General features: G+C 42.7%; 10 protein-coding genes across 16 annotated transcripts in view; 6 read left to right on the top strand and 4 right to left on the bottom strand.

Moving 5' to 3' along the window:
- arap3 (ArfGAP with RhoGAP domain, ankyrin repeat and PH domain 3) overlaps nucleotides 1–23,821 on the bottom strand; it is a 39,235-nt gene extending 15,414 nt beyond the window's left edge. For 2 of the 4 annotated variants that reach the window (XR_014622561.1, XM_084352452.1), the window contains exons 1-15: nucleotides 23,636–23,821; nucleotides 16,776–16,938; nucleotides 15,553–16,497; nucleotides 14,761–14,801; nucleotides 14,504–14,586; nucleotides 14,265–14,308; nucleotides 13,434–13,673; nucleotides 12,736–12,864; nucleotides 12,375–12,444; nucleotides 12,090–12,210; nucleotides 10,760–10,944; nucleotides 10,256–10,362; nucleotides 9,482–9,681; nucleotides 8,776–8,861; nucleotides 7,747–7,929 (exon numbers count right to left, since the gene is read on the bottom strand). Coding sequence is in view for 3 of the 4 variants with exons in the window: in XM_084352452.1 (XP_084208578.1) it covers nucleotides 7,747–7,929; nucleotides 8,776–8,861; nucleotides 9,482–9,681; nucleotides 10,256–10,362; nucleotides 10,760–10,944; nucleotides 12,090–12,210; nucleotides 12,375–12,444; nucleotides 12,736–12,864; nucleotides 13,434–13,673; nucleotides 14,265–14,308; nucleotides 14,504–14,586; nucleotides 14,761–14,801; nucleotides 15,553–16,497; nucleotides 16,776–16,849 (2,508 nt within the window). In the remaining variant the exon portion in view is untranslated. Of the gene's footprint in view, nucleotides 1–7,746; nucleotides 7,930–8,775; nucleotides 8,862–9,481; nucleotides 9,682–10,255; nucleotides 10,363–10,759; nucleotides 10,945–12,089; nucleotides 12,211–12,374; nucleotides 12,445–12,735; nucleotides 12,865–13,433; nucleotides 13,674–14,264; nucleotides 14,309–14,503; nucleotides 14,587–14,760; nucleotides 14,802–15,552; nucleotides 16,498–16,775; nucleotides 16,939–17,317; nucleotides 17,501–23,635 lie in introns of all 4 variants that reach the window. The other 2 variants (XM_084352453.1, XM_084352454.1) reach the window with 2 other exon arrangements.
- Nucleotides 23,822–28,132: 4,311 nt separating this feature from the next.
- On the bottom strand, nucleotides 28,133–38,542 carry stard15 (StAR-related lipid transfer (START) domain containing 15). The gene is made up of 6 exons (XM_084352202.1): nucleotides 38,052–38,542; nucleotides 29,713–29,860; nucleotides 29,459–29,562; nucleotides 28,974–29,091; nucleotides 28,759–28,811; nucleotides 28,133–28,671 (listed from the first exon to the last, which is right to left on the bottom strand). The coding sequence occupies exons 1-6, from the start codon at nucleotides 38,196–38,198 to the stop codon at nucleotides 28,456–28,458; spliced, it is 786 nt and encodes a 261-aa protein (XP_084208328.1). The 5' UTR covers nucleotides 38,199–38,542; the 3' UTR covers nucleotides 28,133–28,455.
- Nucleotides 38,543–56,101: 17,559 nt separating this feature from the next.
- Nucleotides 56,102–109,056, top strand: LOC311257498 (NLR family CARD domain-containing protein 3-like; the record flags this gene model as incomplete). The annotated part of the gene is made up of 10 exons (XM_084353142.1): nucleotides 56,102–56,209; nucleotides 56,339–56,476; nucleotides 57,691–57,825; nucleotides 71,241–71,319; nucleotides 73,618–73,846; nucleotides 74,025–75,828; nucleotides 75,928–76,101; nucleotides 77,070–77,243; nucleotides 108,270–108,316; nucleotides 108,470–109,056. Exons 1-10 carry the CDS (start codon nucleotides 56,133–56,135, stop codon nucleotides 109,054–109,056), a joined length of 3,444 nt encoding a protein of 1,147 aa, XP_084209268.1. The 5' UTR covers nucleotides 56,102–56,132.
- Nucleotides 109,057–112,700: 3,644 nt separating this feature from the next.
- Nucleotides 112,701–147,621, top strand: LOC311256832 (protein NLRC3-like). Its single transcript, XM_084352198.1, has 11 exons — nucleotides 112,701–112,755; nucleotides 120,396–120,498; nucleotides 120,584–120,709; nucleotides 122,300–122,437; nucleotides 124,919–124,997; nucleotides 132,010–132,238; nucleotides 132,408–134,205; nucleotides 134,305–134,478; nucleotides 141,040–141,213; nucleotides 144,690–144,736; nucleotides 144,872–147,621. The coding sequence occupies exons 2-11, from the start codon at nucleotides 120,422–120,424 to the stop codon at nucleotides 145,453–145,455; spliced, it is 3,426 nt and encodes a 1,141-aa protein (XP_084208324.1). The 5' UTR covers nucleotides 112,701–112,755; nucleotides 120,396–120,421; the 3' UTR covers nucleotides 145,456–147,621.
- Nucleotides 147,622–163,575: 15,954 nt separating this feature from the next.
- LOC311256833 (NLR family CARD domain-containing protein 3-like) lies at nucleotides 163,576–183,645 on the top strand. Of its 2 annotated transcripts, XM_084352199.1 has the most exons (12): nucleotides 163,576–163,626; nucleotides 165,388–165,531; nucleotides 165,815–165,917; nucleotides 166,005–166,142; nucleotides 171,868–171,996; nucleotides 173,308–173,386; nucleotides 175,729–175,957; nucleotides 177,850–179,626; nucleotides 179,724–179,897; nucleotides 181,257–181,430; nucleotides 182,274–182,320; nucleotides 182,495–183,645. In XM_084352199.1, the coding sequence occupies exons 3-12, from the start codon at nucleotides 165,841–165,843 to the stop codon at nucleotides 183,028–183,030; spliced, it is 3,360 nt and encodes a 1,119-aa protein (XP_084208325.1). In that variant the 5' UTR covers nucleotides 163,576–163,626; nucleotides 165,388–165,531; nucleotides 165,815–165,840; the 3' UTR covers nucleotides 183,031–183,645. The 2 variants fall into 2 exon arrangements, with proteins under 2 accessions (XP_084208325.1, XP_084208326.1); XM_084352200.1 differs by lacking the exon at nucleotides 165,388–165,531 and having other exon boundaries at nucleotides 163,586–163,626.
- Nucleotides 183,646–228,648: 45,003 nt separating this feature from the next.
- On the top strand, nucleotides 228,649–246,365 carry tgfbi (transforming growth factor, beta-induced). The gene is made up of 17 exons (XM_084353955.1): nucleotides 228,649–228,877; nucleotides 229,545–229,643; nucleotides 237,685–237,749; nucleotides 237,900–238,057; nucleotides 238,221–238,385; nucleotides 238,534–238,680; nucleotides 238,764–238,905; nucleotides 238,993–239,205; nucleotides 239,395–239,532; nucleotides 239,620–239,762; nucleotides 241,655–241,791; nucleotides 242,538–242,668; nucleotides 243,336–243,460; nucleotides 243,549–243,651; nucleotides 243,767–243,834; nucleotides 245,540–245,564; nucleotides 245,657–246,365. The coding sequence occupies exons 1-17, from the start codon at nucleotides 228,765–228,767 to the stop codon at nucleotides 245,716–245,718; spliced, it is 2,034 nt and encodes a 677-aa protein (XP_084210081.1). The 5' UTR covers nucleotides 228,649–228,764; the 3' UTR covers nucleotides 245,719–246,365.
- A 2,334-nt stretch (nucleotides 246,366–248,699) lies between these two features.
- On the top strand, nucleotides 248,700–251,041 carry LOC311257934 (exosome complex component RRP40-like). Its single transcript, XM_084353911.1, has 4 exons — nucleotides 248,700–249,030; nucleotides 249,673–249,822; nucleotides 250,176–250,327; nucleotides 250,409–251,041. Exons 1-4 carry the CDS (start codon nucleotides 248,806–248,808, stop codon nucleotides 250,614–250,616), a joined length of 735 nt encoding a protein of 244 aa, XP_084210037.1. The 5' UTR covers nucleotides 248,700–248,805; the 3' UTR covers nucleotides 250,617–251,041.
- A 928-nt stretch (nucleotides 251,042–251,969) lies between these two features.
- Nucleotides 251,970–255,241, bottom strand: LOC311257935 (polyadenylate-binding protein-interacting protein 2-like). 2 transcript variants are annotated; one of them, XM_084353913.1, is made up of 4 exons: nucleotides 255,131–255,241; nucleotides 254,679–254,868; nucleotides 252,757–252,948; nucleotides 251,970–252,662 (listed from the first exon to the last, which is right to left on the bottom strand). In XM_084353913.1, exons 2-4 carry the CDS (start codon nucleotides 254,817–254,819, stop codon nucleotides 252,597–252,599), a joined length of 399 nt encoding a protein of 132 aa, XP_084210039.1. In that variant the 5' UTR covers nucleotides 254,820–254,868; nucleotides 255,131–255,241; the 3' UTR covers nucleotides 251,970–252,596. The 2 variants fall into 2 exon arrangements, with proteins under 2 accessions (XP_084210039.1, XP_084210038.1); XM_084353912.1 differs by having other exon boundaries at nucleotides 255,139–255,235.
- A 1,256-nt stretch (nucleotides 255,242–256,497) lies between these two features.
- Nucleotides 256,498–268,548, top strand: matr3l1.2 (matrin 3-like 1.2). 2 transcript variants are annotated; one of them, XM_084353910.1, is made up of 22 exons: nucleotides 256,498–256,616; nucleotides 257,565–258,509; nucleotides 259,243–259,304; nucleotides 259,413–259,451; nucleotides 259,611–259,708; nucleotides 259,905–259,957; nucleotides 260,071–260,187; nucleotides 260,313–260,438; nucleotides 260,518–260,793; nucleotides 261,026–261,150; nucleotides 261,677–262,046; nucleotides 262,929–263,123; nucleotides 263,319–263,415; nucleotides 263,567–263,583; nucleotides 263,760–263,882; nucleotides 264,051–264,179; nucleotides 265,072–265,200; nucleotides 265,290–265,420; nucleotides 265,503–265,827; nucleotides 266,184–266,319; nucleotides 266,709–266,824; nucleotides 267,480–268,548. In XM_084353910.1, exons 2-22 carry the CDS (start codon nucleotides 257,721–257,723, stop codon nucleotides 267,540–267,542), a joined length of 3,516 nt encoding a protein of 1,171 aa, XP_084210036.1. In that variant the 5' UTR covers nucleotides 256,498–256,616; nucleotides 257,565–257,720; the 3' UTR covers nucleotides 267,543–268,548. The 2 variants fall into 2 exon arrangements, with proteins under 2 accessions (XP_084210036.1, XP_084210035.1); XM_084353909.1 differs by having other exon boundaries at nucleotides 257,562–258,509.
- Nucleotides 268,549–270,617: 2,069 nt separating this feature from the next.
- Nucleotides 270,618–285,516, bottom strand: LOC311257644 (uncharacterized protein). The gene is made up of 22 exons (XM_084353387.1): nucleotides 285,354–285,516; nucleotides 282,636–283,603; nucleotides 282,354–282,415; nucleotides 280,149–280,187; nucleotides 279,942–280,018; nucleotides 279,821–279,852; nucleotides 279,618–279,740; nucleotides 279,330–279,455; nucleotides 278,669–278,785; nucleotides 277,432–277,556; nucleotides 276,487–277,352; nucleotides 276,020–276,110; nucleotides 275,700–275,854; nucleotides 273,828–274,315; nucleotides 273,468–273,546; nucleotides 273,353–273,378; nucleotides 273,141–273,266; nucleotides 272,442–272,572; nucleotides 271,384–272,347; nucleotides 271,226–271,307; nucleotides 271,010–271,131; nucleotides 270,618–270,934 (listed from the first exon to the last, which is right to left on the bottom strand). Exons 2-22 carry the CDS (start codon nucleotides 283,572–283,574, stop codon nucleotides 270,902–270,904), a joined length of 4,803 nt encoding a protein of 1,600 aa, XP_084209513.1. The 5' UTR covers nucleotides 283,575–283,603; nucleotides 285,354–285,516; the 3' UTR covers nucleotides 270,618–270,901.
- Between the last annotated feature and the right edge of the window lie 2,842 nt (nucleotides 285,517–288,358).

Here is a 288,358-nt window from a genome sequence, read left to right as displayed (position 1 = left end):
TACGATCTGGTTACATCAGTGTATTTGGAAAATATGTGTGCTGTTAAAATTGGAGACAAACAAACTGAATTCTTCACCCAGAGAAGAGGTGAACGCCAGGGCTGCAATTTAAGTCTGACTTTATTGAACGTGTATATAAATGAACTTGCTGTTGAGTTGGATCAATGTCCTGCTCCTGGCCTCTCCCTCCTGGATAGAGAGGTGAAGTCTCTGTTTTATGCTGATGACCTTCTTCTACTGTCTCCTACTGAACAAGGACTACAGCAACAGCTGGACAAAGTAGGAAAGTACTGTCAGAACTGGGCCCTGGCAGTAAATATGAAGAAATCTAATGTCATGATCTTTCAAAAACGCCCCAGATGATTACAAAAGCTTGAAAAAGGGGGGCGCTCGTGAGCAAGACATGGCGTAAGAAGCATTTTTCAGAGCTCCTGCAGAATTAACAAGATTTTTTCCAAAAACAGCTAAAAAATACGTGAAGCTCAGCCCAAACGTTTACGAAAGACAACATAGGGAGGCAAACGGCCGAACTGCACGCAGAGCGTCGATTTGAATGGCGGAAAAGCTTCAACAATACAAGTACGGCGGCCAAGCTAATGCTAACAGCCAACGGTCTACTAGAACCACGAGGCAGCATACACCAGCTGTGCCAAATCAACCCTCGCCCACCCGGCCTGGAAACTTAACCATGACTGCCGAAGATATTAAAAAAGAGGTCTTATCCTCCTTGAGGGGAGAGATTTCTAAAATCATAAGGGACGAACTCAAAAGTGCGCTGACGGATGACTTCAACGCACTTAAATCGGAATTACAAGGAATGAGGTCTGAAGTCGCCCACAATATGAAAGCAATGCGGGCAGAAGTCGACCACATCAAAACAGACATACAGGATATGAAGGGTGGATTATCAACATGGTCCGACGAAGTGACTTCGCTACAAGCCACGGTATCCAGCCTTAAAAACCAGGTGGCAACTCTCAAAGATCGATGTGAGGACATGGAGGGAAGAATGAGACGGGGCAACATCAGGATTGTAGGCATAGAAGAGCAACCGAACTCCAGCTCCCCAAAAGCGGTCGCTAAAATCATCAGAGAAGTCCTACAGCTGGACCGGGATATAAAGGTGGACCGCTCACACCGTGCACTGGCCACCAGGAACCTAGGAGACCGAGAGAAGCCACGGGTGATAATCGCTAAATTACACTACGACGGAGATGCCATGGAGATCTTACGAAAAGCCCGGGACGGAGCTCCACTGTCTTATAATGGACACCGCATTGCCATATTTCCCGACTACACCGCCAGTGTTGCCAAAGCTTGAGCTGCATTCACGGATGTACGGAAAGCACTTCGAGGTCGGAAGGAGATCCGCTACGGCTTACTCTTTCCAGCCAGACTTCGAATCACACACCGGGACAAGGACAAGGAGTTCGTGGACCCGCAGAAGGCCATGGACTATGTGAAGAAAATCCTCCCAGCAACCGAGATAGAAGGCTGAGTGTATCCTCAACATGTGACACTGACAGTAAGAACCGGTTATGATAATGACGGGTGACTCTCATATTACGAGCGATGTTTTTTGTTGTTGTTTCTTTCTTTTCCCCTCTCTGTTATCATACCGGTTCACTTGTGAAATTTCACATGGGGTCATTAACAGTGTAATCTATATCTCATTTAACATGCATCAGCATGCCCCATGAGCAATATAAGGTTATAGTAGTCCTCATTATTATCATTTATCCTAAGTTTTTTAAAGTAAGAGCAGACTACTTCCAACTCTTTTTCAGAGCTTGATTATACAAATAATTTCTGTTTACAAAGCTGCAAAGAGCTGTTTAACTTGATATATTCACATTATGCAGGAGCCTGAATGAATGAATGATGATCATTTTCTTTTTACTTTCTTCTTTCTTTGTCTTAGCGCACCTGAAGCACAGTTCAATCCAACCTAGACTGTGCACACTTGCTGCTTACTTAGCAGTTAGGGACAAGGTCCCAAGTATCATTATATCTTCTAACTATAGTTATAACTGGCTCTGTGTTCTCGTTCTGGTCCCTCTGTTCCCCAGGGATCCTGAGTTAAATATAATAACAATGTCTTTCCCTCTATTCATCTACAGCACTATCCTACTTGTTGAAGTCAAAAAACCCTTACGCAGCTGCAGCATCTGCCTTTGCTTTGTCCACTCTTTTTGGTTGTATTACTTGATCACACTCCATAAAACTCATATATTAAGACATGGCATACATTATGTTCTCCGCCGCCTTCCGTTCCTCCTCAGAATCGAAGCAAAAATTAAAACTCTGTGAATGATGGATAAATTAAAAATCATAAGCTATAATGTGAAGGGTCTTCATGGTCCAATTAAGAAAAAGAAAATATTAAACCAGCTAAGACAAATGAACTGCCAAATAGCATTTCTACAAGAAACGCACCTGTCTGACGTGGAACACGAGAAGTTAAAGTCATGGGCAGATAAAGTATACTACTCTTCTCACCGCTCAGGGAGAAAGAAGGGAGTTTCCATCCTTATACACAGACAAATTAATTTTACAAAAACCTTGATGCATAAGGATACAGAGGGGAGATATATCTCAGTTAATGGAGTAATTGACGGTGTAGAGGTATCCTTAATAAATGTGTATGCACCCAATGAAGATGAGCCCGGATTTATTAAAACATTGTTTAATACAATATTAAAGTATAGCACTGGCTTACTGCTACTGGGAGGGGATTTTAATTGTGTAATGTCTCAGCTAATGGATCGGCAACCGCCTTCTAAAGCCCCCCTGCCCAGAATGAGTAAAATGCTTAAATATCAAATTACAGAAGCAGGTCTGGTCGATATATGGAGAAGTAAGTTTTCGAGAGGTAGGGACTTCACCTTCTATTCAAACAGACATGCATCTTATTCTAGGATAGACTATTTCTTCACCCCAAGAGCAGATCTGCATAGGATAACAGACATTGAGTTATTGCCTATCACTATTTCTGACCATGCACCTGTTTTATTGAAATGGGATATAGGACACAGACCAACAACTAAACAATGGAGGCTCAACACTTCTCTCCTTAATGATAAAGAATTTATTTCCTTTATTTCAGAAGAATTCAAAATATATCTAGATACCAATGCCTCACCAGAAACTAACCCTCTAATATTATGGGATTGTGCCAAAGCATATATCAGGGGCCGTATCATCTCGTTCACATCTGCGAGGAAAAGAGAGAGGGAGGCAAGACAGCGAGAATTGGAAGATAAAATAAAAAAGTTAGAGCATAAACATAAACAATCTGCAACAACTAGTGTCACCAATGACCTAAATGCAACTCGCAGACAACTTAATAGCCTCTTATCAGACAAGATTGAGGGATGCTTAAGATTTACAAATCAAAAATATTATGAATATGGAAACGGGGCAAGCAAATTATTAGCTTTTAGATTGAGAAAGCAGCAATCTTCAAATGTCGTACATAGAATAAAATCACAAGCAAATATGGCCACAAAACCGAACGAAATAGCAGGGGCATTTGCAGAATTCTACAAATCATTATATAAGAATACAGATACATGCGATGACGATGCAAAACTATCGGAGTACCTAAAACATATAAAATTAACTGAATTAACAAACTCAACAGCTGAGGAACTAGATCAGCTAATACAGGAATTGGAGATAAGACAGGTGATTTCGACACTTAAGAATAGCAAAAGTCCAGGTCCGGACGGATTTGTCAATGAATTTTATAAAACCTTTAAAGACATGCTGGCACCCCTGTTATTAAAAGCATATAGACATGCCCTAGAGTCCAAAACTATGGCGCCATCTTGGAATGAGGCAACCATAGTAGTAATTCATAAAGAGGGTAAAGACCCCACCGATTGTCAGTCTCACAGGCCAATATCTCTGCTGAATGCAGATGTGCGTATACTAACAGCAATCTTAGCCAGACGTGTTAACAAGATAATTACTCAAATCATACACCCTGATCAAACGGGGTTCATCTCCGGAAGATATTATGGCAATAACATAAGACGTTTACTAAACATAATATCCCATCAGAAAGATAAGAAATTAGAGTCAGTAATCCTATCCTTAGATGCGCAAAAGGCATTTGATCGTGTGTCTTGGCGATATCTACTTCAAACACTAAAACGATTCAAATTTGGCCCCAATTTTATAGATTGGATACAAACACTTTATTCATCCCCACAAGCGGCTGTTAGGGTTAATGGATACAGATCAGAGAGATTCACACTACAACGAGGATGCAGACAGGGCTGCTCTTTATCACCCTTGCTATTTGCTATTAGCATTGAGCCACTAGCCCAGCTCATTAGAGATGATAATAACATAAAAGGGATTATAATAAATAGAGAAGAACACAAAATATCACTCTATGCAGATGATGTCTTACTGTATTTAAGAGAACCCATATCCACTATACCATATCTTAAGGAGCTCATCTCTAGGTATGGGTACTACTCTGGATATAAAGTTAATGTAGACAAAACGGAGGCTATGGATGTGAACGGTCTTGTTTCAGAAAATGTTAAGTTACAAAGTGGTTTTAAGTGGCCTAGAGAAGGCATTAAATACCTTGGTATTTATATACCCCAATCCCTGCACAATTTGTATGATGTCAATTACAATAAAATAATTCGGCACATTAGCAATGACTTAGAACGATGGTCCTCACTTCCGCTCTCCCTACTGGGTCGTGTGGAAAGTATCCGTATGAACGTCTTGCCTAGACTATTGTATTTATTTCAGATGCTACCAGTGGAAATTCCTAAAAGAACCCTTGATGACCTTGACAAAATGATATCAAAATTTATATGGCAAAAAAAACGCCCCAGAATTAGACTTAAAACTCTACAGTCACCAAAATCAGATGGAGGTCTCAAACTTCCAAACTTAAGATATTATTTCTGGGCTGCACAGATGAAGCCACTTATAGTATGGATTCAGAATGATACCTCTACACGTTGGCTTAATATTGAGAAAAGTATGTGCCCAGAGCATCTGGAAAACTTAGCCTTTTTAGACACTCCTACAAAAGAAATGGCGGACTGGACCAAAACCACTTTAAAAATCTGGAATAAAATACGGTCAGCCTTTGGGTTGCCAAAGATACTCTCATCATTAACAAACATTGGACTTATGAAGACCTTCACTCCTAATAATTTAGATTCTGGTTTTAGGAAGTGGTCAGACCATGGCCTAAACTATCTGCACCAGCTAGTCAAGGATGACAATTTGAAAACCTTCGCACAGTTGAAAAATTAATTTGATCTCCCCAGGACAGACTTCTTCAGATATCTGCAGCTGAGATCTTTTCTGATGACACACAAAGACTGGGGAAAACTTATAAGACCTACCCCTATAGAAAAGTTTCTCATTTCACAAATAAGTCATGGAGATAAGAAAATAATTAGTAAATTATATAATATATTCTTATTAACAAATGTATATAACTCTGAACATATAAGACTGAGATGGGAGGCGGAGATGAACAAAAACATGTCACTCGACACTTGGAAGGAGATATGTACTGAAGCACACCTTGCTACAAACTCGAACACATGGAAGGAATTTAAGTGGAAAGTAGTTACCAGGTTCTTCAGAACACCAGCAATAACATCTAAGATGGGACCAGCACATGGTAGCTCATGTTGGAGGAATTGCGGCACTGAGAATGCCAATCACACCCATATATTCTGGCTGTGTCCCAAATTGAGCCTATTCTGGAAGGATGTTTTTGATGCTCTCAGAGAGGTTTTCAAGCGGGATATTCCACACACCCCTATAATAACATTATTGGGAGCAATTCCTGAGGGTATAGAAGGAAGGGATGTGAAATATCTCTTAAACATTTTGCTCACAGCAGCATTAAAATGCATAACCATCAGGTGGTTAAAGCCAGATCCTCCTACCTACAATGTATGGATCCAGAAAATATGGGACATTTACCAGATGGAGCAAATTACATATTCATTAAGACTTCAAAAACCTATTTTTATTAAACGATGGAAACCTGTCATAGCTCTGCTAATACAATAAGTTTGTAGCATTAGACCCTTGATCAAGTACACACATCACCATCACATCATGTAATTTGATATCTAGAGTGGATTTCTCTCCCTTTTATTTATTGATTTATTTTATTTATGAATTCCTTTAAATTATTATTAACTATATTGCCATTCTTTGCATTATATTCCATAATTTATCTTCCTCTACTTTTTTTTTTTCTTGTCTTTCTCTCACTTTGGATGTGTGTAATTGATTTTATGTTTTATTTGTGGTTTTGTCACGCTGCTTTAAAAAAAAAAATGTACATAAAGGGAAATGAATATGTCGTGTTGTCAAAATAAATAAAAATTAAGTTCTAAAAAAAAAAAAAAAACGCCCCAGATGTCAGGAGAACAAACACCAATTTACCATAAATAATCATATCATTGTTAAACATGAGTTATGCCTACCTTGGTATAACCATTACAGCATCAGGGAGTTTCAACACGGCACTAAAAGAAAAAGCTGGAAGAGCCCTACATGCAATTAAGAGAAAATTTTATAATTTCCAAATTCCAGTCAAAATCTGTCTTAAAATATTTGATAGTGTCATCCAGCCCATTGCGTTGTACGGTAGTGAAGTATGGGGTCCACTCAGTCATCAGAGCTATACCCGTTGGGACAAACATCCAACAGAGTCTTTACATGCAGAATTCTGCAGACGCATTTTACACATACACAGAAACACACCAACAAATGCATGTAGAGCAGAATTAGGCAGATACCCACTGATAATTAACATTCAAAAGAGAACGCTCAACTTTTTTAACCAGCTGAAATCCAGCCCCCGAGACACCCTCCACTCCATACCCTCCAAACTCAAGAGCTGAGCCCAGAAAAGAGTCCCCTATGTCAGCTGGTACTGAGGCTGACTGCCCCCTCTCAGACACAGTCTGACCAGCCTCACAACAATACTGCTCTCCAAACACCAATCAGAGTAAAGCAAACTATAACACAATGTAAAGAAACCTACCTGGAACATTGGAAAGAAGAAACTAAAAGCCAAAGTAGATCAGAATGTTATCTAGCCCTAAAAAGAGATGATGAATGAGCAGAACATCTCTCTACTGTCAGAGATAGGAAGCAGAGACAGATCCTCACCAAGTACAGGCTCAGTGACCACAAACTGACAATCCAAACAGGAAGACACAAACAATCATGGCAACCAAAAGAAAACAGAACATGTGGTCACTGCTCGACAGGTGAGGCTGAGACAGAGATGCACTTTCTCCTACAATGTAAAATATTCACTGAAACGAGGAACATTTATTTTAACAAATTCAATTCTGTAATATCAGAGTTCAAAGAGCTGAATGACATCTCAAATTAAAAATACTCCTGGGAGAGGGAGATAGGGCATATCTGCTGCCCAATATGTATCAACATGCCACAACCTGAGGGACAGTGAATGACCGACACACACGCACACGCATGCACACGCACACACACACACACACACACACACACACACACACACACACACACACACACACACACACACTGTGTCCTGGTCTGGAGTCAGTTTAGTGGTTTGGAGTCAGTGTGCTGGTCTGGAGTCAGTTTAGTGGTTTGGAGTCAGTGTGCTGGTCTGGGGTCAGTTTAGTGTTTTGGAGTCAGCCTGCTGGTCTGGAGTCAGAGTGCTGGTCTGGGATGTGTGAAGGTTTGGACCTTTAGCAGCTCCTCCTGGCTGCTGAACGCAGGATGAGGGAGACGCCATCGACCCTCTCTGTACTTCTGAGTGATGAAGTCTCGCCTCTGCTCCGGTGAGGAGTCACAGTCCACCTCCTCCGATACAGAGAGACGGGACGCCCAGAAATCATTGGACCGGTCGTTCCCCAGCATGATGAACAGCTGACGCACACAAACAAACACACAAATAAATCAACACAAAATCACAAGATTCAGGTCAACAGGTTAGAACATGGATACCAAACTGAACGGGTCCAGACAGGTTCCAACGGGTCCCAACAGGTCCCAACAGGTCCTAGCTGCGGTTGAGCTCGTGGTCTCTAACACTTTTAGCTCCAGAGCTACAGTGAAGACTTCAGTTTGATAAAAGGTGTAAATAACTACGAAACTTCACCTGACTTTCATCAGCATGGACGGAGGGGATGATGACTGAGTTTACTTTTTGGGTGAACTGTTCCTTTAACAGTGTCAGGCTCATGTCAGGTGCAGACGTGATAAACAGAACACCTGTCGAGGTCGGGTCGAGCTCTGTTCCGAGTCTCTCGTACTCAATGGGATTATCTCTTGCAAGTATAATGACGGCCATGTGCCAGACACATGATGATGTCACAGTCTTAACTGACAAGATCTAATCAGTTCATCCTTCAGTGCAGGTGGACTGATGTGGACTGATGTGGACTGGTGTGGACTGATGTGGACTGATGTGGACTGGTGTGGACTGATGTGGACTGGTGTGGACTGATGTGGACTGGTGTCTGATGTGGTCTGATGTGGACTTATGTGGACTGGTATGGACTGATGTGGAATGGTGTGGACTGATAACCCTGAAACCTGACCCTCATGTCGGGACCGTCATCGGCACAGAGCACTACTACAGGTCCACACACAGGACACATCGTGGTTGATGTCTCCTGAGCAGAGTGATGTATGTAACAGCAGTGAAAAGGTGTTCAGGTGATAGACTGGTCCTGGTCCAGGTTCAAGTTTTGGTTTTGGTTCTGGACCCACCTGGACGATCTCGTTGCTCCACACGCTGGTGTCCAGTTTCAGACTCTGAACCTTTGAGACCATCGTCCCCAGACCTCTGTGCTGCCCTGCAGGTGAGACACATACACACAAACACGTCAGACTTCATTTATCACAACCTGTTGGATGAGCTCCTGTCTTTTTAATCCCACCCACAAAACTCTGATTGGTCGGTTGTTTTTCAGGTCTGACTCTGCTGTGAAATGTGTCAATCAAACTCTGGTGACGACTCAACAGCCGGACAGAGAGTGGGCCTGAAACAGACCATGTGATGTCACTTCCTGTTTCAACCTCTTTGTTTCTTTCAGCAGCTTTTTGTTCCTGAAACAGAAACTTTGATCCTGAACAAGAAGAGTTCAGTTTCAGGTGTAACACACACACACACACACACACACACACACACACACACACACACACACACACACTTTCTACAATGTGGTTGAACCAGCACAGTGACAGTTTCACCTGTACTGATTCATGTCTGCACAGGTGTTCTCAGGTGTAACACAAACACACACACTGACACACACATTGACACACAAACTGAAACACACTGGTGTTTAACAACAGAATACAGACGGTTTAATCTGATGGATCAGAACTGATCAGAACTGATCAGAACTGTATTAATCTGTATGACTGCAGATTATATAATCTAGTCTACACCACTGATTTGAGCGTCAGGTACCTGCACAGTTCTTGCAGATGACCACACACAGGTTGATGGAGGCCCAGTCGGGGTTCAGGGCCTTGCAGTCGGCACACATCCGGTTGGATCGGTTGGACCAGATCTTCTCGGCCACCTCGTAATCTGACAGAGTCTCTGCAATGGCCTCCTGCAGCGCCTCCATCCAGTCCCGTTTGTCCCGGTCCGACTCGGCCGTGAAGCTGAGGAGGCGGAGCAGAGGTGAGATCAGACTTCAGTGTTCAAACAAGACCAGAAACCAGCAGGCTGAAGTGAGTCTGCTTCAGTTTGAGCTGCAGGGATTTAACTGCCAGGAGCTTTTTCCCCCTCAGTGCTTTTCAGCAGCAGAAACATGTTGATGCAAGTTTCATCTGCAGAACGTCACACGACTACATACGTCCAGTTTTTACAGGTTTTAAAGCAGGAAACAGTTCAAATATGTTTGTTTTGATTGTTAAAGGTGCACTATGTAGAGAAAAATCTCCACTTATTGATTTTCATTACTGAATAAACAAACACACAACACAAGTTCATCTGTTGTTCTGTGTTTATGGCAGCAGGACCATCGTATGAAGCCAGCGTTCAGCTTCAAACTGTCCTGAGACCTTTTGCCTGTGGTCTTATGATTACGTTATAAATATTGTTAATATGAACTTTCTGAGTTAAATTAGATTTTTCTGAATCTACATAGTACACCTTTAAACTTCAAGAACCAATAGTCAAATCAATAAACCTGGTCCGGTCTACTTCCTGGACAGCTGTATGCTGCATTGATACCTGAAGGTTTTGTATGGCGTGATGAGGTCGAAGCTCTTGTGCTTTCCATCTCTGATTGTTGCTCCTCGAGCTTCGATCAGCGTGATGCCGATCCCATTACGGAAACACTGCACACACACACACACACACACACACACACACACACACACACACACGTTAGAGACACACATGAACATGAACACATGAATAAAAACATGTTGGGACAAAGTTACAGCACGAAAAAGACGTTTGTCTGCGTTTGTCAGCAAGAACTGCTTCAGCTCAAATAAAATATAAAATCATCTGATCACAGAACAAGTAATCAATACATGAAGAAGTCCTTCATGTCTCTGCTACATGACCAGACAAGCCTGTGAACAGAGACTCTGATTGTGTTGAAGGAGAAAAAACGTGCCACAAGATCCCAGAAAACTCCTGAAACAGCTGAATTTTCATTAGAAACGGTTTCAACTCAACAGATTTTGCTCAAAGCGTGAAGAGCAGAGCAGAAAACAAACATCTCACCTGTTCGCTCTTGTAGAGCCAGATCTGCTCCGTGTTGATGGCGGCGTACACTTTGGATTTGGTTCCTTTGAGCTCGAGGACGCCGTGTTTCTGACAGTGTGACCCGGGACCGAAGCGCCGCCGACCGAACACCAGCTGATCTCTGACGTGTTCCTGCAGTGTGCCGACCCAACGCCGCCTCAGCACTGAGGTACAGCAGACACATCATCATCATCATCATCCCCATCATCATCCCCATCATCATCCCCATCATCATCATCACCATCATCACCATCACCATCGTCACCATCATCACCATCACCATCATCATCACCATCATGACCATCGTCATCATCACCATCACCATCATGACCATCATCACATCACCATCATGACCATCATGACCATCGTCATCATCACCATCATCACCATCAGCCTTGTTTAACATGATTCTCTCACTGTGCTCTCATGACTTTCCTCCTGACAGTTATCTCACTGTTCTCAGTTCTGTCTCTTTGTAAAGTTTAATAAAGTTTCACCGTCAGTCTTCATATCAACCTCTGAAGAAGAAATGCAGGAACTTCTAGAAACCTCACCTGCACTCTGACTGAAGGAACCAGGAACTACATTTACTTCCTGTCCCCTGAAGTGTTTTCTGATGGTTCAGAGTTCAGAGTGCTGACACGTCGAACACCTAGGTTGCCACAGACCACTGTTCAGGACTGTGTTTCAACATCTGTCAGAGTGAAACCACTGGATATTTTAAGGAGACATTGGGACATTTTACAGATGTGTTTGTGGAAAAAGAACCAGGAGTTTAAAGACAAACGTGATGTTTTCCTAAAACTAACCAAGTAGTTTTTGACCCTGAACCTAACCAGAGCAGAAACACAGAGACGTCACAACATGAAACTGAAGATAAGAAACGTAAAGTTTCATCACATCCGTGTTTTACAGAAGCATTTCCAACATTAATTCTGATGATTGTGTGCGCTCTCTGTCTCCTCCTCTCTTCTTCTTCTTACTTCCTGCCTCACCCCGCAGAATTAAAACTCTCCTCTATTAACCATTATATTTGTACAGAGTTGGTTGAGAGCTGCAGCAGCAGAGTCGAGTCACATGACCTACTGAGCTTCATACACTGTTGCACATCACTATGTCTGACATTATTATTATTATTGTCTCTGTATGTAACAGGTGAATTAATTCAAAACTATTTAGCGTAACTTCTGGTATGTTTTAACTGTGACTATGTTTTATTTATTTCATATATTTAATATTTTTCTGTCAAATTAAAATGTCATCAAAGGATCTTCTTTGAACCTAAAAAGCTGTTAGTGTGAGTTTTTACCTTCATTATCAGCCCTGAACACAAAGATCCTCTGACTTGTCACAATTTCAAATTTATTGTCTTTGGCTAGGCGGGCCATCTGGATGGCAGCCAATGGGATCACTCCTTTAGGGTAGACGTCCTGGAACAGAGATGGGAAACAATTCAAACATTTTTAATGATCACTGACGTGTCTCATTCAGGCTGAGGAGGACTTTGTTATAGACAATATTCACTGTTAGTTTCTGTTCCAGCAAACAAACAGTTTTGTAGAGACATTAGAGACATTAAACACGTTGTTTGTACCTTGTCGCTGCCGAAGTACATCAGGTTTTTGCCGTCAAACTTGACGTAGCGCTTCTGGAAAACATAGTTCCTAAAAAGAAAAACACTCGTCAGATCCAGAGACATCGTCACAGACACCAAGACAGAAAGACACACCAGACTGTGTTCAAGACCAGTCCTCTGTGTCACACTTGTACAATTTGGTTTCTTTCTGCTCTGAAACTAAAAGTTTTGGATGATGTCGAAATATTCAAGCTCTATAGATATAAAACATCGGCAGAAATAGAAACATCTGTATCTGGATCAAGTTTAATGTAGTCATATTGCTGAAACACCAAAGAGAAGCAGAAGGAAGAAAAGAAGGAAGAAAAGACAAACACACCGAGTGGAGGATGAAGAAGAGGAGGAGGAAGATAGGAAGGTGACAAGGCAGCTTCTGAGGAGGGAGGAGATACAGGGAGGAGCAGAGAGGAGGAGACGCAGCATGACAGCCAGCGCTGACCTGTGACCCCTGACAAACACACACACACACACACACACACACACACACACACACACACTCTGTACATGAATAACATCAGACAGAACAGGAAGGTGTGTGTCGCTTCTTTATCTTGAACATTTGACTGCTGTGATTGGCCAGTCTCCTTAAAAATCTCTTAAGAACTCCCTAAAAGCCTCTGGAACTTCGTCAAAGCCCCTACAGTCTCCTTAAAATCTCTGGAACTTCCCTAGAAACATCTGGAATCTCCTTAAAATTCTCTGAAACTCTTATGAACCTCAGGAACTTACTCAAGGAAAACTGGAAATTCCTCAAGGCCTCTACAACCTTCTTACAATCTCAGGAAACCCTTAAAAACATCTATGATGTCTTTAAGAACCTAAGGAACTTTGCTTGATGACTACTGGAAACTCCTCAAGGACGTCTACAACCTCCTCAAAAACCTCTAGAACTTGCTCGAGGACACCTAGGAGGACTTCCAGGACCTCAGATAACTCCTCTTCAATCACTCTTTCATTTTTTAACACCAGCCATATAGAACCCTCCCCGGTCTAACCAGCTGTGCAAATCAAACGCACCCCTGTGGAGACAACTTGTCAAGCCAGCCGCTGATGATGGGTGGGGCTCTCTCGGTCAGGGAGGTGTAGCTGGCGTAGGGGGAGATGGTCAGGTCCTCATCGGCCTCTGAGGGGAAGGTGTGGGGGGGCAGGGAGAGGTAGCGCAGGGGGGGTGGAGGTTCTCCAACGGTGCTGTAACCCTGAGAGTCGCCAGAGTGAAGCGCATGAGACAAACGTCTCGTCCAGGAGAACTTCTGACTCCTGAGGGTACAAACACAACTTAATTAACACCGTTTAGAGAAGATTACAGCTTATAATCGAAATTGTTCTTGAACTTATTTATATCAGTTGAGTAAACAGTCTCAGCACACTGTTCTGTAGCTTCTTTTCATTGTTGAGAACAAACTCTGAACCGAAACATTAACTAAGTTTTGTCTGCATTCAATACATAATAAGTTAAACCATCTGGCACTGCAAAATCTTGAAACAGACTTTAGTTCATGAAGTCTAAAGAGAAGATCTACAAAATAAAAGTGAGTCCAGTACCCTGGGCCACTCCAGAGTGTTGTCAATATGCAGATGATACTGTTTTAAATATCTGTCAGACTGCCTTTAATATTTCAGCTAATTTAACTTCAGCGTGTGATGAACATAGTATTATCTGCATATTGACTGAACTCTGGAGTCCCCCAGGGTTCAGTACTCAGCCCAATGTTATAGTGTAAATGTTCTTAATCCTTTTTTTGTTTGTGTGAATTCCTGGATTTATGTGATGTCAAGATATTATTATGTATATATACAGTATTCAATATTTGACCACACTAAGCTAAAAACAGAGTTGCGATGTCTTACCCATGATCCTCTGCATGTTTCTCTTCCAGTCTGCTTCTTTCACTCTGCAGGACAAAATATCAAATTAGCACATTTGTATTGTCAATGTAAACAAACGCCGGAAATTAAACCAAATCTGGGACATTTGTGATCATTTAGGAGCTGATCTCTCTCCATGCTGAGTTCACCAACCAGGGAGAGGCAGAAGAAAAGAAGGAGCTTTACAAAGTTCTCTTTTTCGCTGTGTGCTGCTCTCTCACCTCAATGATGAGTGGATTTCTTCTGGTTTGGAAAACAGTTTCACAGTACGGGCTAATCTCCTCCTCAGGGTCATCTGTTGAAGCTGTTGAACAGAAAACTCAAAGTTAATTGAGTACTGTAGTGTGGATGGTAATGTGCCACATAAACACAACTTAACATAAACACAACGTGGTGCCAAATTCAGGTCAGATGTTTAGTAAAAAGTGTTATTGTGCACTTACATCATGTTTTCATTCACAGTCACACCTGTACTTACCTCTGGCTGATCCTGAAGAGTTGTTACTTAAAGTGCTGCCACTGAAAACAAAAATACAGACACAATCAACAGATCAGCTATCAATAACTGATTTAAAGAAACACTCCAGTGACTTAACATATCCTAACCTTACTGGTCAAGCTACAGAAACACTGGACCCACTGGATTATATATCCCATCCAGCCTGAGAACATTTTAAGATCCTGATGAAATCTTCAAACTGAAAAGTTGTTCTTGATAAAACATGTGTGGATGCAGTTTTGACCGTTTAAACCTCTGGTCCAGCAGAAACCCAGTGCAGATATATATCTCTCTCTGCTGTCGACACGCCCTTCTGTCTGTTTCAGAAAGTTCAGAAACTGTCCAACGCAGCCCTACAAATTTCAGCGTCACTATGATGAGGAAAGGTGAGTTTTGAGAAGCTCTTTTAAGATCTGAGAAGCACTTAATCTGATAACATACTGACCTCAGACAATTAATTTCGCATCTGCGTAAAAGGAGATCTCTCTCCATACCAGCAGGTGGCAGTAGTCTATATTCATCAGCCAAAAAGAAAAACCAGAAGACTGCAGATATACAAACTGATGTTTTTTCACTCCACTCTCACTGATATAGTCACTCTGACAGAGAAACTACACTGCTATGGCAACAGGCTCATGAAGCTTTCACTGTTGGCCTGGTGTGTCAGGCCTGGAGGCTAATAATGGATGTTTTTCGGAGAACAACTGAAGACACAAATTAACCTCCTTATGTGGACTCTGATCTGGAAACAAGTCCATCAAATTGACCTACCTGTTCCTCTCGGGCTTCCTGTCAGGTGTTTGTCTGGGTGGAGTCGGAGGAGCTGACTGCTGGTTGCAGTAACTTTTCCCTCCACTGGGAGCAGTGTAACCCGGTAAAGTGCCCCAGTAGATCTCATTAGAGACCATCTCCATCCCTCCAGCTCTGGGTGAACCGGATGGTGAGGATCCAGAGAGCCTGTTGTCAAGACTACCAGGACAGGAAGTGACAGGAAGTGTCTGGTTCTGTTCTGTCCGCACAGGTGAAGAAGAAGTGGGCGGGGACCCCTGGAACGTAGCGGGGGTGACCCCGCGGTTCAGCCTAGGAGGAACAGGAGGTAACGACCCCCCTGCATCTGAGAGAGACAAGCTTCGACTCGGCCTCCTCCTCTCTGCCTGGCTCAGTCTGCGGCTCGGCGTGGCCGACTTGTCGTTGAGGTCAGAGGTCAACCTGTCCTCAGGTGTGGGCATGTCCCCTGAGGTCAAACCCTCTAACAGAGTAAAACAGATCGACTCCTGGGAGAGCCTCCTGGGTGGGGGAAGGTCAGGGGTTGGACAGAAGTGGACGGGGGTGGTTCTGCGCCGGTTGAAGACGGTTCTGGGTTTAGGAACTGGCTTCACCAGTGGTCTGCTGCTGTCAGAGTTGGTCAGCATGGCGGCGAGGTTTGGAGCAGAGCTGTTCCTGAACGCCTCAAAGTTAACGGGTCCCGACGGCGACGCAGCGCTGCGACCTCGCACTGATGAAGAAATGTCTGTCACAGACTGACAACGATCACGTGGGAGATCAGTTTTCTGATTGGCTCTCTGAGCCTCTGTCCTCTGAATGTGACCGACCAATCGTAGGATTCTCTTCCTGTGTCCTGTGGCGGTTATACCCAGACTGACCAGCGCATCATGATCCAGGTGTGTGAAGTCTCTAGCCAATAAGAGCCCACCTCTACGGAAGTCGTCCAGGTACCTGCAGTGGAAACAAGCAATTAAGTTTAAACAATGACGATGATGAAGATGTTACCACCTGAGTGTCGACTAAAAACAAGAACACAACTTAAACTCAGCACCATAAAATCGATACAGACTCTGTGTTTGGTGCTCTGACGGATTCTTCTTCCTCTGAATCTGTCAGTATGAATTTGACCCTGTAGAAAGCTGATGCTTCTGTTAGTCTGACTTTAGTTGAACTAAAAGAAAACTAAATGTGTATGCTATGCTAAGTGTTAGCAGGTTATTGACTCTGACCTCTCCAGATGGATCGCTACCAGCAGCGTCTCAACCGGCGTGCTTCCATCCAGCGAGGCCATGTTGACCAACATGGAGTCTGGATGTGACGTGGTCTCCTCCACATTCAGGAAACACGGCTGCCATCACTGACCTACAGCAGGGACAGACAACTGCTGTCCATCTGGAGGAGACAAGAGACGGGACAAGAGTTCAACCAACAACTGATCCAAACAACACAATGTTCTTCAGTATCTGTCTGTGTTCACACATTTAGACTTCAAACGCCATGCTGGAGCTGATTTCAGGACTGTTTCTGCTAAATGCTGAAACTTTAAATTATCTGCTCCCCTTCTCAACACTCAAATCTTCACTGGAGTTGTGAAGATAAAAGCGTTGTGTAATAAAGGGTGTAAATATGGTCTCCTCAGATCAGGTTGTGATGTATGGAGACATCTGATGTTTTAAATCAAGTCTCCAGCTACTTCAGTTGTTTAGCAGAATGCTGCAACTCTGTTTTACTGTGAAGCTCCAGAAATGTTTTATGAACTACGAGACTTCACCTGACTTTCATCAGCATGGAGGGAGGAGATGATGACTGAGTTTTGGGTGAACTGTTCCTTTAAAGGTGAAACCAGGTTCCAGGTGTATCAGCAGCAGAGGAGCCGTGTGTCTGTTTTACTGCACTGTGATGGCATCACCGTGACCTTTGACCCCCCAGAGGTCACAACACCCCTCCCAGCCAACTAAAACCACAGAAACAAAACATGATGTCATCGGCCGGACACAGCAGCAGTATTGTCTCTGAGCGTCTGCAGCAGGATGACCTTTGACCTGTGGACAGACCGGGGGGGGGGGGGGTCTGCTGAGATGCTGAGAGACAGAGAGGCTCGGTTTGGAAACACGGGCGGCCATTTAATGAAGGAGGAGCACACCACATCACAATAACACACACACACACACACACACACACACACACACACACACTGTCATATGAGCGGTGTGAGGATTATTTTAGAAACTGAACAAACAGGACACAGAGACAGAGACAGAGACAAAGACGAAGACAGAGACAAAGACAATGACAGACACAGAGACAAACACTATCTCATCAGTCTGTAACAACAGCGGGACGATCCATCGATCCTCTCAGTCTGAGGGGACATACTCCTGTCTCAGTGTCTGTCTCAATGTTTGACATTCCATCAGCTGTTCAGAGAATATTAATAAATAAAACCAAACAAAGAACAAAACTCACTACGATCATTAACACTGTGATCAGAGTTCATACTGAGAGAGGAGGACACATCACACACACACACACACACACACACACAGGATACAGGGAGTGCCTGCAGCTGAGGCGAGGCATGTAACCTCAAGCTGAAGGGTGGAGGGCTTTCAAAGAACACACTGTGTGTGTGTGTGTGTGTGTGTGTGTGTGTATGTGACCTTGGTCAGCAGTGATTGTGTATCTCTGTGTTTCCTGAAAAAGGTTGGAATGTGTTACGTTTTACCTCACTGACTTCTGTTTGTGTGTGTTGTGTGTGTGTGTGTGTGTTACAGTGAGTGTGTGTGTGTTGTGTGTTACAGTGTGTGTGTGTGTTCGGCAGCAGTCACTCTCATGTTTAGTGATCTGATGTGAAATCAAACATGTTTAAATATTTGAGATAAATGAATAACCATATTTAAACAGTGAAGACGTTATAAATGATTTGGTTCCAGTTCTCTGTGGACGACTGAAGACGTTTCTCTCACAATAACTACTTTTAATATTTGTAGGTGTTGAAGAAGGTTCACTGAAATATAATCATCATCTCATATACAGTCTCTCATTGTGTTCACATGTGGTGGTCAGAGTCATGGGAGGTGAGTCTCTCTGTGACCAACAACACTTCAAACTGATCTATGTGACTGACTGACTGACTGACTGACTGATTGATTGATTGATTGATTGATTGTCCTGCAGTGTGAAGCTCCATATGGACGAGAAGACGCTGGGCGACATCAGAGTCAATAAGTGTGAAATACAAGTGAACTGGATGAATCATGAAGTTCTGAATATGTTGACAAACTGACCATTAAAGAAACGAGAAGTGGTGAACTTTATTGTGAAATATCTTGTTGCATAATCACAGACAACAGCAGGACGTCACTGTCAGTCCTGATTCACTTCATGTTACATCATCTGAACCAACGTCTGTCTGTCTGCCTGTCTCTGTCTCTGTGTCTGGCTGTCTGTCTGTCTGTCTGTCTGAGGGACAAAACTAAAAACAGCAGTGTTTCCTTTTTCTGCCTTCACAATAAGAGCACTAATATCATCAGTGTTGATCATGTCACAGGTAAAAGTATATTTTGTTTGTCGCAGTAAGAAGGAAACACTGAACACTGTCCATCACACACACACACACACATACACACAAGATGACACCAAACTGAATGTACCCGCATGATAAAAATAACTGCTGGACACACACACACACACACACACACACACACACACACACACACACACACACACACACACACAAAGGTCAGCAGCGTCCAGTTTGAAGACAAAGGAGGAGGAGGAAGTGAGTCACTGCAGCTTCCTCCTGTCGACCTCTTTCCTCTAAACATGAAACCAGCGTCTGTTCTCAGATCAGCCAACGACGTCTGGATCCATAAAAACTTTACTGAATTATGTGACGAACACGTGAACAGACAGAAACATTCAGCGCCTCAAACACACAAATCATTTAAACTTTTGTCTCAACAGAAGACGACAGCTGAGAAAAAACCTGTCCACTGAGACTGACAGTGAAAACTGTCCAGATGTGTGACAGAACTCAAGAGATTTAAGACTGATGAAGAGTTTCAGTCACTGTGAGTCATCGTCAGCTCACACGATGACGCTGAGTCAATAAATCTCTTCACATCACTCGTTTGAACAGGAAATTACAACAGTTTGATGATGATGAGGTTCATCTGAATGTAGACACACAGACACACAAAACAAAAAGACAGAGAGACACAACAACAACATGTGAGATATCAGGTGTGCAGAGAAAGAGAGGAAGAGGAGCCTCAGAGGGGGAAGAAGGTTCATGGTAGGAAGCTGCTGAAGGCTGCAGATAAAGGACGAGGACACACACACTATCACACACACACTCCCATCACACACACACTCCATCACACACACACTCCCATCACACATACACTCCAATCACGCACACACTCCATCACACACACACACTCCATCACACACACACACACTCCATCACACACTCCCATCACACACTCCATCACGCACACACTCCATCACGCACACACTCCATCACACACACACTCCCATCACACACACACTCCATCAAACACACACTCCATCACACACTCCCATCACACACACACTCCATCACGCACACACTCCATCACACACACACTCCATCACATACACACTCCCATCACACACACACTCCATCACACACACACTCCCATCACACACACACACTCCATCACACACACACTCCCATCACACATTCCCATCACACACACACTCCCATCACACACACACTCCCATCACACACTGCAGACAAACAGACAGCAGCAGCAGTCAGTGTGACCTGAGCTGTGTCTGACAGGCTGTGAGGCTATGCTTCACATGACACAACACAACACAACTCTGTCTCTGGAGTCGTGACATGACTGATCAGTGACAGGAAGTCATAGAGGGAGACGAGGATGGATCAGGATGTGTCCGACTGGTTCCTGACCTCTGACCCTTCAGGGACACCCTCAGTGTGAGCTTGCTACCTCACAGCTGATGTACAGCACAGTCATCTGGATGATCTGTGAGAATAATGACTGGAGACGATCTTCTCTGTGTTCGCTGTGAACACATCACGACACTCTGAACACAACTCTACAGATGATGCAGACAGACGGACGGACAGAGAGAGAGACAGACAGACAGAGAGACAAGTGGGGATGTTAGTGATCTCGATCAGGCCTGGACTCATTCTATACTGATCCGCTGGGACGAGTCTGAAGCAGGGCTTAGGTGTGATCTGCTCACCTGGATCTGTCCTGCTGCCTGACAGACAGACAGTCCTCATCGGATCTGAACCGACCGACACCCCAGAATCTGCAAACTTCCACTTTACTGCAGCAGAGACGCTGAAGTGAAAAGTTCTTCTGAGTCAGACAGTCTGACATGAACAATGGGTCGGTTCATCCGTCAGGTCGGGCCAACAGAAAGTGTCAGAATAAAAGAAGGACGTCAGGCTTCAGAGGACGGAGAGACGACACACAGAAACTAAACTGGTAACCTGTCAACACGAGGAAGGAGAAGAAATGTGCAGTCAGCACAACTGTAGGTGGACTCAGTGACACTCAGACACTCAGCATGTCGTTTCAGTGACCTGGAATCAGCTGATAGTACGGCTGTCATGAGTCTGTTTGATGTGTGATGTAAAGTGAGCCCGTCACATCTGGATCAGTACCAATCAGCAGATCGTTTTTCGTTTTTCTCTTTACAAAGATATTTTACAACAACAGCTCGACTTTGTCCTGCTGTCTCTATATTCAGCAAAAATACACAACAGACAGCAGCCGTCAGTGATTCAACAAGAAACTACAGAAGTTCCTCTAATCTGTCCAGAGTGAACTCTATTCACAAACAAGTCAATAAAGGATCTCTGAAACATGTCCGGCACTGTCAGTTTCCTCCAGTCAGCTGATTGTCTTTATCACACAGGAGAAGAGTCAGGAAGCAGCGCTTCAGGCTAATTCCAAGCTAGCTGCAGGCTAATGCTAAGCTAGCTGTGACGAGCCTTTTTGATGTGTTTTCTTTCTTTTGTACACACGAGCTGAAGCACACAGGAGGGGCTGGACCTGAAACGTGATCTCAATATATTTTTGATTTCAGATCTAGGGGAGCATCAGGAAGGAATCATTCAATCAATCAATCAATCAGCAGAAGATGAAACAAACGCTGGTTTTCTGTTTTTGTTCATCAGTGAGCTGCAGAGACGCTGGACAGAGCCAGGCTAACAGTTTCCCTCTGCTTCCAGTCTTTATGCTAAGCTAGGCTAACCTCAGGCTGATGACTCTGTGTTTACTTCAGCAACCTCATCTGTTACTGTCCAAACAGGAAGTTAGGGAGAGACAGAGCCTGATTGGATGACAGACCTGTCAATCAAAGTGCTAAACAAAGCTGACTGTGAGTGGACGAGCAGAGAGAGAGAGGAAGAGAGGAAGGAAGGAAGGAGGGTGAGGGGGAGGGGGGGAGTAAAGTGAGAACAAGAGAGAGAGAGTGAGAGCAAGGGTGGGCGAGTGAGCAGTACAATAACAGAGAGTCTGTATTGTGAGGAACAGAGGGCTGATTGTTCAGAGCTGTGACTGGAACCACATACTGAGACCCACTGAGACACACTGGGAACACACTGGGAACACACTGGGGACACACTGGGGACACACTGGGAACACACTGGGAGACAGTAATCAGTTACTTTCAGTAATAAACTACTTTAATCCTCCACACGTCTCATCTTTGAAATCAATCACAGTCAGACAGAAGCCGTCATTCTGAAGGGATTCAGTCAGCTGTTAGCTTAGCTTTAGCATCAAAGTGAAGCTGCAGCTGATTGTTGAGTGGACTAATTATCAATCAATCAATCAATCAATCAATCAATAACATAGTGATGACCTGCAGCTGCAGACAGTACAGGTGAGAGGTGTTCAGAAGAGTCATGAGTGTTTTGAGGACCAGGAAACACTGAAACATACGTAATGCTCCTTTAAGACTGAATCATGTACAGAGGCAGAGGTGATGTCACAGCACACGTGATGACATCACAGTGACATCACAGCACAGAGTACTGAGAATTAAAACATGAAAGGAGCTCAACGCACCCAACTTCAATGACACCAATCAATTGATTGATTGATTGAGAAGAAGAAGAGTTGGAGTTGGAGAAGGAGAGCGGGGAGCGAGGAAATAAGATTGTTGGGACGTCCCCTCAGTTTTATTGTGAAGCTCCGGCTCAAACAGGAAGTGGAGTTTCCTCTTTACAGGATGTTTGTGCTGCATGTGAACGCCCTCACTCTTCATCATCATCATCAATAATCTGATGACAGAAACAATATGTACATGGAGACGATGAAATCATTTGCTGTCTCTGGACCGATCAGATTATTGACCGATGATCAGAAGTATAATAAACCTGTCAGTTACTCCTCTGATCAACTGATCAATAACTCAGTCAATACACTACTGATTGATGATCAGACACTGGAACGTGCTGTCAGTCCCAGAGGAGATACTCTACTTTATACTATGTTTACTCAATTACTTTAGTTACTTTACAGATTCAGATAATTCAAACAAACTATGATCAATAAGTAAATGCTGATGTGCTGTTATTGGTTCGGATTAAACTTTATTGATCTTTGGAGGTGAACTCACAAACTATCAGCAGGTTATAAAATGAGCTGATCGCTCATCAATAATCCGAAATCAATAATATATCAGGAAACAGTACTTTTACTCTAGTATTGATACTTTTACTTCAGTATTTCCTCCAACCACCTGTTGTGTTTATCATCATGTATGACATCATCATCATCACCATCATCATCAGATATGATGGTGGTGCCTGTCTGTCTCTCAGCCTGTCTGTCTCTCAATAACTCCTTCACATAAAAAGCCTCTGAGATTCACTTTGCGCCAAAACTCGCTCCGTGCGTCACTGAGCCCGGAGACAGAGACCAGGACCAGGACTCAGAGACCAGGACCAGGACCAGGACCACAGTCAGTGAGGACAGACGGACAGCAGGACGAGCCGCTTCCTGCGGAACTCAAATCCACCACATCTGACACCCAAACATCTCAAGAGTCTCACCTCTGATCCGGTCTGGATTCTGGTCTGTATCCCGGTCTGGATCCCTGTCTGGTTTCTGGTCTAGTTTCCGGTCTGGATTCTGGTCTGGACCCCTGTCTGGTTTCTGGTCTGTGTTCCGTACCGTGCAGGTCTCTGTCCCGGTGTATAAGGCAGCAGAGTCCGGAGCGTGTCTCGGTCGGACTGGAACTTCTGGGAGGAGACACTCCGCTCTGCTCTGAATGACGTCAAGTTACACACAACAACGACTGATGACGCTTCCTGCTGTGACCGTCAAAATAAAAGCAACAAGCCAGGACAGTTTCCGCCCAAATAAGATCCGTGTTGATGAGCGCGTGCTTATTTTATATGATGCAGATTCAAATCAGTGATCATTAATAGATAGAAATAATAAAAGATACGAAAAAATATTTGGTGGACTATTATTGTTATTATTATCATTATAATAATAATAATAATAATAATAATAATAATAATAGTAATAATAATAAATGATAAGACAGAACTTCATTAATCCAAAAGGACATTGTTGTGCTCAAAATGACAGAAACAGAAGAATAAAAACAAAAACAACAGACTGATAATCAAACAGTTTGAAAGGAGCTAATGCTAACAGCCAAATAACATAACAATAAAATAAGATATTTCAAATAAACAGAAATATACAAATATTTATCGCTATGTGTATTAATAAATGCATAATATTATCATACTGATTGAAAACAATAATAAAACGAAAATAAAAACAAAATCATTAAAATGTTTAAATGTATGATAATAATTTCAGTATGTATGTTTTAATGTAAAAGTCTGAGTGTGACCACGTTCAGACAGGTTTGTCTTTAGATAATGAAGTGAACTGAAAAATCAACAAACAAACAAAATGTAAATAACAATATATTTAATTATAATCAATCAATGTGATTTTAACTTCTTCAGTAAGAGACAGAAGCTTTATTGATCTCAAGAGTTTTTATAGTTATTAAATAGTAATAATAATGATTTATTTTTAGAGATGATTTTCATACTTTTCTGAAGATTTTATGTAAAAGAAAATGTAGTTTTATTTTGAAGTTTATGTGTTGTGGGTGCAGTTTCCTGTGGCCCCGCCCTCTGTGCTCAGCTCTCATTGGATAATTGACACAGGTTCAGCCATACTGTGAAGTCCTGGTGAAACTAAACATGTTGCTTTAATAAGTTCACACTCATCAGTCTGTGGATGGTTAGCTAGTCTGCAGCAGCTGCTTCCTGTCCTGATCCTCCATCACTGAGTCTGATCCACTCAGACGACTTCAGCTCGCCCCGAACTTCAAATCCCTCAAACTGACATACAGCCAAGACTGTGCCTCCTCCTCCTCCTCCACCTCCTCCTCCTCTTCCTCCTCCTCTTCCTTCTCCTCCTCCTCCTGCTCCTCCTTCTCCTCCCCCTCCACCTCCTCCTCCTCCTCCTCTTCCTCCCCCTCCTCCTCCTGCTCTTCCTCCTCCTCTTCCTGCTCCTCCTGCTCTGCCTCCTCCTCTTCCTACTCCTCCACCTGCTCCTCCACCCCCCCTTCTGCTCCTCCTCCTACTGCTCCTCCTTCTCCTCTGCCTCCTCCTCCTGCTCCTCCTCCTCGTCTTCCTCCTGTTCTTCCTCCCCCCTCCTCCTACTGCTCTTCCTCCTCATCTTCCCCCTCCTCCTCCTCCTGCTCCTCTTCCTCCTCCTCTTCCTCCTGCTCTTCCATGAGACACTTGACTTGCATGAGACAACAGTGCTGAGTCTTCTCTGAACAGTCACAGTCTGAAACTCTGACTGACAGTGAACTCATGGACTGTTTCTACAGACTGTCCCTTTAATGGACCAGTTCACCCACTGGACCGGCCTGCAGATCCAGACTGATCTGAAAAGACTATTTCACCCTCGATGTTCAGTCGAGCTTGTGTATGCTAACACTGTTAGCTCAGCAGAACTACCTGATGCCAACACTGTTAGCTCAGCAGCTCCAGTGAAGATACATATGGTCTCAGATCAGGTTGTGATCTCTTCTGTCCTGCAGACTGTGATCACAGCAGACGAGCTGTATGGAGACATCTGATGTTTTAAACCAAGTCTCCAGCTACTTCAGTTGTTTAGCAGAATGCTACAACTCTGTTTTACTGTGAAGCTCCAGAAATGTTTTGTGGACTACGAGACTCCACCTGACTTTATATCCACAGGAGGAGGAGATGATGACTGAGGCTACAGTTTTAGGTGAACTGTTCCTTTAATGCCTGGAGCGTCAGGACTGGCTCTGGTGTGTCCCTCCTGTTCTCGGTGGACAGCAGCAGTAAAGTGAGGAAGTCCTCAGTGAACACTGCGTCCTGTCCTCAGTGAGCAGTAAGAAGTCGGACAGTGGTGGAGTTTCCTCCTCGCTGCCCAAACAACAATCAGAGCTGTGCAGACAGGAAACAGGAAGTGCCTGAGACAATACAGCGTGGAGAGGATCCGGAGCCCAGCTGCATTTTTCAGGCACGAAACAAGGATGCAGTCACACATAAAGTTTTCCTCCTGACTGCAGGAAGAGCCGAGCAGCAGGAACTCAACACACTCAGGCTGTGATCGCTGATCTGACCCAACACACCCTTCACTTCACTGGATACATTTACACATGTATGTACTAACATGTGTTTTATACATTCAGTTATGACTCACATTAGTGTTCTCACTGGACGTCCTGCAGCACTCACACACAAAATCACAGAAATAAATAGGAACAATAAATAAAGTGCAGCTTTCTGTTTCCCTCAGATCACTGAAAGACGTTTCCACAGAGAGAAATAATAAACATAAAGCTCTTTAATATTTCACATATTCAGCTGAAGGAGTCACATTCAAACATAAGAGCACCATCTTGTGGTCTGATTGAGATGTCTATTTGACAACCTGCAGGAACATAAAACTGATCTTCACACTTTGATCCTGTAACGCAGCTTTAAACACTCAGATCAAGATGAAATCATCTGAATCAGAGTTTAAATCAATTAAAGTTCTCTGTTTTCAGATTGTGGGTTAATGTTGTGTTATAGCAAAGTTATTTTTAGGGCCTTTTGTCAGTTAGCAGAGGTAGAAGAAGTGCTCAGATCCTTTACTCTAGTGAAAGTACTGTGAAAATACTCCACTACAAGTAAAAGTACTGCATTCAAACCTAGAGTTGAACAGATATTGATTACTGATTATTGATTATTATCATCGAGATAATAACTGTTTGGAAACCTAAACATTTTAAGTGAAAATGAACATTTGGAATAATCACTGATGGAATGTAACTAAGTACAATTTAGAGGTACTTGTACTTTACTTGAGTATTTATACTACTTTATACTTCAACTCCACTACATTTATTTGATTACTTTAGTTACCAGATACTTTACAGATTCAGATTATTCATACTTTATTATAATTTGGCATAAGTAGAGCCAAAGTATGAAACATGAATTTATTTAATCTGCAACCTGACAACAAAATATTCAAACTAACAGTAACAGTACTGAAGTATTATTAGTATAATGTACTCAAAGTACTTCAGTAAAAGTAATAAAACGTTTACCGTCTGTGTTTTTACGGTTTATGTTGCCAGAAAAACAAAAACAGCAGTTTTCAGCTTGTGTCAATGAATTAATCCTGCAGAGTTTATTTAACTTGTGTGTCTGCTCACAACTACTCCCTGTGCCTTTAACTCCCCCCCAGGGACAAATAACAAAGTTTTTTGAATTGATTTGAACATGAGAAAAACGTCATTCTTCACTTCATCACAACACTCGGGACAAGTTTTCACCTGGACATACAGGGTTCACCTGGACATACAGGGTTTTGCCTGGACATAAGGGGTTTTGGGATGTTTCAGGACATTTCAGGATGTTTCAAGACATTTTGGGACGTTTCAGGTTGTTTCAGGATGTTTCAGGACGTTTCAGGACATTTCAGGACGTTTTGGGACATTTTGGGACGTTTCAGGTTGTTTCAGGAAGTTTCAGGATGTTTCAGGACATTTCAGGTTGTTTCAGGACGTTTCAGGACATTTCAGGTTGTTTCAGGACGTTTTGGGATGTTTCAGGACATTTCAGGATGTTTCAGGTTGTTTCAGGATGGTTCAGGACGTCTCAGGTTGTTTCAGGATGTTTCAGGACGTTTGAGGACGTTTAGGGACATTTCGGGATGTTTTGGGACATTTTGGGACGTTTCAGGACGTTTCAGGATGTTTCAGGATGTTTCAGGAAATTTTTGATGAAGTTACAGCTTCTGAAAACTGTTTGGTGCTCATCGTTAGTTCAGTGTTTTCTGGGTCCATCAGTTTGAAAAGAAACGCTCTTTCTACAGTTCTGGTCACATGACCACACCGTTGGCTCAGGTGTTGTCACTGATGTCACCTGATCAGAGCTCTTTCTCAGACTGGGGACAGGTAGGTCGTCCTTATCAGACACTACGTGAAGTCCTCTGACAGACAGAACAGACGCCAACAAACAAACTTTAAAATACACAAGACGTTCTCACAATGTTTGACTTTAATGTTTGGGACATTTCAGACAGACAGTTTTTCTTCTATAGTAGATTAATTAATCAGTTGATTGACTCCACCCACCTCTAACCTGAGCAGAGGAGCAGAAGACTCACCTGGACCAGGTGACTCATCTGTAACACACTGAACACTGACAGACTTCACTGAGCTCACAGTTGATGAAAAAGTGAAGAGAACGGTGACAGAAGATAAAATCAGTCAGAAGTTAGCTGTAGTTTGGTGTGGCTCTCGTCAGTCTGACAAACAAACAAACCAACAAACAGACACTCGTGTTTCAGTCTGTGAGGACGTTTAAGTCTCCTCGTCGTCGCTGTGCTGCGTCTTCTCCTCACTCAGGCTGCTCTCGTCGATGTTCTCCAGAGAGTCTGCGCGCTGCACCGTCAGCTCCGACACGTTGATGCACGGCAGCACGTTCTGCTCCGGATACATCCACGGCTTCAGGTTGGGGTTGTGCTTCCTCTTCCACTCCGGATACTTCAGGGACGCCTTGTAGATCTTCCTCATGGCCTGAGAGGACAGAGACGCGGTGAGATGGGTGTTTCTCTGAGAGGAAATCTATTAATTTCTCTGTGATTTACAGCAGAAGACTTTTACCTTCGGAGCAACAAAATGAGAGACCCGGTTCACCACCCACTTCGGTAACGACCCTGCAGACAGAGAGGACAGACGGGACGTCACTGAGCGTCTGGACTTTTATACAGGACAGATGCAGAGACACTACAGACGACAATTAAACGTGACCCTGATCACAGCGTTGGTATCAGTGTGTGTGTGTGTGTGTGTGTGTGTGTGTGTGTGTCTTGTCTCACCTCTGGGGTCCACCTGGGTCAGGTAGTACAGGGTGGAGCAGTTGGCTCCGTTGGACTGGATCAGGTACCCGGTCAGCAGAGACACGGCCCGGACGTAGTCCTTCTTAGGAGGATGTTGCTATGGAGACAAAGACAAGCTGTGACGTTACAACATTTTAAAGGATTAGTTCACAGTTTTCATCTTTTATATAAATGAGCTCATTTTACAGATTTGACTTTGATCTTCAGACATCAGAAGAATCTCTGCAACATCAATCAGTTTTTATTTATTTAGTATTTACATTAAAGTTTGTTTAATGTAAATGTGTATTAAACCCTCAGCCTCGAGGCCTCACTGACACATTTAATGACTTTATTCTGTTAACAGAGCTGACAGAGAGGCTTCATCTCGGTCAGAGTCAGAACTCTTTATGTTTCAGACATATGTTTAGTTCTGATGACTATCATCTTTAATCTGGACCCAGGACGCTGCAGATGAAGCTCACCGGGTGTTTGACGGAGTAGTTGATGATCAGGTAGTCGCTGCCGAGAGGAAGCCAGGATCTCATGGTGACGAAGTCTCTGTTCTTCAGAGGACTCGGACATTTCCCTTTAAACGACACACACACACACACACACACACACACACACACACACACACACACACACACACACACACACACACACACACATTAAAGCCCGTCTACACTTCATAATGAATGTATGCAGACTGTAACTGTGGAGCCAGCAGAGGACTGACAGGAGTAATATCCGATGTCGGCGTTGGCAGTCAGCCTGGCGATGTCATACGTGTCGATCATGTTGGTGTCCCACTTCTTGCGGTAGCTTGTGTCATGGAGGACGTCGTACAGCGTCTCTGCCGTCACGTCCTTACACGCTATCCTCATCTGAAACACACACAGAAACAAGCAGCACTCACTCAGGGCTGCAGAGCTTTCAGCTGCATGGTCTTCATCAGCAGGTCGTCATCAGTAGGTCAGACGGTACAGAGTCAGATATTGATTGATTGGCTCCTGCTCACTGATAATCAATCACATCAGCAGAAGTTTGTTCACTGACAGTTTACTTTTCATTCACTTCAATACAGTCAGTTTGATCACAGCAGCATCCAGTGGATGTCAGAGGAGCTGCAGCTCTGACAGCAGCACAGAGCCCATAAAGACTCATCATGAGCTGCAGTCAGAGAGTGAAGCTGCTGCACTCTGTGATCCATCCACAGAGAGAGGAGATACAGAGTCTTCATCAAACACAGAGAAGTTCAGTTTACTCTGTTTACTGGTTAATGATGATGACTGTGATGATTAAGTGTGTGGTGATGATGATGAGTGTGATGATGATGATGATGATGATGATGAGTGTGATGATGAAGAGGAGCATTTGATAAAGAGGAGGCTGTGATGAAGAGGAGTGTGATGATGATGATGACTGTGGTGATGATGATGATGATGAGTGTGATGATGAAGAGGAGTGTGTGGTGATGATGATGAGTGTGATGATGATGATGATGAGTGTGATGATGAAGAGGAGCTTTTGAGAGGATTTTAAAAGAGGATGGTGTGATAAAGAGGAGGCTGTGATGAAGAGGAGTGTGATGATGATGATGTCGTGCAGCTGGAGGTCGTCATCCTTCAGGCTGAGACAACCTGACGCTGCTGCTCTTCCCTCCATAATAAAAGATCATATAGAAGAAAAGACGAAGAAAACATTGGAGACAGACTCTGCAGTCTGTGTCGTTCCCCACCTGTCCACCAGAGGTCCCCAGCAAACCTGCTGCTCACACCTGAACCTTTAAAGCAGCTTCTGTCTGTCATCGATCTGTTTGGACGTCAGTGACATGAAGCTCTGTTTTGCTCTGAGCTGCAGCTGATTGGACGGCTTTAACCTGACACAGGATTGGTAGTTTCTCTGTTCTCTGTGATTTAACAACAGCTGTGTCATTGACTGACGGAGTGATGCCTTGCTCAGAGGCTCCTCCTAAGCAGTTAACCAGGACAGCAGAGCTTCACTGTCACAGTCTGAGATCTCAGTGTCCAACCTTCAGGTCAGACTGACCTCGAACAACATATCCCATGAGTCTTAGCTCAGTGGAGACCACAGCAGTCCTCTCCTGATGTGGGTCAGTGGGGATGTTTAAGCTACAGCCAGCTGAATGCAGCGATACCACCTGAAGCCCCAGCAGAGTAATCCATCTGACCAACAACCTGAGGCCCTGGAGTTTATCTGGACTGAGACCTCAAATCACAGACACAGTTCACCACATACAACCAGAGTCAGCAGCCTCCAGTGAAGATGTGTGGACAGACCGGGACTGAACTCAACCTCTGAGAGAGATGGAGGTCTGTCTGAACACAGGGGACACAGTACAAAGGTGATTTACAGCCGCTCTGACCAGGACTATGACTCTAGGGATGAGAAGACATGTGGAGACAAACCAACACTGTTCTAGTGACTGTGATTCAGTTTGTGTCCAGTCTGAATGAAGTGTGTTTGACGATGAGTTAACGAGGCGATTCAGCTCGTCTGAGTTCAGTCACAGATTGAAACTTGAGTTCAGACGGTGGACTGTTGTATTTTTCTGTTTAGAAGGAAAATAGGTGTCAAAATATTTCCTTTCTTCACATTTAGTTAGTTTATGTTGTTGACTTATTAGACTCAGTAGTGAACTGGCTGCTTTTACATCTCCAGCTGAAACTACAGGCTGTCAGACTATCATCTCTGAGCTACAGAGTGCTGTTAGGAGGCTAGCTGGTTAGCATGCTAATTTCAGTAGAACACAGAACAGATGTCTCTGATGTCAACACTGTTGTTTCTTCACTCCTTCCACATCTTACAGACTGTTTCTTTAAGCGCTGAACAGCTCGCTGAATCCTTCTGTTCAGTCCTCCGAACTCTGATAACCTCTTAAAATCTGTAAATTATTTTATAAACAGCTTGAAATCTTTGTTTTCTCCTGTTTTCTCCTCTTAAACTTTAAATTCCGTGGAGGAAGTCATCTGTGTTTTTCCTTCTTCCTTAAGAAAATAAATAAGAAGCAACTGTGGAATAAGAGAAAAACAAGACCTCAGAGATAATATTAGACGTTTGTTCAGTTCTGTGTCTGCAACAGAAATTTGTGTTGAAACTTTTGCCAGAGAATAAAAAATAGGTATTTTTTTCTCGTCTATATTTTCTCTCATGTTCACCAGATTTTAACAATATATTTTTTTGTTTTTTGAGAGCAGAGGTTGAACACAGAGCATCTGTCTCTGGAGTTTTGGACGTCATGTGAGACGGCGGCTTACTGTAGGACGTCATGTTTTTCCACTGCTGTAATCTCACAGGAGCGTCGGGCTCGGCTGCGTCGAGTCATCAGATATTGTGAGGGTCAACGCTGTAAAACGCTCCATGTAACTCAATCAGCACGGCTCTGCTGCAGCGTTAATCATTCATAAAGTCCTCAGCTTCATGTCTTTGTGTGTCCGTCACTCAGCAGCCGGTGCTACGTCTCCTCCTCCGTCTGTCTCATCTGTGTGAGATGCTTCCTCCGGCAGTTAGCATCGAGCTCAAGTTGCCAACTGTTCAAGTCACACAGTCATATTGAGTTTATATATCAGAACATACCATCAAAGAATATGAAACTGAATTAATTACCATTCACAAAACACGTTTTCATCCATGATGAGGACTGGGACAGACATTTTAAGCCTAGCTTAGCACAAAGACTGGAAGCAGGAGGAAACTGTTAGCGTAGCTCCAACAAAAGAGAAAAAAGACACCGTCTATCGACTCCTCGTCGGTCTGATTGAAATGTTTTATTGTCATCTAACGAGCTGATCATCAGGTCATCCTGTAGTCAGCTGGTTTAGCTAACGGCTAACTGCTGCTAACACCACAACAAAGAATCGTCACCTCAGAATGAGTCTCAGTCAGCCATGTTTCTACAGGAGCCCAGAGTGGACAAACCAAACACTGACTCAACAGACGGACTTTGATCTTTTTATCGTTTTTAGCGCCCGCAGTGGGGAGGACAGGACGAGGGGTATTCAGGTGGTCACAACCTCAACACTAGATGTCACTAAATCCTTCACAGTGGACCTTTGAGCGACCGGCTGTCTCTCATCTCTGCTTGAGCTTACATATTTCATTGCTAATGCTAGCTCTGCTAGTTTCAGATTCAATTTAGCATCACCTTTGTGTCAGTGACTTGTACAAGTCTACAGTTCTACAGGTCTACAGGTTTACAGGTCTGCAGGTCTGCAGGTCTACAGGTCTACTGGTTTACAGGTCTACAGGTCTACAGGTCATGCCACAGGACTGTTTGAGCTGTACTCCTGTGGTTAATTTCCTGTGGTTTACTTCCTATGGTTTACTTCCTGTGGTTGGGGACAGCCTTCCATTCCGAAACACCCCCACTCTGAAACACTGCTGTTCCGACCCTCCCCCCAAAAACACCGCTGTTCCGACCCCGACCCCGGGGGAGAAAACAGACATTCCTTTGCTCAGAACCCATAACAGGCTGTGTGATTTTGCACGAAAATCGGTGTAATGCATTGGAGCAATTTCATACAATTTCGGACATTTAGCTTGATAAAGTAATTTCAATTCAACATAGCCATTTGCTTAGAGGATTCAGCTGAAGCATAATGAGCGTTATATGTCATTAATATGAAGTAGGCTATTTGCTTGTTTTGCGGTTAATTAGCCTACGCACATGATCCGTTTGAACCCAAAAAGGAGAAAGGGATAAATGCGCAGCCTCCGTTTCCTTTCTGATTGTGTCCGTTCGGAGTGGGGGAGTTTCGGAATGGAGGGGTCTTTAGAAAAAATGGAAGAATGGAAGTCTATCTTCGGAACAGCGGGGTTCCGGAAGGCGGGGTGTAACCCCTGTGGTTCACTTCCCGTGGTTAATTTCCCGTGGTTCACTTCCTGTGGTTCACTTGCCATGGTTTCCTTCCTGTGGTTTTCTTCCTGTGGCTCACTTCCCGTGGTTTACTTGCTGTGGTTTACTTCCTGTGGTTAACTTCCTGTGGTTTACTTCCCGTGGTTCACTTCCTGTGGTTCACTTCCGGTGGTTAACTTCCTGTGGTTTACTTCCTGTGGTTCAGTTCCCGTGGTTCAGTTCCCGTGGTTTACTTCCCGTGGTTTACTTCCTGTGGTTAACTTCCTGTGATCAGCCTCAGCTCAGAGTCTTGAATTATAAAATACTCTCTCAGATGATCTCTTCTCATTTGGGCATTAATTAACCTCTGCTGACAGATTATTATTATTATTATTATTATTATTATTATTGTTATTATTATGGACACATTATTCTCTTCTGTCAGGATCACTAGAATATTTGTTCTTTTACATTTTTGCAAAAGGTTCACAAACCTGCTCCAAAGTGCAGAAATATCTCTAAACTGTCTGTTAGTGAATAATGTTTTATATTAGATTCAACTGTGTCATTTTACTTTGAAAGTGTTGCGACATGAGGTTTAAGACACTATAATGAGAGGTCACAGTCGATAATTACAGCGGATCAAAATGTCACAACAATCATCCGTATTCATCACATCAACAACTACAACACAACAATCTACCCCAGAACACGGTTTCATCTGTCAGAGGATGTTTCTATTTTTAAGAACGTTTTTAACGAACAATGCTTCATAATTAAGGTCATTATGCTACAAGACTGAAAAATGAAAGTTCTGTTTGTAATTCCCTAAAGCACATAAAGTCTATCAAAAATGAAAGGGTATATGGACTAATAAATGAATAATAATCATGTCAGAGTGTTGAGGAGTGAAGCTGCTCTGTAGTGGATACTCTGTGGAGATAATGAGCACAAACACCGCAGAGCTTTGACACAACTACTGAAGACCAACGAGTCCTGACCGTCCCTGAGCTCAACACCATCCAACATGTGGGAGCACCTGGACACTGAAAGGACAAACTCTCTGTGATGTCACAAGAAGCTTTGTGGACACTATCACATCATGCTGGATAACATGAGTCAGCAGGTTTTACATTCACTTGTGGAGTCCATGCAGCTCAGTGCATGAAGGAGGACAAACCTGAGGTACTGAGATATTCTGCTGTGTGAGTCAGAGATTTCCTAGACAGTGTGTGTGTGTGTGTGTGTGTGTGTGTGTGTGTGTGTGTGTGTGTGTGTGTAAACAGAGCAGCAGGTTTGAGGGCAGTGTGACACAGCTGTCGTCTCGTCTTTCAGCTCTAAATCCTCCAAAATACTCAGTTAGTGTGTTAGCCTCAGCTAACTGAGCAGAAGTCTCATGCCGCAAACACACAGAAGCTTTCCAGAGCTGCAGTTCCTATAAGGTCCACTAGATGATGCTGTGATAAACAGAGGTCAGACTAATGAGGTACAATTACTTAGTTACTGTACTTGAGTAGATGTTTCAGGTATCTGTACTGTACTTGAGTATCTCTTTGACTTTCCTCTCTACATCTGAACACAAAGATCTGAACTTTCTCCTCCTCACAGCTTCAAAACAGGCTCGTTACTTTAGTTTGATGCATTTGAGGTGAATTATGGATTATTTTTATTTGGCGTCATCGCATGCCGCCTTCCCAACATTACAAGATTGATGTCAACCTATCAGTGCACATCACGCACGGCAGATGCAGCGAGACGAAACAAAGACGTAAGAAGACGTAAACAGACAGAGAGGGAGACTGGAATGTGGAGAAAAGGCGTGTTAGTGTCTCGTATCTGCAGAGATTTTCTTATTTTCTGTCTTTGTTGCTGCTTGGGATGCTTTATCAACCCAAAAGGTGGCTATTTGACGTCCTGGGAATGAGACTCAACAATCAACTATCTTTGTGGTGCTTTCAGGAACAGCTGGAACAAATCCAACTGATTCTACCTTTAACTTTAATAGTCTTTGAATTATATTAATATGACGTGAGCTTCAGTTAGCTTTGACCACAAATGTCCTTCAGAGGGAGACTTTTTACTCTGATACTCTGAGTACATTTCAGAGCCTGTACTACTTTTACTGGAGTAAAGAAGTTGAATCAGTACTTCTACTTTTACACAAGTATCTGAACGTCTCCTGGAGGACAGGATGAGGACTGTTGACTCCTCTGCTGATAAAACTGACTAAGCTGCAGCTAACGATTATTTTCATTTTCCATTAATCATCAGATCAGTTCAGATCAGATCAGTTCAGATCAGTTCAGATCACTTCAGATAATTTCAGATCAGTTCAGATCAGATCAGATCACTTCAGATCAGTTCAGTTCAGATCAGATCACTTCAGATCAGATCACTTCAGATCAGTTCAGTTCAGATCAGATCACTTCAGATCAGATCACTTCAGATCACTTCAGATCACTTCAGATCAGATCACTTCAGATCAGATCAGTTCAGTTCAGATCAGATCAGATCAGTGCAGTTCAAGATCAGATCAGTGCAGTTCAGATCAGATCAGATCAGATCAGTTCAGATCAGAACAGTGCAGTTCAAAATCAGTTCAGATCAGAACAATGCAGTTCAGATCAGTTCAGATCAGATCAGTGCAGTTCAAGATCAGATCAGATCAAAACAGGGCAGTTCAAGATCAGTTCAGATCAGATCAGTTCAGCTCAGAACAGTGCAGTTCAAGATCAATTCAGCTGAGAACAGTGCAGTTCAAGATCAGTTCAGATCAGATCAGTGCAGTTCAGATCAGTTCAGATCAGTTCAGTTCAGATCACTTCAGATCAGATCAGATCACTTCAGATCAGATCAGTGCAGTTCAGATCACTTCAGATCAGATCACTTCAGATCAGATCAGATCAGTTCAAGATCAGTTCAGCTCAGAACAGTGCAGTTCAAGATCAGATCAGTGCAGTTCAGATCAGTGCAGTTCAGATCACTTCAGATCAGATCAGTGCAGTTCAGATCACTTCAGATCAGATCAGATCAGATCACTTCAGATCACTTCAGATCAGCTGACAGGTTGAAGGTGAGGAGGAAACAGAAGCAGTAAACGTCTCTCTGTCCTCTCCGTCGCGCTGCAGTGTCGTCGGCTGAACGCCTCTCCACCTCGCCCTCCTCGGGTTTCCAGCCGTTACGTTTTCCTTTCCGCTCTGAATTTTTCAGCAGCAGCGGTTTGTCTTTCCTTTGCAGGAGGCTGCAGGACTCCCATCAGCTGATCCACATCAAGGTCGCAGGAGCGAGCTGCCGAGGAGCCACTGAGCAACAACCTCACATGAACTCTGCAGTAACCTGCTGCACTGAGGCATTGATAACTGTTGCCATGGTGACAGGCAGAGCAGTCCAAACAAAAGAGCATCAGTGAAGACAGAACTGGAGCCAATACTACAATCTCCACTGAAGCTAAACTGCTAATGTTTGGCTCATAAAACATCAGACATGAGTGACAGCTGTCGTCATAACACCAGAGTGACGTCATCAACAGAAGTACTCAGATTACTTCAGATTACTGCGACAGACGAGCAGGGAACATATATGAGTGTTTTTACTGTTGTTATGACTTATTAGATGGTTTCAGGACTCATTGTGCTGACTGATGCTGCGGAGACGGACTTTAACTCAAGTCTTTGTGTTTCATTACATAGCATATTTTATCTCTGGACAATAATTATATCTTCATTATATATTGTTTTAATTATCGTGGTGTCATTACGAGGCCACAGGAGTGCTTCAGTTTATCTTTATGGTTCTTTACTGGAAAGTTCTTCTGTCTTGAGCTGCAACTGAAAATCATTTTATTATCGATGAATCTTACAATCACACTGCTGATAAAATATAAAAGAACATTTTGAGAAATGCCAACGATATGATTTGAAATTTCTGGACCAAAAGTCGAAGATCTTCAGTTTTCTCTCATATAAACAGAGAAAATCAGACTGAAGACAAAAACAGAATTTAGATTTTTGCATTTTGCAAATCTGAGCAAAATAGTTTTGTATTTGTTTTCTTTCGATCAACTTATTGATTAATAGACTGATCGTTTTAGTTATTTCCCTCCCTGAGTTCACCTGAGAGTTGTGAGTTACTGTGAGACTTTACATCCACGAAGAGCTCAGTATGAGCCTGGTCTGACAGCAGGCTCTTCTCTGATGGTCTGTGGATGTTGGACTCCTCACCTTGAGTTTCTGGACGCTCTTGCTCTCCTCCTCGCGGCACCACACCGTCACTCCTCCTTTGTTGTAGCGGCTGATCCATCCGTCAGAGCTCAGACACTGATCTTTGAACGAGGAGAAGTCTGAGTCGTCCGGGATCTGGACCTGCATCTCCACCCAACAACGGTTCAAAATGAAAAAGAGAAGAGAAGACCTGCAGTTCAGTTTGACATCAGTGTGTGTTCCCGTCCACAGCTGCTGGTTAAACTGGTCAAACTGGTCAAACTGCTTCAACAGAAGCCTTTGAATGAAGGGTCAGTAAAGTGGTGACTGAAGCAACTCAGTGATGCTGACAGCAGCAGCTCGTCTTCACTCTGGAGTCTCTTCTGTCCGTCAGCCAGGATCTCTGATCACTGCGCACATCTGACAGAAGACAGAGCTCTCACTCTCACTCCACTTTCAGGAAACCAAACTGAAGCAAACCTGTTTCCTCCCTCAGAGACATTAGGCTCCATGATTAAACTGTTTGTTAGCTGTTGTTATATATTTGTACATATCAGAGAAATGACACAGAAAGAAAAGTTCTGGACTTTATATTTCTGGTGTTTAGTCCAACAACCTTCATCAAGACGGAGTCAAACACTGTGTGACTGAAGAAATATCACAAACATGATGACTCACTTCTGAAAGAGAAACGTATTTTCACTGATACGTCTCAGGTCGACATGAAGATTCAACATTCATTCAATTGTCATTGTGACATTTCTGTTGTAGTTTCCTCAGATACACATTCAGATAAAAAACTAACTATTCTGACTAATCAACAAATAATAAACAAGTCATGTAGTCCGCTGGTCTGGATCTCCTGCCACGTGGCAGCAGGGTGAACAGGCTGTGGCTGCTGTCATTACAGCTTTTCTCACTGAGCTTCACCCCCGGCTAAAGGAGCGGTTAGCCCCAGGCTAAGGGAGGAGTTCGTAGACATCTGAACTCACTGATGTCACTGATGCTCTGTAGATGGTACCAGTGATGTTCAGATCTAGTAAGGACAGATTTGCTGATGTTAGCTTATACTCTGATAACATCCAGGATCAGCCATCGTGAATGGAGTTTTTTCTAATGTCTAATTTGAGAATACATTAGCAGGGAGCTGTTATGCTGCCTTCATCATCACACAATGACGTTAACGTGGCCCATCTGACCAGTAAAATGTTCATGTAGCCTGTCAACATATTTAATTAGTTTTCCACCAGAATAACTCATTTTCTGACACTGATCTGTTTCTGTTGAGACTCACAACTTTGATTATTATTTCTGAAATACATGTGTCACTGTGGGAACACTGCTGTGACTGTAGATATTGGCAGAGTGACTCATCTTCTCAATAGAACATCTCTGGTAACAGGCTGCATTTGAGGAATGCTACCTTCAGGTGCTCCTGTAAATATAATAACTGTAAGCTGCTGTGAACAACACAGACGATGCATTTTCATATCAGACTTTTAACATTAAACTGTGGTTTCATCTGTGTTTGACTGAACCTCACTGATCACCACAGTGACATGCCTCATTCAGTTTTTGAAGATATCCAACAGTTTTAATTCAGAGCACGTCTGAGCTGAGAGACAGGATTTCAGACGGCCCCTGAATGCATCAGTAACTGATACCTGTTGTCCAGGTGGAGCAGTAGGTGGAGTGAGGTGTGTTGAGTCAGACTGGGTCAACAGATCAGGTGTCAGCAGCTTTCTGTTTCCATCACTGACGAAGAGATGAAGCTTCCAGAAAGACAAACTGTTCAAAGGAAAGAAACAAAAAAGTTTCAGATTATTTTTATTTATTAATATTTGATGGATTTTGGTGATTGATTTTTAAAGAGACTAGGTTTAATTAGGATGAGGTTCATCTCTTGATAGTCTACAGCATTAATTCAAGTAGAGTTAAAGGAGCTCAGTGTGCAAAGTGACACTTTGAATATTTACAATACTAATGAGCTAATAATACAAAGTGTTTCCATCAGTGAATAAACCAGCTGTTCTCAGAGGAAAATAAGGTCCCACAACACTGTTTGAAGCTAGAAAGGTGGCAGGGTCCGCCACATATAAACACAGTAAAGCTCCTTTAAGGTCAGTGTGTTAATTCAGTTTATTCAGTCATGGAAACAAAGAGAGTTTGATTATTCAGTTTGTTTTAAGATCTTTCTCTTCTCGTGAACATTTCTACAGACTGCTCCTTTAATTCAAAGTATCAGACTACAGTAAAATATTTTTAGTCTCTTTAAAACAGTTCAATATAAATATAATAACAAGATTGTTTCACGTGTTGTTTGATAAAGACTCATTGACACCTCAGTTACCATGGTTACTAACAGTTAAAGTGCTGTAGGTTATTAACAGTGAACCAGAGGAAGTCCTGATGATGAGGATGTCTTTTATTTTGATATGACACAGATCACAGACGTCACTTCCTGTCTCAGGTATGAAAACACCTGGCTCCTCTCCAGCTGTCACCTCCGGTGTCATGTTTCTTTTGACTTTGTGTGCTCGGTATGTTGCAGACTGACAGTTGTGTCCGTGTGAAGCTCCAGCTGAAGGTAATGAAGACATTTGAAATGTTTGACTCACTAACACAAAGTGTGCTCAGTTTAGTGACAGTAGAAACAGAACAATGTGCCTCCATCTTCATTTCTACTAACTCACTGTAACTTTAAACACAGCCGCCATTACAAGTGTCCGCCATGTTGAGTCCAGAGGTGGCAGGTGAAGCGGGTCACTTGCAGAGTTGTCAGATGGACGGTGATTATCGTACTTGTGTAATAATTGTATCCTCTGTATAATGTACGATCAGTAATGGCTAAAATGCTGTAATGTCCGATGATTTTAACATGTTGTGACGCCTCAGTTAGCTGCTAGTTGTTTTAGTTCATTTCCTGATAATCAAGATGGAGAAATATTTAGAAAGAGGAGCTTGAACTTTCTCACATTAGTCTCATTAAAAAGTGTTTTTTTGTTTTTGTGGGTGAAATTAATTTGCTGCTTGTCCATCAATATTTCTCATTATTTATTAAAGTTGTTCCAGTCGTGTTGAAAAGTTTCCATCACTCATAAAGAACATGTTCATCATGTCAGTGTTCAGTTGATTCCTACAGCTCTCATGTTTCTGTGATCAATGAGTGCAACACAAACTACTTTATCACAAAAACATTCATGAAGTTTGGTTCAATCATTCATTTAATGCTCTCAGTTGCATTTTGCCAGTAAGCCCTGCGATGACTCAGAGCAAAATATTTTCAACTCACATGCTTTTAAATGCAGAAAGGGCTTCGGTTTGATACATTTAAATATCAGAAGTCTGCGTAATCAATCTAAATTAGATGAATTGAAAATTCTCCTATCACAGACTGATCCCGATATCTTGGTTCTGACAGAAACCTGGCTCAAGCAGAGCATTCTTGATTCAGCTTCTCTACTGTACAGAACAGACAGAGCTGGAAGAGGTTCATGTTCTGTTTATGTTTAATCAGGTTCATCTGTCACTGTTTTAAATGCTGTCACTATACCTCATTCATTTGAATGTATTGCTCTGAAAATTAACATATCTTGTAATATTGCAATCGTGGTTGTGGGTATACACAGACCACCATCAGCTATCTCCAGTGCAACTGATAACTTAGCAGACTTACTTGCTCGGTACTGTAACTCAGAAATGCTGGTTCCAGGTGATTTTAACCTAAACTGGTTAACAAATGATTCAAACCGTTGAAAAGAGATATGTGACAATCTCAATCTGGCACATCTGATTGATGAGCCGACCAGACCTGATTTGAAAGATTCCTCAAAGTCAACACTAATAGCTCTGATTCTGTGTAATAGGAGGGAGTAAATGACTGCCTCTGGAGTCTTTGCACTTGGTCTAAGTGACCACTGTCCTGTAGTCTGTATTAGAAGTGCTGGATTGGCAAAACCAACGTCAAGAATTTGTATCAAAACAGGCTTTTTTAACCGACATTGCTGACAGTAATATACAGTATACCACTGAAATACTGGATATAGAACAGGATCTTGAACATTTCACCAACTCTTTAGTTACCATTACTGATAAACATGCATCCTTCATAAAGCTCAGGGTTAAAGATAGATCAAACCCCTGGTTCAGCTCAGAACTATCAATGATGCTCAATACAAGGGACAAAGCCTAGGCTTTAGCAAGGCATGCTGGTGAGGAAGCCCACTGGTTAATCTTTTAGACAACTCAGAAATAAATGCACATCTTCATTGAGAAAAGCAAAGGCCAACAGAATTAATCTCTAGCTCCTGTACAAACCCATCCACATTTTGGAAAGCAGTAAATGTAAATAAAAACAAATCCTCTATGTCTATACCTTCTAGTATAACATTTAATAATTGCCAAATAGATAAACTATCAGATATTTGTGATGCTTTTATCAAATATTTTGCTGCTGCTGGAGATCATTTTAATAATAAGATAGAGATAATATAATGAGTTAAAATCCAAACATAAGATAAAAACATGATAAAATAATTTAAATCGTTACAACAATTACCATCAATTAAGAAAAGGCCTTAAGGTAAAAGTGAGTCTTAAGAAGGGATTTAAAAGAGATACAGAGTTTGCCTGCCTGAGATATCCAGGCAGGGAGGTCCTTAGCTGAGGGGCCCAAACAGCAAAGGCCCGGTCACCTTTAGTGACAAGTCCAGATTTTGGAACCGTTAGGAGGGCCCTGCTGGAGGATCTCAGGTGGCGATCAGGCTCATAAGGAGTCAGCTTGCGGATATAGGCAGGAGCCTGACCATTCAAGGCTTTTAAAACAAGCAGTAAAATCATAAAATCAATTCTAAAACTCATAGGTAACCAGGCAGCAAGGATTGGTGTAATGTGGTCACATCTCTTAGTACATGTTAAAAACCTAGCAGCAGCGTTTTGTATCAGCTGCAGTCTTTGGATGTTTCGCCTGCTGATACCAGAATAAAGTGCGTTGCAGTAGTCCAGTCTGGAGGAGATAAAAGCATGGATGACCTTTTCTAAGTCTGCAGAGGACAGGAATGACCTGATCTTGGTTAGCTGTCTCAGTTGGGCAAAGCAGGACTGCACCACTTTAGTCAACTGAGTATCAAAAGATAACTCTGAATCAAAAATTACACCAAGATTGCGGGCCTCTTTTCGAACATTGTTAGATAAGGCGCCCAGACTAGAGGAGAGATTGTTAATGCTAGTAGTGCTGGGCCGAAGGGGGTAATTATAACAATGTCTGATTTGGAGTCATTCAACTGCAGAAAATTTTCAGACATCCAATGTTTGATCTCAGCAAGGCAGGACATAACACAAGAAACATCAGTCTTACCAGGCTGTAGTGGGACATACAACTGTGTGTCATCTGCATAGCAATGGAAATCAATGTTGTGTCTATGCATGATTTGCCCCAGGGGTAGCATGTAAACAGTGAATAGGAGGGGACCCAAGATAGACCCCTGAGGGACCCCACAGAAGAGAGAAGCACAAGAAGAGGAGGCTTCTTCAAGCATTACAGAGAATGACCTGTTGGACAGATAGGAGATGAACCAATTCAGAGCCACATCACTGATACCAACATAATTCTTCAGACGGCTGATTAAGACATTATGGTTCACTGTGTCAAAAGCTGAGCTGAGGTCAAGGAGAATTAATATTGAATCCAGGCCTGTGTTGGCTGCAAGCAGTAAGTCATTGGAAACCTTGACCAGCGCAGTCTCAGTGCTGTAAAGGGAACGGAAACCTGATTGAAATTTTTCAAAAATATGATTGTCGTTCATAAAAGAAATCAATTGAGTGGAGACGATTTTTTCTAAAATCTTGGATAAAAAAGGCAGCTTTGAGATAGGTCTAAAATTACTTTAAAGAGAGGGATCTAGAGAGGGTTTCTTTAAAAGAGGGTAAGCAGTGGCATGTTTACAATAGGAGGGGAAATTACCAGTAGACAGAGAGCAGTTGATAATGGCTAAGATGTCTGGACCAACCGTCTGAAATACAGCTTTTAAAAACCAAGTGGGAATGCAGTCTGAAAGGCAGGTGGATGATTTTGAAATCGTATGAATAGTATGTTCCAGGGTAGACAGAGAGATTTCACTGAAGTGGGTTAACGTTGAGAGTGGGCAGGAGTCAACTACCATCTCTCTGAAATCAGTGTTAAAATGCTGCCGAATCTCCACTATTTTGTTAAAAAAGTGATGAGAGAAATTCTTCACATTTGTCTGGGGAGGATTCAACTGGCTGGCTAGGAGGGGGACCAACCATATAATTTACAGTTTCAAAAAGAATTCTGGGATTATGACCCTGTTTGGCAATCAACTCAGAAAAATAGTTGTTTCTTGCTTCTCTGATTGTACACTGATAAGTGAACATCAGCTCTTTTAGAGAAGCAAGGGAGACACTGAGTTGATCCTTTTAAGTGTGTGCCCTTTGTCATGGCTGCTTCACATACTGGGTCAAATTAAAAGAATCTAAAAGTTTCATAAAATCAGAGGTAAACGAGGAGGAAGAAGGGCAACAGACATGGATATTAAAATCACCAAGAATGACATATTGTAACATGATGACTGGTAAAAGGTCTGAAAATTCCTGAATAAAACCAGAAATGAGTTTAGGGTGTCGGTAAATTAAAACACATAAAATAGGCAATTTATTCTTTAAAATACAGCTAAGACTCTCAAAGGTGGAGAAGCAGCCAAGCGGGACTTGACTGTTCCATTTCTTTTTCATTTCTACTATGATTATGCTTTTAACTTCAACTGTCATATTTACTTCTACTTTTTTTGTTGCAAATTTTGTATATTTGTCTGCCATTTCATTTCCGTCTACACCTAGTATATGTGCTGGAATCCAAGTGAACTTCACATTTACTCCTGCTTTGGTAATTCTGCACACAGTTTGAGCTATTTCCACCAGAAAATCTCGTCTTGTTTCTGATTGCATGTTTTTGAGACTGGTTAATGCACTGCTTGAATCTGAACCTATTAGTACTTTGTTTGGTTTATTGCTTTCCACCCACTCAAGTACTAAAAGAAAAGCTACCATTTCTCCTGTAAATACCGATAGTTTGTTACTGATTCTTTTATTTGACATCATATTTAAATCTGGGATGGTGAACGCAACTCCTACTCTGTTGTTAGTTGTCTTTGATGCATCAGTATATACTTAAGTAAATGTTGAATAATGTTCCTCTATATATCTATTAACCTGATTCCTATTTATACTTTTCCCTTTCTAACAGGTGTATGTCTACCTCTATCTCCCCTAATAGCCAAGGTGGGACAATGGAGAACAGTACAGTGGGGCTTAACACTAAATCCCCTATCCCTATTTCTTTTACTGCATCCCCCATCATTCAACCAAAGCTCCTCATCTGTCTTCTTTTCCTTCTCTTGACACAGCTGTAACACCTTCAGAGTGGGATGACTCTCCTTATGGCCCTTTAGGTTTGCCCAGTATGTTAGTGAAATCTGATTTCACCTTATATCTAATGGCATTTCATTCATCTCCACTTGTAAGGCTGACACTGGGGTTGTTTTAATAGCACCACAGCAGAGTCTCAAGGCCTGGTACTGTATTGAAGTGTATCCAATTATTTTAGTAAAGTTTTTGAAGCAGCCATAGTAAAGAACTGCCCTGATTAGCCCAGTACTTTTTACATTTTTTTTTTTACATTTTTCAACTATTTCCCTATATGAATTTTCCAAGTTAGATTCTTGTTGAACCAGATATCTAGATATTTAAAACACTCTACTCTCTCAAAATTTTCTCCATACATTTTAAGTTGAATCTGATCCTGAACTTTCCCTTTTGTGAAACAGACTACCTTTGTCTGTGCCACTGAAAATCTAAAGCCCCGCTACAGTACCCAACACTCTATTCTCCCTATTGCCTCTTGCATTTTTCTAACCATATACTCTATATTCCTTCCCCTTTTCAACATGGCTCCATCATCTGCAAATAACGCAACACCAATAGACCGATCTACACTGCTAAACACTTCATTAATCATAACTGAAAACAGCACTGGACTAACTATACTTCCTTGAGGAGTTTTCCACTACATACTTGTTACTATACTCTTTCCTATTCTTACTGCTATCAACCTAACCGTTAAAAAGTTTTTAATCCAATTATACATTTTCCCTTTTATTCCCATCTGATATAATTTGATCATTAGTCCTTGTTTCCACAACATGTCATATGCCTTCTCAACATAGAAAATACAGCAATTAAACTTTCTTTATTAATCTGGGCTTTTCTAATTTCATTTTCTAAACATGATGCCAGATCTATTGTTCTTCTTCCCTTTCTGAATCCACTCTGGTAATCCTTCAGTAGCTCATTGGTCTCTAGATAATACCTTAATCTTTCATTTATTATTTTTTCCATAGTCTTCCCTACATGTGAAGTTAAAGCAATAGGTCTATAACTTTCTGCTAAACTCGGCTCTTTACCTGGTTTACATATAGGGACAATAACTGATTCTTTCCATTGTTTTGGCAGATACCCCACTTCCCATATCTTATTATATAATCTTAATAATATTTCTTTACTCCTTTCGCATAAGTTTTTAGCATGCAATAATTTATTTTGTCTTTCCCTGGTGTCTTCCCAGATTTCCTTAAAACACTACTTAGCTCTCCTATTGTAAATTTCATATTTATGGTACTTCCATCCTCCCTAACATCCTGCAGTGCCTCTACATTTTCCCCTATTGTTCTCTCCCTCTGTCTCTTTTCCTCATTTCCTTGTTAGTAATTCTGCTTATCCTTACTTTCTATTATTATTTTCCCTCCATCTTTTATTATAAGATAACCATACTCTTTCCTATTGCAAGAGCTTCTCTTAATCATACCCCATACTCGGTCTAATGGTGTAGTTCTGCCTAGTGAATCACAATACTTCCTCCAAAAGTTCCTTTTAACTTCCTTTATTGTCTTTCTAACTACCGCCTGCTTCCTTCTATATTCAATTAAATGTGTTTTTTCCAAAACTTTAAACACCTTCTTTCTATTTTTAATTGCTTAAGTGCTTCCTTGCGTCCGCCATGGAACTATCTTTTTCCTTTTATTCCTACTTGTTTTTGGTATTGACTCTTTTGCTGCTCCTAGAATAATAAAGCTTATTTCTGCATTGAGATCTTCAATTTTCTGGTTTATATTAGATAGACTTTTTTTTATTAGACTCCAGTTCCATTCAAAAAAGACAAACAAACACACACATAAAAATTTAAAGGAGACAGTCATACCAGTGTTTCAACATGGCTGACTGGTACCTCACAACACTGAGACCAGGATTGGACAACAGCATTAAGACAGAATTTTGTGTCATTCAATCGACAGATGAATTAATACATCAATTTCCGCAACAAAGCATGACATGTATTTACTCGCACTTGACAAAATAACTCACTCGCACTGCACCACCTAGGTTTTCCCATCAAAATTCGTAGGCAATCATTATAGGCAACCTGAAGTTTGCGAATACTTGCCTTTTTGAACTTAACCCACAAGGGGGCAGTATAGAGAGGGGTACAGTAAGCTCTGAAGAAATTAATTTTAACATCATCTGAACACCAGAAGAATTTGCGTTTTAGCACATTGGCTTGTGTATATAAAATACGCTGTTGCCTGTACATGTCCTCATCATCAGACAAATCATCAGTGATGATGTGTCCCAAACATTATGACAAAAAGGTAACACTGTCCCTGACAAATTAAATAATGGGAACATCAGGTCCTTAACACCTTTAGGTCGACAAACCATAACAGAGCTCTTTTTGGCATTATAACTAACATTAAATTCTACCCCATATTCTGAACATATGTTGAGCAGCTCCTGAAACCCAGCACTAGAAGGAGAAATGATTGCCAAATCATCAGCATACATAAGATGATTAACAATAGTATTTCCTACCACACATCCTGTTTTACATCTTCTCAGCTGGCCTGATAGATCATCCATATAAACATTAAATAGGCAAGGTGACAGTAACCCACCCTGATGGACTCCATTACTCACCCCAAATGGAGCAGAGACTACATTCCCCCATTTTATTTGCATGCACTGATTAGCATACCAATAAACTAGAATCCTTAGGACACTGTCAGGCACACCCCTCTGACTCAAAACAATTTATGATCGTTTATACAATAAAATGCCTTAGATGCATCTATAAAACCAATTAAAACGAATTCTGTCTTCTATATCTATCAACAATTTCCTTTAAAGCATAAATACACAAATCAGTACTATGTTTAGCCTTAAAGCCAAACTGGTTATCAGAGGTGCGTACATAAGCAGGCACTCTATTTAATAAGATGCTCTCTAGCACTTTGGACAGCACACTGGCTAAAGCAATTGGTTGATAGTTGTCCATGCAGCCCACCTTGCCTGCTTTGTCCTTAATGACAGGCACCAGAGTTCCAGATAACATAGAGTCTGGTAACACTCCATGAGTCATAAAACTAGTAAAACAAATGGCTAGAAGAATTGCTGCTCTTGGGCTAGCATATTTAAGATGTTCTGCTGAGATTTTATCTGAGCCACATGCCTTGTTATCAGCTAACTGTGCAATAGCTTGTAGTACTTCTTTGGCTGTGATTTGCACAGTATCACTGCTGGAAATCTTGCCTACGATGTAGGGGTCACTCTTAACACAATTAAAAAGCTCTGAGTAGTGCTGCCTCCACAGTTCAGCTATATTGTCACCACCAGAAACCCCCTCTATGGTACAAGGTAATGATGTATTGTCCCTGTTTAGAGCTTTCACCTATTTCCAAAAAACAGTAACATCATTACCAAGGAGCTTTTCAGCCATGGAATCTGCTCTCATTTCTTGCTTATGTTTGTTAAAATAACGAACTAGATATTTATATCTAGCAGTAGTGGCTTTTTTGAGATCAAGAACAGGTCCTTCTCTTGGTCTGCCTGCCTGAACCCAAGCCCCAAATGCACTCTTAGCTTCTGCATGATGGTGAGACACATGTTTATTCCACCCTGGCTTAATATTGTGTCTTCTCTCAGAGTTGGTACAGTACGTTCTGCTGGCCTCATATACAGATCCCACAATACAATCATACAAAGCATAGAGATCCTCACAATGAGATTTTAGGTTACAATTTACATCAGTGCACAGGACAGCATATTTGGGTAGACAGAGGCTACTCAAGAGAACATCAGTGTTTCCATAATATGAGAGCCTATCTTCATTTGTGAGTTTAGACCAATCAATTTTGTTTTTAGAGGAATTTTTCACCTGCTGAGTCAACTCAGGGAGACTATCACAATCCAATGTCATGACAAAAGGAATATGATCAGAGGTGAATGCCTCATAGACAATCTCTATAGTATATCATGTGCATCAGCAGTGCTAATGCAATGGTCAAGCCATGATGTGGTATGCCAGGCCTCACTTATGTAAGAGAAACTATCTGCAGGCAAAAACATTTGAGTGGATACAGTTAGATTACGTTCATCACAGAACTGTAACATATGGTTTGCAAACAAAGAGCTTTTATCTGATAAGTTAGCATTCATGTCACCCACTACAAAAGCACTTGTGGCTTGGTTCTCAGAGATAAAAGAATTTATAGAAGCAAGTCGATTTAGATATTCATCCTCATTCTCCAATGCTTCATATGGTGTTTATAAGTTAAGGATGCTAAATTCCTTGTTATTAATTTTTATGAGGACAGCAATACACCAGTCAGCTTCAAGCCTGATAACATTTATCACGGAGTCCAACTTGTTGTGCCAGAGGATGGCCACACCCCCTGCTGTCCTTCCTCTCACTATTCCCAGGGAAAGATCCGTTGCGGATTCACCAGCCCCTTGAAAATTGTCATTAAGAGTTCAGTTTCCCCAAGTCTTGCTTTGGTAACAGAGTTTCTTGGAGGCATAGAATATCACATTTTTGCAGCATGCTGTCCACTACTGAGCGCCGGCACTTATCTCCTGCGCTGTTGCCCAGGCCCAGCCCGCGACAGTTATATGATCCAACCTGCATAAATATTAGCTGGGCAACACTGCCGTAGCCCCATTTGGAGCATTTGGACCAACAATAAGCCTAGCTCTGCCAACATCCATTTGCCCTGCTTTGCGTGGTTTATAGTAGCATCTCACCACGCAACCTTCAGGCCAGAGCTCTGGGTTATACATCTCCATAACATCATTACACTCAGCCCAGACTTTTAACGAGCTGTATCGGTTGCTCACAGTGTCAATACGCTCACATTTAACGTCATGGCCAAGTTGTTTAGTCAAGTAGTTAGAGTTTCTGCATCGAGATCTGGTGTGAATTTGGTAGCTAAAACACTCACCAACTTTGTACGAACCACTTTTATACTCCCTTGTGCAGCGGTGCCAATAACAGGTTTAGACGCCATCCGGTCAGTTTTACCAACACAGGGAAACAGGTTGTTCCTCGTTGGTCTTTTTCTGAGGTTACCCTGTTTCACAACCCGGCTCCATTTCGGCGTGATGACTACAGATCCTCCTGGGCTCACGCCGCCATTCATGGTCCCTGACTAGGCAGACAGGCCTGCACTGGTGGAGTCACCTGCTACAGCAGGGCCAGGGATGTGCGCGTCCTTCGCCAACACCGTGCCATCCTCTCCAGCTGGGCCATTATGCACAGCGCTGGTGCAGGCTGGTTCAGTGTCGCTCAGCGCCAACAGCCTTCCATTATGACTCAGCTCCAGTCTACGCTCTACGGTGGCAACTTTGCTGTCTATGGTCGCAACCACCATGCGTAGGTCCTCGCCGACATCTGCCTGAAGTTTCACTGTGTGCCTTAGCGCGCAAACTTCACTGTGCAGTCGCTCCATTTTGCTCAGCAGGTTGGACACGTCCAGATTGTTAAAAGACACAGGTGGTAACTCATCAAGGTAGTGGGAGACGAATCAAGGAATATTATCTCCACATTCATTCAATACTTTCAGGCAACATTTGATATTATTAGCATCTTTTTGGTTGCCTTTGTAGGTCACGCACCTTTGCTTAGTGTCAGGACAGAGTTCAAACAACACCTTCTTTGAGGACTCGATCCACTCAGAGTCGAAGGCATTCGAGGCTAGAAGGACTTTTTCATCCTGGGTCATCGTTTTAATTTTGACCGCAAGAAAGTTGAGAAACTCGTCTTCTACAATAACTTGATCATCAGTCCTGTAGATTGTCGGTTTTAATCGGGGCTGCTGGCTCAAACCAGGAGCTGCTGACCCACGATGCACGCCATCCGCCATCTTATCTTCCTTGTGTTGGCAAGAAGATGAAAGAAGCGGTTTAGCGTCTACAAAGGGGGCACAGGCCTTCAACTGTATCCAAATTCCCTGTATTTAGCGAGCTAAATGTTTCGTCTTCTGAGCTGGCTACCTGAGGTTTGGTCAAATATTGATCTCTTTTAATTTCCCTTCAGCTAATACTATATAACTCTATACTTGTTCCAGTTTGCTTCTTCAAATTTCCATCTTCCTTCTCTCTCGTCCTGTTTCATCTCCCTTTCAACTCCAACACCTATGAATATTGGATAGTGATCACTCCCTGTAGTGCTTCCTTTAAATACTTCCCAACAACTCTTCCCGACCAGTGACTGTGATACCAAAGTATGGTCTACTGCTGACTCTGTATCCTTCCCCAAATAAACCCTTGTGCCTGCTCCATCATTTAAACACACCAATTCCTTCTCATCTATTAGTTCCTCTAAAATCTCTCCATTTAAATCATCTTTCCCCCCACACTCTACTATGTGCATTAAAATCCCCACACTGTGCTATGTGCATTAAAATCCCCACACCAGATGATATTATATCTCCAGTGTTCCAATATTCACTCTAGTTTTCCTTTTTCTAACTTTTTGCATGGGTTATAAAAAAATACTATTTTCATACTACCATTCTTACTCCATATTTCAATAACTATTACCTCTAACTCTTGTAATGTATCTAACTGTCTATAATTTATACCTTCTTTAATAAATATCGCACACCCTCCTCCATTACCATTGTTTCTATCTTTGCGTATAACAGTATACCTGTCACGGTCTGACCACGGCAGTCGGGGTTATGTGTTTTCGTTTTGTTTTTCCCCCTCGTCTGTCTTCCCCCTCCCTTTCTCCTCACCTGCTCCTGTTTGCCTATGTGTCTGGACAGGTGGGCGTGGCGGCAGTGTCGGCAAGCAGCGGAGAGGCGCACCTGCAGATCATCCCATTCATCACCCTCTGCTATATAACCCGGTCTCATCTCCACTCCGGCGCCAGATTGTTCCGCTAGTTACGGTGACTATTATTGACGGCCGCTAAGACCTTAGTGTTGAAGCTTTACTACTATTTTCCACGTTCCACGGACATCCTAGTGTTTTTTCTCTTTGAGACCCGTCTCATTAGATTTGTTTGTTCTTCCGCGTGGCAGGTGACTCCAGTGCCTCTTCGCCCCGGCTTCCTGAGTTCCCACCTGCCTGCCTGCCCGCCTGCCGACCAGCCAGACTCAGCCCACTGTGTTCCTCCCAAAGAACCCTCCGAGGTCTAATAAACTGTTTGTTTCACTTCTACTGCTGCCTCCGCTCTCCCTCTCTCTGCATTTTGGTCCAAACAAAAGACTCGACATAACAATACCCCTTAATAATGAAATCCAGAGTTGATTTGAGCCATGTTTCCTGAATGCATATGATGTCTGGTTTCCTTTCTAACTTATCAATATATCCTTTAAACCCCTGTCCATTCACTATCAGACTCCTGGCGTTCCATTGAAGTATCATCATTATGTTATGATTTGCGAAGCTGCCTCCGAGGTCCCTTCGCCATGGCTAAGGTCAGCATGTATCTTTTCCCATGATAAATCTTTCATGTTAGGGAATTTAGCTGCTGCATTAACTATGACTTTGATTTTCTCTGTCTTGTTTTTTTCTTGCTCTGAACAGTTGATGACGTAAACTAAGAATAGCACTAATCTGTCCATTGGCATTCCTGTATTGTCCTTATGTGCCTGCCCTGAAGCCACGCTTGTTTCATGTTTGCTTTGGTTGACTCCTTCTTCTCTTCTTTCATTGTTACATATCTGACAGCCTCTTTCCGCTCTGATTTTACTTGTTGAATTTCTGCTGCCTGCTTCCTGACAACGCATCTGCCATATGCTGCTGTGTGGTTCCCTCCACAGTTACAGCACTTAACTGCATCCTTGCTGCCACACTGTCCATACGCATGCTCTCCTCCACATCTTCCACATCTCTGTTTCCCTTTGCATACATTAGCAGTATGACCACATCGCTGACATTATCTTAGTGCAGGAGGAACATATTCTCTTAAGCTAAAACTCCTCCTGTACCCTACCATCATTTTCCCAGGAACCCCCCTTATCCTTGAACTGTAGTAGAACAGATTCACTATTAACTTTTTCCACATTTCTAAAGGCCTAAATGCCGTCTAATTCCTGTGACCGTTCCTCCTTTCAGCACTTTCCTGAGCTCCTCCAGGTTTTCTCCAACAGGGATTCCAGTTATCACTCCTAGTTTCTCTCCTCTCCCCAACTATCCTTTTATCCACTATTTCTTTTTTACATACTGATTGCAGTTTATTTGTTTTATTTCTCTGCTCAGTATTCTTGCATTTACCAACAGACTGCCATCACGTAATATCTTCACCATCTCTATTTCTCCAATCGCCTTTCTCAATCCAGCTGTTAGAGTGATTGGACTAACCGATGTTATCTCACTGCCCACTTTAAATTTAAGAATGATCTTAAATTCTTCGATCATTATCCTTTTCCTGACATCTCTTCCTTCCTCATCCTCCTCTTTTTTTTTGTTGTCTGACTGTGGCTGTGTCCAAATTCAGGGGCTGCATCCTTCGAAGGGCGCATTTGAAGGCCAATTACGTCACAACGCTGGGCGAAGGCTGTCCAAATTCGAAGGCTCCTTCAAATGCAGCCCACAAATGCAGCCTTCTTTTCCCTGTTTTCGGAGGACGCACCGCTACTATCCTTCGCGGCCTCTCATATCCCAAGATCCTTTGCGCGCCGCTCCTCAGTCCCGAAAAAGAAGAGGGAAAGCAAGAAAAATGGCGACATCAAGTAGTGCAGACTTAGTACTGAGTTTATACTTGGTTTTTACTCATTTGAACATCCATTGGCAGATATGTTAAACTTCAGCGGACTTTCAGTTAAAATATGTGACGCTGGTAATGCATTAGCATTAAGCATAAATTAGCATTATGCCGTTGGAAGTAAAGCTTTAAAAGCCTTCACTTTCAAAATGTTAGACGTTCAGAAAATCATAAAATCCATTCAGTCAACTCTCTTTCGCGGGCCTAGGCGGCATCAATCGTGACGTAACGGTAAGGGCGGGAACATCTGGTGACGCAACCAGGAAATACTCCGAAGGCTAGACCGTCCCATTTAACAACGCGGCCGTCAAAGGACTCTCCGAAGGACCCGGCCTTCGGAGTCCACAAAGGCCGGGTCCTTCGAAGAATGCAGCCCCTGAATTTGGACACAGCTTATTTCTGCTATCCCTCTCCCTCCTCCATCTTTCCTGCTCGCACTCTTTTCCCACTCCGTCTCCTCATCCTCCAACAATCCACTACAATTTCCCATTCTGATCCAGTCACAAAAACATCCGAATCACCCGCTTTCCACCTTCCTGGAAATCGTTGCCTCCTACCAAACTCAATCTGGAGTGGTCCATCTGATTAAGTAGAGGGGTTCCCAGAGGAGGAGACCAAGTGTGGTAGAGTGGGAGGGGTGTTTTGTTTCTGTTTAGGGTTTAGGTTGTTAAAACGCCTGTTTTTAAAGATACACATTTTAAAACGAACTAAAATGTATTTCTAGTGAGCCAGACCAGCGAGGAGAGAACCACACACACAGCTAGAGACCACAGCTCCTGCCTTGGGTCCATTTGAGGCATAGCCAAAAGTGTAGTTAGAGTTCTTTTTTTCTGAAGTAATTCATTTGTATTCTTTCTTTTGTATTTTCCTATTTTGGTAAAATAGTTAATTTAGTGTCCCTTGTTTGTTTTTCATCATTTTGGCCTATTTTCACTGTAAATAACTGCACGGGACTCCACTGCTGTAAAGAAAATACACTTTGACTGCTGAACTTTGCCTGCCCATGTGTCTGGCTACTCGGCCAACCCTTACCCTTGATTTCAAACTACTCAGCATTTGAATGCAACTGATTTTAACTACATGCTGTCCTGTATGGTTGTCTGCAATTTATCTTTTATGCAACTGTTTAATTTGTTTTGTTGTGTTTGTTTGCTGCAGTTTATCATTTTTCAAGCACTTTTTTCAATTTTATTTGTGTTCTGTCATATTGCTTCTTATCTGTTATCATTTTTACGTACCCATTCTGTTTATTCGCTCTGTGATTATGTTTGTTGTTTCTATTTGTTACATATTTTTGCACCTATTCTGTTTTTTATATGTGCTCTCGACATCATCTAAAATGAGGGCCTGCCCTCAATGATTTTTCTTGATTTAAATAAAGGATGAATGAATGAATCAAAAATCAGTTTTCTCTCAGCAGCAGGTGATAGTTGGTTGTACAGTTGATCTTGGGACCTGTAACTGCTTTGAAATGGCTCCAAGTGACTTTCCTGACTTGTTCAAATGAATAATGAGCTCTTTCAGATCAATGCTGAGCTCTGTAGACTTTCCCATTGTAGTGTTTGTGTCTGAGTCTAATGGCTGTATCAAACAAGTCCTATAAAAATTATCAGCTGTTATTAATCAGTATCAGTCAGAAGAAGTTAAGATGCTACAAAGAACATTTGATTCAACTTTCTATAATCACCTGAACTGATTGTTCAACTTACTGTATGTATATTTATGATCACATGTTCAGAAGACCTATAATAAATGAAATGATTGAACCAAACTTCATGAATGTTTTTGTGACAAAGTAGTTTGTGTTGCACTCATTGATCACAAAAACACAAGAGCTGTAGGAATCAACTGAACACTGACATGATGAACATGTTCTTTATGAGTGATGGAAACTTTTGACCGTGACTGTATCTAATATTGAGTTGATGTGCAGATGAATGATCTGTGTTTCCTCTGCAGACGACAGTGTGTGTGAGCTGAGCAGCATGAATCAGTGTGAGGACAGAGAGGAGAGAGTCCCTCCCTCTAAAACCAGTCTGTGTGGGGAGCATGAAGCTCAGAGGTGAGACCACTATCTCTACCTGTCCACCACTCACATCACTCGACCGTCATTATTTACACTCAAAGCTCTGTGTGTGTTGTGTTAAAGCCCAGAACAGCAGAGACCAGACTCCTGTGGACCTGGACCTAGACGTGGACGTGGACGTGGAAGTGGACGTCGATGTGGACCTGGACCTGGACCTGAGCCCAGCTGTGTGTCCTTTAAGAGTGACTGGTCAAAGAAGCGCCTCACTGATTTTAAAGGAGAACAGCCCTCTGCTGCAAAGAGGTAAGCTGTTAATATCATTAAAATGTGACTGATTCAAGTTTTAACTGTTAATAATCCAGAGAAGTTTTTTAAAGCTGTCAGTTTGTTTTCAGCATCGTTCTTCTTCACTCACATTTTTATTGTCACATCTGAAAGCTGCCCAGTATAACCAGTCTGCAGCTCTGCTCTCCAGTTTAACTTTCCCTCCACGCACTCCTTGTGACTGTTGTCTGATGACTGCATGAGTATAAAACACATTTCACCGAGGCTAAGAGATGCTATCTGCTAATATCTCCACACCCACATTCAACCATAGATGGTTGATGATTATCATGATTATCATATATATCACCAACATCAACACACACACACACACACACACACACACACACACTTTCCTTTCTTCTTTTTATTTTTATTTATTTATTTTTTAATTATTATTAATTATTAATTATCTATGTATTCTTTTTTCTGTAATCCTTTGCTTTGGCAATATTGTATAACACATTCGTGCCAATAAAGCCTGTTGAATTGAATTGAATTGAATTGGTCGATGCAAAGCGCCTGATGAATGTTAATGGATGAAATGAGCCGCTGATCAGTGTAGATCAACTGAGAAGAAGACGATAATAAAGGAGTGTTTCTGCCACGGAACAACAAGGTGTTTGAGGATGAGGTGGAGGTTACAAAGCACATGTTAAGTCTTTCAGTCAAGTCGTCCTCCAGCAGTGTGAGGACAGATAAAGTCTGTGCATGCAGCGTTACACATGAGTGTCACAACAAAACAAAATGTGTGTAGGCATGGGTCAGAGTTAACTTACAGTTTAGTTCACTCAGCTCTTCCTTCAACTTTGTTTTTACACATCTGAAGTTTTGTGTAGAAAGTGGCGTACGCCTTTTTCAGGCCCTGTGACGTAAGTATGCAACTTTTATAAACGAGACCCAGATTCTGCTGAACTGGAACTAGAACCTGGTTCTGAACCCAGCTCTGTGTCTTGAAGGACTGTTTTTTTACCTCTTGTTTGACAGGATTCAGTAAATCAGTGGCTTTGTTTTGGTTTGGTTCAATATTTGCTGAGAAAATGAAGCGATGATCCACAGACTGAAATCATTCAGCTTCATTTGTTTTTTTGAACTCTGGTGTGTTGATAGCTGCTAGTTTCTCCAGATGCTTCTGTGTCTGAAGAATAAAAAGAGAATTTCAATCTCTGGTGGTCTTTCTCTCTGTCTAACAGGATCTGTAGGAGACCAGACTCTGCTGGACCTGAACCTGGACCTGGACCTGAGCCCAGCTGTGTGTCCTTTAAGAGTGACTGGTCAAAATATCGCCTCATTGAATTTAAAGGAGAACAGCCCTCTGCTGCACAGAGGTAAGCTTTTAATATCATTAAAATGTGACTGATTCATGTTTTAACTGTTAATTATCCAGAGAAGTTTTTTAAAGCTGTCAGTTTTTTTTCAGCATCGTTCTTCTTCACTCACATTTATATTGTCACATCTGAAAGCTGCCCAGTATAACCAGTCTGCAGCTCTGCTCTCCAGTTTAACTTTTCCTCCACACACTCTTTCTGAGTGTTGTCTGATGACTGCATGAGTATAAAACAGATTTCACCGAGGCTAACAGATGCTATCTGCTAACGAAGGCTAACCCTGATTCCACAGAGTTCCTCCATCAATTCATCATTTTCTACTGTTGATTTGAAAGAGTCTGTCAATGCAGAGAAGAATGTTGTTAAGTAATCTGATTACTGTGGCAGAAGAAAACCAACACCAAAAACTAATCTCTAACTCTAAACATTGAATCTGAACTTTTGATGAGGCAAATTTAATATAACTTGCGGTCAATTGGGGACACGACCTTTTGTTCCACACTGCTATGACCACAACCTTACAAAGGAGGTTGTAAAAGAGTGTCTTGCCTAGAATCAAGTGAGCTGTTGTGGTTTTAATGTATTTTGCGTTTTCCAAAGTGCTGCAATTGTAACACTTGTTCAAAACACAAGCTGTTGGAAAAAGAGGGAGATGTGCAGAGGAAGTCTGGAGTCTGCTTTTTTGAGATGGATGTTCTTTCTTTAAATTGAACTTGTAACCTTTAGAGACGTCATGGAAATGAACTTGTGAACCTTTTTTTGTGAATTAAAGTATAAAAAGAATGACAGTGAGGAAGTCAGGAGGTATTTTGGAACGTTTTTGAAGAGGCTGTTCGGTCTTTGCTATTTGCTCTGACTTGACATCTTTGATTGATTTTGACTTTGTTCATTTGTGACTTTTGTATTTTCCTGAATTGAAGACAAGAAGAAAGCTGTAAAACTTTTATTTAACTGGGTTGTATTTTGTACATCCCAATCTAAGTTCTTTTGTTGGCTCCTCTCTCAATGGTCGTCTGACAGGAACTCTGACTCAAACTAAATTAAACTCAATTCAGAGTGAGGATTTAAATTGATTAAAAATTGAACTGATGAAAGTTAAAGTTGTGATTTGACACTGATGAACTAATGTGGTTTATTGTTGTGGTTTAGAACTTGAGTTCATGAATGAAACTCATTTGGTTTGGTTGTGGTTTCACATACTGTATTGATGGTTTCACTCTGGTAGTGATCGATGTGTTATGTGGATGAATCTCAAGTTAGGGTTAAAAATGGGGTAATGAATTTACTCCTTTCAGACCCAGAGAATCCCTCAAGGACAGAGTGGGGTTCCCTTAGGAGTTGGTTTTATAATTACTCACTGTATGGTACGATAAGTCTCACACCACCTATACACACACACACACACACACACACACACACACACACACACATATTTTGTTGTTAACCAGATAGTTACAAGAGTAACCTAAATAAATCCTGAAATAGAGTGCCTATAAAAAGTATTCACCCCTTTAATTGTTTTCCCATGTTATTGCTTTTATAATTGGAATCGTGGCCAATATACAAGAAATATGCAAAACAAAACATTTACAAAGAAAGCTGAAAACAGATTTCTACAAAGTACTGTCAATTATTTAAAAATATATAATGTAAAATAGGTGATTACATAAGTATTCACCCCCTTTAAATTAACAGACCTAATTCAACAGAGGTCCAGCCAATTATGCTAGTAGTCTCACAATTGGTGAAATGGAGTGCAGTGAATGTGTCTCAAGTGATTGTTGTATGAAGACACCTGTGTCTGAAGGTCCAGTCACTGCTTAATCAGTATTCATGGCTACAATTACACCATGAAGACAAAAGAACACTCCAAGCACCTCTTTGAAATGGTTATTGAAAAGTATAAGTATGTGTAAATCTGCCTAGAGCAGGCCGTCCTCACAAACTGAGAAACCGTGCAAGAAGGAGACTAGTGAGGGAGGCCACCAAGACACCTGTGACCAGGGCCGCCCCTGGCCAAATTGGGGCCCTAAGCAGAATTTTATTTTGAGGCCCCCCCCAATTACAAAATGACTCTTTCAACAATGGAAGAAGCCTTTTACAGATGCACACGTCTGCATTTTCTGGATGCAAAGTCATCAATGAGGTCATCATATGACAGCTGCTGTGCCACTTCTGAGTTGATGCTTATGATAGCCAGGCCACTCAAGCGTTCTTGCGCCATTGATGAGCTTCAGTTTTTGCTCAGCAAAGGCAACTGTAACAGGGAGAGTTACTGCAATGGTGCTAGACTCCTCACAAAGATTAAAATGCAATTAATGCAAAAAAGACTACACCTAATAATAATATTCATTATGATTTGATGATATTTCTATATTGAAATATTTTTATATACTTATTTATACATTCAGTACTTAGGTTCTATATTCCTCCAGTCCACATCTAGACAGAATTATCCTCTCTTCTGTCTCATGATTAGCAGGCTAGCAGCTGGGGTGTAACATACCCACCTTCAAGTGAAGCACGAGCCTCCTCTTGTTTTGACTGTTTCTTTCTTTTGCTTGCTCCCGATTCCTATTGCCGTTTGGAGGCCATCTCTCCACCTGCATACAACTGCCTGTCGGCACATCTGACCGCTGATTGGTCAGATGCTGCGTGCTGTCAATCATTGTGGCAACATGTGCGGTGTCAGATTACTCGTCTCTTTTTTTTTTCTGTCCTGCCTCGGGCTGACTTGGTGCTCTACGCGCGCCTCACGGCAGGGATGCGCATCCTTTGCACATTTGCAGATAATGCGTCCCCTTGTGCAAAATGGGGCCCCCCGCGGATCGTGGGGCCCTACGCACAGCGCGTGTTCTGCGTTTTAGGTAGGGGCGGCGCTGCCTGTGACTACTCTGAAGGAGTTAAAAGCTTCAGCAGCTGAGCTGGGAGAGACTCTGTATACAAGAACTGTTGCCCGGGTTCTTCACGAGTCAAAGCTTGATGGGAGAGTGGACAAGAGAAAGCCACTGTTGAAGAAAGCTCATTAGATCTCCACTAGAGTTCACCCAAAGGCATGTGGGAGAGACTCCAAGGTCAACTGGAAGAAGGTTCTTTGGTCTGATGAATTTTTTTGGCCATCAGACTAGACGCTATGTTTGGTGGGCACATCATCACAAACGCACCATCTCCACCGTGAAGCATGGTGGTGGCAGCATCATGCTGTTGGGATGCTTCTCAGCAGCAGGCCCTGGAAGGCTTGTAAAGGTAGAGGGTAAAATGAATGCAGCAAATTATAGGGAAATCCTGGAAGACAATCTGATTCAGTCTGCAAGAGAACTATGACTTGGGAGAAGATTTATTTTCCAGCAAGACAATGACCGAAAGCATACAGCGAAAGCTACATGGTTTAAAGACAACAAGGTGAATGTTCTAGAGTGGCCAAGTCAAAGCCAAATAGAGAATTTGTGGCTGGACTTGAAAAAGGGCTGTTCACACCCAATCCCTGTGCAACCTGACAGGGCTTGAGCAGTTTTACAGAGAAGAATGGAATAAAATTGAGTCCAGATGTGCAGGCCCGATTGAGACCAATCCACACAGACTCAGTGCTGTGAATGAGGCCAAAGATGCATCTACTAAATACTGACTTGAAGGGGGTGAATACTTATGCAATCACTTCTTTTACAGAAGTGTTTGACCGGTCATTTCATTTATCTAATCAGGGGATTATTTTAATGCAATACCATTTCAATGCTACGGATAACTATTTCCAGCCCGAGCTCAAAGAGGGGACAGTGCACACCTTTACCTCAGCTCAAAAATGTGTGGCGTGTCAAACAAGCTAAAAAATAAAAATGCATTTTATTGTGTAAAAGAAACAACCAGACTGGGACTTCCGGTATGGTACAGGAGCAAGTGGCAGCATAAATAGGAGGTTCCCAGATGGTCTTATTTCCCCCCACAAAAAGTACCAGATAAACTACTAGAAAAGTTGATAGTGTAACATGAAAGGGAGGAACAAAAGGCAGACCAAAGGAAAACTGCAACAAAAACTTCAAAAACAATTCTCCTGACGAAAAGTGAAGAAATGCGTGCTAGTGCTAACTCGCTAACACTAACTGAATACGGGGCTATGGAAGCTATTCAACATCACTGCTGAGATACAGGTGGTTCGTTTGGGTGTGAAGAAAGAAATCAACAAAACAATTGGGACACTCAAGAGCGAGATGGCGGACTTCCAAGGAGAAATAAACCAAAAACTAAATGGTATTGTTTCAGAATTTAAAGAAATAACAGAAAGAGTGGAGGAGATGGAGCAGAGGGTGGCCAATGTGGAAGAGCATAACACGGACGTTAATGAGATGCATACCTACACACTTGAACTTCAGAAATCCATCCAAGACCAGCTAACGGACCTGGAGGCACGTTCACGCAGTAATAACATCCGCATCCATGGTATTCCCGAGGGGGCCGAGGGGGATAATATGAAAGCATTCCTGGAAGAGTTTTTAAAAAAGAGCTGACCCTCCCCGACACCCCTCTTGGCATTCAACGCAGCCACCGGTCACTGGGATCCAGACCGCCACAAGGCTCTAACCCAAGGTCAGTGGTTGTCTACTTTCTTGGAGTTCACAACTAAAGAGCTAGTGCTCCGCTCTGCCTGGAAAAAGAAAGAGATTCACGTCAACGGAGGAAGAGTGTTTTTTGAGCATCAGACTCAAAAATCAGACTGAAATTCTCTCGAAAAGAAAGTCGTACACTCCTATCAGGAGAGTGCTTAGGGAGAGGGAAATCCGCTTCTAGACCCTCTACCTGGTGAAACTTGAAATGTTCCTCGATGCCGGCCCAACTGTCTACAACTGCGCACAGGAGGCGAAAGACGACCTGCGGAAAAGAGGATTAATCCCGGAGGACGGTGAGGCGCCGGCCCCTGCACGAAACACATCTACAGCGAGACAGAGGTACTGTACAATAAGGCAAGTTTTCCTATGGCTAACATGCTTCAATTAAACTGACTGTATGTTTGGGAACTGATGCTTAGTTTTCTATGTGCACTGCTCTGATGTGAACACCTGTCAGAGATACCAAGTGGCACAGAGAGGGGCTCCTTCTTTGTCAATGGACTCCCCTCTCATCCTAGAAGTTAAGTTCACACTTCAAAGATGGAAGTCATTAATGTTCAATAAGTATGCTATGTTCACAGGTTGTGTTTTATTTTGTTACACAGACAGATGTTCTTCTGTTCAGGTCATCTATGGACGTTTGAGTGCCTGGTCAAACTTCTCATTTGAACACTGATTGAAATGCTTCATCAGGGATATTAAGTCGTCATTCTTAATGTTAATGGGCTAAATAACCCCATAAAGAGAAGTAAAGCTATGGCTTAAATGAAAAGAGAGAAACGACATAATCTTCTGGCAGGAGACGCACCTTATAAGCGCAGAGCATGAAAAACTACGCAAAATGGGTTTTAAAAACTCATATTATATATAGGAATAATTGTAATAATACAAGAGGTGTGGCAATACTAATTTCAAATAGGATTAACTTCCAGTTTTCCTCACAAATTACAGATAAAGGATGTTACTTGCTAGTCAAAGGGTCTATTGATAATAGAGAAATCACGTTACTGAATGTATATAGCCCACCAGGAAATGATAAACAGCTGATTAAAAAGGTATTAAATTTGATGAGTACAGAAACATCAGGAGTGCTGATATGTGGAGGGGACTTTAACATGCATCTACATCCTTCTCTAGACTCCACAAGCAGAACAAAAAACATGAAACTTGAAGCATTATACACAGGAAAACTGCTCAGTGAAATAGGTATGATGGATGTGTGGAGGGAATTGCACCCGACTGATAAACGGTTCACCTTTTTCTCTTAATCACACTCAATGTACTTGAGAATTGATTACTTTTTTATGTTCAAAGTTGACAGACACAGAATTACTAAATGTGACATGGGAGTAAAAGACATTTCTGACCATGCTGGGGTATACTTGACATTACATTTAGATGACAGACCTAAGGAGACCTCATGGAGATTGAATACTAGCCTCTTAAATGATCCTCAATGTCAAAAATATATAACAAATGAAGTAAAAGATTACATGTCGTATAATAATAATGGGACGGTATCACCTAGTACTCTGTGGGACGCATGCAGCTAAGGCTGTTCTAATGTGGTCAGCCAGGAAGAAGAAGGTAAAAGAAAAAGAAATTAAAGATCTGACTGCAAAACTAAAATGTTTGGAGATTAGACATATGAAATATACTGAAAATGTTGTTTTAAATTGTATTCAGGAGACAAAACAAACCCTAAATAACATATTTGAAAGCCAATTGAAAAAAAAAGCTAAATTAATTAAGCACAATTTTTGTGAAAATGGTCCAAAATCTAGAAAGTTGCTTGCATGGAGGATACGTAAACAATTGGCAGAGAGATTTATACACAACATTAAAGACCCCCAGACTAATAAAATGTATTACAAATTGGAGGACATCCAAGGCTCCTTTGAAACTTACTATAAGAACTTAAACACTCAACCACAGGCAGCTGGGCTGGAAATTGTATCAGATTTTCTAGAATCCCTGGATTTACCACCTCTAGGGACAGAACAGAATAAAATAATGACCCAGGAGATAACAGAGGAAGAAATAAATAAAGCCGTATCAAGACTGAAAGCAAACAAAATGCCAGGAGCCAATGGTTATCTATCAGAATGGTATAAAACCTTCAGGGAGGCCTTGGTACCAATACTTAAAGAATGTTTTAACTACGTTCTTAGAGGTGGAGAGACACCACTTTCATGGAGACAAGCAATTATTTCATTAATCCCCAAAGCAGGTAAAGACAAGACAGAATGTAGTTCTTACATACCTATATCAGTGCTAAACATGGATTATAGATTATATGCATCAATATTAGCAAAAAGAATGGAAAATATCATACCAGACCTGATAGATCCGGACCAGACAGGTTTTGTGAAAAACAGACAAACCCAGGATAATGTGTGGCGGGCTCTCTGCCTCATTGATCATGCGAGAAATAATAACATGGAATCTGTAGTTATTAGTCTTGACGCCAAAAAGGCTTTTGATTCAGTCCGTTAGGATTATCTATATTTGAAACATCTGAAACATTTTGGATTTAATGATCAAGTAATAAAGGTTTTGAACTCCCTCTATTGCTCACCCACAGCCAGAATTAAAATAAACAGATCTTTATCTAAGACAGTGTCCCTGAAAAGGGGTTGTCGTCAGGGATGCCCCCTTAGTCCGACTCTTTTTGCCTTGTTTATTAAGCCGTTGGCACAGGCAATAAGAGAGGACGAAAATATATCTGCCATTCTGATTGGAAACACAGAACATAAAATCAGTTTATACGCAGATGATATTCTTATGACCCTTACTAACCCCAAAATAAGTCTGCCTAAATTACTATTACTTCTTAAAGAATTTGGCTCATATTCTGGTTACAAATTAAATTTAAACAAAACCCAAACCTTGATCTTTAATCAGGGACCGCATGAGAACATCTATAGGACATGTTAACTTAAGAACACAGGTAATACAATTAAATATCTAGGAGTACAAATACCAAAAGATTTAACTACTATTTATGACCATAATTGTACAAACATTACAACAGTTATCAAAACAGACCTAAGTCGCTGGTCGTTACTACCAATGAATATGTATAACCAAATAGAAATAATAAAGATGAATATACTACCCAGGCTCTTATTCCTCTTTCAGTCCCTGCCAGTTGACGTACCTCCCAAGCAGTTTAACGAATGGAATAGGATATCGTCATTTATTGGGGGGAAACAGAAACCACGGATTAGATTTCAGAGTTTACAGTTACCTAAAGATAAAGGTGGAATGGCCTTGCCCTGTTTGGAAGATTACTACAAGACGGCTCAGCTGCGTTTTCTGGTCTGTTGGTGTGATCTGGAATGTGACGCAAAATGGAAGGATTTGGAACAGAATTTAATAAATGCTTAGAGCTAAAGCTTAGAGGCTCAAAATTTGAGAGAAATGTTCGAACACTATGCTGGGTAGCATATGATACGGACTTCACACCAGCTGAACTGGACAGCAGATTCAAACACTGGTTGGCTCTGGGTATCACCTCATACTGCAACCATACCTTCCTCTGACACTGGATTAGAGTTGTTTCAACAACTTTCAGAAACCTATGGTCTAGAGAAAAAAGATTTCAGATATCTCCAACTGAGACATTATTATGAAAAAAACATTAAAACCCATGGAGAGGAGGGAATGAGCCTAATCAGGATATTTACTAATGCATGTAAAAATAACTCTAAAAGAAAGCTGATTTCCAGGATTTATTCCGCTCTACAACTAGACAGGGGTCTTTCTACAACCTATATTAAAGCAAGATGGGAGAAAGAAGTTAACATACAGTTATCTGAAGATGATTGGCTTAATATTTGCAGGACACAGTCCACCACCTCTAATTCAGATCTGTGGAGGGAATTCACCTGGAAAAACGTTTTAAGGTACTTCATAACTCCAAATATTAAAAGCTTACAGACCAACAACCCAGAACAAGTGTGTCCGAACATCACTTCATACTGGGTAGATGTAATAACAGTGATTACATCTACTATTAACTTACAGCTTGACCTTAATTTCAGCGTTATATATCTAGGAAACATACCAGTTGGAGTGAATAAACAAGACAGATATCTATAACAAATATTACTAGCAAGTAGCAAAAAAGCAATAACCAGGAAATGGCTGAGCACTGAGTGTCCGACTATCCTGGACTGGATAGAAATAGTAAAAGAAATTCACAATATGGAAAGATTAACATTTTCCCTGAGATATGATACAGAGAAGGGCAACAGATATTGGAAGAAATGGAAATGTTACTTGGATGCAAGATGACTGTATTATAATATGTTTGCTCTGGATGGACTTCTCACTGGGACTTTTAAAATGGACCTCCTGCATAAACAGAGGAATGCTCCCCCCTGAGCATTTTCATGATGTTTCACTCACTTCACCTGCTACAAGTTTATTGTGACTCACCAGATAGTGCTGAACAAGTAGCATCATATTAGCTCATGTGAGCTGTGCATTGCTGTCCACAGTATTACAGAGATCAATAAGAGCTGAACGGCCCAAACCAGACAAGCTGCTGAACCAACACAGTAAACTGAAATCTGTACAGAAATTCAGACTGAACTGTTGATTCACAGTGGGATCAGCAGTACCATCAACACGTTAATGTCAGGGGAAAACATCTGATTCAATGTTGTCAGCAACACTTTGACTTATGGTGACTTATTGAATATGTTTGATATATTCAAGTATCATATCCCAATATGTCAGATTACCATACCACCATATTTGAGTTTTCAGTGTTTCCACTGGTCACAGCTCAGAATCACTATTTTAATTGGATAATTATCCTGACTTGTAGCTGCTAACCAGCTTTTCACAGTGTGAAACAACAAGAAACAGAGAACAAGAAGATCGTCGTAGTAACGTAACATTAACAGAGACTTTTAATTAATTTCTCTGGCAGCAGCTCTCTTTCTTCATCTTCTCTCAGACAGCGAGATAACCTTCAAAGACCTGGAACAGTTTCTGGGGTGCCTGACTCTCCTGTATTTATCTTATTTTTCCTCCCCCACTCTATCAGTCAGCATCAAGTGTCATACATCACTATTCAGTAGAACCTGAAGTTTCACTTTGCCTCTGGTAAATGGTAAATGGACTTGCATTTCTATTGTGTTTTTCCAGTCTACTGACAGCTCAAAGTGCTTTGCAACACTTGTCACATTCACCCATTCACACACACATTCACACACTGATGGCAGAGGGCTGCCATGTGAGGTGCCGACTGCTCATCAGGAGCAATTTGGGGTTCAGTATCTTGCTCAAGGACACTTCAACATGGTGTTTTTGAGTGATTAACAATTTAATTTTCTGATCATGTAGATATGCCCAAAAAATTTCAGTAAATATGAAATGTTTTAAATCATAACAGATACAGCTCTGGAAACAAATTAAGAGACCACTGCAAATCTACATGTATGACAGCCATTCCATTCCAGTGTCTGCTGAATTCCAACACAGGCACATCACATTCTACTAAATGAGGTACTGATTAGGTGATCACCTGAACCAAATCTTATTTAACGAGGAAAAGTATAAAAAACACTGCTGTGGTCATCACTATCCTCTTGCAATAGGACCAGCTGGATGAGAAAAACAGTGCTAGTAGTACCTCAAAAGTAATTGGAATCAAAAAATAACTATTGACCATGCCAAAAGAGTTGAAAAGAAAAGTTTTGAGTGAGGAAAAGAAGGGTTCAGTTCTGGCTTGACTGGCAGAGGGATACAGTGACCGTCAGGTTGCTTCCATCCTTAAAATTTCTAAGACGGTGGTTCATAAGAACAAGGTCAAGCAGCAGACATTGGGGACAACAAAGCTACAGACCGGTAGAGGGCGAAAATGACTCTCCACTGACCGGGATGAGCAACCATAGGATGACATCAAGAGACCTACAAAAAGAATGGCAAATGGCAGCTGGGGTGAAGTGCACGGCGAGAACGGTTCAAAACAGGCTCCTAGGGGCAGGGCTCAAGTCATGTAAAGCTAGAAATAAGCCCTTCATCAATGAGAAGCAAAGAAGAGCCAGGCTGAGGTTTGCAGAAGACCATAAGGATTGGACCATAGAGGACTGGAGTAAGGTCATCTTCTCTGATGAGTCCAATTTTCAGCTTGGCCCAACACCTGGTCGTCTAATGGTTAGACGGAGACCTGGAGAGACCTATAAGCCACAGTGTCTCGCACCCACTGTGAAATTTGGTGGAGGATCGGTGATGATCTGGGGGAGCTTCAGCAAGGCTGGAATCGGGCAGATTCGTCTTTGCAAAGGACGCATGAATCAAGCCACGTACAAGTCTATCCTGGAAGAAAACTTGCTTCCTTCTGCTCTAACAATGTTCCCCAACTCTGAAGATTGGTTTTTCCAGCAGGACAATGCTCCATGCTACACAGCTAAGTCAATCAAGGTGTGGATGAAGGACCACCAGATCAAGACCCTGTCATGGCCAGCCCAATCTCCAGACCTGAACCCCATTGAAACCTCTGGAATGTGATCAAGAGGAAGATGGATGGTCACAAGCCATCAAACAAAGCTGAGCTGCTTGAATTTTTGTGGCAGGAGTGGCATAAAGTCACCCAACAGCAATGTGAAAGACAGGTGGAGAGCATGCCAAGAGGCATGAAAGCTGTGATTAACAATCAGGGTTATTCCACCAAATATCGATTTCTGAACTCTTCCTAAGTTAAAACATTAGTATTGTGTTGTTTATAAGCAAATATGAACTTGTTTTCTTTTCTTTATTTGAGGTCTGAAAACACTGCATCTTTTCTGTTATTTCAACCATTTGTCATTTTCTGCAAATAAATGCTCTGAATGACAATATTTTTATTTAGAATTTGGGAGAAATGTTGTCAGTAGTTGATAGAATAAAACAAAACAGTTCATATTACTCAAACACATACCTATAAATATTATCATCAGAGAAACTAGGGGTGTGCAGAGAAGCCGATATTTGTATCTGTATTTGTATTTGTTGAGGGGGGAAAAGTATTTGTATTTGTATTTGTAATCGAGTAAAATTCAAAATAGGCATACATTTTTTTTTTTTTGAGTTACACTTCTAATTTTCGTTATAGTGTAAGTATTCTTTAATTATCCATTATAATAATTATGGATATGCAATATTGGTTGATGTTTTTCCATAAATCCAGCAATGAACATGTAACAAGGAATGTCATTGAAAAGAAAATAACATAACATCCATTACCTCATCCATGGTTAAACCAACAACTAATAAAATATCATTGTGAACATTATGAACCCCACCACCACCCGTCCTTGTTGGAGGACGTTGAACAGACAGAATAAAAACAATTATTACACGGCTCTATTGAATGCTGCTCTCTGATTGGTCCATCGCTGCGTTCTACGGTCTATGATTTCTGTATAATGACCGTCGTCAAGTATAACAGACCCTTGCTAGGGACGGAGCTCTGATCCGCCCCTGCAACATGTAGCAACATAAGCAAGACAGCACCGCTGTCCAGCTCCTCTCTCAGGCCGGCCTCGAAAGTCGTCAGATCATGTCTGTGACTGGACACATGAGAGCAGCTAGGGACGGCGCTCTGATCCGCCCTGGCAACATATAGCAACATAAGCAAGACAGCTGGACTTTCAACGCGTTACACCAACCACAGCACGCTGTCCAGCTCCTCTCTCAGGCCCCGAAAGTGAAAGTGAAAGTTAAAACTTTACAGAGCGATCCTTGTCGCTGCTGAATCATTGTGGGTAATTATTTATTATTTATTTCAGTCGTAAGGCCATGTAATAAGCGGGATAATGTATAGTTAGTCAGTTGTTATGGAGAAATAAACCCCTTTTCTCGGGGTTTATTTCTCCATAACAACCTCCGAACTATACATTATCCCTTACATAATACTTAAAAGAACTGTTCTTTCTCATGCACAGAATTCCAAGAACTAAACTTGATCTGTAAATAATATGACATAATAGCCTATAGCTAACGGTCATTATGCTTCTGGCCTCTACCTGGTCTTTTTACTAAACTTGACCAACTCCTTTCTTCATTGCCTAAAACTCAACCAAAGCACGGTCTGCTGTCAGCAGGGTCACCGGCTGCAGCAGCCTCGCGCCTGTGAAGTGGGCTCAAGCCGCGTTCAGCCGTGCTCGAGCGGAGCAGGGGAGAGAAACAATGTGTATTTCTTTTACTCTGTGGAAGATCTCCCAACGGAGTGAGGGACAAAGCAAGTGGGACAGATCTGCCCAGTCCCTGAGCAGCGCGCGTTTCACAGACAAGCCACAACGCAGAGTGTAAACAACGTCACCTGGTTCAGCAGCACCATGGACAGCTGCGGGGGCGGGGGGGTCGGAACAGCGGTGTTTCGACTCCCCCGCCCCCGACTCCTGAACGTCACTCACTCACTCATCCGGGCATGTACTGCGGTCTCATGAGGAAACGTTGCTTTTTGATATGATGTTTTTCTTGTTCCCGAATACAAATATTTTTTAAAGTATTTGTTAGAAATAAGTATTTGTAAAAAACACGTTATTTGTGCCTTTCCGAATACCGTATTTGGGTTCGGCTCCACCCCTAAGAGAAACTGATAATTTTGCATTGGTCTCTTAATTTTTTCCAGAACTGCATATATTTTATCCATTGAACATGAGGCATGTGTGTAAATGTGACCAGTACAGAATCAGATATATCTGACACTGATCGACCGGCCACCGGTCATAGCCTGTCATGATAAACACTGGCTGATTCTGGTCCTTGGCTGTTCAATCGGTGCATCTCTAGTATTTCTTCATGATTCCTCCACAGAGTCGAGCAGGAGAGCTCAGATGTTTCCAGTGGTCAATCAGCTCAGCAACATCAAACACACCTGGACTCAATATGTATGGTATGTACATGTACAACCCTGATTCTAGACAAAAATAGACACATTTGATTTTGGTTACTCCCGCAGTACTCCTCACAGTACAGGGGACGCGGTCGTGGACCTGTTGGTCAGGTCCTCAAAGTGCTCTTTCCATTGCCCGATGAAATGCCCAGTCCAGGTGAGCAGTTCTCCTCCTCGACTGAACACAACTGGGACTAAGCCCTGCTCTACCTCTCTGAGCCGCTAGATGGTTTATCAGAACTTTCTTCAGGACAACTGAAAGTCCTTCTCCATAGCCTGCCCCAACTCCTCCCTCACCCGAGTTTTTGCCCAGGTCTGTCTGCTGCTTCAGGAGAGGCCTCCTACTGTAGTTTGACAGCCTCCCTCACCACTGGTGTCCACCAGTGGGTTCTGAGGTTGCTACCACGACAGGGACCAATGACCTTCTGACCAAAGAAGCTGGGAGTTAAAGACCGGATGGACCGGGGCCTCAAATCAAGGCCCGGCCACCAGATGCTCGCTGGCAAGTTCCCCTCCCAGGTCTTGCTCCAGGAGGAGTCTCCAGTGTCCCCATACTGGGCAAAGTACTCTGTCCCTATGTTCACCGTAATAGGGTCGACTTAAATTGCTCTTAGTGTCCCTCCCCTGAGACCAGGTTGCCTTGGGAGACCCTTCCAGGAGCTATTACCCCCAACAACAAAGCTCCCAGGATCACTGGGACACACAAACCTCTCAGTAGTAGCAGCAGCAGGTAGAGTCAGATTGTGTGAGAGAGCGAGCGTGTGGGCAGCGGCGTGGATCTGTGGCATGAAGCCGACAGACAGAGCTTGACGTGTCCGCGGCCGCCGATCTGGGTTGACTGGGTGACTGCATGCTTGAGTGAACAGCGGAATTGGCCAGGTTTTCCTGAGACATTGATGGCGAGCTAGCGACCAGAAGGATCCAGAAGCAATGTGTCTGCCTGAGTGGTGGGACACCAACAATAGCACTGTGTGCTCTTCTCCATTCATCCCTCACACACACTTTCACACACTCAATCACCAGCCCAATCCCCTTTTCTCCCCCCCTCCTGGACAATTCATACCCACACATCTCACACAGACTCTCTCACTCTTTTGGGATGGACAAGATCGGACTAGTGGGACAATTCGTTGCAGTGTTTTTGATGCTGAGTGTGGTCTACTATTTGTGTGTGTGACTGATTGGTGATATTTTAATACAAATACAAATTGAAACGTGGACTCATCGACCACAGCTTGGGCTAAAACTCAGTGAGGTTTCTGATGTTATTGATGAATGGTCAACTGTACTTACTGACGACAGTGTTCATTAGCCTGTGTAATAATATCCTTTATACAATCATGTCAGTTTTTAATGTAGTGCTGTCTAGTGGGTCAAAGGTCACGGACATTCATAGTTGGTTTTTCAGCCTCCCCCCTTACATCCAGAGATTTCTACACATTCTCTGAATCTTGTAATGATATTATGGATTGTAGATGGTGAAATCCATAAATTCCTGCAGTTGCGAGTTCACATTCTTGGACTGTTAGTTCACGCAGTTTGAAGTGGTGAACCTCGCCCCATCATTGCTTGTAAAAAACTGAGCCTCTCAAGGATGCTACTGACTTATACCCAGTCATGATACTGTAACCTTTTACTAGTTAGCCTGTTTACCTGTGGAATGACCCAAACAGGTGCATTTTGCAGCAACTTTCCCAGTCTTTAGTTGCCCCTGTCATAACTTGTTTCCTGTTGCTGCCATCAAATTCAAAATAAGCATACATTGCAAAAGTCAATTAGGTTGATGAGACTCCTGCTCAACATTAAATACATTGTCTCTGAAATCAATGCATTCTGTTTTATATATGTTTAACAAAATGTCGTAACTGTCCGGCTGTAGCTCAGTGGGTAGAGCAGCAGGCTCCCCTGGGCGGAACTGAGCTACATGCCGAAGTATCCTTGAGCAAGATACTGAACCCCAAAACTGCTCCTGGCGTGCAGCTGGCACCCTGTGGGGCAGCCTCTGCCACCAGAAGGACCCTGCGATGAACTGGCAACTTGTCCAGGGATATACCCTAGCCTCCGCCCATAAGAAAGGGGGGGGGGGGGTAAAGCGGCAACATCTCCCGCGACCCTCACGGATAAGCAGCAAAAAGAAAATGAGATGAGACAATGTCCTATCTCATTGTTTCATTGTGTTCATAATAATCTCCATTCTGCTTAATACATGAGTGGGTTGTCAGTCTGTCCAACGTGGACCTGATGCTTGGTTCCATGATTTTAGTTTAATTGTCTCATTTATATAATATTCTGTTCCAGCTGCTGGAGGACAACATTGTCACTTTTGTGAAGAACGAGCTGAAGAAGATACAGAAGGCTCTGAGTTCAGATTACCCAGAATGCTTAGAGAGTCAGAGTGATGATGAGGAGATGTTGGATGGTGAAGATGAGGAGCAGAAGAGGAGCAGCAGAGAGGCATTTCTGAAGATCACACTCAACTTCCTGAGGAGAATGAAGCAGGACGATCTGGCTGACTGTCTGCAGAGCAGTAAGAGGATTTCTCTAAAGATTTAACATGTTGGATCAATGAGACGTTTACTGAAGTCTAAACAGATGGACGGAAATATATTCATATACTGATTCTTTGAGGTAGTGAAATGTTGAAATATTTAATCTATAATTTATATAATATATTTATGAATCTTATTTGTCTGTTGTTCAATCAGGACTTCTTGCTCCAGTTTGTCGACGTAAACTTAAATCTAACCTTCAGAAGAAGTTCCAGTGTGTGTTTGAGGGGATCGCTAAAGCAGGAAACCCAACCCTTCTGAATCAGATCTATACAGAGCTCTACATCTCAGAGGGAGCGACTGCAGAGGTCAATGATGAACATGAGGTCAGACAGATTGAAACAGCATCCAGGAAACCAGACAGACCAGAAACAACAATCAGACAAGAAGATGTCTTTAAAGCCTCACCTGGAAGAAATGAACCAATCAGAACAGTGATAACAAAGGGAGTGGCTGGCATTGGGAAAACAGTGTTAACACAGAAGTTCACTCTGGACTGGGCTGAAGACAAAGCCAACAAGGACATACAGTTCACATTTCCATTCACTTTCAGAGAGCTGAATGTGCTGAAGGAGAAAAAGTTCAGCTTGGTGGAACTTGTTCATCACTTCTTCACTGAAACCAAAGAAGCAGGAATCTGCAGGTTTGAAGAGTTCGAGGTTGTGTTCATCTTTGACGGTCTGGATGAGTGTCGACTTCCTCTGGACTTCCGCAACACTGAAATTCTGACTGATGCCACAAAATCCACCTCAGTGGCTGTGCTGCTGACAAACCTCATCAGTGGAAACCTGCTTCCCTCTGCTCGCCTCTGGATAACCACACGACCTGCAGCAGCCAATCAGATCCCTCCTGAGTGTGTTGACATGGTGACAGAGGTCAGAGGGTTCACTGACCTACAGAAGGAGGAGTACTTCAGGAAGAGATTCAGAGATGAGGAGCAGGCCAGCAGAATCATCTCCCACATCAAGACATCACGAAGCCTCCACATCATGTGTCACATCCCTGTCTTCTGCTGGATCACTGCTACAGTTCTGGAGGATGTGTTGAAGACCAGAGAGGGAGGCAAGCTGCCCAAGACCCTGACTGAGATGTACATCCACTTCCTGGTGGTTCAGTCCAAAGTGAAGAATGTCAAGTATGATGGAGGAGCTGAGACGGATCCACACTGGACCCCAGAGAGCAGGAAGATGATTGAGTCTCTGGGAAAACTGGCTTTTGAGCACCTGCAGAAAGGAAACCTGATCTTCTATGAATCAGACCTGACAGAGTGTGGCATCGATATCAGAGCAGCCTCAGTGTGCTCAGGAGTGTTCACACAGATCTTTAAAGAGGAGAGAGGACTGTACCAGGACAAGGTGTTCTGCTTTGTCCATCTGAGTGTTCAGGAGTTTCTGGCTGCTCTTCATATCCATCTTACGTTCATCAACTCTGGAGTCAATCTGCTGGCAGAAGAACAAACAAGATCCAAGACGTCTGAAACAAGAACAGAAGAATCTGCAGAGACATGGCTCTACCAGAGTGCTGTGGACGAGGCCTTACAGAGTCCAAATGGACACCTGGACTTGTTCCTCCGCTTCTTCCTGGGTCTTTCTCTGCAGACCAATCAGAATCTCCTACGAGGTCTACTGACAGTGAAAGGAAGTATCTCACAAACCAACCAGGAAACAGTCCAGTTCATCAAGAAGAAGATCGAAGAGACTCCGTCAGCAGAGAGAAGCATCAATCTGTTCCACTGTCTGAATGAACTGAATGATCGTTCTCTAGTGGAGGAGATCCAACAGAACCTGAGTTCAGGACGTCTCTCCTCAGATAAACTGTCTCCTGCTCAGTGGTCAGCACTGGCCTTCATCTTACTGTCATCAGAAGAAGATCTGGATGTGTTTGACCTGAAGAAATACTCTTCTTCAGAGGAGGCTCTTCTGAGGCTGCTGCCAGTGGTCAAAGCCTCCAACAAAGCTCTGTAAGTAGAATTTATTGATGAATAAATACTATCTGCTGTCTTTCAGCAGGAGTTACGAATGAAAATGTATCATTTGTTTCCTTGCTGTTGTCTCTCTAGACTTAGTGGCTGTAACCTCTCAGAGAGAAGCTGTGAAGCTCTGTCATCAGTTCTCAGCTCTCAGTCCTCCAGTCTGAGAGAGCTGGACCTGAGTAACAACGGCCTGCAGGATTCAGGAGCAAAGCTGCTGTCTGTTGGTTTGAAGAGTTCTCACTGTACACTGGAGAGTCTCAGGTCAGGATTCATTAACCCATTCAACTGATGACCATTTAAAATCTGATTTATATAAGTAGACAGCCAGCTAACCTGTTGTAATGTGTCTGATCATTCAATTTGTCAAAAGATGTATGCCTTTACTGGGGAGGTAGTGTCCAGACTCAGAGAATTACTTTCCAAAATAATTTTTCATCATTTTCTCTTGTTTTTGCTTTTGTTGTTAAATTATTATTATCAAGGACAGTTTTAAATATTTTCTTAATATGTATCTGGACCAAAATGCATCTCAAGAAAAACAAACATAACATACAGCAAAGAAGGGCTGTGTGATATGGCAAAAAATAAGATCTAGATCACTGTTTTATTTATTGATCAATATCAGGATCTATTATGATGTAATATTTGATAATTCTGCAAATCTGAATAGCCTGAAGAGTATCCTGAAGCCTGAAGAAGCCAGAGGGTTCAGTGTTAAAACTTTAGATTGTAGTTCATTAAAATAAAATAGAAATAATAACATAAAGATCCAACTGTAAATATAGTTCGGTTTAGAATATATTTTGTAATTAAAGAATGAACTGAATAACATCTGAATTTAAACTTTTCAATTGTGCTTTACCTGCCTAAACAAAACCATCTACTTTGTATTGTAACTTATTAAAATAATGTAAATAAAAGTAAAAGCTGTGGCTAATTTTAAGACTAACGTGGGAAAGCATTTTCATTCTCAGAGTGGTCACTGGGATGGAACCTTTTCAGGGGATGGAGAAGATTGTTTGGTGTTTTGTTGAAGCACAAAACTTCACAAATGTTTAGTGTTATTATGAGAAGTGAAACATATACTTATCAGCCTCAGCTGGAGTCTGTTTACTGATGATTAGTTAATGAGGAGAAGTGTTCATTTATTTGGAGATGGTCTGTTCTTGTATTTGACTCATCAGTCTCCTCAGATGATCTGCCATGTGTGTTGTTCTGTGTGTCTGCAGGCTGTCAGGTTGTCTGATCACAGAGGAAGGCTGTGCTTCTCTGGCCTCAGCTCTGAGCTCCAACCCCTCCCATCTGAGAGAGCTGGACCTGAGCTACAATCATCCAGGAGACTCGGGAGCGAAGCTGCTGTCGGCTGGACTGAAGGATCCGGACTGGAGACTGGACATTCTCAGGTATGAAGAGTCCTGCTGCAGCCACAGACAGCCAGTGTGATGGAGGAGGAAGAGTCTGATGAGTATGAGTGTGATATGAACAGTGACACGTGTAAGAAGCCTTTTATCAGAACATGAACACTGGTTCAACATCAAGAGGAGATACTTGTGTAGGAGGAGAATATCTCCAGGAACAAACATGATAATTGTTTCCTTGTGTAGCCCTCCCAACCAACTCTATTTTATTACAGCATTGTCATGGTAAAACCCCTTATACCTGATGACACCTCGACCCTGGGAACTGAATTGGAGGGAGTCCACGAAAATATCAACCGTTTAATGTGTTTACTTAAACTAGAGCGTATGACTCTGCCTAGGGTGCATAGAGGCCTGGTTAGCTTATTTTATAGCTACATTGTTATTGTGAACTTTAATACTCCCATGCATGTACCTTTAACACACTATAGCCCTAATAACACCACATTCAAATAAACATTTGTGACTGCAAATACACGTTGCAACAGGAAGAAGTGTTTATTACACAGAAAGAAAACATAGGCAATCACCCTTTACTTTTGACCTGGTGACCTTTGAGTTCAGAAAATAAAATAAAAAATAAATAAATACCCGGGTTTTGTAAGTCAGTTATGGTACCATATCGTTGGCGCGCATGTCGAGTTGGAGCTCATGTATCCTTGTGAAAGTGTTTCTCAGTACTCACGGATAACCACAGTTTCCTCAAACCCTCGCTCAGAGGAGTGAGGTGACAAGAGATGAAGAAAACTAGTCCTGCTGACACGTCCTCGTGCAGCAGCAGTCTCTCTGGCGACAGCGGGGATCCTGAGCACCCTCTACAGCAGCAGCAGATCAGCGGCAGGCAGGCATGTAGGTCGGAGATACACTGAGCATAATTCAAAACACTAATAAACTCACTGTTCGTTCTCATACATTTCCATATTGTTACCAGCTCAAATAGTGCTCATACTCACTCAGGAAACTCGGCGCAAAATATTTCTCCCTCACACACACGCGGTCTCCTTCCAGCTAGCAGAGACGAGGCTAACTCTAGCTCTATACACAACGATAATGGCGTCTCGGACACTCAGTACAATTCCCGGCTGAAACAGCTCTGAACTCGGCTTACTTCCACATTTGGTACCGGTAACACACAAACTGACCTTCCGGTTTAAGGTTTTAGTAACAACAGTAACTTTATAGGGTCTCAAATAGCTTACAACTACTTTTCCATGGTGTTGTCACTCTTTTTCCTCGTCTCTCCCCGTTACTAGCCCGAGCCTCGTCTCCTCTCTTTTTTTTTTAGTCCCACCCCCTTCCGAATCCGGTAGGTAGTTGACACTCATCTCTGACAGGCACGGATTGGCTAATAACAGATTGATACCTGGTTACTCAAATAAACAAAAGAAACGTCATGAGACATTCACAAACCATGAAAAAACATGGGACATTTTAGTACCTTCCCCAAATGAAGTGCACTTATTAATTTCTCTGTATTACTTCAAGGTTATTTCACCATAGAACTAATTTAACAGGCAATATTGCAAAATATACTGAATATTTGTAAACCCAAACACATGAAATAACATATCATTTATAGCAGGGCGCTACACTTGTAATAACTGAGTTTGAACAGACCTCTGCATGTTAAAGGAGCTGTCTGTCATTTTGAAAAAAATCCCTTTTTGTCCTCTTCACCAGGATAGAATCAACTGTCAACTGGACAGTAACTGTCAGCCTCTCTACCTTCCTGTTAACACCTGAGGCAAAGGGAACTACCCCTCGGGTTAATAGAAAAAAATAATTTATTTAAGGCTGCACCAATACAAAAACATGAACCAAGGAAGGAGTGACACGGCACCCAAAGGGCTGGCGGGGAATAACTCAACCCTGCACTAACCAAAAGAAAAGTAAGAAACTAAACAGACTCGGTACAAACCGGAGCTAACGCTAAAACAGGAAATCAGGATGCAGCTAAAGAAACTAGTAACAAAAAGCGCTGTCTGGTTGCTACATACATCTTGTGATGCAGTTTCTTGGACACATCCTCAGTGATAGTACCTGGGGTCACGGGGGGTTTCAGGTCTTTCAACTTCAGACCCCCTCACCCAGGCGACCCGACCAGAAGTGATCAGTTCCCGGCCTGTGTCCAAGAAGCTGTTGCCCACTGCTTGTCCCTCCTGATCCACAGCCATCGTGAGACTCTCTCTGCAGCCTCGGATGCTGCACTGATGGCTTTTCTCTTGCGTGCTCCGGTGATGCCCAGGAGGCTGTAGGCCTTACAGAGTGACTTTCCTGCAAAGCCCCTTCCTCCAACTTCAACGGTAAAGCACCTCGCACACCACCCCCGTCTGCGGCACTCCTCCACCAGCTCCGCGTATTTCTCTCTCTTCCTCTCACTGGCTTCCTCCATCCTCTCCTCCCAGGGCACCGTTAGCTCCAACAAAATGACCTGCTTGGATGACTCTGAGAGCAGGACGATGTCTGGTCTAAGGCTGGTTTCCATGATGTTTTCAGGGAATCGAAGCTGTTTTCCCAGGTCCACCCTTAGCTGCCAGTCCTTCGCTGCTCCCAGGAGGCCTGTTTGGGCTTTCGGTCGGGAGGGAAGTTGTTCTCCAGCTCGCACGAAGGAAATTTCATGCCTTGGTGGTTGCAAGCACTTATTCTGGTCGATGGCAGTGTTGATGGACTCGGCAACCACCTTCAGCACCTGGTCATGGCGCCAGCGATAGCAACCATCTCCAAGTGCTTTAGGACAGCTGCTGTGGATGTGCTCCAGAGTTCCTCTTCCTTGGCACAAGGGACTTGCTGGAGTATCGACTTTGCCCCAACAGAAGAGGTTCGACGGGCTGGGCAGGACATCATAGACAGACTGAATGAGGAATTTGATGCGGTAGGGTTCTGCCTTCCACAACTCCGGCCACAAGATCTTCCTATTCATGGCTTCTTCCCATCTGGTCCATGCGCCCTGTTGTCTCAATCCCACCGTCTGGCTTGCACGCTGTTCCTCGACCCCAGCCCTCACTTCACGTTGAACCAGGTCCCGCCTTTCCTTGCCATCAAGTTTGTTGTAGTGGATTGTCGGAATTGTTCCCAGACCTGCACGGCCAGTTGCCACAGATCCCACAAGCTCTTTGTGACGCAGCCGTGATTCTGCCTGGTCCACGGCCTCCTGTGCTCTCCACTTTCTGCCAGTCCTCACCTCAATGCCCGCTTGAGATACTTTCAGGTCCTTGGATTCCCTGTATTGGAGCACCTCCCTTGCTCTGGTAACCATGAACTCCTCAGTAAGGCTGTTGATGGGGAGCGTCAGCTTGTTCTTGTTACCGTAGAGGGCGATGCTGCTTAGGCTTCGAGGTAAAAACAAAAAACTAGACAGGAACGGGATTTTACTACTACCAGACGGGACCAGAGATAGTGGGCTGGGCTGCGTCTGCATGCGGGGCTGGAGGGGGGAAGGCAGGCGCAAGATGACGCGGTGTGGCCAGGTGGAGATGCGGTGGCCAGGTGGAGATGCGTTGGACAGGTGCAGCTTTCCAGGGGAGAGCGGGTGTGTGGATCAGGAGAGCTGGGTGAAGCCTCGGTGGAGGAAACGGGAGAACAGGCGGGTCCAGGAGTGCAGGCGAGAGGGGGAAACTGGAGACAGAGCCAGAGACAGGAGTCAAAAATGGTTTCACAAGGAAAACACGGCTAGAGCTGAGCAACATCAATGAACTAACTGTATATTGAGTTACGGACCAGCGTCAGGTTGTGGAGAGCGTCTGGTCTTTATGGTGGCAGGTGAATGAATGAGATCGCTCCCCTCCCCACCGCACGGATCAATCCACTGATTGATGATTGGCTGCACCTGTCCGTTCTGCACCCACATCATGCTCCAGCCTGCCAGAGAGAGACGGAGAAGAGAGATAAAGGGAGAGAGGGAAAAAAAAGGAAAGAGAGGCTGCCACTACCTGGCCCTTGAAGTGGAGGGCATGACAGATTTGAACTCCAAATGCCATGAGCCGAACTTTCCTTGTGGCAAAATCATCTATGATGTCTTTAAAGTCCAGTTTCTTGGCAAGTTGACGCTCTATGGAGAGCATTGCCAAACTATGAGCCTCTCCTGGGACATGTTAGAGTGCAAGTAGTTTTTTATTATCTTCATTTTACTGAAGGCCCGCTCACCTCCAGCCACAGTCACAGGCAGAGACAGGAAAATACGCAGCAGGACACACAGGTCTCCATAAATGCTCTGTAGTCCCATTGTGTATATGGCATTAAGTAGGTCGAGAGGTCCAAGACCGTCATCAAAAGTTGAATTTGGTCTTCAAGGGACTCTGTGAGGTCATTCTTATATTTCTCAGAGAGCTTTGAGCATGATGCACTGATGCCGTCCTGTGGCATATCTCTGAATTTCCACAGGACGCAGAACTCATCACATATCTGCTGCATTGATGAGAACCGTACATGTAGTTGAGAGATTATCTAAAAAAATATTAAATCTAAATAATGTGTGTGAATCTAAATGTTAAATCTAAATGTTAAATGTTAAATATAAATATAAATGCTAAACATTAAATCTCAATGTTAAATCTAAATGCTAAACGTTAAGTCTAAATGCTAAATGTTAAATCTAAATCTAAGTCTAAATGTTAAATCTAAATGCTAAATGTTAAATCTAAATGTCACGGTGAAACTAAAGATTTAGCTAATATGCAAATTCACACTGCCTGTCACCGGAAGTACCAAAATAAAAACTCATTGACGCGAACAAGCGCTATCCGTGGTCTTCTTCGGGTAGTCAGGTGAGTGATTGCGCTGCACTGTTAGTCACGTCTCCTTGCTCTCATGTTGCCTGCCACCATGTCCTTAGCTGGAAACATTGGTAGGGCCGTTTTGTCGGCAATACAGAGGTTCAGCAATGCGTCTGCAACGACAGCGACAGTAGCCCTTTTCACAGAGTCGCCGCATTATCGTCGTAGCGGCAGTTCGCCAATTCTCCGTCGTTGTTTGCTCACACAGAGCCAAGCAGCTTGATGTTTGGTGGGTCAGGATCTCAATGCCAACACATTATAACAGCATCCATATGATTATAAACAGTCAGCGGGTACATGTTTAGATTGACAGGACTCCTGTCAACGGAGGACACCTGGGGAAACACCTTGAAAAAAACACACAGATGTCATCAACATGACGTGTACTGCCACACCTCTTTAGGAGCCTCAGCGCCGGCTTTCTGTGTGAATTACACAGCAGTTCGTCTTTACGCCAGCGCTGCTTGGCTCTGTGGGAACAACCAACAGCGGAGAATTGGCGAACTGCCGCTCCGGCGATAATGCGGCTTCTCTGTGTGAAAAGGGCTAGCAACAGCTACAGCATTCACCACAGTAGAGCCACCACAGCACTCGGTAGCTTTTATTTTGGTACAATGTGCGGGACGCAGCAGAGGACATGAAAGCAAGGGGATTGATTGTGGACGTGTCCAGTGGAGACTTGGGGCTTGTGGAGGAGTGGACCCGGGCGTGGGGATTGCAACGAGCAGGAGGTGGCAGGTCCAGGAAGGATGCCGTGGCATAGCTGGCAAAGAGAAAAGTTGCAAGGATATCAGAGGAGACCCAACAACTGACGCCATGATAGTGAAAGAACTAACAACGCTGCAAGATAATACAGACGGCTTCATTTATTTGACTTCAACATATATAAAACACCAACAAGGTTGGACAGGTCTAGGCTGGGGTTGACACCGTTATATGGACATGGCTCTGGGTCTAGGGATGGGCCCTCACAGAAGAGGATTTCCCATCCACCCACCAACAGTGACTTGGGGAGAAGAGAAGAATAACCCCCATAAGGAAGTCCCATATAGTTCACAGTGTTCTTAATTTTGTTTCTGTTCACTGCTTGGGAAAAGATTCACACACATTATTGAAGCAAAATGGTAAGTAACGATCTAAAGATAATGTCCTTAAGTGTAAATGGTCTAAATACACCTAAGAAAGAATGGTCTTAACAAAACTGAAAAAAGAAAAACAGCATGTCATATTGTTACAGGAAACCCACCTGTCCCAAACAGAACGCGAAAAATGTAAGAAGTTTGATTTTAAAAATTTATATTACGGTTCATAAACAAGGACGTAAAAGAGGAGTTATGATACTAATTCCAAATACAACTGCATTTGTTAGTGAAAAGGAAATTAACGATAAAGAGGGAAGATATGTACTAGTCAAGGGAAAACTAGAGACTGAACCTGTCACATTGATAAATGTATATGCACCTCCAGAAAACAATAAGCACTTTTTCAAATCCTTATTGTTATAGCAACAGAAACACAAGGTATTTTAATTTGTGGGGGGGACTTCAACATAGTCATGAACCACTGTCTAGATACAACCAGTTTAACAGGAAATAAAAAACACAAGTCAAAATTAAAGTAAAGCTATCCTTAGAAGAAATGGGAATGATAGACATATGGAGGAATCTCAACCCCCTTGAAAAAGATTTCACACATTATTTGGCAACACACAATGTACACACAAGAATTAATTACTTCTTTCTAAATATAGGCGATAGATACAGAGTGTCCGAGTATAAAATTGGAGGGGCAGATATATCAGATCATAACAGCCTGTTTTTTTTTTAAACATATATTTATTGGTTTTTATATTTATACATTTACATCCAACACTGAACACTGAACATCTTGAACATATGGCAGAAATGAAAAAAATAATGATAATAATAATACTTAAGAGGATTAAATAAAAACACATAAAGTTAAAAAATAAGAAAGAGAAAAAAAAATACATAAACACAGTATTCATAGTATAGGGTACAGCATACATTCCCCACGATAAATAAAAAAAATATGTATATATATACAGTAGGCGATTTGAGGGGGGATGAGGGGGGATGTCGTCCTCCTTGTTAGCAAAATTACCAAAAAGCATCCCCCTTGTTAACCTGCCATCACTCTCCATCCGCTAGTAGCAGATAGTGTGTTACAAACCACAGGCGGTCGCCATCAGCTCCGGCGCACAGTTAAGTCAAGCCGTGCACGGCTGCTTTGTGTTCTGGCTGCCTGGTCTATATTTAACGGAAGCCGCAACAAGCTGCACAGAGCAGATCGCGCCGGCAGGAAGTCAGAGACACAGGAACGGCATAGAGCATCCGGCAAATCTTCAAAATAAAACACCCTGTGCAGACTCCCGATTGTATAAAACCGAAAAATTACCAGATCAACAAAAGTTTGCAATTTATGTTAGTGTGTCATTTCAGAACATGGTGGCTATGTTATGTTGGCAATTGTCATTATTTTGCTGGTTTATAGTTTAAACGTTAGTGAGGTAGCTGTAACATTTCCTGACACCAGCTGTTTTATCCCCCGTCGAAGCACACTCTGCTGGACAAACTATTTCATTACACCAATTTTAAATTACCCCAAGCATGTTTTCTGCATTATAGTTTTTAAATATAAGGTTTCATATCGGTGCATATCGAACAATATATATGCCGATATCAATATATCTGTGATAGGCTAATATCAGCCGATAAAATCAGCCTACCTATACATCGGACGGGCTCTACTATTTTGCACAATGTTCAATGTGTGTCCTTCAAGGAATTTAGATGGTAAAGAATTCCAAGGGGTCATGTAACTTAAAATTACGCTGCTCGTAGTGTATTGTGAGAAACATGAGAAAACCCTGCCTGAATAAACTCAGTATATATATAAAGATATACACACACATATATACATATATATTGTTCTGTCCTCGCTGCGGTGTGGTAACTCCAACTAGACAGTGAGTTAAACTCTCATGAAGTATTCTGCAGTTTTGTTTGTAGATTTATTTTCACTCTTCGCATTGTACTGAATCCATACAAAAGAGATGGGATAAGAGAGAGTGAAACTAGGAAAAAGACAGAAAATATTGCAATTAGGTAAGTTACCTAGTTTCATAAACATTACTTAAAGCTGTGCAAATTACTCAACAGCTTAACCAACTGGTAATGCTAACATGTCCATGAGCTAATAAAAGCGTCCATAGTTTTAATAATGCCACAACTTATAACTTCGTTTTTACAATATGAAATTAACATACTTATGAGTTAACTTATCTTGAACAAAAATGTAATACATACAAGCAATGCCTATACTAGGGAATCAACAGGTGAGATACATTTTTTCTGGTGTAATAAACTGCATTGATCACCAGCCTGCTGTTTTTAACATGTTTTCTAGCGATCTTTCTTCCTACTTCCTGTTTCAGCGCAGAAAACAACTTCAAAATAAGAGTCTGCATTCAACTTCAAAATAAGAGTCTGCATTAAACATCAAAATAAGGTTCTGCATAAAACTGCAAGTATACACTGTTAATTGCATAAAAATTCAGCTTAAACGCCTCACAGGCAGAACACTCCCCGTCTGACCTTAAAGGTCACTATAGACTATCAAATGTCTCTGAACCTTAAACATCAGTCTTTAGACAGAAGAAGAACTACTTCTGACACCGGTCTTAGGAACGCCTTCACAGAACCTTGATCCGATGTCCTGAGCTCCACCTTCCTCACTTTGCTGTCTATCCCTGGGAACACAGCTGTAATCCTTGCCATTGGCCACGCTTGCGTGCAGCTTGATTCTCCTTCAGGAGCACAATGTCCCCTTCATTCAGGTCCTGTTGGGAATCCCTCCATTTCCGGCAGGCTTGTAGCGTGAGGAGGAACTCTTGTCGCCAGCGACGCCACAACCTGTCATCGAGGGCTTGCACTTGTCTCCATTGTCTGCTGAGGAGATCCTTGTCTGTGAAGTCTCCATGTGGTGGGGGTAACCCCAACCTTCTGGGTAAGTATCATTGCGGGAGACAATATGAAGGGTGACTCTCGGTCAGTGGGGACTGGGACGAGAGGTCTGGCATTGATTATCGCAGCCACTTCCGTCATGAGTGTGCACAGGATGTCGTGGGTAAGTTGAATGTTCTCTTGTAGCAGGATTGCATCCAGGATCCTTCTTGACAGGCCTATCATGCGTTCCCATGATCCTCCCATAGGGGACGCATGAGGAGGATTGAACACCCATGAGCACCCCTGCTTGCTTAAGAAGTTCTGAACTGTCACATCAGGTTGTCGTTGGCTTATTCCCAGTTCCTTTGCAGTGGCTACGAAGTTTGTTCCACAGTCCTATCGGATCTGCTTCGCAGGTCCCCGTATGGCAAAGAGACGTCTTAATGCATTAATGCAACTGGACGTGTCTAAGGAGTCTATGATCTCGATGTGCATGGCTCGGGAGCTCATGCAGCAGAAGAGCATTGCCCATCTCTTGCTTTGAGCTTGTCCACCTTGTGTACACCTGGAGACAACTGGCCAGGGTCCGAACACATCCACACCAACATAGGTGAAGGGTGGGCATGTGTGTAAACGTTCTGGAGGTAAGTCGGCCATAAGTTATTCCTCTGTTTTTCGGTGTAACTATTGGCACACAACACATTTGTGCAGGACTGAGGCAATAAGCCTTTTTCCGCCTATGACCCAGAAGCCCGCTGCTCTGAGGGCCCTTCTGTGAAGTGGCGGCCTTGATGCTTGACCTCTTCATGGTACTTTCGCACCAACATCAAAGAAACGTGACTGTTCTTGGACAAGATGACGGGGTTCTTTTCCTGTATGCTCAAGTCAGCATGTTTTAATCTGCCACCGACACAAATCAGGTCAGCTTCAAGAACAGGTCTGAGCTTCTGAAGGGAACTGTCTTTGGTTACAGCCTGTCCGAGCTTGAGAGCTGTGAGCTCTTTTGCAAAGACTTCTTCCTGAGCGGCTCTGATGATGTCGTGTCTCGCCTGAGACGACCCATCCTCTGCATTCACTGGGCTTTTTGTTGTATCTATAAGCTCTAGCTATATGAATGAGTAGTGCAAAAGCCCTGATGAGGGAGCGCATGGACGAAAAGCGCTGGAAGCGTGCAGCGGCAAGGCCTCTTCCTTGAGTCTGAGTCAGGAAACTACTCACTTCAGGGCGAATTACCATGTCTGATTCTGGGTTTAGAAGTTCAAATGATTGGCTTGCATCTTCGTCACGTAGACTTGGTTTATACAAAAAAGCTGATCCAGTAAACCATGTTGTCTGGGTCAGTTGGGATGCAGGAACTGACCTGGATGCATCGTCGGCTGGGTTGTTCTCTGTGTGGACGTAGAACCATTGGTCAGGTCTTGTGGACTGCCGAATTCGCCAGACTCGATTATGAACATAGACCTTGCTGTCACAATAGAACCTGATCACATCCAGCTTCGTGTCCAGTTCATCTTGGATGAGTTTGGCGACTTCCACGGCTAATGCCGCGGCACACAATTCCAGCCGAGGGATGGTAGGTTCGGACTGTTGGGCTAGCTTAGTCTTTCCTAAGACGAATCCTACTTCGACTTTTCCCTCAGGTTGAATGGTCCTAAAATATGCCACCACTCCAAGGGCCTTTGTGGATGCGTCGGAGAACACACATAGCTCTGTGTGTACAGCACTGGAAAGTGACGTTGCAGTGTATGCACGTGGGATGTGCAGCTTGCTTAAGTCATCAAATCAAATCAAAACAAAATGTATTTATAAAGCACATTTAAAAACAACAACAGTTGACCAAAGTGCTGTACAATAATATCACAAAGACCAGACAGACACAAGGACAGACAGGGGCCACTCTCACTGATTTAAAAGCTAAAGAATAAAAATGAGTTTTGAGGCGAGATTTAAAAACAGACAGTGTGGGGGCCCGCCGAACATCTAGAGGCAGCTCGTTCCAGAGTTTGGGGCCCACAGATGCAAAAGCACGATCTCCCCTGTGCTTCGGCTTTGACCTTGGGACAACCAAGGTCAGCTGGTCGGCGGACCTGAGTGACCTTGATGGGACATAAAGTTTTAAAAGGTCAGTAATGGGAGCTAGCCCGTTTAGTGCTTTATAGGCAAACAATAAAATCTTAAAATCAATCCTAAACATACAGGGAGCCAGTGAATGGAGGCCAATATGGGTGAGATGTGCTCTTGCTTGCGTATTCCAGTTAAAAAACGAGCTGCAGCATTTTGCACCAACTGCAAGTGAGAGAGGGAAGCCTGGCTAACACTGACATAAAGGGCATTACAATAGTCAAGCCGGGAAGAGATAAAAGCATGTATAACCCTTTCCAAGTCTTGAAAAGATAAAAATGGCTTGACCTTAGTTAAAAGCCTCAGCTGGAAAAAGCTAGATTTAACCACTGCGTTAATCTGCTTGTCCAACTTAAAATCACTGTCTATTATTACACCCAGATTTTTCATAGCAGGTCTAACATATGGATTCAGGGAACACAAGTGCATAAGAGGGGCATCACGGGCACCACTAGGTCCCAAAATCAGAACTTCAGTTTTGCTTTCATTGAAGTTAAGAAAATTTAAGGCCATCCAAGCTTTGATGTCTGTAAGACAATCAAACAATAATTTGATAGAGTTTTCATCCTTCCGTTTCAAGGGCAGGTAGATTTGAGTGTCATCTGCATAACAATGAAACGAGATGCCATATTTTCTGAAGATGGACCCTAGGGGAAGAAGGTAGAGGGAAAACAAAATAGGTCCGAGAATAGATCCCTAAGGGACTCCACAAGGAAGAGGTGCTGAGGAAGAGACATATTCACCAAAGTTGACAGAAAAGCTTCTGTCAGACAGGTAAGACCTGAACCGGTCCAGAGCAGTGCCTTTAATGCCAACACATTGCTCTAGGCGAGAGATGAGGATCCTATCGAAAGCAGCCGTAAGATCTAAAAGTACAAGAATGGCAGAATCGCCTGAGTCAGCGGTTAATAAAAGATTGTTTAAAACCTTTAAAAGTACAGACTCAGTGCTGTGCAGGGGTTTAAAACCAGACTGAAACACTTCAAGGCTACCATGTATGACTAAATAAGACTGCAATTGCATGAGTACAACTTTTTCCAAGATTTTTGAAAGAAACGGGAGTTTGGAGATTGGTCGGAAATTGGAGAGAACTGACCAGTGTCCAGATTGGGTTTTTTGATCAGAGGTTGTACTGTTGCATGCTTAAAGGTTGCTGGCACAACACCTGCAGACAGACTGCTATTTATAATCATTAGGATGTTTGGACCTATAGTCTCACAAGTATCTTTTACCAAACGAGAGGGGACAACATCTGTGGGACAAGCTGAAGGTTTCATATGACCAATGGTTTCCTTTAAAAGAGACTGAGACACAGGCTCAAACTGGTTATGCAGTGACTCTTGCCATGCTTCCTATTGCTTCAGCTTTTGTTCTGGAAGGGGAGCATCCCAGTCACATGTGTCGACACTGATATCCCGCAAGAGACTTTTGCCTTCGATGGTTACTGGTGCGACCATGCCTAAAGGGTCGAAGACGCTATTTACCGTTGACAGAACTCCCTTGCGAGTGAAGGCTTTTCTGTGCTCTGAGACTGTGAATATGAAAGTGTCTGCCATTGTCTCCCACAGCAGTCCCAAACTGCATTGCACTGGTGTAGCTTCACCGCTAAGGTCAATGTCTTTTAGGACTGCTCTGTCTTCTGGTGCAAATGCCTGTAGGACAGCTTCACTATTTGAGGCAAACTTGTGCAGCCTAAGGTTAGATTCACTGAGAGGTCTGCGTCCTCTGCAGGAGGCTGATGGCTTCTGCTTCGGTGGGCACACTGATGAGCCCATCGTCTACATAGAAATGACGCTCGACAAACTGGACTGTGTCCTCTCCATGTTTGTGTGCGCCTTTGTGGATGGCTCTCCTCAGTCCATAGATGGCCACGGATGGGGATGGACTGTTGCCGAAAACGTGGACCCTCATCCTGTAATCAAGGATATCCTTGGACATGTCATTATCTCTGTACCACAAAAACCTCAGGAAATTCTGGTGGTCTCTGCAGGCGAGGAAGCAGTGAAACATCTGCTGTATGTCGGCGATCACTGCAACCTGCTCCTTGCGAAAGCGAATCAGCACCCCAATGAGTGAGTTATTGAGGTCTAGGCCTGAGAGAAGAACATCATTTAGTGACAAGCCAAAGTACTTTGCACTAGAGTGAAACACCACGCGGATGCTTCCAGGCTTTTGCAGATGGTAGACTCCAGACTTGGCAGGTACCAACACTCTTCATTCTCCTCTCGTGGTGGAGCCACTTCTGCATGTCTGTTGTTGAATATTTTCTTCATGAATTCCAGGAACTGATCTCTCATCTCTTGTTTCCTCTGCAGTGTTTTCTCCAGGGATGTGAAGTGAGTAAACACCTGTTCACGGTTGTTGGATAAATGTTGTCGGGGAACTCTAAAGGGGAGAGGAGCGACCCAGTTGTTTAATGTGTCTCTGTACATTTCTCGTTCCATGATTTCCAAAAAGACTGTGTCCTCAATGGACGAAACAGGTTTGTTGTCAGAATCCGTCTCATTGAAGACCCTTCATCCGAGGGTTTCCAATGATGCATGGCGTGGTCGGTTCTTCTGCTCCCCGCCATGGGACACATCCTCAGTCAGCTTCATGAAGCCTTTACAGGGTTTGAGAATAGAGGGTCGGCCATTCTCCAGCACATTTGTTTTGAACATGCCAACAGCTGGGTTATGCGCGTTCCCTAAGCACACGTCCTGTAGTGGAAATTCTCCTTTGTGAGGTTGAGAGTTTCTAAATCTCAGAAGAATTGTAGACTCAGCGTGATGAATTACATCTCTTTAATACATGCAGCATGGAGAGAAGACCTGAAGTGTTCTCTCCCGTCTTCCAAATGTTTCTGACTTAAATACAAAACAGAGTGGGGGGTTACAACATTTCTTTCCAGAACAATGACCCTTTGATGTTTGGTGGATCGTCTCTTTCCCAAGACAGTGACCCTTTTGCTACTTCATTAGAATGTAAATGTCATCTACCATCTATCTTCCTGTAACACCTCCGACGAGAGGCAATTGTCTCTCGTCTGACTCTATGACACTTACAACAAAAGGAGTTTCTCATATCCTGATATGGTGTTTACAGTATATTTCTTACTGAATGGAAAACTATTTAATTTCTCACAGTCCCCTACCAGGACCCATCCTAAATCCATTTTTTGTGCAAAGGGGGCATTGTGAGGTCCACTCACTTGCTGTCGGACTTTATGGACCCTCACAATGTCTCTGTCTAGCAAGATGAGTATTTCTGCCTTGGGGTCGAGCTCTGGTATGTATGGCGCTAAGTTTTGCAGGTGTGGGTGATGACGAGCCGCACCAGGCGTTGGTATTTCAGAGCGGTCATTGTTCCTCTCCTCCCCGCCATTGTCTGGTGGGGGTGTAAACCTCTTGGAGACTTGAGGCAGTGGACCTGGATGAATAGCAGCATGATGACGGATGCATGCACTCCATGCATTTTACGGTTGCCTTACAGTCTCTTGCAAGATGACCGGCAGACGTGCAGCACTTGAAACAAAGCTCATTCTCCTTAAGAATGCTCTTTTGTTCTTCTAGAGTCTTCCTCAGTGCATGTGGTTAGTTATGAATGGGACAGTTTTTCTCTGGCCCACCAGGCTTTTTCTCCAGTGAGTTTGCAGGAGGGGGGTTTACCTGAAGAGATGTCCGTTTTGTGAACAGATATTTTCCTTCCATAGTTCCTTGGGCCTACATTGTCAGACTTTAAACTGTGGGTCCAATGCCCCTGGCAGTGTCAAGGTAGGTCAATCCTGTGAGGTAATCTTCTTCTCTAGCACCCTGGAGGTCCATGAGAAGATCACCTAGGTCCCTCAGTTTCCCAATCTTTGACTGATATTCTTAGGAATTCATCCAGTCTTTTAAACAGAGACTTTGTAGTGCTACATCTGGGTTTCTGACATGCACAGAGCGAATCCTTTTGATGTGCTTGACAGACTGTAGTCCGAGCCACTTTATCAGCAAATCTAACATTTCAGTGGATGTAAGTCCTAAGCCTGTTGTAGCATTACTGAACGATGACTGCCATGCCAAATAATTTTTGGGTTTATCACCGAATTGGTAGACTTGTACTCACTAAATCACGACGAGCCAGGTATCGTGCCAGGTGTTCTGTTTCGGGTGCCACGCTTTGGTTGGATGGTGCATACACAGATACATATGATGAGCTGTTGCCTTAAGCGGTGATTCGCGAGGATGATGTCGTGTCTTGGGCTTTGTGGGGTTTCCGCTGTCTCTATCAGGTGTTGTGTGATGTCCATCACGTCTTCCTGGACCTGTATGACCTCCATTGATGGGTGCGCTGATGTGGGTTACATCCCTGAATTTAGTGTGGTTGCTGGAAAAATGGCTGTCTCGGTGTATTATAGTCAGATGGTTATGGTTATGGGTCTCCTCCTCTTCTTGCTTTTCTTGCAACTCTGAGTTGTGCCCTGATGGAAGACACCATGTGATGTAGCTCATCTCTGACAATGCTGCCTCAGGTAAAGTGGCACGGACAGATGCCTGAGTCTGTGATCCGTGAAGTCCAGAACATATATATATTTATACATATATATATACACACATATACACACATTCATTTTCCTTCCCACTACCCCACTCTCCCAGTGCCTCTTCAACATCACCATTCTTTATCAGTTCCATAAACAACTTCCAAATGTTATAACATTCAGAAGCCTTCTTTCTAACAATATAGGTCATTTTCTTAAGAGCCACACTTGATGTTAAGTTTTTTAACCAGTGGTCAAGAGAGGGGCAACCAACATTCTTCCAACATAAAGTAATAGAACGTTTGGCCTGGAGTAAACAAAGGTCAACCATTTTTCTTTCCTTACAAGATAAAGAACAGTCATCTGGATAAATGCCTAAAAGACATAACTTAGGACATAAAGGTACAGAGGAAGATGTGATCTGAGAGATATATTTTAACACTGAGCTCCAAAATTTTGGAATCTCTTCACACTTCCACAAACAGTGATATAGTAAACCCTAGTGACTGTTACACTTATAACATAGGTCAAGTATATTAGGATCGAATTTACTTAATTGTACAGGGGAGATATATACGTTCGCATTATCCAGTTAAATTGTATTATTCTCAATCGGGTGTTGATGGTTTGAGTGTGTGTCTTTAAATATATTTTACTCCACTCATTGAGTGAAATGTCTTCTTGTAAGTCTCGTATCCACTCCTGTCTCTTACTTTCAGTGTTATCCTTATGGTGTTCAACCAGCATGTTATAAAACTGGGAGACCAGTCTTTTGCTTAAACAATTTTTTGTAAAAGATGTTCATATTACTGAATTCTTTAAGTGTGCCAGAATAAAGCTTCTAAGTTGTACATATTTGAAGAAGTGTTTCAGCGGTACATTAAACTTTGCCTTTAACTCATTGAAAGTCATTAGATTATAATCCTCATATACATTCTGCAGTTTTACTATGCCCTTGTTCGACCATGCTTTAAAACCCATGTTGTTTCTTGCCGGGGTAAAGTGATCATTACCCCAGATTGGGTGACCTGGGGAGTCACCCAAAATTTTTTTTACTACATACCAGACAACAATAGTGTTTTTTACAAAAGGATTAGCAGTACTTTTCCTTTATTTCTTAAAAGATGCTGAGCATAAATAGCTATTCAGTGACAAACCCTTTGAGGAAAGTTTTTCAATTTCTAACCAGGGCAAGAGAACATCCTTAGAAAACCAAAACATTGTGGCTCTCAACTGGGCCGCCCAGTAATACCATTCTAAATTTGGCAACTGTAACCCTCCCCTATCATAAGGTAAATATAAGAGAGAGAGTCTGAGTCTTGGCTTCCTATTGTTCCAAATGAAATTAGATAGAAGCTTTCTGGCCTTAGCGCCAGTAAAGGAGGACGTCACACATGAATCACACAACGCAGAAGGTATAGTGTGGCAGCAGCCGTTTAGTGTAAACAGGAAAACAGGACAATACAGCGGGGCACAAACCGGAGGTGACGCACGGTTACCATGACAACTATAAACAATACTGGCGTCACCCCTTTTTCTTTCAAACAAAAAGCCCCCCTCCCCAAAGCCCAACAGCACAGCAACATCACCCTAGAACAGCATGTACCAAGGTCACACAACAGACCCGCATGGCGAGATAAAACATCAGTTCACTGATAAACTTCAAAGTCCTCCAGATACTGCGGCGCGCGCCGCTGACGCCCAGAGCGTCGAGGCGCAGCAGCCGATGCACACGTAGGCACGCCCACGCCTGAGGGGCCGTCCTCAGACCCACTGCCATCATCATGACGTGAGCGTAGAGCAGGCAGGGGCACGGCAATGTCATCAATGCGAGGAGGGAAAGGAGCAGGCGGGGGCTCAGCAATAGCCGGTGGGGTATCAGGGCATTGCGGAGCATGGCTGCCCACCTCCTCATCAGACGCAAGGTCCTCCATGAGAGCTCCAGAGGCCAACTCAGGACCCACCACCTTGTAACAGTCACTCAACCTGACCCTGTAGGAGGTACGACGGAGTTGAGTCCCCGTGAACTTCTGGATATTGCACCATGAACCGTCCACGCTTGAGACAAGGTACCTGTCACGTGCTCTCGACTTGTTCCTATCGCTGTACAGGTACACCAGGTCACCGGGCCGGACGGCGAGAGGCATGGCCACACGACCAGAGGGCACCTTCGACTTCATGCTGTACAGATGGTTGGCGACACGCCCCGAGTGTTGACTCAAGATGAGGTCCTGATCAACCACAGGTAGCTGCCTATGGGAGAACTGGTCTCGCTGAAGCAGCATCTCCTGCGACGACAATCTACGTGACCTAACACGACTGTTCAGGTGGGCTGTGGCGACAGAGAGTAACAGGGGAGTAACAGCCCTACAGTTAGGCTCGAGACGCAGAATCTCCCCCTGGATCTCTTGAATGGCTTTCTCCGCCACCGGGTTCTTGTTGACATTCTTGGCATTCCCCACCTCAACAACCAACCTGTGAGCGGCGAGGCCCGTGTCCCCCGCCAAAGCAGCAAAACCAGGGGCAGGGTCCGTCCTGACCACAGCAAAGGGGCCGTCGAGAGGGCACAGACCCACGCATAAGCGGGTCAGGGCATCCCTGAGAGTCTCTTTACTTTCGTCGTCAATGAGGCAAGACAGTGTGAACGATGTGACACACTCCCGGACAACCATAATGAGCTGGCGGTCCCGCCTGAACACATCAGCCGCAAACGAGGAGCCGACAACCTCCGGCGGGTCACACGTAGACTGGTCAGCCACAAACACAGGGGCCTTCCGCAGCGCCGCACACTGGTGGCAGCCGCCGGAGACACGTTGTACGGCGGCGTCCATATCCAGTTCGTGAAGGGCAACTTAGCAGTCCCACGCACCACATCCTCAGCTGTGACCTGGCGCACAACGGAGTTGGAGCTCGAACAGACAAAGGCACACACCTGACAGGTGGGGCTCTCACACTCAGGTGCGTTGCGGCTGGCAAAATCAGATGGTAAGATAGCTGCTCCCGCCACATGCCGGATGAGCACTTGGAACCGACTAGCGGTGGACAGGAAGGAAGTGACGCGAGGGCTTGCAGAGAATTCCCCCCTGCACAGTTTCTCAAAAGCTTGCACACATGGCTTGCTGTCTGTCAAAACACAAGCCTTCTGGGATGACTGGGTTATGTAAGGGGCAAAGTGTTTCACCGCCGCAGCTATGGACAAGGCCTCAACCTCACAAGGCAGCCAGGAGCTCTGGTTCTGGCGCAATTTTGCGCTGAAGTAGCCCGCAACCCTCACCGTGTCCTTGCAGGTGATATACAGCGTAGCACCTAGGCCCGGTTCCCTGACAGCACCATCAGTTACAATCCATAGCTGGTCAGCAGGCCGTGGAAGTGTAATAGCACGCGCTGAGGATAGCGCTTTCTGCGCAGACTTGAAGGCGCTATGTAGCTCGTCTGACCACAAAATCACGTCCTTCGACTCCCGCCCGGCCACCGCGTCGTCCAATGGGGCCAGCACTGTGGTGCAGTTCCTCAGTACACGAGCCAACACCTTGTATGCACCAATGAATGACCGCAAGCCCATCACAGTCTTAGGTGGGGGGCACGCAGCCAGGGCAGAGATGCGGTGAGGGCTGGCCCGGATCATTCCCTGGCGCCAGACCCAGCCCAGGATAGAAGTCTGTACAGGGGCAACAGTGGTCTTGGTTGCGGATAGGTTCAGATCACAGCGTTGCAGGGAAGAAAGAACCCGCCTCCAGACAGTTAGCAGGTCCTCGAGAGTGTCCGCGCCGCAATACAGGTCATCTGCCACCTTGGCCACATGGCCCTGTTCAAGGAGGTCTCCAAAGACCCTGCATGTCAACTCCTCAAGCGCCGTCTCGGACCCAGGCATGCCCATAGCACTCCGCACGTACACACGGACACCCTTGAAGGGCGTGACAACCCCACAGTACTTCCATGAGTCTCTGGACAAAGGGATCTGATAAAAGGCTTTGGTTAGGTCTGTGGCGATGATGTACTTCCATTGGGCTATGAGGCGCAAGGTGGAGTCAGCATCAGGGAGGGTTGGGTTTTACTGTACCGACCGACATGTGCGAATGCTGTGACAAGGCGAAAACCACCACCAGGCTTCTTGATGAGGAATGAAGGATTGACATATTCCACAGTGATATCGACGTCCTCGGGCTTCCTGAAAACACCCATGCCCTCCAACACGTCAAACTGAGCCTGGAGCTCCTGCAGCTGACCCCTGGAGTACTGTGGGACCCTCCCCTTGCGTTGTGGGGGTAGGACAGGTCCCATGTTCACCCTAGCCTGGAATGGGCCCATGGCGCCATTGTATCCTTTAAAGTGGGGATCGAACACGCTGTCAAACTCTCTGTGTATGGCGCGGAACTTATCCCTGATGTCCGGTGGCATGACGTCATCGGGGTCAAGAGTGACAGGGCCAGAGGACAAGGCTGATTTGGGTGTCACGGCCAGCTTGTGGCTCGCCAGTGAGATTTGGGACACGGATCTTCCCTGATACACCCTGCAGCAAGGTAGGAGTAGGCCACTGGCATGTGTCTGACTGGTTACACGAGAGGTCCACGTGAGGTTCAATAGCCAGTTCACAGTCCACATCACACAGTTCAGGCGGCAGCTGGAGCTCGATAAACTCCCCTGGCCAAACAGTATATTTATCCGGAGCATGGAGTACGTGTGCGCATCGCACAGCATGCCTGTCCATTGGTGTCTGGAGGGTGCCATAGCTGTAGGTATCCTCACCCAAGCATATTTGGTGTTTGGCTGGTCTGATGGAGACGTCATTCTTTTCCATGAAGGGAATTCCAGCCAGGATGTCAGAGTCGAGATTCTCGGCGACGAGACCCTCGAAGTAGAGGCTGTGGCTGCCTCTATGGAAGTGGGTCTGTGTCTCTCCCACAACTTTCAAAAGGGATGACCCATCTGCTTGGAACGCAGACTGCATACTTCCTGTGACGGTAACGCCCAGCCTAGTTGCACATGAGGCCTTCATCATCTTGCCTGTAGCCCCACTGTCAACGGTGAGACGTACAGGACAATGCCCATGGAATGCATCCAAGTAGGGGGACTGTTTGATAAGTACACGTTTCACGCCACTAGATGGTGCTGTCTCCTCACTAGTGCAACCAACCACCTCTTCATCAGTCTCAACCTGCTCACCCATTACTTGGCGCGTTTTAGCCATGAACATCCTGTCTTGGGGGGGCAGGAACGTGCACTTGCTAAGGAAGTGATTATCAGGCCTGCCAGCACATTTGCACAGGGGACATGACCTCCTCGGACGGGCAGGTGGGGTTTGCTTTGACCTGGGGAGCTCAGACACGGCTGCACGCATAGCTCGGGCATCCTCTGAGGCCTGCAACTCATCCAGTAGAGAATCAAGGGCTTGTGAGATTTCTGGTTTAATGGATGCCAACGTGCGGGACCGCAGTTCGGTGCCATACCTTTGTTTGACGAGCTTCGGCAGGTCAGCGTGTATGAGGCGAAGCCACGTGAGGACAACAAAGTTCTCAAGTGAGGGCGTTAACTCCTCATCCTCAGTCACAGCGTCTCCCATGTGACTGATGCCGGAATCCTTACGCAGTAAGTTGTCGTCAGTAAAGGCCATCAGACGTTGATATAAATCCTCTGGTCTCTCATCGGGTTCCCGTTTGATAGCTGCAAAGTCAATGAAGTGGGCCCCAGTGCACTGAAAGCCGTAATGTAGGCGCATAGCTTGCCATATGCTGTCAATGGACGTGGAGTGTCTGACAATGCTGTGACGAGAGATGACAGGACAGTAATTGGCGATTTGTCCCAGCATGAGTTCTAGCATGGCCGCCTTACGTTCTTTAGTGCGACGTTGGGCAGCTGGGACTGGGTCGGCGTCATCTGTAAATCCACGACAAGGGGATGTCTTGGATTTCTTCTCCCATTCTGCACCGTTGAGCAGGAACGGGGGAAACTCACTGTCAAGCGACAGTGTGTACAGCAGGTTCTGGCGCCAATTTTCAAAAGAGTTCACAGTTTCAATCTTGGATAAACACCATTGCTTCGGTGCTCTGTGTGAATTAGCCATGCTGCCCACTTAGCCAATGTTAGCTCAACTGCGTCTGGTTGTAGATGTTACTACACTGTGATTCCCCCGACGGGGTAGTATGACGTCGGCAGTTGATAATATCCTCGGGTCGTACGTCCGTGAAGCGCTGCCACCATGCCAGTAAAGGAGGACGTCACACATGAATCACACAACGCAGAAGGTATAGTGTGGCAGCAGCCGTTTAGTGTAAACAGGAAAACAGGACAATACAACGGGGCACAAACCGGAGGTGACGCACGGTTACCATGACAACTAAAAACAATACTGGCGTAGGGAAAAATTAAGGAGGAGGAGCTAGTGGAATTGATTGAAAAACATATAGAAATTTAGGTAGTATAGTCATCTTTATTGTGTTTATTCTTCCCTAATATAGATAGAGGCGATGTTGTCCATCTGGTGATCTCTTCCAACAATTCTACTAGCATTGGCTCAAAATTGACTGAACTAAGATTACGTATCTTTGGGGTTATTCTGATACCCAAGTACTTAAATCCTCCTGTGACGTTCACAAATGGGTGAGATACTACTGGTTTCTTCCTCTCGTTTTCATTTAGAAACATAATAGATGATTTTTCTTTGTTCACTTTGAAACCAGAGATGCTACCAAATTGATTAATCAACTCTAAGAGGGATGGTATTGATTCTGCAAGATGTGATAGAAACACAGTAGTATCATCAGCATACAATGCTTTACTGTGTTCCACGTCCCCGATCTTAATACCATGGATTTAGGGGTGTGATCAAATCGCTATTGCCAATGGTTCCATGGCTATTACAAAAAGTAAAGGTGAAATTGGTGACCCTTGAGAGGTGAGGTTATTTGTAGACACCAATGCAGAAGAATCAACAAGTATAATTTCAACCAATCTACGAAAATAATCACCAAATCCAAAACGTTTAAGCACCTCAAGGAGATAGGGCCACTCGGCTCGGTCGAATGCCTTTTCTGCATCGAGTGATAAGATTGCGGTGTCAGGGGACTCTTTGCAAGCATGGATTATATTGAGAACTCTCCTCACGTTGTGAAACCCCTGGCGATTTTGCACAAAGCCATTCTGGTCCCCATGTATAATGGCTGGTAGGACCCTCTCTAGTCTCACAGCAAGAACTTTAGCTATAATCTTTGCATCAGAATTCAAGAGTGATATGGGTCTGTAAGAACCCTGTTTGGTTGGCGCTTTACCTGGTTTTAGAATAAGAGTGATCAGAGCACTTCTTAATGAAGCGGGGAGGCAACTCGGTTTAAAGGATTCCAAATAAACATCTAACAATGGGGCTATTAATTTCTCTTTAAATAATTTATAAATATCTATTGGAAGCCCGTCTGGACCTGATGCCTTACCTCCTTTCATGCTTGTAATGGTGTTAGAAATATCATCCAAATCTAATTCCTTCTCCAATTAAATTTTTGTATCTTCAGGAATACACGGAATGTCCAGTCCATCAAGGAAGCTGTTTTGGTTTACCAGGTCTAGTGGGCAGTCAGAGTTATAAAGGGTTTTATAGTATGAGACAAAAGTGTTATTAATTTCTGTGGGATCTGTAGATAATTCTCCCTGTTTGTTCCTAATTGTATTAATGGCTCTGTCAGACTCAAGCTTCTTTATTTGCCAGGCTAACAATTTACCAGGCTTTTCACCCTAGTCATAAAAAGTTTGTTTCGGTCTTAAAGCTCTGGTCTACGATCTGAGAAAGGTTTGAAAAAAGCATCCCCCCACACACAACCCTCCCCTCTGTGCTCCTTAATCCCTCCCCTCCGAGCTCGTATCGCTCTCCCCTCGGAGCCTCCCGCGACACACCCCCTCCCGCAACAAGCAACAAGAGCAACAAGCCGGCAGAAACCAAACACAGCCCAGCTCTGAATGCGGAGTAACGATGTCGGATTCACAGCTAATCTCTAATTTTGGAGTCTAATTCATTCATTTACTATTTGAATTTATTAGATTTAGAGCTGGTGAAGCTTATCATTTGTCCTCTAATAACAAAAACAAAACTGACGGGACATTTGTGACATTTGTGTCCCCTGGCAAAAGTACATATTCTACATGAACAAGCATTTATGAAATGTTCAACATAGTCCTTCTGGCAGCTTAATTCTCTTCCCGGAAAGCCGACGGTATAGTGAATATCCACTTCTCCAGTAACTAGAAGTAAGTCCCTTTAAAAAGGGTGCATGGCAGTCTCCTTTCTTTTTTAACTAAATGAAAATCCCACTACTGTTACAGAAGGATAATCATGTATTCAGCAGTTCGCTTTAGTTAATCTGTGTGCCATTTGTGTTATTTAAACCTTGGATAAACTTGTCACTATCTGCTGGGGTTTCAAACTCACGTGTTTGTCCGTCAGACGACACTCGAGGTTGGCAGGGTAAATTATTCCGTAGCGAATATTCAGAGATCTCAGCTGATGTTTTACCCCGTCAAAACACCTCCCTAGCCGGTGGAGCTCCGTCGATAGATCCGGGAAAAACATGATCTCTTGACCGCCACACATTACTTTGCCTTTGGCCCTGGCTGCTCACATCACTCGAACTTTATCTTGGAAGTTTAAAAACTTCACAGTGAGGACCTTCGGTGTGGTGGATTGATTAGGCTGTGTCCGGCCGGGCAGCTTGTGCGCTCTTTCGATGAAAAGTGGTGTTGGGAATGTAGCAGGTCCCAGTGCTTCAGGTAGCCACTTCTCCAGGAAAGCAACCGCATCATTCCCTTCCATTTTCTCAGGCACGTTAACTAGTCGCAGGTTGGATTGGCAAGAGTGGTTTTCGAGCTCATCAAGTTTGTGCGTGAGGAGAGCCACTTGTTTAACTAGCGCATCACACTTGCCTTTCTCTGAGTTAACTGTCCTCCACGTTGCTAATGCGCACTTCTGCTTCATCCATGCGTGCCGAGAAGTCCTGCACATCCCTCTTAATGTCTTGAATTGCTTTCAAGACCACATCAATCTTCGTGGCAAAGTCCTTTCTGATCCTGTCGAGTTTCTGAATAACATCCATGTTATGGGCCATTCCCGTATCCACGTCCTCTGCTTGAAGCACGTGGTTAGCATTGCCTGTTGAGTTAGCTAGGCTGTTAGCATCTGAGACGTCGTCCTCCTCAGTCGGAGAAGAGTTTGCTTTAAGCTTGTTTTGTACTTTCTTCGTCGGCATATTGTTGCTGGTATACTCTCATAAGTCGCCACCAATGTTTAGTATCAATGTTCGTGAGGTTGAAGGATAATTTACAGGATTTTACTCCGATATTGCCAGTAGCTTACAAAAAGACGTCTGCCTAGTCAAGCGCCATAACCACGCCCCCCCATAACAGCCTGCTTTTAAAAATACATCTAAATGCTAGAAAAGGCAAACAATCTGGAGACTTAATGTAGACATACTAAATAATACAATATATGGAGAACAATAGCAATAGAGAAGTCGACCCGTATATTGTTTGGACTTTAATAAAAAGACTTAGAAGAGAAGCATACCAGAACCACTCTATAAGATTGAGAGAATTAGAGCAACAATATCATGAGACAAACGACCCAAAAATATATAAACAAATTAAGGATACTAAAATGAAGAAAAATTAGATATTGTTGAATGAATATGGAAAGATCATATTTTTGAGGCAAAATTATTATGAAACTGGTCTCAGAGCAACAAAAATAATACGAAAACAGCAAGCAATAAATAGCATACATAAAATTAAGGATCCAAACACCAACGAGACGATACATGAACAAGAAGATATAGAAAGAGTATTCCAGAGGTTCTATGAAAAACTATATACACAACCAACTGCTGCAAATGAAAAAGAAATGAGAACCTTCTTAAATCAACTAGATCTTCTGTCAATTGCACTTAACAAAATGAAAGACTAACAGCAGACATTACATGGGAAGACATAAATAAAACTCCCTGCAGTATACCCTGCAGAATGGTATAAGATTTTTAAGGAGGAACTGTGAACCAGCCCTCCAGACCTCTTTTAACTGGACCCTCAAGGAAAACAAAATAACAGAAGCAATCATTTCAATCATTCCAAAGCCAGGAAAAGAGAGGGATAGATGTTTAAGCTACAGACCTCAATACTAAATAAAGATTAAAAAAACATATACGTCAATTATCTCTAAAAGAATAAACACCTTCATCGCAGAATTAATAGATGAAGATCAAACAGGATTCATATCGGGCTGTCAAACCCAAGACAGTATCAGACAAACTTTACACGTAACTAGCAAAGACAAAGAGAAAAACAAAATATTGTGTTGGTTAGCATTGATGCTGAAAAGGCATTCGATTGTGTTATTTGGAAGTTTCTTTATCAGATATTAGAATGATTCGGATTCAATAATAAATCAATACAATTGATTAAAACACTCTACCGAAAACCTTCTGCTAGAATTCAAATTGATGGAAATTTGACTGAGAAAATATATCTAATATATCTGCAGAGATCAACCAGACAGGGATGCTGTTTGTCACCAACCTTGTTTGCGTTTTTTTTATTGAGCCCTTAGCTCAAGCAGTATGAGAAAACAAAGAACTTAAGGGGTCACAATTGGGTAGAGCATAAAATTGGGCTTTTCGCTGATGACGTAATTGCTGTCCTCTGACAACCAGATACAACGCTTCCTAATTTGATGAAGCTTCTTAGAAACATATGGCGATCTGTCAGAGTAAAACATAAATGTTTACAAAACCCAGATTTTATCACTCAATTATACTCCAAAAAAAGCAACCAGAGAATCATATAACCTGGAATCTAAAGCCAATTTTTTATTTGGGTGTGAAGATCACTAAAAGCATCTCTGACCTGTATACAGCAAATTATAACAACTTGGACCAAGAAATTAAAAAAAAGATATAACAAGATGGTCTACCTTTGTCACTGGACTTAAACTCAAGAATTGAGATAGTTAAAATAAATATATTACCCAGATTTCTCTATCTATTCCAATCTTTACCAGTAGAGGTCCCCCAAGTTCAATTTACAAACCGTGACAGAACGATATCTAGATTTGTTTGCGGGGGTGGACCTAGAGTCAGGTACAGAGCTCTTCAGCTACCCAAAGAGAGAGACAGGCGGTATGAGCCTCCAAAAATTAAAGGAATACTATTATGCTGCTCAACTGAGACCTGTGTACTGTTGGTGTAAGTCAGAATTCAGAGCCAAATGGAAAGTGAAGAAAGAGAAGTGAACCAAATTCCAATTCAAAATATGATCGGAGACAATAAACTATACAGGGAACTCAAAATTAATATGGATCCAATAACAGTACACACATTAGACCTGTGGTTTAAAGTATTGAAAATATCTATGATACAGAAAGATGTGAATATAATAAAATGGGGAGCATACGAAAGAAATTTCATGCCTGCGAAGTATGATCAAGGATTTAAGCAATGGTTAAAAAAGCAATAACAGCTTGGTGTGTTTTGGTGAAGGAAGGGAGGCTGGAGAGTTTTGAAAACCTGAGAAGAAAGTATGAATCGGGAGCTCATGAATTCTATAGATATCTTCAACTAAAGGAATATTACAAAGAGGAAATCCAGCAGATTCTTCCAAAGAGATGAATGGTGTCATCCAAATCATAATGAAAGCAAACCAAGAAAGTAACATAAGAATAATTTCAGCATTATATCAAGGATGAGCACTAACGACAATCATTCAACTGAATATATCAAAGGTGAAATGGGAAAAAGAATTCAATGTAGAAACTTCAGAAGAAAGTTGGCATGATATGTGGAAGACTCACTATTCATCCACCAATTCATGGATTTGGAGAGAATTCTCATGGAAGAATCTGATCTGGTTCTTTATTACAGTGAAAATTAAAAGCAAGCAGCTACACAGTCATCAGAAGTGTTGGAGAGAATGTGGGTCTTACCATGTTGATCATTCTCAAGTTTTTTGGAGATGTAAATATTAGGATCAAGTCAAGTCAAGTAATTTTATTTGTCCCAGCTTGGGCAATTTGATTGCAGTAGGTGTAAGAAAACTAAAACATTACTGTACATGAAACCGTCACACATACAACAGATCACAGCCATCACATAAAAACAACAGGCAGTTCAAGTGAGTCTCAGCCACAGTGAGGAATCACCAACATCAACATCATCTTCAACATCACCATCAACATCATCATCACCATCACCACCACCACAACATCATCGACCCTGTCCCAACAGGTTGAGTACCCTAATAGAGGAGGGGATGAATGAATGTTTGAACCTGTTCTTTTTCCCCTTAGGGGCACATAGACGCACACCAGATGGGAGCCAGACATACTCAGGGCTAAGAGGATGGGTACTATCCAGACAAATACTCATGGCTTTCCTCTGTACTTGCGTATTAAACAGACAATTCAAATCAACAAACCGAGTCCCCACAATTTTACTAGCAGCCTTCACGATGCCCTGTAGGGCATTTATCTGTTTCGTACCAAGGTTGCCATACCAGCAAGTTATAGAAAAGGAAACAACAGATTCAAAAAAAGATCTGTAGAACAGAGTCATCAAAGTCTTGTCCACGTGAAATTTGGCCAATTTTCTTAAGCAGAAAAGACGCTGCTGACCTTTCTTACACAGCGCTTCTGTATTGAGGTCAAATTTCAATTTATCATCAAACATGGTGCCGAGATACTTATAGCTGCTGACTACTTCCACTACTTGGCCATTTATGACACAGCCCTGGGGGACAGCTGGAGCATCCTGTCGAAAGTCAACACACATATCTTTGGTCTTAGCAACATTTAGTTGAAGGAAAGCATCTTTACACCAAGAAACAAAATAATTTACAATAGGACCATGGCTGTCCTCTGTGTCTTCAAGAAGACTCACAATCACTGAATCATCTGCAAATTTAATGATATGTCTATTAGCATGGTGGCTGCGACAATCATCAGTGTATAGAATATACAAAAGAGGGGAAAGAACGCAGCCCTGAGGAGAGCCGGTGGATGTAGTCAACTCCCCTGACAGAGTTGCGTTCACCCTCACTTTCTGGGATCTGCCCGTAAGAAAATCGAGCACCCATCCCACAAGGCCCAGATCTACACCAAAATTATCAATCAATTTCTCTACCAACACGTGTGGCTGGATCGTGTTGAAGGCCGAGGAAAAATCGACAAATAGTAGCCTGGCGTGGGTCTTATTGTTTTCTAGATGTTTCAGTACATGGTTCAGCAAGGTGAGTGAAGCATCCTGAACACCCCTCTTGGCCCTATAGGCAAACTGAAGAGGGTCTAAAAGATGCTCTAGCTAGTAGCTCCTTTTTGATCAGTAGCTCAAAAGATTTCATAATTAAAGAAGTTAAGGCCACGGGCCTGAAGTCTTTTAAAACCTTGGGGTGAGTACCTTTGGCCACAGGCACTACCGTGGACTGTTTCCACCACAGTGGCACCTTCTGCTGAATGACAGACTGCTGAAAAATATAATAAAAAATAAGGCCTAATTGTTCTGCGCAAACAGTAAGCAGGCGGCTGCAGATTCTGTCTGGGCCTGGACTCTTCCTTGGCTTACAGCTTTTAAAACATTTTACCACACTCCTCATCAAAGGAGGGGGAAAAGAAGGTGCGGTCATGAGACTTTTTCTAATCTCAGCATGTTTATTATAAAATACCTGTGTGTCAAACCTTACATAAAATTTATTTAATTCCTGGGCCAACTGCAGGTCTGAAGAGTAGCCATTTAACTCTATACACTTCGGCTTATCATCTTTGAGACCTACAATGGTCTTCATGCTGTCCCAGGCAGAGCCCAGGTTGTTCATTTTGAGCTGAGCCTCAATCTTAGCCTTGTACCTCATTTTGCCAGCCCTGACCTCCCGTTTGATTTCTTTCTGCAGGCTGCGAAGTACCTCTGAGTTCCCTTCCCTAAATGCTCTGTTCTTTTGGTGTAGTAGCATTTTAAGGTACTTGGACACCCAGGGCTTATTATTCGGATAGATTTTCACAATCTTGTCAGGAATTACATGATCTTTACAATAGACAACCCAGCTGCTAATCACATCAGTCAGTTCATTAATATCAGAGCAAGACTCTGTGAACATGTCCCAGTCAGAGCTTTCAATACATCCCTGAAGAGTTAAGCAGGCTTCCTCTGACCAATCCTTAACTCGGATGTGCTGCACCTTGCCCCTCTTCAAGACAGAGCGATATTCAGGAATTAAATGCACACAGTTATGATCTGACAGACCAAGGGGCGGGAGGGGGATGGATTTATATGCCCCTTTAATATTTCCATAACAAAGATCAATTGTCTTATCTCGTCTTGTGGGGCATGTTACATACTGGTGGAAGTCTCTTAGTGTTTTGGACAAAGTACAATGATTCATGTCGCCCAGAATAAAGTTAGGCGCTTCAGGGGAGATCATTTGAAGCTTCTGCGTTACCTGATTAATAAGTTCACATGCGTTTCCTTCATTCGCCTTCGGATAAATGTAAACCAGCGTGACGAATAACTGAGGAAATTCCCTGGGCAAGTAACGAGGGCGCAGTGAGATCGAAAGCAGTTCCAGATCAGCTGTGTAGAGCCGCTCTCTGATGATGACAGATTTTGCATCACAGTAGCGCTCATTAAGAAAAAGGCATAATCCCCCACCGGATGATTTGCCTGTGACCACAGCATCTCTGTCCAGCCGGATTGGTTTCCCAAATCCGTCAATTTTCACATCATTGTCCAAGTCTTTGTGAGACAACCATGTCTCAGTCAGAGCCAGAATACAGGCGTCTCTGAATTCATGTCTGTAGCGGGCCTGCGCCTGCAGCTCCTCAGTTTTATTCCGTAATGACTGGACATTTGAGAGAACGATGGAGGGTAAAGGTAAATGAGATAGAGACATACCCCTCATTTTAAGGCGAATCCCACCTCTCCTCCCTCGCTTCCTTTTCCTTGATCCCCGTTGCATTCCGCCGGTGGATGAGGGAGCCGATCCTCGTAATCCATGTGACCGGATCCCGTCAAAAGTGGGAGAACCAAAAGTAGTTTGGTGCTCTACTTATGTAAATTGTCGAAGGAACATTATGGCACATGATGTATGTCTGACTACAATACTGCTAGTAGCAAGCAAAAAAGCAGGCACCAGGCAAGGAGGTAAGGAAGCACCGCCAATGGAGAGCCAATGGCTGGCAGCTGTCGAGGAGATCTTTTTGATGGAGAAATTGACATAAACTGAGACTCCAAGAAGCACAACTTGACAGAAAAATGGACGCTTTACAAGACTCAAAACAAGGACATCGGACTGGAATGATAATTAATAGACAAACACATTTTTGACAGTGCTTAATACAAGACACTTCCCAAGCAGTGAATGTTTCTGCTGGTTCTGTTTGTTGGTTGTTACTATGTGACAATATGCAATAAAGATTTATGTGAAGAAAAGAGAACTGCCCCTCATATGAGTTCTGTTCTGACCCTGACACCTCCCCACAGCTCAGGTGAAGAGGCTCCGCCCTCCTGATATGTTCTGAACCAAACACTGATGTGTGTGTGTGTGTGTGTGCGTGTGTGCGTGTGTGCGTGTGCGTGTGTGTGTCCATGCTGCTCTGACCACCTCCTCCTCCTCGCCCTCCTCCTCGTCCTTTTAGGGTGGAGCCTGCTGGAGTCCAATGGTTGTCACCAGGTCTGAGGAAGTGTGAGTGTGTTTTTACTTTGATTCATGAAAACAAAGCAGCTTCACACTCATTCACATCTGTGTTGTCATCACTCATTCAGATGTGGGATGTCATCATCAGACTGATGACAGACTAATAACTGCAGCTGTGTTGTGTCTTTTTCTCTCCATCAGATTCCTGTGAGCTCACAGTCGACACAAACACAGTCAACAGAAACATCAGACTGTCTGACGACAACAGGAAGATGAGACGTGTGTTCATGAATCAGTCGTATCCTGATCATCCAGAGAGGTTTGACTGTCCTCAGCTGCTGTGTAGAACTGGTCTGACTGGTCGCTGTTACTGGGAGGTCGAGTGGAGAGGAGATGTTAATATATCAGTGAGTTACAAAGGAATCAGCAGGAGAGGAAACAGAAAGGACTGTGAGTTTGGAGCGAATGATCAGTCGTGGAGTCTGAGCTGCTCTGATGCTGATGGTTACTCTGTCAGTCACAATAACAGATCAACATCCATCATCTCCGGCTCCTTCCTCTCTGCCCTCCGCTCCAGTCTCTACCAATCTGTCTCTAACAGAGTAGCAGTGTATGTGGACTGTCCTGCTGGCACTTTGTCCTTCTACAGAATCTCCTCTGACACACTGATCCACCTCCACACCTTTAACACCACCTTCACTGAACCTCTTTATCCTGGGTTTGGGTTCTGGTTCAGGTCCAGCTCCTGGTTCTTGTCTGCTTCCTCAGTGTCTCTGTGTCGTCTGTAGGATGGAGAGTCTCCTCCTGAACAGACTCAACCGTTGACAGTTACAGGAACCTTCAGGTTACTGTCATCAGTTCATTAGATGATTGTGACTCAGTCATTAATGTGTAAACATGATTTTCCCGTTGTAGTTGTTGAGGTGGAGCTCATTTTGAACTGTTTTGTACAGGACTGACACTGATGATTCATTCAGACCTGCTCTGATGACACTGAGCTCCACAGTCTGGTTAAACTCCACTGGAGTCACTGTGGATGATGCTCGAAGCCACAAGTGCAACAAGTCTTCTGCATGTACGAGTGGAAACACGAGCCATCTTTACAAACACCTAGTGAGAGTTCATCACACACATCCAGGAGCAGAAATGCACAGACTGCTGAGCTCGTAGTTCATCTCTTGTTTCCTCATCCACCTCAGCTGTGCTACAGAGTCAACTACAGGCTACATACATGATTCATGAAGAAAAGAGAGCATTAGTCTGCTGATTGCTTACATCTAAACATGGTGCAGTTTCAGAGCTCACACTGTCCTCTGGATGGAAGATATTTTGGCTCATAATTCAAATGAAAAGTCCAAAAAGAAAATTAAAAAGATAATTTTACTGCCCTACTAGGAAGAATTAGGCCTGAATTAAACTTTAAAACTGAAAAGTGAAAACTGAAAACTGAAAAGGAAAATTAAAATGTAAATGATAATGTGAAAATGAAAAGTGAGGACATGAGAAAAGGGAAATTTAAAATGGAAATACTGGAACTGAAAGCTGAAACTAAAGCTGAAATTAAAAATGGTGATGAAATAAGACAAAGGACATCACATCAACATCAAATATGAAACTCAAAATGGGCAAGAGAAAAGCTTGAATGGAAAAAACTAAATGTTGTTTTGCATTTTCATGTCAAGTCATTAATGAAATGAAACCTCAGCTGTCATTTGAATGAACTTTGGTGAGAGATTTGAATCAGCTGATGGCTGTCATAGTAAAGAGTCAAATCACAAAGAAAAAAGCATTCAGCTCCTGATTTGAACACAAACTGTATCCATTACTACATTTTTGTGGAATCCATGAAATGATCTTCTTATCATTTATTATTTCATGAAACATATCTGTAAATGACAAACTGAATCTTTAGTGATGATCTTTTCTTTGTACAAACGGTTTCAAACTGATGCTCATGTTCATTATTAACTTCTTCCACTGCCTGTCCTGGACACATGTAGAGTTATGATCATCACAGTGTAATGTGTCATTACAGCTCGTCCAAAACGCTGTTGCCTGGTTACTAATGAGGTCCAAGAAACGAGACCACGTCGCTCCTAATGTTGCTTCCCTACACTGGCTCCCCGTTCATTTCAGGATCAACTTCAAAATGCTTTGGTTTCCAAATGTCTGCGGGGTCCGGCCCAAACATACGTGTCAGAACCGATCCCAGCTCACAGCCCAACCAGACGCCTTAGCTCCTCCCACCGTGACGTGCTGGCTGCGCCCCGTTAGAAGACAAAGAAATCTCTCCAGGAATAACCTGCCAGAGGCCGTTACACAGGCCGAGTGTGTTGATGCTTTTAAGATGCATCTCAACACCCACTTCTACTTTCTGGTTTTTAACTCTGTTGAATTAGTTTTTATTTTGTCAGATTCACTGGTTTTATAAGTTGGTTCAATATTATAAATGATATTTAAACATGAAATTATAATGAAATGTTTTTAACTGGCTGTATTTCCTGGATCATTTGATATGCAGCTGCTTTTTTAATGTTTGCCTGAACACACACACACACACACACACACACACACACACACACACACACACACACAAACGTCTTAATGCCTGTATGTACATATGTATGTTTGTGAAGCAGCTGTTTGATTGTAAAGTACTATACAAAATAAATAAAGATGAATGATGAGCTGTCCACATACTTTTGTCCACATAGTGTAGGACTAAATCCCAGAGCACAGACTGAGACAGACCTGCTCTCTTTACATTTACTGAATGTGTTTAAATGTTAATGAAGCTGCAGCTGGTTGAATTCTTGTGTGTGAACTCTAATAAAACTCCAGCACATGATAACTGATAGAACAACACTCTGTACTTTGATCTACACCTGTTGTATTAGACTGAAGTCAGAGTGAAGCCAGTGACTCAGAGCAGCCTGCAGGGGGCAGCGTCTCTGCTCTGCTCCAATCAAACCCACATGATTACCAGGTAAGTTCCCCCAACAGGTGGAGCTGGAATGTGGCCGTCCAATCAGAGCAGCTACGCGGGAGGAAAACACGGAGGCCTACGGGAAAACGTTTGTCCCTGTGGCCTTCAAACATGTTTATCAGAGGATGTAAGGACGGACACCTTCTGCAGTCATGCCTGATTCACTACCTGCTCCTGCTGTTCTCCTTTAATGTGTTTAAATGTGTCCTGTGTGACTGATGTGAAGACTTTCTTTACCTGCTTTAATGAAATATTTCTGCACAAACAAAGTGACAAAGTGTTTTATATTCTTTGTATCTGAGACAAAAAGTCTGCTTTCATCTTAAAATGTCTCGTATGATCTGATTCTGCATTAGTTTTAATGAACACCTTAAAGCAGCTCTATGTAGTTTTATAGAAAAAATTCAAAGTGGCACTTTGAATATTTACAATATTAATGAGCTAATAATACAAAGTGTTTCCATCAGTGAATAAACCAGCTGTTCTCAGAGGAAAATAAGGTCCCACAACACTGTTTTATGCTAGAGAGCTGGCAGGGCCCGCCACATATGAACACAGTAAAGCTCCTTTAAGGTCAGTGTGTTAATTCACTTTATTCAGTCATGGAAACAAAGGTCACTTCTGGTCTCAGGTATGAAAACAGGCTCGTTCCAGTTGAGCCGGTCCTGCACATAATCGATCAGCAGCGATTGAAGCACAATGAATGCTGGTTAGATTTGAGTCCAACTTGGTCACGACGGCGCTGCAGCTGCTCTCCACAGACTGCAGGACCCCATGGCATGATGGGAAACACCTGGCTGTCTCCTGATCTAACAGCTGATTGGTTCAGACGTTGACTCAACTATATGACGTTTTATAGAAACTTTGTTTTTCTGCTGAGTTGGAGAGATTTTGATGTTATGTGTGTAATGTTGAAGGTTTATTGTGTCAACAGAAGACTTAATATCTCACATTCATATTATAAACAGAACAATAAATAATTATTAACATGTGACTTGTTTAAATCGGCCTGTAAAAGATTTAACAGCAGTCAAACGTGTGGTCAGTGGGATGTGAGGATTCAGATGAGAACCCCCAACAGTATCAATATGTGACAGATCAATAATGAAAAGTATTGTGTTTTATGTTTGACTTTGAATGTATTGATGTATTAATGTAGTGTGAGAGGGACTGGTCTGCTCACATGATTATAAACAACAGCAAACTGAGATGAAGCTGATTTATGTGAGAAGTGATGTAAAATGATCTAACAGGAAGTGAGTGTTTTCAAATTCATTCATTCAGTCTGTCAATAATGAATCAATGTGAAAACATGTTCACCACAACATCGCTTTTATTTTGAAATTGGTTCCTCGTCGCTCGTACCGTAATGCCTAGCATACACGCGCACCGCAAAACAAAGTGTCGTCTAGCTTTACATCCGGTGTCTAGTTAACTTTCACTTTGTGTGCTCGGTGTGTCGCAGACTGACAGTTGTGTCCGTGTGAAGCTCCAGCTGAAGGTAATGAAGACATTTGAAATGTTTAACTCGTTAACACAAAGTGTGCTCAGTTTAGTGACAGTAGAAACAGAACAATGTGCCTCCATCTTCATTTCTACTAAACACAGCCGCCATTACAAGTGTCCGCCATGTTGAGTCCAGAGGTGGCAGGTGAAACGGGTCACTTGCAGAGTTGTCAGATGGACGGTGATTATCGTACTTGTGTAATAATTGTATCCTCTGTATAATGTACGATCAATATTGTCTAAAATGCTGTAATGTACGATGATTTGAACATGTTGTGACACCTCAGTTAGCTGCTAGTTGTTTTAGTTCATTTCCTGATAATCAAGATGGAGAAATATTTAGAGAGAGGATCTTGAACTTTCTCACTTTATTCTCATTTTCCTCATTAAAAAGTGATTTTTTGTTTTTGTGGGTGAAATTAATTTGCTGCTCAGGGTTTTCTCCAGCATGTTTTTAAACCGTGGGGGAGGTCTGCCCAGGTGGAAGAGGGGGGGTAACGACGACGACGAAGACATGAATTTTGAAATGTGAAATTATGACTATGTCAAACTGAATGATTTTCTAAATACATTATTTATTATAGGGTTTCCGGTACATGAATTGAAAATAATAATTGAAAAAATGATCTTGCAGTATCACTGGGCCAAAACAACAAACACAACAACAACAAATTAAAGATATATATTTATTAATTATTTATATATTTATATTTTTTAAGTTAAATAACTAAACTAGTCTATACTGAAATGTTAGGAATATTTAAATATTTAAATATTACACTTATCACGGTACAAATCATTATCATTTCTATTGACTTGAGGGAATAACATCATGATAATAAATCAAGAACATTGAGCCTCTCCTTTATGTAACGTTACCTGACTCTCTTCCTCTGGAACCTTTCTCTTCTTTTGAAAATAGTTTAATATACTCATCTGAAAATGTAACCAGAAAAGAGTCATGGCAGAAAATTACCTGGGCATTACCTAAGCTAACGTTATGTCGTGCTGTTCAAAACGTGTATCTGAAACGTAACGGGTTTCCTCTATCAATAGGAAATTAAGTTTTACAGTTAAAAATTAATCTACAACAAAATAATATCTCTCTACTGTATAACCAAAGACTCGACATGCTTTATTAGGCCTAAAGTAATCTCTCTTTAACAAGTATCAATGGTACAAAAATAAAATACAAATAAGAATCTCTATGAAATAATGATAGAAATAATGCGTATCCTGTATTAACCAATCAATAGCACATTTATCCCGACTCAGGATGTTTTCTGTTGCCTTATCCATCTATAACGTTAGGGCAGTGATGCCAGTAACGTGTTACTCTAATCGGACCACTTTTTTCAGTAACGAGTAATCTAATGCATTAATATTTCCAAACCAGTAATCAGATTAAAGTTACTTATTCAAGTCACCGTGCGTTACTATTATTTTTGTCATTTTCCTTAGTAAAAATATATATTTTTGCTTTCTTCTTGCGTCTCGGGGAGTGATGTCACATATGCGACAAGTCATGTTTTCAGCATGAGGACAACTCACGTGTAACACCACGCAGCAACACAAACACATCAACAATGGAGGGAGGTGAGAGATGCGCGCTTTTGAGCTGGAAATACAGTCATTATTTTGAGTTTGTGTCAGCTAAAGATGAGAATATTAAGGTTAGTTGTACACTCTTACTTGCGACAAAGTACTATCAAGCTTCAAAAACACGACGTCAAATTTGAAGAAACATTTGGAGTCGCAGCACAGCACAGTTAAATTTAGTAAGTTGAGTAATCAGATTACTTTTTCAAGGTAACTGTGGCAACACTGCATTAGGGTTGTTTTCACGGGTTTGAACAAAACTATCAAATATAACCTAGTTTAGGTACCTTTCTTTCACCCTTTTCTCTCCCTCCACGTCAGACTGTCGTCTCTATTCTCTTCGTCTTTCGCGCGGCAGACAGGCAGGTGGTGACTCCGGTGTTGGTTTTTCAAAATAAGGGTATTTGCAGCGTAGCGTCACATTTCATGAAAAACACCATGTTTTTTGCCAAAATTCACATTTCATACAATAATTATATTAACATAAACATTAAACAACATAAAAACAAGGTTAAAACAAAACAAAAAAAACCCAACATTATTCTGAAGGTGTGGCGGCTTTTATTTTGCCGTGGCGGTGCGCCACAATCAATTACATGTAGAGGAAACCCTGCTGCTTGTCCAATAATATTTCTAATTATTCATTAAAGGTGTTCCAGTCATGTTGAAAAGTTTCATCACTCATAAAGAACATGTTCATCATGTCAGTGTTCAGTTGATTCCTACAGCTCTCATGTTTAGTGATCAATGAGTGCAACACAAATTACTTTGTCACAAAAACATTCATGAAGTTTGGTTCAATCATTTCATCATCATTTCATTTATTATAGGTCTTCTGAACATGTGATCATAAATATACAGACAGTAATTCTAATATTTGGTTACAAGTCTCTCAGCAATTTTCACCTCAGTCAGGTGCTTTTGATCTCCATCCACAAGCTTCTGGTCGTCCTCCGGATGAGTTTTTAACTGCTTCTCTTGACAGAATCGGTGAAGTTGAAATAAATTAGTTGTCTTCCTGGCACGGACTTGTTTGTTCAGCACAGTCCACATGTTCTCAATGGGGTTCAAGTCAGTTTTCTCTCAGCAGCAGGTGATAGTTTGTTGTACAGTTGATCTTGGGACCTGTAACTGCTTTGAAATGGCTCCAAGTGACTTTCCTTACTTGTTCAGATCAATAATGTGCTCTTTCAGATCAATGCTGAGCTCCTTACACTTTCCCATTGTAGTGTTTGTTTCTGAGTCTAATGGCTGTATCAAACAAGTCCTATTAAAGTGATCAGCTGTTAACAATCAGAATCAGTCAGAAGAAGTTAAGATGCTACAAAGAACATTTGATACAACACAACTTTCTATAATCACCTGAACTGATTGTTCAACTTACTGTCTGTATATGTATGATCACATGTTCAGAAGACCTATAATAAATGAAATGGTTGAACCAAACTTCATGAATGTTTTTGTGACAAAGTAGTTTGTGTTGCACTCATTGATCACAAATCAAATCAAATCAAATTAAATCAAATCAAATCAATTTTATTTATATAGCCCAAAATCACAATCATATTGCCTCAGTGGGCTTTACAATCTGTACAGTGAACGACATCCTCTGTCCTTAGATCCTCAATTCAAGTGAGGAAAAACTTGACATGTTGATGAAAAAAAAAACCTTTTAACAGTCTAAAAAAAAAAAGATGATGGAAGAAACCTCAGGAAGAGCCACAGAGGAGGGATCCCTCTCCCAGGACCGACAGACATGCAATAGATGTCGCATGTACAGAAAAGAAACACAAAATCACAGTTTACAAGTTGCATTGACAGAATATCTGATACAAATTATAATATATGTCAAGTGTGTGGATCCAGGAGACGACTGAGCAGGCCAAGGCATCGCCAAGTGGTGCCCCAGCCACACGACCTCCTGTCCACCGTGGTGACCTGGAAGAGGCCACACAGACAGAGAGATCAGAGTGAAGAGGTATCAAACTTTACAGAAATACAGATATAAGGATAGTGAAACAGAGGAGAGCAATGATCCAGTGGAGCCCAGGGTGTGACAATCCAGATCCGACAGTATGTGAGGCTGCAGGAGCCAGGAGAGGTAGTTGGTCCCAGGGGCCCGAGGTCCATCACAAGGGAGCCTGAATGAAAAGAGAGGAGGAGGAGGAGGAAGCTTTTGAGAGTGAGAGAGCGACACAGCTTGCAGCTTGTGGGGAAAGAAACAAAACAAAAGTTAGAGAAATGTAATGTTAATCAGAATAAACAGATTGTTTCTCATCAGCAGGACAATGTAAATTCTTATACTATAGGTAACTCATTGAGACTGAGACTCAAGAAGCTACTCCACTGAAGAAGCTAGCAATCGAAGTCAAGGACTAATTAAAGGCTAAGTCAAAGAAATTACTTTTGAGTTTAGATTTAAAGGCGTCAATAGAGCCAGATTGTTTGATGTCAGCTGGGAGGTTTTTCCAGAGGAAGGGGGCTCAATAGGAAAAAGCCTTGCAGCCAGCTGATTTCTTCTTAACCCTGGGAACCATCAAGAGCTCTGAATTTTGAGAGTGTAATGCACTAGTTGGAATATCTGGTATAATGAGATCTGACATGTACGACAGGGCGAGGCCGTGTAGTGTTGTATGTCATCAGCAGCACCTTGAAGTCTGATCTTTTATGTATTGGGAGCAAGTGCAGTGAGGCTAGGATTGGTGTAATATGATCACATTTTCTTGGAAGACCTTTGATGTGCTGATCGAAAGAGAGGGTAGAATCACAAGTAACACCAAGGTTCTTGACAGTTGAACATCTCAGTTTTATCAGAATTCAGGAGCAGGAAGTATTCTGACATCCATTTCTTCACTGCACACAGGCAGGTCTCTAATTTCGTGATGTGAGATTTATCATCAGTTTTTATGTCCGCATAGCTGTGGAAATGTATTCCATAACTCTGAATTATTTGGCCGAGAGGAGAAATATATAAAGAGAAGAGCAAAGGGCCCAGAACAGAGCCCTGGGGAACTCCATACTTAGCATCAGTAAATATTGATGTAGTACTATTGTAAGAAACACATTGTGTTCTTTTGGACAGGTAAGATTTTAGCCAAGCGAGAGCCAGGCCAGAGATGCCAAATTGACTATCAAGTCGGTCTAACAATATGCCATGGTCTATGGTATCAAATGTAGCGCTGAAATCCAGTAACAGAAGCAGCGAGATAGAGTTTGAGTCCAAAGTAAGTAGAATGTCATTTACCAGTTCAGTTTCGGTGGAATGACGGGCTCTGAAAGCTGATTGAAAAGGTTCCAGGAGATTAAGAAGGTAGCCTGAAAGTTGCTGGGACACAACTCTTTCTAAGACTTTAGAGAAAAAGGGAAGGTTGGATACTGGCCTATAATTATTTAGAGATCCTGGGTCGAGGTGTGGTTTCTTAAGTAGAGACTTAACCACAGCAGACTTAAAACTAGCAGGGACAGCACCGGTCATGAGTGATAAATTAACAATATTTAACATTGTAGGTCCCAGTGCTGGCCATAGATCCTCCATAGTTTTGCCAGAAAGGGGGTCCAGGATGCAGGTAGTTGGTTTTGAGGATGAAACCATTTAAGATAATATCTCAAGGGAAATATTTAGGCTTAACTGTTAAGAGCTGAGACTAACTGAGAATCAGCAGAATGATGTTTTATAATCAACTTTGATGAGGAAGCCAGAGATGATGAGTTAATTTTGGCTCTAATCTCGTCAATTTTATTGCAAAAGAAATCTAAGAAATCATTCGCATTAAAGGATGTACAGCTCACAGATAGGGATGTAACGGTATGAAAATTTCACACCGCAGTTATAGTGACCAAAATTATCATGGTTATCGGTAAACCGCGGTATTTTTAAAAAATGTCTTCAAAATGTTGAAAAAAACACTGATACACTGATAAATTGAAATAATTTCACCAAGATTTATATTTAAATAGATTTATTATATATATTAAAAGGGTTAGGGTACAAGCAGCCTGTTTTTGAAATGCGTCCTGTAATGTCTGCGTTACAGAGGAAGAATGAGATACTGGCAGTAGCACTCGATTGGCCAGTAGACCCTCTCTGTGAAAAAAATTTATAGAAAATGTCATTATTAATTATTACTGTCATTGTTACTTAATACTAAGGGTGCAACCAACAGATCACAAAACTCACAATTTAGATCATATCACTTTTGTGAGAAACAGGTTGGATAATTTTTTTGATCAAAACAAAAAGGATTATTGTTAAATTAATTATGAACACTCTATTTTGGCTCTTATCTCTATTTAGACACTTGTTATATTCACCATTTTATATTATTCTTAATATATAGTCTATTCTACAAATAATCCACAAGTGTTATATATTTCTGATATTACTTATATCGGCTGTCTGCTTGCTCGTCTGTTGTCAATGGACTCGGTCAATCTGATTGGTCAAATGGCTGCTGAGCCACAGGTAGACGCTGCTCCGGTGAACGGAGCTGAGATGAAAGTCAGTCATCTCAGTCAGTTTGCATTCACTAACTCAGTCCACCCAGTACGTGTTTGTCTCAAATCCTCTTCCCTGCAGCTCTGCATCAATATTTGGGGAATTATTAGGTCGACTTTAAAAAGTGAAATCTACAATTAATAAGCGGTTCAGATAACATGCCAAATCACGGATCAACTTCGTTCAGTTATACCACTATCTGGTCAGTTTACATTAGTGACAAGCAAATTAGATACACAGCAAATACACACACATCATGCACCCGAGCTTAAGGTTAATTTACCTTGCATTTTCTGAACAGTTGAGGGTGATGGCCGCGCAAATGAGTAAGTAAATTGGATGTGTTGCCGCCCCGCGCAACAACTTTCTTCTTGCAGCTCCTGCAGATAGGGCTGCCATACTCGACCAGCTGTCGCTGAGCATTCTTATAATAACCAAAATACGCCCAGACTTCAGATTTGATTCTCTTTGAAGGTGGAAAAATGCCTTGAGGGCCGCTACTATCACGTCCTCCCTCCGCCATGTCTTCTTCACTACATAACAAGCGCACGTTGCACGCTGCGCCTGCGCAGGGAGACTTGGATAAAGTATCTTGGAGTTTTCCACAAAACTTTTTTTAATTAAATCTTAAATGGTAACCTTCACCGTCGGGAATTTTACCGTGGTTTACTGTGACACCGGTAACCGTTACATCCCTACTCACAGACTGTGGTTTCTGAGTAAGTTTAGCCACAGTGTCGAAGAGAAATCAGGGGTTGTGTTTATTATTGTTTATTGGGCCAGAGAATATGCTGTTCTAGTAGCATTAAGAGCACGCTTGTAATTAAGTACACTATCACGCCATGCAAGTTAAAAAACGTCCAATTTAGATTTTCACCATGCACGTTCAATTTTCCTGCAGGCTTGCTTTAGATCTCAGGTTTCATCAGTAAACCAGGGAGTAGATTTCTTTGGTCGTCTTGTCTTGGTAGAGATCGGTGCCACAGAATCGAGGAGAGATACAGGTACTGAGTTAACTTCTTTAGTGAATTTTTCCACAGGTTTTGTCACAATCACAAAAGGGGCCAGGACCCCAGGCAATTTTTCACTGAGTGTTGCTATGATTGCCGGGCTGATATGACAAGAAGTAAAAACATTTGTGTCATCGATACAAGGACAGGCTAATGAAGCTTCAAATGTAATAAGAGAGTGGTCCGACACAGCAGAGGAGACGGAAGCAACATTCAGGGCTGACACATCTAATCCATGGGAAAGGATCAAATCAAATCAAAAAAAGAGTGTTACCACTGGAATGAGTATGTTCATGAACAAGCTGAATAAAGCTAGAAATATCAAGAAGTCCCAAAAAAGCTTTACTTAGAGGGTCAGAAGGCTTATTTAAGTGGATATTGAAATCGACAACACAGAAACATAAGAGCTGTAGGAATCAACTGAACACTGACATGATGAACATGTTCTTTATGAGTGATGGAAACTTTTGACCGTGACTGTATCTAATATTGAGTTGATGTGCAGATGAATGATCTGTGTTTCCTCTGCAGACGACAGTGTGTGTGAGCTGAGCAGCATGAATCAGTGTGAGGACAGAGAGGAGAGAGTCCCTCCCTCTAAAACCAGTCTGTGTGTGGAGCATGAAGCTCAGAGGTAAGACCACTATCTCTACCTGTCCACCACTCACATCACTCCACCATCATTATTTACACTCAAAGCTCTGTGTGTTGCGTTAAAGCCCAGAACAGCAGAGACCAGACTCTGCTGGACCTGGACCTGAGCCCAGCTGTGTGTCCTTTAAGAGTGACAAGTCAAAGAAGCGCCCCATTGAATCTAAAGGAGAACAGCCCTCTGCTGCAAAGAGGTAAGCTGCTGTTAATATCATTAAAATGTGACTGATTCATGTTTTAACTGTTAATTATCCAGAGAAGTTTTTTAGAGGTGTCAGTTTTTTTTCAGCATCGTTCTTCTTCAGTTACATTTATATTGTCACATCTGAAAGCTGCCCAGTATAACCAGTCTGCAGCTCTGCTCTCCAGTTTAACTTTCCCTCCACACACTCGTTGTGACTGTTGTTTGATGAGTGCATGAGTATAAAACACATTTCACCGAGGCTAAGAGATGCTATCTGCTAATATCTCTAATATGTCTTCTAAGAAGAAGACGATAATAAAGGAATGTTTCTGGCACAGAACAACAAGGTGTTTGAGGATGAGGTGGAGGTGACAAAGCACTTGTTAAAGGATAAGTACCGTTTTTTACAACCTGGACCTTATTTCTGGCAAAATATATGGTCATTTACTCACCCAGATAACTTTGGTGTCATTCGGCGTCGTTCGGACGAAATTAGATCCAGTGTAGCGGCGATATATCCATATAATGGGAGAGACGGGGCAGCGACACACAGCCTCTATATAACGCATTATCTGCCACGAAACTAGTTAATTTCATCAATATTTTGTTATGAAATGCTAGCGCTATTAGCCTCTGAGTCCGGGCTCGTCTATTGTCAACATCCGGGGTCTGTAGGCTGATCTACTACCTCTGACCTGGAAGATGTCGTCTCTGAGCTGCGCGCGCACCCGCGACAGCGCGCCTTGTTTACCTGTAGCTGCTGTTGCTCGTTTGACCCCGGATGTTGATAACGGACGAGCCCGGACTCGGAGGCTAATAGCGCTAGCATTTCATAACAAAATATTGATGAAATTAACTAGTTTCGTGGCAGATAATGCGTGATATAGAGGCTGTGTGTCGCTGCCCCGTCTCTCCCATTATATGGATATATCGCCGCTACACTGGATCTAATTTCGTCCGAACGACGCCGAATGACACCAAAGTTATCTGGGTGAGTAAATGACCATATATTTTGCCAGAAATAAGGTCCAGGTTGTAAAAAACGGTACTTATCCTTTAAGTCTTTCAGTCAAGTCGTCCTCCAGCAGTGTGAGGACAGATAAAGTCTGTGCATACAGCGTTACACACGAGTGTCACAACAAAACAAAATGTGTGTAGGCATGGGTCAGAGTTAACTTACAGTTTAGTTCACTCAGCTCTTCCTTCAACTTTGTTTTTACACATCACAAGTTTTGTGTAGAAAGTGGCGTACGCCTTTTTCAGGCCCCGTGACGTAAGTATGCAACTTTTATAACGAGACCCAGATTCTGCTGAACTGGAACTAGAACCTGGTTCTGAACCCAGCTCTGTGTCTTGACTGTTTTTTTGACAGGATTCAGTAAATCAGTGACTTTGTTTTGGTTTGGTTCAATATTTGCTGAGAAAATGAAGCGATGATCCACAGACTGAAATCATTCAGCTTCATGTTTTATTGAACTCTGGTGTGTTGATCCTTTTCTTGTTGATAGCTGCTAGTTTCTCCAGATGTTTCTGTGTCTGAAGAATAAAAAGAGAATTTCAGTCCCTGGTGGTCTTTCTCTCTGTCTAACTGGATCTGTAGGAGACCAGACTCTGCTGGACCTGAACCTGGACCTGGACCTGGACCTGGACCTGAGCCCAGCTGTGTGTCCTTTAAGAGTGACTGGTCAAAATATCGCCTCATTGATTTTAAAGGAGAACAGCCCTCTGCTGCACGGAGGTAAGCTGTTAATATCATTAAAATGTGACTGATTCATGTTTTAACTTATCCAGAGAAGTTTTTTAAAGCTGTCAATTTGTTTTCAGCATCGTTCTTCTTCACTCACATTTATATTGTCACGTCTGAAAGCTGCCCAGTATAACCAGTCTGCAGCTCTGCTCTCCAGTTTAACTTTCCCTCCACACACTCGTTCTGACTGTTGTCTGATGACTGTATGAGTATAAAACACATTTCACCGAGGCTAACAGATGCTATCTGCTAACGAGGCTAACCCTGATTCCACAGAGTTCCTCCATCAAATCATCATTTTCTAGTGGTGATTTGAAGGAGTCTGTCAATGCAGAGAAGAATGTTGTGGATCACTATTTCCTGCCCGAGCTCAAAGAGGAGACACTGCACACCTTTACCTCAGCTCAAAAACGTGTGGCATGTCAAACAAGCTAAAAGGGGGGCGGAGCAAGCCAGCAATGGAGTAGGACGTGTTTGCTGAGGCTCCCGCTGAACTTCTACATTACAGTTTAAAAATAGTGTTTTTCAACCTACATAGACATGCTTTGACAGAACAGCGTAAACTAAGAACCTAGGGGCATATTTAATGTAATTTCGGTTTTTGAAAGGGCTTCCAATCTGAGAAAATATAAGTTCAACGGACCACCCACGGCTAGGCCCAGGACCTCCTCGACCCAGAGTGCTAACATTGCTGACGACTTTAACTTCATTAAGACCGAACTGCAGGCGGTAAGGAATGAAATCACTAACAACATGGCAACGACTCGCACTGAGATTGACCAAATGAAAGACACGGTCAAAGAGGTTGAGAGCGGGCTGTCAACATGGACAGATGAAGTAGTCACCCTGCAAACTACGTTAGCGAGCCTGCAGAAAGAGCTGACTGACCTGAGAGGTAAATGTGAAGATATGGAAGGGAGAATGCGGAGGTGCAACATCCGCATCCTGGGGGTCACAGAGGAACCGAACTCGAGCACCACGGCGTCTGTGTCTAAATTACTTAAAGAAGTGCTGGAATTGGATAAAGATGTCCTAGTCGACGTTCACACAGAAGCCTTATGCCAAAAAAGACTGGACGGAAAGCGACGCGCCATTGTTGCTAAGCTCCATTACTACCAGGACTGTGTTGAGATCCTACGCCTAGCCCAGACCCGAGCCCCTCTTCGGCTCAATGAGAAACCTATTGCCATTTTCCCGGATTACATAGCGGCTGTGACCAGGGCACGGGCAGCATTTACGGAGGTCCGGAGACTTCTACATAACCAACAAGGGGACCGCTTTGGTATCCTGTTCCCTGCGCGGCTCTGCATCTTGTACAAAGGGGAGGACAAGGAGTTTCTGGATCCGGTACATGGACTTTGTGAAACGGCACATCATCAAGACAGTGGAAGATGGGACATGATTTGAAACGCTCTGTTTGATCCACTTCTCTCTGGGTTTCTCTCTGGTTTTCATGATGTTTTACTCACTTCACCTGATACAAGTTTATTGTGACACACCAGTTTGTGAGATCAGCAGTACAATCAACACATTAATGTCAGGGGAAACCATCTGATTCAATGTTGTCAGCAACACTTTGACTTATGGTGATTTATTGAATATGTTTGATATATTCAAGTATCATAGCCCAATATGTCAGATTACCATACCTTCATATTTGAGTTTTCAGTGTTTCCACTGGTCACTTCCAGCTTCACAGTTCAGAATCACTATTTTAATTGGATGATTATCCTGACTCGTAGCTGCTAACCAGCTTTTCACAGTGTGGAACAACTCTTCTGTGAAGAGAACAAGAGATGGTCGTAGTAACGTAGCATTAACAGAGACTTTTAATTAATTTCTCTGGCAGCAGCTTTCTTTCTCCGTCTTCTCTCAGACAGCGAGATAACCTTCAAAGACCTGGAACAGTTTCTGGGGCGCCTGACTTGCCTGTATTTATCTTATTTTTCCTCCCCCACTCTATCAGTCAGCATCAAGTGTCATACATAATTTTATTCAGGAGAACCTGAAGTTTCACTTGGCCTTTGGTAAATGGTATAGTGTTTTTCCAGTCTACTGACAGCTCAAAGTGCTTTACAACACTTGTCACATTCACACACACGTTCACACACTGATGTCAGAAGCTACCATGAGAGGTGCCGACTGCTCATCAGGAGCAATTTGGGGTTCAGTATCTTGCTCAAGAATACTTCAACATGCTGTTTTAGAGTGATTAACTATTTAATTTACTGACCATGTAGATCTGACCAAAAAAGTTCAGTAAATATAAAATGTTTTAAATTATAACAGAGAAATATATATGATCCATTGAACATGAGGCATGTGTGTAAATGTGACCGGGAGAGAATCAGATATATCTGACGCTGATCGACCGGTCACCGGTCATAGCCTGTCATGATAAACACTGGCTGATTCTGGTCCCTGGCTGTTCAATCGGTGCATCTTTAGTAATTCTTCATGATTTCTCCACAGAGTCGAGCAGGAGAGCTCAGAGGTTCCCAGTGGTCAATCTTCTCAGCAACATCAAACACACCTGGACTCAATATTTATGGTATGTACATGTACAACCCTGATTCCAGAAAGTTGACAATGTGTAAAATGTACAGTACCAGTCAAAAGTTTGGACACACCTTCTTATTCAATGGTTTTTCTTCATTTTTATTATTTTCAACATTGTAGATTATTACTGAAGACATCCAAACTATGAAGGAACACACATGGAATTATGTAGTAAACAAAAAAGTGTTAAACAAACCAGAATATGTCTAATATTTTATATTATTCAAAGTAGCCACCTTTTGCTTTGATGACAGCTTTGCACACTTCTGACATTCTTTCAGTCAGATTCATGAGGTAGTCACCTGGAATGGTTTCTTATTAACAGCTGCGCCTATTCAACAGTTAATTTGTGGAATTTCTTGCCTTCTTAATGTGTTTGAGACCATCGGTTGTGTTGTGCAGCGGTAGGGTTGGTACACAGTTCTATACAGTGAATAGTCCTATTCGACTACTGTTCTAATCCACATTATGTAGGGGTGTAACGATACACAAAAATCACGGTTCGATATGTACCTCAGTTTTGAGGTCACGGTTCGGTTCATTTTCAGTACAGCATGGGAACAAAATGCAAAACATAAATTTGCTTGTTGTTTATTCGGAACTTTTGTAAACCAACAATTTATTGTAACATTATACAAAATATGAAAATAAAATAAAAAAATAGAATACTGTTGTAAAGTGCTGCCTGGTAATAAGTTAAATTAATTATTCTCACTGTCTCTTTAAGTCCCTCTGCCAGGTTTGCGCTGTTGTTTTGTTCATACATGGGCCGAGTTTGCAGAACATGGCTCACCATGTTCCACTCAAGGGTGATGTGATGGGCAGTCACAGTTATGTAGCTCTCATTAGCTCTGGATGTCCATCCGTCAGTCGTTAGTGCTACTGCACATGCCTTTGACAAGTCTTGGACAACAGCAGATTTAGCTTGTTCATAAAGGCCTGGTATTATCTTCTGACTGAAGTGTGGACGAGTGGGTACTTCGTACCGGGGCTCAATCACCTTTAGCATGTGTTTAAAACAAGCGTTTTCAACAACTGAATATGGTCTTATCCGCTCCTATAAAAACTCTGATGGCAGTTGTTATAGCTTTGGCCCGATCTGAATTGCTAGGGAGAGGCTGCTTGAATGCCGAAGTCAGCTGCGTTTGTACTAAGGTCGTTTTTTTTTATTCTTGTAGCAGTGATATTCACACTCGGGTGGTACCGTTTCAATTGAGTTAGCATGTTTGTCGTGTTGCCGGAAACATACCCGATCTCAGCTGAACAATGTCGGCACACTGCCCTCGTTTTATCCACTTGTCTTTCTCCGTTGCAATATTTAACCAGGAAGCCGAAGTGTTCCCAAGCAGGAGACTTTAGCGACAAAGGAGGGTCTTCAAGCTCTGGTTTCTCGCTAGCGTTAGCCATGACGTAAACGGGCTGCACGTGTAGCTGCAGGCGGAAAATAAACACACGCAACTTCTGTTCCGGGAACACACCGTGCACAGCCCTGTACCAAACCAAACGTCCTGTACCGAAAAGCTTCAATACAAATACATGTATCGTTACACCCGTAATATTATGGCAAACACCACTCAGCTAAGTAAAGAGAAACGACAGTCCATCATTACTTTAAGACATGAAATTCAGTCAGTCTGGAAAATTTCAAGAACTTTGAATGTATCCTCAAGTGCAGTCGTGAAATCCATCAAACACATGATGACACTGACTCTCATGAGTACCGCCCCAGGACAGGAAGACCAAGAGCGACCTCTGCTGCAGAGGATAAGTTCATTAGAGTTACCAGACTCAGAAACCGCAAATTAACAGCACCTCAAATTAGAGCCCACACAAATGCTTCACAGAGTTCAAGAAGCAGACACATCTCAACATCAACTGTTCAGAGGAGACTGTGTGAATCAGGCCTTCATGGTCGAATTGCTGCAAAGAAGCCACTACTGTGGAAGAACAAGAAGAAGAAGAGAATTGCTTGGGTCAAGATACACAAGGAATGGACATTAGACCAGTGGAAATCTGTACTTTGGTCTGATGAGTCCAAATTTGAGATTTTTGGTTCCACCTGTTCGTTGTGAGAAGCAAAAAAGGTAAGCGGATGGTTTCTACATGCCCGCATGGGCCGCAGAGTTGAGGCAAAGCAGCCAGCAAGTGCTCAGCACCTCTGGGAAGTCCTTCAAGACTGTTGGAAAACCATTCCAGGTGACTACCTCATGAATCTGATTGAGAGAATGCCAAGAGTGTGCAAAGCTGTCATCAAAGCAAAATGTGGCTACTTTGAAGAATGTAAAATATTCAACATATTCTGGTTTGTTTAACACTTTTTTGTTAATTCCGTATGTGTCCTTCATAGTTTTGATGTTTTCAGTATTGATCTACAATGTAGAAAATAATAAAAATGAAGAAAAATCCATTGAATGGGAAGGTGTGTCCCAACTTTAACTGCTTGGTACTGTAGATAAAAACCAAATGCATCCATCCATCTGCGCCCGCTTTTCCAGTGTCATGTGGAAGCAGGCTAAGTAGGGTATTCCTGCTTAGTCCTTCTCCCAGTAACTCTTTCCAGCTCTTCCTGGGGATCCTGAGTCATTCCCAGGCCAGATGAGCTATATTATCCCGCCAGCGAGTTCTGGGTCGTTCCTTGGGTCTCCTCCCAGTTTGGTGTGCCTGGAAAACTTTCAGAGGGAGGCACGCAGGATGATCCTGATCAGATGCTTGAACCACCTGAGCTGGCTCCTTTTGAGGTGAAGGAGCAGCGGCTCCTCTCTGAGCTCCCCTCAGATGTCCGAGCTCCTCACCCTAACTCCAAGGCTGAGCCCAGCCAGTCTACAGAGGAAAGTCATTGGCCACTTCTATCTGTGATCTTATTCTCTCAGCCACCACCCACAACTCATGACCATAGGTGATGGACGAAAGAAGCCAGCAAGAACCACATCATGTTCAAAAAGCAGAGACGCAATTCATACAAAGTGCTCATTGCACCGCCCGATGACATCCCCAGTCTGGGTCAGCAGCTGTCCTTCCCAAGTGAGCACAGCAGGGACTAAGCCCCGTTTTAGCTCTCTGAGTCGCCAGATGGTTTTTGAGATCTTCCTTGGGGCCAACTGAAAGTCCTTCTGAACTCCTCCCACACCTGAGTTTTTGCCCGGGCCTGTCTGCTGCTTCAGGAGACCCTTGGGCCAACCAAGCCCGAAAAGGCCTCCTCCTCCAGTTTGACACCACTGGTGTCCACAAGCGGGTACAATGGATTGTAGAAGACTGTTTGTCCACGCAGTTTGAAGTGGTGGACCTTGCCCTGTCATTTCTTGTGAACGACTGAGCCTTTCGTGGATGCCCTTTTTATACCCAGATATCCCCCATTATACCCAAATAATGGGGGAAATCAGGGAGACCAAAGAAGACAATATAATACATACTCAAGTAATATAGCTTATCACACTATAACTCTGCATCTTTTTCCCAGGCCAGGTCCACAAGCCCTGACCTCATCCTACGAGATGTGGTGGCACCTAGGTAGTCAAGAAATGGATCCCAGGTCCGGTAGAATACAAAGGGTTTGTCCTTCAATGCTGTAGAGAAAGCCTCAAACGGAATGATACCAGTCACAGTTTGTTTCCACTGATTGAGATTGGGGGTTTTGTCAGTGATCCATAAGGCCAAGATACATTTTCGGGCACAGTGCAGTAGAATGTGTAGAAGGTCTCTGTGGCGAAAATCAACAGGCAGTTCATCCTCTAGTCCTAACAGGCAAGTCCTTGCACTCATATGTAGATGCCGCTTGAATATCAGATTTAACTGTTGAATAATTATACTCCAAAACTGTTGGATATGAGAACAGCTCCATAAACAATGAATAAATGAACCAACATCAGATTGACATTTATTACAGAGCTCTGACAGGTTAGGATTAAATCTGTGTCTGTCTACAGGAGTGATAAAAAGCCTATGCAAAATCTTGAATTGCCTCTCCCATGCAGAGTTAGACACCAGAACCCTGGAGTGCTGGCTGCACAGAGCATCCCAGTCCCCAGCCTCTACTGTACCCAAATCAGATTCCCATTTGCCTTTTACTTTACCAGAATTATCTACATTAAGATTACAGAGGATCATATACAATTTCTTAGTGAAAGATTTAAGTTGCATATTATTTACCAATAGGGATTATATGGGAGATATAGCAAGACCACCAGTGAAATCTTTTAAATTACACAAAATGAAGTTCCGAACTTGCAGAAATTTGATAAAATCCTTATTGGTGATCCCATATTTACTTTTCACTTGTTGAAATGTGAGGATTGAGCCTCCCTGAATCATGTCCGCAACAGCCCTGATGCCCTTGTACTTCCAGTCAGCAAGGCCGCCCCGTAATCCAGGTTGAAAGTCAGGTTTCTCGTGAATAGGAGTCAACAAAGAGAAGCGATTACTGTACCCCTCCAATTTCCTGACTTTATGCCAAATGTTTAACATATTCTTTAAAAGCACATTATCTTTTACTAATGTTGCCACCCTGGCAGGAGAGATATATAATAAATTCAGTAAAGGGATTTTATCTAGAGAGGCGGATTCGCAACTGAGCCACACAGAATCAGGGTCACCTATAAACCATTACAAAAGAAACTTGAGCTGTGCCGCGCACAGATAATATAAAAGAGAGGGAGCTGCTAAGCCACCATTCTTAATAGGTAGGCAAAGAAAACTATATCTCAACCTGGGTCTTTTTTTACGCCAAATAAATGATATAATAGCACTATTAAATTTTGCAAGAACTTTCTTTGACAACATAATCGGCAGCATCTGAAAGTAATACAGGAGGCGTGGGAGAATGTTCATTTTAATCAAATGAATTCGACCCAGAAGGGACAGAGGCAGGCCACACCATCTATCAAGGTCCTGTTTTATAGTTTGTAAGAGAGGGGCAATATTTAATTTATACAAATCTTTCAAGCACGGTGAGACTTTTATACCCAGATATAGGAAACCTGCTGGAGACCAGCGAAACGGCTGTGAGATATTTGGGTCTAACGTTTGAGAGCAGCAAAGAGGCATGGCTTCACTTTTAGAAAAATTTATTTTATAACCAGAAAAAGAGCCATAATTATTAACTAGTTGGGTCAATTTAGGGATAGAATGTGTAGGGGAGCTTAAAAAAATCAATATGTCATCAGCATACAGCGAGATTTTATGCTCATGATTATTCAAAGAGATTCCTCTAATACTAGTGTCTTGTCTTATGGTGGTAGCTGAAGGTTCCATAGCTAACGCAAATAGCAAGGGGCTCGGGGGACAGCCCTGCCTTGTACCCCGTTCAATAATAGTCCATTTGTGATTACAGCTGAAAGGGGCTATGTGTACAAAATCCGAATCCATTTAATAAAGTCCTCACCTAGGCCGAATTCCTTGAGTGTGAAAAATAAGTAAGGCCACTCTAACCTGTCAAACGCCTTTTCCGCGTCGAGAGAAATAACTAGAGCTGTATTGTATATGGAAGATGTTGAATAATGTTAAGCAGGCGTCTTACATTATGTGATGAAAACCTTCCCCGAATGAAACCAGTCTGGTCATTCCTAATGACAGAGAGGAGAACATTTTCCAAGCGTGAGGCTAGAATCTTTGCAAGCAGCTTCAGATCTAAATTTAGGACCGATATAGGCCTATATGAAGAGCACTCTTCAGGTGCTTTCCCCCTTTTCAGTACTAAAGAAATATTAGCCTCCATAAGAGATGGGGGGAGAGCCCCGGCTGCAAATGAGGACTGCAACATTTCAAGTAGGGGATCGACTAGAACAACATTAAACTTTTTATAAATTCTGCATTGAATCCGTAGGGGCCTGGGGCTGTTGTTGGGGAGTTGCTGGATACAATTCTTAATTTCACTCAGAGTTAGTGGTTTGCACAGGTCGTTACTCTGTTCATCTGTAATTTTTGGTAAATCCACCTTTGCGAAAAAATTAAACATATCCTGCTCTGAGAGTGGATTCAACTCAGAAGAATATAACTGCTTGTAAAACTTTTGAAAAGTGTCGTTGATTATTTTGTTATCATAGTTATGAACACCAGTTGAATCTCTGATATATGAAATATTCTGGGCCGAAGCCCTATTTCGAAGAAGGTTGGCTAAATATTGATTAGGTTTGTTAGCAAACTCATACATCCTTTGCCTCATGAAGAACATCGATTTTTCAGCCTTTTTTGTAAGTAGACTCTCTAAAGCTGCTTTAACCACTTCTATGTCATTTCTTAGCTCTTCTGATGGAGATAAGTTGTATTTAGTCTGAAGTTCATGCAGTTCAAGCTCAGGTTTCCTTTGCTCCTTTCTATTGTTCTTTTTAAGTCTAGCAGTATAAGATATGATCAGACCACGAACATAGGCTTTCATGGTATCCCATAGCAGGCCAGGGGAAACATCAGGACTCTTGTTCTCTTTAAAAAAATAGTCCAATTGCACTTTTAAAAATTTGTCAAAGTTAGGGTCATGGTTCAAGAACGTGCTATATCTCCATGGTCGGCTTTGACATGTAGGATTCACATTATTTAAGCTTATGTAGATGGGAGCATGATCTGATACAATAATGTCACCAATAGTGCTACGGTAGCCTGTTACCAATTAACCTGTTTACCTGTGGAATGATCCAATCAAGTGTTTTTAGGAGCATTTTGCAGCAACTTTCCAGTCTTTAATTGCCCCTGTCATAACTTGTTACCTGTTGCTGCTACCAAATTCAGAATGAGCCTACATTTGCAAAAATCAATTAGGCTGATGAGACTCCTACTCAACATTAAATACATTGTCTCTGGAAATCGTTGCATTCTGTTATATACTGTATGTTTAACACAATGTCCCAACTTTTTTGTGGTTGGGGTTCAACTACTACTTTTACATCTGTTGTGTTCATAATAATCTCCATTCTGCTTAATACGTGAGTGGGTTGTCAGTCTGTCCAACATGGATCTGATGTTTGGTTCCATGATTTTTAGTTTGATCGTCTCATTTATATAATATTCTGTTCCAGCTGCTGGAGATCAACATTGTCAGTTTTGTGAAGAACGAGCTGAAGAAGATCCAGAAGGCTCTGTGTTCAGATTACCCAGAATGCTCAGAGAGTCAGAGTGAGGATGATGAGGTGTTAGATGGTGAAGATGAAGAGCAGAGGAGTAGCAGCAGAGAGGCATTTCTGAAGATCACACTGAACTTCCTGAGGAGAATGAAGCAGGAGGATCTGGCTGACTGTCTGCAGAGCAGTAAGAGGATTTCTCTAAAGATTTAATATGTTGGATCAATGAGACGTTTACTGAAGTCTCAACAGATGGACGGAAATATATTCATATACTGATTCTTTGAGGAAGTAAAATGTTGAAATATTTGATTTATAATTTATTAATTAATCTTATTTGTCTTTTGCTCAATCAGGACATCTTGCTCCAGTTTGTCGACGTAAACTCAAATCTAACCTTCAGAAGAAGTTCCAGTGTGTGTTTGAGGGGATCGCTAAAGCAGGAAACCCAACCCTTCTGAATCAGATCTATACAGAGCTCTACATCACAGAGGGAGGGACTGCAGAGGTCAATGATGAACATGAGGTCAGACAGATTGAAACTGCATCCAGGAAACCAGACAGACCAGAAACAACAATCAGACAAGAAGAGGTCTTTAAAGCCTCACCTGGAAGAAATGAACCAATCAGGACAGTGATGACAAAGGGAGTGGCTGGCATCGGGAAAACACTCTTAACACAGAAGTTCACTCTGGACTGGGCTGAAGACAAAGCCAACAAGGACATACAGTTCACATTTCCATTCACTTTCAGAGAGCTGAATGTGCTGAAAGAGAAAAAGTTCAGCTTGGTGGAGCTTGTTCATTACTTCTTCACTGAAACCAAAGAAATCTGCAGCTTTGAAGAGTTCGAGGTTGTGTTCATCTTTGACGGTCTGGATGAGTGTCGACTTCCTCTGGACTTCCGCAACACGAAAATCCTGACTGATGTTAGAGAGTCCACCTCAGTGGCTGTGCTGCTGACAAACCTCATCAGGGGGAAGCTGCTTCCCTCTGCTCGCCTCTGGATAACCACACGACCTGCAGCAGCCAATCAGATCCCTCCTGGATGTGTTGACATGGTGACAGAGGTCAGGGGGTTCACTGACCCACAGAAGGAGGAGTACTTCAGGAAGAGATTCAGAGATGAGGAGCAGGCCAGCAGAATCATCTCCCACATCAAGACATCACGAAGCCTCCACATCATGTGCCACATCCCTGTCTTCTGCTGGATCACTGCTACAGTTCTGGAGGATGTGTTGAAGACCAGAGAGGGAGGAGAGCTGCCCAAGACCCTGACTGAGATGTACATCCACTTCCTGGTGGTTCAGTCCAAAGTGAAGAACGTCAAGTATGATGGAGGAGCTGAGACAGATCCACACTGGACCAAAGAGAGCAGGAAGATGATTGAGTCTCTGGGAAAACTGGCTTTTGATCAGCTGCAGAAAGGAAACCTGATCTTCTATGAATCAGACCTGACAGAGTGTGGCATCGATATCAGAGCAGCCTCAGTGTGCTCAGGAGTGTTCACACAGATCTTTAAAGAGGAGAGAGGACTGTACCAGGACAAGGTGTTCTGCTTCGTCCATCTGAGTGTTCAGGAATATCTGGCTGCTCTTCATGTCCATCTGACATTCATCAACTCGCGAGTCAATCTGCTGGCAGAAGAACAACCAAGATCCAAGATGTCTGAAACAAGAACAGAAGAATCTGCAGAGACACACCTCTACCTGAGTGCTGTGGACAAGGCCTTACAGTGTCCAAATGGACACCTGGACTTGTTCCTCCGCTTCCTCCTGGGTCTTTCTCTGCAGACCAATCAGATTCTCCTGCGAGGTCTGATGACGCAGACAGGAAGTAGCTCAAAGACCAGTCAGGAAACAGTCAAGTACATTAAGGAGAAAATCAGTGAGAATCTGTCTCCCGAGAGAAGCATCAATCTGTTCCACTGTTTGAATGAACTGAATGATCGTTCTCTAGTGGAGCAGATCCAACAGTCCCTGAGTTCAGGACGTCTCTCCACAGATAAACTGTCTCCTGCTCAGTGGTCAGCTCTGGTCTTCATCTTACTGTCATCAGAAAAAGATGTGGATGTGTTTGACCTTAAGAAATACTCTGCTTCGGAGGAGGCTCTTCTGAGGCTGCTGCCAGTGGTCAAAGCCTCCAACAAAGCTCTGTAAGTAGAAGCTATTGATTAATAAATACTATCTGCTGTCTTTCAGCAGGAGTTACGAATGAAAATGTTTTCTTTGTTTCCTTGCTGTTGTCTCTCCAGACTGAGTGGCTGTAACCTGTCAGAGAGAAGCTGTGATGCTCTGTCCTCAGTTCTCAGCTCTCAGTCCTCCAGTCTGAGAGAGCTGGACCTGAGTAACAACAACCTGAAGGATTCAGGAGTGAAGCTGCTGTCTGTTGGTGTGAAGAGTTCTCACTGTATACTGGAGAGTCTCAGGTCAGGATTCATTAATCTGTTCAACTGATGACCATTTAAAATCTGATTTATATAAGTAGACAACCAGCTAACCTGTAGTAATGTGTCCGCTCATTTAATTTGTCAAAAGACGTTTAAATTTTGGAGATAATGTCCAGACTCAGAGAATTACTTTCCACAAGAATTTTTCATCATTTCCTCCTGTTGTTGCTTTTGTTGTTAAATTATTATTATCAAGGACAGTTTCAAATATTCTTAATATGTATCTGGACCAAAAGTCAAACATAACATACAGTAAAGAAGGGCTGTGAGATATGGCAAAAAATATGATCTAAATTAGTGTTTATTGATCTCTATCAATATCTATCATGATATATAATTTGATGATTCTGCCAATCTGAAGAGTATCCTGAAGCCTGAAGAAGCCAGAGGGTTTTTAAATAAAAATGGAAAGACTAACATAAAGATCCAACTGTGTAAATATAGTTTGGTTTAGAATATCTCATCTCATCTCATTTTCTTTTGCCGCTTAATCCGTGAGGGTTGCGGAGATGTTGCCGCTTTATCGGCCCTTTCAGGGGGTTGTGGGGTTGCTGGAGCCAATCCCAGTTTCATAGGGGCGGAGGCTAGGGTATATCCCTGGATGAGTCGCCAGTTCATCGCAGGGCCCTTCTGGCGGCAGAGGCTGCCGCACAGGGTGCCAACTGCACGCCAGGAGCAATTTAGGGGTACAGTATCTTGCTCAAGGATACTTCGGCATGTAGCTCAGTTCCGCCCAGGGGAGCCAGGGTTCGAACCAGCGACCTTCTGGTAGTCTGCTGCTCTACCCACTGAGCTACAGCCGCCCCAGGTTTAGAATATATTTTGTAATTATAGAATATTCTGAATAACCTCTACATTTATCCTTTTCAATCATGTTTTAGCTGCCTAAACCAGGTGGGGGTCAGTAACCTTTACTATCAAAAGAGCCATTTTTGCCCCTGTCCCTCAGCAAAAAAATCTGTGCTGTCTCCAGTGTGCTTTGTGCACCTGACAGCACAGTTGTGTCCATTGCAGCGATTTCACACACAGACTACATGAAAACTAAAATCGTATTTGGTGAAACATGGACAGCAGGCTATTCATTCTTTAATGCTTTTTGATTTAATCTCGGATTTCTACCATCGATTATGATTACTGGATCAGTTAGTTACCAAAGAGTCCGGCCCTCTCTGCTGTGCTCCAGGGCGAGGAATGTGATGATGGCACAGCGCTCAGTGGGGAAATATTGATTTAAGGTTTGTGTTGGCTGATATTTTTACAACTGAAAGGTATTCATGGAATAAGTATTACACTTAAGTATAAGCGCAAATACGGAAGTGCAAGTACGCAAGTAACACTGCTGGTTTCAATGTTTATGAAAACACTCACGTTTGCTCGACGTGCTTCAATATCAATATTTCCCCACTGAGCGCTGTGCCATCATCACATTCCCTGTCCTGGAGCGCAGCAGAGACGGCCGTAAAAAACAGTAAGAAAAATAAATGAATAAATAAAAACACAGTACAATTTTAAATTGTATTTTAGTGTGAGTTAATCCTTCTTTATTTATCCCCATACAGCAGTCAACCTAGGGCTGGGCGATATGGCCAAAACTGTTATCATGATATGTTTTTTTATATTGATCAATGTCAATAATTATCACGATATACAGTATATTTAACAATAATAATGTTGAATTGACAGTTTAATACACTTTAATGCCTCTTGTTCTGTAAGACCTGACGTGGTTCGGACGTGCAACCAGACCACACGTCAGCGATGACATCTCTGAGCTGCTCTAACTTTACCCTTCAACCGGGCTTATAGGCATCATATCTTTAGCGATACAGTACGTAACTGCGCTGGTTCTGTCTTTGTGTCGCTTCGGTTTCTGCTCATATGGGGTAATGGCTGAAAAAGCAGCGGCAACTGTTGGTTGTCGACCTGAAGTTTGACTAGTAGAAGCAGTGGGGCTGGGCTGTTGGCTACTTGAGGGGAGGCTGATTCTAGCATGATGGCGCTAACTCATGCTTTCGGAGTACTGTTTGGGACGGTACCTTTTGAGATGATGGAAGAGGTTGGTGGTGTTTCCAGTTCTGCTGAGGACTGGTTGCTGACACATTTTGCACCTAATGGTGGTCTGTGCTTTGTCAGACTATAGTTAGCCGAACTATTTCCAAATAACCAAAGTGGTATGACTTTTCTTGAGTACAATTTCTCCGTCTTTCGCAGTTTCCTCACACTCGGTTTCGAGTGGACACACAGGTGGTGAGTAGTTGTGAGAGGGTCCGGAGACATGTATCAACCACATGCATCTGTTTCTCTGCTGTATGATTGGCTGTTGATGTAGTGTTTTCCAGGTAAAGGAAAATGGACTCAAAAATAACAATCGAAAATAAATGTCAAAAATGTATCATCGTTATCGTTATCGAGAATTTTATCATGAAAATGATCAAGATCATTTTATCGCCCAGCCCTAAATCAACTCTCGGACTTGAGCATAAAACACAATGATGACACAACTCAGGAACATTGAAATAATCACAACTTGATTGAACAGATACAATTCTGTGTAGGCTGCGCATTTTTACTGTCGGAGAAGTAAGTTCCCGGCAAACCCATAATACTGATGCAAAGGACACAATACGAGAAATGGAAAGAGCCAAAATGTGTAAGTCCACGACTGACAAATTAACAAATGCACTGGCGAAATTGATTGCAGTGGACTGTCGGCCATTCTCGGTGGTAGAAGATCAGGGGCTAGAAGCGGTGCTACAGACAGCGTCGTCTGACCTAACTTATGAACTGCCATGCAGAAAGACAATTTCAAACAAAATTCATCAGCTTTATGACACTGAAAAGCAAACGTAAGCTCATTTATGTGTCTATTCATTGATTCAGTCATATACCAAAATCCATTTAAATTGAAAAATGTTACTTCTCGTGTCAAATATTGATATGCGATTAATTGAGATTAATTAATTACAAAGCCTCTAATTATTTGGATTACATTTTTTTAATCGAGTCCCACCACTAGTAAATAAATGAGCACTGCGGCTTATTGTAACAACTGTTTGAAGCCTCACTTGTGCCGCTAACAGCAGAAATACCACAGGAACAAAACTCTTTAGCAGACTAACGTGGGAAAGCATTTTCATTCTCAGAGTGGTCACTGGGATGGAACCTTTTTAGTGGATGGAGAAGATTATTTGGTGTTTTGCTGAAGCACAAAACCTTACAGATGCAGACCTGCCAACATGTACGCATTTCTCGTACATGACCCTTAAGTACGCTTGTACGAATTGCTGCTCTCCAGGTACGCATTTTGTTGCATCTCACAGTTCGCCGGTTTTAGTTTCTATGCAAGTTCGATCTATGAAGTTGATTCTGCCGCTGAGCCACAACAATCTGCGTGTAAGTAGAGTTAAAAGCTTTTGGCCAATCAGAGCGCTACATTTTAACACCCTTGCCCACCTGCCCCTCCTAGCGAAATGCTTCGCACGTTCAATTCATTTCAGTGCCTAAAGCAAGCCAGGGTGGACGGATAACCAATCCCTCTTCGCCCGCTTGCTGTCACTGCTAATCGCCTGCATCCCTATAGTTCTCAGCCAATGCAAACAGCATTGAAAAGGTAAAATTAAGACGTTGAGTTTACCGGACGGTGTTGTTAACCACTCGTCAAAGTTACTGTGTGTGTGTTGCAAATAGTAGTGTAGCGCCAGTTAAAATTAATGAAGCTTTTACTGGTGGTGGTCTGAAGTATTTTATTCCTCGAAGCAATTCTTTATGACCAACAACAACAAACCATGTAAGAGCTAAAATAAAAACAAATAAAAAGCCATTAGTTCATAGATCTATAATTAGCTTGTGGCATTTAGCTTTACTTTACATAAAACAAACTTAAATTTCAACACAAACATAAATTCCTTTATCCGTAATTTTCCTTATATCCATGTGATGCTTGTTTACCTTCCTCATCAATTTACCGTCCATTCGCATCTTTTCCGTTTACCAAACCCTTTCAAAATAAAACACATCCGTTTAACAGGAAGTGTCAAAATAAAATATTTAAAATAATACATAGTGAAAAAAAACTAACATGCACTATGTTGATGTCCTTTACAAGTAGGCTAACCGCAACGTTTCACCGAATCCATTACTGCTACAGACAAAACCGAAAAAACAATATACTGAATATACTGAACTGCCTCAAAAAAAGGTTTGGTATATTGTATATTATGTATTATGGTGTTAGGTATCTCACTGGTAGGTGGGCAACGGTGGAGCGCACATGGTTGGTTGGTTGGTTGGTTGGTTTACTTTATTAATCCCTCTGAAGGGAAACTGATTGTCACTCTGTACGTACAACATCCAGCACACAATACTACAACATGACAAGCATTGACAACTCAGGCAGTACAATAAGTGCAATGCAATGCATTACTTAGCATAGCACACAACAGAAAAACAACAACAATCAACAACAATGTTCATTAAAAAACTTCACTGCACCAGGTACAAAAGACCTCCTGAATCTATCTGAGGAACATCTTGGCATCACCAGTCTGTTGCTAAAAGAACTCTTCAGTTCATGGAAAAAAACATAGAGTGGGTGGTCCTTATTGTGCAGAATGCACCAGAGTTTCCTACCCACCCTCTTCTCCATGACCACCTCTAAGGAGTCAGGAGGCAAACCAATGATAGAACCTGCCTTTTTTATCACTTTGTTAATCCTGTGTCTGTCCTCAGACTTCAACCCCCACCCCCAGCAGACAACAGCATAAAAAGGCACACTAGCTAAAATACTATGAAAAAACACATTCAAGAGTGGCCTGCTAACATCAGATGATCTTAGCTTCCTGAGGAAAAACAGCCTGGACTGGGCCTTTGTGAAAATAGCACGGGTGTTCTCTTTCCAGTCCAGCCTATTATCCACAAGGATGCCGAGGTATCTGTAGTGGGGGACAACCTCGATAGCCACATTCTTGATAACTACCGGAGTGACTGGTGTCTTTTTCCTTCTAAAATCAATAACAAGTTCTTTTGTCTTGTTTATGTTTAAAATAAGGTGGTTATCGTCACACCATTTAACGAAGCTGTCTATTTCTCTTAAGTAGGATGTGTGGTTGTCTCCAGTGATGTAACCTACAAGAGTCATCAGAACATTTTTGTAGATGACAGTCAGACAACAAGCTTGACCTACAGTCTGATGTGTACAAAGTAAATAAAAATGGAGACAAAACAGTACCTTGTGGTGCCCCTGTATTTGTTAAAATAGTTTTAGATACCCCATTACCCATTTTCACAAACTGGGGTCTACAAGTGAGGTAGTCCATAACCCATTGGGCAGTACAGCTATTTATATTCCAATCGAGTAATTTCTTAACTAAAGTGTGTGGCTGGATAGTATTAAAAGCATTTGAGAAATCAAAAAATAAAATTCTTACAGATGCACCAGCTTTCTCCAGGTGACTGTACACTTTGTGTAGCATATAAAGTAAGGCATCATCCACACCGACTCCTTTCTTATACGCAAACTGTAATGGATCCTGGTATGCAGAAACCTGCTTACTAAAATGCCCAAGGACCACTCTTTCAAAACATGAGAGGTCAGTGCTATTGGTCTAAAATCCTGTATGTCATGAGCATTTGCTTTTTTAGGCACTGGCACAATACATGAAGTTTTCCAAATCACAGGGATCTTAGACTGAGTGAGGGAAAGAGAGAAAATAAACTGTAGGACATCACAGAGTTGTTCTGCACATATTTTCAGGGCTCGTGGCGAGACCCCGTCTGGGCCCGGAGCCTTATTTATCCTGAGCCTCTTCAGCGCAGAGCAGACCTCATCAGATGTAATAGCAATAGGGGGGCTAAGATGACTATCAAATCCCCTTTGAGAGATAGTGGCGCACACTGCATTCCGTTCGGCAGAGAAGTCAGTATTGTCAAACCTAGTAAAAAAGCAGTTTGCCTCATCAGCACACAACCCTCCAACCAGTAACTTAGCAGAGGTAGGGCCATAACCTGTAATTAATTTCATGCCCTTCCATAAACCTTTTGAGTCTCCCTGCTGGAGTTTGCTCTCCACTCTGTCCTTTTACTTCCTCTTCCCCTGCCTGATGGCCCGTTTTAGGTTTTTCTGTGCTAGTTTGAGCTCATTCTTGTCGCCCTTAAGAAAGGCTCTTTTCTTATGACCATCAGCCCACATTGGCGGTGGGCTGATCGTGTTGTCCTCTCTCTCGTCCACATGAGTACCAGTTAGGATTAAATGTTGTTCAGACATTAATGTTCCCCTCAGGATGAACTGTAATAACTCTGCTGATCCTCTGACTTTTCATCTAGCACCACCATCAGCTCAATGTGTTAATGTGTTCAATACTTTAGTTTATGACCAAACACCTGCAGAACCTATGACATCACATCAGCCTCAGCTGGACTCTGTTTACTGATGTGTAGTTAATGAGGAGATTTGTTAATTTATTTGGAGATGGTGTGTTCTTATATCTGACTCATCAGTCTCCTCAGATGATCTGCCATGTGTGTTGTTGTGTGTATCTGCAGGCTGTCAGGCTGTCTGATCACAGAGGAAGGCTGTGCTTCTCTGGCCTCAGCTCTGAGCTCCAACCCCTCCCATCTGAGAGAGCTGGACCTGAGCTACAATCATCCAGGAGACTCGGGAGTGAAGCTGCTGTCGGCTGGACTGATGGATCCGGACTGGAGACTGGACACTCTCAGGTATGAAGAGTCCTGCTGCAGCCACAGACAGTCAGTGTGATGGAAGAGGAAGAGTCTGATGAGTATGAGTGTGATATGAACAGTGACACATGTGAGAAGCCTTTTTCCTTTTATCAGAACATGAACAGTGGTTCAACATGAAGAATCGCAAGAATCTCGCAAAACTTTTGCAAATCCCGCAAAACTTTTGCAAATCCCGCAAAACTTTTGCGAGATCCCACAAAAATGTTATAATTTAGGTCAATGTATTTCCGGGTCAGGGAAACCGAAAACAAACCAAACAAATACAGAAATGGAGCGCGCACACCCATGGGAGAGGTTTATAAAGTTTTATTTTGAGATTGGCCTCAAATATAAAAACATTAAATCATTGCTTCGCAGTAGACACGGTTTTCTCATGAGTGAGAGACATCTGAAGAGGCTACTTAACGCAAGGGGACTCTTTCGTCGCAAAGTGTACTCTGACCTTGTATTAGTCACTATCCCAGGCTCTGTGTTGTTACGTCAATTTATTGAATGTATTTTATGCCCACCTTGTCTCTTTGCATACGTATAATGTCCTCTTTTGAGACCTCTCTTGACCGCAGGAAATGCTCCAAATCCTCCTCCATGACTCATACTTTTTGCTGATTCCCTAATGGCCGAGCGACAGCAAGCGACCAGCAAAGTGTTGCAGCTTCCAAAAATGTTTGCGAGATCTCGCAAAAAGGACATCTTTTTTTTTTTTTTTACCCATCAATTTTTTCCCCCCATGTCCCTTACGGGGCTCCATAGGAAACCCACCTGTCCCAAACAGAACATGAAAAATTTGACAAGTTTGGTCTTAAAAAATTCATATTACAGTTCATGTAAACAAGGACGTAAAAGAGGAGTTATGATACTAATTCCAAATACAACTACATTTGTTAGTGAAAGGAAATTAAGGATGAAGAGGGAAGATATGTACTAGTCAAGGGAAAACTAGAGACTGAACCTGTCACATTGATAAATGTATATGCACCTCCAGAAGGCAATAAGCACTTCTTCAAATCCAGCATATTGTTTGGGATGCCCTAAAAGTGGTTGTCCGGGGAAAATTAATAGCTAAAACCACTTTAATAAAAAGACTTAGAAGAGAAGCATACCAGAACCACTCTATAAGATTGAGAGAATTAGCAACAATATCATAAGACAAACGACCCAAAAATATATAAACAAATTAAGGATACTAAAATGAAGATAAATGAGATGTTGGATGAATATGGAAAGAAGAACATATTTTTGAAGCAAAATTATTATAAAACTGGTCCCAGAGCAACAAAACTCAGAGCAAAACAAATATGAAAACAGCAAGCAATAAATAGCATACATAAAATTAAGGATCCAAACACCAACGAGACAATACATGAACCAGAAGATATAGAAAGAGTATTCCAGAGGTTCTTTGAAAAACTATATACACAACCAAGTGCTGCAAATTAAGAAGAAATGAGAACCTTCTTAAATCAACTAGATCTTCCGTCGATTGGCACTAACCAAGATGAAAGACTAACAGCAGACATTACAAGGGAAGACATTATCCAAGCAATAAATTCACTGAAGAACAATAAATCACCAGGGAGCGATGGCTATCCTGCAGAATGGTACAAGATTTTTAAGGAGGAGCTGTTACCAGCCCTCATGACCTCTTTTAACTGGACCCTCAAAGAAAACAAAATAGCATTGTTGGTTAGCATTGACGCTGAAAAGGCATTCGATTGTGTTAATTGGAATTTTCTCTATCAGATATTAGAACGATTCAGATTCAATAATAAATCAATAGTTTATTAAAACACTATCAAAAACCTTCTGCTAGAATTAAAATGACTGGAGATTTGACTGAGAAAATATATCTACAGAGATCGACCAGACAGGGATGCTGTTTGTCACCGACCTTGTTTGTGATTTTCATTGAGCCCTAAGCTCAAGCAGTACGAGAAAATGAAGAACTTAAAGGGGTACAGAGCTCTTCAGCTACCCAAAGAGAGAGAGAGGTGGTATGAGCCTCCCAAAATTAAGGGAATAATATTGTGCTGCTCAACTGAGACCTGTGTACTGTTGGTGTAACAGACATAATTCATAGAAAGAGAAGTAAAACAAATTCCAACTCAAAATATGATCGGAGACAATAAACTATACAAGGAACTCCATTAATATGGATCCAATAACAGTGCACACATTAGACCTGTGGTTTAAAGTATCAAAAATATCTATGATACAGAAAGATGTGAATATATTAAAATAGGGAGCATACGAAAGAAATTTCATGCCTGCGAAGTATGATCAAGGATTTAAGCAATGGTTAAAAAAGCAATAACAGCTTGGTGTGTTTTGGTGAAGGAAGGGAGGCTGGAGAGTTTTGAAAACCTGAGAAGAAAGTATGAATCGGGAGCTCATGAATTCTATAGATATCTTCAACTAAAGGAATATTACAAAGAGGAAATCCAGCAGATTCTTCCAAAGAGATGAATGGTGTCATCCAAATCATAATGAAAGCAAACCAAGAAAGTAACATAAGAATAATTTCAGCATTATATCAAGGATGAGCACTAACGACAATCATTCAACTGAATATATCAAAGGTGAAATGGGAAAAAGAATTCAATGTAGAAACTTAGGAAGAAAGTTGGCATGATATGTGGAAGACTCACCATTCATCCACCAATTCATGAATCTGGAGGGAATTCTCATGGAAGAATCTGATCTGGTTCTTTATTACAGTGAAAATTAAAAGCAAGCAGCTTCACATCAGAAGTGTTGGAGAGAATGTGGGTCTTACCATGTCGATCATTCTCAAGTTTTTTGGAGATGTAAAAAAATAACTGTATTTTGGGAAATGGTATGTCAGGTCACCAAAAGTAGTTTGGTGCTCTACTTATGTAAATTTTCGAAGGAAAATGTTATGGCACATGATGTATATCTGATTAAAATACTGCTAGTAGCAAGCAAAAAAGCAATCACCAGGCAAGGAGGTAAGGAAGCACCGCCAATGGAGATCCAATGGCTGGCAGCTGTCGAGGAGATCTTTTTGATGGAGAAATTCACACATAAACTGAGACTCCAAGAAGCACAACTTGACAGAAAAATGGACGCTTTACAAGACTCAAAACAAGGACATCGGACTGGAATGATAATTAATAGACAAACACATATTTGACAGTGCTTAATACAAGACACTTCCCAAGCAGTGAATGTTTCTGCTGGTTCTGTTTGTTGGTTGTTACTATGTGACAATATGCAATAAAGATTAAAGTGAATAAAAGAGAACTGCCCCTCATATGAGTTCTGTTCTGACCCTGACACCTCCCCACAGCTCAGGTGAAGAGGCTCCGCCCTCCTGATATGTTCTGAACCAAACACTGATGTGTGTGTGTGTGTGTGTGTGTGTGTGTGTGTTTCTGTGTGTCGATGCTGCTCTGACCACCTCCTCCTCCTCACCCTCCTCCTCGTCCTTTCAGGGTGGAGCCTGCTGGAGTCCCATGGTTGTCACCAGGTCTGAGGAAGTGTGAGTGTGTTTTTACTTTGATTCATGAAAACAAAGCAGCTTCACACTCATTCACATCTGTGTTGTCATCATCGGACTGTGACATCACTCAGACTAATAACTGCAGCTGTGTTGTGTCTTTTTCTCTCCCATCAGATTCCTGTGAGCTCACAGTCGACACAAACACAGTCAACAGAAACATCAGACTGTCTGACGACAACAGGAAGATGAGACGTGTGTTAAATGATCAGTCATATCCTGATCATCCAGAGAGGTTTGACTTTCCTCAGCTGCTGTGTAGAACTGGTCTGACTGGTCGCTGTTACTGGGAGGTCGAGTGGAGAGGAGAGGTTTCTATATCAGTGAGTTACAGAGGAATCAGCAGGAGAGGAGACAGAGAGGACTGTGAGTTTGGAGCGAATGATCAGTCGTGGACTCTGAGCTGCTCTGATGGTGGTTACTATGTCTGGCACAATAACAGATCAACATCCATCATCTCCCGCTCCATCATCTCCTCCTCCTCCTTCTCTGCCATCTTCTCTGGCCTCCGATCTGTCTCTGACAGAGTAGCAGTGTATGTGGACTGTCCTGCTGGCACTCTGTCCTTCTACAGAGTCTCCTCTGACACACTGATCCACCTCCACACCTTCAACACAACCTTCACTGAACCTCTTTATCCTGGGTTTGGGTTCGGGTTCAGGCCCTGGTCTGGTTCCTCAGTGTCTCTGTGTCGGCTGTAGAACAGAGAGTCTCCTCCTAAACAGACTCAACTGTTGACAGTTACAGGAACCTTCAGGCTACTGTAATCAGTTCATTAGATAATTGTTACTCAGTCATTAATGTGAAAACATGATTTTCCTGTTGTAGTTGTTGAGGTGGAGCTCATTTTGAACTGTTTTGTACAGGACTGACACTGATGATTCATTCAGACCTGCTCTGATGACACTGAGCTCCACAGTCTGGTTAAACTCCACTGGAGTCGCTGTGGATGATGCTCGGAGCCAACAAGTGCAACAAGTCTTCTGCATGTACGAGTGGAAACACGAGCCATCTTTACAAACACCTAGTGAGAGTTCATCACACACATCCAGGAGCAGAAATGCACAGACTGCTGAGCTCGTAGTTCATCTCGTTTCCTCATCCACCTCAGCTGTGCTACAGAGTCAACTACAGGGCTACATACATGGTTCATGAAGAAAAGGAAGCATTAGTCCGCTGATTGTTTACATCTAAACATGGTGCAGTTTCAGAGCTCACACTGTCCTCTGGATGGAAGATATTTTGGCTCATAATTCAAATGAAAAGTCCAAAAAGAAAATTAAAAAGATAATTTTACTGCCCTACTAGGAAGAATTAGGCCTGAATTAAACTTTAAAACTGAAAACTTAAAGGGAAATTTAAAATGTAAATGATGATGTGAAAATGTAAAGTGAGGACATGAGAAAAGGGAAAATTGATTTATTGATTGATTGATTGATTGAATGAATCCTTTATTTATTCAGGGAAGGTCAATTGGGAGCAAGCTCTCTTTTCCAATGACGCCCTGATTACAAAACACATGAATAAACATACACAATATGATCATAATTCACAGTTACATTTAGACTGCAGATCATTGAACAATAGGCATTTTAAACTATCTAGAGAAATAAGACGATCTAGCTCAAGAACTCGCTGCAAGTCACTCCACTTCTGAGGGGCATAGACCTGAAAAGCAGTCTTCCCCAATTCGGTCCTTACATTGGGAAGGTTTAAAATCAAGGTCTCTTGTGAACGAGCGTGCAAGTTACAGGTTCTGAATGACATTAGACTGGTAAGATAGACAGGTAAAATTGCAGCAAGGCCTTGTAGATAAAAATCATGCAGTGCTGTTCCCTCCTTACAAATAAAAATCCAACTTTGTCATAAAGAACACAGTGATGAATTCTAAACCCATCACCTGTAATAAAACGGAGTGCAGAATGAAACCAATGTGGCAAAACGAAAAACAAGTCAATATTTCGTTTTTCTGTATGCACCAAACATTGAAAACTGGTGTTTGTTTTCCTATTTTCAGCCCAAAACAGAAAACATAATAAACAAGGAAACCAAAACGAAATAATAAATCTAATTTACATTTTCTGTTATTGTTATACTACAGTATTTCCCATGGTACATTTCTGCTGTGTGGCCACGCTTTGCGCATGCACAATGTATAGTGGCTTGGTATCCATGGTGAGCAACAACACACCAGTCTGAGTGCCAAAAGTCCCATGGTCCAGTCCATTGACTGTGTACAATCTATGGTCCAGTCCCAGTAGACCACTGGACTCCCACGTTCTAATGGCCTCACTCGAGCCATACATGTCTCTAATTAATGACATGTTTATGAATGGAGTGACATATCATGAGATCTCAGAAAAGTTGCGAGAAATGGGTGTCCAGCGGGGAAACTCTGAAATCACACAGACGCCGCATTATCCCCATTCACACTGCTGTTTGTCATTATTTCGTGCGTACAGAAAAACAGAAAAACGAAATATTGACTCGTTTTTTTGTTTTTCGTTTGCCACATTAAATGGAATAATTGAATGATCAGATGATACACGGACTGGCTTCAATGTTGAGAGAGCAGCATGCATGTAAATCACATCCCCATAATCTAGAGCAGGTAAAAAAGTGGACTGAACAAGTTGTTTTCTACAATTTAAAGTAAAACAAGCTCTGTTACGATAAAAGAATGAAAATTTACTCTATAGTTTTTTAGTTAGTTCGGAGATATGAATTTTAAAAGACAGCTTATCATCTATCCAGATGCCCAGATATTTTGTAGTTGGAAACCCTTTCAATAGGAGTCCAATTCAATATAGATATTCTACTGTCTATAAGCACGAAAGTGACAATCTTGTGAATAATATGTATTTTGTCTTTTTGGGATTAAAGGTCTCATATTATGAAAAACACGTTTCCTCTGGTCTCTACATATATAAACTGGTCCTCCCTGAGCCTACCAACTCCCAGAATGAGGAAAGCAAACCAGTCCTGCATGGTCTCTGCAGCCCACCCACTGGTAAAACGGGGCTCCTACAGGCTGTTCAGATTCAGCTCCTGTCGTTACGTAACGACAGAGTGATTTGCATAGGCCGTGCTCCGCTGCGCGAAAACCCCCTCTCCCTGGTGGAGATATCCGAGAGGGGGTGTTCATCCCCGAGGTGAAGTTCGGTGTGTCCAGCGGTAAGATAGCAGCGGCTACGGTTATTTGTAAGTTTGTGTGTGCTAACCACTTCACATCAGACTGCTTCAGTAACGAGGGTCAGTCCCAACCATACGGGACCCAGCAACTGCACCCGTGCCACAGGTAAGTGTCGCCGCGTTTTGATAGTATTTACAGTTGCCTACAAGTATGGTGAAGTCAGCTTGAAATTGGCTAACTAGTTAGCTCTGCTTCGGTCTGTTATGCAATGGCGGCGTTTGGAGCGAGTTTAAAGCAACACTAGGTAGCTTTTCGACCTTAAAATAATGTTTCTAAACTCAGTTAAGTGGTAAACGGTTAATAGGATGAATGGTGATGTCTCTGCAGCCTGAGGGGGGTCGCACCGGCAGAAACCGCACTGTATTACTTCTCAGAGCGGGCCGGAATCTATCTGACGTAAAGGCATCTAGTGCAACCTGCTGTACGGCATACGTCACATGTTTATTCGTCAGTGGATTTAGCCAGCAGCTACTTGGATTTTTCGTAAACCAACGCCATGGCCGAGCCAGCTAAAAAAGCCAAGAAGGTATTGTCTGAGGAGGCGAAGAAAAGAAAAAGAGAAAGTGATAGAACACGAGCCCAGACACAGATAAATATTTGGAAGTAACTTAGTCGGTGCAATCACTATGACCAACTCGGTATGAGAATAATTCTAGCATGCTAATGTGCTGTGCAGCCTATATGCTAACAAACTACCAACTGCTATCTCTGAATCTAGCTTGTTGTTGGCACTCGAGGACAACTTTGTGATTCGCCGGCTCCGTCAACCCATTCGTGTATTCATTTTCTCCAGGGATGCTCGTACAGCGACAGTATTTACGACACTGGTAACTAGGGATGCAACATGTTATGACCCCAGGGGTCATAATTTGTATGTTCTGTTCTGTTTGTATTTGTCTGTGATGTTGTCTCCCTCCCTGTCAAGAAGAGGTGCTGTGTTTCTATTTGTGTCCCAGAACGTCCTTACAGGTGGAGGCTGCGGATTGGGGAAAGCTGGAAGGTTGCTGATTGGTCGGATCCAGACACTGGGACAATTTAAAAGTGGAGCCTGGAGCAGACCTCGTTGCCTTGCTCTCTCTCTCTCGATTGCATCTTTGGCCTGATCATTTTGACTCCCATTGTGACAGAAACATTCGATATTCGTGTTTTCGCAGAGATTTCATATCTCATTTGTACATATTGTAAATAGATTTGATAACACTATTATTCAGTCCAGGTTTTTAGTAGGGGTGAGTAGCCTTTTTTTCTTTGTGCACTTTTTCTCCTGTTTATCGTTAGGGAGTGAGGTAAGAAAACCTGTCTTTTTGTTGACTTTTGTTTTTGGTTAGGAAAGTGAGTTTGAAAACCCAGATCGTTTTGTTTGTTGTTTTAGGTAATGCTCACCCTGAAGTTGATTTTTCGTTTGGGTAAATAAATTCCCTTATTTTTGGACTGCATCCTTAGTTTTTTGGTGTGTTATTCTTGGGAGTGGGAGAAAGAGAGGGAAGCTATATGTTATGTTCTGGTAGACCCTAGGCCGGGGCATAACATAATTGGGGGCTCGTCCGGGATATTGTTCCCTCGTGTTTTTTTGGATAAATTCAGTTTGTTTCTTTGTTCGTTTCTTTCGCATATTTCAGGCGGACACTGTTTCATTTAGTGGCACAATGGAATTTGATTTAGATGGTTTTGTTAGACAGCCTACGCTGGAGCAAATTATTAAGTGCAGAAAGGTGGATTTGATGCTCATTTCAAATGTGTATAATGTGCAAGTGCCTCCCAGCGTTAAAAAGGAGGAGCTGAGGCGGCTCGTGGTGGAGACGTTGTCGGAGAGGCAATTGTTTCCTGTTCTGTCTGCGGTAGAATCTGCGGGGAAAGGTGGCGTGGAGTTTCGAGAGCCTGTTCCACCTGTCACGCCTGTTCGCTCAGATCCTCCCCTTACGTCGGGTTTGTCAGCGGAAGAGCTGACACTCCGTATTAGGGAGATGGAGATGAGGAATAGGGAGATGGAGATGAGGAATAGGCAGCTGGAGGTGGAGGCTATGCACCTGAGGGTGAAAGCATTAGAGCTGGAACGCCAGCCTAATGTCGCTCCCTGACAGGGGGACGGGGAGAAAAAAGGAAAAAACAATCAATTCAAAACAACATTTCATGGAGAATAGTACGGCATGGAATGTAGGATTAAGAAGCAATGCGTATTAAGCATACATTATGCTACAGTAAAGTTATTACCGTTCTTTTTTTCTCACACGATTTTCCCACAGATAAGCACCAACTACAGCAATCTCTAGTCTAAAACAATATAGGAAACCTTTCATTATTTGTTATCCTTATTTTTTCAAGTACAAAGTTAAAATGCCTTTGTTAATATATTTATATGAGTGAAATAATAGTTGTTTTTTTTCCATTACTACAAGGAACTTAAAAACAGTCATTGTCAAGACGTGTTTATTTCTCTTCCAATCAAATATACTTTTTCTTGATTAGATAAAATTTGTAGCACCATCAGAAACACCTACAATCCCTCTTTTTAAAGTCTTAAAAAAGGAAACAAGCATAAAACAAAAACACCACTCTCTCCAACAGAGTTTAGACATGAGCCGGCTCATTGCACTGGTGCCTCCGTTCAGAGAGTCCGAGGTGGACTCCTACTTTAGGGCATTTGAGCGCATCGCAGCCACATTAAACTGGCCTAAGGATGTCTGGACTTTGTTGCTCCAGTGTAAGCTGGTAGGGAAAGCTCAGGAGGTGTGTGCCGCCCTCACTGTTGAACAGAGCTTAGACTATGACATTGTTAAAGCTAGTGTACTACGTGCCTATGAATTAGTCCCCGAAGCATATAGACAAAAGTTTAGGAACTGTGTGAAAAGTGCTGGCCAGACATATATGGAGTTTGCGCGCGACAAAGGCGTGCTTTTTGATAAGTGGTGTCATGCCAACAAGACCAAAGATTTTGCGCAGCTGAGAGAGGGGAACAGCCTGACATTCCGAAACACCTCCATTCCGAAACCCCTCCATCCCAACACACCCCACTCCGACACACCGCTGTTCCGAATCCGACTTTCAACTTCCAATTACTTCCAAATATGGTTAGGGTTAGGGGTTAGGGTCAGGGGTACCACAATAGCCTTTTCGGAATAGCGGGGTCTTTAGAAAAAATGAGAAACCACGCCATTACGATGAATGGAAGTCTATTTTCGGAACAGCAGGGTTTCGGAAAGGCGGGGTATAACCCTGAGAGAGCTTGTGCTTCTGGAGGAGTTTAAAAAGTGCCTGCCAGAGCGCATCGTTGTGTACCTAAATGAGCAAAAAGTTGTGTCTCTCTCTCAAGCTGCTGTTTTCGCGGATGAGTTTGCTCTAACTCACAAGAGCGCGTTTCTGGCACCTGTCCGAGAAACGCTGAGGTCTGCGGTGACTAATAAACCTCGGTCTTCTAAAAACTCCCGGCGTAACTTCTCTACCGCGGGTGAAAATCGTGAGTGTTATTATTGTCATGAAACTGGCCACCTCATTTCAGTCTGTCCTGTGTTAAAATCAAAAGAACAATCCAAGAGTAAAAATCCCTCTGCTGTGGGTCTGATCAACTCAGAGCCTACTATAAGCCAGCAGGGAAATCTGACAGAGGTTGATGATTCTTTTAAGCCATTTACAACACAAGGGTTTGTCTCTCTGACTGGAAATGAGGCGTCCAGGGTTCCGATCACTATTCTGAGGGATACTGGTGCAACACATTCTGTGGCCCGTCGTGGTATGTTGCCTTTTTCGGATAAGTCATACTGTGGTTCTGATTTGCTGCTGTGGGGAATTAAACTGAGCATGATCCGTGCGCCACGTCACAGCGTTTGTCTTTCCTCCAACTTAGTGTCCGGTACAGTACAAGTAGCGGTGCGTGATCAGCTGCCGATGGCCGGAGTTGATCTCATTTTGGGGAATGATTTGGCTGGGAACAAAGTTTTTCCGTCTGCTCCGGAGGTAATTGAAAATCCCACCTGTGCTGACCTGTGTGTTACCTCCGCTGCCCCTGACGCGCCGTCAGTTTTTTCGGCGTGCGTCGTAACCCGTGCCCAAGCTCGTAAGCTTGGTGAAATAGTCGATCTGTCTGACTCGTTTTTGAACTCATCTGAGGTATCCGTCAGCCCCTCCTCCGAAACAGAAAAACGAACCTCTTTCTGTTGAGGTGGAAACAGAAGACAAAGAGTTGTGTTTGGCAGTAAATAAAGAGCAGTTAATTAAAGCGCAGCAGTCTGACAGCACGCTGGCTGCCTGTCTATCTGCTGCCCAAGGGCAGAAAAACAAAAAACTGCCTATGACTTACCTTTTTGATGAAGGTGTGTTGGTGCGTAAATGGTCCCCGATGTCCGGTTTGGAGTGTGATGTGGTTACGCAGGTTGTTGTGCCAAAAGAGTTCTGTCTCCAAGTGCTGAGTCTAGCCCACGATCACACCTTGTCCGGTCATCTTGGCGTTAAAAAGACATATCACCATGTGCTCCAGTATTTCTTTTGGGCAGGGTTAAAGTCTGATGTTGCCCGGTTTTGTCGTTCTTGCCATATCTGCCAGACTACCGGCAAACCAAACCAGGGTATTCGTCTGGCTCCATTACGCCCAATTCCAGCGATCGGTGAGCCCTTTGAGTATGTCATCACTGACTGTGTTGGTCCCTTGCCAAAAACAAAGACCGGATATCAGTACATGCTGACCATGATGTGCGCAGCCACACGTTTTCCTGAGGCCGTCCCGTTGCGCTCGCTCCGAGTTAAAGTGGTGGTGAAAGCTCTGGTCAAGTTTTTTTCCACCTTTGGTTTGCCAAAACACATTCAAACTGATCAGGGATCTAACTTCATGTTGAGGGTTTTTGCACAGGTGATGTCGGAGCTGTCCATTAAGCACCAGGTGTCCAGCGCGTATCATCCACAGAGCCAGGGCGCACTGGAGAGATTCCACCAAACATTAGTTTGACAAGTCCATGCTTCGTAAATACTGTGCCGAGTCTAACAGGGAGTGGGATGAGGGTCTGCCACTGCTCCTGTTCGCCATTCAGGAAACCATGCAGGAATCTCTTGGTTTCAGTCCAGCTGATTTAGTTTTCGGGCACACTGTGCGTGGTCCGCTGCGTCTCCTGCGAGAGAGGTGGCTTGCAGACCGGCCCGGTCCCGCGCACAATGTCCTCGACTTTGTGAGTTCATTCAGGGAGAGGTTACACACTGCATGTGAGCTGGCGCGGAGTTCCCTCTCTGCTGCCCAGTCTAAAATGAAGAAACAGTACGATAATAACACACTCATTCGCAACTTTCACCCAGGTGACCGTGTGTTAGTTTTGCTACCTGTTGCTGGGTCTTGTCTTCAGGCCAAGTTCTGTGGTCCTTATGAGGTGGAGCGGAAATTGAGCGACACAGACTATGTGGTCAAGACGCCAGATAGGAAAAAAAGGTCCTGAGTGTGTCATGTCAACATGCTGAAACAATATGTTGACCGCAGATGCGCTGATGCGTCGTCCGTGCCGCCTGAGCCATGTGCATCACCTGTCGTCTCTGTGGTGTCACCACCTTACAGTCCGAAAGAGGACGGGCTGCGTGAGCGGTCTATTTCAGTTCCTTCTGCCCGTTTGGAGAACTCAAAAATCCTGGAAAATTTGGAGGGACATTTGTCATATTTGTGCGATTCGGCTAAAAGTGACATTTGCCGCCTCATTCGTGATCATGCTGCACTGTTCGGTGATAACCCCACACAGACCACAGTCCTCATGCACGACATAGATGTGGGGGATCACAAGCCAATTAAGCAGCATGCATACTGCGTTAATCCAGTGAAGCGGGCGGTAATGCAGACAGAGGTCACATACCTCTTAGAAAATGGTTTCGCTGTGCCGAGCTCCAGCCCGTGGAGCGCACCTTCGCTCCTGGTGCCAAAGTCTGACCAAACTCCTCGGTTTTGTAATGATTACCGCAAGCTGAACGCTATTACCAAGCCCGACTCATTTCCTCTGCCCCGCATGGATGACTGTGTAGATAGAGTAGGATCCGCCCAGTACGTCACGAAACTGGACCTACTGAAGGGTTACTGGCAGGTGCCTCTTTCACCTCGGGCATCTGAAATTTCCGCCTTTGTCACTCCAGATCACTTTCTCCAGTACACCGTCATGCCTTTTGGGTTGAGAAACGCTCCTGCCACCTTCCAAAGGCTGATGAATACTGTCCTGTCAGGTGTGAAAAACTGTGAGGTGTACCTGGATGATATAGTAGCATATTCTTCCACCTGGTCTGACCATTTAGCCACACTGCAGGAAATATTCAGCCGCTTAAAGGGTGCCTCTCTGACGTTGAATCTGGCAAAATGTGAATTTGGTAAAGCTGTGGTAACATATTTGGGAAAGCAGGTAGGACAGGGACAAGTGCGCCCCCTGTCAGCTAAAGTTTGCGCCGGTTTCTGGGGATGTGTGGGTATTATCGTTCTGTAGGAACTTTGCTAGTGTCGTTGCGCCACTGACCAGCTTAGTGAGTCCTTCCCGCCAGGTCTTGTGGACAGTTGAATGTCAGAACTCATTTGACTCTGCCAAAGCCCTCCTTTGCAGTGCACCAGTACTAGCTGCACCTGATTTTGTGCATCCCTTTAAGGTGGAGGTAGATGCGAGCACTCATGGTGCAGGTGCTGTGCTGCTGCAGGAGGATGGTAATGGTATTGAGCAATCCAGTTTCTTTTCAAAAAAGTTCAACAAACACCAGGTTAACTACAGCACCATTGAAAAAGAATGTCTGGCCTTGCTGTTAGCTCTACAACAGTTTGAAGTATATGTAGGTTCGAGCTCTTTCCCAGTTGTGGTGTATACCGACCACAATCCTCTGGTGTTCCTATCCTGCATGCGCAACAACAATCAGCGTCTCATGCGCTGGTCACTGTTGCTGCAGGATTTCAATGTGGAAGTAAAACACATTAAAGGTAGCAACAATGTTGTGGCTGATGCTCTGTCACATGCAGGATTTTAGGTCAAATATATCTTAAGGGGAAGACATGTTTGATCTTAGGTGGGGGGCTGTTATGTTTCTGTTTGTATGTTCTGTTCTGTTTGTATTTGTCTGTGATGTTGTCTCCCTCCCTGTCAAGAGGAGGTGCTGTGTTTCTATTTGTGTCCCAGAACGTCCTTACAGGTGGAGGCTGCGGATTGGGGAAAGCTGGAAGGCTGCTGATTGGTCGGATCCAGACACTGGGACAATTTAAAAGTGGAGCCTGGAGCAGACCTCGTTGCCTCGCTCTCTCTCTCTCTCGATTGCATCTTTGGCCTGATCATTTTGACTCCCATTGTGACAGAAACATTCGATGTTCATGTTTTCGCAGAGATTTCATATCTCATTTGTACATATTGTAAATAGATTTGATAACACTATTATTCAGTCCAGGTTTTTTGTAGGGGTGAGTAGCCTTTTTTTCTTTGTGCACTTTTTCTCCTGTTTATTGTTAGGGAGTGAGGTAAGAAAACCTGTCTTTTTGTTGACTTTTGTTTTTGGTTAGGAAAGTGAGTTTGAAAACCCAGATCGTTTTGTTTGTTGTTTTAGGTAATGCTCACCCTGAAGTTGATTTTTCGTTTGGGTAAATAAATTCCCTTATTTTTGGACCGCATTCTTAGTTTTTTGATGTGTTATCCTTGGGAGTGGGAGAAAGAGAGGGAAGCTATATGTTATGTTCTGGTAGACCCTAGGCCGGGGCATAACAAACAATATTCGGTATTTTACCGAACCGTTCAATACACAACAGCAAACAACGGTATTTTGGTACGTTTCGGCCCGTCACAAAACTTTATCAAAACTTTGTGCAGCCGCACATGCTGTGTAGAGTTCTCAACGGGCCTGAAAATTACAACCCGACCCGACCCGGCCTGTGGCTTTTAAAGCCCGGACCCGATGTAACCCGACACATCAACATGAATTATCTGCCCGAACCCGGCCCGCGGCCCGACGCCGCCGATCACCCCCCCACACCTTTTTTTTCTTCTCATACACGTATTATCATGACCAGCAGACGGGAATTCAAATCAACCTTTAATGTTCACGCCTTTTAACAATACAAACATGATGCACGTTGCACACAGCTGCCAGACTTTCTTTACGGTGAACAGCAGCGATGATTAATAAATGTTTTGTTTTTTTGTTTTTTTCACTGAGCGGAAAAAATTAAGCCCGAGGTCCGACCCGACCCGAGTCACTTGCTTATATTTTCGACCCGAACCCGGTCCGAACCCGCAGGTCCCGTCGGGTTTGTCGGGCCGACCCGACCCGTTGAGAACTCTAATGCTGTGTGATCCCCTCAGGAGCAGAGGCATGAGAGCAGCACATTGTTCAGGCTCAGTGCCATGCACTGCTCATGCCGCCTTCAGAGCCAATCAGAACGTCCCTGAACTTCCTAGGAGCCAATCAGCGCTCCGCATGCAAATGTTGAACTCTGAGGAGCACTGATTGGCTCCTGGGAAACTCAGGGACGTTCTGATTGGCTCTGAAGCCGGCATGAGCAGAGCATGGCACTGAGCCCGAACAGTGCAGAAACAATGGTGAGTGAAATAGACTCCGAAAAAAGAAAGTTTGACGAGGCACCGTCTTCGTATAGGTCTGCGGTGTGGGATCATTTTGGATTCAGCATTGACTACGACGAGAATGGGAAAAGGACTGAACAAACAAACCACAGTGTGCAAGCATTGCTTTGCAAGCATCGGATATTCAGCAGGTAACGACCAATATGTCCTCTCACTTACGTCGCCATCACCCGTCTCTTTCACTTGGAGCAGCACGGAGCAGGTCAGTGTCAGCTTCGACGGCTAATAGAGCGCAACCGACAATTACTGCAGCCTTCCAACAGCTGTTTGCGACAAACTCCGAAAAACACAAAACGATAACGAAAGCAGTGGGCGTCTTCATAGCGAAAGACATGCACACCGGATTTCGTCAAATAATGAAAACAGTTGAACCTCGTTATCTTGTACCCTCCCACACCCATTTTAGTAGTAAAGTGATCCCAGAACTTTATGAAGTATGCCAGGGGGATATTGAAATTGAACTGAGACAAGCACCCTACCTTGCTCTCTCCACCGATAGCTGGACCTCCCGAGCAACAGTAAGCTACCTGACAGTGACTGTACACTACATACTTGATTCGGAAATGAGGGGCTTTGTGCTGCAGAATCATCCACTGTATGAGAGCCACACAAGTGAACACCTGGCTGAAGAACTAGTGCATGCAGTTACTGAATGGAAGCTAGAAAGAGCAAATATCCCCATTCCTGTAACCACAGACAATGCACAAAACATTGTGAATGCCATCCATAATGCAGATGCCTTTGGACCATTGGCTGTTTTGCACACAGCCACTGCTCACAAAGTTCTGGCTGACAAACAGCTGATGTTAAACATACCACAACACAGATTGATCCATGATGTCACAACCCGCTGGAATACAGTACATGACATGCTTGAACGGTATGTGGAGCAACAACCAGCCATTTACTCTGCCATACTTGACAAAGCTGTGAAAAAGTCTGTGAGAGACATATCCATGCTGACTGACAGTGAGCTGAAGCTGGCAGAGGAACTCATTCAGCTGCTTAACCCTCTCAAGAAAATGACAACTCTGATGAGCAGTGAATCAACTCCCACTTCATCCATGATTCTCCCGCTCAAAACAATGACACTAAAATCCATGGCACCAGATCCTCAGGACAGTCCAACCATCCGGGAGGCCAAGTTAGCAGTCACCCGGGATTTGGAGAAGAGATACACTGATCCAGATCTTCTAGACTACCTGCACAGGGCCACAGTCCTTGACCCAAGGTTCAAGTCTTTACCCATCCTTGATGAAGCCATCTGTGTGTGAAGTGAAATAAGTGAAAGTGAAATTATGGAGCATCAGGTATTTGATTTTTTATATATATATATATATATATTGTTCTTATCTTGCTTTCTTGCTTTCATAATGTGAATTAAAATGACATAACCGATTTGATTTTTTTTTTTTTTTTTTTTTTTTTTTTCAGTTTCAAGCAGTGCAAGAAGGCCCAAGCAACGAGCAAGACCAGGCATCATCAGACTGCCATGTCAGAGTTATTTGGGGATCTTTTCAAAGCAGAGCAGCAGACCAAAGCATTTCCCCAAAAGATTGAGGAGGAGGTTTCCTCATACAAAGCAGCTGGTGGCCTTCATGTGGATGCTTTCCGTTGGTGGAAAGAACATCAGGTCACATTCCCCCACATTTCAAAGACTGCACAACGGTACCTCTGTGTCCCTGGCACCTCTGTAGCAAGCGAAAGAGTCTTCTCCACTGCAGGTGACATTGTGAGTGCCAGCCGTTCTCGCCTTGATCCAGAGCATGTTGATATGCTCATCTTTTTGCAGAAGAACCTCAACATAAAGAAATAGATCTTTAACTGACTTGATGTTGCACTTTGTGTAATGTTTACATTTTATATGTTACCTATTTATAACTCAGGGATAGCAGTTCCCTTTAAGTGTGCAGGTTGTGTTAAGCCCTCTTGTTCAATTATTTTGGATGCTGCACTTTACATTATTGTTAACATTTTATATTTTTCATAACGGGTCAAGGCAAGTACTGTCTTTCAGGTTGTAATAAGCCCTCTTGTTCAAATTATTTTGGATGCTGCACTTTAAATTGTTGTTTACATTTTGTATTATTCATAACAAGAGGCCTAGGCAAGTACTGCCTTCAAGTGTGCAGGTTGTAATAAGGTTTGTTCAAGTATTTTGAAAGGATGCTGCACTTTGTCACGTTCACATTTAATTGTATTTGTAGTTGTAGTGTTAAGTATAGTACTAAACTTTATATTTCATTTGTGTGGTTTTATGTTTGCTGTTTAATTTGATCTGAAAGTCCACTGTTTTTTAATAAAGTTTGTGGTTTGATTATATCTGTGCTTTTAATTATTTTTACAATGCAATATTGCCTTTGCTAGTCTGAATAGTTTTGTATTAAGATATCGAAACCGTACCGTTACCGTGGCCCAAAAACCGTGATGCACACTGAACCGTGGGAAAACTGTACCGTTGCATCCCTACTGGTAACATAATTTTGCTTCTTAACCAGCTGGTGGTAGTAATGAGTCCAAACTACCTAGTGTTGCATTAATGCTAATAATATTACGAGGGAGCTTGGTTGTCACAGTAAAATGTCTGGAATCATGTGCAGACTGGAGACAGAGACTATGCGAACAGTGACCAAGAGTTTGGAGACTGTGTTGGAGACAAACACAGCTTTCGCTAGCTGTTTTTAGAATTACCTGTTGCAGGTCAGTGGGGGATGGGAGCCAGGTGCTTGTGTTGGGGAGTGGGGAGTCTCTCATGTAATGGTGGACAACACAAATTCCTGAGTGTTGGCATATTAAGCTTATACAACCAGTTGAACGACAGCATCTCGGCGAGCCATAGCAATACATCCACCGTAAACATTAGCGCATGCTACCGCTAGCGTAAGCGGCATCCTCTCCCTGAGAGGGGCGTGTAGCAGGCAAGGCAGGCGTTGACAGTAGGAGCTCATAAGCATTTAAAGGTGCAGGCACAGAAACAGCCTGCTCTGAGTAGAGCTCAGTAGAGCTCACTTGAGCGACTTTTAGACAGCTGAAATTCAGGACCACGGATGGGTTTGGGGCAATACATTTCGAATACAGTGTTGTTAGACCTCTGACAGCTGTGTGAAATTGATGAAAAACAGTATAATATGGGACCTTTGCGTAGTAATTTGAGATCAGTCAGAGCTTGCTCTATAATATGAAAGTCAGACTAGGTTTTCAAGAGCTAGATCAAGAGAGGGGGCGACTGAATAGATGATAGTGTCATCGGCATACTGATGAATTGTACTATTTGCTGTGCCAATACTAAAATCATTAATATAAAGAGTAAATAAAATAGGGCCTAAGATGGATCCTTGAGGAACCCCTTTTAAAATACTTAAAAAATTAGATTGATAACCATCGGCTAGCATGGCTTGAAATCTATCTGATAAATAGTTTTTGAACCAATTAAGGGATTTCCTGTCAAAACCAATGTTTTCAAGGTGCTGTAATGAGTGAACTTCTGTGTCAAATGCCTCAGATAGGTCAACAAAAAGAGCAGCACAGACCAGTTTATTATCTAAAGTATGGACAATATCGTTGACAACTTTAGTTGTTGCTGTCAAAGTGTTGTGTGCAGATCTGTAGCCAGACTGATGAAGATTTAAAATATTAAAAGTAGATAAAAACATTTTCAATTGACTAATAACAAGCCGCTCTAATATTTTAGCCAAACAAGGTAGCTTAGAGATTGGGCGATAATTATTTAAGTCGTCCACAGGGACCACCTTTGTGCAGTGGAGAAACAAAAGCAGTTTTCCACACAGTTGGAATACTTCCAGTTATGAAAGTTAAATAAAATACGTGACTAGAAAAGGGCCTAAACGAGAAACTACAGGGCCTAGAGCTAACTGAGATGGTAGGATCATCACACACTGAGTCAATAGCTGTTAAACCAGATTTCTCAAAGAGATTGCCTGCGGCAACAAAGTGCTTGTTAAAGGCATCACACTGTTGTTGTTTGTCAGAAATTTTGGAAGAGTCACTTATTACTTGGTTTCATAATATTGAAGTGTGACAATTTGATAAGGTCTTAAGTCTTACAAAATTTTGCAGGATTTCCACTACAATCGGATAGGGATGAGAGATAAAAAGATGCTTTGGCCTTACAAATCATGGCAAGATACTGATTGCGCAGTCGGTGAAAATCCTGCCAATCAGATCTCAAGCCAGAGGCACATGCTTTGCTCCAGGCAGTATCTCTGACCCTTAGCATCTTCGAGATATCTGAGGTGAACCAGGAATTGCTTCTATTTTTTACTCTAAGTTTCTTAAAAGGGGCATGCTTGTCTGCGACAGAATTAAAGGCTCTAATCAATTGATCTAGAGCAATATGAGGGTCAGGGATAGAAGCAGAGCACGACATGTCACTGAGATATAAATTATGCAAGAAGGCTTGATCTACAAAATGTTTAAAATTTCTTTTAACAATTATTCGAGCTTGAGATTTCAGTAGTCTAGTGTCCCTAATGCATGGGACAGTGGTCACTGAAATCAAGAGGAAGAACACCACTAGCTTTAAGCTTATGATGCCTATTAATTAAAATAAGGTCTAAAAGAGAACCACGCTCAGGATTATTTATGTTAGGCCTTGTTGGGGCAGTGATTTACTGTGTTAAATTTAAATTGTTACATAGATTTTTCACAGCATTTGACACGTCTGTTGAAAAGTTTACATTCAGATCGCCTAATAACAGAATTTCTGACTTTTCATGGGCAGATCAGATTTGAATCAGCTGATGGCTGTCATAGTAAAGAGTGAAATCACAAAGAAAAAAGCGTTCAGCTCCTCATTTTGAACACGAACTGTATCCATCACTACATTTCTGTGGAATCCATGAAATGCTCTTGTTAGCATTTATTTTTTTATGAAACATATCTGTAAATGTCAAACTGAATCTTTAGTGATGATCTTTTCTTTGTACAAACTGTTTCAAACTGATGCTCATGTTCATTATAAACTTCTTCCACTGCCTGTCCTGGACACAGCTCACAGCCCCACCAGACGCCTTAGCTCCTCCCACATATAGGTACATATGTGTGTTTGTGAAGCAGCTGTTTGATTATAAAGTACTATATAAAGTAAATAAAGATGAATGATGAGCTGTCCACATACTTTTGTCCACATAGTGTTGGACTAAATCCCAGAGCACAGACTGAGACAGACCTGCTCTCTTTACATTTACTGAATGTGTTTAAATGTTAATGAAGCTGCAGCTGGTTGAATTCTTGTGTGTGAACTCTAATAAAACTCCAGCACATGATAACTGATAGAACAACACTCACCACTGTACTTTGATCTACACCTGTTGTATTAGACTGAAGTCAGAGTGAAGCCAGTGACTCAGAGCAGCCTGCAGGGGGCAGCGTCTCTGCTCTGCTCCAATCAAACCCACATGATTACCAGGTAAGTTCCCCCAACAGGTGGAGCTGGAATGTGGCCGTCCAATCAGAGCAGCTACGCGGGAGGAAAACACGGAGGCCTACGGGAAAACGTTTGTCCCTGTGGCCTTCAAACATGTTTATCAGAGGATGTAAGGACGGACACCTTCTGCAGTCATGCCTGATTCACTACCTGCTCCTGCTGTTCTCCTTTAATGTGTTTAAATGTGTCCTGTGTGACTGATGTGAAGACTTTCTTTACCTGCTTTAATGAAATATTTCTGCACAAACAAAGTGACAAAGTGTTTTATATTCTTTGTATCTGAGACAAAAAGTCTGCTTTCATCTTAAAATGTCTCGTATGATCTGATTCTGCATTAGTTTTAATGAACACCTTAAAGCAGCTCTATGTAGTTTTATAGAAAAAATTCAAAGTGGCACTTTGAATATTTACAATATTAATGAGCTAATAATACAAAGTGTTTCCATCAGTGAATAAACCAGCTGTTCTCAGAGGAAAATAAGGTCCCACAACACTGTTTTATGCTAGAGAGCTGGCAGGGCCCGCCACATATGAACACAGTAAAGCTCCTTTAAGGTCAGTGTGTTAATTCACTTTATTCAGTCATGGAAACAAAGGTCACTTCTGGTCTCGGGTATGAAAACAGGCTCGTTCCAGTTGAGCCGGTCCTGCACAGAACCGATCAACAGCGATTGAAGCACAATGCATGCTGGTTAGATTTGTGTCCAACTTGGTCACGACTTCGCTGCAGCTGCTCTCCACAGACTGCAGCTCCCCATGGCATGATGGGAAACACCTGGCTGTCTCCTGATCTAACAGCTGATTAGTTCAGACGTTGACTCAACTATATGACGTTTTATAGAAACTTTGTATTTCTGCTGAGTTGGAGAGATTTTGATGTTATGTGTGTAATGTTGAAGGTTTATTGTGTCAACAGAAGACTTAATATCTCACATTCATATTATAAACAGAACAATAAATAATTATTAACATGTGACTTGTTTAAATCGGCCTGTAAAAGATTTAACAGCAGTCAAACGTGTGGTCAGTGGGATGTGAGGATTCAGATGAGAACCCCCAACAGTATCAATATGTGACAGATCAATAATGAAAAGTATTGTGTTTTATGTTTGACTTTGAATGTATTGATGTATTAATGTAGTGTGAGAGGGACTGGTCTGCTCACATGATTATAAACAACAGCAAACTGAGATGAAGCTGATTTATGTGAGAAGTGATGTAAAATGATCCGTGAACAGAAATCACAGTGTGTAGAGTTTTAGCAGTCTGTGATGTCAGAATGAACAACAAGTGAACCTGTACACACTGATCAATGTGTCTGATCACATTTTAATCAATCAGACACATCTAACAGGAAGGGAGTGTTTCTGTGACTTCCTGTGTAATCTACTGCGGTAAAGCTCGCTAGAACATTAAATCGATGTTGTGTGGAACATGTTTTCAAATTCATTCATTCAGCCTGTCAATAATGAATCAATGTGAAAACAGGTTCACCACAACATCGCTTTTATTTTGAAATTGGTTCCTCGTCGCTCGTACCGTAATGCCTAGCATACACGCGCACCGCAAAACACAGTGTCGTCTAGCTTTACATCCGGTGTCTAGTTAACTTTCACTTTGTGTGCTCGGTGTGTCGCAGACTGACAGTTGTGTCCGTGTGAAGCTCCAGCTGAAGGTAATGAAGACATTTGAAATGTTTGACTCGTTAACACAAAGTGTGCTCAGTTTAGTGACAGTAGAAACAGAACAATGTGCCTCCATCTTCATTTCTACTAACTCACTGTAACTTTAAACCATGGATCTATAATATAACCTGGATATGGCGCCGGCTCTCAGCAGACACGCCGATTTTCCCAGTGGCCAAAAAGAGAAGCCTGTAAAACTGTTCTCAGGACACCTCCAGCTGTCACCACTGTTAATCGCTAATCTTTGTATTCCATATTTTTAAGTAATGGACTTTTAAACCATCAAAAAGTTTTCTAAAGGCCAGAAAAGCCCCCCCCAAAGTCTCATTTTCCATGGTGCCGTCACAGCTGTGTGCGTGCACTCCCAAGCGCGGTTGCGCTGTGTCTCGGGAGCGAGGATGCCTGTTGGCTTAATGACAGCTCTGAACGGGGCTAAACGTGGTCGGAAAAGTGAATTAAACGACTCCAGGATGAGTTTTTTTCAAGACAGAGTTGTGATACAAGTTTGATATTTTAATGTCATGTATTTTTAAATGCAATTCTAAAAAGGTATTTTGGCGTTAAATTACCCGCTTAATGACCGCATTTTCACTTACTGCCAGTGCTACTGCTGTGGAAAAGTCGAAAAGTTATTTACCATGCATGTGATAGTTTCGGTGATGTGTGTCACCAGGGTCTCGGTCTCACCTTAACTGACGTTCAATATCCTTTTCATCCTATCATAACGACCTTTTATTACGGTTTGAACCGTCTCAGTCTGACGGCCTGGAATTATGCAGTCTGCAGCAGAGCATACTGATGATGATGCAAGTATAAACTACAACGCAATAAATAATAAAGATGAATAATAAAATAGAAAAATATAAGATAAAATTAATTAATTAAGAAATGCACATTTTACTAACGTAATGTCAAAGCATTCTCTATTTAAAGAAAGTAAGAAACAACAGTCAACATGCAGTTACATATGTTATACTCTCACTTGGCTCTTACAAACTATTTTTCTCAGTTTTTAATCGCAAATAAAACAATTTTTACTTGGGACAGATTTGTTTGAGCCTTGGAAATATTTTACAATTATTTTTTACACATATATGCACAATCAACTTAACAATGCACATGAATAATGGCACTTGCACTTCGGTAGAGATATTTGCACTTTATTGGATTAGCATCACAACATTGTTTACACATTACACCAGCTCCGCCTGAAAGGGAGATAGTCAGGAACCTGAATAGAGGGAGATTGGACATGGTGTATCACTTTGTTAGTATTTAGTGGAACATGTGCCATAATTACTGTGGCTTACATGTGTAGAATATAGTGTCATAAGTGTGTGCATTTAGTTGAGTCACTGTGTAGGCCTGCAGTATGAAACACTAAACTGTCCTCTGTGCTCCAGGGTTTTTGACCAGAAGGTTTCCCCGGGGGCCAGACACCTCTTTATAGTCCCAGGAAAAATAAATAAAAATAAATAAAATATTGCATGGGGGTTAGGAGTTAGCAGAGTGTTAAAGGTTGAATATGGAGACAGAAAAAACACCACCTATTGACCAGAGATAGGAGTTACAACAACAGATAAAGTAATTCCTGCAGTCGGTTGCCAGACCCATTGCTAAGGACACCACTCTGATCAGAGTAGCACAGAGAAGAACTATGCAGGGTATTTACCTTGTGTTTCATTTTTACCTTCATTAAACAGCTTCAGACTAATTGTGATGGTAGATAAATGACTTGTAACTTGTTACAGGGAGAGTGGAGGCTCCTTCCATATTGTGGCTAAAAACCAAACCTGCGATCAGGGCCTTGGACCCGGGCGGTGTCACAGACAGTCGTCCTGGCCACAGGCTGAGCTTTCTCGTCTCGGTGGAAAAAAAAAAAAGCTCCCATCTCTGTGAGTCCGCGACACCAACGCGCCCCGTAACATGTAATCTGAATTTATGATCACATGTTCAGAAGACCTGTAATAAATGAAATGATTGAACCAAACTTCATGAATGTTTTTGTGACAAAGTAGTTTGTGTTGCACTCATTGATCACAGAAACATGAGAGCTGTAGGAATCAACTGAACACTGACATGATGAACATGTTCTTTATGAGTGATGGAAACTTTTGACCATGACTGTATCTAATATTGAGTTGATGTGCAGATGCATGATCTGTGTTTCCTCTGCAGGCGACAGTGTGTGTGAGCTGAGCAGCATGAATCAGTGTGAGGACAGAGAGGAGAGAGTCCCTCCCTCTAAAACCAGTCTGTGTGTGGAGCATGAAGCTCAGAGGTAAGACCACTATCTCTACCTGTCCACCACTCACATCACTCCACCATCATTATTTACACTCAAAGCTCTGTGTGTGTTGTGTTAAAGCCCAGAACAGCAGAGACCAGACTCTGCTGGACCTGGACCTGGACCTGGACCTGAGCCCAGCTGCGTGTCCTTTAAGAGTGACTGGTCCGCTGATCGCTTCATTGATTTTAAAGGAGAACAGCCCTCTGCTGCACAGGGGTAAGCTGTTAATATCATTAAAATGTGACTGATTCATGTTTTAACTGTCTTTTTTTTATAAACATTTTCACATTATGGAGACAGTCGACAAACAGGGAAAGAAATAAAAACAAGACAGAACAAACAGGTTCGAGGTCATGGGGGAGTCAGTAACAAGCCAACATTACCTACCACATATCAACATACAAAGACATGGGTGTGATCGGCTATAGTTTCTCCACATTCCCTCCAGCAGCAAAGCTGAGTGCCAGCTTGTTTAGACTTTTGTTTTGGAGTAATAAAAAATGGAATCAGGTTTTTCCAACAGAAGTCCAGGTCCAGGAGTTGGTGGAGGACTACTGTAATTCCCAGGCTTTCAGCCACGTCTTCCGTTATTTCAATGTCCAGCTCTTTTTCCCATCGTTGTTTCACATAGTCCGTATTGTCCTTTTTGAGTGATGTGATGCTGCGGTATAACTTGCTTACAAGACCTTTATTGCTCCCTGAGTTATAAGCATCAATAAATGTGTGGATAACGGTTGGTAGCCCTTCTGAATTAGAACCTTTTACCTTTTTATTATATTAATCACAAAGCTGTAAGTACCTGTAGAAGTCCTGCCCACCCAACTTTCACGCTCCCCTTTTTTGATAATCTTGCACATGGAAGTAATACCAGAATAAACCCACCTTCTATATCTATGATCTAGCAGTCCTGGCAAAAAATTCAGGGTCATATGCTGGCCATTTGAGCAGTTTGATCTCCTTATGGAGTTGGAAACGTTTAACCACTTCCACCCATACTTTCAGTGAGAAATTCACCCACTGACTCGCTGTCTGTGTATCAGTTAAAGGTAACTCCATAGTCTTCCATTTGGCTACATAGGATGGGTTACACCAGTATACTAGAGGTCTCAGTTGGGCTGATAAATAATAATCCTCTAAGGATGGGAGGGCCATGCCCCCCTCTAGGGCTGGGCGATAAAACGATCCCGATCATTTTCATGATAAAATTCTCCATGATAATGATGATAAATTTATGACATTTACTCTCGATAGTTATTTTTGAGTCCGTTTTCCTTTACCTAGAAAACACTACATCGACAGCCAATCGCACAGCAGAGAAACAAATGCATGTGGTTGATACATGTTTCCGGCCCCTCCCACGCACAACTACTCAGAATGACGGTGACCACCTGTGTGTCTAGCCGACACAAGAGAATGAGCGGTCCAACTAGCGAAACTGAGTGCGAGGGAACTGCGAAAGACGAAGAAATTGTACCGAAGAAAGGTCATACCACTTTGGATATTTGGAAAGCTCTTTTTATCCCAAATGAATCGTAAATATGCCTATTCCATTCTCTGAATTGTTTCTGAGAAATTTCTACTGGAAGTGATAAGAAGAGATATAATAATCTGGGAAGAATATTCATTTTAACAGATCTGATTCTGCTGCCAAAGTCTACAGGGAGCAGGCCCCACCCCCCAAGATCAACATAGATTTATGTAATTAATAACAAATAACTGTGACATATCTTTGGGTAGAATCACTCCCAAATACTTGATGTGGGATGAGTGCCAGTTGAAGTTATACTTTGCAATTAATTCTTGCGTGGGAATGTAATTGAATGTCATAACCTGGGTCTTGTGTATATTAAGGACATACCCTGAGTATTCCCCATACGTCTCCAGCATTTTTATTAGCCATGGCAGGCCTGAATTTGGGTTTGTGATTGTGACCAGTACGTCATCTGGATATAAGCTCACTTTGTACTCCTCTCCTCCTAAAGATATACCCTTTAATTCTGTCTCCTGTCGTATCGCTTGGGCTATGTTACGCCCCTGGTCTTGGGGAACCAGAGACATGACATGATGTGCTCTCCCTCAGTCTTCCAACTCCCAAGAAGGCCAGTGTCACAGGTTATATATATTTAAGGTAGCATTTATTTTCTCTTCAGAGGGAGACAAAGCCAAAACAACAGACAAAAAAAGTCTAACACACTCAGAGGAGACTGCTCACACCTTAGGAGGAGGAGGGACATATCAGTATACACAGTATACACAAAATAATGACCCAGGGTCATAACAGATAGAGTACAATGAATAAGTTAAAAAGACTGGGGCTGGCAGGTCAGGTCAGCCCTGCCTACAACCGCGTTCCAGAGTAATGGAGTCAGTGAGGCTGCCATTAACCTTTATTCTTGCGATGGGAGAGGAGTAAAGTGCCTGAATACAACGTATAACATTTTCACTAATGCAAAATCTGTTCATTACTTACCCAACCGAATCAAAAGCTTTTTCCACATCTAAGCCGAGGATGATAGAGCTAACTTTTTCCTTATTGATCTGTTCAGTTATATGTAGGGCTCTCCTTATGTTGTCTTGGGTTTGCCTGTTTTTTATGAATCCTGTTTGATCCTCATCTGTTAACAAAGGCATTGCAGTTTCCATTCTTTTTGTTAAGATGGTGGCACATAACTTATAGTCTGTGTTTAGGAAACTGATGGGTGCCTTTACAGTCCGTCCTGTCCTTTTCTTCCTTAGGGATAACTGAGATAAAGGCCTCCCTCCAGGAGGAGGGAGAGAGCCTTCTTTTAGAATGTAATTAAAGCAGGTCTCAAGTAAAGGGAGCAGATGTTCTCTCATGGATCTGTACCATTCTGGGGGGAAACCGTCGGTACCAGATGTCGGTACCAGATGTCGGTACCAGATGTTAGTGTTCAGGCTTGAAATCTCTTTATGTATTCCTCCCTATGTTATCGGTGAGACAAGTTTATCGTTAATTTCTTTACCATTTTATTTGTAACTGGGTCTCTAATCTTATGGATGGTGTTTTCTGCTTGCTGAGCCTCCAAACTAGCAGTTTTGTCTCTTTGGGGCCTGCCTCGTAATATCTTTGCTTCATAAACCTTATATTTTTCAACTTCCTCACTTTTATCTATTTCCTGCCTAACAGTTCTGATTTGGTTAATAATAGAGGGTTCTGTTTTAGCAATTTGCGCTTGTTCCAGGTCTCTCAATTTTTCCTGCAACCTTGAACTTTAGCTTTTTTCAAAGTGGCTGTCCTGGCTATGATCTTCCCCCTAAGAACAGCTTTGGCTGCATCCCATAATATACTAGGGTTGACCTCCCCACTATCATTGTCCTGTAAATAAACACTCAAATCTGACACCATTTAACTTATAAAAGTTGGATCGTTCAGCAAGTCAGTGTTCAGCCTCCAAAACACACTTCAAAGCGCATCGAATTTGAGATTAAAATGGCAACTCCCCTTTTTTCCACGTTGTTATAAGATGAGAAGAAAGTATTCCTGAAGCCCATCTTTTTCAGTTTTTCATGCTCAGCTCCAGAAAGATGCGTTTTCTGCCAAAATGCTATATTTATCCTCTTTTTTTTAATTTTAGCAATCATTTTGCTTCTTTTGATTGGATTATTGAGCCCATTTACATTCAATGAAAGTATGCTATAATGTTGATACTGCACTTGATTTGATTTGGAAAAGTTGCACTGGTCCCAGACCTCAAAAGATAAACAGAGTAAAATGGAACGAGAAAACTCGCAGAACTATAATTCAGAACATTGAACAGAGCTTCCAACAGTGCCCATTTCATGACGGTGCCCTTTTCAAAGAAAGACGTATCCTGGTAAGCGGAGTCTGGAAGCGTATTCCCTTCTCCTTCAGTGCTTTCTTAAAGGGTATGTTTTCCTTCCTTTTATACTGCACCTCCGTTGCATAATCATGGTCAAAATACACCTGTTTGTTTTGGACACGTAGCTCTTTCTTCCAAGCGGTGTAAGGACCTTCTCTTAAACTGAAGAAACTGGACCACCACAGAGCGCAGTGGAGCACTTGCTGGTGTTTTTTTAGCGCTAGGGCACAGTGAGGGCGCTCTATCCCCAGGTCAAGGTTGCTGAAGTCGTCTCCCAGCTCCGACTTTATCAGGCTCTCATCATACGCCGCCGCGGAGGTCCCCTCAGAGTCCTCCTGGAAGCCTTAGATCCTGATATTGTTGCGCCTGGAAAGCCCGTTGATTAGTCAGTAGCTGGCTGAGGGCATCTTTCCTTATCGGCCATGTTTTCCTCCATCTCTCCTAATTGTTTTACTGCCCCTTCTATCTGGCTTGTTGTCTCTTGTAATTTGTGGTTTATTTCCGTCGTGAATTCATCCATTTGTCTTTTAATATCCTCCCGAAAACACGTGCAGAAATCTGCACTTCACTCACCACCTTGCGGATTGAGTCCAAAGTTCGCATTAACCCTTCACAGCTGTGCAGCTGATGCCTTATCCCCTACACACATGAAGCAGCTGGGAAGCCGGCTCGCTGTGTGTAGCGACACACAAGTGCAGCGATTTACCGTTATGTTTGATGCAGTCTGAAACGCACAGGCGAAAGCAAAGACGGCATATTGGGGGACAAAAATATCGTCTCTGATACGGGATTGCTGTGTGTAAGCGGCTAATGTTGCTACACAGACACAAACAAACCGTTAGCCTGTGGCTACAGCCAGCTGCTAACGTCACCTCCCAGATAACAGGTTGGGCTTTCGGTCCCAATTATAAAGGGACATATTTCTAACTATTTGGTTTCAGACTAAAGGTTAGTGGAAAATGCGCAGTCTGTAACTATTCAGTGTTACACAGCGGTGGACTAAGTTACATGTTTGCAGCTAACGCTACTTTGCACGTTAGGTCACTCCGAGTCCTCGGTGATCTCATATGATTTTCAAATCAAGCTCTAAACATTACCTGTAATGTTTTCTTACTAGAACATGAGCCATGTCAGCATCTGTTTTCAGTGCCAATTCAAGTTGAAGCTGCCTCCATGAGTCGAACGCGTATCCGATGTTTATTCGGGTGCCAGCCTAGCTTTGGTTGTAATTTCGTTTCGATTCACGATATGCCGCTGATAAAACCTCAGTTTTCTTCTTAGTATGACTTTTTAGTGGACTTTGTGTGGTGGTGGGTGGTTTGCTGGCCGTAGCAGAATCCATTACTACCCAAACACTACTTTGGGTCCACCGCGCTTGTCTTCGTCCCGTATCGAGGACGTGCATTCAGCGTCATCTGACATCACGTCCGCAGGACTGCACGGGAAATTTGGACCCGAATTGCACACAGCCTGTTTAAGGCAATGGAGAGATACGTGGGTGGGCTCATTCTTTTTGGTTTTGAACGCTTCATCACTCATTAGCATCAAAAAACTTAAAATGCATATATATTTTTTCAAAGTTCCTTTAAGGCTGATACTTCAGCTCTATTACTGAACTGTCATCCCGTCTGGTGCGCCACCAAAATAGGCATGGGTCAGAGTTAACTTACAGTTTAGTTCACTCAGCTCTTCCTTCAACTTTGTTTTTACACAGTACAAGTTTTGTGTAGAAAGTGGCGTATGCCTTTTTCAGGCCCGTGACGTAAGTACGCAACGCTTATAAACAAGACACCAGATTCTGCTGAACTGGAACTAGAACCTGGTTCTGAACCCAGCTCTGTGTCTTGAAGGACTGTTTTTTTACCTCTTGTTTGACAGGATTCAGTAAATCAGTGACTTTGTTCTGGTTTGGTTCAATATATGATGAGAAAATGAAGCGATGATCTACAGACTGAAATCATTCAGCTTCATTTGTTTTATTGAACTCTGGTGTGTTGATCCTTTTCTTGTTGATAGCTGCTAGTTTCTCCGGCAGCTTCTGTGTCTGAAGAATAAAAAGAGAATTTCAATCTCTGGTGGTCTTCCTCTCTGTCTAACAGGATCTATAGGAGACCAGACTCTGCTGGACCTGGACCTGGACCTGGACCCAGCTTTGTGTCCTTTAAGAGTGACCAATCAACATATCGCCTCATTGATTTTAAAGGAGAACAGCCCTCTGCTGCACAGAGGTAAGCTGTTTATATCATTAAAATGTGACTGATTCATGTTTCAACTGTTAATTATCCAGAGATGTTTTTTAAAGCTGTCAGTTTGTTTTCAGCATTGTTCTTCTTAACTCCCATTTATATTGTCACATCTGAAAGCTGCCCAGTATAACACACTCCCTCCACACACTCGTTCTGACTGTTGTCTGATGACTGCATGAGTATAGAACAGATTTCACCAAGGCTAACAGATGCGATCTGCTAATGAAGGCTAACCCTGATTCCACAGAGTTCCTCCATCAAATCATCATTTAGCTTGTGTAAGTTGTGCATTGCTGTCCACAGTATTATAGAGGTCAATAAGAGCTGAACGGCCCAAACCAGACAAGCTGCTGAACCAACACAGTAAACTGAAATCTGTACAGAAATTCAGACTGAACTGTTGATTCACAGTGGGATCAGCAGTACCATCAACACATTAATGTCAGGGGAAACCATCTGATTCAATGTTGTCAGCAACACTTTGACTTATGGTGATTTATTGAATATGTTTGATATATTCAAGTATCATAGCCCAATATGTCAGATTATCATACCATCATATTTGAGTTTTCAGTGTTTCCACTGGTCACTTCCAGCTTCACAGCTCAGAATCACTATTTTAATTGGATAATTATCCTGACTCGTAGCTGCTAACCAGCTTTTCACAGTGTGGAACAACTCTTCTGTGAAGAGAACAAGAAGATGGTTGTAGTAACGTAACATTAACAGAGACTTTTAATTAATTTCTCTGGCAGCAGCTTTCTTTCTTCATCTTCTCTCAGACAGCGAGATAACCTTCAAAGACCTGGAACAGTTTCTGGGGCGCCTGACTCGCCTGTATTTATCTTATTTTTCCTCCCCCACTCTATCAGTCAGCATCAAGTGTCATACATAATTTTATTCAGGAGAACCTGAAGTTTCACCATTTACCATGATAAATGGTAAATGGACTTGCCTTTCTATAGCGTTTTTCCAGTCTACTGACCGCTCAAAGTGCTTTACAACACTTGTCACATTCACCCATTCACACACTGATGGCAGAGGCTGCCATGCGAGGTGCCGACCTGCTCATCAGGAGCAATTTGGGGCTCAGTATCTTGCTCAGGGATACTTCGTTTTAGAGTGATTAACTATTTAATTAACTGAGCATGTAGATCTGTCCAAAAAAGTTCAGTAAATATAAAATGTTTTAAATCATAACAGAGAAATATATAATATAGCCTGTCATGATAAAAACTGGCTGATTCTGGTACCTGGCTGCATCTCTAGTAATTCTTCATGATTCCTCCACAGAGTCGAGCAGGAGAGCTCAGAGGTTCCCAGTGGTCAGTCTGCACAGCAACATCAAACACAACTGGACTCAATATTTATGGTATGTACATGTACAACCCTGATTCCAGACAAAGGTAGGGAAATGTGTAAAAGGTAGATAAAACAGAATTCATCCATCCATCTGCATCCGCTTTTCCATGGTCGTGTGGCAGCAGGCTAAGTAGTGTATACCTGCTTAGTCCTTCTCCCAGTAACTCTTTCCACATCATCTGCAAAAAGCAGGGATGCACGTCATTCAAAGTGCTCATTCCACTGCCCGATGATATTCCTAGTCTGGGTCAGCAGTTCTCCTTTCCGACTGAACACAGCTGGGGCTAAGCCCCATTTTTTTAGCTCTCTGAGTCGCCAGATGTTTTGTCACCACTGGTGTCCACAAGCGGGTACAATGGACTTTAGAAGACTGTTTGTCCACGCAGTTTGAAGTGGTGAACCTCGCCCTGTCATCTCTTGTGAACGACTGAGCCTTCCGTTGATGCCCTTTTTATACCCAGTCATGATACAGTGGCGTGTTACCAATGAAACTGTTTACCTGTGGAATGATCCAATCGGGTGTTTTAGGAGCAATTTGCAGTGTTGCGCTCACATCGCACGAGGCACCATTATGTAGTGTTTCATGCAACAGTAACAGGGAGTTTTGGGTTAAATTTGGCTGTCAATAATAATTAATGATTATCAGGGATAATTATTAGTTATGATTAATAATAAGATCCAATTTACATTAGATCACGGGGCACCACCGTTGAAGAAGGGAAAAGATAGCCAATTCACCAAATCGGTCTCAGAAAAGGTACTAAACTGTTTGTAACTCTGATTAATTAACTTAATAACTACAACCAATATTACCATAACAGCTAGTAATGGTTGAAGGATTTTGGAGTTCTTGACAGAGTAGAGGTTGGCAACATTCACTCGTACAATATTAAATAGGCAGCTTGAAGGTTCAAATGTCTTTTATTTACACAAAGATCAAAACACACTAACTAACGTACTATATACAGGTGTGTGTGTGTGTGTGTGTGTGTGTGTGTGTGTGTGTCTGGCAGAACAAAGAAAACAATGGTGGTTCTCCCATCCCTGATATCACATGCGGGTGCGATATGCTCCAGGCTGAGTGTCTGTGTGTGTGTGTGTGTGTGTGTGTGTGTGTGTGTGTGTGTGTGTGAGAGAGAGAGACGTGATGCCAGGTTATAGAAGATGGTTAGTTGCATGCAAACACCAAGCCTTTGTGAAGCATAATTCAACTAACATCAAATTAGCCGTGTAGCAAAGCAAACTACCAATAACCTGACCTGAGATCACAATAACACCAAACAGTGAACAAACACATAGATTGAACAGTTGTGCATTACATCAACCAGAGTTAAAAGTCCTGTGCTTAGCCTTGCTATGCTATGCTATCTAGGCCCAGTTCAACGTTACCAGTCTTAGAAGAAAAGGTGCTGGTTCCTTGGCTGATGAGCCACGCAGGAGAACGTTGGGATTCCAATGTTGAATGCTGTTCTTGCTGTGAAAGGTCTGATGAAAGACAGCAGGTGGAGGAAACTGGTCGCTCCTTTCCTTTGCAGGGATAGCAGCTCGGTGCTAACTGGCTTGGTGTTCCTCAGATTGTGGAGTTAGCTAGCAAGCTTTGCGTCGCAGCTGCTGGTGCTAACTGATCTAGAATACTAGCAGGACCTTATGTCGCTGCAGTGAGGAGAAGTCCTTTGGGCCTGCTGGGAATGTAGCTTGCAGCTCTCAGCAGCTGTTAGGCCCAGAAGAATCCAGAGGAAGAGAACTTGAAGGCAGGCAGCCCCATGGGGAAAGAAGTGGAGAAGCACTTGGAGAAGAGCGAAGAGTAGAAGAAGAGAGAAGAGAGAAAGGAGCTGGAGTTTTGACTATCTGGTCAGAGGGGCGTCTGTCACCCTGACCAATAGTAGCTCAAAGCTGAATTTGCACCTAGGTGTGAAGACTGGGGAATTCTGGGAAACTGAGTTCAGTTCAGAGCCCATTTTGAAATGCACAGTGAATGACTTCATCTGTGGGTCCCAACAGCAGCAACTTTCCAGTCTTTAGTTGCCTCTGTCATAACTTGTTACCTGTTGCTGCTATCAGATTCAGAATAAGCATACATTTGCACAAATCAGTTAGGGTGATGAGACTCCTACTCAACACTAAATACATTGTCTCTGAAAATCGTTGCATTCTGTTTTATATATATGTTTCACATAACATCCTGACTTTTTTGGAATCGGGCTTCAACAACTACTCTTACATCTGTTGTGTTAATAACAATCTCCATTCTGCTTAATACATGAGTGGGTTGTCAGTCTGTCCAACATGGATCTGATGTTTAGTTCCATGTTTTTAGTGTCATTGTCTCATTCATATAATATTCTGTTCCAGCTGCTGGAGGACAACATTGTCTTTTTTGTCAAGAACGAGCTGAAGAAGATCCAGAAGACTCTGAGTTCAGATTACCCAGAATACTTAGAGAGTCAGAGTGAGGATGAAAAGGTGTTGGATGGTAAGGATGAAGAGCAGAGGAGGAGCAGCAGAGAGGCATTTCTGAAGATCACATTGAACTTCCTGAGGAGAACGAAGCAGGAGAATCTGGCTGACTGTCTGCAGAGCAGTAAGAGGATTTCTCTAAAGATTTAACATTTTGGATCAATGAGACATTTACTGAGGTCTCAACAGATGGACGAAAAAAGATTCAGATTCTTTGAGGAAGTGAAATGTTGAAATATTTATTTTTATTATTATTTTTTTCAGTTTTGCAGATGTTCACCCATTGCTGATTGGATATCTTATCATTTAATTCTTTCTCCCATCTCTCCTTAATGTAGGATGTAGTAGCCCCTCTCCCCTTCGTTATTCCCTGGTAAAGTTTAGAAACCACTCATTTAGAGCCACCCGTGTATGTTTTAACTGTTAATTGTATTATTTCATCGGGATCCGTAATTGCCTAATTTTTCCCAATTTCTTTCAAAAAGTATTGGCATAGCTGTAGGCATCTAAAAAAGTGATATTTTCCTAAATTATATTTATCTCTCAGTGTCTGAAAATTTTTTATGTGTTTTTCTCCATTATGGTACAGTAAGCAGTAATACCTTTTTTCAACCAGTATTTAAATCTAGAGTCCATACAGTTTGGTTTAAATTCTGTGTCATGTGCAACCCACCTAAGTTTTTTCAGCTGGATTCACAAATGTAATTGCTTTACCACATCAAACCAGGTGTGCAAAGTGAATGAAGTAAGTGGACTTAAGTGGTCCTGACAAGTTATTGTTAATTTATGATCTCCAATCATTGCCTGTGTTGGGATACCATTACATTCTCTTTCCATCTCTTTCCACCTTGCCTCATATCCACTGTCGCACAAGAGAATTATAGTCTTTAGTTGGGCAGCATAGTAATAATCTCTAAGACTAGGAAGAGACATACCACCTCCCACCTTACTGGTGGTTAATGGTTATTCCTTGGTTTCTTACCATTCCAAATAAATCGCAAAATTTGTTTGTCCCATTCATGAAATTAGCTGGTTGGGATTTTAGCTGGTAATGACATAAATAGACACAGCAATCTAGGTAGAATTGACATTTTTATAGTGTCCATTCTTGCACTAAAATTCAGTAGGGATGTTGACCAACTACTAAGATCCTCTTTAATTTTCTTGTTTACAGTTTCATAGTTTTTTTTAAACAAGTCACCAGGACAATGTGTTTACCAAACCCCCAGGTATTTGATTGCTTTTTGAGACCAGTCAATGGGGATTCTTTGCTTAAGCCCAGGCGAGGGATTGTAATTAAATGTTAATATTTGTGTTTCTTGTATATTGAGTTTATAGCGTCTAATATGTCCAGGAGATCCAGCAGGGCAGAGAGACAGACATCCGGGTTACGGATGTAAAGCAAGACATCATCAGCATATAATGCTATTTTGTGTTCCCTAGTGTTGACCACAATTCCCTGTATTGTGCAGTCCTCTCTCATTGCTTCTGCCAAAAAGGGTTGGTGAAAGGGGACCTCCTTGGCGGGTAGATCTTTCCAGTTTTATACAGTCAGTAAGACGACCATTTATCCTGATTCTTGCTGTGGGGTCAGAGTATAATGTCCTTATACTATTAATTGATTTTTCAGTAAATCCAAACCGCTCTAAGACTAAAAACTGATATTCCCAGCTAACACAGTCAAAAGCTTTTTCAGCATCCAGACTAGCTAAGATGGCAGTAGTGTTTGTTAATTTAATGTTTTGTATTTTATGAAGAGAGTGTTTAATATTATCTTGTGTTTGGCGTCTCCAGACAAAACCGGTTTGGTCAGTGTCGATTAATTCAGGAATAAAATAATCCAGTCTCCTGGACGTGATGGAGGCATATAGTTTGTAATCCTGATTTAAAACTGAAATTGGCCTGTATGATCGACATTACATTTTATTCTTGCCTTCTTTTGGAATGACTGAAATAATGTTGAAATATTTAATCTATAGTTTGTTAATTAATCTTATTTGTCTTTTGCTCAATCAGGACTTCATGCTCCAGTTTGTCGACATAAACTCAAATCTAACCTTCAGAAGAAGTTCCAGTGTGTGTTTGAGGGAATCGCTAAAGCAGGAAACCCAACCCTTCTGAATCAGATCTACACAGAGCTCTACATCACAGAGGGAGGGACTGTAGAGGTCAATAATGAACATGAGGTCAGACAGATTGAAACAGCATCCAGGAAACCAGACAGACCAGAAACAACAATCAGACAAGAAGACATTTTTAAACCTTCACCTGGAAGAGATGAACCAATCAGAACAGTGATGACAAAGGGAGTGGCAGGCATTGGGAAAACGGTCTTAACACAGAAGTTCACTCTGGACTGGGCTGAAGACAAAGCCAACAAGGACATACAGTTCACATTTCCATTCACTTTCAGAGAGCTGAATGTGCTGAAAGAGAAAAAGTTCAGCTTGGTGGAACTTGTTCATCACTTCTTCACTGAAACCAAAGAAATCTGCAGTTTTGAAGAGTTCCAGGTTGTGTTCATCTTTGACGGTCTGGATGAGTGTCGACTTCCTCTGGAGTTCCACAACACTAAGATCCTGACTGATGTTACAGAGTCCACCTCAGTGGATGTGCTGCTGACAAACCTCATCAGGGGAAACCTGCTTCCCTCTGCTTGCCTCTGGATAACCACACGACCTGCAGCAGCCAATCAGATCCCTCCTGAGTGTGTTGACATGGTGACAGAGGTCAGAGGGTTCACTGACCCACAGAAGGACGAGTACTTCAGGAAGAGATTCAGAGATAGGGAGCAGGCCAACAGAATCATCTCCCACATCAAGACATCACGAAGCCTCCACATCATGTGCCACATCCCTGTCTTCTGCTGGATCACTGCTACAGTTCTGGAGGATGTGTTGAAGAACAGAAAGAGAGGAGAGTTGCCCAAGACACTGACTGAGATGTACATCCACTTTCTGGTGGTTCAGTCCAAAGTGAAGAACGTCAAGTATGATGGAGGAGCTGAGACTGATTCACACTGGACTCCAGAGAGCAGGAAGATGATTGAGTCTCTGGGAAAACTGGCTTTTGAGCAGTTGCAGAAAGGCAACCTGATCTTCTATGAATCAGACCTGACAGAGTGTGGCATTGATATCAGAGCAGCCTCAGTGTACTCAGGAGTGTTCACACAGATCTTTAAAGAGGAGAGAGGACTGTACCAGGACAAGGTGTTCTGCTTTGTCCATCTGAGTGTTCAGGAGTTTCTGGCTGCTCTTCATGTCCATCTGAAATTCATCAACTCTGGAGTCAATCTGCTGGCAGAAGAACAAACAACCTACCATCAATCTGCAGAGACACACCTCTACCTGAGTGCTGTGGATGAGGCCTTACAGAGTCCAAATGGACACCTGGACTTGTTCCTCCGCTTCCTCCTGGGTCTTTCACTACAGACTAATCAGGATCTCCTACGAGGCCTGCTGACACAGAGAGGAAGTAGCTCAAAGACCAATCAGGAAACAGTCCAGTTCATCAAGAAGAAGATCAGTGAGAATCTGTCTCCAGAGAGAAGCATCAATCTGTTCCACTGTCTGAATGAACTGAATGATCGTTCTCTAGTGAAGGAGATCCAACAGTCCCTGAGTTCAGGAAGTCTCCCCACAGATAAACTGTCTCCTGCTCAGTGGTCAGCTCTGGTCTTCATCTTACTGTCATCAGAGGAAGATCTGGACGCGTTTGACCTTAAGAAATACTCTGCTTCAGAGGAGGCTCTTCTGAGGCTGCTGCCAGTGGTCAAAGCCTCCAACAAAGCTCTGTAAGTAGAATTTATTGATGAATAAATACTATCTGCTGTCTTTCAGCAGGAGATATAAATAAAATGAATTATTTGTTTCCTTGCTGTTTCTCTCTAGGCTGAGTTACTGTAACCTGTCAGAGAGAATCTGTGAAGCTCTGTCCTCAGTTCTCAGCTCTCAGTCCTCCAGTCTGAGAGAGCTGGACCTGAGTAACAACGAACTGAAGGATTCAGGAGTGAAGCTGCTGTCTGTTGGTTTGAGGAGTCCTCACTGTACACTAGAGAGTCTCAGGTCAGGATTCATTAACTCATTCAAGTGATGACCATTTCAATCTGATTTATATAAGAAGACAGCCAGCTAACCTGTTGTAATGTGTCCGCTCATTTAATTTGTCAGAAGACGTTTCAACTGTGTAGGTAGTATCCAGACTCAGAGAATTATAAGAATAATAAGGATTTTTCATCATTTTTACTTGTTTTTGCTTTTGTTGTTGATTTGTTATTATCAAGGACAGTTTCATATATTCTAAATTTGTATCTGGACCAAAAGCCTACTGACGAAAAACAAACATAACATACAGCAAAGTAGGGCTGTGACATATAGCAAAAAATATGATCTTAATCATTGTTTTCCATATTGATCACTATCAATATCTATCATGATATGTAATTTGATAATTCTGCCAATCTCAAGAATATCCTGAAGCCTGAAGAAGCCAGAGGGTTCAGCGGTAAAACCTTTGTTTGAAGTTTATTAAAATAAAAATAGAAATAATAACATAAAGATCCAACTGTGTAAATATAGTTTGGTGTCGAATATATTTTGTAATTAAAGAATAAACTGAATAACACCTATATTCAAACTTTTCAATCGTGCTTTATTTGCCTAATCAAAACGAGCTACTTTGTCTTGTAACTTAATAAAATAATGTAAATGAAAGTAAAAGCTCCGGCCAATTGTAACAACAGTTTGAAGCCTCACTTGTGCTGCTAACAGCAGAAGAACCACAGGAAAGGAAGCATTTTTGTTCTCAGAGTGGTCACTGGGATGGAGAAGATTATTTGGTGTTTTGTTGAGGCACAAAACTTTAGAGATGTTTCATGTTAATATGAGAAATGAAACATATTTGGGTTATTATGAGACCATGGAGGAGTAAATTAGACCTCAAGGTGTTGAGGTGATTAATGGGAAACACTGCTATTGATGCTCATTCAACTCACATTAGTCTGGTTCCTATGTATCAGCTGTCACTCCGGTTGTCTGTTATACAGAATAGTGGAGAAACAATGAACACTGAACATTTTATCACATTGTATGCTCCCTCTCTCTCGTCCACACGAGCACCTGTTAGCATTAAATGTGGTTCAGACATTCATGTTGCCCTCAGGATGAACTGTAATAACTCTGCTGATCCTCTGACTTTTCATCTAGCACCACCATCAGATCAACATGTTAATGTGTTCAATACCTTGGTTTATGAGAAAACACGTGCAGGACTGATGACATCACATCAGCCTCAGCTGGACCCTGTTTACTAATGATTAGTTAATGAGGAGAAGTGTTAATTTATTTGGAGACGGTCTGTTCTTGTATCTTACTCATCAGTCTCCTCAGATGATCTGCCATGTGTGTTGTTTTGTGTGTCTGCAGGCTGTCAGGTTGTCTGATCACAGAGGAAGGCTGTGCTTCTCTGGCCTCAGCTCTGAGCTCCAACCCCTCCCATCTGAGAGAGCTGGACCTGAGCTACAATCATCCAGGAGACTCGAGAGTGAAGCTGCTGTCGGCTGGACTGAAGGATCCAGACTGGAGACTGGACACTCTCAGGTACGAAGAGTCCTGCTGCAGCCACAGACAGTCAGTGTGATGGAGGAGGAAGAGTCTGATGAGTATGAGTGTGATATGAAAAATGACACACGCCTTTTTCCTTTTAACGGAACATGAACACTGGTTCAACATGAAGAGGAGATACTTGTGTAGGAGGAGAACACCTCCAGGAACAAGCATGAAAATTGTTTCTTGGTAATAACTGAGTTTGAACAGATCTTTGCATGTTAAAGGAGCTGTCTCTCATTTTGAGAAAAATCTATTTTTCTCCTCTTCACCAGGATAGAATCAGCTTAATCTCTGTACAGAGAGAAGTCCAGGACATGGTTAGCCTAGCTTAGCACAAAGACTGGAAGCAGGGGGGAACTGCTGGCCTATGTCTCGCAGAGTTTCAGACTGTGTGTGATGAATCAGATCTCTTTAATACCTGCAGCACAGAGAGAAGAGCCACAATGTCTCTGCAGTCTTGACACTGTCCTGACTTATATACTGTCAGCTAACAACAGAACAGCTGTTACATACTTCATGACAGGTGTTGATCCTGTCTTTACCAAAGCAGTGACCCTTTGATGTTTGACTGGACAGTAACTGTCAGCCTCTCTACCTTCCCGTAAACACCTGAGGCAAAGAGAACTGCCCCTCATATGAATTCCTGTTCTGACCCTGACACCTCCCCACAGCTCAGGTGAAGAGGCTCTGCCCTCCTCTCATATGTTCTGATCCATACACTGTGTGTGTGTGTGTGTGTGTGTGTGTGTGTGTGTGTGTGTGTGCGTCCATGTGTCATAATGTCCATGTGTCCATGCTGCTCTGACCTCCTCCTCCCCCTCCTCGTTCTTTCAGGGTGGAGCCTGCTGGAGTCCGATGGTTGACGCCAGGTCTGAGGAAGTGTGAGTGTGTTTATACTTTGATTCGTGAAAACAAAGCAGCTTCATGCTGATGACATCACTCATTCACATGTGACGTGATCATCGAACTGTGACATCACTCATTCACATCTGTGATGTTATCATCAGACTGATGACAGATTAATAACTGCAGCTGTGTCTTTTTCTCTCCATCAGATTTCTGTGAGCTCCCAGTCGACACAAACACAGTCAGCAGAGAGATCGAACTGTCTCACTACAACAGGAAGATGAGACGTGTGGAGGAGGATCAGTTGTATCCTGATCATCCAGAGAGGTTTGACTGTCCTCAGCTGCTGTGTAGAACTGGTCTGACTGGTCGCTGTTACTGGGAGGTCGAGTGGAGAGGAGATGTTAATATATCAGTGAGTTACAGAGGAATCAGCAGGTTTGGAGCAAATGATCAGTCGTGGAGTCTGAGCTGCTCTGATGGTGGTTACTCTGTCAGGCACAATAACAGATCAACAACCATCATCTGCCACTCCTTCCTCTCTGCCTTCCGGTCTCTCCGCCGATCTGTCTCTGACAGAGTAGCAGTGTATGTGGACTGTCCTGCTGGCACTCTGTCCTTCTACAGAGTCTCCTCTGACACACTGATCCACCTCCACACCTTCAACACCACCTTCACTGAACCTCTTTATCCTGGGTTTGGGTTTCTGTATCCCGGTTCCTCAGTGTATCTGTGTCGTCTGTAGAATGGGGAGTCTCCTCCTGAACACAAACTCAACTGTTAACATTTACAGGAACCTTCAGGTTACTGTAATCAGTTCATTAGATGATTGTTACTCAGTCATTAATGTGAAAACATGATTTTCCCGTTGTAGTTGTTGAGGTGGAGCTCATTTTGAACTGTTTTGTACAGGACTGACACTGATGATTCATTCAGACCTGCTCTGATGACACTGAGCTCCACAGTCTGGTTAAACTCCACTGGAGTCACTGTGGATGATGCTCGGAGCCACAAGTGCAACAAGTCTTCTGCATGTACGAGTGGAAACACGAGCCATCTTTACAAACACCTAGTGAGAGTTCATCACACACATCCAGGAGCAGAAATGCACAGACTGCTGAGCTCGTAGTTCATCTCTTGTTTCCTCATCCACCTCAGCTGTGTTACAGAGTCAACTACAGGCTACATACATGGTTCATGAAGAAAAGGAAGCATTAGTCCGCTGATTGTTAAAGTGTAACTAAACCCCTAGGTTTTGGCTGAGGTGCATCTGGGCTGGAAATTAAAAAAATGCCTTGATTGTGGGCGGGGCTCCAAGAGCAGTTAAGACACGTCCAGTCACTCTGTGCAGCCTCCAACAGAGCCCCCCCCCCCCCCCCCCCCCCCACCACCACTACACTCACACATGCAAAAACACACACAGAGGGGCGGGGCGAACAGTGGTGGCTCGTGATGTAAGCTGCCTCCAAAACTCATCGGCCTCCATCTCAGCCAATAGTAAAATTTGATTGTAATAGCCGGGTTTTAACCCATAGAGGGCAGTCACTCTTACATTTTTACAACAAAATACACCAAATTGAAATACTTTGACTAAAATGTCAAGAGTTGGACCAGAACACATCAACACCACTACTTCATACCCAAATACATTTGTTTTCAGCAGAAAAAGTGGTTTAGAGGTTTAGTTACACTTTAACATCTAAACATGGTGCAGTTTCAGAGCTCACACTGTTCTCTGGATGGAAGATATTTTGGCTCAATTCAAATGAAAAGTCCAAATAGAAAATGAAAAAGATCATTTTACTGCCCTACTAGGAAGAATTAGGCCTGAATTAAACTTTAAAACTAGAAACTGAAAAGGAAATTTAAAATGTAAATGATGATGTGAAAATGTAAAGTGAGGACATGAGAAAAGGGAAATTTAAAATGTAAATGCTGGAACTGAAAGCTGAAACTAAAGCTGAAATTAAAGCTGGTGATGAAATAAGACGAAGGATATCACATCAACATCAAATATGACACTCAAAATGGGGAAGACAAAAGCTTGAATGGAAAAAACTAAATGTTGTTTTGCATTTTCATGTCAAGTCATTAATGAAATGAAACCTCAGCTGTCATTTGAATGAACTTTGGTGAGAGATTTGAATCAGCTGATGGCTGTCATAGTAAAGAGTCAAATCACAAAGAAAAAAGCATTCAGCTCCTCATTTGAACACAAACTGTATCCATTACTACATTTCTGTGGAATCCATGAAATGCTCTTGTTAGCATTTATTATTTCATGAAACATATCTGTAAATGTCAAAATGAATCTTTAGTGATGATATTTTCTTTGTACAAACTGTTTCAAACTGATGCCCATGTTCATTATAAACTTCTTCCACTGCCTGTCCTGTACACATTTAAAATGATGATCATCACAGTGTAATGTGTCATTACAGCTCGTCCAAAACGCTGTTACTAACGGTTACTAACAAGGTCCAAGAAATGAGACCACGTCGCTCCTAATGTTGCTTCTCTGCAACTTCTGTCATGAAAACAGAGAGTTTGTGTCAGTCACTGAAGATCTTTCTCTTCTCATTAAAATTTCTACATAAAAACTACAGTCTGCTCCCTTAAAGGTCATCAGTTTTCTGTCTCACAACATCATTAAGTATGTCCGTTCTCCGCACAGTGAAACATTCAAAAACGTAATGTTTTTTTTAATGTTTTATTCAGATTTGGGTCATTTTGATTTGATTTGATAAATCAGTTGCTGTAGTTGATAAATCAGATGCTGTAGTTGCTGTGAAGTTCACTGTCTTTCCGTTCAAACTGCCGTTTGCAGCGAGCAAACATGAACATACTCGAATACCGACCCAGAAATTCCGTCTTACTCGCTGCAGTAGAACGCAGCATTTGTCCTGACTGACTGTTGATGATCTGGCCCGCCCTTGTTTTTTTGTTTTTTTTCAACTTTTTTTATTGGGTTTTGCAGATGCAGGGCTTGAAGGCCTCCGGCACGGTGCCAGAAATCCGGCGTAGGAATATTTTGGTGAAGTTTTTTTTTAATCATGTTGCCACAGCAACATGATAAAAAAAAACAAAAAACTGTAACAGTCGTTTAAAGTGATATTTCCAACTACCAATGTACTCAAGGTAACCAAGGAGTTCTAGCCAATCAGAGGCAGAGAAGGGCGGGCCTTAAGTTTTCAGGCACCTCGGACAATGTTAGCGAGCGGTGAGGAGCTGGTTTACTGTATACGGCTAGCATGGATGCCAGGTATATTAAACCAGGCGAAGAAACCTCGAGATGGGAAGCGGGAGTGAAAAATAAGTGGCGCTGGGGTTGGATAGAGGAGGCCGGAGCAGATGGAAAGCCTCACGGTAGCTGGTGTCAAAATATGAAGGAGCCAGGCGCTTGTTTTTTGTGTACCATGCTCCGGAAAAAAGTATTAGCTCGTCATGCTTCAGACCCAGGTCACATAGCGTCACATAGTGTCCGTGCGTGCTCTCTCCAACACATCGACCTTACCGGGAGCGATGGCTACAAGTATCACAGCTACATCTATGACCAACCGTGTGTGTGAACAGAAAATTTGTATGACTGTGTTTAGAGCTGAACACGATCTCTCGTTCACAATGGCCCGGCCACTTGTGGAGCTGTGCAAGAAGTTGGCGGAAGACAAAAATGCGTTGGCTAAATTATCGGTTTCCAACAACATCGCTAGTTACTTAAACACACACAGCCTTACCCCCGAGTTCAAGAGACAGCTGGCTGAAAAGCTAAAAAAGGCCACCTTTTCTATGAATGTAAATTTGACAAAATGTTGGAGTCATGGTAGATGATGTTTGGGAAATATCAGATTTCTATCTCAAAAACAGAATTTTTGACAGCATTTTGAATATTGATCTCATGTTAAAAGGATAGTTCAACATTTTGGCAAATTCGCCCATTGCCATAATCCCTATAGTATAGGGCCCTATGTACAAACTGTTTCAAACAGTTTGTACATTTATAGGGCCCTATACTATAGGGATTATGGCAATGGGCGAATTTGCCAAAATGTTGAACTATCCCTTTAACAATTGGAGTCAATGAAGGAATGTTAATTTTTCAGTTATGGAGCAAATCATTATTAAAATCAAATCAACTACAATTTTATAGTAACTGATGATCAAATTTTCATTTTTTTGGTGAACTGCTCAAATTTCACTATTAAAAACCTTGAAATTGTCATTCCAACTTCTTGATGTGATACGTGATTGATACTCTCAAAGTGCACCAGATTAATTCATTTAGATTGCAAATGTTCAAAATTTTCTTCCCCGGACCCACCTAGTGGTTGTGGGGCTAAGCTTCTGGGGCTGAATAGACCAACTTAATCCATGAAATAAAATTATTCTTAAAACCAAATTTCTCCAAGGCATAGAAGAGGTAATCCCACTCAACCCTATCCAATGCCTTTTCGGCATCTAACGAAATTACGGCTTCATGAGTGTTGGAAGAGGGGACACTGTAAGTGTGGTAACCCGAGTGGTGTAGTGGAATAACAATAATGCACGCAGACTGTTGATACCGTTTTTGCTCTTTACTAACTTCGGCAGTTGACATACACACATTAGCCAGGAGGCAGAACAGAGAGCGATGCACAACAGGTGTTTCTTCTAACAAAGGTTCCAGGGCCCAGCCCTCTAACACAGCAGTGATACTACATTCACTCTACAACACTTCTCCCCCTTTAAGTACAAACACATAAGGGCACAAAATAGAACACTGACTTGTTACCTCAGTGGTTAGAATGAATGAATGAATGAAAGCTTTATTCCAGACTCACCCACTGGGAGGTCCATAATACAAACAACACATACAACAAGAAACAAAAGACAAACAGACAAGACAGACAGTTAGAAAGTACTAAAGCATATTTATGCTATCATTTAACTGCATTTTTACAACAACAACATGTATATAAGTAGTAGATAGAAACTCACTTAACCCTAACCCTTTAACCAACAATAAAACCACTGTATCTTGTTTTCAAAACATGTTTGAACCCTTTTCCTTTTTCTTACATATCTTTAACAGTTCAACACGTCAGTCTATCTGGAGGCTTGTGTTGCCTCTTTGATCTCCTTAGTTCTGGAGTGGTGTCTCCAGACCTGGGGGCCGGGGCAGGTGGAGCAGTCTGCACAGACAGTCCATCAGGTGCCACATTTGTAGGCTCTGACAGTCCCTCAGGTGACACCCCAATGTGCTCTGGTGCCACTGGCCCCCCTAACAAAGTCTCCAGAGCTGCTCACACTGTCCTTGTGTGAAACGCAATGAGGACCCTTCCCTCCCACATCATGGCTGATCCGCAGATGATCCTGGTGCCTGCGAACCTGCCTGCCATCAGACAAGTCCACCACAAAAGACACTGGACCCGTCTGGCGATGAATGACTCCTGGCAACCAGGGCAAACCCGTGGCAAAATTTTAAACGTACACACAATCCGCTGGGTGAAAAAGTCTCTCTTTAGCACGTTGGTCCAGTCTAGCCTTCTGCTCATCCTGCGACCTGACAACTCTCGCTCTGATGTCTGGGTGGAGGAGATCCAGATGAGATTTCGGCCTCCTTCCCAGTAACATCTCAGCTGGGGGTACTCCTGTAGTTGTGTGAGGAGTAATCCTGTAATGGAACAGGAAACGGGAAAGCTTTGTTTCCAGAGAGTGTCCTGACATTTTTCGCAGTCCATCTTTCAGAGTTTCTGCTAAGCCGTTGGAGGCGGGGTGATAGGGGTCAGTGCAGACATGACGGATTCCGTTCTTCTCCATAAACTCTTTGAAAAACTCACTGGTGAAAGTAGGCCCATTGTCTGTCACAATCATGTCTGGCAGTCCATGTGTGGCAAATATGCGAGTGTCTCTGTAGTAGCTGGGGCAGTAAAATTTGACATGATACGGGCCTCGAGCCACTAAGAATGCACGTCCACCAGCACCAAGAACATCTGACCCATAAATGGACCAGCAAAATCCAGGTGTAGCCTGGACCATGGATGGCCTGGCCACTGCCATGGGTGGAGTGGCGCTGGTGCTGGCATCTTTTGGTTACTTTGACATTGTGAACAAGCCTTTACCTTGTCTTCCAAGGCACAGTCCATCCCAGGCCACCACACAAATGACCTGGCGAGGCTCTTCATTCGGGATACCCAAGGGTGGGCATCATGCAGCTCCTCCATCACCTGTGCCCGCCCTGGAGGAGGAACAATCACTCTGGAGCCCCAGAGTAGACAGCCATCAAGCAAACTCAACTCAAGTTTGCGCTTGACATAAGGCTTGAATCCATCCTGCTCTACAGTTACAGGCCATCCCTGCATCACCCATCTCTTAACCTGTGATAACACTGGGTCTCTCTCAGTCCACATTTTGACCTGTTTTGCTGTCACTGGAGCTTTTGACAGTCTGTCCATTAGAAAAACAGTCTCTGGGGCCAGGTCAGTGTGGCTCGGTGTGTCAGGGAGAGGCAGGCGGCTAAAGGCGTCAGCATTTGCATTTTCCCTACCTGCCCTGTACTCTATGCGATACTGATATGCTGACAGGGTTAATGCCCAGCGCTGTATTCTCGCTGAAGCCTTGGGAGGAATGCCTTTTGACTCACTAAACAGACCCATTAGGGGCTTATGGTCTGTAAAGATGGTAAAAGGGTGACCAAACAGGTAGTGGTGGAAGCGTTTCACAGCGAAAACCACAGCTAGTCCTTCTTTCTCTAACTGTGAGTACCCTTTTACTGCTGCAGTGAGAGTACGTGACACATAGCTGATAGGCTTTTCACTCCCATCGTCCATACGGTGTGAAAGCACCGCCCCAATGCCATAAGGGGACGCGTCACATGACAGGATAACGTCCTTGTTGGGGTCAAAGTGCACCAGCAGTCGTGCTGAGTGTAACAGTCCCTTAACATGCTGAAAAGCTTCCTCCTGAGCCTGCTGCCACTTCCATGAACTGTCTTTGTGCAGGAGCTGGTAGAGTGGGGCGAGTACAGTAGAGAGGTATGGTAAGAACTTCCCGTAGTAGTTCACTAAGCCCAGAAACGACCTGAGCTCTGCTATGTTCTTTGGATTTGGGGCCTCCTTTATCGCCCTCACTTTCTCCTCCACCGGAGACAGACCCTGAGCCGAAATCCGGTGGCCCAAGTATGTGACATTTGGAGCTTGAATACGCACTTACTGCGCTTCAGACGCAGTCCAGCATCTGACATTCTCTTCAATACCTGGTCGAGATTTTGCAAGTGCTCCTCCTCTGTTCTACCTGTGACCAGGATGTCGTCCAGGTAGACAGCCACATAGGGAATGTTTTGAAGTAGATTGTCCATGGTGCGCTGGAAAATAGCTGGACTGGATGCGACACCGAACACCAGACGGCTGTATTTGAATAGCCCCTTGTGTGTATTAACAGTTACATATTGTTTAGATTCTTCGTCCAGCAGCAGCTGCCGGTACGCGTGACTCATATCCAGCTTCGTGAACGTTTTGCCACCTGCTAGCATGGTAAACAGGTCCTCCACCCGAGGCAGGGGATAGGTGTCGAGCTGTGAGGCTTGATTAATTGTCAATTTGTAGTCTCCACATATGCGTACTCCGCCATCTTCCTTTACCACTGGCACTATTGGGGCTGCCCAGTCAGAGAACTCAACAGGCTAAATCACACCCGCCTGCTGTAGCCTCTCTAACTCAGCCTCCACCTTAGCTCTCATGGCATATGGCACTGTGCGTGGTTTGAAGAAGCGTGGCTGTGCTTTGGGGTCTACACACAATTTCACTGATGTGCCATGGAGGGTGCCAAGCTCATCTTTAAAAACATCTGCATATTTAGCGAGAATGTCTTGTACTACTGTGATGTTTTTGATTTCCCCCCAGATTTTCTCCCAATTCAGGTGAATTTTCTGTAGGAGATCACGACCCAACAAACTAGGCCCCTCCCCTTCGACCACCTGCAGTGTCGCCGTAGCCTTCTGTCCATGATACTCAATTTCCACATCTATAGCACCAGCAAGTGGAATGCACTCACCCGTATACGTTCTCAGTCTCATATTAGTCTCTTTAAGTGCAGGCGCACCTTCTGAGCTCCACAACTTGTGGAAGGTGACTTGACTAATCACTGAAACTGAGCTCCAGTGTCCACTTCCATTTTCAGTTCCTTGCCATTTACCGTCAGTGCTGTATAGATGGGCTCAGCCCAGGGCTGGCCGATGACATTGAACATGTTGAATGAACATTGCTCCTCAGTCTCCTCAGTCTGCATGTGATGTGTGCTCATCTTCGGCTTTGATTTCCCCCATTCCTTTTTATGATTATTTTTAGCTCCTCTGCACTTTTTAGCAATGTGCCCCTTTTTCTGACATTTGTGACAAAACGAGTCCTTAAATCCACAGTAGGGGTGTGCAGAGCAGCCGATATTTGTATCTGTATTTGTATTTGTTGAGGGGGGAAAAGTATTTGTATTTATATTTGTATTCGAGTAAAATTCAAAATAGGGGTAAAAATATATATTTTTTTGAGTTACACTTCTAATTTTCGTTATAGTGTAAGTATTCTTTAATGATCCATTATAATAATTATGGATATGCAATATTGGTTGATGTTTTTCCATAAATCCAGCAATGAACATGTAACAAGGAATGTCATTGAAAAGAAAATAACATAACATCCATTACCTCATCCATGGTTAAACCAACAACTAATAAAATATCATTGTGAACATTATGAACCCCACCACCACCCGTCCTTGTTGGAGGACGTTGAACAGACAGAATGAAAACAAATAATACTTAAAAGAACTGTTCTTTCTAATGCACAGAGCTCCAAGAACTAAACTTGATCTGTAAATAATATGACATAGTAGCCTATAGCTAACAGTCATTATGCTTCTGGCCTCTACCTGGTCTTTTTACTAAACTTTAACCAACTCCTTTCTTCATTGCCTAAAACCCAACCAAAGCACCGAGCAAAGAATTTTTTTTTCTCCCCTGGTCTGCTGTCAGCAGGGTCGCCGGCTGCAGCAGCCTCGCGCCCGTGAAGTGGGCTCAAGCTGCGTTCAGCCGTGCTCGAGCGGAGCGGGGGAGAGAAACAATGTGTATTTCTTTTACTCTGTGGAAGATCTCCCAACGGAGTGAGGGACAAAGCAAGTGGGACAGATCTGCCCAGTCCCTGAGCAGCGCGCATTTCACAGACAAGCCACAACGCAGAGTGTAAACAACGTCACCTGGTTCAGCAGCACCATGGACAGCTGCGGGGGCGGGGGGGTCGGAACAGCGGTGCTTCGACCCCCCCACCCCCGACTCCTGAACGTCACTCACTCACTCATCCGGGCATGTACTGCGGTCTCATGAGGAAACGTAGCTTTTTGATATGATGTTTTTCTTGTTCCCGAATACAAATATTTTTTAAAGCATTTGTTCGAAATAAGTATTTGTAAAAAACACGTTATTTGTGCCTTTCCGAATACCGTATTCGGGTTCGGCTCCACCCCTAATCCACAGTCATTTGCAAAGTGAGCTCCCCCACAATGGTAACACTCCACGGACTTCCATGGCTTGCCTCCTTTCTCTTTGGACACAAGATGAACGGCGCCTGGCTGCGCACCTCTGTTAGCACTTTGAATGTCTTTAGTGTTGTTTGCCGCCGTTTCCATAGCTTGGGCGATATCAAGCGCCCTTTTGAAGGTTAGCGTGGCTTCTCCCAACAACCGGCGCTGGATGCCGTCGTCATTAATCCCACAGACTAACCTGTCCTGCAGCATGTCCTCCAGCACCGCTCCGAACTCACAGTGCTTGGATAACTGTCTCAGCTCCGCCACAAACGCAGCCACTGTCACTCCCGGCTTGCGTGAATGAGTGTGGAATTTGAAGCACTGAACAATTACAGATGGCTTGGGGTTGTGGTGATTTTGCACCATCGTTACCAGTTCCTTGAAGCCGATGTCTCCCGGGCTCCGTGGCATGGCAAGATTGCGGATAAGCTTGTACGTCTTGGCCCCGCACACACTGAGGAGAATCGACCGTTGTTTTCCCTCATCTTTTGTCGTTAGCCAGGAAAAAGTGCTGCAGTCTCTCGATATACTCCACCCAGTCGCCGTCTTCCTCAACGAACTCAGTGAGCGAGCCGACAGTAGCCATTACTCCAACTTCGCGCCAACTTCTTCTTCAATTCACAACGGTACCTACTCGGCACAAATCCTCGGCATGACCTACGCTTTTTAATCCTCGTCGCCAGTGTGGTAACCCGAGTGGTGTAGTGGAATAACAATAATGCACGCAGACTGTTGATACCGTTTTTGCTCTTTACTAACTTCGGCAGTTGACATACACACATTAGCCAGGAGGCGGAACAGAGAGCGATGCACAACAGGTGTTTCTTCTAACAAAGGTTCCGGGGCCCAGCCCAGCTTATAACTAAGCCAGGTAACTAAAGCTGACTAATAAATCAATACATTAAACAATCTTATTGAACAATAATACGAACAATAAACAATAAAGAACACTTGCAGCATCTCACAATCAATTGTGTCATAACAGTAAGGCACCTATAGTGCTACAGTTTTTGCCTGAGGTATTCCTACATTCAAGTGGTCACCATGAGCCTTGTTGGAGAAAATCAAGACTGACAGGAGTAAACAAGAAAACAAAAAAAATCGGTGTCATATCAGAACTGTAGTTCACTGAACACATTAAGAAAACAAGACATCCAGGATGAATGGCAAGTGTAGTCCTCAGGACTAGTAACAGTAGCAGCCCAATAGCAAGTAAACATGTTTGCTTAATAGTGTCAGGAGTGACTCCCTTTTTAATGTTCTTCTCAATGAAATGTAAAGCCAATGTCCTGTGGGTCTGCCTGCCAGGCAGAGTGATGCGTAGCGTTGCGGGGTAAAGAAGACCAAATTTGACGTTTGGGCAGGAATGGAGCTCCCTCTTTACTGTGGCAAAGGCGGCCCGCTTCTTAGCCACCGCCGGGGTGAAGTCGGGTAGATCAAGATCCTCCTGCCCATGTAGGAAAGCGGGGACGCTTCTCTGGCTCGACGTAGAATTTGGTTCCAGACTTGAAATAGGTTTACCTGAATAACGAGTGGACGAGGGGGCTCACCATCCTTGGGTTTGGTGCGTAGAGTGCGATGGGCCCAGTCCAGCATAGGTTTGTTATCAAGACCAAGAATGTCTTGTAGGAGCTGGGCAGCAAACTCGGTGGGACGAGGACCCTCTGTGCCCTCAGGCAGGCCAACTAGGGGAACATTATTCCATCTTGAACGACCCTCCAGGTCCTTGCATTTCTTTGACAGGGAGTCAACAGTGGTGGTTAGCTTGCTAACGTTAGCTCGGAGGTCGGATAGCTCCGTGTCGTGAGCATTGGCCGAGCGCTCGAGGTCCGTGATCGATTCGTCATATGAAGCAAGTCTGTTCTCAAAGGGCTCCAAAGCCGCCACGACCTCTCTTTTAACTGCTGCTGAGATGGTGGTTTCAAACTTACTGAGGATGTCCGAGCGCATTTCGTCCGTCATCTCCCTCATGTTCAGCAACAGGGTGGCATTAGCATTAGCATCTGGCTGTTCTGGGGATTGTGGCTCAGGTGATGGCTGGGGCCTGCCGCGGCCTGTTTTAGAAGCATCGTTTCTCCCTCGGCCTGCCATCATAGAGTGTCGGCGAGTAAAAAAATAAGTTTACCTATAGTAAAAGGCTGCAGTATTAGGGCTTAAAGCTGGCAGAAAAATACAAAAGTGTAATATAAAAGTGTAAAAAAAGTCACATTCCAGCGGAGCCTCTGCAAAACGCATCTTACAACTTCCTCATTCCGCCAGGGGTCCCTGGCCCACCCTTGTTAAAGCGACAGTGTCCACACATCATTTTAATCTATGAAAATCCAAACTTTGACTCTTTACTTTTACAGTTGGAGCTTTTTGTCTCACAGTCTTCTTCTGTGTGTGGAACTCTCTCAGTTTTCTCTAATGTCCCTTTATTAATTTGATATGTTGTTCTTACATATGAAACTTAACAAATATAAACATGGCACAAAAAGTAAGGAAATTTGTGTCAGGTGGGGTTAAGGTGAGGTTCAGGTTCTTCCACATGCTACTGAGGTTCCTGTTTGTGAAATTAATAAACTGTTAAATTGCTAATATGTCTTGTTTCTTTAGAGTTCAATCATTCAATCTACCAAACAACAGTCAATAGCAGAATAAACTGTTTGGCAGAGAAGATAGGGAAAATTTTTCATGGGCGCAACCCACATACTCAGCTCTGCTGTTCATCCCACAAATGCATTGTAGCAGTCCAATTTGTTTGACTGGCTATTTTTGTTCTTTGTTTGGGCTGATTTGCCCTCCATGGGTAATCACAGGGGATTTGGAGCACCTGTGCACAGGTGGGGAGACTGACTCCTAATTGGAGAAGTGGAGGCAGCTTGAGGTCTTTCCTGCCCAGCCAATCAGGGTGTGACGACACCCTGTTGCAAAGGCATAAAAGAGGTGGAAAGTGGCTCATCGACGGCTCTCACTCTCATTCCAAATCTGCCCCTGGCCCATGTCTGAGCTCTCCTTACATTTAACAGAACCCCAAGTCCTTAAAATTCCCAGCCGGATCTCTGGTCCGTTTAGGGCCCCACTGTGTTTCTGAGCTGCCCACAGGTTTAGGAGGGAACATTTTGTTTAGTGGGAACCTTTAAAACCCCGGCCCCTTAGCGCCTTGTTTTATTATTTCTTTTCCCAGGGAGCCTGAAAAGGAGGCATTTGTTTTTTTTATCCTAAGAAGAGGCATTTGTTGTTTATCCCAAGAAGAGGCATTTGTTGTTTACCCCCAAAAAGAGGCATTTGTTGTTTACGGGTTTATTCCCCTAGTTGTATATTTGTTTATTTTTATGTAGGCTGGGCTGGCCTGTAGGGAGTTACAGTCAGTACCGCCACAGCATGTTCCTTACAATTGTGGCACCATTTAAAAGGGAAGTAAACAGGCTTTCCAATGGTGTAAGATTAATTGCCAAGAAGCATTGTTACAACAAAGAAATAATCTACCAAACACAAATTCCCTTACTTTTTGTGCTATGTTTAGATGCAACATTAATATGTGTGTAGGGTGAAAACTTTTGTCTGTGGGCCTCCTCCTGGTTTCTGTCTTGTTGCAGTTATATGGTTGCAGAGCATATATGGTATAAAGGCTGTGAAAACTAACATAGATAGGAACTCAGGTAAGGAGTTCATCTTGAAGGGCGTTTGTGTAACCTCTTCTGTGTATATGTGTTCTGACAATGGTTGATGTATGACTATGTGTGGTGGCGCGAGGAGTGTGCTTTGGCCAGCACGTGAGTAAGAATGAATTTCACGCCAAACAAGTGGTCCCTGGGGGTTTCACCCAGGGACCACTTTTTTTTAGGAATATTTCTCAACCAGGTCCGTTTTACAGGTGAGGCAGAGACAGCATTTCTGGTTACAAAAATATTATTTATTAGTTACATTTCAGAATTTTTAAAACTCCAACATTAAGAGGTCACTCACTGTGGCAAAAAGGGGAGCCAATCAGGGCTGAGACTTACTGGGGCAGATGGGTCCAAAACAAAGGGGATCCCAGGAACACCACACGTGAAGTAAATGAAAGTGAAACAAAATCAACTCAAAAATAAGTGCTAACACAAGAGGGACACCGCCACCGGGACACCAATCCGCCACCCTAGGCTCAGCACCTGAATGGGGGAGTCAGAGGACAGCAGGTGAGAAAACAAAAGAAAATTAGATGTAAATCAAGAAATTAAATATACGAAATCTCTAATAATTAAACACAATAGCAAATCAATTAGAATTAACAAAATGAAACACCAATGAAACGTACCTGCAACCCGCAAGGACAAAAATAACTGTAAAGCCAACAGTCCAAATTACAGGTTGCAGTGAAACCAATTGTTACACAAGAAAAATAAAGGGAATGCCATAAAGAGCAACTAATCACAAAGAAAATAAAATAAGAAACTTTCCCACTGTTCACACACACTCGCAGCCGACTCCATCCAAACAAAAGTTGACCATTAACTTTGATGTCATCAATATTTCAACATCAACATGTTACCAACATTTCTCTGTGCACCGATATTACGAAAACAATCATAGCCACTTTGTTGGAGAATATGTTTTACCTGCAAAACAGAAGTGATTTGGCTGCACAAATATTAGTATAAGCAACTTAATTTACTCAGTGTCGTGTTGTAATTGATCTCTAAAACGTAACTCTAATTTTAAGGTGAATGCATATTCATCGACTAAATAATGCCAGCTATATTCTTTAAACCTGATTTGTCATTCTGTTTTTATAACAAAATATACAGGCTTGGCTCTAGTGGATGGCTTAGCCATTTACCAGATCTTCTCTGTATTAAAATGAGGAGCCAAGCAAAATGAGAGGAAGTAATAAGTACTTCCAACAAAGGAAAAAACAATCAGGATAAAATCAAGAGGAAAAAATGCTCAGCAGGAATATAGTTTCCTTTCAATTTTAATTAATTGCTTAGAATGGATGTATCATAACATCCCCAGGAGTCCCCTATTTTACAGCACAAGTTCCCTCTTGGATAGCATGGAGCGACATTCACACTCCAACATGGATGAATAAGAGAAAACGGGAGCATTAATAACACTGATGAAAAAAAAAAACCTCAACTGAATTGTCTCTTCAAATACTATTTTCTTTTATAACAAAACATTAAGCTCAACTTTAGTGGATTTCCCAGGTTAAAGCTTCAGTCTTCATGAAAGAGAAGGAGTACAGGGAAGGCGGGAGAAAAACAATGTTTATTTAAAAATTTTAAAAAGAAACAAGATGATCAGTACTGAGATCATTGTTTTCATGTATAAACACTAGCCCTTTTCACACAGAGTCGCTGCATTATCGCCGCGGTGGCGGTTCACCAATTCTCCACCATTGTTTGTCAACACAGAACCAAACCTACGGTGGCCCTGAAGTGCAAATCACAACGGCAAATCAGAAAACACAACAACAAATCAGAAAACACAACAGCAAATCAGAAAACACAACAGCAAATCAGAAAACACAACAGCAAATCAGAAAACACAACAGCAAAACAGAAAACCCAACAACAAAACAGAAAACCCAACAACAAATCAGAAAACACAACAGCAAATCAGAAAACACAACAGCAAATCAGAAAACACAACAGCAAATCAGAAAACACAACAGCAAATCAGAAAACACAACAGCAAATCAAACACAACAGCAAAACAGAAAACACAACGGAAAATCAGAAAACACAATGGAAAATCAGAAAACACAACAACAAATCAGAAAACACAACAACAAATCAGAAAACACAACGACATTAACCAAACCGGATAAGGTAGGTACCCTCGGGCGTCATGAATCGTAGTGATTGGACTGGTCCGTCCTTTGAACCGGAAAGACAGGGTTTACATGTTTATAAAACAAGAGCGCTGCCAGTGACGACATACACGCTGCTATTACAGAATATTTTGATGCAGGACATGTATATGGGTCCGTGTATCATCTGATCATGTAATTATATTTAATGTGGCAAACGAAAAACGAAAATACGAGTCAATATTCCGTTTTTCCGTTTTTCTGTATGCACCAAACATTGAAAACTGGTGTTTGTTTTCCTATTTTCAGCCCAAAATGGAAAATATAATCAACAAGGAAACCAAAATGAAATAATGGATCTAATTTACATTTTCCGTTATTGTTATACCATTTCCCACGGTCCATTTCTGCTGTGTGGCCACGCTTTGCACATGCACAATGTGTAGCGACTTGCTCGGTATCCATGGTGAGCAACAACACACCGGTCTGAGCGTCCCACGGTCCAGTCCATTGACTGTGTACAGTCTATGGTCCAGTCCCAGTAGACCACTGGAGTCCCACGTTCTAATGGCCTCACTCAAGCCATTCATGTCTCTAATTAATGACGTGTTTATGAATGGAGTGACGTATCATGAGATCTTAGAAAAGCTGCGAGAAATGGGTGTCCAGCGGGGAAGCTCTGAAATCCCACAGAGACGCCGCATTATCGCTGCAGCGGTTCGCCAATTCTCAGCTGTTGGTTGTTCACACAGAACCAAGCAGCTCCGGCATAAAAGACGAACCAGAGTATAGGCTAATTCACACAGAAAGCCGGCGCTGCGGCTCCAAAGAAGGCGTGATGTACACGTCATGATGATGACGTATGTGTTTTTTTCAAGGTGTTTCCCGGTGTCCTCCTGTTAATCCGTTTGCCGTTGTGTTTTGTTGTTGTGTTTTCTGTTTTGTTGTTGTGATTTCTGTTTTGTTGTGATTTCTGATTTGCCGTTGTGTTTTCTGTTTTGTTGTTGTGTTTTCTGTTTGGTTGTTGTGATTACTGATTTGCCGTTGTGTTTTCTGTTTTGTTGTTGTGGTTTCTGATTTGTTGTTGTGTTTTCTGTTTTGCTGTTGTGTTTTCTGATTTGCTGTTGTGTTTTCTGATTTGCCGTTGTGATTTGCACTTCAGGGCCACCGTACCAAACACCTCCGAAGTAAAGCGGCACCAGTGTGTAATTCACACAGAAAGCCGTTGCTGTTGTAATGTGTTGTGATTGAGATCCTGACCCACCAAACATCCTGGAAAGTGACAAAGTTAAGTTTTTCTCTAAATTACATAATTACATAATCACCATCAGTAAACAGGACGCTGTCTGACTCTCTCACTCGCGGGGAGGGAGGCTGTTTTCTGGGGGAAAGTTCACTGAAGTCTCGGTCGGGAGGGCTGAAGACAGTAACTACAACAACACAATAGTGAAGGATACAATCACAAGGTGAGTTAAAGCTTTTTGCCGGGGACAGACGCTGTTCTTTGGGCAGAAATGTGACGAAGAATCGGTAGGAAAGATGGGATACTGCAGTTATACATGGCTTTTTTGTGTAGAACTATTTTTTTTTTCATAATTTGCCAAAGACACTACCAGTTATTATGTTACTCTTGTTTGGTCCTGTAATGTTGCTTTGTAGGACATTTCTCTTTATTTTGTTGAGTGAAGGAGCTGTTTAGTTATCACACTGTCAGATCGACACGCCCCGGCTCCGCACCGCCGGCTTATCCATTCACACAGGTTCAGTTCCCCAATGCTGGGGAAATTTCACTCCTCACCACATCTAAGACTTTTACACAGAGGAGGATGAGGAGAATTGGTGCAGGGACCCCGCACTCAAAGGGCAGTGTGAATGGGGCTACTGAAACATCCCCAGGAGTCCCCTGTTAGCTAGTATTTTATGACACAGGTTCCCTCTTGGATAGCATGGAGCGTCACTCACACTCCAACATGGATGAGTATATGGAAACAGCAACATCAATAATACTGTATATAACTCTCAACTTGAAGTCACATGTCACACTCTTAGATGAACTGAAAGTCTTATAACCCCTCAATTCCACCAGATACGTGTCCGGTCCGGCTCCGCTCCGTCAAGGCAGCGGAGCTGATCGGTTTCACTCTAGTCTATGTGTTAACTACCACCGGGTCTGCTGCACTGCTTATCTGCTCCGTCCCAGCTCCAGTAGTCCACAGCCCTCCGGAGCAGATACGCAGGACTTCTATTTCTGGTGGATGCCGGAGCACTACGTAGCAATTCAGCTGAAATCAGCACATAGCAGACCGGAAGTCACACACTGACACAACAACATGACATCCGGTTAACACTCACGTAGCACAAAAACCTAAAAAAAGAGACAAATACAAGCTTGTCTTCTAATCCGTAGGTTGGGAACACTTTGTGTTGTTGTGTGGTCGTGCGTGATTATGTAATTATCGCAGGAACTCCTCGGTCTCGAAACTCCAGCTGTTTGCCAGTGCTGCGCCGTGGCGGACTCAAAACGCAGCTGGTGGGGGTTGCTGGATGACGGAGCCAAACCATACCGGAGTACAGCGAACATGCATCCAGTGGAATCTTTGGGTAAGAATGCAACTGCTTCTGAAATGTTGTTTTTGTCTTACAGTGTATCTACTACTTTGGGAGGGAAAATATATAAAATAACACGATTATGAAGTGTCAAGTAAGCAAGTCAAGTAATAATGAAGTTAGTGCCCAGTGTCATTTCTTGCAAGATAAGGGGGGACTTGGATCAATCTGTACCATCTAACTGGGGACCAACTTCTCTGTTTTAGAGTACAAAGTGCAAAACAACAATTGTTCACATGAAGCCCCTTTTAAAGGTCTGCACCCTGTTTTACTGATTCTGAGAAAAGCTGTAGGTAACTTCATCACTAGACTGATTACCTTAATGCCCATTGCTATACAAGTTCAACCACCCAACCCTTAGGATTTGGAAAATAAATGTTTTGTGTTTCTTCTCCCTGCAGACTACAACATTATTTGCCCTCCCAATGTATTAGATACACTGTCAGCCATTAAAACACTGTGCCTTTTTCTGAACAAAAACAGGGAATTACTTCACAATCTACTTCATAATCGTGTTATTTTATATATTTTCCCTCCCAAAGTAGTAGATACACTGTAATACAAAAACAGCATTTCAGAAGCAGTTGCATTCTAATAAGACTTTAATTTCATCTAAGAGAGTGACATGTGACTTCAGGTTGAGAGTGGGACAAAACATGCTTGTGGTCTACTTGAATTTTCATGACCTTGTATCGCAAACAAAGGTGAACATTTGCATCCGAATCCTAACCTTGGGAACCAATCACTGTCCAGATACCTGCTCAGGATTCTGTATATATTCTGAGCTTTTCTCGCAGAAGGTTTTTTGCCAGCCTTTGGTAACTTTTGTCGGTGTTGAACCCTGTGATTTCTTTGGACGACGACCACAGACCTTGAAAAAGGGGCGTAGCAAGCTTTTCAAAAGTGTGGGGGATGGATGTGGTCTTTCCAGTTAAGAGAACTTGTTCCAGATGCCTTAACATTTGCATTCCCTCCTGCTCAAATCTTTCTCCAAGCTGCATGTCAACAACATCCAGAACTTTGTAGAATTCAGTCCTGTAGTAGTCAGAAGGGGACGCATGTACATGTGCAGGAGCACTACCTGTGAAGCGCTGAGGTGGGATACGGACAGGAGGAGAGGCAATAGGAGTGAGATGGAGTGTCTCACACATGTTGCCTCTCATTGACTCATTCACACACGTACGAATATATCTGGGAAACAGACAGGTACCAAAAACAACGTCTGTAACGTTCTCTGATGATTATAAACGTTAACTACTCCTTATCGCCCGACTCCGACGCCCCTGTCTCTACTCATCGAACGCTATCTATTTTTGCCTTCTACCAGCTTCACGGCTAAAGCGAGAGGTAAGTTCAACAATTTTACATATACCCCTTGTAAGGATGAATCAGTTCAGTCTGTTGCTTTAAAGTAGATGCAGTAGAGTCAAAGGTTTTTTTTTCCACTAATATATTTTTCCAAAATACCTCCATTTTGCATTTGTGTTAAATGTAATAATATACATTTAATTATATGACGTCATTTCATGGATTTTCATGAAAATAATCATGTTGAAGCTTGCAAAATCCTATGGCTGTACTCCAAATACTTAGTAGTAATGAATTTGTGAGGTTTGGGCCTCAGAGATAAATTTACGCATTTAGTGATTCTTTGTTTGTATGATGGATTCCTTGTGGGTTCATGTCATAAAAGGGTGGGGGGTGTGGCAGGGTCTGTGGTGTCTGCTGAGGGTTTTGGTGTGGGTTTTGTCCCAGAGTTGTTGCTCAGAGGAACAGCAGGGGGGCTGCTGGGGGTAGGGGAGCTGGATCTAAATCTGTTAAAAAACTGGTTGAACGGGTTTGCTGATTGTTCATTTCCCTCAGCTGCTCCTCCACCTTCCTCTGGAAGCCGGTTATCTCTCTCATCCCACTCCATACGTCCCTGGTGTTGTTGTTCACCAGTTTGTATTCAATATACATAATAATAATATATATAGAATACACATATAATAATCACAAAAATGCTCAAATTTAGCGTAGAGGGCCAAACCTCAAAAATTCCAGCTAGAAGAAATTCCATGACATGAACTGGGAGGGCCGAGGTGAGCTACTATAGAGTGACCCATGTTTGTGTATGATTCTGTGGATTAGAAAACTGTTATCCTTAGAACAATACGGTGGAAACAATGAACCCTATTTAAATGTATTTACAGGTTTCACACAACAGTCCAGTTACAGTGGAACCGCAACCAACTCTGGCAGTGTGAATACAAATGAAGTAAGTAAATATATTTTTCTGAGTAGGGTGGGGTAATGTAAGGTTTATTTACTGTATGACAGTAAGGATTTTTTCATGTTAGATAAGAGATAATGGTGGAGATTGATTTTTCAGAAAATCAATCAAAACAGTGTTTTAGAGTGACAATATTTTATCAATTTCGGTCACCGCAATTTTTTACCATTATTTATGTAATACATTTTGAGCTAATTTTGAAATATTACAGAGGAAAGATGGTAAAATGGTAAAAGAGCTGCTACTATAACAACTCTGTGTGTGAAATGGTAATTACTGTTTGAATTACATAAGAAGAGGAAATAGCAGAAAGGGAAGTAATCTAAGGAAGACCACCTTCAAAAACCCCAACGCCAGTGAAAACTTCGTCAAACAGTCCACATCAGTGAATCTATTATAAGAAGAATTACTGACTGTACTGTGAGAAGCCATAAGCAAAAATAACAAGACATCTGAGACAGAAGCATCAGGACAAAGCTTAAGTGGTAAAGGCACAACCATGCGCAATCTTCTTTTGAGTAAAGTGAGGAACATGGGAAACTACAACCATGGTTCAGTCTCGTCTTCTGGGAAAGGACAAACCATACCAAAAAGACAAGCAACCTATCAATCAACAGCAACTGACTACCTGCCTTGCAAGTTTTGCTTCCATATGTACGTCAAAACAGGCCTCTGGAGACATCGAAAGCTTTGCAAACTACAAGTGAAAGAGGATGGTCAGTGTACAGCAAGAGCAAAAGAGAAACTCTCAGTTTACAAGTGTGTGTGGATTTAAAAGCACTTTAAATAAACTTTGGCTTAATACAGTTCTGTATTGTTTTTGTGATTTTTGTTATTTGTAGTTATAATAACCTGTGTTACGAACATTGTTGGGCACTGAAAACACTGTAGAAATATACAGAAAAACAGACAGCCACAGGATAAGTGTCATTCAATCCCATTGAACAGGGGCCTTGTGTCATTTTGTACAGGCAAAGAAAGGGACTATTACAACTCTATACAGTGGACCAACTTAACTGTTTTACAGCATTTCAGACAAAAGTATATAATAGGTCATATAAAGGCCTATTAGTAGATGCGTAGAGACCAGTAACAGCTCAATATCAGCGTGAACCCTAATGCAGTATTGCTATGTGCATTCACATTTCTCAATCCCATTGTAATAATGCTGCTTGGCTTGACCACCCTCAAATATACCTTCTGCATTTGCCAAACAAACGTATATAGTACAGTATTTTGTATTCAAGTATTCAAATTAATTATTTCTAATTTTACTCCGGTTATTTTTCTTCCTTTCTTCCTCTAAATAACTTGATACTCTGGCCTTTTAAGTGGCTATTTATTTTAATAGTGTTTTGCTTGAAACATAGGACATCCCCGAAAGCTGAGCCTCCATCTTTTTTTGATAATAAACATAATAACAAACCTATTTAGCTTTTAAAAAAATATTCTCATCATTATTATTGATGTAACTGTTTTCTTGTACCAAAAAAGAAAAAAAAGAAATGAGCTTACTGCTGATTTATTTCTTGTGATTTTTATTCTGTTTTTTCAGTTTCTTCCTTTTTTTTTTTTTAATTATGAAAATCAATATTATTGTTCAGCTCTTTGGGTACCCTTTTATTTTGATACAGTGTAGAGCTGAAAACATGTAAGCTTAGCTTTCTCTATTTTGTCATATCTTTTAAGGGACTGGTTCTTCCAGTCCCCTCTGCAGTCTGAAAGACCCCCTGTGGCTGCAGGCCAGTCATATGCATGAGTGTTAAATACGACGTGTGTTAGCTGATCCTTAGAATTCCTGCTCCAGTCTGCCAGGAGACTGCTGATTGTGAATTTAAACACTCACACACCTTCAGGTCCCCTCTTGGCAAATATGAAAAAAACTTACCAGCAGGCTTTAGACATGATTCTAGCATGATATAAGGCAAGTGCAAAAGGGGACCTGAAAAATGTCCCCTGTTCCCAGTCAAGACCCCTGTTAGTGTGAGTGTTACGATCCAGAGGGCCACTGTTATATAGTTACACAAGTGCACACACACACACACACACACACACACGTTAAGATGTGACAGGTCTGACAATAAACAGCAATACGGCATCGCCGAGACAAGTCTTGGCTGAAGGAGCAGAAGCTAGTGCTTAGCCTGCTGTAGTGAGCAGCCGGGAGCCAGGCAGACAGCGTTGGAGCACCGCAATAGCGTGTGCAAATAAAAGTCTGAAGGCGAAGCAGTGTGAAGCAAAGCAATAGCAACGAGACAAAGCAGCAATGATTTCCTGCAGACGGGTTAGCGGGTGCTGTGGCGCTACACAGGTATCTTTACCCTACAATAAAAGAACAGATATGAGCAACTTACAAATGGCTGGAGGAGGAACCCAGAGGAAAAATTTACTGCTCAAAGCTTGCTCTTCTGTAGCTCCGGAGACAAATTTGAGATTCTCATCTCAGCCTCATTTTAGTTTCTATTTAGACTAAAATGTTTCTCATATGTTTCTCCTAAAATTCACTAGGAGCAATAGGTGAGACAGAGTAATTAGAGGGAGTCATACTTGAGACTTAAGGGAGATACCTTGCTAATCTCAATTCAGTGTTTTTAATGGCTCCTTTATTTGTCCTTTGGAGATGAAAATGAGCAATACTGGAGCTACTATGGAGCAATATGTGAGTGTCACACACACACACACACACACACACACACAGGATCTGACAATCTTAATCTTCTTTATTAAAATTCAACACAGCAGTGATCCAAAAGTACAATGACTTTTTTGAGTATTTAAAATAGCTGTAATAACGTTAATAACAATAACGTTAACAATAAAGTTAGCATTTAAAGGCAGCAAAAGCTATTCTTACATTGTCATCATTATAAAATCTTAACTATGAATGTGCTTCAGTAAAATTATGTTTTTGAAACAGCAACAGTGTTTCTAACAGCGATTTGAACAGTGTCAGCACAGCTTTACAACAACGCACAACATTGAACAACTTAAGAGTCTTTAAGGCCAACGTGCAGCATTTGCATACAAGAGCTTTTTTGAACATGGTCATTTCAACAATTGTCTCCCAGTATGCCACATCCATTTACAGTGTTGTGGCCCTCATGCGGCATTGTTTATTAAGGCTTTTTTGACCTTACTTTTGTCAACCGGTGTCCATCCATCCAGTGTTCTACAGCGCATGATGTAAGCTGCAAAAATGAAAGAAAAGAAAGCACAAATTACAAATTGCATAATGTAACAGCAGTTACCACAACTGTATTAAGAACTTTTTTATCTCGATATCACAAAATTCACATTGTAATATCTCTATTGTTCACACATGAGGAAATTCAGTAACACTGTGAGGACACTTAAACAATCACAACATTAAATGTAGCTATGTGATACATGGGGTTCCAACACTTCAGAAACTATGCCAAATTTGGCCAGATAGGGTGATAAATGTGAGAAGGGGCAGAAGAAAGAGGGACAAACAAAGTAGAAATTAAAAACTAGAATTAAAACAAATTAATGTTTGAAAATAATATATGCTGCTTTAGGTTGAAAAAGTTGATGGTTGGATGCATGTTAAGCAGTACTTGAGGAAGATGAAGCATTGTTGAAAAACAAAAAAATATGTTGATGTTAAAACTGATTTTCTGGAACCTGAAACTATTAGTTAATTAGTTGTCAATTAAAATTATATTATTATTATTATTATTATAAATATCACTCATGACACCATGTAGACCATCTTTTGAAATAAGAATTAAAAAATAAATTAGTTATCATGGCATAAAACCAATGATTCTAGATTAGATTAATCTAAAAGTGGCATAGCCATCTGTGCTAAAAGGGGGAAAAATAAAGAATCTAATTGAATCGCGACCTTAAAATCGAAAATCAAATCAAGCAATCGGAGAATCGTGACACCCCTATATGAACGACAGTGAACAGTGATAGACAACTTAACTTCTGATCCCATGAATTGTGTCATGAATTACACATGATGTTTGTTAATTTATATCTCTACAAAAGGTTACCTGATAAAAGAAAAATAAGCATGAAAATAGTGAAGTAAGTGAAACCGGTCAGTAAACTAAATGTCTCATCTTACACAATATGTGTGGCGGTCTCGTGGCAAAGATAGATGGAAAAGTGGGATTTCGGCTATTTTGATATCTTGAGTTATTCTGGTACTTTCAACATCTTACTAACTACATCATGGTGAATAAATATTTTAAGAAAACAAAAGGGAAAGTACTTATTTTAATGTCTTTTTGTGGAGGGTATATGCTAGAACAAAACACACAGGCATCATGCTACCCAGAGCTGCTGAAGCTAGTGTTAAACTAGCTTCAGCAGCTCTGGGTAGCATGACGTTACTTGGGCAACTCTTGGGTGTGTATTTAACTGTAACTGTGACTTTTTGAGTTGTAAAGTTATATTTTAAATTGACAAATATGTGTAATTTGTGACATAAGTCAAAACAGGATCAAAAGATTAGTTGTCTTTTGCGGTTCACTGCCATAACATATCTTTTTCCAAAATAAGGTCCCAAGAGATCCACCGTGGGCGTGACTTTGCCTCTCTATATTAGGTTCCCACACATTTTAACTAATGAATTTCCACAACTTTTCCATAAGTTGTTAACTACCAAATGAGCAATATACTTACTTAGAATCCCATCGACTTTGAACTTATCCAGGACTGTCTTCCCATCTGGCACCTTTCCGTGTTTTCCAAACACCACAGCATTTCGGCACTCCTCCGCAGTAAAGAAGTCATCAAAAAGAAGATGGAATAGGCGAAGGCAGTCCTTCTTTGCTTCTGCATGGATTGCAGCCAGGCGAGTAGAGTACAGGAACAGGCCACTTTCTGGATACAGCTCTTGCTTCCCAGATCTGTTTTTTGGAGCCCAAACACCAGCCTGAGGTTGGATCTGTTCCACTTTGTCCAGAAAACGTTTTAATGCCTCGAGGTGCTCACCACCTGTGACACAAAAGATGTGTTACCTTACAGGGACACAGCAGCAATCATTAAGTCAAGAAAAGGAGGAGACAAGTTTAAAAAAAAATTCAAAGATTTCATGATGGGCTAAGATTTCTACCAAATTGTTTAAAGCTTTTAAGTTTTAGCTTAAGCACCCGTGTCTAAAGTAACAAAATTTTGTAGAACTTTACAAATATCAATATTAAGAATTACAATTTTATGTTCCACAATTACTATTGTGGAAATTGTTTCAAATTGCTCAAACAGTTCAGTAAATTGTCAATACATTTTAAAGAATTACAATTCTAAAATCTGCAATCAAGTGGCAACAGAGTTTCTGCAGGTGACAACAATTAGAAACCTATTTGAAATTTCATGCATATAGTGGAAAAAAAGGTTAATTTTTTATGACAATTTATTTTATTGAAATAACATTTTTAAATCAATCTCCCAGCCCCAAATGTAGTGATAATTTGACCAATAGCATTGTAAAAATGCTGTCACTAAAACGTACACAGTTTCAAGTTACTCTCCCTTTCCTTGACATTTCTTATAAAAACCCTTTAAATCAAGGTTTTTGCCTTGAAGTTGCCAATATATTGCTTATAATAATCCCAGTGATAAGAGACCAGAGACTGTCAAAGATTTTGGTTATTATAGTGTTCAAAGTAAGTTAAAAATATCAATTACCATCTTGGTCATCTCTGGGGGAGCCATCCATCTGGATCTGGTCTGGTTCATAAAGGCTCAACTTCTTCGGTGGGTTTCGCGCCCTTTGGGGCATCTATTTTTTAATATTTCCTGCATCCACTCTGTAAAAAACATAAAATTCCAACACATTTTAATTATTTAAAACGGTGGTTCAATGCCTTAATTAGTTTTATCATGTCATATGGTATCATGTCATTTGGTACAGCAACTTGTTGATACACAGATTGTGTTAATTTAACCGCATCAGACCACTCAGTAACTGAAAACATGATCTAAAATCCACCAGACAAACCACAGTTAATGTTAGCTAGTTAGCTAGTTCATGGCCACATGTGGTCCAGGCTTATAACCTCGCTAGCTAGCTTCACTATTTGCCACATATGCCGACCAGTTTCTACAAAAACTATCAGAACATAACCAACATGAACACTCGCCATCCACATTTTACAAACTTTCACCCAAATTACGTTTGACAAAGATGTAGCTTACCTTCTTTTTCCTCCTGCCGTTTCGTCCTCCATTCCTCCAGCACGCAACTCCACAACGTTACGTTAACGTACGACTTAACGTCCTTAAGTCAGCCCCCCGTTGTGAATTAACCAATCACGATGCAGCATTTGTGACTGATGGCGCTCTCTTCCAATGAAATGTTAACATTGGGGCTGCATCATCTACATGGTTCAAAGTTCACAACTTTGTTTGCGCCAGCTTGTTGATGTATGAAGAAAACAAAGATGCAGTCTGTAGCCGGTGAGTGGATAATGCTACACTTTTTTCTAAATAATTAATTTACTTAATAATTTTCTGTATAAGTCGAGGTTATTTTAGTTAGCTTTGTAAAAGTACATTACATTTTCAGTTACTTCTTGAGTTTTGTAAAGCCTCGTTTTTATTTTTTTTTCAGTTAGCCTAACAGAAATTATTTTTACACCTTCATTATTTCTACATCATATTATTTCGTTTTCATTAACTATAATAACCTTATAATACCCCAATAATAAAATGGTTAGAATAGAAACACAAGTTAGTAGTGATGATTATTGTATGCCAGTTTTCCTTTGGGCATTTTAAAAATGTGAAATCAGTGTACCTAACGTTACCAACTTATAAATGTTACAACTGTGATTGTTTTCATAATGATTATGATTTAGTCATCTTTATTTTAATACATTTCTCTTTAATAGGAAAGGTTCCACATGTGTATAATTATTAAATTACTGCAATCCTTTTCAGTCACAATAAATTGCATCATATTTTGTGCACCACTACAGTATATGCAAACTCATATGTATGAATGTATCTATGCCTTTTTTTCTGTCATCCCTAGGTTCATCGTCCTGATGGACAGATGTATTGTGATGCCATACCTAGACAAATGTCAGTGATATCAACAGTTTTATGTGGGCAAATCTATTGTCACACAAAAAGGTCACTTTGAACTTCACATGAGAAGATGAATGTACTACATTGACACCACTAATGGTCTGAGTTTTTTGGCAGTTAAATTTTGATACAGCTGAAATGTTGAAATAGTAACTTCATTGCTGTCAAGTTACTAATAAATTGCTGTTGTTTTTATTTTATAATGTGTTTTATGTGGTTCATTAATGAAACTGAATTACGTTCAATGGAATACTTAAAATTCATTCTGTGTAGAACAATACATAATAAAAAAATATGTGGATTACAATAAAGTCAGTCTGAGAATTCAAAGAGTGCTTGTGGAGAGCTCTTCATTTGTTCTGTCTGAGCTTAGTATGAGATGGATAAACTGAAGCTGGAATGAGAATAGATTGAGTTTATAGAGAGAGCTCTCTGATTTCTCTGCATGATATCACAAAGAGACATAAAAGTTGAGAAATTCTGAGAATTATATAAGAGCTTGTTGAGATCTCTTCTGAAACTTAAAAGGAGACTAAATTGAGATTTAGTGCATCTTATTGCTCTGGAGAAAAAGATGAGACACAGGAGAAATAACCCTTAGTCTCAGTTTGCTGTCACACAGATCTCATAGTTGTCTAGGAGAAGTAAATGAAACATTTTTGAGATCTCTTTTTGAATTTTCTTTTCCTCTGGGAAGCTAAGGCCACTGTGCTACTTACCGGTCAGGCAATCCCGGTCGGCACTGCGTGGAAACGAAGCGATTGGCTACACGAGGGCGACCTGTAAACAAACAGACAGGTTGCCACACGTGGGACGCCACAGGGAACACATGAGAAACAACACCTACCAGCAGCAGACAGTGAGCGGCACACAGCGAGCGGTGGGTAGTGTGCAGCCAGCAGCAACACCCAAGCGAGCCTCTGAGATAAAATAACTAGAATGAACAACTGGATGGACAGCATGAGACCAGACTGCAGTCGCCGCCACCAGCCTACCTGCCACCAAACGAAAGAGGAAGTGGAGGACGCCAGGAAGTGACGAGACCCAGGCTCCGTCAAGCAAGAAGACAGGTGCCTTCTGCCTGCCTTATAAGGTGCTCTCCCACAGCGATTGGCTGGGAAGAGCCACACAGCTGAAACCCACCATACACAACTTCATACCGCTACAAATGGAATGTACGTGCATGTTAAGTTTATGTTTAACCTAATTTGGATGTGGAGATGGTGGAAGTGTTATTTTAAGTGAGTTCATATGTAACCTTGTGACTGCTGCAATTGTATGTGTCGGTTTCTGCTATTATAAAGGGTGAGGAGAGACTATGAGGGGCCGTCAGGGACATTATTCAGAATTACCTCTCACAAACACATGTGAAATGCTCTTACATATACTACTGAAACACTCTCACATAAACAACTGAAAAATGATTCGCTCACACACACTACTGAAATGCTCTCACACATACATGTGAAACGCTCTTACTGTATATACATTACTGAAACACTAATACATACAAGTGAGTGAAATGCTCTCATACACACTACTGAAATGCTCTTATACAAACAACTGAAATGCTCTCATACATACAAGTGAAACGCTCTCACACATACAAGTGAAACGCTCTTACTGTAAATACACTACTGAAACACTCATACATACAAGTGAGTGAAATGCTCTCATACACACTACTGAAATGCTCTCGCACACACTACTGAAATGCTCTTGCACATACAAGTGAAATGCTTTCATATACACTACTGAAACGCTCTCACAAACATTACTGAAATGCTCTCATACAAACAAGTGAAACACTCTCACACGCACTACTGAAATGCTCCCGTACATACAAGTGAAATGCTCTCACACATATAAGTGAAAAGCTCTCACACACACTACTGAAATGCTCTGTAGCTCAGTCGGTAGAGACTTGGCTTGGGGACCAGAGGGTGGCCGGTTAAGTCCAGCTATAGATCACAATATGGAAATGGCCTGGTAGCTGAAGAGGTGCCAGTTCACTTCCTGGGTTATTGCCGAGGTAACACTGAAACCCCCCATGTGCTCCCCGGGCCCCCATGTGCTCCCCGGGCACCTGACATGGCAGCCCACTGCTCCTAGTTTGCAGTGTGTGTGTACTTACAATGTGTAGCTAGGTATGGGTCAAATGCTGAGGACAAATTTCAGGTGTGGTTGCATGTAAAAATAACTGACAAAATAAAGATTGGAAGATCGGAAAAGCAGTCTGGAAAGCAGACGAGATCAGGTAGGTAGAAAAGTTTCTATAAAACTTCATATAGTAGAGTCAACATCTAAACCAATCAGGTGAGAGCCAGGCGTTTCCCATCATGCCCTGGGTCTTGCAGTCAGTGGAGAGCGACGCAGGTTCAAAAAACTGTGTCCGCCTCAATTTCGTGAGGTTATTGTTGTCACCAAGTCGGACACAAATCTAACCGGCATGCATTGTGCGTCGATCACTGGTGATCGATTCTGCGCAGGCCTGGCTCATCTCAAACGAGCCTAATGATGCTATGATAGCATCTCGACTCAGACAGGCTGCAGATTGAAGGATATGAATCTAAACAGCCAGTATCATCTGGAGAACTGCTTATTCCTACAACATACAGCCATTGTGCTGAAATTTTCAAACAGACCAAGGAGCGTGTGACACTGTTCAGTTGCTCCTCAGAGTTGTGTTGTATCTCTGTGTTGTAACTGCTTTTATGCAGTAATGCACAAATCACAATGTACAGTAGTAATAATTTCTAACTAGACTGTTATAACTTGTGTTACAATTTATGTTATTATATGACAACTGTAAGTGCAATAAAACCTTAATGAGTAAAATGCCAATATGCCATTTATCAAACCACTTGTTCAACATGCACAACTGAGTTTGCTATGAATTTTAAAATTCTGCAGGTTGTTGTAAACAGCCTCTCCTCTCTCTACCTGCTGCAACAGGCAGTGACAGTCAGAGGACACGTTAATGTCAGAAATATTGTTTATTTTACTGACATATGACAAAAATATGTAAAATAAGGCATTTTTTTTCATGTCCCCTTCAGGAATCACTCTCTGAAATTTTACTGTTTATTGTCTCCCGCAACAATGAAATATAGCCGATTTATGCCTGTGAAAAACATTAACCTTGTATAAAAACAAGAAAAGATGTATTATACCAGGTTTTAGCAAAATTGCTATTTTCCATTCGTAGTCCTGTGAGAAATTAAATAGTTTTCCATTCAGTAATCAATGTACTGTAAAGACCATATCAGGATGTGAGAGGAGGAGGGGATAATCCTCCTTAGGTGTAAGGGTCATAAAGTCACGTGAAGGGCAATTCTCTCTGCCTGAGGTGTTTACAGGAAGGATGATAAGATGACATTTACGTTTCAATAAAACAGCAAATGGTCACTGCCCTGGGAAAGACATGATCAAAACAAACACCAGGGGGTCATTGTTTTTGGGAAAAGTAATTCATGACTGTCGTAAAGTATGCAACCACTGTATTTAAGGCAGAAACATTTGGAAGACTGGAGAGAACACTTTGGGTCTTCTCTCCATGCAGCATGTATTAAAGAGATCTGATTCATGATACTGATTCTGAAGTTCTTCAGAGAATTAGCAACTCTCTACTTCAACAAGGAGAATTTCCCTTACAGTCCCTGGGCAGGTAGATAGACCAACAAAATGAGTAAGAAAATCAGACAGTAAAAGAGAACAGAAATAGCACAATCATCCCTGCATCACAAAAACCTTAAACAAAGCCCCCACCATAATTTGTCAGTCTGAAATCTGCTTGCCCTTTGCCTAGTCCCAAGTCAATTCTGAAGTGCCTCCACATCTGAAAATGAAATTCATGGTTTGTAGAAACACTGAAAAAAGTTTCCATATGCAAGCTTTATGTGCTCTATTATCTCATACAAATGAGAGGATTTCAGTATATTACGTGAAAATATTTCACTATAATGTGTGAGAGGATTTCCCTTAGTTATATGAGAGCATTTCAGTATGGTATGTGAGAGGTTTTCAGTTAAAACGGAAGGTGTTTCAGTAAAACCGGAAGGGCTTCGGTTCAACAAAAATGCGCAATTCACAGTGTAAATGTCTGATAAATTGCATTAATATTCTCCTACACAGTATTGTTTTTGTGTGTTAACAAGACACTGTAGTCCTACAGTGCCACCTTGTGGTCTGTTCCACGTTGAGCTGGAAAGCATGCTAGCTGATGGCAGAAACTCTTTAATTAGCACCCTTGGAGAGCAGAATGAGGTATGAAAAAATGTGGAATGGAAAAAGAGAATGTCATTACTTCATTTGTTTATGAGTTAATTGCACATGTCAGCAGGATAAAAGCAATAGATATTTCTGTGAACAATTACAATATATTGTATTTCATTTAAGAGAAGCATGTGATATACTTGTCATAATAGCTTAAAAACATATTTCATATTTCATCGTTATGAGTTGGTTAAAATGATTTGTATCGGATGTAAACATGATTAATATGTGGACATGATTTATGTGTGAATTATTTGTGAAACTACAAAGAAGCATTTTGTATTTCTTCTGTTTTATTCTGTAGTTTTCACGGTGTATGGTGCATGGTGCTCGTTGAGAGGAAGAAATAAATTAACACCCGTTTGAAACTCTCTGCATCTTGATCAATAAATCCGAGGGGCCGCTACACACAGCGCGATTCACGTGTTGATCGTCAGCCACATTGTTTGCAACACTAATGTCTGCCCAACAGCCTGCAAGTAGCCTAACCGAGGCAGCAGCGTTACTTCACACTGTACTGGCGTCAGCGGAGACAATCAGAACCTTGTCAAATGCGACAACAGTCGGACAGCAACCGACCGTTGCAACTCCAAGCCGCAACACGCTGGACAGTCACATAGCATCGCTTTTCCCCTTCGGACAGCATAGCAGCATGACACTGCCAACTGCAGCTCCAGTCCGGAGAGAGTGTGCGCCGCGTTATCAAGTGCAACGCTTTAGCTCTTGGACATCAGGCACGAGGAGGAAAAGGTAATTATAAATAGTTTTTTTTCTAAATTATTTTTTAATCCAACATAACGTAACATAACGCAATGCAACGCAACATGGCATGGTAGTGAGTGAAACAGTTAGCTATTTGTGCCTCCACTACAAACATGCGGGGGATTGAGCCTTCACTACCACCCTAATACAGGGTTTCTGCGGGTCCTAAGAGTCTCTGATCTACTGCAAACTTGGCATATGTCTTGCAGGGGGCCCAGATAGGTACACTGTTGAATTAGGTGCATGTAGGTGCCAGCTAGTATTGTTTGCAGTATTGTAGCGTTATTGCTATGGTAACATACGGGAATGTGAGTCACGTGGTGGTACGTCAGCAGGTAGTAAAATCGATATCGATAAAATGCATTGACTCAATGTTTTTAGGACTGTGGGAACATTTCACTGCTTGTGTTTTTAGCTGCAATAAATATACACAAACCAGCAGTCCTTTGGAGAGATGTTTTATTGAGCAGCCAGTGCGTCTGGCAGGTAAAGTTTTCCCCTGCTTAGCCTCGTGGTGACTATACTGTTGTTTGTTTGGTAGTCGCTCTACAGTGCAATTTGGACACGCGACACGTTCAATATTAATAAACTTAATAAAATAAACCAGCGAACATCTCCACAGGGTTCAAGGTCCATTTCAAAGGTATTCAGTGTTAGTTGTTGTACAGTTGGATCAATCTCAAAAGGAGTAGTAATTTTAACCATTGACCAACAAGGTGTAAGACTAGCTTCGCAAAATCTATTATGTCTGTGAAGGACTGAAAACTCTTGGGGTTCTGGACCAAATACGACGACATCCAGACAGCTTTCGACCCCTGTTCTGCCATGAGACGAACACACTGACTGCTGACCAGGTGGATGATCTTTTCAGCATTCATCTCTCTCCATAAGGGAGCAACAAGAGAGCTGCTGACGAGATGGTTGTTACTTTCTGGAGGGACTATCTCCAAGATGCAGAAGGTAATTAATGGTTTAATGGTCAAATAAACTGATGCATCTGTTTTTTTAGTATCATTCTTTTTATTTTATTTTATCTTATTTTTTGCAAAACATTCCTGGACAACAAACATTACAGATTGAATGTATTCTCTTGGTAGTCGTAACATTATCACAAAGCAATCTGCGAATGTTGAAAGATGAAAGACCTGTTATAAATTCATTGCTATAAGAGGCATTCAGATTTTAGACGCTTTGGTGAAAATACTCGTACTAATAATGCATTTTGGTAGCTGGAAGAATGATATACAGATAAAAGTTTTATTAGATGGTGTTGTGATTGTAAGGGTAAATGAAATTAAATTTATTGGGGTGACAATGGATGAAAAAATTTACTGGAAATCCCACATCAAGCACGTACAACAAAAAGTCTCAAAGACCACTGCCGTTTTAAAAAGAGCAAGACAGGTTTTGGATCATAAAGCACTTCACACATTATACTGTTCCCTAAGTCCTTCCACATCTCACCTACTGTGCTTAAATCTGGGGCAATAACTACAAAAGCGGGTTACACTCACTGTTCATACTTTAAAAGAGAGCAATACGATACAGTCATAAAGCTGGAAATTGGGATCATTCTAACTCACTATTCCTACAGTCAAAACTACTAAAATTCATAGACCAAGTGGCATTTCAAACAGCACAAGTAATATTTAAGGCAAAACGTCATCTAAACTTCAAAAACTATTCACGGAAAGGGAAAGGGGTTATAATTTAAGGGGGAAATATAATTTAAAAACTTTGAGGGTGCCACCACAATAAGAAGTTTTTGTATTTCTGTTGCTGGTGTAAGACTATGGAACAGTATGAATGTGGAGTTAAAAGAATGCACGACCATAAAACAGTTAAAAAAGAAATATAAGTAAAACATTTTTATACAATATAGGAGTGAGGAAGATTGTTAAATATCACCAGCTGTTCATTGTTTATTTATTTATGTGTTACGGAGTTTTATGTTACCTCTGTACATGGAAGTATGTTCATGTATGGGTGAATCATGTGTGTATGTAGGCGTATATATATATATATGTATATATATATATATATATAAATGTGTGTGTGTGTGTATTTATGTTTGTACACTGAACAAAAATATAAACGCAACACTTTCTATATACACAAAAGACCACTTCTCTCAAATATTGTTCACAAATCTGTCTAAATCTGTGTTAGTGAGCACTTCTCCTTTGCCGAGATAATCCATCCCACCTCACAGGTGCGGCATATCAAGATGCTGATTAGACAGCATGATTATTGCACAGGTGTGCCTTAGGCTGGCCACAATAAAAGGCCACTCTGAAATGTGCAGTTTTATCACACAGCACAATGCCACAGATGTCGCAAGTTTTAAGGAAGCGTGCAATTGGCATGCTGACTGAATTTTGCACTGAGTGAAAAAATAAATAAATAATTTTTATGGGGATTTCATTGGTTGAAATGTTCTTTGTTTTCTCGTCGGTAGGTTACTCTCCAGATGCACATGATGAATAGGGAAGCATTTTGATATGGGAATTTAATGTGGGTGAAAGGGGGTAGGAGTAAATACGTTTTACACTTCTTCCTACTCCTTTTTGGACATGTTATTTAATTTAATTTCAGCATTATTATTATTTTGGGTATTAAGATGTGTGTATCATGACTACCATAATCATGTCTAAAAATTGGGATGATGAGTGGAAATGGAGGAATCAAGTTTTTGTTCCTTCATTTTTTTCTTTGACTGGTGAATGTCTTTTTACTTTGTTTGATAATGCTTACCTCTTTTTTAATTTCTTTTATTTACATGTTCGAAATAAACTTACTAAAAAAAAAACTTACTGGACAATTTATTCAGTATCAGCTGATGTTAATTGCTTTAGAGATGATTCACATACACATTAATTGGACCAACTACCACTGATAATATTTTTGTTTTAACAGAAGAAGAAGGGCCATCCAAACTAGAGAAGATATTGGCCTTCACAACTGGAGCATCTGTGGTACCACCTATCAGCTTTTCCCCAACTCCTTCTGTCCAGTTCATTCACAAAGGAGATGATTGCTTCTCTACATCAATGTTCCCTCTTGCCAACACGTGCTAACTCCATCAAGTTGCCACTACATGTGTCTTACCAACTGTTCAAGGAGAAGTTTGACTTTGCATTAGGAAGCACATATGGGTTTGGCAGGGCATGAACATGTCATGCTCTGAAAACTTGAAACTTTGTTTTTTTTCTGTCTGTTTCTCACTTTCTCTGTTTGTCTCTACCTTTCTGCTTGTCTCAGTCTGTTTTCTGAAAAAAGTTTAAAACAAGACAGTTATTAGTTCATGGCTTCAAAGTATGTATGCTTCACCTGCATTTGGAGTGTTCTGTATATTAGTTACAACTCTCTCAAGGTCTTGATTTGACAATACAGAATACCTTAATGGCTCAACTCCCAGTCTTTGTCTGTGTGTGTATAGCGTTCTTCGACTAATTCCAAAGCATGACGCAATTCTCTGCCATGACATTCCGATGGACACACAGTGAGAAATCTGTTCAGTGGCTATGCTGTACCTGGGCCGTCCTGGATGGCCAGTCAAGGTTGTTGGAGGTGTCAAATTTGTGGTCACTTCAGTGGATCTCTGTCTGGCCTCATGTTCATGCAGCAAGTTGCGAAAGCATCTATACAATGATCCTAGTGTTAGGTTTCACTAGAATACAGGACTGGACCCAGAAGCAGACACTGACACTGAGGTTTCCAAGAATAAACAAAAAGAGTTTATTTGGCGTGACAAACAAAAGGCGAGCACGAGGAAGCCACTCCGCGTGCTGGGGGGAGTCTTGATTCCAAGAGAACAAAACAACAAAAGGCAGGTGAGGGAACAGGCAGGCGGGAGGCGGACAGGCAGGCATGCACCAGGGGAAAACACGAGGATCTGGAAGAGGCAAAAAACACAAAAAAAAACATTAGCCTTCACTTTAGCAGAGCACAAGAGCAAACACACACGAGTGGCCGAGACAGGAGTAGTACCGCGTAGGGAGACTGAATACTCTGGCGAGGATTGGATGGACAGCCGGGGTTCTTATACTGCCAGGGGATAATGATGATCACCTGGCGCTGCCTGCCGGGGAAGCCACGCCCCAGCCACACACACACACTCACAGGGAAACAAAAACAATTAGTGGACGAAAACAGGGGAACACAGGAAGGAATCCTGATCACACCATGACACCTAGAAGGTTACTGACATTCCTATCATCACACACTGCAAGAAATGCAGATAGAGTTAGAGTATGCTCATTAAGCTCTCTATAAAGCCTCTCCTGATGGAAATTGTCAGACTCCTCTCTTTACAGCCTCTCAATGCATTGCAGAGCACCAGTAAAAAACGACAACATCCTCCTCATTCCCTTTCACAACAAAAAATAAAGCTTGGACTTGAAAAACGAAGAATATCAGATGAACATACATTGTGGTTGAAGCAAGGGCTGAAGTACTTCAAACTCAGCAAAAGCACATGCACTTCCCTGTGTGGAGTCTTCCTGTTTCCGTCAGATGACAGGAAGGCCTTCCTGTTTAACTGTAATTTTCATATTCACAAGTATGTGGTAAAGCTTTTTAGTAGTTTATGCAAAATTTGCATAATGTGCGTGTAAGAGAGCATTTCACTTGTATATGTGAGTGTTTCAGTTGTTTATATGACAGCATTTCAGTTTCAGTAGTGTATGTATGAGAGCATTTCAGTAGTGTGTGTGAGAGTGCTTCACTAGTGTATATGAGCGAATAATTTGTCAGTTGTTTACGTGAGAGTGTTTCAGTAGTGTATATAAGAGCATTTCACATGTGTGTGTGAGAAGTAATTCTGAATAATGTCCCTGATGGCCCCTCATAAGAGACTGCCTCTCTTCAGTCATCATCTATACGCTGCTGATGAATGACTCTTGCTTGAAAGCAATAAAGAACTTCTAGAAAATAAATATTGTGTCAAACTTGGTGTTTTGACCAACTCTTATCTGCACTAGACAAGCGACTGATTTTCAGTTGCCACGACAGTGGTCACATCACAATCAACAACCACAGAAGAAGCTGTGGAGGAAACAGAGAAAAGGACCAGCTGCCTCTACAATGCCCTTAATGAACACAAGGTTAAATACAGTGCTGTAGGTATTAAGTGAATGAATTATATTAAATGTGTAGGAGTAAAAGGCTAATGTTAGGCTATAAACAGACGACATCAAGGTCACATGACTTAAACATCTCCACCACTAAGCGTCTTACTGCACAATTACTATACAGGTTTTCTATAAACTGATCAATGTACAAGTCATAAAGTCAGAGTTAGAATAGTTTGTAACTAAAGTGGGCCTGTAAAGACGGACTAGTGAGTAGATGAGTCTCCGTATTCGCTGTGAGGACGTTTAATGTCCCTGACAACCTCTGTAGTCTCATTTAGACACATGTTAGCAACCGCTAACCAAACCCCACCTGAACCTCACCTGAACCCCACCTGAACCCCACCTGAACCTCGCCTGAACCTCATCTGAACCCCACCTGAACTTCACCTGAACCTCACCTGAACATCACCTGAACCCCACCTGAACCTCATCTGAACCTCACCTGAGCCTCATCTGAACCCCACCTGAACCTCATCTGAACCCCACCTGAACCTCATCTGAACCCCACCTGAACCACACCTGAACCTCATCTGAACCCCACCTGAACCTCACCTGAACCTCACCTGAACCCCACCTGAACCCCACCTGAACCTCACCTGAACCTCACCTGAACCTCATCTGAACCCCACCTGAACCCCACCTGAACCTCACCTGAACCTCATCTGAACCCCACCTGAACCTCACCTGAACACATTTACTTTCATTTAGGCATGAGCTTTTATTCTGAAACAAGTTTTTCAGGACTCAGTTTTCAGGCTAATGTCAAGAAAAAGTCAAAAGCTAAATTAAAAAGTCATCGGTTGATTTTTAAAGCTGTTACAGTTTAATCACAACATTCTGATTTAATTAAAGGAGCAGACTGAAGACTACATTTCCAATGAGCACCTACTCCTCCTGTGGTTTAACTTTCTCCTCATGAAGTTCTTCAGTCTGTTTTCTGTCACCAGCAGAGGGAGCTGTGCACACTGACACCAGTGTGTGTGTGTGTGTGTGTGTGTGTGTGTGTGTGTGTGTGTGTGTGTGTGTGCGCTCCTTCCTGTGGGTGACCTTTGACCTTCAGAGAACATCTGCTGGAGTCCTGAACACAAAGCAGCTCTGTGTGTTACAGACCATCTGCACACACACACACACACACACACACACACACACACACTATGGTATGTTTGCTTTAAACCTTTATTTTGAAAAAACAGATCAGTTTGGCCGCTGTGACTCTCAGACTGAAGCAGTAGATGTTTTATTGTATTATTGATTTTATTACAGTCATGTTATTTTTTGTACATTGTTTATTAACTGAAGTCATGATTTGATTTATTAAAGGACAGTTTGTGTCAGTCAGCACATGAATACATGTTCCAGTGAAACATCTGCAGATGTGTCTTCATGTTCTGTGTTGCAGAGACTGGTCCATCGTTAAAAGAGTTTTAAATGATTGAGGAGGTTTGATCTCAATCAGAAGAGAAACAAACACAGAAGATTCAGCCGAGTCAGATCAGTGATGTACAAAGTAACAGTCGTACTCGAGTAAAAGAAAAGATATGGTGTTAAAATATTACTGTGGTAAAAGTGAACGTCAGACATATACTCGAGTAAAAGTCTTAAAGTGTACTTTAGTATGAAAAGTACCACTGACCTTTGGTTTCAAGAGTCTTTGTTATCCCCTAGGGGCAATTTGTTTCACAGCAAGTAGCAAACATGCAACAAACACATCCAAAAAAACATTCAACATAGGTCATTTAAAAGCCTGATCACTGCAGGGACAAGTGAATCTCTCCATCTATTGGTCATACATCCCGGAAGCAGGTATCTGCGTCTGGAAGGAAGCAACCTGAACTCTCTGTGCAAGGGGTGATCTGGGTCTGCCAGGATCAGTCTGGCTTTGGTCACTGACCTCTCTTTGTGCAGCTCAGAGAGGTCATTTAGGGCTGTGCCCGCAATTTTTCTGCACACCCTGACGATTCCCAAAATTTTATTCTTGTTTTTACATGTTGAAAGACCAAACAGACCCAACAGATGAAGTTAAAAGTTAATAAAGACTCGATAAAACAGCATAAAACATTCTCATAAAAGTAGTATCCACATTAAAACCACGGAGCTTTCGATTAAAGTACATCCGCTGATGATTCCTACACAGTGAGTCAACGTGGGCTTCAAAGGTCAGCCTATCATCAAGCATGGTTCCCAAATATTTGTACTGGCTCACAACCTCCACATTTTCCCCAAAGATCACTGCAGGAGTGGTAACCGTACTGTTTTTTCTAAAATCGATGAATCAGGCTCATATTCAGCATCTTTCAGACTTTCTGTGATTTTTCTGTCAGATTATCAAATAAAATAAACTAATTTAAAAATGTGCTGCACTATCTGATCAGTAACACGTCACAATAACAACCTGTAAATAATAACATAATCTGAATCTGTAAAGTAACTAGTAACTAAATAATATCAAATAAATGTAATGGAGTAAAAGGAACAATATTTGTCTCCAGACTGTGGAAGATGGACTGGCTGTGTCCATATGTCTGAACTGCAGCGCTCGTCCAGACTCTGCTGGTGTGTTCAGGGGACGTCTGTGAGTGTTGAGGGCTCCAAACCCACAATTCATCCGGTCCACGAGGGCCCTCAGAAGAACTTTCTGCAGACTTCACCGGACTTCATTCATTTAATTACCCACAATTCACTGAAGGTGGATGTTTGGATCAGGTTTTGATCAGCAGGGTGGAGTCTGTCTCCTGTCAGCAGCTCAGAACCTCCGTCACCAAAGAAAACCCAACATCAGAATCATCTGCATCAGTTTAATGATCCAGTTCACAGGAAACACTCAGTCATTAAAGCAACACTAGGTAGTTTGGACTCATTACTACCCCCGGCTGGTTGTGTTTAGTAACGTCTGAAAATATAACTATGTTTTCGGGAGTTACTAAATACAATCGCAAGTTCTGATGTTGTGTTCGGCGTAATAACTACAACAAACTCGGTATGACAACAGTAGCTAAGTAGCATGCTAACGTTACAGATAACAACAATAGCTTAACGTTACCTCCCGACCACACTGTTCAACAATTACGTTGATTATCTGCATGAACTAAGGAATCTGCAACATTCATAGTGTTTTAGTATGTTAGTCATCGTTTACAGTCACTACATGAAAACGTGCAAGCTGACATTTTTGTTTGGTGTAATAACTACAACCAACTCGGTACGACAACAGTAGCTAAGTAGCATGCTAATGTTACCGATAACAACAATAGCCTAACGTTACCTCCCGACCACACTGTTCAACAATTATGTTGATTGTCTGCATGAACTAAGGAATCTGCAACTTTTCAAGACAAGACGTTCATAGTGTTTTAGTAAGTTAGTCATCGTTTACAGTCACTACATGAAAACGAGCAAGCTATCGAAACGGACAGCATTAGATTATCTCAGGGCTTTATTACGGTTATAAACTGTGGACAAATAGAGCCCCAGTGAACACCACATAACAACAAATCAACTCAAAGTAAAAGTAGGTAAGATAATAAATATGTATATATGTAATGTATGACTTACAAATCCAGCAGCATCAAGGCTAGGTCGCCATCAGTCTTGAAACCCATTTCTTACTCAGCTCGCTCCACCGAGTGTAAGCTGGTCCAATATTTATCCGTGTCCGGCTCATGTTATATCACTTTCTCTTTTTCTTTTCTTCACCTCCTCAGACATTACCTTCTTGGCTTTTTTGGCTGGCTCGGCCATGGCGTTGGTTTACGAAAAATCCAAGTAGCTGCTGGCTAAATCCACCGACGAATAAACGTGTCGTAAAGCAGGTCGCACTAGACTTATTTACGTCAGGTAGGTACCTACCCGCTCGGGGAAGTTACGCAGTGCGGTTTCTGCCGGCGCGACCCCCCTCAGGCTGCAGAGGCGTCACCGTTCATCCTTTTAACCGTTATTCTACCACTTAACTGAGTTTAGAAATATTATTTTAAGGTCGAAAAACTACCTAGTGTTGCTTTAACAAACAGAAGTTCTGCTGCTGCCTTCACTGACTGACTGACTGAAGGACTGACTGACTGTCTGACTGACTGGTTGGCTCCAGGAGGGTAAACCTGAACTATTTTCCTCCTGTTAAATGTTTTACAGGTGGAAAAGGTCCTGAAGGGTCAGAGGAGGAAGAATTCAGGTCAGACACATGCAGGTCACACTCAGCTGTTAGCTGTTAGCTGTTAGCCGTTAGCTTACATAACTTCAGGTAGAGTGTGTCTGTAATAACAGCTGTCATGTTTTCATCATGGTCATCATCGTCTTGTCTCTCTGTGCTCTGATGTCGGAGCTTCGACATGGAACTTTGAAAACCAGCTGCACTCAGAACCAAAATCCCACAAAGTGAAGGTGAGCGACGACCCGCAGAGAGCTTCAGTCCAAGTGTCTCTGACATGATGAAGTGCTGTGAGCTGTAAACCTGCAGCTCTGATGGTGTATGTGTGTGTGTGTGTGTGTGTGTGTGTGTATGTGTGTGTGTGTGTGTGTGTTTTGGGTGTCGCAGCACCAGAATGTGAAAAAGCTCAAATTTGCTGTAAAGAAACCTGACAGATTCCTCACTTCACCACAGAGAGACAGAGAGACAGACAGAGAGAGAGACAGCTCGTCAGCTGTACGGAGACATCTGGTGTTTCTTTGTTTTTTTTGTACGTTTTGTGACGACTTCACCCTTCCACCAGGGGCTCCTGCTCCTCCTGCTGGTCATCATTGGCTTGATGAGCTACACCTGAGCTACACCTGTGCCCGGTGTGGTCCGTCCTGTTTCTGTTGTTGCTGACGTCCACACTCTGCACGCTCACATTACTCATGACTGACTGTAAATAAATGTGTTTGTAAGTTTGTCTTCCTCGTCTGGTCTCCTGGTGTCGCAGCCTTTAAGCCGAGCTGTGACGGTTTTAAACCAACAAGGTTTTACTGTTCAGCATCTAATCATCAGGTCGTACTACAGTTTGACTCAAACCGTTCTCTATCTCAGCTACAACAGAAATGTGGTAGTTCAGACGTTCCTCAGGATTTGGAATCAGTTCTCGTCTCCAAACATATTTAACGTCAGCTCCAACAACCTCCGTCTTTGATCGATTGTGCATTCACTGTGTGGTCCGACCGAGGCATCAGACCTTTGCTTCAGTTACCTGAGAGGTTTTCTCTCCAACAACTCTTCTTCAAGTATCCACAGTTTCCTGTCCAACCTGTTGATTCACAGCTGGACACGTTCCTCCAGCCAGTACCTGCTCTGAAGGAGAGATAGCATATTATCTATGTTCAGACTCCTTAAATCCCATAAATCACTGGAGGATCACTGGGAGAAGACAGTTCTGAGGAACCCTTCATGAAGTACACAGTCAGCTATCTGTGCAAAACATGGACCGGATTGTACCGGAGCACCTGAGAGACACGCTCACATGTTCTGGTGTGCAGAATGGATCAACCTGATGCTATGATTGCATTATTTATTCCCACCTTCAGTCTCTCTTCTCCACGCCTCTCCCTCTCACACGCTGTGGGTAAGAAAAGTCGTTGATTTTGCCAAACTGGAAAGAATTAGGTGCACAATGAAGAGCTCACTGAGGACGTTTGGTAAGATGTGGGAGTTTTTATTCATTTCATGTCCTCCTGATATGTCCTCAGTCCAGAATCATGGTCCTGTCTTGGTTTTGTCTGGTTCCTATTTTGCCCACAACTTGCACTTTTGCTTTATCATTATTGTATTGACCAAATGTTGTTTTCCATTTGTTGGCTTTCATTTAGGAGATATCAATAAACAGATTGTGGAAAAGAAAAATGGTTTCTTCAAGATTCAAGATGGTTATTGTCACTCTGGTTGTACAAGTTCACTTGTGTGAAGTTCTTCTGCTCCACTACAGACATGGTAAACAGTAAATTAGTACATAAAATACACATAAGAAATACTACTACTACTAATAATACAATTATATATAAAGAAACATAGAGTATACAAAATATGGACAACAGGGATAAGGTGCGTGTGTATATATCTGTCTATGTGTGTACATGAGACCGTGCAAAGACAGTAAGTGTTAATCTGTTGCCACGAACACAGCTGGAAAATGTTAAAAAGTGAAACTCTTTGTCTTGAACAGATGAGACTCAGTCTTGAACAGTGGTCTCTGGCCTCTCTGGTCCAACCACTCCTGATTCATCAGTTCATTAATGCTGAAACCTTTTAAAAAACGTGCATCCTGTCTGTAAAATGTCGTCTGTGTATAAACTCTGAATCAATTTGTTCTTTTTTAGTTCAAACACACTGACCTCAGCTGAGAATTATCTTCAGACCTCCTCAGAGAAATGACTTCATCTCAACCTCGGCCCACATCTTCTCTCTGCGGAGGGGCAGGGCTGAATAGTTTCCATCTATATTCATTTCTATGGTGATGACACCCACGTTTATCTCAAAGTTAAACTTTTTAAAGAAAGAATAAAGAAACACAGCTGGATTATAACATTCAGATGAAGCAGTTTGAATCTGGTGAAGAACGTGTCTCTGTCCCTGTTCCACTGTGACATGACTAAAAACATCATCTAATAGAATCTGAACATTTAAAAACTCCCAAAACTTGATATTTTATAAATATCTTGTTTCTGTAAGATATTTTTGTTTGAAACACTCAAAGGTCCAGTTTGTAAGATAGTTGATTGTTGAGACAGTGTTGGGGTCAAGTGACTGAGAGTGCAGGATGTTTCTTCACGGCCTGTCTTCAGAGGTTAGCCGTCAGTGTTGAGATGATCTCAGCAGACAGATTTAGTTTAAAGTGGAAACCACAAATTTATACAAACTGTGATCCGTCCTGGAGCCAGCAGACGTTCAGGAAGTTTCCATATTGGTGTTTGTTTATTGCTTCACCTCCAGCTCTGAGTTTATCAGCTCTCTAACACAGCACAGTGTCACAGCTGGCTTTGATTTATCTGATTTTATCACAGGCTCATGAACGCAGCAGGAAAGAAGAGCTGGCCAACCAGTGAGGAGGTTCACAGACGGACTTCAGTCCCCCAGTTAGCCTCTGCTGTCTCCTGTGATTTACTGGTCAAACTGGGCAGAATTTGTTTTTCAAAGATTAAAAATCCAGAATAAATAAACGTGTCAGTAGATCTTAACATCATTTCAACTGAAATGTGTAAATAACTGTTAACCCTCCATGTTCCAGTGGTTTTGATCCGTGGATCATCAGATCAGTCCTGACTGACGTCTCTCAGGACAGAACCAGATCTAAATGAATCAGTGATCTGGTTTGAGACAAAAAGCAGCTGCTGTGTTGGAGAAACATTCAGACTGTTTGGAGACGGACGATCTGTTAAATCCATCAAATCTCAGCTGGAGTTTGGTTGAGACGCTGAACTCAGAGAATGTGTTGTCCTGTATGGACACTTTGTTCTGTCTCATCACTGTTGGAGCTGATCACTGGGACACTCACCTGGACAGGTACGTGACGGTAGAGCACCCACTATATACCAAGACTGAGGCCGGGTTTGTTCTCTTCGCTGCTCGGCCTCTCTCTCCTGTTTCCTGTCCAAAAACAAGTTAGTTTAAATAAAGAGTATGAATGTACAATTTGTAGCACCAGTTATTAAAATGGACCAACATGTTATTTATTTCTGTCTTCAGACCGACATCACAAGACAGCATGTGTCCCTGAACGCCTCACCTGTGGGTCGATGATGTCATCAGACACGGTGAGGCTGCAGCCTGACAGATGACCAGCGCTGTGTTCACTGTCAGTGGGACTTCACAGAGTTTTAATAATCAGACACTTGTTCTAGTTTAAACAACCTCTGACTTGTTAGTTTGTTGTTTTCTGAAAAATGATCAGGTTTTATCATCATCGTCATCATCTTTCTTTCTTTCTTTCTCCCTCCATCACATCATGACTTCATAAAAGCAACAACAATTATAATAATAATAATAATAATAATAATAAGAGCAGGTGGTGTTCGTCCCTCCTCACCACATGGTGGCAGTCAGATTCTGTCTCTGTGTTTCACAGCTGCATCAAAGTTCACAAAGAAGATTTAACTTTCTTTTCATTGCTTCATGATCAAAATGTTTTGATCGACCTGCTGAGATCATTTCATTTGTTGATTGCTGTCAGGAGATTTTCTACAAATGTAACAAACAAACAACGTTGACAACAGCGTTCAGATTAAAATAACTGTAATGACAGTGTGAGACATTCAAGGAGACTGTCATGTTTCATGTTTCCTTTCCTTCAGTACTTTGTGTCGGTTCTTCATGTAAAGTCAGCAGAGTCTGCACCGACAGAAGCTCTTCTCTCCCACAGAAAACACTGCTCCTGAACGCCTCGTCAGTGACTTTGTGACATCACTACATCACCATGTCATACGTTTGCATTATTTCTATACATAAGAATTGATTTAGCAACAGCTGCTCTGTTGTAATTAGCGGTGCCAGCTGACCAATCAGAGCAGACTGGCTCTTAAAGAGACAGTATGAGACCACTGTGGACTTATAAAGCTGACAATGAGCAGCATGTGTCTCCTTTAAGAGACTTCTTTTCACTACTGGTGGCGCTACAGAGCCTCCTGGATGTAAATGATATAAGTTTAAATTATTATTATTATTATTTTAAATCATCCTTCCAGCTGATTTATGAGGATTGAACAACGTTCACATGTTGGTTCACTGCACAGAGCTTTACATCAGACTGTACGGTGGCCAGTTCAGGACAATTTAAGTTTCATCAGACTCAGCTGGACTTCTCTTTCTTTCTGAAGCTCACAGGCTGTTTCTGCTTTAGAGGTTCTGAAGTGAGCCAGGTCCTGGTGTCGATGTCTCCTCCCTCCCTCCTCTCCTCCCTCCTCGTCTCCTCCCCCTCCCTCCTCTCCTCCCTCCTCCCCCTCCTCTGCTTTATATATCGGTCCGGTCCTGGATCCTGGACGGACCGCGGGGCAGCGGAGAAGAAAGAAGCAGCAGCAGTTGAAGCAGAAGAAGCAGAAGAGGAGTGATCAGCAGCTGGAGGATTCAGACTCTGTGGTTGAAGATGAATGTGTGTGTGCTGGTTCTGGGTCTGGCCCTGGTGCTGACCGTCTGTGTAGCCCGGTCTCCGTACCAGGCGGTCCTGCAGCACAGCCGGATCAGAGGCCGCCAGCAGGGGTGAGTTTTTATCATCCGAACTGAGCCGAACCGGGACCGAGTCTGCAGCGGCTCAGACCGACTTAATTAAACTCTGTATAAGTTTGTGGTCTTTGAGGTTGTTGTTATAATAATCTTATAAGCTTGTATTTCCCTGAAGATTCATTAACGTGATTTTATTCAGATTAATAAAAACTTTATGGGTCAATAATGAACAGAATCAGAATAATGTGATCAGATGTCACACAGCAATAATCTCTGTGAGGTTCCAGTCCACCTTAAAACCTCTCAGAGCAGTGAGATTAAAGGTGGACTCAGCGTTTTAATATAAATAATGTTAAAGATGTTGGAGCAGAAACATGTGAGTGATGTGATCAGATGGAAGTGAAGCTGCTGTGTCCATGATGATCAAATCTTAAAGTTTCTCATCACAGTCGAACACAAAGAAAAACTGTTTGTTCTGCGTCAGTTTAAAATCACTTGCAGTCTTTAAACCTGACAAGAGTTTCTATCAGCAGCTGTTTGAATGTGTGTCAGTTTGTTTTATTCACTTTAATGATGACTGAGGTGTGAAACAGTGAGCGTTGTTGCTCTTTAGTCAATCAAAGCTTTGAACAGCTGAATGTAAATCAACTGATTTGACTTGATCTGAGTTTTTCTGTCTGATCTCTTCTCTTCTCTCCTGCAGACCCAATGTTTGTGCCATGCAGCAGCTGAAAGGCACCGATAAGAAATATTTCACCAACTGCAAACAGTGGTACCACCGCAAGATCTGTGGGAAACCCACGTGAGTCCCTCATACATCACTTGAAATGTTCCTTCTGTTGAAACCTCACAGCTGAATGTTTTCCTCGTTCTGTCTCGGTCAGTCTGAGTCCGTCTCTGGATGTTGACTGCAGTCTGTAGTTTGACTTCAGTCCTGCTGGACGGAGAGTTTGTGTTGGTGGACGGAGGAATGTCCCTCTCCAGAGGTGTCCTCACCTCTTATGTAACCTCCGAGGAGCCTGGCAGAACCATCAGTGTCAGTTTTCCTCCCGACCCAAACTCTGCTGCGAGGCTGAAGGTTCATTTAAAGGACGAGTGCAACAGTTTGAGCTCCATGCTCCGTCTGACGGGTTATATTTCTTTATTCTGCATCATGTTTGTTGATCGTGGCGCCCCCTGTGGACAAAACATGACGAAGGTGAAACAAAGTAGACTTTGTTTCAGTGCCGTGCCGCCAGACGACAGAGCAGCTTCTGTCCTCAGTTCATCCTCAGCACGCTGACATTACATATAGATTTCACTTGATCACTTATACAACCTGGTGACAGGCTTTAAGAATCATTATGATAATTATAATAAGTCAACTTCTCTCTGACGGTCTGTAGACACTGTTTGAGTGAGGAGTTTGTGTTGAGTGTGTTGGTGAGAGCTCGACAGCACCGATGAGCTTCAGTGACGAAAAGAAACTTTATTTAAAAGAACAAACTGCACAGAGCAGCTTTACTGTGCTGGTGAGAAACTGCGACATGAGAGAAACGAAACAAATGTTGACACGACAGAAAACCACTGAAGAAACATCTGAACAAAACATGTTGACACACGATCATCAGAATTATGTGGGAAACATACAAACCAGTGAAGTGTCGACGCTTCATGTTTCTTTATGTTCAGTTTCAAATGTTATCATGTGACATCACTGTGACATCACTGTGACATCACTGTGGTTCTGTGTCCTGATGTCTCGTTAAAGGTGTTTTAGTGGTTTCAGATGTTGAAACACAGTCCTGAACAGTGGTCTCTGGCTTAAGTACTTCTCATCTCCTCTAGAGAAGACAGCCGACCACACTTACCTACCTAGCCTGTTAGCACGCTAACATTAGCTCATCAGCAGCAGAGCTGTGAAAAGTACCAACAGTCATACTCGAGTAAAAGTAAAGATATGGTGTTAATATATTACTTTGGTAAAGGTGAAAGTCACCTATATGAACAGTACTCGAGTAAAAGTCTTAAAAGTATCTATCAAATTATCAGTAAAGTAACTGATCCACATAGTTACATGTATGTACATACTGTATACTGTGAGTGAGCTGATCATCACAATCACTGATAATCAATTAATTTAATAATGAGCTACGCTGGCTCTGATGCAGAATGTAATCTGTAAAGTAACTAGTCAAATAAATCAAATAAATGCAGTGGAGTCGAAGTAACAGGAAATAGAAATACTCCAGTAAAGTACAAGTACCTCAAAATGTTTCTTGAGTACACTACTTGAGAATTATAATTACTTTACAGATAACATGTTTCATTCAGCACAAAAACACAGTGAATACATACATGTAAATAAATGGATCAGTTACTTTTACTCGAGTATGAGGAGTACTTTGTACAGTTGGACTGGTGCTGCAGTGTTTCCTGTTTGTTACTGAAGTAAAGAAGAATCAGATGTTTTCAGTGTGTGAGAAACAAAGAGGCTGCAGTCAGACTGGAAACACACACACACACACACACACACACACACACACACACGTACACACACCACACACACACACACACATTATTAATGAGGCTCTGGCAGCAGTGGACCAGCTGTGTCACAGATCTCACTCTGCATGAGCTGAACAGGATTAAAGCAGTGTGTGTGTGTGTGTGTGTGTGTGTGTGTGTGTGTGTGTGTGTGTGTGTGTGTGTGTGTGTGTGTGTGTGTGTGTGTCAGTAAAATGTTCCTGTTGTAAATGTAATGATCACCTGAGGTTTGTTTGTGTGTTGAGGCTGAATCATGAATCTGTGACTGATCAGAGGGAGAGAGGAGAGAGGAAAGGAGAGAGGAGAGAGGAGAGGAGAGGCGAGGAGATGAGAGGAGAGAGGAGAGGAGGAGGAGAAGAGAGGAGAGGAGGATAGAGGAGAGGAGAAGAGAGGAGAGGAGAGAGGAGGGAGAGTAAAGTACATTTCCTCCACTTGACTGAAGTATTTCTTGATATTTTACTTAAGTAGTTGAGAAAATGTTTTGACTGTTGATCAGTTCACTGATGAAGACAGAAGATGATGTCACTAAATGTTGAACTGTTCCTTTAAGGCATCAAACTAACATCCATATTTTATCTCCTCCATCAAAACAGTCACAGCTGCTTCACTTCCTGTTGCTCTTTACTCCCTCACAGTCCAAACCAGAGCAGAGCTGCTGTCACTTGCTGTGGGATATATTTCCTCAATGACCCAGAGTCACCTGACCTGAGCGTCCAATCAGAGAACAGTCGTGTCAGAATGTTGATGAGTCGTCAGGATTCATGTTGGGTCTCTGAACCTGCTGATGTTAGCAGCAGCTGTCTGTTTCTATCACCAGACTCCCTTTACAAATGTAGTGATTTTAAGAGTTGTTGAGTTAAAACAAACGTTATAACCGTTGTGAAACTCTGTCTCTGACAGATTCTAAGTCATTGTCTCCTTCTTGTAAATTCAGCATTAAATGAAAACCTGAAGTTGTTTGTCTCCTTGTAAAAAGTGTCAGTTTGTGGCAGCATGGCTGTACCAGCCTGTCTGCTTCTGTGTCTAAAGTGCTGAAGTCTTTCCTGCCAACATTTAGCAGCTGTTTGAACACACTGTTTACACTGATTTCACCATTTACACTCAATTTATGAAAGAGGAAACATTTTATTGACAGTAAACATGTCAAATTTTACTAATACACTAAACAGTTACTAATATAGGCTACTTCTTTGTCCCCATGGAGAAAGTCCCCAGACTCCCTTAACAAATGTCTCAATTTAGTGAGTTGTTGAGAAACTTTCAGTTTATTCATGTTAACTGTCACAGACAGTTAGTTTCCATGGAAACTAACTGTTGGTGACAGTGAAAATGATTCATTGTCACCATGGAGACAATTTACTTCTTCTTCTTTACTTCTACTTCTTCGTCCTCTGCTCCTCCGTCACTTCTTCTGTTCTTCTTCTCTCTGATTGTCAGTCTGTGTTGTGTCTTGTCTTCTCTCACTGTGTCTCATCTCGTGTCTTTGTCCTCGTCTCATTAATTGGTTTCTTCTCTTTGGTAAAAACATTAGTGTCAGTCTGTCACTTTCTTCATGTGTGTAGACATAAATAAAACTAATATGAAGATTATAGATATTTTGAAGCTATGCTAGCTTGTGTTGCTACAGTTTAGCGGTGCAGCAGTTTGAGACGGTTACTGAGAACGTATGAAGGATTCATGAAAAGCTGCTGTGACTGGTTGTTCCTGATGGCAGCTCGATTCTGAGGTGGAGATATGATCGATATATTGATGGAGATGTGATCAGTGTGAAGTCATTCAGAAAGTTAGAGCTGATCTGGTTTAGGATGAAAACTGAGGTTTCCTGAGGTTTTATGTGTCAGTGAATGACACAGTTGTGTCCGTGGCCCCTTTTGATTTGTTAAATTCAGCATTTTTTAAATTCACTTCTGTCTTGATGTGTTTCAGGCAACTGTCTGGACTGTAACTGCATTAGTTTGTGTATGTGTCCACGTATTTGAGGTCAGTGTTTGCGTGTGTGTGAAGTGAGCGTGTGGTTGTGAAGGACTCTCAGTGAGGCGACAGGATGTTAAAACGTTCAGTCGAAAAGTTTCTCACAAACAGATTCTTTCATCAGGAAAGTGAAAAAAGAGGAAGTGAGAGTTTCTGTGGAAGTGAAGCTGTGAGAGGACCTGAACGCCCCGACACACACAAATCATTCAGCAGGCACACACACACACACACACACACACACAGTGTCAGTCTGTGGAAACACTCAGCACTTATCTCTGACAGTTTCATTAGATTTACACTCCTGTTTGAAGTCAGAGTCTCTGTCCTCTGTTTGTGTGTCATTGGGTCTCTGTGGAGGGAGTCAGCAGGTCAGAGGTCAGCAGAAGGAAGAATCATAACTCTCAAACTTGTCCTCCCCCTGTCCGTCCTCCCGGTCCGTCCTCCCTGTCTGTCCCCTTTAGACTTCAGACTGTCCACAGCTTGGTCCTCCAGTCCTTTAGTTGTATTGGACTTCCAACTGTAAGAAAGGATTCTTACAGTAGCTAACATGCTAATATTAGCCTCCATCATTACCACCACTGACGTGCTCTTGAGCAAAGCTGTTAACTTGCTGCAGTGGTTTCTCTCTCTCTATCTGTACATTAAGTGTTAGTTCAGACAGAGACCTGAAGAAGTTTGGTGGAAAGTCAAACGATAGAACTCGAGTACTGTACCTAAGTACAGTTCTTAGGTATTTGTACTTTACTTGAGTATTTTCACTTTCTGCTACTACATAATTGTACTCAGATATTGTACTTTTTACTCCATTACATTTATTTGGTATTTGATGACAGTAGCAGCCTGTCCCCCGATGATGGGCCGGATCAGATCATCAGTCGGCTCACGTTCGTTTCTGGAGTCACGCCGTTTCTGTAGTGATTTATAACTTTAGTTACTTTTAAACATTTTGACGAATAAAACAAAATAAAATCAGCGATTAAATGACTATGTATAAATAAAGGTTAAATTAAAACTTTATTGCTCTCCTGTAGAAAATTGACAAACCAAACCAGCAGCTTGTAAAGTCGTTAAAAAGAGCTCCGTGTTGAGCAGCTGCAACATTAAAGTGATGAACACATTAGAAATGAATAATAATGATATTAACCCAATAATAAATATTGAATTAAGTTATTCTGAAGTGGTTTCCATCACGGAGTCTGAACAGACTGTTGAAGCTGCAGGTTTAACGAGGACACTGAGGACAGAAGGACCTGCTGCTTTGATTCATTTTAAACTAAAAGCTTCTCTGCTCTGATTTCTGTATTCAAACTGCAGTTTGTTGTTTGTTGCCACGGTTACGAGCATCCAAACCTTCATTCTGCCCAAAGTGTCGCCGACGAGCCGCAGCCTGAGGTTTGAGTGAGAAACATGAATTTTAAAAATGAAGTAATAATTTCCTGATCTGAGCGCAGCGTGCAGAGTGACAATCAAAGGAACTTGGATCCTGAAGACATTTTAACAACACTGAAGGTGTTCTGGCTCGTGGAGGACCGTTAAGGTTTGGCTCTGTCAGGCTGAAGTTTGGACCCTCCTGCTCCACAGCAACACTGTCTTCTTTCTTCTCTGTATTACTCAGCACATCTGGAAACGTCATTTTGTCTTCCTCAACTTTCTCAGAGACTCTTCTTCGTTTATTTTGGAGCCGTTTCATGTTTGAATCAGAGAAATGTTTCTCAGACCAACTCAAGGATGAATCCAGAGAAAAGCTTTTCTCTCTGACTGAAGTCAAAGACGTATTTCTCTCTGCTGGATGTTTCTGGAAGCTTCCTGTCGAGCGGCTCGACCCCGCCGGCTGAATTACTGCGACCTCGCTCTGTTTGTTTTGTCAGAAGTCCACGGCGGCCATCTTTGTTTATGTGCAGACCAAACGGGAGTCGAGTTTCCATCTGGTTTGATAATCAGTCCAGTGTGTGTGCCAACACACACACACACACACACACACACACACACACACACACACACACACACACACACACACACTCTCTCTCCATCAGTAGCTGATCGCCAGCTGTTTACATTTTACTGCCGCTGTGATACGAGGCTGCAGCAGCTCCGTTAGTTTCTCCTCTTTCTGCCTCCAGATGTTCAGTTTGATTTCATTCAGAGTCGTTTTCACACGTGCACGGCGACCATGAACGTCTCCGGACATCAGCCAGAAGAGCCATATGTCTGAATCAGCTGACCCGGACATCAACTGGACTTTAACTGGACGTTACCCAGCCAGCTCCACAGCACACAGTCCCATTGAGCCGGTGTGTAACAGAGCAGGTGGTCGGATCAAGTGGATCTGTTGATGATAATAAACTTGAACTTTTGGTCTTTCTGATGATGATAAACAGAAATGTGAGCGTCTTATTCATTTGCTGATGGTTTGATTTAAAGTTCAGAGCTGACTGTTGTTCTTGGATGTCGTCGCAGTGAGGCGTCTTTCTGCAGCAGCTGAATTAAGTTTCTCATCCGTCAGGTTTCAGATCTCCACCATCTTCATTCACGTCACATGATTAACATGAAGCTCCTGTCATCCTAAAGTTCAGTGTTCAACACTGATCAATCACAGCTGAACCTAAAATCACTGTGTCACTGAAGAAGTAATCATATTTATTTATATTAACGATGCACCTACAGGAGAAACTCTTCTCTCGCTGCAACCTTTTATTTTGTAGTGACAGGAAGTGGAGACCTGCGGAGGCTCCTGGTGGTTCAGTGTTTTTCCTGGCGGTGGGTGTGGGTCCCCCGTCAGACGTCTGGTCTGGCTTCAGATTCTTCTTCTCTCGGAGGAAATGAGCTTTATGAGCCCAGACGGCTGAGCCACATTTATTATGGAAATCTCTACAGGAAGTCATGAAGGTTGAGCTCGGCCTCCACGCCTCATTACAGCACACATGTGCCGTCAGCCGAGAGCAGCTCCAGACGTTTATTTCTCCAGTGGAGCCGAGAAAGTTCTCCGTGTTTTCACAGCAAACCTGAAGCTGCTGTTCTCAGCTACCAGGACGAGTCAGCTGAGACTGAACATGACTCATAGTGTTTATGGTGAACAAGCTGAATAATATTAGTGTAATGTGTTATTGTGCTCCACTTGTACATTAAACCTGTCAGAAGAAAATACTTGTATTATTTGGTTGGTTGGCTCTAAATCTCTGCTGTCGATTCGTCAGACTGGCGACAGTGGCTAGGCTAACAGTAGCTGTGTCAGCTTAGGGTTGCTTTTAATATTAGCTTTGAGTTCATCATTTGCAAAGATATAACTGTAAAAAGACTTGCCTGTCAGGAGCTTCACTCCTGTCCATACTGTCTGTAGTGAAGTACATTTGTATATTCAACAGGGTGGTGCGGCGCCTGCTGTTAACAAACGGTATCGGACACTTTTCAATGTCGCCGTCACTCATTTGGCTCCTGATTTGATTTAATTTCAGTCTTAAGAAACGTTTATTAGTCAAAATCAAGTTTGTTATCAAAAACTGAAAACATTTTAGTGTCATGGTCGTCGTGCGTTTGTGTTTTTTATGTCGAAGCGTTTTGAGGCTGAGCTGACGCCATCTTTGTTCTTCTGCAACACATCGTATTTCATGTTGATCCATCCAATAGTTCCTCACGGGCAGGTCCCTGATTGGTCTTGCAGAATAGAGGATTGATCGATTGAAAGAAAGCAAATCGCAGACAAGTTTGATAATCAATTAACCGATCAAGCATCGTCTGGTTCCAGCTTGTCTCTGTCGTCTCTGACACCAGATGAAGAGTCTTTGTGTTCTGGACTGTTTGAAGACGTCACTCTGGGCTCTGGGAAACTGTTTCACATTTTATAGACTAAACAATTAACTGATAATGAAAATAACGGTGAGTTGCCGCCCTGCTACAGGAAGAGTTCAGTCAAACAGTGGAGCAGTTCTGATCCAGGTTCAGTTCTGGAGGATCCGGACTCTAAACAACCTTCTCCTCTGGATGATTAAATAACATTTACTGTCATGTTCTGATGTCATGGAAACAGCCGGAGCGACCTGCAGATTCTCACAGCCTGTGATTGTTCACATAACTTTATTAGCATCATTATATAAAGACAGGAATTTATGTGTCTGCCTGCAGCAGAAATATTACAGAGACGTTACGAGCTTCTGAGCTGGAAACAGTTTTATAGACAAACGTGTTGTTTTTTCGTCCTGAGGCTGAAATGTGCAGAACACTTCGCTGTGAAGGAGGCTTCAGAGAGTCGTGTGAGGGGGTCTGAGCTCCGAGCAGCACAGGAGGACAGGAAGGAGGACAGGAAGTGGAGGGTCTGTGTCTGATGAATGTTGTTGTTGTTCCTGCTGCAGGGTGATCACCTACGAGTGCTGTCCTGGTTATGAGAAGATTCCTGGAGAGAAGGGCTGTCCTGCTGGTACGACCTCTGACCTCTGACCTCTGACCTCAGCATCCACAAACACTCTTCACCATTTATTTCAGTCTTAATGTTTCAGTCATGTTAATAAACTCAGACACATCAGGTTGATTATAAATGTGTTGGTGAACGGACGACGTGTCGTTGCAGCGCTGCCTCTGGTGAACATCTACAACACTCTGGGCGTGGTCGGAGCATCCACCACCCAGATGTACTCTGAGCGAGCCAAACTGAGGGAGGAGATCGAAGGTCCGGGAAGCTTCACCTTCTTCGCCCCGAGCAACGAGGCCTGGGCCGCCCTGCCGACCGTCAGTACACACACACACACACACACACACACACACACGCACACTGTCCTGCTGCCACATATACTGAACAAACCATTGTGTTGGTGTTTTTGTTGTTGTTGTTGTTGATGTTGTTGTTGTTGTTGTTGTTGATGATGATGTTGTTGTTGTTATTGTGTTGCAGGAGATCCTGGACGCTCTGGTGAGCAACGTGAACATCGAGCTGCTGAACGCTCTTCACTACCACATGGTGAACCGCCGGCTGACCTCCGAGGAGCTCAGACACGGATCCTCCTTCGCCTCCATGTACCAGGACTTCCACGTGCACATCCACCACTACAGCAACGGGGTCAGTGACACACAATACACACATAGAAACACACACTGTAACACACACTGTAACACACTGAGTGTCACACTGTCATCCAGTCCATGCTGATAATTACTTTGTGTCTGTTGATCAATATGACTATTGATCTCTCTCCTCGCCTCCTCAGATTGTGACGGTGAACTGCGCTCGTCTGATCAAACCTGACCAACACGCCACCAACGGCATCGTGCACGTGGTCGATCGCGTCATCACCGCCGTCTCCAACAACGTCAACACGATCCTCGACATCGACGACGACCTGGAGACGCTGCGTGTGAGAACACGAGTCAGTCAATCCATGAGTGTTACCCGGAGAAGGTGGAGGACACACTGACTTCCTGTGTTTGTGTGTTTCAGATGGCAATGACCGCTGCAGGTCTGACCGGCATGTTGGAGGAGGAGGGTCAGTACACCGTCTTCGCCCCCACCAACGAGGCCTTTGAGAAGATTCCTCAGGAGACCCTGAACAGGATCCTGGGAGACCCCGTGGCTCTGAGAGGTGACCAGCTTGTTTCATTAGTAGTTTTAGATGGACTGTAACGATGCTGAACGTGACTCTGATGTCAGTCCTCCTGTGAACCTCCAGACCTGCTGAACTACCACATCCTGAAGCACATGCAGTGTGCCGAGTCCATCGTGTCGGGGAGTCCGATGGAGACCCTGCAGGGCACCGTGCTGGAGGTCGGCTGTGACGGAGACCAGATGACTCTGAACGGGAAGGCCATCATCACCAAGAAGGACCAGCTGGGAACCAACGGAGTCGTGCACTACATCAATGAGCTGCTCATCCCCGACTCAGGTACTGAGCTGCACTTCATACTACTGATGGTAGAGCTCCATCGCTCATACTGAAGACACTACTGCATGTAATACTGAGAGTACTGCTGTTAAACTACAGAAGTTCTGAAGTACAAACAGTATATCCAGTTACTACTCAGTAGTAGTAGCAGTACTTGCAGTCCATCCACTCAGTGTTTTCTCCTTTCAGCCAAAGTCCTGCTGGAGCTGGCTGAAAGCTCATCTGTGGACATGGCAGCAAAGCTGTTTGTGGAAGCCGGTCTGAGCCCCCACTTGACGGGCTCCGAGGCTCTGACCATGCTGGCTCCTCTGGACGACGCCTTTAAAGGTAATTGACCTCTGACCTCAGGAGCTCAGTCAGATTTTAACTGATACCAGATGAACTGTTGTATTTACTTGAGCGTTTCTCTAACAGGAAGTCTGACCATGACACCCGACATGAGGAAGCTGATGACCAATCACATCATTAAGGAGCAGCTGTCCTCCAAGTCTCTGTATCACGGTCAGGAGCTGGAGACGCTGGGAGGACTCAAACTCAGAGTCTTTGTCTACAGAAACGTGAGAGCTTTGAAATATTTCTTCTCATTGGCTCCTGGTACAGATTCAGATTTACATCACTTTTGATTAACCAATCAGCATCTGGCTGCTGAGGGTGAAGGTGTGGTTCAGATAATCTCAGAGGATCACTGATCAGCTGGTGTGTTGATCAGGCTGGATCCTGTTGTTGGCTAATTGTTGTGGTTTCATGTTTTCATGTTTCAGTTTGAACCAGTTTCATGTTTATGACGACAAACATGACAAAAAACACATTGATCGACTGTCACATCAAATGTGTTTTGTTCTTCTGCTGTGACTTCAGACTGTTTCCACATTATAAAGTCTGACTCCTGAGGTCTTCTGAACAACGCAACAGATCAGCTTATGGGTTGAATATTTCTGAGCCTGCCTGAATGTGTCGCCTGTTGCTGGGCGGACTGGGCAGATCGTCTGTCTTCACTGGCCCTGAATATTGTCTGTTCATCTCCAGAGATGACCTCACCAGGTCACTGAGTTTATGGCTGCTTTTCATTAATAACTTTAACAAATGTTTGATTCAAGCCCACTGAACAGAATCAGTTCTTCAAGAACACAGAGCAACATTAGGTTTTATATTTTTACTTAATGATGCACAAAACATCAAACTTTAATAAAAAGATCTTTCAAAATGTGGTGACTGCACATCCCATGCTGCCGCCTCATTACTGTGACCACATGTGGTCATGATGTCATCCAGAGCAGGTTGTGCTGATGTGAATCAGAGCCGCCTGCAGAGACGAAACCAGAAAAACCAGAGAGGTTTTCCATGTAGGAGCCACGAGGACGAGGCCAAGGCCCCACGCTGAGGCTGGGGACCATCAACACTGTGGTCCTCAGGTGTCAACGCAACTTCAGACAGACACGTTGATGTTGCTCCACTTGATTCTGGTACAGTTGATGTTGCTTCACTGGACTCTGGTTGTACAGTTGATGTTGCTCCACTGGATTCTGGCTGTACAGTTGATGTTGCTCCACTGGACTCTGGTTGTACAGTTGATGTTGCTCCACTGGACTCTGGTTGTACAGTTGATGTTGCTCCACTGGATTCTGGTACAGTTGATGTTGCTCCACTGGACTCTGGTTGTACAGTTGATGTTGCTCCACTGGATTCTGGTACAGTTGATGTTGCTTCACTGGACTCTGGTTGTACAGTTGATGTTGCTCCACTGGATTCTGGCTGTACAGTTGATGTTGCTCCACTGGACTCTGGTTGTACAGTTGATGTTGCTCCACTGGATTCTGGTTGTACAGTTGATGTTGCTCCTTGATTCCAGATGTTGGTTTGTTGCAACCTTTGTTTTCTTTCTGTTTTTAAAACGATCATTGTCGATCAGAAACCTTTGAGTTCAGTAAATGATGTGAAATATTCGCTGAGTGGAAGTTCTTCCTGTTGCCTCGGTAACACAACACATGTGTTAATACATGTACCTAACGGTGTTATTGATCATGTGGTGATCAGTCTGTGGTTTCGGGTTGTCTCTGGTGGTCTCCACAGTGGCTCCACATGTTTCAGGTCCTGGACTCGTGGGTGGCTCACATGTCTGCTCAGTAATGAACTCTGCAGACCACAAGAAGTTTCCTGCTTCCCATGACTGCTAAATCTTTCCAGACACCGTCTGTAGGTGTGTGTGTGTGTGTGTGTGTGTGTGTGTGTGTGTGTTTTAACAAAATGGCTGCCATCCAAGACATGATGTAGTCCAGAGACCCACGGGCTGCATCATCACAAAGCCGGTCACAGTGGAGGAGGACTGACGCAGCAGCTCAGTCCACCACCCAAACATGATGGACTCAGCTGCTGCGTCAGTCCTCCTCCACTGTGACCGGCTTCACCTGTGTCCTCTCAGGTGTTCACTCATTTCTCCGTGTGTTTGTAGAACCTGTGCATCGAGAACGCCTGCATCGCCGCCCATGATAAGACTGGACGCTACGCCACCATGTTCACTGTGGACAAAGTCCTCACTCCACCGATGGGAACCGTCATGGACGTTCTGAAGGCGGACGACCGCTTCAGGTGAGGACGTCATGTTTATCTGTTCACCGACACTGTCTGTACACAGGTGTAATGTGAAGAATGTTCACCTGACAGACTAACTGGTCCAGAGACCCACGGGCCAGTACACACCAACACACACATGAGTCAGAACTTTGTGTCTCTGCTCAGGAGATTTAAGAAAAAAAACCTCAGAGTTCAGCTCCTGTTGGTTGAACCAGACAGAGAGGGAGCAGACTCCTCCCCTTTTTCCTCTTCCTCCTCCTCCTCCTCCTCCTCTCTTGGATAATAAAGCTCCAGGCTGTAATTTACTCTTGTAATTATGACTCATGGAGGAAGTGGTTCTGTCTGTTCTTTATTTCTCAAAACCCTTAAAGTCTCCTTAATCTTCCTTAATGTATTAAAGCAGCAGAGTTTATGAACTACAGGAGCGCTAACCACCAAACTGATGTTGGCACTTTGTCTGTGGTGGAGAAATCAGTTTACAGCTTCATTTACAGAACAAGTTCTGACCCAGTTTAGTCTGAAGTCTACGACGACTATCATGTCTGTCAGCAGCGTCACAGCTTCAAACCACACTGACAAGTGTTAGCATGTTAGCCTGCCAGAGAAGCTAACATTGATGGTTAGTCTGTTGGAAAAGCTAGCACAGATGCTAGACTGTTGCAGAAGCTAACACAGATGTTAGCCTGTTGGAGATGCTAACATTGTTATTGGCCTGTCAGAGATGCTAACACATGGAGACACCCTCTTCCTCTTTGTTTCAGTCTCCTGGTTGGTGCCATCCAGACAGCAGGGATGACGGAGCTGTTGAACCAGCAGGGGGCACTGACCTTCTTCGCTCCCACCAACGACGCCTTCAACGCCATGACACCGTCCGAACTCAACAGACTGATGCGTGAGTATAAAACAGAAGATTAGATATGGAGAATGGCAGCATGGCTAACACTGATGTTAGCCTGTTGGAGAAGCTAATGTTTATGTTAGCCTGTTGTTGATGCTAATATTGGTGTTAGCCTGTTAGAGAAGCTAATGTTGACGTTAGCCTGTTGGAGAAGTTGACACAATCGTCCTAACAGCTCCATCAGTCCAGAGACGGAGGTAAAGGATCATTCAGTGCGGGTATTTTATTTTGAAGGGTGGTTCCAGGCGGCCATGTTGGTGTGAAGGTGATATTCAGCTGCAGAAGGAAACAGAGACAGAAGTTTGATGGTGTCCTTCAGTCCTCTGCTCCTTGTTTGGTCCGATCGTTCAGAATCATTTTGTTTATGTGACTCACGGCCAAATCATTTCCCTCCTCTCAGCACGGTGCCTTAATGGCCTTTATATAAACTGTCTCTGCTGCAGCAGCCTAATAAAGACATGCAGAGACACGGGTACAGGGTGGAGGGACGGAGGGGACACATGAGACGACCACAGCAGGACTCACAACTTCATGTTATTGACTCTTAATGTCCAATATTGAAAAAACCTTTCTTCTGTCATTCATCGGATTTGATTGATGAATCATTTCATGATGTTTTTCCACTTGATGATGTTTTACTGCCGTATCGTCCATCTCCCAGGTAACCCTCAGGAGCTGTCAGGTGTGCTCAGGTATCACCTGGGCGAGGGCATGTTGGTCAGCGGAGGAGTCGGCTCTCACACCAGAGTCAAACCTCTGCAGGGAGAGAAGCTCGAGCTTGGCGTGGTCGGTCCTCTCTCCTCACCTGTTGTTCAGTAACTTTATTTAAACTGATCAGTCAGGAGTGTTGACAGCCGTCCTCTCTGTGTTCCAGCGTAACTCCACCGTGTACGTCAACAAGATCCCGGTGGCCGATGCAGACCTGATGGCGACTAACGGAGTCGTCCACGCTGTCAACAACGTCATCAAACCTCTGCGTGAGTCGAACTTCTCTTTATGTTTAGAGCTTATTGTAGGACATGTTCACAGCTGAGGACAGAACTACCAATAGGAGATGGTCAGGGTTCAGTGATGCTGTTTGTGTCTCTGCAGCTCCGAAGGTGGACAGAGAACAGGCCGACGGACCTGCAGCGCCATTCAGATCAGCTGCTGCCTCCAGGGTGAGAACACACACTGATCAACCACACACTCATCAACCACACACTCATCAGCAGCTGTCACAGCTTTAAGTCCAGACCGTGATTCAGACTCTGACCGGACACCTTAAAGGAACTTGGGGCAGGATCAAGAAATAAGACTCAATAGTGACACGGCGGCCTTTGCGGCCGTTAGGGTAACTGCAGCCATCAGCCAAGCCGGCGCGGGAGCGCGCATGAACTCTTCACAGCAGTGCAGTTGATGTCTTATCCCCTACACACACGAAGCAGCCGGGAAGCCGGCTCGCTGTGTGTAGCGACACACAAGCGCGGTGATTTACCGTTACGGTTGATGCAGTCTGAAAGGCACAAGCGAAAGCAAAGACGGCATATTGGGTGACAGAAATATTGTCTCTGATACGGGATTGCTGTGTGTTAGCGGCTAATGTTGCTACACAGACACAAACAAACCGTTAGCCTGTGGCTACATCCAGCTGCTAACGTCACCTCCCTGATAACAGGTTGGGCTTTCTGTCCCATATATAAAGGGACATATTTCTAACTATTCGGTTTCAGACTAAAGGTTAGTGGAAAATGCGCAGTCTGTAACTATTCAGTGTTACACAGCGGTGGACTAAGTTACATGTTTGCAGCTAACACTACTTTGCAAGTTAGGTCACTCCGAGTCCTCGGTGATCTTATATGATTTTCAAATCAAGCTCTAAACATGACCTGTAATGTTTTATTACCTGGTTACTAGAACATGAGCCGTGCATCTGTTTTCAGTCCCGAATCAAGTTGAAGCTGCCTCCATGAGCCGAACGCGTATCCGATGTTTATTCGAGTGCCAGCCCTGCTTTGGTCATAATGTCGTTTCGACTCACGACAAGCCGCTGATAAAACCTTCGTTTTCTTCTTAGTATTACTTTTTAGTGGACTTTGTGTGGTGGTGGGTCGTTTGCTGGCCGTAGCAGAATCCATTACTACCCAAACACTAGTATGGGTCCACCACGCTTGTCTTTTTTCCCGTATCCGAGGACGCGCATTCAGCGTCATCGGACATCACGTCCGCAAGACTGCGCGGGAAATTTGGACCACGAATTGCACACAGCCTGTTCAAGGCAATGGAGAGATACGTCGGTGGGCTCATTCTTTTTGGTTTTGAACGCGTCATCACCCATTAGCATTAACAAACTTAAAATGCATGTTTATTTTTTCACAATTTCTCCCCCAAGTTCCTTTAAAGTAGCTATCAGTCGTACACATGGAACAAGATGGCCCTTAGCTGCTGGAACTCCAAGAGACAAAATATATATGCTAGTCAGCTAACACAAATGTTAGCCCGTCAGAGAAGCTATCACTGATGTTAGCCTGTTGGAGAAGCTGACACTGATGTTAGCCTGTTGGAGAAGCTAACACTGATGTTAGCCTGTTAGAGAAGCTAACACTGATGTTACCCCGTTAGAAAAGCTAACACTGATGTTAGCCCTTAGAGAAGCTAACACAGATGTTGTTGGAGACGTTGTGAGCAGCATGTAGGAGCTGGTTTCCGTCTGTTCAGAAAGAAGATTTGTCTAGTTTTGGACTAGTTAGCCTACTTAGCTAGCCTTTTGTCCGTGAGTAGATGCAGCCTCCTTCTGTTTGGTGATACAGAAAGGCGATAGTTCCCATATTTTGTATTACATTTCTGAGTGGTTCTGATGGATTTGCCCTTCTCTCTGTCTTACAGGCCGACGCCAAGAGCTTCAGGAACGGTGAGTTTCTGTTCATGAAGCATGAAGAATCAAACCTGATCTGTCTCTGAGCTTCCTGATGATATGATATGTTTTGTGTGTGTTTTTCTCAGATGATCTCTTCCAGAAGGTGGTCAGGAGTCGCTCCAGCAGGACGATGAACAAGAGTCAGTAGAGGTGCAGAAGAGACGAGACGAGACGAGACGAGACGAGACGAGACGAGACGAGAGCTGAGGAACCAAGAACACAACGAGTTCTCGACACAAAGATCAAACCGGAAAAATCCCTCTGAGATCCTCCAGCGCTGCCGCTCGTCCTGTTTCTGGACTCATCAATAAAAACCTGAACACGCTTCAGCCGAGCACAATCCAACAAAGCACACCAACACCTTCACTGGAGGTTGTTGAAAGGCATTCTGGGAAATGTAGGAAACCACTAAGTGAAGGAGACGAGGCCGATCAGATCAGTAAGTGTTTGTGAGACAGCGTGAGAGGATCTGAGGGGGATTTTTCTTCTTCGTCAGTTTGTGGAGAGAAGAAGATGAAATATGGTTTGTTCATGTTTTATTTTTGTTTTCTGTGTACTGTAAAAACAACAACAACTAGTTTTGACCAAAAGTCACTTTTTGAAAGTTTGAATGTTCACGTGTGAAACTTTTGTAAAGTTTATGTTGTGTACTCTGTGTGTTGTTGTTGTCCTGTAGCATGTGGGCAGGTCTGAGCTCAAACAAACAAACAAACAAACAAAGTGACCTGATGGATTCTTGAGGTTTTTTTAGGAATTTTTTTCTTCGTGTTTTTGTAAAATAAAGCTGAAAAATGGGCTCTGAAAAGTGTCGAGTAACTGAAGCTCAGTGTGTGTGTGTGTGTGTGTGTGTGTGACTGTGTGTGTGTGTGTGTGTGTGTGAATGTGTGTGTGTGTGTTCCTAAATAAAAGCCTGTTCAGAGGCCTCTGGGTTCAGGCCGGGTTCACGTCTGTCTCGGCTGGTTTGTAAAAGGCTGCAGAGCGTCGACGCGTCACAGCCGTCACGCCGACTTAAATCATCCGTAATCTGCACTTTCCCTCGCCGCCGCTGAAGGAGGATCAGAGTTATGAAATATTAATGTGGTCCAGGTGAGGTCAACAGCAGCCGGGTCCAACAGAAACAGAGGTTCTTTTTACAGGGTCTAATGTGAAGCAGTGAACGCCTCACAGAGGGAACCTTCAGTCCTCTGGAGGGAGGAAGAACGCATACACACACACACACACACACTCACACACACACACACTGTTCTTTGTCTTTAACTGAACACAAACAGAACTTGAAGCTTCAATTTCTACTTTGAACTTTCTCGACCACAACGTCAAAAAACAGTTTCTTCAACTGGAACATAAATTAAAACCAAGAAGAAGAAGAAGGAGAAGCAGAGTGACAGCAGCAGATAGAGGACAGAGATCGTGTGCAGCTGGTTTTATATGTGAAGTTTCTTCATGTTTCTGTATGAATCTATAAAACATGTCAACATGTTAAAGACTCAACAGTTCAAACAGACTCTGACCTGCTGCCACATCACAATGACACATGAATGCTTCAGTAATAATAATAATAATAATAATAATAATAATAATTCAACATTAGAAACAGGATGTCATCACTTTAAATACTTGAGGAACATCAGGAAGTACTTTGAATACAGGACTTTTCCTTGTAATCGAGTATTTCTACTGTTTTCTTTAAAGGGTCTGATGAATCTGATTCTGAGCCGAAACCTTCGAGAGTCTGAACTCTGATGGTATCTTCATCTCAGATCAACATGTTCACTTTATTAAATCAACTCGTTCTTATGTTATTACAGTGAGATTTCCTGTCAGTCGTCCGTCACCCTCAAACCTTTTTCTGGGTCTGATGTTGGTTTTGTTCTCCTGCAGCAGTTCGACACCTTCAGTTAATGTGAAACAGGTTTCAGCTGCAGGTCTGCGGCTTCTGTTGGTCCTCCAGTGTTTGTGTAGAGAAGAAGAGTGACAGCTGCTGCTGACCCCAACCCACAGCTGAGGAAACACAGAGGAACTCAACACAAATACTCATTTCTATGTAATGCTCAAGTAAAGTACAAATATTTGATAATGATACTGAGGCACAGTATTTTCATAAATGAAAACAGTTTTAATCACCATGTTTATAATGACGTCACACTGCAGAAAACCACATTCATTTCTGTGTACAAATACTCCTGCATCGATGTTTGAGCTACTTTATAAACAGTGTGTTTAGTCCAGAGGTTCCTCAGCTGCGGGCCGGGCCCTGCACAGAGTCACCACATGAACCTGAGCCGTGGTCAGACTGATTTAAAATCAGGTTTAAAGTTTAAACGACTCAGGAGCCATGACACACACTGATTTAATGTACATGAGCCTGAGCAGCAGTAGTGTGAAGACACACAACGTGCAAATCATTCAGGTCAGTTACTCACACAGTGTTAATAAACAACATATAAATTATAAATATTAACAACTGCATGAGAAGAAGCTTCTGCTCAGTCCAGTGAGGTCAGAGCGCCCCCTGCTGCTCAGAGGAACTCATCACAAACACCTGAGAAACTCTGGATTAAAAATCAAAACTGCTGTGGTTAAACCTCAGTTTAAATGTTTGTGATCAGAACCAGGACAACAAAACTGTTCAGAATAAAATCTAAATGTGTACATTTCAAATTAAACTATAAAATAAAAAGAAGATTAAAAGATGTTTCTACAGCCTTAAAATTTTAGAGCTTTTAGAGTGATGACGTCCTCAAATATTTGACTTCAGCATAAAAATGAACAAACTCAAGAACAAAGAAGGACGTAATAAAACTGCTGGCTTTTAATGGGAGTTATAAACATTATAAAAATATAAATTATATAAATATAGATGCTTTTGATGAAGATTTTCATCCTTTCAGACGAGAAAGAATAGTTAAATAAAACAGCGCCCCCCAGTGACAGAACAGCAAAAAATAAATAAAACAAACATAGAAAAAAGGAGCAAAAAACAGCCAACGTGTTCGATTATTATAAAAATAATTCTTATTTAGTTAAATTGCGCCCAAAACATATTATTTATATAACATGAAACAAGCTGCAGCTCCATGTTCAGTCACGCGCTCACATGTTGTTGCTCCTCGCGCCCCGCAGAGGGCGCTGCAGGCGCAGCTTCCGGTTTCCTGTGTGTCACATTTATTTCTGTCCGTCGAACAACAGCAGCAGCAGCAGCGACACATGTGAGCGGAGCTGCGGAGGAGTCGCGATGTTTTCTGCTGTAAAAGAGAAAGTCGGGGAGGTTTTGTTACCGGGAGATGAATTCTGCTCTGAGGCCGACGACACCATCTCTCTGACGGATCACGTTAAACCGGAGAAGGTGGTGTGTGGTCCGGGTCTGAGGCGGAGCGGAGACCGGCTGCTGGTGTGTAAAAGCGGCGTCCTCCGACACAAACAGCCCAACATGTTCTGGATCGACTCACAGCAGAGGAGGGTGAGACTTTAACGTCCTGTTCACACCGACACGAACGAGCCGTTTACTGTGAGTCTGCGTCCAGCAGCAGCTTCTACAACAGGCAGGATCCCATTTAGAAAAGTCGCAATTTAAAGGTTTTCTCGTCAGCAGACCTCAAACGCGTCATACGACAAGACTTTCAGACTGAATCAGATCATTAAGCTCCAGCTGTGATTACGGCTGTAACATGATGTCACCAGGCTGTGCGTGGTGCTCTCAGAGTTAAACTGAATGAATCAGGTCCACTGTCATGTCGTCCCTCCGTCCGCTGAAGACCGCCGGGCTTTACTGCAGCGAGCAGCGTGACTCGGTTCTGAAAAGATCAGATTATTTAGTAATACAGTACCGCTCAGTGAACCAGACACACCCCGAATTATTCACAAGACCAAATCCGTTCATGAGAACTTTAGTTTTGGTTCTGAAAGTTAAAGTTCTAACAACCGGATTCAGTCAAATTTAAAAAAGGTGTATTTTTAAGCGGAGATCAGCAGATCCAGGTAGAAGACTAAAGTAAAGTCAATCTAACAGTGAAGATTTTTGTAAAGTGAGGACATTTCGTCAGAAGAGTACATGTGTTGGAGCAGTGCATGCTGGGAGCTGAGTCTGTCTCTGTGTCCTCAGTATGTCCCCGCTAAAGGAGAGACCATCATCGGCATCGTGACGGTCAAATCAGGAGACGTCTTCAAGGTGGACTTTGGAGGAAGTGAGCAGGCGTCTCTGTCCTACCTGGCGTTTGAGGGAGCGACCAAGAGGAACCGGCCCAACGTCCAGGTGAGACTCTGAGGACACGGACAGGTCCAGGTGAGACACAGACAGGCCCAGGTGAGATCCAGAGGACACAGGCAGGTTCAGGTGAGACACCAAGGACACAAACAGGTCCAGGTGAAACACAGACAGGTCCAGATGAGACTCTGAGGACACAGACGGGTCCAGATGAGACTCTGAGGACACAGACGGGTCCAGGTGAGACACAGACAGGTCCAGGTTAGAATCTGAGGACACAGACAGGTCCAGGTGAGACACAGACAGGTCCAGGTTAGAATCTGAGGACACGGACAGGTCCAGGTGAGACACAGGCAGGTCCAGGTGTGTGACCCCTCTCTCCCCGTGTGTTACCTGTGCAGGTGGGGGACCTGGTGTTCGCTCAGTTCGTCATAGCCAATAAGGACATGGAGCCGGAGCTGGTGTGTGTGGACAGTTCTGGACGGGCCAATGGGATGGGAGTGTTTGGAGGAGGCGGCCTGCTGTTCAGCGTCTCTCTGGGGTTGGTCCGCAGGTACGAGCTGCCTCAGGTGTTTGTGTGTGAGTGAGCAGGTGTGAATGTCCCTGTCCTCAGACTGTGTGTCCCCCTGTCCAGGTTGCTGTCCCCCCACAGTGACGTCCTGTCGGACCTGCAGCAGCTGTTCCCCTGCGAGCTGGTTCTGGGGATGAACGGTCGTCTGTGGGTCAAGTCCTCCAGCGTCCAGCAGACACTCGTCATCGCAAACCTGCTGCAGAGCTGCGACACCATGACGGCACCGCAGAGACAGCAGCTGTTCAGGAGGGTGGCACAGGGGGCGCTGTAGACCGGGTCGGACCACAAGGACACCTGCTGGTCCACCTGAAGCAGTTCTCAGGGGCTCTGGTTCTGGGTTTTTGGTGCAGAACTGATTTAGTTTGTTGGAGTTTAAAGGACCATTGCACAGTTTTTTCCATCCCAGCTGAATCATCAGTCGTGTTTGTCGGTGCCGTCTGCAGCTGCAGTCTGAACGTGGATCAGACAGATCCTACAGAGTTCTGACCCGGAGAACAAAACGTTCTCGGACCTTTTGGACGGGTCAAAATGTGTTTTTGTGAAACTAAAGTATGAACAACAAACAGTTTATTGTTCCAGTCGTATTTCTGAATTCTGTCCTCGGCTGCTCGTGACAAAAGAGACAAAAGTCCAGAAGACGTCCAGAGGAGCTTCAGATGTTTTTATCTTTTCAATAAAATTCTGAGTAGAACTGGTTCCAGTTTGAATCCAGCATGAATTTTTAAATTATTTTTATAACAGTGAATTTTAGTTTTAAAAATTAAAATGAACTAAAATGATCAACAGAAAGTGAAGAAATGAGACGTGTTGACGTCTCTACAGAGATATCTCGTGAAGTTAGCATGCTAAGCAGCTAGCCTCGGCCGGTCCTGGCTCATAAAACCAATGAGCTTCCAGTCTGGACCTCTTACTGCACGGCTAACTGAGCTAACTAGCAGACGGCAGCTACAGTTAGCAGCAAATAGCGGTTACTGTGGGATACGCTGCCCCCTGTTGGTTTGAAGGATGAATTCAACTGATGACTCGTTCTTTAATTTTCCACTTCTACCAGTAAAAAGAAGGAAACATCACTGATGATGATGATGTCAGTGCAGTCTGTACTCAGAGATCCTCACTGACAGACGCTCCACTCTGTGAAGAAATCTCTGCATGTTTAAAATCTCAGCTGAACCTGATTAACTTACTCAGTGTGGTGCAGCAGTACGGAGGCCCAGAGGGGTCAAAGAGAAGATACATTGATACGATCTCAATTTTAAAACTGCTTTTATGAGATTATTATTATCATTATTAATTATTAATCAGCATCACAGATCAAAGAGACACTGAAAGATAAAAGTGTTCGACAATTATCTTTCAATCGACTCATCAACTCGTTTCTTAAGCTCTAATTCACCAACAAATGTAAAAAATCAATTATTTTAGTTTTCTTTCTTCTCATTTGTGGCTGTTTTGTTAATGTTTTGTCTTCTGAATACATTTAAAATAGTTTTCAGACATAATGTCGACTAGTTGATTAAAAGATCATTAATTAAAAAACGTGCTGATTATTCTATATAATATAATTACTGTTGGTTTCTATCAGACACTGATGAAGGTGAAAATAACTGCAGTCAAACAAACAGACTTTTTCTCCATAAACATTTATTTTCAAATAGATTAAGAAAAAATAGATATTTTTTTTACAACTTTTTTCTTTATATGACTTTTTATACAGTACTTTATGTGCATTTAGAAAAAACAACAAATAACAAACAAACATCAGTTAATGAGGCAGCAGAGTGCCGGCAGCTCACAAAGGATTCTGGGAGAAGACAAAGAAATACAGAGAGAAGGAATCCAAAACAACCAGATCGGACTGGACCGGGTCTAAACTAGAGTAAAATGTGAACACATTTGTTTTGGGGTTTTTATAAAAGTGCAAATAAAAGCTCAGACTGTGAGCGGTGACATCAGAGCTGATTGTAACAGAAACCAGTTTGTTCTTGAAGTGAACACAAACACTCTCAGCTGATTTACATTCAGAGAGTTGCCACACACACACACATTCAGTCAGACAGACACACACACTTAATCAGACAGACAGACGGGTGGAGGATGGCAGTAACTAACAGTAACTTTACTCTGAACTTGAACACATGCGAGCGCAGAACTTTGGCAACACGGCAGGCTGAAGGTCGAGTGGCGACTGTAAAATACGGCAGACATCTTGTTAGTGATGTCACAGTGCGGACAGGGGCGTGGCCCGGCGGGGTCACATGGTGTGTTTCTGGATTCCCGGGATGAACTCCTTGGCGTTGGGGTTCAGACTGCTGTTTATCTGGAGGAGGAGGAGGAGAGAGTGATGACATCAGCAGGTCGGTTTAAAACAGAAACATCAGATTTCAAACAACATGTCCAGAGCCTGAACTCACCACGAGATCGAAGTCTGCGTCGGCGTGAATGTCTGTGTCGAGAACCAGCAGGCTGATCTGGTCCTGCAGCTGAGCGACGGTCTGAGCCGGGAGGTCTCTGGACGGGATGAACCACTCCCACTGCTCCTCTTCCTCCATCAGCTCCTGGATGCAGCGCTCGATGAACTCCTCCTCCCACAGCTCCTCCTCCACCTGCGCACACACACACACACACACACACACACACACACACACACACACACACACAGTTCGTCATGGAGGTGGTGTATCTGGGTCACATGACCAGAGGATGTGTCTGCATGTCGCATGTCTGCAGCAAACGGATTTAAAGGAGCAACCGCTGTTTGTACACCATCAGTCAGGACGTCTTTTCTGTTTCAAATTTGCTGTTTTCTGGGTTTCAATAACAAAACAGCAAATTTGGGGTTTTTAAATGTCGGTCGGAGAAAATGAAAATTGAAGACATCACTTTAGACTTTAAGTTTCTGCATTTTATCACTTTTTATTTACAAAATAACGATTTAATTGAGACTATAAATAACGTTTAGTCTTATTTTGTTTTGTTTCATATTATTTGGATATTTTTTCTTTCCACTGAACTCTAAAACATGAGTTCATGATCCATCAGAGTGAAAATGTCAGATTATTGATTATTGTTGATGGTGAAGTAGTGCAGAGTCAAGATAACACCACTAATGATTATCCTAATTATCAATTAAATTGATCAATTATTTGGGCTAATAAACTTTGAAAAAGCTGAAAAATTTCCATTAACACATTAGAACACAGAGTGACATCATTAAGTGTATTGTGTTATGCCACCATCTGTTTACTGACATTTGACTGTTTTCTTGAATTTCTTCTGATCGACTAATTGATTAATTGCTGCAGCTCTAGATTCAACGACACAAATTTGTCTCCTATTTTCATTGTCCTCCTGTTGTGAGGAAGAGATGACACAGTAACCAGATGGTACCGCAAAAATAATAGAGACAGAGTCAGGTCCGATAAAGGGTTTGATAAAAATGACAGAGAAATTAAGAACAGCTCTTCTGCAGGTGTTACACTCTCGAGGGGATTACAGGTGGTGTGATGGTTCCTTTGTTGAACGTAAGTATTCACACTGGACAGCTGTAACTAATGATTATCTACTCAACTGACTGTCATTTTCATCCTTTAGTCAAAAATGTTCATCACAATTTCCCCGAGACAAAGTTCACATATTAAAATAACAAAAAAACTATAGTTCTGTAAAAATAATTAACTTACAATGATATCAAACAGCTGCACGATCAATCTGTTAGTAGTCAACCATTAAATCAATCACAGAGTATTTTGATAATCAGTGAATCAGTTTGAATAATTTAAAGTCTCCATTCTGTGACGTCAGCTCGTTAAATGTGAATATTTTCTGGTTTCTTTCCTCTGTGACAATAAACTGGACAAAACACTGGTCGACATGTTTCACATTTTAGAGGCCAAGCAACGGATTAATTAATCCATAAAATAATAATCAGATTAATCAACAAGGAAATTAATTATGAGCCGAAACTCAAACCAAAAAAACTTTTTTTTTTGTGGATTTTAGCGCCTTATATTTTTTAAGTTAATTTTTTTTTAATGATTAAGTGATCTACTGACTGGAAATCAGTGGTGAAATGTCTTCTCTGTGATACTTTTTATTGTTTTCATCTGTATGTTTTATGAATAAAAGGTCATTAACAGGTCAGCCCTCCTGTGACACCTGAGCCTCTGTTCATGCATATTTCTGGATATAAATAGTAGTGGATGACCTTCCTCTGATGACATAACCTGACCTGATTTCCAGCCGGACATGTCAGCTGTGTGTCGGTGTTTACGGGCTGTGTTTGCCCTTGAATAACCCGAGCCTCAGGTGTGTCCCCGGTCCTGGTTCTCCTCACCTGTCTGTTGAACTCCTCCTCGTTCTCCATCCACATGTACTCAGCGAACGGGTTCTCCTCGGAGTTGAACTGGTTCATCAGGATGACCTCGTTGCTGATAGTCATGTTGGTGTTGACGTTGCTGAGCCTCGGGTCCTTCATGTCAGTCTCCTCACAGACAGCCTGGATCACCACAGACGGACCGACGACACTTCAACACACAGACACAGAGGGAGAGACGCGGTTAACCGACGGACAGTGGACAGTCGGTGCGGTGTGTTCAGGGTCGCTGAGATGGCCGCTGTCTGACAGACAATAGCAGCCAGCTAGCGACTGTCGCTGACTGCCATTTTACAGTAAACACACCGGAATAAATATGTGACCTACATTAACAGAAACACACGAACACACACATTTAACAACGTCTCGTTAATGTAAGAAAATAAAACGTTGTGTTTCAATGAGTGAAATACCTGAAAACCTGGTTTGCTCGACGGCAGCGGGGCAGACGGCGAACTCTGTGAAGAACTCTGCTGTAACTGTCATGGCCGCGCTGCCTCTGTTTGTTTACATGGCTGACGTCACTATGTGCTAGCTCCTGATTGGATAAACCGTCCTGCTGCCTTCACGTGCTCTACGTGACCTATAAAAAACAAAGGGGACAGTAGGAAGATCCTTTTTTGGACTTCGGACATGTGATTTAACCTACATTAATAATTCATGAGGTGTTCTAGCGCCACTGTATCTTTAAAGGACCTGTGTTAAAAACAAATGTGATGTATGGTAGCCCAGTTGTGCCAGAAAAAACCCCCAAATCCCATAGATTAAATATTTTAAGTGATACAGTTACTAATTTAAAATATATAGTATATTTTGCAAATGCTATATTACATGTTTGTGCTTATCATATTGGACTTTAGTGATTCTTCTATTTTTTGTAAAAACTTAATTGAATTTTAGTGCACCTCACTGGTACTGTACAGGTTGAATGAAACACCTCTATTTTTGTTGGTTTTAAGTGCTTTTAAATTTTGCATTGATTTTTTTTTAATAGAATTTTAAGGTGCGCCTCATATTTTTGATTAATATTAATAATGAAAAATCAACATTTTTTTCAATAGCTTCCAGGTCATGTGACCCAATGACTCAAGATCAATGCCGAAATGTCTCCCTGTACTGGGTAAATCAGACAAATCTTTTAACATTTGATTTTAGCAACTTTTTTTATCAATATGCTTTATGAAAAATCAGCATTTTTTTCAGTATTTAGCATAGTAAAAAATGACAATTAAATGTACCTTGTACTGAACTTGCCTACAGTTTTGAAGAAGTTGTACAATTTTCCATTCCACTACAATTTTGTGGCAAATTCTGTTATTTTTACGCAACTTCATTTTTTACAACTGTAGTTACTTAATAACTTTACTAATTTAATCAGCAATCTGACTTAAGAAATTAAAAAAAAGATTGCAATAAACAGAAAAATTCTGAATATAGAACAGAAAATCAGCCACACCAATAATCGGTCGACCTATATTATAAACATGTAAATATTATGTACACAGCTTATTCACCTTTCCTTCTAGGTGACTTTTGTTACTTAACTACATTTACTGCAAAATAATAATAATAATAATAATAATAATAATAATAATAATAATAATAAACTTTACTCTTTTTTCGTGAGTTTTACTTAAGCCAAAGTAATTTGCATAATGAAACACCATGTTTTCTCTCACCTCTGACCCCAATGCTCTTCCATGGTGTTAACACTCCGGAGCAGAAGATGGCGGTCGTGCATTAATAAGATGGCCGCCGTGAAACAAGAAGAAGAAGAAGAAGAAGAAGAAGAAGAAGAAGAAGGCTCAGCGGCGGTCCTGTGGGGATGCTGCTTCTGTCTGCGCAGGCAACCTCAGCTAGCTAGCTATCAACTAACATTACGTGTTAGGGAAAATTAAGGTAAGAGTGTCTATATTCACAAATATAACGTACATTATACATATTAACAGAGCCGTATGTAAAACTTGCACATGAGAAAATTGAACCTTGATTGAAGTTATAAACTATATTTATATTAGCTGGCTAACCACTAGCATTAGCACGTAGGAGCAGACTAGCCTCAACACAGGCTACTGACGTTAGCAATGGATGTATGGAAAAGTTAGCCTCGGACGGCCTCTAGCTTCATGTGTCCCTTTAAGTAATCATCGTTTATGTTTTCTTACCATCGTATGCATTCATTCATCGATTCATTCATTTATCTATAAGTGACTCTGAATAAAAAAAACATGTCAGTATTTTCTAAGTTGGAACGATAATAAAGGCTGTAATTTTAGCCAGCTAGCCCCGTTAGCTCACAGTAGCTTCTCGCTGTCTTCCATTCAAAACTTGTGTCACCAGTTTTCACACAACTGCAGCCTCCCCAGATGTTCGTCACTGGTCAGATAGTTAAACTGTTACAATGCTCATGTAGTTGATTCCCCATCGTTTCTTCATGAGAGCTACGAGGTAAAGTCTTGTTATGTTTGGGATCAGTTCTTCCCTTTTCTTTCATTATAATTGGAAACTCTTTATTCCTTTACGTTTTAAACAGAACGTTTATTTTCCCATAGAGGCTTTTTATTAATCACCTCTGTGATATTTGACACTCAGTGAGGATGTTTCCATCACTCTGTTCACATCAGGTCATTTCCTCCCTCCTGGTCTGAGGTGAATTTTGAGTCTTTACAGTCTGTTCTGTCTCCTTTCATAGCCTTCTTTAACTGCCTCACAGCTTTCATCTGCTCAGGTGGCTGTTAATCACTCAGTCATGTTCTTCCTCTGCTGTTCATGCTCCTCTCCACTGGCTCCTGTTTCTTAGTGGAGGCAGCGTCTGAAGAATGTCTCTGCCTCATTGTGTTTCAGCAGAATCAGACAGAGAAGAGGACTTCCCCTTCACTTTAACACAAGACATTAACTGACACAAACTTCCCCCGTCCTTCAAACACAGACACTGTTTTGCCGCCTGCTTCGTTCTTGTCTTGAGACATTTGAAGCCGGAGAGCAGCTCCTCTTTGTGACGTCATGTCTCAGAAGTCGCAGTCAGACGCTCAGAAACACTTTGCCGTGGGTCGGGGGCTCCTCGCCGCCGCAGAGACCTTGAACTTCAGCATGAACGAACAGCGATCCAGCCGGCAAATGGGGGGCGTGTCCTCAGGTGTGGGGGTGGGTGGTGGTGGTGGCATGGAGGGCCAGGATGGCGGCTCCCAGATGTCCCGGCGTGGCGGCGGCAATCTTGGCAGCACTATGAAGCTTTTCGCCAGTTTGGGGCTGTCGCCCTCTGACCTGGACGCTCTGGCAGAGATCCCTGAAGAAGACATCAGTGTGGAGACGCTGCCGCACATCATCAGGCAGCTCAAGAGCCGCAAGGGAGACACAGGAGAACGGCGGTTGGGGTCCTCCATGTCCTCTGAAGCTGCGTATCGAGGAGGAAGGGACAGCTGGGATGACATGCCCATGGGCAGGATGGGCGGTCCTTCTCTGGGTCAGGGTTCGGCCCGGGGTCAGCCCTCTGCAGACTTTGGGTTCAGTTCTATGCAGGACGTTGCTTCCAGCCGAGGATATGGCTTAAATTACAGCAGCGGCAGCAGCGGCGGTGGAGGAGGTGGAGGCAGAGAGAGGCCGTACTCTGAGCTCTCCCACCATGACTCCTACAGCGGGATGGGCATGGGGCCGCCCACCTCCGACCAAGTCTTTATGCAGAGGAGGATGGGCTCCCCATCCAACGGAAAAGTCCAAGACTTCTTGGGAGTCATGCCCTCCATGTTCCCCCACGTGTGCTCTCTTTGTGACTTTGACGTTCACTCCACCATGGTGAGTACCGTCCAGCCTCCTTCCTCTTTTCCTCTCGGACTAACGTTAAATGTTTCAGTTCAGAAAAACTGGGCTCGACTCAGGTCTTTGGTCCACTTCAGTCAGTGAGTCCTGTCTTCACTGACTGGAGCTCCAGTTTCCTTGTTTAAATCACCTTACAGCATGTCTCATGTCCTCATGATCTTACAGCTGAAGCTCTGCAGCGTCAGTCAGGTTTCTCTTCAGTCATCAGGTCTCTTATCTGTTCACCCTCGTCTCAGCATCCCTCAGCTAAATAATGTATTTATAACACATTTCTACTCACACACACACACACACACACACACACACACACACACACTCAGCAGCATATTTTAGTCTGTAAAGTACCTCCATGAGAATCAGCCCAGTCTGACACAGCACATCCTGGACCAATCAGCAGCCGTTTACATGATGACATCACACTTACCTCCAAACGTCAGTATCAGCTGTGTGAGGCAACAAAGAAAGGATCAATAATTACAGATTTGATAAGTGATTCATTAAGAGCTAAACAGATGGAACCAGCTCATCTTCCTCACAATTGGCTAATATTTGATAAAGCAGATCATATTGAGTCAGACTTTGAGTTCGGGTCTTAAATTCTGTGTGAGGATGATGATGGACGCGACTAATGCTTTGATATTTGGGTGAACTGTCCCTTTAACATAAGTGGATGAGTTTGTTGAGCGTCAGTTACTGTCTGAATCTGTAGGAGTGGAACCAACACCTGAACGGACTTCAACATGCTGAGAACAGACGGCTGCTGCTCAACATGTGAGACACACACACACACACACACACACACACACACACACACACACAGACAGGTGATCCTCAGATGTTTGTACCTGTTGGAGGTGTGACGCTGTGTAAATGTTTCAGGTATCCGGAGTGGGAGCCTGGGATGTCCTCAGGCAGAGGGTGAGTTAAAGATGTGACTGATGATTATTGATTGATTGTGTTGGTTGATGTTACAGTGAAGTGACTCATCAGCTTTATTACACATTAGTGCTTCATGCTGTCAGTTTGGTTTGAAGCAGCTGTCTGATGTCTGACTATCAGCTGGTCTCTGTGTTTCAGTGGAGGTCTTCTGGACACCCCCAACCTGTCTGCAGGCCTGCTGGGACCAGCCCCCATGTCTTCAGTCCAGACATCAGGAGGGATGTCCTCCAGCTGGGGTGAGACACACACTGCTCTTCTTCTTCTTCTTCTTCTTCTTCTTCTTCTTCTTCTTCTTCTTCTTCTTCTTCTTCTTCTTCTTCTTACTGTAGCTGTGCCTGTAACCTCATCATTGGACAAACAAACCTAGCAGCATGTGTTTGTCACATTAGCTTCTCTGTACAGTCTGTGATGTTAAGTATGTTTGTGTGTCAGGAGGAGTTGGAGGTCCTGGCCTGTCAGGAAAGAACCAGTCTGGACAAAACCAGGTCAGTTTGTTCTCCTCTGTCTGTGTCTTCAGCTCAAAGCACAGTTATTACATGTCTTAATATTTGGGCTGTCGCGTGTGTTTGTCCTCAAATTGAACGTTGTGTCTCCTCAGATGAGGAGCAGAGTGGTGGTGGTGAAGTACGACAGGAAGCCTCTGAGCAACAAGACTCTGTTTGCTTTCACTGAGCAGTTTGGCTGCCTCAGAGAGCACCTGGTCCTGAAGAACAAGGTGGAGAACAGGTTTAACACCCACAGCTGAGCTACAGCCTCACTGTTGTTAAATCTTTATGTTCATCACTGGTAGTCAGAGTTCAAAGTTCACTGATAATGTCCCAAACTGTTTGGCTCCGTCAGGCCTTCCTAGAGATGAACAGTCACGAGGAGGCTCTGGACATGGTCACCTACTACGAGCAGCACCCGGCGTCTCTGTACGGCAAACCACTCACCTTCTACCTGTCCAAGAGGCTGCTGGTCATCGAGGTAACAGCTGCCGCCATCATCCTCTCGCTGTGTGACAACGTCTCCAGCTTCTGACTCTGTGTTTGTGTTTGACCTTCAGAAAGACGGTCGATCGACGGACAGATCGATGGACAGGTCGATGGACAGGTCGATGGACAGGTCGATGGACAGATCGATGGACAGATCAATGGACAGGTCGATGGACAGATCGATGGACAGGCCGATGGACAGGCCGATGGACAGACCTGTCAAAGGTCAAGGCAGCCAGGTGGTTTTCTTCTCCAACCTGCCCAGAGAGGAGGAGAAGAAGAAGGAGCTGCTGACCATCGCCGGACGCTTCGGCATCGTGGAGAAACACCTCTTCTTAACGGACCAGGTGAGCCTGGAGACCTTTAACCAGACACTTGCTGTTTCTCACCTGAGTAAAAATTGTCACAGCTTTTAGTGTCAACCAGGTGAATCGTGTTGATCTGGAGAGTTTCTAACAGTTGGGCTCAGAATGATGGATTTGAACATTTTCCTGAGCTGTGACCGGCTGCTGAATCTGTCCTTCTGTCTGTGTCTGTCTATGTCTGTCTGTGTCTGTCTATGTCTGTTCGTCTGTCCAGGCGTTCGTCCAGCTGGGGACTCCGGAGGACGCTGAGATGCTGGTAAAGTATTACAGCGTGAACCCGCTCAACATCAAAGGACGACCGATCCGCCTCAACATCTGCACCAAGTACAAGACCCTGAAGTGAGTCAGACCACACCTCCAGTCACCTGGTTACCATGACGACAACACCTGTTTTATGACATTCTGTTTTTTATTGTTATTAAACGTCACAGATGTAGGGCTACAAGTTCACATCATTTTCTTCATCAGTTGTTTTGGCAGGTATTTTCCTGATGAATTAATTTGTTTTTGGGATACTAAATGCAAGAAATTATAATAAATGAGATGTTTACATTTGTTTTCACTGGCAAACAGTCAAAAAACACAAAGAAATCAAAGAAAAACAAAAAACAGGAAATATTCCCGTTGTAGACGCGTCAAACTGTGAATCATTGAAGTGTTAAAGACTTTACTCAGCAGGTTTTATATACACATTAACATACACAGATAAACATATACATGCGTCATATAGACTTAATGTCTGAGCAATGGATGTATATGTTTATCTGTGTATGTTGAATTAATACTGCTGGTTTTTAAACGATCTTAAACATTCTGACGTCTGACTGCAGAAACTGCTCACATCACATTCTCCTGTCTGTATCAGTGTGAACCGCAGACAGGCCGGTGCCGGTGGAGACAGTCGAGGCTCCAGGAATCGCGGAGCAAACACCACCTCGTCCTCCTCCTCCTTCGGCTCTGGAGCCAGGACCTCCTCCGGCTCCCTCAGAACCTCCTCGTCCAAATCCTTGTCCGGCTCCAGGAGCAGAGAGGAGAAGAAGAAGGAGGAGGAGAACAAAGTGAAGCCTGCAGCAGAGGAGGAGGAGGAGGTCTCAGGAGTGATGGAGGCGGAGGACGGAGGGGAGGAGGTGGGGGAGGAGCAGGTTAACGACGAGGACGCAGAGGGGGAGGTGCCAGAGAGAGCAGAGACAGTGGAGGAGACAGTGGAGGAGTCTGAGGACGTCCTGCAGGAGGAGGTGAGAAACATGAAAACTTTATTAACAAGCAACAATGATGACATGACACAGAAACTTAATGTATACTGTGACTCCTAAAGTTAGACATATAATCAAAAGAAGAATCATATAGATTACAAGTTTTTAATTAAAAGCAAAAATAAATGATTTAATAGATTTCATGATTTAACTTCAGTGAAGCTTCAGTTTAAACTTCGACTAGTTGACTTGTGTAAAAGTGTCTTATCTTAAAGCAACAATTAGCTGCCGTTTTTAATTTGATATATAGATACTTTTTATAAAGAAGCATTCAACTAGGAAGACATCACATTTATAAAGTTATAAGTTATATTAAAGGAACACTTCACCCAAAAAGTAAAATTCAGTCATTATCTCCTCAACCTAGGGAAGCCCAGAGTGCCATGTGAAGATATTTATTGTCTGGTGATCCATTTTCTGTTTGATTTTAATAGTTTTCTCTCCTGTGGTTCTGACCTGAGAACTGGTGCAACAACAAAACAATGTACCTGGATAATCTTTCTAACTTCTTTTTGGAAAAAATCTCTTGATTTTAAGAAAAATTCAGAAGGAAATTTCTTTTTTTTAAATTAGATTTTTTCTTTAGGAGAAATGTGACACTGACTGCAGATTAGCACCAGTTATAACACATTCGTCTCCAAAACAAAGATGTGACAGTGATGTTACTTCACCTGCGGACACAACAGATGCACGTTGTGTTTACTGAACACAGAGAAATTAAAACTCCCCTGGAAGAAAACATGGACGCTTTTAGTCCTATTGAGAACATGAGGAAGTTGAACACTGCTGTCTCTTGTGGTCATAATGGTCACACTTTCCACTTGCTTTCACACATAAGAAAAACTTTCCTCCTGCTATTTTCAGGTTCCTGATGGTGGTGATGTCACTGACGACACGGCCGGAGCTGTGGGCGGGGCTGACGGTGAGGCTGCGCAGGGGGCGGAGACAGAGGGACAAACAGAACCAATAGAGACTGAAGAACATGAGAACAAAGAAGAACCAAACACAGAACCAGGAGAGAGTTCAGAGGCTGTGGAGGGAGATCAGCCTGCAGACGAGGTGAACATGAAGCCTCCAACATCTCCTGATCTTAAACAATCTGACTTCATGTTACTGACGGTTTAAAGCTCCACACCAGATTTATTTATTTATTTTAAACTTTAAGGACATTTTGTTTTCGTTGCTTCCTAAAAGTTTGAATGTTCAGGGTAAGAGATGGTGTGTTTCTGTCCAGCTGAAGATGTCTGTTATCAGTTTGATCAGGACTTCCTGGAGAACATGGAGGACTTTGTGACGCTGGACGAACTGGCGGAGGACGAGGACGAAGCCGGCGAACAGTCGGACAGCATCGGTACCTGATGATTTATTACTGAACTGATTTTTGCTTTGAGCTTTTATTTATTTAACTTTTAAATTATGTTTTTGGCTCGTGGTGATACTTCAGATGAAACATGTCTAAAACTAATCAAACATTGTGTCTTTGTGTGTCTTGTTCTGTGCAGACAACACCAGGAAAGGGGTAAGTAACCGTCACGACTGTTCTTTAAAACACTCTAAGTTCAAATTGTATCAAAACAAAAGTTAAAGTGAGAACACGTCACATTTAATGTCAGTTTAACAACCCAGACATGCAGAAACACACAGAAAGCTGTTTGTCATTAAAGGTTGTGAGTGTTGTTGTGTTGTTGTCATCAGGGGATGAGGGTGATCAACATCGTCGGGTTCAGACGAGGTTACAACTTCCTCAACGAGCTGCTGGGACTCGCTAAACCTTTTGGGAAGGTGGTCAAACACCTGGTGCTGGACCTGAGACCTGAGGTACACACGACTGTTTGATGAATCTCCTCCATCAGGGGGCGCTGTCTGCTGCAGGGTGGAGGCAGAACTGCACACAAACACTGACTGTCTTCAGCCAACAGCTGCTTTCTAAGTTATTTGTTGTCTGACATGAATCTGTCATGTTCACCTGTCTCTCCTCCTGAGCAGGCGTACCTTCAGTTCGAGACGGAAGAAGAAGCTCGAGCGATGGCCAAGTTTTACAGCAGCAACATCACAGCGTCTGTGTGCGGCCGCCCGGTCAGGATCAGCCACTCCATGAGCTACCCCACCATCCAGGTGAACACACCTGCTCACTGACTTCCCCTCAGAGCTCATGTGACGAGTCAGCAGGTTTTATTCTGACGTATAAAGGTTGTAATGAGGCCAGAAGTTTAAACTTCATACAAATCATGAGAAATTTCCAGCTTCTGTGCTTTCAGAACGCTCAAACACAGCTGATGTATCATTTTAAACACGTGTTGCAGAAATGATCTCAAAGTAGAGACGCTACCGACGACCTCATGACATCCTGACAGTAAATATACATCCTGAACCAGCAGCACACGATGAGAACCACTTCGGTTAGATGATAACTTGTTGTGATAAACTATATTATTGTCATTTTACTGACTGTCCACAACCAGAACAATGAACATTTACGTCTTAATCTTCAGACATTGGTGTGTGGAAAAAAACATTCAGAGAAATAAATAAAAACAAACAATAAAATAAAATGTGTATTTCCTGAAGATAAGAGAGCTGCAGTGATCCTTCAGCTCCACCTACATTTTTTTTCATCGCCGTCTTCGCTGAATTTGTTGCCACGGGAGCGACATTAAAGAGACGCCACAGTAACGACGCTCCTGTAGCATTAGGCCACGCCTCCAAAGGTTTGCTAGCAGATTACAGAAAAAGAGGAAATGATGCCCAAAAACAATTTAAACACAGAAGATGAAGATTAGATGAAATATGAGACAGAGCAGGAAAATGGTGGAAGTATAGTTCTGACATGTTGGTTGTGGAGGTCAGGTTCATATTATTAGTATTTTCAGGTTTCTTTCCTCTGTGACAGTGAACGGAAGCCAAAACAAAACATTTAAATAACTAATCAATGTGTCCAGAAAGTCATCAGTGGTGAAAATGATGGTCTCTGCTCTGTCCTGACGTCTCCTCTCTGTCTGTGGTCCAGTGCGGGTCCAGTAAGGTGGTCTACGTCGGGCAGATCCCCACCAGTAAATTCTCTGACGACGTCATCCTGAAACTGGCCGAGCCGTTCGGGAGAGTCAAGAAGTATTTCACCAACAGGCTGAAGAGAGAGGTACAGAACCAGAACCAGGACTGACTGAGTCCTGAACAGAACCAGGACTGTACCGTGTGTGTTGAGTGACTGATGTTTTGTGTCTTCAGTGTTTCATCGAGATGGAGAACGCAGAGGAAGCAGAGAAAATGGCTGAACACTGTAAAGGAAATCCACCAAAGTTGAGCGGGAAACGTCTGACCGTCTACGTCAGCAGGAAGTACCGACAGCTCAAACACGGGTGGGTTTCTTCTTCTGTGGTGAACTCTTTTCAGAGTCCTGTTTCACAGTTCTGTCATGTGAAACTGTTGTTGTTTGTTCAGGCATCGCTGTCCAAGCGCCGCCAAGAGAGAGAACAGCAGCATGTCACCGAAACCCTCCAAACACTCTGAAGAACCTCCGGCCAAGAAACCCAAAGAGGAGGAGGTGGGAGAGGAGGAGGAGGAGGAGGGAGGAGAGGAAGAGAAACTAAAGGAGGAAGAAGAGAAGGAGGAAGAAGAGAAGGAGGAGGAGGAGGAGAAGAAGGAGGAAGAGAAGAAGGAGGAAGAGGTGCAGAGTTCTGATGTGAGCGGCGTCGATGAGAAGAGAGAAGAAAAAACGGAGAAGATTCCTGAAGATTCTGATCAGAACCAGAAGAGCTGCCAGGAGGTGGGTCACATGATCACTTCCTGTTTATACTGCACTTTATTTACAGTCCAAACACTTGGCATGTTTTTAACCATCTCTTCAGAATAAAAGTCCATAAATCCACCTGAGAATCTTCATGACAATGAAGTAATCCATTACATCCATGAGTACCCTACAGACAGCAGCTGCTAACGGCTCATTCAGCTCACTTTTTAACAGAGGTGATGGTCATGCTAGCTGCTTTATGAGGCTCACATGCCGCCATCTTAGTTTAGGGCATTAGCATGCTAACAGTAAACAGACGAGGCTAAACGTGTAGCACTGGAATGATTCTGACTGATCTGAAGTCAACTGGTTTCTGCTCCTCTGGGCTGCAGGAGGTGAAACAGGAGGAGCAGCTGATGGAGATATCGACCAATCAGAACGGACAGACAGAGGCTCCCCCGCCGGCTGAAAACAAACCCAGCGTGGCGTCTCTGCCGCTGCCGCCCCATGACCCCGACAGCCCCATCGGTGAGAAAGCAGGACAGATATTCATCATGTTGACATCCAGACGGTGATGAACGTCTGACAACACGTCTCTGATCTGCTGTTTTAACTCTGAAGAGGACAGAAAGCTAATTTTATAACAAAATTTTATTAAATCTGTTTACAGAGGTGCATTCGGGAGTCATCCTGAAAAAATCACTAATAATTCTTTCATAGAGTTTTTCCAACAGAAGAAAAAGAAACTTGTGTCAGCAGTTAAAATAATTCACTGCTGCGACTTCCTTTTAGTTTCTCAGTTTTAGCTTCAAGAGTTTTTTTGTTTTATCTTCTATCTGTTTGAAAACCTGAATAATAAACACAAATAATCTTATATTCATCAGTGAACACTTTATTAACATTATGTGTTTGTCCAGGTGTTGAACATGTGAAGATGGGTTATTACTGCCGCGTCTGCTTCCTGTTTTACTCCAACGAAGAGACGGCGAAGAAGACGCACTGCAGCAGCCAGGCGCACTACGACAAGCTGCAGGTGAGACACAACTCCACCCACACTGTACCACACATGCCACAGAGCCCCACCCACACTGTGCCACACCTGCCACAGAGCCCCACCCACACTGTGCCACACTGGCCACAGAGCTCCGCCCACACTGTACCACACAGCTCCGCCCACACTGTACCACACAGCTCCGCCCACACTGTACCACACTGGCCACACAGCTCCACCCACACTGTACCACACAGCTCCGCCCACACTGGCCACAGAGCTCCGCCCACACTGTACCACACAGCTCCGCCCACACTGTACCACACTGGCCACAGAACTTTGCCCACACTGTACCACACTTGCCACAGAGCCCCGCCCACACTGTACCACACCTGCCACACAGCTCCGCCCACACTGTGCCACACTTGCCACAGAGCCCCGCCCACACTGTACCACACCTGTCACACAGCTCCGCCCACACTGTACCACACTGGCCACACAGCCCCGCCCCCACACTGTACCACACTGGCCACACAGCCCCGCCCCCACACTGTACCACACGGCTCCGCCCACACTGTACCACACTGGCCACACATCCCCGCCCCCACACTGTACCACACTGGCAACAGAGCCCCGCCCACACTGTACCACACCTGCCGCAGACAAATGAAAGTAACCTGACATTTCCTCGTTTCAGAAATACCTGGAGAAGGAGCAGAACAAAGCAGAGAAGAAGAAAGGGAAGAAGACGATGGCGTGAGAGCACTGATTTCATCCAGCGCAGGAAGACAAGTTGGATTTTTTTTATTTGACTTTGATTTCAGTTTGTTAAAGTCTGATTAACTGTCAGAGCTGTTGCCGTGACGACGACTCAGACCCCACGTCGACCTGCGATGTGAATGATGTGCGAGCTGCTGCAGACGGACTGTGAAAGAAAAATGAATAGAAAAGTTGAACAGACTCTGGTCCAACACTCGCCCGTCTGTTTCCAAGGAAACGGTTGTTGTTTTTGGACGGATGTTAGCTGTAAGCGAGCTTCAACTCAGAATTCTTTTCATGAATGATTTGGTCCATAAATCATCAGAACTTGTACAAATGTCTTAAAATGTTGACAAAAGAAACGATTGATGGAATATTTGAGTAGTTGCTGATTTTTCTTCTGTTGCTTTAAATATTTGGTTTATTAACCAGCAGTTTCAGCTTGAAACTAAATCTTTCTGGACTTTGGACGGATGACACGCTGAAGACGTCACCTTGTGTTTGGGAAAAATTATCAATCAAGAAAGTGACAAACAGACGAATCAATAAATGTTTTGATATTCAGGAAAAAAAAAAATAAAGTCAGAAAATCATCAATCCGCACTGAAACACTGATGAAGCAGTCGTCATGTTTTTGGACAGATGGACATGCGAGTGTTGGATTAAAGGAATAGTTCAACATTTTGGGATAGAGTGAACTAGAGTCCTGTAACTATTTCATAACAGTGTATCCATCCGCCAAGTGGCAGGAATTCCCTCCACAGAAGTTCCGGGGGCGGATGGATACACGAGTTGGTTAGAAAGTAGTTCCAAAAAACCACAAACTGGCTTTTTTTACATTTGTTTCTTTTAAGTTAAATTACGTTACGATGTGTTGATCAGATTGAAAGACGTTTTTGTTTCTAGTGAAGTCTTTTGATCGTCATGGAGAACAAACTGAATGTGTTTCTTGTTCTTATGCCTGAATGTTTCTGTTTTCTAAAATAAACAAGCTTCTTCAAATGTGATGTTTAGTTTTTTTAAAGGATTTTACACAACTGAAATTTAACTTGAATTTTTTAACCACAAAAGAAGAAAACTCGACATCGTGCAGTACAGAGTCACAGCTTTATTTCAGCTCATTTTACGATCGACAGAAATAAGTCGCTCAACATCTGAGACAGGCCGACAGGAAGCTGAACACTTTGTTTTTTCTGGTTGAAACTGAATCCTTTTGAATGCCTGAATTATTTTGAATCTGTTAAAACACGTGTTACGGGCAGATCAGAGATTCCCCAAGCTCTACACTGTGTTCCAAATTATTATGCATATACTGTTTTTTTTGTTCTTTTGTCCCAAATAGTTTATACAATTGGCAGCCAATAGGATTTTTTTATTCCTCAACAATTATATTGTGATCTGGATTTTATTAAACAAAATTAGCGATGATGACAAATAACTCAATGCAGTTTATTATGCAAAACAGAAGAAAATGATTGAAAACAGAAATCTGTCGTATTTTTTTGCATTAGGAGGTAATTTTTCTAAAATCAAAGCTATTTCAATCAAAAACATTGTTACAGATCAAGTTACATATTAACATAGGAGCTCTTCTTTCATATCACCTTAACAACTCTGTCAGCCATTGAACTTGTAAGTCCATGTACAGTTTCTGCCTGTGTTTCCTTTGAGGATGTCAGAATCACCTCAGGGCTGCTGTTTTGAGGTAACCTGCCCCCCTACAAATCTTTTAACAGTATGATCTCTTCATTTTTGTGAAATATCCAAAGTTTTCATATCTTTTGCAGGATACTGAACTATTGCACGCTTTTCATCTGCAGAAAGATCCTTTTTCCTCATATTGCATGAAACCTGTGACTTGCTTAATAATGTGGAACAACCTCAAGTAGTTTCCCTTTAATTAGGCTCACCTGGCAAACTAATTACCAAACGTGTGTGAGATGATGTCAGTGATGTTAACAGAGGAGAAGCAGCACAATGAAGAACTTTCATTGAAAAACTAAAAATCAAATGTTTGTTTAATTGAAATTGTATTTGCATAATAATTTGGAACACAGTGCAGGTCGCAGGTCATCAGGAGCTGTTGGCTTCACCTGTGCTATTCTCAGCTGGCTGCAGTCAGTCAGTATTACATAAGGGGGCTGCAGTTCCTCTGCTCAGCTGGTTGTGTGTCTTCAGGGAGTCGACACCTTCAGTCGGCTCTCTTGAGTTTTCTGTTCGAGTGAAAATCTGAGTTGAGTGTTTGAGATTTTTTTCTTTTGGCCAGTTTCCATATTTTGTTTGACCTGTTCAGTGACTCCCACTTCACCTTTGGTTTTTGGGTCCAGTCCTTTTGTTTGTCTATTGTTTTGATAGAATCAGTGGGTGTCTGTGGGGTTTATTCACACCGCCATCTTATAGACACAGAGGGACCAGTTTGCTTTGACCCTTTTGTGATTTGTGTGGTTTTATTTACAGTCCAAACACTCAGTATGTTTTTAACCATCTCTCCAGAATAAAAGTTTTACTCCACTTAGAATTCACTTCATGTTTCAAAGTAATCCATTACATCCATGAGTACCCTGCAGACAGCAGCTGCTAACGGCTCATTCAGCTCACTTTTTAACAGAGGTGATGGTAATGCTAGCTGTTATGTGAGGCTAACATGCCGCCATCACAAAGAAAAGTTTCCCAGCCTGCGACCCCTTCAGGTCCTTCAGGTTCTGTTTTCTGGGGAAACGTAACACATGAAAAAACTTCTTGTGAAGTTTTTTTTAATAATATTTTTGAATTAAAAAAAAAAGAATTCTTGTGAACTTTCGGCAGGACAAACTTTCTGAATGTCTGAATGAATCTGTTAAAATGGTTTTGAAATAAATTCTCTATTTTATTCAAAACCATTTTGAAAAAATTTAATTCACTTTACTTCAAATGTTCTTGTGATTTTTTTTCATGTGTGAAACTGATCTTTTTATTTTAAGAGAAATGTCTTTTTCTAAAATAAGCACAATTCCTCAAATATGTATTTTTAAGGGATTTTTACACAACTGAAATTAATTAAAACATTTTAACCATAAAAGAAGGAAACTCGACACTGTTAAGTATAAAGTCACAGCTTTATCGTAAAATTTAAAACTTTTCAGTTTCAGCTCATTTTACAATCGACAGTCAACAACATCTGGACTCTAATGTGAAGAAACTAAAATGACGTCAGGTTTTGATCCATCAACCTGCCGTAGTGCCCACGAGCAGAACCAGAGAAATAAAATGAAACCAACAGATGTTTGGTTTACGTTTGGATCCTTCTGACGTTCCTCCTCCAGATGTGAGTAAAATTAAAATCCAACAACACACAGAAAAGTTTCAGTCTCTGAGGTGAGGTCAGCTCGTCCACGGATCTTTACCTGTCTTCTCCTGGAAAACACAAACATTCTGTTAACAATCGGCAGCAGACGGCTGAAACGGGCCGACAGGAAGCTGAACACTCACCTGGTACTTCCTATAGTGCGTCAGGCTGCTGCAGTGCTGCTGTTTGGCTTCGTCCTCGTCGGCGTAGATCACCTGACACAAGTTACAGAAGTAACCGACGACCGGTCGAACGAACTCGGTTCCTGCAGGAGAGAAAAGAACAACAGGATGAGATGTCTGTGAACGCATCACTGCTGCTGGTCCGATCAAAAAGACGACCCAGGTGGATTTCCTCACCAACAGGTTTAGTGGGTTCCTGCAGCTCTGCAGCGCCTCCTGCAGACTCAGACTGTTGCTGCAGGACATCAGCAGCAGGTTCCTAAAAACAGACCTCAGATGGTTAGTGAGCTCTGATCGTGTCCCTGAGCTGCCGACAACAGTCAAAGTGTGCGTACCTGTTCAGTTTGTGGTTCTGGAGAATCTCCAGTGGAGTCTGGTTGATCTGGACTCTGTGAATATTTCAGTCCTGGTCCTGGTGTCTCCTCCTCTGATCCTTCCTTCTCCTGAATCTCCATCTTCTCTTCTGGAGCTTCAGCAGCCTTCAGCTCCTGTTTCATCTCAGTCTCATCAGTCTCCGACTCTTCCTTCATCTTCTTCTTCTTCTCCTTCTCCTCTTCCTCCTCCTCAGACACAGAGTCGTTCTCATCGGTCTCTTTTCTCTTTGACGTCTTGTTTTCTCCACGTGTTTCAGCTAACGACTCAGTTTCTGGAGTCTTTTCAGCAGTAGAGTCCTTCTCTTCCATCTGTGCTCTGGAGGATTTGTCTGATGAGTCGTGTGACTCCTCCTCTGGACTCTTTCTGGATACCGACTCTTCCTCTGAAGTCTTTTCATTGGCCGACTCGTTCTCTGGTATCCTCGAGGTCTCTTCAGGCATGTTTTTGCAAACAAATTCCTTTTCTGGAGATTTTCTGGACTCTGACTGTTCTGAAGACTTTTTACTGGCCGTTTTGGATTTCTTCTTTTGACCCTTTTTAGATTTGGACTTTTTGTCTGGAGACTTTTTGTCTGGAGACTTTGATTCTTTCTTTTCTGTCTTTTTGGGCGTTGACTCTTGATTCAAAGTCTCTTCAGGTGCAGACTGTTTCTCTGCAGACTTTCTAGATTCTTCCTCTGGAGTCTTTTCAGTTGCAGATTCTTTCTTTCTCGTCTTTCTTGACGTCGTCTCCCTCTCTACAGACTTGCACTCTTTCTCTGGAGTCTTCTCGGGCGTTGACTCTTTCTCCGGAGACTTCTTTGAGGACTCCTTCCTGCCCTCAGACTTCCTGTTGGACTCGTCCTTGTTTAGTCTCTCGCTCCTCCTGCTGCTTCGACTCCTGCGCTCGCCCCTCTTCTCCTCGACCACCTGAGCGTCAGAAAACCTGTGAAGACAGGATGGACAGGGATTCACAGTGAGTGACCACAGATGTGTGACGGGTGAACAGGACTGAATGGAGACAGTTTGGAGACTCTGACCCGTAGCTGAGTCTTTTGTATCTGGTGGACAGCTGGACGATGAGTTTGCAGCCCTTTAACGTCACACGTTTGCTGCCCAGCTCTTTAACGGCTCTCTGAGCCTCTGAAGACGTCGACATCTCGATGAAACCCTGAAACACACAAACGATGAAGACCAAGTGACGAGTGATATATTATATACAGGTGTAATCCTCCAGCTGTACTCTGATTACCTGACTGTGTGTGTACTCTGATTACCTGACTGTCTGTGTGTACTCTGATTACCTGACTGTCTGTGTGTACTCTGATTACCTGACTGTCTGTGTGTACTCTGATTACCTGACTGTCTGTGTGTACTCTGATTACCTGACTGTCTGTGTGTGTACTCTGATTACCTGACTGTCTGTGTGTATACTCTGATTACCTGACTGTCTGTGTGTGTACTCTGATTACCTGACTGTCTGTGTGTGTACTCTGATTACCTGACTGTCTGTGTGTGTACTCTGATCACCTGACTGTCTGTGTGTGCACTCTGATTACCTGACTGTCTGTGTGTGTACTCTGATTACCTGACTGTCTGTGTGTGTACTCTGATTACCTGACTGTCTGTGTGTGTACTCTGATTACCTGACTGTCTGTGTGTGCACTCTGAACATCACATATAGGATCATTTACAACATGTGTTGCAGACATGAAGAGAGGAGAAGCAGATAAACTCACTCCACAGTGAGTTCTGTGGAAGTATCGCACCGGCGTCCCAAAGTCTTTGACCAGGTTGAGGAACTCCTGGTCAGTGTACGGTTGCCGCGGGAGGTTTCTGAAGTAGATCACTCGGTTGGATGGAGACTGGAAACAAACAACATATATGATCATCAACAGGTCTGAACAACTCAACTGTCGACTAACAGGAGTATAAAATATTTCCTCCTTACTTTGGGTTCATCTGGGTCGTCTTCATCTGCAACAAACAAACCACAACACTCAGCTCAAACTGAAGGATTCAAACATGAGTTATTATATTTCATAACTTTCAGGCTCTGGGTTCACCTCGGTTTTCAGTCTGCTCTTCTTCCAGTTCGTCCAGAGTGATGCAGTTCTCCAGGTCTACTGGGAAGTCTGGTTCCTCCTGCAGACCAACACACAGGACAGAGTCCAGTTAGACCAGGATCTCGTGTTTATTGATCCGATATCAGAGATTCAGTTTGGAGAAACAAAACTCAAACTGAACTTTGGGCCAAAAGTAAAGACTTGAACTGAATCGTTACTGAGATGATTTAACTGACCGAGTGTCAGACTGCTGCTGCGCTCACATCATAACAATGATCAATCATTCAGGATCAAACTGGATCAAAAAACTATTTTACCGACCAAACACAGAAATTTATAATAAAACAAAAACAACTCCACCTCATCGTCCTCCGGCTGAGTCTCTGCCATCTGCTCTGATGGCTCCTCCTCCTCCTCCTCCTTCTTCACAGGTTTCTCCTCCTCTAGCTCCTTTTCATTGATGGTTTCCTGTTTCTCCACCTTTACCTCTTGATCAGCCTCTTCATCCTTCACCTTCTCCTCCTCATCAGCCTTTTCACCCTTCACCTTCTCCTCCTCATCAGCCTCTTCACCCTTCACCTTCTCCTCCTCATCAGCCTCTTCATCCTTCACCTTCTCCTCCTCATCAGCCTCTTCACCCTTCACCTTCTCCTCCTCATCAGCCTTTTCACCCTTCACCTTCTCCTCCTCATCAGCCTCTTCATCCTTCACCTTCTCCTCCTCATCAGCCTCTTCACCCTTCACCTTCTCCTCCTCATCAGCCTTTTCACCCTTCACCTTCTCCTCCTCATCAGCCTCTTCATCCTTCACCTTCTCCTCTTCATCCTTCTCCTGCTCCTCCTCTTTATCTGAAACAAACAACAGTTTCTTTAAATTGGTCACAGCTTCATGTTTTGTGTTTCTCACAGAAGTCCTGAGAGACAAGAGAGGATCTAAATTATTTCATGACTTTTTCCATCAGTGGGAAAAACAAAAAAAAATTCAGGAGATTCTTTGTGAAAAAAAGTTTTTCTCCTAAAATAGATATGTTATGTTTTTCTTGATTCTGCACATGGAACATTTTTCTTCCTCTTGATTTTTCCCCACTTTGTTCTACACACAGAAAATAAATAAAATACAAATAATAATAATTAAAAAAATCTCAAAATATTCACACTTTTTTTTTGTTTTTTCAGGCAAAACTTTTTTCCCACCTGATCAAAAGTCTACGGAGCCCAGGAGAAGACATGGATGTAGTTTATTTTGGTTAACACATGCCATTTATCCCCATTTTATTTCTACTGCTTCTCTGCCAACATTAGCAGGACTACACAAGTTTTTTAAACACAGGTCAACCTGCTAAAAACTGTGTACTGACCCCATTATTCCCACTTCCAGCAGGTTAGGCAGCCCGTCTGTGATTTTTTATCTGAAGCGTCACATTGTATGTCGATGATGTCACGTTGTTACAGAAAAGAAAACAACAACAGCTCAATTGTGAAAGAGGCTTCTGTAAAATGGTGGATACATTATTTTGAGCGTCACAACCCTCGAGACATGACTCGTCTAGAAGAATTATTTTATCCCTGTTCAAGTTAGCCGGCTCAGTCGATGATCCAGGTGTTTTCACAGCTGGGAAGTCGGACTTTTTTGTCTTCAGAACACCACTGAGCAGCTTTCATAGGGATGAACGGGGCTCCACCTCCAACACTGTGTCCAGTAATAAAACATCATTAACTGACCACATCCCAAATTCCTTCTCCATTTACACACCACCACTGGATGTTAATAACGCGTCATCACTTTGCGCAGCAGAATTTAGCGTGTGACCCGGGTGTAAATGTTGAGTTTACACATTCACATTGCTCACAAAAGCCCAATCTGATCGGTTTTAAGTGGGATTTTTGATCAGTGGAGAAAAGGCATCAGTAATTTGTGCACCCAAAGTCTGAACATCTGTGAGAGTGGAAAGTCAAAACAGGCCTGGTGTCGTTGATCAAGACCATCTCATTATTAGTTTTTTTAATTTAGGGACGAATCACAAAGAAATACGATCTTCCTCCTGAAGCTCCAAAATACAGTGAACGGCGAGAGCTGACTGACGAGCCGGAGCATCGAGTTCAAGAGAGATACGAGTGAATCATGTGCATGTTTATTTCTTTAACACATCCACGTCACCTCATGGACTCTGAAAATGGATCACCAGGAAAAACTAAGTTCTCACTTGCCCCTCAGGGCTTCCGTAGTTCCTACCTTCGTCAGGGGAGTTTTTCTCTGCAGCTTCCTCCTCCTCATCTTCATCCTCTAATTCAGCATCATCCAGAGTTTCCACATCGTCCTCCTCCAGAGTCTCTCCGTCCTCTCCGATCACCTCCATCCCCTCGATGTCGCTTTCCTCTGCAGACGACCTGCAACAACAACAACAACAACAACACACGTTCACTTCCTGTTTCAGTTTCTCCCCAATATTCAAACTCTTTTCAAACTCAACACTCTTTTATTCACAACTCCACTGACTGACTGACTGAAGGACTGACTGACTGACTGAAGGACTAACTGACTGAGAAACTCACTCTGCCTCCTCCTCAGTCTGCTGCTTCTCTTCAGCCTCAGGATTGGGCTCTCTGACAGGATCTGGATCTGGATCAGTCCTGGACTCAGTGACTGTGGACAGAAGAAGTGAATCATCACATTGGCTGATGGTTGAGATGAAACTTTTTTGTCCCTGCTGTAACACATGAACCATCATGGTATCAGGTCGCTCCAGGTGTTCACATTCTGTTTGAATCCCGGTTCAACTGAGAACAACTGTAGAACTTTGTGTTAAACTGATGTTTAAATAAAGTTTATTACTAGATTCATAAAACAATAATATGAACACACTGGCTGGAGTCCTTCTGCATCGATTATATATAGTTTACATTACAGGGTCGTCATAGTAACCAACATGACTCCAAACAGGAAACAGAATTTTAACCCTCCTCAGAACCTGATGTGTGAAACATTCTGATGAATCGTTTCAGTTAAAACGCTTTCTCACCAGTCGGCTCAGTTTTCACTGTGACCGCAGACTCTTCTCTGGACCTGGACCTGGACCTCTTCTCTTTGCTGGACTTTTCCCTGGACTTAGACCTGATTCTGGTCCTCTTGTCTCTGCCAAATTTATCTTTGGACCTGGACCTCCTTTCTTTGCTGGACTTGTCTTTGGATTTTTCTCTGGACTTAGACCTGGTTCTGGTCCTCCCATCTCTGCTGGATTTATCTGTGGACCTGGAACTGTCTGTTTTCTCTTTAGTGGACCTTTCTCTGGATCTGGACCTGGACTTTTTCTCTTTCGTGGACTTTTCTCTGGACCTGGACCTGGTTCTGGTCTTCCTTTCTCTGGATGTGGACTTTTTCTCTTTCGTGGACTTTTCTCTGGACCTGGATCTGGTTCTGGTCCTCCCATCTCTGCTGGATTTATCTGTGGACCTGGAACTGTCCGTTTTCTCTTTAGTGGACCCTTCTCTGGATCTGGACCTGGACTTTTTCTCTTTCGTGGACTTTTCTCTGGACCTGGACCTGGTTCTGGTCTTCCTTTCTCTGGATGTGGACTTTTTCTCTTTCGTGGACTTTTCTCTGGACCTGGATCTGGTTTTGGTCTTCCTCTCTTCGGACCTGGACCTGGTTCTGGTCTTCGTCTCTTTGGACCTGGACCTAGTTGTGGTCTTCGTCTCTTTGGACCTGGACCTAGTTCTGGTCTTCCTCTCTTTGGACCTGGACCTGGTTCTGGTCTTCGTGTCTCTGCTGGACTCCTCCTGGTCTTTACTCCTCCTCCTCTTCTTCGTCTTGTCGTCTTTCTCTCGGCTTGAGCTTCTCGTCCTCTTCGTCGTTTCCTCTTCGTACCTTTTGGCCGATGCGACCCGCCTGCAGGGGGAAGAATCAATACTGATCATTAGTCAATGAATCGGAATGAGCTGACGGATCTGTCGGGTCTGGTACTCACATGAGGCTCTTGTATTCTCCAGAGAAGGAGACTTTGATGCAGTCGTTGTTGATCCTCAGAGTGTTGGAGGAATAATAATCCACCAGTTTCTGAGCGTCAGGAGTGTTTTTCATCTCCACAAATGCCTGAAAAACAAAACTGAAGTTACAGTGAAGTACTGCAGAACTGTGTGGTACTGTGTGGTTCTGATACCACTGATACTGAAGGAGGACTTGTTTATCTACAGACGTACAAAGTTTTATAGTGTCAGTAAACCTGTCGTCATGTGTTGCAGACAGATTTGAATCAGGTGTTTGTCAGACCTTCAGTTGCTTTCTGATGATTATTGATTCTGATTGGTTTTCTTTATTGTGAGCTGATTTTTCTCATCATCCTCTGTGATGTAACATTAAAAACCATTAATAAAAGGAATAACTTTAAACGTGGAGCTGACCCAGACTGGAACAGACCAGAGACACAGGTACGTGTAGGTGTGACATGATATTCAGTCTGATTCTGACAGAAATGTGTCACTAATTCATTTTGTCGGTCTTCTTAAAGTGCTGAATAACATGATGATGTCACAGTGAGGTTGACCTTTAACCTTGTGGATGTTAAGTGTCATCACTTCATCGGTTTATAATATCTGTTGTCATAATTATCGTATGAATTTTTGAATTAAGGACAACAATGTGTTTTGTGAGGTCACAGTGACCTTCGACCTCCCAAATCTGATCAGTTTGTTCTGTGAAATCCTGGAGCTGTTTTACTGAGATACTGGTCCCGACTATCGCTGGCGTGGAGACATTAAACATTTCTTCAAACAGCTGAATGAAGATTCTTCATTCGGCTGTTTTCCTGTACAGTACAGCTGTTCTGATACCACTTCTCTGACTCCAGAGTTTAGGGAGTCACGGCACGGTGCTGCAACACGTGTCTGTTGTTTTAATTAAAGGTTTGTCAGGATTCTGTTGTTTTTTGAATAAAAAGATATTTTCTAAAAGGTTTGGTGTTTGTTTTGATGACAGCTTTTCTCCTGAGCTGCACTTTTTATGGACACAACGGCAAACCAAAAAATATCCTGATAGTTGAATATTTGGGTCCAGCTCGACTGTAAAGTGTCGCTGAGTATCTGAACACAACAATCAAAAAACTTGTGTTTCTCTGTGCTCACGTCAGTCGACCTCATCAGGACATTTACATCTCATGACGAGCCTCCACAGACCGAACAGAAGCAGAACAGACTGACGGGTCTCACCATGGATGGCAGGAACAGGGTGTAGAGCGGCGAGCCGAAGCGTTTGACCACGCTCATCAGATCTGATTGGCCGTTCTCATCCGTCGGAGCCGGAGTGAAACTCACCACCCGAGAGCTCTGAAGAGACACAAACATGTCAAACATCAAACGCCTGATCTGGTAACGCCTGATCTCTGAGGGCAGCTGTGTGTCAGGTGGAGATGAAGATGCAGCTGGAACGAGCGCCAGTATTCATGTTTACAGGTGTGTCCTAGAAAAAGCTGCTGAATCTTTAGCAGTTGATGAGAACAATTAAACAACCAACATGTTTTAACACATTTCTGATTTAATTCTACTTTATCAAAAAAAAAAAGATTAAATCAAAGGCTGCAACTAAGGATTGTTGTCATTGCTGATTATTTACTTCATTAAATGTCTTGTTCTGATCTTCAGTTTACTGTCACTGGAAAGAAACCAGAAATATTCACATGTAACAAGCTGACATCAGAGTGGACACTGTAATAGTTGAAAACTAATCGATTTAATCGTCATTAGTTTCGTCAGCAGCTCCGTGTGTCCTGCTGCCAGCCGTCACTCACCTGCAGGGATTCAACCCTCACAAACAGACAGAGAGCTGAGTCATGTTCCTTCAGCGGGAGCTGCTGGTTGGATGATTATCTACCTGGAGGAAGGTGAAGGTGTTGGTGATCCTGAACTCCATCTGCTGTCCGTTCACAGTTGGAGGATAGTTGACGTGGAACTTCACCAGGTCTTTGGCCTGATCGATGGAGCCGAGCTCCACGAACGCCTGCAGAGGTCCAACATTATACTTTAGTCTACAACATGTGGATTTGTCAACACTATAAAGAAATGTATTTCATTTTGCATCCTAAACAGTCTGTCTGCAGGAGAGAAGATCACTCCTGCTTGAATCTTCCTGTGTGTGATGAAGCGATGATAGTGGACTCACTAAAGATGGAAACATGAGGATCTTTACGATCTTCCCGAACGGCTCAGTCAGTTTCCTCAGGTACGCCTCGTCCACAGAGTTGGCTGGAAACTTCACACACACCACTTTACCTTTGTCTGATGTCTGTCAGGACACACACACACACCATGTTAATCATACAGGAGCAGCTCGACTGAGAAGTAAAGCTTCTTTAGAGTCTCTACCTTTTTCTGAGACTTCTTATTGGCTGGCAGCTCTGTCAAACACAGAAAACAACAGACGTGAGCTCAGTGACGAGGAGAAGTCGTGACCAACAACATACAGAAAACAGTAAGGAGTGTTTACTGGAGTCCTGATCGGCCGTCTGAGGCTGCTGGCCCGGTTTGTCTTCATCCTTCCTCTTCTCTGATTGGCTGTCGGTCCTTAAATGAGAGGACAGGTTTGTAATGTGAGTTCATCTTAATTAAACCTGATAACTAACTAATGTCCAGGGTCGTTATGGACATGAGCTCAGAGTATTGAGAGTATTGATCGATGATGTGTGACACTGACCTGCTGACTGTCTCCATGCGGCAGTCCCAGTTAGGAAACCTGCAGAGACACGACACAGTTAGAGATAAAGTCTAAACTTTAAATGTTTAATTCGCACACAGTTAGGGCTGCAGCTATCGAATACTTTTAGAATCGAGTATTCTACCGATTATCCCATCGATTAATCGAGTAATGTAATAAAAATAATTTTGCATTATTAGACAACAATACCAAATAATGCATAACGAAAATGACAGGCCTGTTAAATAGACCAAGCAATTGGCTTTTATTCCTGAAAAAAACATACAGGTATTTACTCCAACTCCAGGCTGTGTTTGTTTGTGTGCGCACGAGTGCGTGAGGGAGAGTGACGAGATGCGTGTGTGTGTGTGTGTGTGTGTGTGTGTGTGGAAAGGAGTTATTTGGTGTAGGCTATTACTCTCTTGCAATTTAACACGAATTAGCTTCCACATCTTAACATGATATCTAGTCATAGCCACATCAGTCTACAGCCTCTACATATACCATACGCTCTACCTAGCGATGGTAGGCTACGTTGAATTAGCTAACATCAATGTTTACGTTAGCTTGTGTCAGCGACGCTTGGTGAGCTGGTGTTAACAACTGGATGCTTTCGGTTCAGATGTTGAATCATTGTTGATGTGCTGTTGTGGCAAGTCAGTTCTGCTTTGCAGTAGACACATTGCACTTTGTTATCTTCTTTTTTAAGTGTGAAATGATCCCAAACTTTGGACCTTCTCTGTCTTTTACGGACAGTTTCTTGGCTCGTCGCCATCGCGCCAACTCAATTCTGAACGTGGTGGTGTGTGTCCGCAATAACAGTCCGTGTGGAAAAATGATCTCTGAGCTAAGCAGGCCACATAACGTGGGTGATAGGAATCAAACGAAGCCTCGAGGCAGAGAATTTCCTGCGACACTTTTATCCAATCAGAGCCGTCCTCAGTGCAAAAGCCATAAATATAATTCTCCAAACTCACTTCCTTGTTTTACAAACGCTTCACATTTTCCATCAGCTGTTCCTGCTGAAGACCATCGGCCGGCTCCACACAGCGAGCTTTAAGAAGACGATTAAAGTCCAACAGCTGAACCTCACACATCAAACCATAAAGCTCACTGACTCCACACAGGTCCAACTGTTCAAGATGATTGTGTGTGCACACCACTCAGAAGCAGACCATGAAGTCGAACACAGATCAAACTGATCCACAGCGGTGTCAGAGAGCGAGCAGCCATGAACCTGAGCGCTTACTTCTGGAAACTTACAAAGGATTAAAACATCTGATCACAAAAAAAGGCTGAGAGACTGAATGTGTGAGCAGGAACTAACTTCAACTGTCATACTGTACTTTGGGCAGCTCAGCTGGTGAGTCTGAGCTCTCAGCAGGGAGTGGGTTCACCTGTTTAATGAGTCTCCAGGTGAAGATTTGTACGCTGTGAGGACGTCACCGGACATCAATACTGAACGTTAAAGACGTTTACACAGTTAATGGTATCGTAGGGCCTCACGTCACAGCCCTACTCCCAACACACATCAATACATTTATCACTGTATCATTTATCCATCTCATTGTTTATTTCTTATTTGACTTGATTGACTCTAAACATTCATTTTTCTGACTGCTGCTCAGTGGGAAAGTCAGTGTTACAGAAACAGCTCATGTTCAGGAGAACGGACCGGGTCAGTTTCCAGCGTGAGCTTTCGTAGTAAGTGAGCTTGTTTTATAGAACTGAGGACATAAGCCTGGAGTCCATGATGTTCAGCATGATGTTGGTGAGGGAATACAAACTACAGTCATCACAGGACACACCTGAAGAACGGCTCAAACACCTGGACAACAAATCATCATGACAGACGTGGGTCAGCGGTTCTGGTTCAGATAAGTCTCCAGGAAATGGATGTAAATGTATGTAACGTCACCTCAGAAAGTGTGAAATCACCTGAAACATCATGACATCACTGTTCTACGTGACGCCAGGTGTTTTGGACTGTTCTACGTGACGCCAGGTGTTTTGGACTGTTCTACGTGGCGCCAGGTGTTTTGGACTGTTTTACGTGGCGCCAGGTGTTTTGGACTGTTCTACATGACGCCAGGTGTTTTGGACTGTTCTACATGACGCCAGGTGTTCTGGACTGTTCTACATGACGCCAGGTGTTTTGGACTGTTCTACGTGACATCAGAGGGCACATGAGGTTTAAAGACTGACCGCTGCAGCAGGCCCAGCTGTCCATCTGCATGCTGAGCGCCGTTGATGTGTTTGATCCAAACCTAAAACACAAGAAGCACAAAAATAAACCGTCACCATCTCCACCTGATGTCCCATCATGCTCTGCAGCAGGAGGTCTAATAAACACCCCCCACGACCCATCAGACAGAGAGAGTGGAGGAGGACTCTGACCTTTAACCTCCTTTATTCAAACATGTCTACAGTAGTACTGTTACAACCCTAACCCCCCCACACAGGAGGAGGAGGAGGAGGAGTACTTACCCTCTCTGACATCACAGTGATGTCACACAGAGAGCATGAGTACGGGTACCACGGCGGAGTCGTCCCGTGGAAGTCCAGAGCTTCCAGTTCGGAGGGCATGGTGCTTCTCGTGGACGAGGAATCAGACTCGTGGTGCCCCCCGTGGGGTTTCTGATGGAAGTGCTCTGGAGGAGGAGCTGACCTGTGATCAGTTGATACCGGCTCAGAGAAACGGGAAGCACGAGTTCTTTTGGCTCCTCCTGCCGAGCTGAAAGAGTTTTGGTCCTGAGAGGGCCCTGGACTGGCGTCTCTGCCTGTCTTACCATACTCAGAGGGTCCCAGTCTGTGGTGGTAGTCCACCATGGAGCTAGAAGAGGAGGATGATGATGATGAAGGAGGCTGGACCCTGACAGAGCCGGTGGTCCTGGGGTTCCCCCAGCGGTCTAGGCCAGATGAAAGAGGACTGGGTCTAATATGGTCCAGCGGGTACTGGAGTAGCTGGCTGCGGCGATGATCCCAGTCGGTGGCGGACGAGTTGACGGCTGGTCGACCTGCAGAGCTGCGAGGATAAGAGGAGGAAGAGGAGGAGGAGGAGGAGGAAGGAGCAATGGGAGCAAGAGGTGCGACGGCGCCCCTCTTCCCTTTGATCTGTTGGAGGACGTGAGGCAGAGACTCGACGGTGAGGACGTCTTCAGGTAGCTCGGCGAGCAGAGCCAGGTCGGCGGGCTCCAGACCGCAGCTGCTCAGGATGCTGAGGGCGCCATCCTGCGACCACTGAGCTCCTCTGGAGGACGAGGAGGAGGAGGACGACGGGAAGGACGAGGAGAAGGACTCCTGGGGCGGCCTGTAAAAGTCGTGGTCCGGTGGGGCATGACGGCGGTCTGAAGAGCTGTAGGGTCCAGGATCAGGTCTGAGATCAGAGTCGAGCGGCGGTCGTCTGTACGGGTAGTTGTGAGACATGATGGGAGGAGAAACGCTCGCGGCGTTTCCTGCAGACAGAAGGTGTCAGGGAAGACAGGAGATGTAAAATGTGACTTACAGAAACGGAAAGGCTGAAGACGGTTCATCCTGAAAGAAAATCACTGAGCAGGACGAGCTGATCAGGTCTGAGACACAGCAGACACCTGAGGACTGATATATATGAAACACAAGGCTCAGATACAGAAACAGACGGCGATCCATCTGAATCACAGATGTGTTTCACTCTCAGCACAAACATGTTTCAGCTTCTCACAGAAAACTTACTGTTGTGTATAAATGTAAAAGAAATTCAGAAAAAAGTTCTCAAATGTGTTCCTGCTGCACAAATATAAAATACATCATGTATGTATTCACAGTATTTATCATCACAAACACATCTGGATGTTTTTACATCCTGATGAACCTGCGTTTACTTTATTATCTGCAGCCAATCAGACGTCTCCTTCCGTTTGCATACCAACCAAACATGCTGTCATTTGAATGACACACCTGCAGGAGCAGGTGAGCACTGGGACAGTCTTCACCAAGCAGCCTGATGTCTATATGTTACTACATCACTGCACTTCCACCTCATATTATAACTTGTATCCACTCTGTATCGTGTAGGAGATTTATTTATGGATTTACTGCATAATGTACTACATCATATCCAGATTAGATTATTATAAACTTTAGAACAAATTACTCAAGTTCTGTTCTTAAGAACAATTTTCAGGTACTTAATACGTCTACTCCAATACATTTATTTGAAGCATTTAGTTACAAGTTACTTTACAGACTTAGATAATTTTATAGTTTATAGGATGTTAGTTGTGACGTGTTACCAGTCGGATGTTGTGGGCGGGACAGTGTGTGAGAAGAAGCTGCATCAGAGTCAAAGTAACACATTTTTAAATCAGTTTATTTTATCTGCAGTCTGACATCACAGATACTGTAACTGGAGAAATGTTGAATATTGGCCATATAATCTGTCAGAGACTGACACATTTACATGATAGACTTGTGCTCATGTAAACAAACAAGCCCCTGATTAGATACAAAGTATAATGAGATGATCATCCTATAAAACACTCTGATGTATACCGTCATATCTGACAGTGTTGATCTGACAGATACTTTGCAGTATTACTTAAAGTACACTAACTGTAGATACTGTATGTTTACTGCTACTGTGTGTAACGTTGAGTTTTGTTGCTCTTGTATAGTTTCTATTATTTTACATACAGTATGTTTAAAGCAACATTATGCAGAAATGCCTGCCTGCCCTCTCCATCTTCACAGTGTTCTGGGATCTTATTTTCTTATTGCAACAGTTTGTATTATTGCCTCATTAATGTAATCGACAAAACTACACAGAGCTGCTTTATCACTGTACATTCATCATTTTTAGGACTGAAGTTGTGACGATCACAGTGAACCTGAGGCAGATGTGTCAGAACCTCTGCAGGATCATTATCAGCAGACAGCCGACGGGTCAGTTACATCAGAACATGAAACACTTCACAGAACCGCAGACACTAAAGTCTGAATAGAACAGTTTATAAGCTAATGCTACTGAACACCTGAAGCTAAGTTGGTTAAGCTAGCGGTGAATGAATTCCTGTGGATTCACGGAGCTTCTGTGTGGATTTAATCTCCATCATCTGTATGAGACGACACATTGTTTTTATCATGCTAACAGCGTTAGCTTTCCGAGCGTCAACACAGTTAGCTAACGGCTAACGACCGACAGACAGATGAGCTGAGCAGCGGGCTTACCTTCAGTGAAACACCGGCCTCTTTAAAACTGCTCCGACTGGTTTATTAGGTCAGGAAGCAAGAAGTGACAACTTTGTTTTAACTGCAGAAAGAGGAGCTAACAGCTAACGGCTAACTGACTGAGGATTCTTCTTCTTCGTCTTCTACGTTTGTATGACGGTCTGTAAACCAAGTGATGCTGCACCACCGCCTCCTGCTGCTGTGGAGGACTCACTGCGATTAAATACAATATAAATAAAAACAAAAAAACTATTGATAAAATAAAACCAGAAAAAATAAATAAAATAACATAAAATCATAAAAAAATAAATAACATAAAATAAAATAAAATAAATTGTCTCAGGTTTATATTGAAGTCTATCTAACTCTGCTGCAGACGGTTACCTGTATAGAGATAAATAAAGTTAATTTGAAATGAAATGAATAAATTCAACTTTATATTCTTATGTTGTCTGAAATCATCAGTCAGTTTTAATAAAATATTAGGCATTAAAAATCTCAATTTAAACGTTTTCTTTGAGATATTCTCACTGAGGGGTCTGAATATCTCGTGTCATATGATGTTCGACCACCAGGTGACGCGGTAGGACCAGTTTTCAAACCAAACACTGTCCAAAGTGATAAAAGACACTGTGAGCTCCTCTTCTTCATCAGCTGGTGATTCAAACCTGCAGAGTGAAAACTAATAAGATCTACAGATACATCCAACACTGAAGGTTTCACAGAACACAGCTTTATAATAATCAAACTGTTTGTTTGAAATCTATTTTTATGTATAAAATGACTTGTAGTTTTCTGTGTCTGGCCTCTAGAATAAACCCAAAGCTCCCAGCAGCAACAGTAGACGGATCAACAGTACTACTATAATAATAATAATATATAACATTATATTATAATCTCAGATGGTCTCATGTTCACTTTATTGTGTGTAATTTCACACAGATAGTTTTAAAGATCAAAACATTTACTGAACTACTTGAACAACAAAGATGGTTTAATATGACTTTTGAATAATGTGATTCTGTTTTTACTTTATTATGATAAGATGAAAATAAGATGTTTATCCATCAGGTCAAAATACAGTTATTATCTACAAATATAGTTTTATCATCGTCGGTTCAGTGGATTTAGTTCTGGAGCTTTCTGTGCCGTCACGTGGACTTCATCAGCAGGTGGAGGTGATCAAATACAGGATGCATTTAATAAAGAGAAGCATAAAGGATGACAGACGTGTAGAAATAAGTAGTAAGTAAACCACAGCACACAGCAGTCAGATGGTGTTAGAGGTGAGACAGCAGGCGGCGCCACAGACCACACAGTGAACGGGTCAGCGTCCGTCTGCTTCACTCTGATGAGTCTGTGGAAATAAAGATGATAAAACACAGTTGATGATATTTTACATTAATATCTGCTCAGTGTGAAAAAAAATTCAACATGTTTTTACTGTTGAGAAGATGATTTATTCTGTATTTGTTGAATCCAACAACACATTTTACAGCTCAGTCAGTTTTCAGCTTCATTTAAATGAAATTACACAAATAAAAACATGATTCAAATAAAAACTGCTCGCGTTCGAGGAAAACAGAATCACATTCACATATTTATTCTCACACAAACACTGTTCATATAATTATGTCTTTTAAAACAGTCAGTAAAATAACATATGAAGATGACAGAAACAGAGTGTAGAAACGTCCGTGACAATAAATAAATACAATAAATCAAATCAGTAAATCACAGGTGACCAGAATGAGACAGAAAATTAAAACAAAGACATAAAGTCAGCCGAAGAGAAATGATGTGAATATAAAATAAGAATCATGAAACTAAAAAATCAGCTGATTTAAATTTGACTGAATTAATTTAATTGCAGAGAAATTAAAGATACTTTCAGTAAAAATGACTCTGTGATTTTAATCAAACGTTTCCAGATGTATTATATATTATAGTGTGAATGGAGAATAATTATAATTCAACAAAATGGATTTTACATTTATCATCAGTGAGTTTGAGACAGAAACATAATGTTCACGTTTATAACTCAGCTTTACACAAACAATCATTTCAAATATGAAAAATTATCGTTGATGTTAAATTTAAAGTAAAGAGAGAAATGTTTGTGGTCCAATAAAAAATAAAATGTGAGTTCACAGTGAGAGTCGGTCTGACAGGTGCTGCACCTGAAGGACGAACACAACACTTCTGATTCATGTTGTTAATTAAACACACATTAAAAGTGATGATCTTAAAAACAAAACAGCTGACGCATTACAAATATAACAGACAACATGCAGGTTATTATTCTCTGAAATTTAAAAGAAGATAAAATTAATTCTCCTGGTTTTTTTTTCTATTAAATCACAATTTATTTTATATTTTATTGTTTATTTCAACACAGTTATTTAATCCTTTGTCTGTTCAGTGAACACGGAGCATCGTCTGTTATGAACTTGTTATCTACCTGCAGTTAAACACCTGTGAGTCTGCTGATGAATCATGACATCAGCTGATTCTGGATCTGGTGGCCTGAGCGGACTTTGTGTTTCATGTCAGAGTCGAGGCAGCTGAAAGTTTCATATTGGACGTGTGGTTTGTTCTGGCGGGTTCTGGACGGGGATCTGGTCCCACAGGCCCCATCAAAGCCATCCTGGTGGTTTCAAACGAGCTGCGTCCTCCTCACACACGGCATCTTGTATCTTCAGCTGACTTTAAACTAATGTTAGCGCTGTACTCTATTAGCTGGTGTCGGATCACCTGAAGCTTCGTCCTGGTTAGCTTTGTGCTCTGTTAGTATTTCAGTTTTGTCTCTTCAAACATTTCCTTTATAAAATGTAAATGTTCTGTTGAAGCTGAACAATTTAATCAAGCTAATGTAGCATTAGTTATGTTTGATAATGTTATGTTAGCTTAGCCATGTCAGATGCAGATTTCAAACTTCGCAAATTTAAAATTTAGTAGTATCTAAAACAGTAAAATGCTAATGTTTCGTTAGCTTTGTGTTTTAC

The sequence above is a fragment of the Pagrus pagrus genome (assembly GCF_965226575.1).
Source record: "Pagrus pagrus genome assembly, chromosome: 5".
Classification (NCBI taxonomy): Eukaryota; Metazoa; Chordata; class Actinopteri; order Spariformes; family Sparidae; genus Pagrus; species Pagrus pagrus.
The sequence above is the reverse complement of the archived record's forward strand: the minus strand, read 5'-3'. Positions and strand labels throughout refer to the sequence as shown.

Bases quoted from the DNA above. Each gene is read 5' to 3' on its own strand.
- LOC311257934 (XM_084353911.1), top strand. From the start codon at position 248,806: ATGTTTTCTGCTGTAAAAGAGAAAGTCGGGGAGGTTTTGTTACCGGGA. The intron at 249,031-249,672 runs GTGAGACTTTAA...CTGTGTCCTCAG, and splicing joins TCGACTCACAGCAGAGGAGG to TATGTCCCCGCTAAAGGAGA. The intron at 250,328-250,408 runs GTACGAGCTGCC...CCCCCTGTCCAG, and splicing joins TCTCTGGGGTTGGTCCGCAG to GTTGCTGTCCCCCCACAGTG.
- LOC311256833 (XM_084352199.1), top strand. From the start codon at position 165,841: ATGAATCAGTGTGAGGACAGAGAGGAGAGAGTCCCTCCCTCTAAAACC. The intron at 179,898-181,256 runs GTCAGGATTCAT...GTGTGTCTGCAG, and splicing joins TGTACACTAGAGAGTCTCAG to GCTGTCAGGTTGTCTGATCA. The intron at 181,431-182,273 runs GTACGAAGAGTC...TCGTTCTTTCAG, and splicing joins TGGAGACTGGACACTCTCAG to GGTGGAGCCTGCTGGAGTCC.
- LOC311256832 (XM_084352198.1), top strand. From the start codon at position 120,422: ATGAATCAGTGTGAGGACAGAGAGGAGAGAGTCCCTCCCTCTAAAACC. The intron at 124,998-132,009 runs GTATGTACATGT...ATTCTGTTCCAG, and splicing joins ACCTGGACTCAATATTTATG to CTGCTGGAGATCAACATTGT. The intron at 141,214-144,689 runs GTATGAAGAGTC...TCGTCCTTTCAG, and splicing joins TGGAGACTGGACACTCTCAG to GGTGGAGCCTGCTGGAGTCC.
- LOC311257935 (XM_084353912.1), bottom strand. From the start codon at position 255,203: ATGACAGTTACAGCAGAGTTCTTCACAGAGTTCGCCGTCTGCCCCGCT. The intron at 254,869-255,138 runs GTTTTCAGGTAT...TGTGTGTTGAAG, and splicing joins GCTGCCGTCGAGCAAACCAG to TGTCGTCGGTCCGTCTGTGG. The intron at 252,949-254,678 runs GTGAGGAGAACC...GTGTGTGCGCAG, and splicing joins AGGAGGAGTTCAACAGACAG to GTGGAGGAGGAGCTGTGGGA.
- LOC311257644 (XM_084353387.1), bottom strand. From the start codon at position 283,574: ATGTCTCACAACTACCCGTACAGACGACCGCCGCTCGACTCTGATCTC. The intron at 279,853-279,941 runs GTAAACACTCCT...TGTGTTTGACAG, and splicing joins GACGGCCGATCAGGACTCCA to AGCTGCCAGCCAATAAGAAG. The intron at 278,786-279,329 runs GTAGATAATCAT...GTGTCTCTTCAG, and splicing joins ACACCTTCACCTTCCTCCAG to AGCTCTCGGGTGGTGAGTTT.
- matr3l1.2 (XM_084353910.1), top strand. From the start codon at position 257,721: ATGTCTCAGAAGTCGCAGTCAGACGCTCAGAAACACTTTGCCGTGGGT. The intron at 261,151-261,676 runs GTGAGTCAGACC...TGTCTGTATCAG, and splicing joins ACCAAGTACAAGACCCTGAA to TGTGAACCGCAGACAGGCCG. The intron at 265,201-265,289 runs GTACAGAACCAG...TTGTGTCTTCAG, and splicing joins CCAACAGGCTGAAGAGAGAG to TGTTTCATCGAGATGGAGAA.
- tgfbi (XM_084353955.1), top strand. From the start codon at position 228,765: ATGAATGTGTGTGTGCTGGTTCTGGGTCTGGCCCTGGTGCTGACCGTC. The intron at 228,878-229,544 runs GTGAGTTTTTAT...TCTCTCCTGCAG, and splicing joins ATCAGAGGCCGCCAGCAGGG to ACCCAATGTTTGTGCCATGC. The intron at 238,681-238,763 runs GTGAGAACACGA...TGTGTGTTTCAG, and splicing joins ACGACCTGGAGACGCTGCGT to ATGGCAATGACCGCTGCAGG.
- stard15 (XM_084352202.1), bottom strand. From the start codon at position 38,198: ATGCAGGTCCAGATCCCGGACGACTCAGACTTCTCCTCGTTCAAAGAT. The intron at 29,861-38,051 runs GTGAGGAGTCCA...TGTGTGTTTCAG, and splicing joins AGAGCGTCCAGAAACTCAAG to ATGAGGATAGCGTGTAAGGA. The intron at 28,672-28,758 runs GTAAAAGTCTTC...CTGTCCTCTCAG, and splicing joins CTCATTTTGTTGCTCCGAAG to GCCATGAGGAAGATCTACAA.